This window comes from Rhea pennata, chromosome 3 (assembly GCF_028389875.1).
Source record: "Rhea pennata isolate bPtePen1 chromosome 3, bPtePen1.pri, whole genome shotgun sequence".
NCBI lineage: Eukaryota > Metazoa > Chordata > Aves > Rheiformes > Rheidae > Rhea > Rhea pennata.
In genome coordinates, this window is record NC_084665.1 from 129,330,190 (window position 1) to 129,545,382 (window position 215,193).

General features: G+C 42.4%; 3 protein-coding genes across 9 annotated transcripts in view; 1 reads left to right on the forward strand and 2 right to left on the reverse strand.

Annotated features, from left to right (window-relative positions):
* The window catches only part of DTNB (dystrobrevin beta), a 219,126-nt gene extending 180,165 nt beyond the window's left edge, over window positions 1–38,961 (reverse strand). For all 5 annotated transcript variants that reach the window (XM_062573367.1, XM_062573366.1, XM_062573364.1 and 2 more), the window contains exons 1-7: window positions 38,851–38,961; window positions 37,859–37,934; window positions 24,133–24,200; window positions 20,453–20,533; window positions 18,713–18,926; window positions 14,461–14,546; window positions 3,382–3,536 (exon numbers count right to left, since the gene is read on the reverse strand). In XM_062573367.1, coding sequence (XP_062429351.1) covers window positions 3,382–3,536; window positions 14,461–14,546; window positions 18,713–18,926; window positions 20,453–20,533; window positions 24,133–24,199 — 603 coding nt within the window. In that variant the 5' untranslated portion in view covers window position 24,200; window positions 37,859–37,934; window positions 38,851–38,961. The remainder of the gene's footprint in view (window positions 1–3,381; window positions 3,537–14,460; window positions 14,547–18,712; window positions 18,927–20,452; window positions 20,534–24,132; window positions 24,201–37,858; window positions 37,935–38,850) is intronic.
* Window positions 38,962–56,583: 17,622 nt separating this feature from the next.
* On the reverse strand, window positions 56,584–189,667 carry ASXL2 (ASXL transcriptional regulator 2). Of its 3 annotated transcripts, none has more exons than XM_062573357.1 (12): window positions 189,413–189,667; window positions 156,324–156,406; window positions 138,943–139,051; window positions 132,546–132,705; window positions 96,515–96,630; window positions 89,270–89,396; window positions 83,711–83,851; window positions 81,384–81,547; window positions 75,341–75,437; window positions 71,724–71,829; window positions 67,343–68,060; window positions 56,584–64,527 (listed from the first exon to the last, which is right to left on the reverse strand). In XM_062573357.1, the coding sequence occupies exons 1-12, from the start codon at window positions 189,467–189,469 to the stop codon at window positions 62,116–62,118; spliced, it is 4,290 nt and encodes a 1,429-aa protein (XP_062429341.1). In that variant the 5' UTR covers window positions 189,470–189,667; the 3' UTR covers window positions 56,584–62,115. The 3 variants fall into 3 exon arrangements, with proteins under 3 accessions (XP_062429341.1, XP_062429342.1, XP_062429343.1); XM_062573358.1 differs by lacking the exon at window positions 189,413–189,667 and adding an exon at window positions 158,354–158,422; XM_062573359.1 differs by lacking the exons at window positions 156,324–156,406; window positions 189,413–189,667 and adding an exon at window positions 145,233–145,338.
* Window positions 189,668–189,866: 199 nt separating this feature from the next.
* Window positions 189,867–190,406, forward strand: LOC134138951 (uncharacterized; the record flags this gene model as incomplete). The annotated part of the gene is made up of 2 exons (XM_062573142.1): window positions 189,867–189,924; window positions 190,252–190,406. Coding segments are annotated over 2 exons (213 nt in total), but the record flags the coding sequence as incomplete, so codon positions are not given.
* Window positions 190,407–215,193: the final 24,787 nt, after the last annotated feature.

Below are 215,193 nucleotides of genomic sequence, written 5' to 3' on the forward strand. Positions count from 1 at the left end.
GCTGACAGGCCTGTAGTTTCCTGGGTCCTCCTTCTTGCCCTTCTTGAAGACGGGAGTGACACTGGCTTTCTTCCAGTCCTCAGGCACCTCACCAGTTCTCCATAACCTTTCCAAGATGATGGAGAGTGGCCTGGCAACAACATCCACCAGCTCCCTTACTACCCACAGGTGCATTCCTTCAGGGCCCATGGATTTGTGGGTGTCAGGTTTGCCTAAATGATTTCTAATCCAATCTTCCATGACCAATGGAAAGTCTTCCTTTCTCCAGACTTTCTCCCTGCTCTGCAGGCTCTGGGATTCCTGAGGGCTGCCCTTAGTAGTCAAGACTGAAGCAAGGAAGGCATTCAACAACTCTTCCTTCTCTGTATCCTTCATCACCAGAGCACCCACTCCATTCAGTAGCGGACCCACATTTTCCCTAGTCTTCCTCTTGCTACTGAGGTATTTGAAGAAGCCCTTTCCTTAACATCCACTGCCAGATTTAATTCCATATGGGCCTTGGCCTTCCTCCTCTCATTCCTGCATACTCTGACCACATTCCTATATTCCTCCCAAGTAGCCTGTCCCCTCTTCCACATTCTGGGTACTTCCCTTCCTTCTTTTATCTGAGTTTTGCCAGGAGCTCCTTGCTCATCCAGACAGGTCTCCTGCCCCCTTCTTACTCATAGGGATGCCCCATTCCTTGAACCTGGAGGAAGTGATGCTTGATGATTAACCAGGTCTCCTGGACCTCCCTTCCTTCTAGGACCCTAACCCATGGGATTCCTCCACATAGTTTCCTGAAGAGGCCAAAGTCCGCCCTCCTGAAGTCCAGGGTTGCAATCTTACTTATTCCCTTCTTCCTCCACACATGATCCTGAACTCCACCACATCCTTTGGTCACTGCAGCCAAGGCTGCCCCTACCTTCACATCTCCCACCAGTCCTTCTTTCTTGGTTAGTACAAGGTTCAGCAGCACACCTCTCCTCGGTGGCTCCTCTACCACCTGTGTCAAAAAGGTATCATCGATGCTCTGTAGGAGCCTCCTGGACTGTTTGTGCCTAGCTATACTGTCTTTCCAACAGGTATCACGGTGGCTGAAGTCCCCCATGAGAACCAGAGCCAGTGATCTTGAGGCTACTTCTGCCTGTCTGTAGAAGGCCTCATTGATTTCCTCTTCCTGGTCAGGTGGCCTGTAGTAAACAACCACAACAGTGTCCCCCATGTTAGCATGGCCTTTAATCCTTACCCACAAGTTCTCAACTTGTTCTTCATTCACTCCCAGGCAGGGCTTGATACATTCCAATTGCTTTCTTGCATAAAGAAAATGGAATTAAATTCAAGATAGGTTATCAATGCATTTCCCAAGACCAGTCTGCTTCCTCGTTTTCAAACAAATGGAAAAGATTTTTTTTTTTTTGGTTTGGATACACTCTATAGCAGGACTAACAAAAAACATTACCACTTTACAAACAAGGCTTTACTCTAAGGGTTTTGTTTTCCTGAATAAAATTAGAACAAAGAAATTTCTTAAAGGGAAGCATATGCAGATGAATTATCCTTCTTGTTCATGGAAGCCAGAGTTATAAAGAAAGCTAAGTCATGCCACAGGCAAGGCATGTACAGATGGACAGTTACTGTATCTCAGCTGGCAATCATGATGAAATTTATCATGGACATTAGAAATATCAGTCACTCAAAGTCAGTCTAGCTACACTACCCTCTCTTTACGCATAACAGAAATGGCAGCTTCCAGATGGTGAGTCATCTCATCCTAGTGTAGGCTTCAGAACAAATTAATAAGAACCATCTCTGGCTGTGACCCATTTAGTTTCTTTTTCTTTTTTTTTTTTTTTTTTTTTAATCAACAATGTAAAGAGTGTGCATATTTTAATGTCTGAAGTTTTATGGCTCTAAAGTTTGGCTGTGGTTTGACATTCAGTAGCAGTGCCACTTAAGTGAAATTTGGTTTGATCAGATCAGTTTCCCCACATGCAGGAACAGCTCACAGAACCACACAGAATCACAGAATGGGTGAGGTTGAAATGGGCTTCTGGAGATCACCTACTCCAACCCCCCTGCTCAGGCAGGGTCACCTAGAGCATGTTAGACAGGATCGCATTCAGGTGGGTTTTCAGTATCTCCAGAGAAGGAGACTCCACAGCCTCTCTGGAGCCTCTTCCAGGGCTCTGTCACTCTCAAAAGTTCTTCCTTATATTCAGGTGTAATTTCCTGTGTTTCAGTTTGTGCCCATTGCCTCTTGTCCTGTTGCATGGGACAACTGAAAACAGTTTGGCCCCATCCCCCCTTGACCCTCTCCCTTAAGGTATTTGTAGACACTGATAAGATCCCCTCCCTGTCTTCTCTTCTCCAGGCTAAACAGAGTCAGCTCATTCTGACACAACAGAAATAGTGGCATGTTAGTGGGAACAAGTGATGGCTCACAAATGCATCAGCCAATACCGATACCAGAAAATTATTTATTAACTGCACTATCAGTAAGACAAATCCCTTACGCTCAGTAACTCAGATGAGCTGAACTCCTCAATTTCCTAAATCAGAGGCTGCTTCCTATTGTGTTGCACTTCAAATACATTAATTGCTAATTGGTGGAAATTTAGTAAAAATGACTATAAATTCTGGTTCTAAGCACTTCAGAAATATTGAACATGGTCATCATTAGAATCTAAATTCAGACATAAGACAGCTAGTTTAGATGCAAGATTATCTAGGTTCAGGTTACAGTTCATTTCAGGCTCATTTACAATATCATACATTATCTCAAATTGGAAGCACATACTCAAAACAATGAAATTGCAACTAAAATTCAGAGATAAATTTAAGCTTGTAAGTTCTTTCAAAGTCCTTTTTAAGATCAGTATTACTACATCTACTCCAAAAACTTTCATGAAATGGAAATATTTTGGGAAAAAAATAGTCATATCAATAAGCGCAACAGTTGAATTGATTTAAAAAACAATGTGTAGAGACTGTATTTATTTTTGTGCAGACTCAACCAGGTAGCAATTGATTTGTGGATGCTAATACTCTCAACACACTAAGAAACATTAACAAATTAGAGGAAGCAGTGAAATGCTGTGTTTCATGTTTCAGACAAAAACAAAAATTTTCTCTTGATACTCTTCTCATGGGTACAAAAGCATTCTGTTAGAAAGAAAGAACATAAAGGATTTGACACAATCTAATTTTAACTGCCTAAAGGCCTAGATGTACCATCCTTAATTACTCAGGCTTTCTTAAAAACTGCTTAAATATTGTATATTACTCCCCTCCAAAACACTCCAAATCCCATGCAAACTCGGAGTAAAAAAATCTAGGGGATTTTGTAAGAAAGTAGTATATTAACAAGCAATACAAAAATCCTGTTTTGTTAACTCTTACTTGTTGTGGGAAACACGTCCGTACAGAATGTTCTGTATATCCAAAAGAAGGCCCTTCAAAAACAGCTGTTGGAAGTTTTAGAACTTCTTTCAAAAACTGATCAAACTTTGTAAATATCATTAGTCCATTTGAATCTGATATTTGGGAGAAGATATCTGTAAGAAAACATAAAACCCTAGAGTAAAAACATGTTTAATACAACAAAAAAATAATAATTTCAACTCATTTAGACCTACAGATATTTCTGCTTCTTTTTATTCTGAAGAATTTCTTATTATTAGTTCTCATGCAAAACATATAAAGGAACACATTTGAACATGCTATCATGTAAGTTTTCCTGTTTCATCTATCCCACTCAACCATCACTGAGAAGAGTTTCTTCCTGTGTATTACTTTAACAGCAAGAAAGCAAAAGCTAGGAGGCATTATAAAATATCGTTGTCACAAAACATTTTAACTTAATTACTCCTCAAAAATAAAACTACCCAAAACTACTTTGAGAAACCTTAGAAAATTAAAAAAAGTTGTAAGAATCACAAAGTTAAAACCAGTAAAACTCTTGGTAATTCTGATGCTCTTCAGTGCTACGCCAAATTTAAGTAACAAAGCATTAGAAGAGAACAACAGAAATGAGTACACTAGCCCGAAACTGGGGTGCAACAATCAATGTCTCTGAAGCTAAAACGTGTCAGTTGGGCAGCTGAGTGGACGGAGAAGAGGAAATCTAATTCCATTTTATATCAGAGATGCTGTACACAGTTAAGGACTGGAATAGGAATCTGTCTCTACACAAGATGTATGTTTCTTATGAGAAGAGGTACGCTTTTCAGTTAGCTATGTAGGGCAAAATACATTTCTGAAAAGAGAATGGGGCAAGATGCTCAGCAATCACGGTATACATGGAAAGGCAGGTGGGAGGGTCACACATGGTGGCAGGGAGGGACTCCAGATGAGGAGGCTGATGAGGTATCTTCCCATCTGCCTGTCTGTGCCTAGGACTGCGGCACTTTCGCAAGTATTTCACTCCCATGGCATAGGCCTAGCTACAGGCAAGCAGACTGTAAGATGTCTCCTGAGCCTCCTGCTCAGGAGTCCTGTGCTCCCTTTCAGCACAGTTCAAATTCCTCCATCCCCCGTCCCAAACATGCCACTGCTTCTGATCCAGAGCTCCTGGTTCATGTGTCTTATGTCTCCCATGCCAGGAAGTTTGAGCCAAACACAGTCCTCTCACTCATCCTAACACTTCCTCCCCACTGATCCAGATCTCCTCAGTCCTCCCAACTCCTTGTAGCAGATGACATCTATTAGTAGATATGCTACTTTTTCTTACAAAGCCATATATTTTTCCCCACAGTATATTTAAAACTGAAAATATAAATCAGCACTTAAAGTGTAATGAAAATTCTCAATTGTTATCCACAATAAAGCATCAATTAAATAAATTTTAATACATTATGAACATTTAAAGTTCCAAAATGAACTTATCACTTCCCAATCTACTCTGGACAAGCTATTGCGCAGCACATGTTTATTTGAGACCACATCATTATGCCTATGAATAAGCTCAAAAGATCATCACCTATTAAGCTATTAGAGGGCTTATTATCTGTAAAAAACAGTTTAAGGGAAGGAACAGTAACTGCAATTTTTTTTGAGACTTCATCATCTGTATTGCACCCTGTGTTCACTGCTTGTCAGTGTGGAGTCCCACACCATCTGGACCCAGTACAAACAAGAAAACCATAGGACAGCTGAGCCTTTATGGTCTCAAGTGGAAAGGAAGGACATGAAGTAACCAGTGCAAACACATGCCCAGCTGGCACTGAAGACTAAGTGTCCAAATTCACGTGCCTGGAGAATGTGTGCATTCACCTCATTCAGCATTTGGATGCTACTAGGAATCTGTACTGAAATAAAGGCTGCACAACAGCTCTAAGCAGACAAACAGATCCCAGGTCTTAGACTGACAGACTGAAAGGGTCTGCAACACCTGCTGCACAAATTAACACTAGGCATGTTTGATAAACATATCTTGACCACCTGAAAGGTCAAGTCTAAAATTTTACTGTATACTCTGCTTTATCTATGTCTTCCTAGAGATAAAGAGAGTTTTGCTGGCCTCAATTTGAGATTTCTTTGTTTTATTTGTGTTGTAAGAATGAGAACTGACTTGCTATAGGCGACCCTAGGCATAGCAAGGAAGAAAGCTGCACAGCTAAGTTACAGGAGGATAACCATGTGGAATGTCTGCTATTCCAGCCTGTGCCCACTGTCCCTCTTCCTGTCACTAGGGTAATCAGTTACAGATACCTGCTTGAAACTTATTTCAACCAGGATTTTGATCATCTGGATACCTCAACATGAAAACATTTTTCTAAATTCACTGCTATCAGCTGTAAAAATAACGGAGAGACCTAAAATGGAGCACTCAACTGATACTGCACACTCTTCTGGCTGTTATTTTATCACAGTAAAGGAGTTTCAGTTCCTTATCCTCAGCCTGTTCTCACCATCTCTCTCACTCCCTCACCTTCTCCTCCCCTAAATATAAATCCCTCGAGTCTAGCAGCTGACTTTCTCATACAGCCTGTTTTCAAATTACCTTAAATAAATTACACAAAGAGTTTGCTAATGGAATGACTTCCAACTGAACACAGAAGAAGAGAGATCATAACTCGAGTTACGGTTAGATATTATTAAAGGACAATGACATCAGAGCATGACACATTAGAAAAGCTGTGTACAGATAAAACAGAAACATCCTGGGATCAAAAATCTCTTTGGGAAAGACAGTTCTTGTATCAGAAACACAGCTTTACTGTATATCTGCAGAGTCAAATTACGCTATGAAGAAAGATTTCTAGTAACAGCATTAACATTCCTAAGAGCCAAAATATTCCAAGGCATGATGACAGCCTCATAGATGATTCAGTGGCTGCTTAGTAAAGAATTCTGTTATTTAAGACACCACAAATAATTAAACTTTATAGAGGAAGTATTGATAAGTGATCAAAACTATGTTTGTAAAAAGATTTTATTCCAAATGGCATATTTCCAGTAAACTAGAGAAATTATTTAAATCTCTTGAATGACAAAAAATCATGAAGAAGTCTAGAAGGTGTAAGTTAAGGGTGCTGAAACTATCTGGAATCTGGATCATAGGATAAATGGAAAAAATTGAAGAGAAGGCCTGAAGACCTTGCTGACTGAATAGTAAGTCGTATTAGCAATAAGAAAAAAAATATTAAAGATGCTGTATCTTAGAGAATTTAAGCCAAGTAAAAAAGTTATATTTAACCTGAAAACTGAATGTAGAAGCCAAGACAGGTTCGGTAATAAATACAAAAGGCAACTATGGAAATAACTAGAACTAAACAGAAAAATAACCTACAGAATCCTAATCCATGCAAGATTCACTCCAGAACTGGCACATCCACAAAAAAATGAAGATCTAGCAATAAATCTGCCAGCTGAGACTGGTATAACCTACCTGTAACATGACAATACTTATGCAAGTATTAAAAAAAGATTTTTAAGGAGAAGGTAATTAAAGCTATGAAAATAAACAGAAAATGAGATAAATAACACAGGATATATCAAGGGTGAATTAAAGAACACTAACTTATTTATTGCCATCATAAGAAAAGCAATTTTCTAGTCACAGTGAAGTTGAACTCATCCTTGTAGGAAATTTCCACATGGGAAATTACCAGTGAAACTGGAGAGCATGGAGATTAGTAGGATAATTATACCGTGATGTCCTCTTTTGAAGGGCAGTATATTACCTAAATAATAATAATAATAATAATAAAAACAAAAACAAAAAAAAACACCCACTAAAGAGTTTGGGAGGCTTACAATGTTACTTCTCAGGAGCCTACCTTAGGGTTAGGCTAGTAAATTGTTGTTTAAGAAGTGCTGTGAGAGTAACTGACATATACTAATAAAATCTCCTGATGACATGGTATTATATATTATATTATATGTTATTCTCTCATAAAATTTCAGTTCAATGCTACTATATTATAAACATCTGTTTTTTAACCAGGGAGAATGAAAAAAAATCAGAACCATAAAACCCACTGTTTCATTCCAAAAAAAGACAAAATAAAATAGCGTTCGTGCAATTTAAGATTTCCTTTCTCTAAATACCTGTAGTAGAACTTTTATTTTATAAACAGAGCTTGTAATATTAGCTACTGATAAAATTTTCCAATACATCTCTCGCGTTTCTTTTCACTTCCTTACAACTTCATCAGAACTGCCTGTTTTAGGTTTTCCATTCAAGGTATCTGTGTGATGCTTTGCAGTTTCAGCTGAAGGCTCAACTAATTCCCTACGTTAAAAACAAAAAATGCCAGCATCATTTTCTAGGGTAACTGCCCTGGGTGTATCCTGTGTCTCACAGTTCTTATGAAGTTGTCAAATTTAGTCCTACAAATTCATACAGTATTTGCTAAAAACTATATTTATATATATAATTAGTTTAATATGATGGACTAGCTTGGTGGTGCTTTCTCCTGGGGCTGCAGTTTTTCAAGTCTTAATTCAAAATACATAATAATACCACAATGACAATCAGAGAAAATACAGGCCAGTCCATCTTACTGCAGTTCCTCAGAAAATCATGGAGCAAGTCCTCTTCAAACACATTGCTGAGCAAATGAAGGAGAAGGTGACCAGGAGCTGTCATAGTGGAGGGTGAATCACGCCTAACAAGCTTGATTGCTTTCAACGATAAAATGACTGAACTTCTGGATGCCATTCACCTCAACTTTAGCAAGGCTTTTGACTTCTGTATCACCCAAAATTCTTGTATTCGATCTGGCATGTTACAGTCCGACAGCCAAAGAGGGGAGCAGGATCCGGCCATTGGCACTCCTTGTTTGCCTGAGTATTTTCTGTCTGTGTTGAACTGCGTGGCTGGTTGTGTGTGCGCCTGTGTATACACGCCTACAGGGAATACATCCCTAGCCTCATCACTGGCAGACCTGGGCATATGGAGTTGCAGCAGTCCTACTTCTATCAGCCTACCAGATCTGACAACTACTAAAATTTATGTTATAGACAAGTAAGATATAAAAAGCATATACTGAGCTTGTTCTATCTGAATAGATGCAACACCACAACCAACCACATATTAGGATCAAACCAAACTCCCTCTTTACTCCCACTCCTTGAATAAATAAACGAGCTTCTAAAACCCAATCCTTCCACTCCACCAAACCAAAACCCCACAGCCAGGCTAAAAGCACTAAAGCATTTAGCTTTGAAGGCCTTTATTGATGTTAAACCAATATTTAGCATACATTCTTACATGAAGTCTTATCAGCACCTGAAGGTGAGAGAAAAAAAGTTCGTGAGCAGGAGAAGCCAAGGAGCATGGTACAGGTAGAGCTTCATTAGAGAAATAGGATAGCACTTGGAATTATCAAAGTGGAATCTTGACTTACTTGAAAACAAGTCCTATTTGTAATTTACTTGCAGAAATAACAAGAAAGGAGACACCAATTACTTCACAATTTATCTATGTGAATGCCAGAATGAAGCCACCTAACTCCTAAAAATTCAGCATTTTTGTTAGGCTTAAAATGCTAAGATAGAAGTCATAACTGAAGTCTGTAGTGGCAGGTTGAGTTTACATGGTGCACAGTTAGGAGTTATAAAAGAACTGCTTCGCAAGGAATATCGTGTCACAGGAAATAACTTTTTCAGTGAGAACAAATAGGTATCACTGAACAACTCCTATTACACATGTACACAACATATGGAATGAAAAAACCTCCATTTGTTCACATTTTCAGAATTCAGAAAATAAAGCCTGTATTATGCAAACACAGAAACCAAGCTACTATCATTCATAAAGATCATAAGATTAAAAAAAAAAGAAAGAAAGCAAGAAAGAAAGAAAGAAAGAAAGAAAAAACCTACAAGTTACTGGATTTCCAGAAAGCCTAATGTTCCAATCAAGTTTGAACTGACAGACTGTTTGCAAAATAGAGTGGAGGTGATATGGCAGGCAGGGCAGAAATCAAGAGAATACGAGTAAATTAGAAACAGAAATTCAATAATGAAATGGATCAGAAACCAGAGAGAGAGGTGGGAAGGACAGGAAAGCAAAAATAAAACAGCATATTTGTAATGAACAGAAGAAGAAATAAAGAATACCTCAGACCAAAAGTCTGTTTATTCCAATAGCAGATGCCTAAGGCAAGCACATTCCCCATAATATTCTTCCACCTGCTGATAGTGAGTTTGTATTTAGTAAGTCTTGATGGAGTTGCCTTCAATGAAATTGGTTCAAGGAGTAATTGAACACTGCAAGAGTTTGGTATGGGCAACATACTTCGGCCAATTTAATGGATTACAGAAATGTTTGGTGGTGTTTGAATCTGTCACATGCTCATTTCAATCACTGCCCATTAGTTCTTGTCTAGGAAGGGAATAGGAAAAGAAAAGAAACAGTTGTTCTCTATTCACTATTAACTTGATGTTCATGATTGTATAAAACTCTATCCCATCCCCTTAATTTTTCTTTCAGGGTTGAAAACTACTACTCTAGCTGTTCCTTATACAAAAGGCTTTTCATACATTTGATCTTTCTGGTTCTTCTCAGAAAAGATATAGCAGAAGACTAGGTTTAAACCCAGTACTGAACACCAATTTCAATATAGAAAAAGGATCTTTATTGCTTTCAATTGGTTGATTTTAATTAACCATTTGCTCATGCAAGGACCTTACCTTTCACCCCTTTCATCAAAACTAAATTTCTTTAGGAGCCTTTGGTAATAGACCTTCTTGATTGTTTTTCAGAAATCCAAGACTGTATCAGCCAGAACTCTCTTGACCACCTTTTTATTGCCTCCTTTAAGGAGCTCCTATTGTTTTATGAGACTTTCCTTTATGAAAACCATTTTGCCCCACAATAAAACCTAATCAATTAATTTATTACTAAAAGTTTACCCAGAATGAATATCAGATATACAGATCTGCAGGTCCCTACATCTCCCGTCCCAGACTTTACATTACATTTTCCTTCTCCCATTCCCTTGGTCCTGAAAAAGTTTTCAGAAAGACAGGTAACTTAAAACAGTTAATAGTTCAGTTATTTTATTACTTTCCTTGAGTTCTGGTGACAATCAAAAACTTATTCTGCTAATAGCAAGACACACTTCCTTCTTTCTCCTCTTCCCTCAGGAGGGGTACAGCATGAGACTTTGCTAAGCAAATCCATGACTTGCGTGGATAACAAACATCCCTTAGGTTTTCTAACATACCACTACCATCTTAGGGCACTCCTTTCCTATCTTGATTTTCTGCTTGCCCTATATACTTCCCTACAGAGCTTCCTGCTTCAGATATATTTGAAAAAAATACTATTTGTTTTTCCTTTTTCACATCTTCTGCATTTTTCCCCTGAAATTATTTATTGATCTGTCTTGCTGCATGCATATTTAACCTAACGCAGTTTGCACTGTATTTTTTGAAAAGCTTCAGTTTGAGGTGCCTTCCTACCTCTGACAGCCTCCCTTACCCACGGTATAACTGTGTTTATTATTGCGGCCTGGTAGGTTGTTTCTTGGGGAGGAGGGAGGGTGTTTCTAAAGACCCTCTTTAGAAAGACTAAAGACAGACTCTAAAGAGTATAAAGACTCTTTGGAATCTTTCTGAAGTATTTTTGGCAGATGGAACTATAAGCTTACCATCTACTATCATATCTTTAAGCATGATTCCTGCAAAGATTTTACCTTTTGGATGGCCCAGCTGTTTCATTTTTATGTAGATACTTTTGGAATTGTAACATCTACCGCCATAGTAAATTCTTCTACTTTCGTTGCCATGAAAGGCTAGAGAATCGATGCTATAGTGACTGTTAAAAATATTGTTGAAGGGCCTCCTTGTAAACAAAATGTGTGCATTGCCCAATTCCTGCTTTCTCCATTGTAACTTATCTGACCAGCTTTTCCATGAAGCAGGGCTTTTTAAAGTAACATCTAAAAATGTGATCTTAGCTTAGTAACAGATAATCATCATGCCATTTATCTAGTGGGACATAACTGATATCATGTCTTCCCCAGTTCCTCTCAAAATATTACGTTCATTGTTGCTACCTTGGTCTGGTGGGCAACAGCATTGTCTCAGAGTTGTACACTCTCTATTTGGCCCTGGAATTTCAGTCCGTAGTACATTCTTTGCTACTGTCTTACAATAACTTATTTACCTGATTTTACTCTAAACTTAATATATTAAAAATCTACCCACCACAACCTCCTCTGTCCTCTCCACATGATTTGCACCTTAGCATTTTGGTATCTTAATGATTTTCTTCCTTCCTCCAACTTCTGACAGACTTACTTCATCAATTTCCTGTTTTAAATTATAATTTCTCATTCCCTCATCTTATGTTTTAAAAGAATATTAGACATCTAAATACATACCTGCATTTGGTTCACATTTTCTATTTTTGATGCCTTATTTAACAGGGCTACTCATTCAGAGTGCTCTGTCATTTCCTATCTGAATTGTGTCTGCTTCTCCACTATCTTTCACTTGAGCTTATATTCAAGATTTTAAAACTTCAGCCCTACAAGATCCTGTCTGATGTTGAATCACACAAGATCCTACTATCCTGAACCATGCATTTCTAATTTTCCACAGTTTTCCACAGAACTCTTGTACAGTCTTGTGTTTGAAACACTAACAGCCTGGTTCTACCTTGGTTTTGAGAAAGCTATTCCCTCATGTACACGTTTCCTCTATTTCTAAAATCTCCCCACAACATCTAACCCTACGCATGCCACTGTGAACATTTCAGAGAACAATAGTTCAGCGGTTCCAGTCTTTAACTTCCTTTCTAAGCAAGGGCAAGGAAAGGGGCATGGGAGGGACAGAAAAGCATCCATATCAGATAGTACATGTGAAGAAACTGGTAAGACCTCACAAAGCAGTGGCAAGTTATATTAAATTTACAGTCACGGATAGACAAATTTTTCTTTCTCAGTTGACTTATAAGATATAGTATGATAGAACAACATCATGCCTTCCTCCCTTCTCCCTCCCCCCCCCCCCAAAAAAAAGAGATTTTACAGACGCATGGTCAACTAACCATCAAAAAAAATTAGCCTGAGAATATCAAATGGTGGGAAGTCACTGGAATGAATGACAAGGAAAAGAAATGAGCTTTAACATTAAAAAAAAAAAATCACACAGAAAAGGAAGAGAAGTTACTCTTCAAACACAAAAATCATATGCTTTTTGGAAAATGATGCAGCACATCCAAACAAAAGTGTGTCAGGAAAATAGGGACAGCAGATACCTAGGAGAGCTCCCAGAACTACAAGGCAAACTAAACATCAGCTGATGAGATTTAAGATAGAATTAAATAAAAGGCAGGAAAACAAGGATGTAACAAAGCTATAAGAAACCACAAAATTTACTAAAATTGGTCAAAAGAATTTCCTTCAACTTGTATGAATGTCAGTTAAGAATTTTACAAGAAGAGAAGTTATAAAAGGAAAGGAAACAGGAGTCAACAGAACTAGGAAAAAAGATAAAAGGAGCTTCAAATACGATGAAGAAAAGCAGACACTAAAGAGAGAACAGTACATTAAATGCACAGATTTTACTTTTTAAGATTGACAGATCTGTTAAGTAGGACTATTAAAACAGCTGTCCTTCATGGGGAAAATGTCTTCACTATTCACTTTTTGAATCAGTATCTTGTATGAACCAAGTATAATTCTCTAAATGATATGCAGTTTTCGTCTGAAGACATCAGAAGTTTATTGATTCCTGTAACACTTAATTACAGTGATTACTGCCTCTTCCGTTAAAGGGTCACTCTTATTACTATTTTCTACATATGCTTCAGTGTAGTCTTGTTTATGTGAATAACACTCCTTTCTGTCCCAGGCTCATTCTGAACTGCTCACCTTTTGTGACTTCCCTCAATTCTTAACTAGATGCAAAAATGTAACCCTCTTACTGAGTGGATAAAGTCTGCATCTTTTTCCCGGTGCTTGATCTTGCTTATTTCATAGAGGGTATTTATTAAAAACGCTTAAGTAGTCTTAAATAACCGCTGTAATATATGGCTGCCTTCATTATTTAGCACACTAATCTTTAGTCATCTACAGCTTTTGTTTCTAATCGGAAGCAGTTTTAAATTTGAGATATAAAAATAGCAGAGAGTAATGCCCAGCCATGCATACCCCTAATAGTAACATGCCCATGTAATGACTTCTCATTATCAATTATTTTTCAGGCCTTATCAAGTAGTTTAATTCATTTCACTAATATTTTCTATTTTTTTAAAAACAAATAAATAATCTAATACTGCCGAAAAGTCTAAAGAATTAGGGTGAATGACAGGCATGGCGACCAGAACGAACAAATTCTTACAAAATAACTTTCATAAAGGAAATTCAGCATGTGGTTAAAATGATAAGATCTGAACAGTAAACCTGGCACTGCCAGTAATACTAACCTCCATCTTCAAGGTGGAAAGGAAAAAAAACCCACCATAAACAACAGTATACCTTGCCATTGAGACACAGAGAACACAAGAATTAGTACTAAAGGATAAAAAACAATGTTTATGGATAGCACGTTCATGGAAACAAGAAAAACAGGAAGTAGTATCGAGGAACAGAGAACAGAAATGCAATTAAAAAATAAGCAGCAAGAAGCTGGAATTAGCTAAACGAGAAGATGAAGAGACGATGAAGCAGAAGATGTACAGAAGCCCTCTAACATCCCCAGGAAAAAAAAAAGTACATAATTTAAGATTACTGTCAGGAAATTCAAATTTAAAGTTTTACATTTAAAAAACAGCCCAAGCATTTCAGAATACACCAATACACAGGTGAAGCCTACTCCATAACAAACTTAGTATGCTCTATGGCCAGTAGGTGGCATATGTTACAAAAACCTTAATATATCAAGCTTCACACCAGTTTAAAGATTGGAGAATAAGCAAAAAAGTTGTTTTCAGAATTTAATACAATAAAACATATGTGATCAAGCAACTTTTAGAAGCACAGTATTTCACACAAGGGCTTTTTGCTTGAGAATACTTACATCTTAGTTTGTCCAGAATTTTCCCACCACACATTGTTGCTAACATAGCTTTCACTGAAAATACTGTCAATTTCCCATGGCCCTCACTGTGAAAAAATTACATGGTAAGTAACTACTACACGTAAGGATAAGTAACAAAAATATTAAGGAGCAGGAAGAAAATGCATACGTGTCTGCCGTTAACTGCTAAGATCTGCCAAAAGTATTTAATGTGAAGTGAAAACAGTAATAATCATTTTTAACACATTAGAAGAATTAACAAGTGCCTAATCACAAATCAAATTCTCTTGCAAAACTGTGGAAACTGCATGAAGAAGTAAAGACTAGCATTTGTCTTGTTCATCCCATAGCTGTCCTATAACAGAAGCAATATTACATGTTAAATCTTTTCCATCAAAAATAATTTGTTCATTCTGTCCCTTTTCCTCTGTTACCTCCATTAATTCAATTTGTTACCCCTTGATTTAAACTCTGACATTCAAAAAACATTTTATTCTAAAAATAGTACTGTAACTGACAGCTTACTGAGAAGTTATATGACATTCTGAATATATAATAGAACAGGAATAACCTGAGCAGTGCTTTGTTCTAATTTAAGCTAATAAGGCTGCTGTGCTTAGAACAGATGGCACAATTAGGGAATCATTTCCTAATACCAGCAAGAGCAAATGAATTTGTCTTTATGGAAGTATGAAAAAGCCCTTTCAGGATGGCATGATATGTAGAAATATCTACAGGCATTATTCATGTTATTCATTACCAAAGAAAAGAAAAATAAGTATGAAATTGTCAGGGAAGAAAACTGCCAGACACATAGGAAAAGGCTTGCTGGGGTAAAGCACATCAGAGAAGAGAACTGCAGCACAGATAATAGCAAAAAGTTTCTCCCAGTTTAGGGCTAGCCCAGAAGGCATAAGAAGCCTCACCAGTTCCTGAGCTTCTCTACCAATAAAGACAGGAGTTAGAGAACCTCCTATATATGATATTAGACAGTTGAAATACGGTGATTTTAGTGTAAATCCACTGTTACTGTGAAGTTGGTAGAAAGTAAGTTTAGCAGTGCATCAAACAGAAACACGCAAAAATGCAGTTAACAGATGTGTGACTTCGGAGCAATTTATTCCTAAAAAGAAATACTGAATTGGTATCTTCAACTATAAACAGCAACAGTGGCACAGACTGATAAACTACCAAGAAAGTTAAGATCACCTACAGAAGAAAAAGATTTAAAATAACTTCAAGCAACCATTAAATATATTAGATTGCACGTACTCTCATGGGAAATACAGAGAAAAAAATATTCTGAGTGTTACAGAGGAAGAGACCTAGAAAAGCTCATGAGTATTTTTCAGTGGAAGCCAGGTGCTTATTTTACATTTGCACTTAGAAGACTAGCACTGGACAGATAAAGAGTAAAATTCTTCAAAGTAAATACTGCCTCATGGTATTGTAGTGGTGACAATCACAGGTGACTATAAGTATTAATATTTCCTGAGAGGGGACAGTCTTATCCTTACAAGATAGCTTACGGTGCCCTCAAATATTTGGACCTAAGTTTTTCTTTTTGGGTTGTCCTCCACTGAGATCCCATTGATTAATCAAGAAAGGAAGAAATTTTCCTCCACTGCAATCTGGTAGAGAGGTGTAGTTATTAAACAACTTGCCAATCCCTAAAGTTGACTTTTGTACCAATGTTACTCAGCCTTCTGAATTCCTATATGAAAGGAAAAAGGACAGCTTTCCAAATTATTTTCAAATTCTACAATTCAAAATTCTCAGGATTGCAAACAGGCCTGGGGTACTTGTTTAATACAAAATTCTTTTTTCATTAGATGCCATTTGTCAGTCTCATTAATTTTCATGAACTGCAAGTATTTATCATCCTTCCCAGCTTCTCTGCATTCTCCAGCATGTCGAGGTCCCTCTGGATGCCAGTACAACTGCCTGGGCTATCAACCACTGCTCCCAGTTTTGTATCATCCACGAACTTCCTGAGATCCTGTTCCAGCATTTAGCTCATTAATGCAGATGTTAATCTTGCATCGATCAACTACTGGGGGTACAGCACTAGCAACTGGCCTTCAGCTGGACTTTGTGCCCCTGGTCATAACCCTCTAAGCCTTGCAGCTGAGTTTTCTATCTCACTGTCCACTTATCTAGCCTATATCCATCAGTTTGTCTATGACGGTATTATGGGAGAGAGTATCAAAAGCCTTTCTTTAAAGAAAAAAAATCCACTGCCTTCATCATAGATGGCTATCAGCTTTCTGACGTGATTAAAAAGAGTCCAAAGGAATTAAATAGGGCCAGGAGTTACCCTGAGGTGCCAGTAGTGGATCAGGGTCCTTGGAGTGCAAAGAGAGACTAATGGGAAAAACAGACTTCAGAATAAGCTGCCAGCACTGTTAAATACCCATGTGAAGCTCTATGGGACAAAACAGCAAAGAAAACTGCATCACACCCAAGCCCGCCCTTCTCACAAATGAGAGTGTATGCAGTACGAGCCACCATTTCTGTACTATGATCAGCGCTGTTCTAAGGGTCCCAATGAAATGTTCAATATGAGGTTTTCATACTTAACCTAACACAAACTCTAACTTAAATACTTCCATGGGGCAGACTCTAGTCAAATCTTTGATTCCTGTTATTATTCAGTGGAATGCTATTGCTCTGCATTGTTACCATCAATACCATGTTGCAAACAAACTACTGGATTGTGTGTATTCAAACTTCCACACAACTACTCCAATGATATATATATGTGTGTGTGTGTATATATATATATATATATATATTTTTTTTTTAAATACAGCTCTGCCATGCTGATGAAGTCCTGGAGTGGGGGCCTCAACTCTGCCTCTCTCCTTCCCCTTTGTGCTTCCAAATTATCCTCCTATTGGATAAAACAGAAGCTGTGATGCTGCACTTTCAATGCCACGCACCAGATACAGGAAGCTAAGCAGAAGCTGTTGCACTGTGCTTGGCACAAGGATGGCATTTGGGTTCCAGAAAAGAAGCTGAAATTGCAAGGTTCAAGGCAGAGGCAAGACAAATACACATCTCTAGCTAAAGCCTCAACCCTTCAAGTCAGCCCTCAAAAACATGACCACTCATACTTTTTAAGTTTGTATTTTCTACTGTCATCTCTCTTGGGATCATCAATTAACCTTTATACCTTCTCTCACATCTAATCCCAAACTAAAACTAAAGAGAAAAATGTGCTGGTCTCATTCCGTGGTCATAATACTGTTCCTGCTTTCCGAGCTTTGTGTTGTTTTTAATCTCTGCCCTGAGTAAGAAAGAATCTACTGAAACCTTGGACTCTTGGGAAACTTAGCCTCTCTTTTCGTCAACTCAAAAGAGGGTCAAGTCAGGAAAGAATCAAAGCCTGGAGAGTACAAACAGAATAACTATTTGATATTGAGTGCTGCATGCTGTCTCAAGTCAAACTCCTCATTCTCTTTCAGGCCACACGCACTTCTGTACTGTTAGCATAGAGGGCAAAAGCAGAAGAAAACTAAGAAGGAGATAATATCTGACTGGGAGAAAGATACGAGAAAGAAAAAAAAAGCAAGAAGTGCTAAGAAACAGCTATAGACTTGCAGTTGCTACTCAGAGAACTTACAAAGATAACATCTGCCCAAGAAGATTAACGTATCAACCCTGATGAAAGGGGCTGCAAATGAAACACAAAGACATGGGACAAAGAAAAGGCTTAGCAGTACTCTGAGCAGGAAGTTATGAAACTTCTTTAACACAACAAATGAGAATTTGTGGGGTCACAGTGTGTCAGAGTAGGATCTGAGCCGACTCTCAAAATAAGGGTAGCTTTATAAAATGATCTTGTTGACCAAAATGAACAAAAGATTTCAACTTTTTAAAATAATGCTGTATCATTATATATTATTATATAGCATTATATATAACAATATTTTCTGTCAGTGTCTACAGAACACAGTTGTGCTTTGCCTTCAGTTGAGATACCGGGCTTACAGCAATTTGCAAGCTTCAGAAGACACTAACTCATCTTTCTCAAGAAAGCATTTTTTTTAAGACAGAACATTGCTGCTGTGGCAACATAAATCTCTGTAGGCACTACTATGATATTAAATTTGTAATGTGCAACATATTCTCAATTTCATAAAACTGAGAAATAGCATATAGACAGTTTGCCAGAGATTCAAGCAGTTGTCAGCTGCATTCAGCTAACTAAAAAAGAAAATCAGTTTAAATACAACTAGGAGTTACTAGCCTGTCATACGCCGCTATCATGAAGTTGAGGAGAAGGCTGATGGATTGTTCTACACTGATTTGGTGAGTAGAAGGAAGGCGTTTGTTTAGCTGGTAGTAGATAGATGAAATGATTGTTTCTAGTCGAGACACGTTGATTTCTGTGTTATGATCCAAAGTATTAAGGCCGTTATCTCTGAAGGCTTCAATCATATTCCAGATATCAACAAGATGAACTAAAAATAAAGGAAAGAAGATTAACTGCTATTCTATAACACATACAAGCTTATTTTTTGATTGTTTTTGAATACTATGATAGCTTTTATTTTGGAACCAACAATTACTTATTCATATCCAAAGTGAGACAGACTCTTGATACCCTTTGAAAACTAACAGAGCTTAGTGGCCAGAGTATTTGAATTTCACTAAAAGATTGGTTACACCTACTAATTTTGAATATGCTCAAGGGACAGGCCAACAGGTAATATTCCAGTATTCAAGGAGGAACTTGACGTTCTAGTTAAACCATAATTGTTTCCAACTGATTCCATTGCCACGTCCAAGGCATAGTACTTTGTAAACATACACCTAGAACTCCAGAATGTCTCCCTAAATTATACTGCTATATCTTAATACATATCTAAGTGTTAATGATGTTGTGAAGATTTCCAAAACCACAGTAAGTGATCTGCAGAAAGACAACAGTGTTTCAAATTTGTCAACTTCAAACCCTCTTATATGAGTTAAGGAAGATGATCAAAAAATCTTGAAGTAATAGTCTGATCTTCACATTTTTCACATGAAAACACAGAAAGACAAAAACAAACTGCCTTTTCACACCAAACATATGCTCCTGGATCGCTGTGTGGTCCAAACAGAGATCGTAAATAGGCAGTCTCATCTATGCATCCATGCAGAGTAAAGGTTATTCAAGGCATATGCATGACTACAATGAATCGGGCCTGAAGCGTGTAACGTACCATAATTAGCATATCTTAATACCTTGTTTTTAACAGTTAAGGAGAGATTTTTCTGTTTTTTTTTGTTTTGTTTTGTTTTTTATTACAAAAGCATGAATTGCACATAAGAACTACCAGTTTTGCACAGGAATGAAAAAGTTGCAACCCATGCATCAAACTAAAAGCACTGCAGCCCTAATGGATACATGTTATCCCCAGGTCAGCTGTGCTGCAGAGGAACTGTAATCTGCAATACGCATTTCTGCATATCCTCTGTGGGACTCCTCGACTGTTTTCCCATCCTTTCCCACATCAGAAATGTGCTAATTCCACTTCAGTGGCTGGTTGGGCACTTCAGTTGCTGTATTACAGAGATGTGCCACCACGATCAAATCCAGACACTTTCAAACTAACAATTATCTTATGTATCACCATACTCATACCTGCCTCTGGCTGTCAGCTGGCTTCTGGTACACCACAATGAAACATGAGTTAGAATAGCTTGAAACTGTCTGCCTCCAACAGTAGGTAAATTTAGGGCAACTGAAATATGTCAAGCTGATTCAGGTATTTTAAATATTTGAAATACTAGAGAATAAAACTGAAGTTGTTACAGAGTAGTTAACAAAAAATCACTGCCTCTTTCTAATTACACATTTAATCTCTATTTGGTTCAAGCAACAACTATTAACATTGTCTAATGAAAATGTCTGTTCTTGCTGTAATTAAAATTCACATGGGTAGAATATTTCAAACCATTATGCATGAGAAATTCATGAACATAAAGAGTAATTACAACTTACGATTACATCTTTTTTGTACAAACCGCAGTTTACAGGCTGTCCGGTATGTTGAAAGTCTGATGACATCAAAGTTCTGAGCCCCTATGAATAAAAAAAGCTTGTATTTTTCTTTCCTCCATAACACTCAACTTATTTGATGAAATTAGTTTAAAAAGTGGCACAACTTTTCTCTTCATATACATCATCATCATCACGTGAAAATGACGAAGATTTTCATTAGGTATTTCATAGTCCTTTTTAATAGTATATTAAAAAATAACTTCAGTTTGAGAGCACCATAACAACTCCTAAATCCTTAAATGTAAGTAAGAATTGGCTCAAGTAGGGAGTGAATAAGAAAGAAGATTGCATTGGTTTTGGAAAACATAAACAGGAGAGCAAAAAGGGGTTTTCCTATCCTGACGCCTGCCTGCACCTGAATTGCAGCCTCTCCCAAAACAGATGTGAATAGATCCAAATAAAATGAAGAATAGGAAAAAAAGAGCATGGAAGAACAAAGAATGCTATCCTCACCAAAAATCTCCCATTTCTAAGGGTTTAAAAGTATTACACCTTCAAACAATACAGTGTTATCAGCATTTTAAAAGATTTAAATAGCATTAGTAGCTCCTGTAATAAATGTAGTTCTAAGATGTACAGTGTAGCAATCCAGTTACATGCGGGCAAGGGCAAGGCTGCACATGCATCCTGCACCTCTTGTGTTCTCACAACAGTGCATAAAAGCAGGATCGGCTGCAGTCCTTCACACTTCTCTCATAACTCACAGCCTAGATGAATGTAGAAGTGAAAAAACAGGCATAAAGGTGATTTGTGGACTCCAGACATCCAGAAGCAACTGTTAAAACAAACAAAAAAAACCCCACAACCCACCATACTTCTAAAGAATGCATCTGACTGCCACATCAAGGTCATGCTCAAAGGTGAGTAAATTACTCCCTGCTACAGCATTCTGAATTCAGAAACCACCTGCTTGCAAATTCCTCATTTGAGTTACCTTTCTGTTTGCACCCACTAACTCACAGATGCAAATTTGAAAGAAGAAAAATCTTGTCTGCTAGATAGTTTACTACAGATTAACAAAGACAATGCCATCTGTATATGTGCCAAAGCTGCTACTAGTTCTCACACAGACCTGCGCACTGTGTCTTGAAAGTGCCATACCACAAGAGTTATTTCTCTTAATCAATGATGCAGAACTCTAGGTGTAAAGACTCTCCACAGAAATCAGTGAGAATGCTGACCAGCTTCCCATCCATGACAGCTGATACCAGATTGGCACTAGACTAGCCAACATCTGATGAGCATACTGCTTGATAATACGGTGCAGCGTACTAAATTATCTCACCCTATCATCTTTAGGAAACCAGTTTGATACACTTCAGGAAAGAACTTGTCCTCATCATTGTTTCTGGCCAGGAAGCATAAGGAGTATCAGGATCCAGGGCTAGAATAAAATAACTTGTTTTGGATTTCCTATACAATATTCTTTTGACACTCTCAGTTAGGATACATACTCCTGTTTTTCAACTCACAGGAAGTATGGAGATTTTTCCCACAGATTACAGTCTTCACAAAATGCTTAGCTTAGCAGAAACCTTTTTGGTATCCAGTCCTTGCCTGGTCTTATATCTCATGTCACAGAAACAGATGCAATACTGCTTGATCCACTTCCACCAGCCCTTATAGCTTTGATTGTAGCTGCAGCTGGAGCATGTTGACAGCACCTCAATGGAAGGCTCACCACCCTGTCTCAAGTTATAAAAAGGCCATTTAACAGCTACATGTAATAAGGAAAAGCCTGTTTTCTCTTCCTGTCTCCCTGCATCATATGCCCCAAAGCTTCAAGGGAGTCATTCGTCTACACCATCTGAAGAGGGATGTGTTCTCAAGACAATCTGTAACTCCATATGCACTCTGCAGTTCAGAGAAATTAGACTAGCTTGCGCAGAACTCTTGCCTATTAGACAACTCCGCAAGTACTATATAAGCAACAAAAGTGTCCTTGGGTCAACCCGTGTCTGCAAGGCCATCAAGTTCGAAAGGTATCATGTCCAGTTTGGGATAATGCCATAAAAACGTACTCTTGTCTCAGTTAAGCAATAAACTAAATATCACTTAAGTGAATTTGCATGTTGACTAACATCACAAGGTCACTGAAAACGTCAATTTCACACACTGCAATATGAACAGAAAGGAAAACATTTATGCATTCACCTTTATAAGGAAATGCTCTACCACAGTATAGACAAGGCTTGAAGACCTTAGATACCTCATCTGACATGGTAAACACATAGAAAAAGGCTGATTGGAATGCCTGTAGAGCAGCAGTTTTACTGACAAACCGAGAACACAGCTTAAAAAAAGACAAAGAACACCTTAAATAAAGCAGTCAAGACAATCAGAGGAGTTCTGAACATTTTTATCTACTTAATCAAAACTAAAAAGCAGCAAGTCAGTTTCTTCTCTCTCTTTTTTGGATGAGAGACTCCAATGAGGTTTTTGAAGGTCTTTGAAGAGAGTACTGGAGAGAAATAAAACTATATGGTCATACTTCAGTAGTGATGAGATTCCAGCTTCTGACAGAAATCATTATCTGTAAGAAACAGCTAAGGAGGACTACACACCTAGCCATCTTAACTGGTCACAAGATCACTACAAGCTAACATGACAAACCTAGAAAAAGACAATCATAATATTCTGATCTATCTGGTCAAGCTTTTCTCATACAAAGCCTTATTGCCCTTTTACAAAGTCATAATGAGATTTCATCTGGGATATGATGCATAATTCCAGTCAACTTTACTCAAGCAAAACAGAATCAAGGCAAAGAAGGAGAATAAGAGATGAGGTACACATCAGGAAGGCTGCAGGAGCTAGCATTTGGCTTGTTTAACATATGGCTTAAGGGGATATGACTATAAATTCATAGAAGTGGAGGAATGCTATCTACAGATAGGTTTCACATGAGAAGAAACAGGTATAAATTAGCCAGGAATATAATTGTTCTTGAAATTTTAAGATGCTTATAAGAACAATGATTCAGAAGTCTTCCAACAAAACAGTAGCATGAAAATATTATTTATTAAGATAGACAATCATCAGACTATAAATGGGATTTTGTGTAAGTAACACAACAATGTGCAAGCATACAATTTTTAACTGATACCTTTAAAAACAGATGTGAGCCGTTAAGTCTCATATTCCTTTAAATTCTACCGTCTCTAGACAATTGTTACTACAATAGAAATAACTACAGCCTCACTTACAGAGAATGGTCCTATTCAAAAAAAAAAAAAAAAAAAAGAAAAGAAAAGAAAAGAAAGACAGCAAGAGAGAGCAGCTATCACCAGCCCCCCTCCAACTCACAGTTTTCTTCCTAGCATTGTGGTACAAATTTAAGGAGCCTGCATTTTTTCTTTACTATTTTTTACTTCCTCTTTTCAGAAATTGTTCACAAACTTCAGAAAATAACTATAATTGAGAAATGTGAATGACATGAATGTTCTTTAAAAAAGAGATTTACAAAATGAAGATCTATCTGTCAGTGAGCAGCAAGGATGCTTTTCACTAGATGAGGCAGTGGTTTTGTGAAAATAAGATATAAATGATCCGCTAAGATAGTCCAAATAAAGCTTACAGTAAATAATAAGCGACATTAAATCTTCAGATTTCTTACTTACTCATTTCCATGAACAGCTGTCTCTTCTCTGCCATTGTCCTCCTCCTCTTCCCACTCTCCTCAATCATTCTAGAAACAAAAATTGCAAACACTGTTTGTGCTAGAATTTCTGCCTCAAACGCAACTTACTGTGAACAAAATTATTTAATTCATCATTCAAATATTTTAGTTATATTTGGTAAATGAGAGGGCCAGAAGAAAGAAAGAAAAATAGACATCTCCCCATAACTGTAGTATTCCATAGCATAAACCTATTTTAGACTTTTTAATACCTTTTAAAGCTGCATATTCTGCAGGAAAGATGAGAAAACAACATGGCAGAATTGATCTAAAGTTTGCAAAACACAAGAGTTGCATACACATATATGCAATAAGATTATTTACAGAAGTCCTCTCTTTTCAAAGAGATTTTGTTTCCAAAATACATAGCAAGCAGGACCTCCCTCTTGAGCAGCTGGCCCAGGGAAGCATAAAACCTTACAGATTGCATCTGTTAGATCCTTCAGTGTTCAAAGGTGAGAGCATATTGTACTCCTTTTCCTGGCTGACAGATTAGTAACATTTCTCTTCCCTACCTACGGATTTTGGTTTTGGTTGTAAGAACTTATTTAACTTCGAAACCTGCTGCTCAAGTTCAAGTCACATTTGACACGGAAGCAAAGGTCTTAAAGACACTGGCCTCAATGTAGACAGCAATGAAGACAGCAAGTAGAACTTAAACCTCAAGGTAAGAAAGTATAATTTAGCATCTCTTATGTCTTATTGCATTATATATATCTTCCTGAAAGACTGATAGTAAATTTTAATTAACTCTAATGAAAAACAAGGGACTAAATTCAGTATTAGTGCAAAATTTCACTTGAAATGACTATATTAAAATTATTCTTTTGCTACGAGATTCACCAGGTTATAAATACTTTTTAAAATGCATTTAGAAAAGGGGAATATACCAAACAATTCTTTTACAATTATACCAGAACCCAACTCTAAAGTGAATTAGTCATCTCATCCTCATGCAACATGGCAGGACAGATTTCATCAGGCTTAAATGTCAACCAAGGAAAGGAAAGTCGTGTCTTGGCACTAAATATACATTCACTGACAGACCTAACAGCTTCCCTGAGCACTCGTCCACTGTCTATTAATTAATTTCTGCTAAAAATTTCACATCATATATTCACCTTGAAAGCCACCAAAACCTTTTTCTTATCAATTCATAAAATGAATACAGCCAGATTGTGGTATAATGTAACCTGTACATATATTTTATGTCTTTATTTTTATTGCTATGTAAGAAAACTTTACACTCAGAAACAATGTGCTTCTGTATTACTATTTTATTTTAGAAAATCTCAAAGGCATTTTTGTAGACATGTCAAAGTTCCTTTTTTCCAGCTTCCTAAAATAAATCGATTTTCTTAAGTCAAATCAATATATGTAAATGAAGTCTTGCGACTGAAGTGCCTTATCTTCTCAAAGCTCTTCAAAATAAATTATCTCTACAAATATTTCACTGTAGATTGCAGCACATGCTCTAAGAGCCATACATGGGGAATTTTGGCTGTGGAATTCATTTTGTCCATACACATGCTCCAGCTACCCTCATATACTGCCCCCAGATTAAGAGTTTTTTGTTTAGGAACCAACCACTATTCCCTTAATTTCCTCAATTCACAAAACATGCATGTCATCTTGAAGAATGCCAGTTACTGTATCAGTAAATAGCTTTACTTCAAGTGCTAGCTCCTCTCTTAATTTCACAGCAAACAGACTACAAAGGGTGGACTAATTGCCTGGTCTTTCAAATTGTTTTTAGTACAGACTAAAACAGTACTAGCTACTATGTTTACATAAAGTAATCAGCAACACCAAGGGGGAAAAAAAGTCAGGATAATATTAAATCTCCTGGTCCTTAGGCTTTGGGTATATATTTCTCTCCCCGACTTCTAACCTCATGCTTCCAAGTCAATCTCAGTTTTACACAAGCCTGAGATGGGACTTGTCTTGCACCAAAGCTGCAAGTTAGTAATGCTAAATTTGGAGTCGGAGGTCTGTAACAATTATTTTCTAGAGCCCATGGATGCTGGCTAAATCCATGAGACTGATTTGCTTAAGGACCTTCACAGAAGGCACAGAGAAGTGCTGCCAACAGTAGGAAAAAAGGTACGCAAGGACAGCCGTACCTGTTGACCACTGCTCAAAAGACTGTGCAAGCAGTATTGACCCGGTTCTGAGAAAAGCACTAAAGCAGAGGTAAAGCAGGGTATGCAAGTAATGCTGTATATTTTATTAATGCACTTAATTTTGGTGCTGTTTGGTGCATACATTTAGAGGTGTGACACTACCATGTCTCTTCCTCTACCTACACTTTACTGCTTTTAACAACAAAAAACACGCATACTAACAAAGGTCATTCAAGCTGCACAGACCATGGTTATATAACGTTACTATACAAAATTCACAGCTAAATAGATTACATTTACCAAGATGTACACTTTTATAATTTTAAAGCTGCTAGTATTACCCTTCACACTCCCTGCCAAGCAAATGAGTAATTTATCTGTTCAACAACATCCTTGAAATGAGATCTTCATAACTAATCAGGTCTCTCCATGACTAGAATGTGCTACAGAGACACATTAATATAGCATGATTAACCTGTAATTCATGAACTCTTGTACAGATTTTTCAGTTATGGTCTCAGAAAAAAAATCATGTCCAGAGGAATTTTTTCTCGGGACCATTTCCAAATCTCTTATCTTTTTTGAAGGAAGCAAAAGACCCAAAATTTTCAATACCTTAATAGTACTGGCTTGCTGAGAAAATAAGTGGTCCTATTTAGCTACATAAACTTTTCTTACAGATTCTTCTGTTATCTATGAGGGACTGAACACCTAGAGAAATGATCTTTCCGGGCCAGAGAGTTATCCATTTCAAGCCAAGTAATCTGACTGGAGAGAGAAGTTTAAGAGGCAAACTGACAGATACTTGTAAAAACTGTGGAAATGACACTAGGTGTATGAGATTTATTAGAATAGCCAACAAATCACATTTTTTAAAACCTGAACAATCAGATACTGTAATATTTCTTACTGATGGAACTGGGAGGAAAAAAAGACAAAGAGTCTGTATTCACTCTTAATACTTGAAACCTATCTTAAGTTCAAAATAGAAATGAACTAAACAAAGAACAACTACAATTATATTAGCATGCAAACTAGAGTGCACAACATCAGAAAGCCAGAGAGGTGGACTACAGCTTGTTCTGCACTGTCTTTTTTAAACATTTGTAGTATGGTGTAATACATTAAGAAAAGTGCTAAGGAACATGCATGGATCAAAATGACATGGCAGACAAATTCTCCAGAAGGACATATGCTCACCTTACAATGGAGATATGCAAAAGAAAAAACACTCAAGTATTTGTTTTATGTACCATCAGGCAAAAATGCAAATTATATAGGGATTCTCCAATAACACAATACATATTTAAGCAGGTACTTGCAAAATTTTCTACTTAATTTTATCCTTCACAATTCTGGTGCATATAACTAGAAAGAGCCTGGGACAGAAAAACCGAACAGACTGAACAAGGAGGTGAGACAGAAGACGACTAATACTGTATAACAGCTTTGCACAGGAAGGACTGGAATAGCAATGAGCAGCAAGGCAGAACACATGGAATAGTATTTGACTTGGACAAACTGGAAAATAAGAGGTAAAGAGTAAAGGTTCTACAAACAGCAGAAAATACAGCTTTTCCAAAATAAAATTATTCAGAATTTAAGTTCTCCTATATCAATGAAATATTTTAAAAATGTATTTTATTTTCCATTAGCTGTTGATCTAGAGAATGACAGCAGTCACTCCATTAGCTCCAGTCAGCATGGAGGTGCAAATAGATATAAACATCAGAACTTTAAAAATCATTGCCCATGCATAAATCAATATGGATTCAGAAGATGAAATTAGGAAGGAGTTTTAACATGAAAACTACCTTAATTAATAGCCCAGTTTTTTATAAAAACTATAAATACTGCATTTTAACACATGTGAGTAGAAGGAAACCTTGGTCAGGAACTTAGAAAACTGCCTGATTTTCATCCATTCCCAAGCCTTGACAAACCCAGACAGCACAACTAATTTCTATATGGTAGACCTGACAATTTCTTTCTTCTTCCCTTATGCTTCCTGCCTTCTCCCCTTCAAGTAGTTCAAAGGTAAAGGTAATCAAGACGAGTCTATACATAAAGTTATTACCATTTTGGATTAATAGTGTTTAATCAAAGAATCTTCTTCCTTCCTTCTCCAATACTAAATCACTACTGTATTCCAGAATAACTAGACAGAAAAGGCAGGTTCACAGAAAAGCCAATACATCAAAAGGAAGCCTCAATAGCCAGCAGAGATAGAAGACACCTCAACTACTCAGAAGCCAATCACTTTGAGATACAGGCAATACTTTGTTATTTATTATAAAGTCAAAAACAGAAACTACGCTCCGAGTTTTACATAGTAAATTCTAGAAATAATTTTAATTAGATTTAGAAAGCTTATGCTTTATTCTGAAAAAGTTGGCTTTAAAAATAACAGAAAAAATGCAGTCCTGTTTTCTACATGGTTCAGAAACCTGTAAAATTCCATTCCACACTCTTGGAGACTTACAGATTCTTTTTTTCTTAAATAGGAACATAAGACAGACCATAGTAGACTGTCCCAGAGGCATGGTTCCTCAACATATCCCTGCGATAATTTTGGTCTCATTATTGTCTACTTTCATTTCATGCTGGCTCCTGACTCCACCCATTTCTGCACTAGAAAAGACATGAACAATCCTCAGACAGTCATCTTTTTTCCAGGCTAAAGGATTTGGAGACTATATAGTTGTTGGACAGAAACTGCTCCTACTTTTAATTGGTCTTATCACCTTCCTCCATAGGTTTTCCCGTTCTATTGTCTGCTTTGAGAGATGAAGGAGAAACATAACTGTACACTGTATTTTACATACAGGCTTTATACAGCAGCAATAATATTCTCTATTTTCCTTAATATTTCCTAAAATATTCCTTTTTTTATTATTTATTAATAATTCCTAATAGTTTTTTTTTTTTTTTTTTTGACTACAACAGAGCATTTGCCTGATGTTCTCACAGAACTGTACCAGAGTGTCAGGATAGTATTCCTGAGGGGCAATAGATAGTTCACAGAATAACACTGGATATGTGAAGTTAGGATTACACGTTTCTCCTCTCCCTTCCCTCACTCCTATTTACATAACTTTATATGCATCTACAGTGGCAATAAAGTAGCAGATGAAATTCAATTACTAATCGAGTCTTAAAATTCTTAACATTGGCTTGCATTTCTAATGATGACTTCTTTCAGCAGATGTCTCACCATCCATCTTCTGTTCATTTATCATATTTGAATATACTGCTGTTTAGCACAGTGATGCAATGTAGTTAACCTAGGAATGCTGAGACTAGAAGGAATTGATCCATGACTCATTGAAGTTCTCTTCTGCAAAAGAATAATCTTGCTCTTAATGTTTTGCTTGCTTCTACTCTACCAAGGCAATTCTAGCAGTTCTCTCCTCCTGCCAGTCTTCTGAAATAAAAATCTGTATTCTGTGAGATAAAAAGCCCTACTAAGAAGACACAAAAGTCATGTTCAAAGTAAACACTATACTCAGAACTGAATCTGAACAAATTCAGAGATTTAGAGTGCTTCAAGTAAGAGTAGCAAGCTTTTTAAACATGTAGAATTAGTGCAAATATAAATAATTAAATGACAACACTGGAATTTAATTTCTTTAGCTTAAACGCAACTGTTCAACTCAAAGCTAAAACCTCAAGTGCTTACAGAAACATATCTAGGCACAAAACGTCAAGACTGCCACAAAACTTTAAGGAAGGGGAAAACCTGAAATCTGATAAAGATGTACATTTCACACACAGAGGAGTTTCATGATGATCTTTTTCTAGCAAAATGTTCTATTTGTACTTTAAATAGAAAAGCAGTAGCGCAAAATACCTTGCTCTACTTATATTCATGGTGATGAGACAGTGAGCTTACATGGTTTGCTCTGGATGATTTCCACAGGTATTTTTTCCTCAAAGTTTTTTGTACTATTTAATAACCTGAAGAGGTCATTTACATTACGTCATTTACATTCTTGCTTCACTTAAGGATGAGTGCTAAGAGTAGGTTCAACCTACTCTTCCAATTTTTTGGCTGTTAAAACCACCACAGTTGAGTTTGTGTGTCAGCAAAATTCTTCTAGCTAAATGTCTGCCAAAGCTTCAAGGATTCTGGTAAGTACGGAGAGCTGGAAGCAAAAGTATATTCCACAAGTTTTGGTCTTCATATCAGCTCCTGCTCTGACAGCATGGGCTCAGTTTACATTTACCACCTAATCTGGAAGCACAGAAGACTCATAAGAGTGCACAGATGCTCTGCTCAAGTCTCAGTGAAACACAAAACTTCTCCCTCCAGTGATAGAGCACTTCTTGAATTAACAGTGAGAACCATGCTGGAACCATAAAATATAGTTCTCCTTTATGTCAAGAGGCAGTAATTTTCTAAAAAGGCAAAAGAAGCAAATCTGAAATCAGTTAGATGAACCCATTATTGGCAGCGCTTATCTTTTATCTGTGAGAGAGTTCAGCACAGTTAGTGATACTACCTATGGTCTAGAAGGCTTCACAGTGAAGCACGTTCAAGTTCAAATCAGAAGCAAAAACATCAGAGCTGAAGTCACTGCACCTAAATTTGAGCGGATGCACTAAGGCTGCATTTGCTGATCTATCTTCAGTGATATCGAAAGTAGGCTACAACCTGCTCCAGTTACAATTAGTTCTGCCATAACATATGTGTTCAGCTAACTGTTCTCAGTATTCAGTTTCCAGATAGATGCTATGAGGCTCCTGAAAATTACCAACACTTTGTAATGTAACAATAGTAATTTTATTTCATAGATATCTATGAAATACATACGTATAGGTGTACACACACAAATATATTATACATACATACATACGAATACATTTTTTAATGTAATAAGGCATGATAGTCCCAAGCCCCATGGCAAATTTTATTTCAAGATATCTATTATTTAAATTCATAATGCTGAACCTTAAAGGGGAATTATCTACCCTGTGGAAAATAATCACTAAAAAACAAACAAACAAACAAAAGAAAAACCCAAACACAATGTACTTCTTATTTGGTAAGTTTGAGGGGAGAGAGAGAATCATTAAATGCTATCAATTATTTGGATATGTTAGTTGCAAAGTAATGATCACCCTGAAGCACAAAAAAATTGTAAGATAAAGCACCTTCCAAAACTACAGCTGAGTATGTTTGGTGCAAACCTTCGAAAATTTTACAATCTTTCTCTATTCATCCAACTTCTGCCTCTTTCAATAGCTACAATATTATTATTTAATTGCTTCATGAATAATCCATATGAAAGCTAGTTTACAAATTCCATGACTGTGTAGTCTACACAGTCATTTTCACTATCTAAAATACCTTAAACAGCATCACAAGCATGTTTCAGCTTTATTCCCTTCCTTTCTTCTTTTCCTGTTCATATTCCATTCTGCTGTTCTACGCTTCTCCCTTTTGTTTATCTTTAAAGAAGCTTTCTCCTACCCTCACAATATATGTATGCATTGTTTCCTGTACTTGCACCTAGCTGAACAGAAAAAACAATACATAATAAAATAAAATCTGAGGACTTCCCCTTTACTTGCTTTCACAGCTTCAGTTGCTGACGACTCTGGACCACTTATTTCTGTGGTTCTTGATTATACTTACAACGTAAGCACAAAAATGAAAGTGAGCAAGTCACTCTTAGAAGATTGTTAGGCCAATACTACAGGACCTATTTTAAAAGGTTTCGCTCTTCTTGGAGCTCATCAGCTGTAGGTAACGGCCTAAGTAAGCAGATTTTCCTCTTCAGATTGAGGAGAGGGAGACGGAGTATAGAATTTTGAGCCAATGTAGCAGCCTTTGTTCTTGCACTGATGATAACCACTATCTCAAAAGCCACAGTTTCTATTTTTCCCTAACTACTAGCACATTGATTTCCTACTACTTTATGAACTAGAAACTTTATTCTGTCATTCTGGTTCCAATTTCAGGTGTTTGCTCACTGACTTTTTTTATTTTAATTTAGACATTAAATCAATTAATTAGCAAGAGATTTTTTTTTCTTTATACAATCAATTTTGTTTTCTTTTGTATTTCTAACTTTAAGATCTCCCCCTAAAGAAACCGGGATTTTTGTTACTCATTCGTTAATCATTTCTACGCATTGCTTTGCAATGAAATGCAGCCTCATCAGCTGAGCAGGAGAACACAGAAATACATGTTTATTTATGAATTATTAAGTTTGAGTTTGTTCAGATCCTTGATGTTGCGTTTTGCTAGTGGAAGTATTTGTCATCACTTAAGATCGCACTTGCTGTGTTAGGGAAAAGTCTTCTTGTATTTATTTACATTCAGATTAATTTGCAATTCAGTGCAAATTTAGAATGCTAGTTTGGGGCACATGTTGATCTTAGTCTAGTTACGTGTTACCAGTCAGAATGAGGGAAGTTTAATTTTTCTGCCAATCTTCTAATTAGAAGGAGCTCATCTTCACAGGTTATTTAAAGAAATGAAGCTTTCCTCCCTTTTCAGTTCATTCAGTTTTTAATATTTGAATGAACCTGCCATTGAACTGAGGATATTAAATAAAAATTTAGTGCATATTTGTACTTGTAGAAAAGGTTATTGCTACCACATCTGGGTTATCACTTTAGTTATTTGTTTTGGGCTTCTAAACTGAATAAAAATTCAAGCCATACAACTTCAAATAAATAAATTCTATCTTGTCATAAATGTTCTCTCAATTCTAATGTTTACAAATTAAGGAATTTATGATATAAAGATGCCTGTACTTTTAATGAGGTGAGTCTAGGGGGAATAAATACTTCAGTATTTTTTACCTTTCCTTTACTGTACATTTGAACAAAATCACCAAGATTCATTTATTTCCTCACTTCCCTCTTTGCTAACCCCAATTATCCAATGCTGTCCTCCTTTCTTATGGATTTCTTCCCCTATGTTCAAATTCCCATCCCCTTCCTCAGCAAATATTAATATATCTAATTGAGTAAAAACATTCTTTCATTCCCCTATGCCTCTTACTACAAAGAGATATAGAAGTTATGTAAGGGGATAGCTAACATATTTAGACTAAAACTTAGAGAAAGACAGAGAAGGAGCCTTCTCACTTATAAAAGATGCAACTATAGACTGGTAACAACTCTTCAAGTATAGTAAAATTTCTGATAATTCTTTTAGTTTAACTAACTCTGTAACCATAGCTATTTAGAACAAATTGAAATATAAAAGCAATTGTGTACAAAAGGATTAAAAAGAATACTTTTAAAACATTACTTCTGCATACTACCATAATATATGGAAATAATACGCAACTTCTAGTAGCACAGCTATCTGGGACAAAATTGACTTGAGTCTAGAACAGCATGAGTGGAAAAAAAAAGAAAAAACTAACAACCTAAGATCAAATCAATAATCACATCTAATTCCATGGCAAACAAACCTGTAAGTGATGGCATCGTTATTTTTCCCCCCTTTTAAAATAATGGATCAAAACTACTTTTAAAAAAGATTTTGCAAAAACATAAACTTACTATATAGTAAACTTTCCTAAAGATTAATGGTCAATCAAGCAGTTCAAAAAAAACAATTTTGTACCAAGAACTAAACATTTCCCTATTCCATGTCTTGCCACTTCCATTTAAATTGCAAGAATTTAAGGCATAAAACGCCATCTATGTTGTTTGTACAGCACAGTGTGTAGCAAAATGTTCTCAACTAGTCCTCATTGCTTTATTTTATTGTTATTGACAGTGAGCTTCTAAGTCCTCAAATAAGAATAGCAAACTTATCTTCCCACCTAGTAATTAACTGCAAAAAAGATTCTGCTACATATAAGCTAAGCCAAGATGGAGCAAAAAGTCCTTCAAAAATTTAGCACCGTAACAAAAAAAGAAGTAAAAAAAACCCAAGAAAATCAAGCACAAATTAACTCAAGATTAAAATAGAGAAAAGCCAACTCCAGATACAGTTCCAATCCACTTGAATTATTGTTACACTTGCAGCACAATGAAATTTCAGTACATATGTGTGGACTATCGAATGCACAGAAGAGAAAAATCCCAATCCTAAAGGGCTTAAAGGTCAGGTGCAAGGCAAGAGACTGGTCACTGAGACAGGCAGTAAGCACAATACATTAGTAGCTATTTGTGGCTAAGTTTTGGAGCCGAAGTAATACTTTTAAGTTTATATCCTACTAGTAGGTATTTATTTCTAGTAAATGAGGAATTGTTCAGCATGGAGAAGGGTAGGTCAGCAAGCTAGAAAGCATGTTTCAACATTTATTTTCTTGAAACACAGATCTGACCATATCAAAGATGACAGAAGACACTAAGTGCCTTGAATACAGAAATATGTTTTCTTTAACGACAGAAGCCATCTCAAAGTCTTATCTTCCTTTATCTCCCACAAGCCTGAGGAACATGAATGGATTTTGCAATCTCTTGAAGCAGAAGTTAAAAATAATACTTACCATGAGCTTGCAAACAAGGGCAAATATAGCACTTAAATTTGTTTCCTTAAAATAAAGAGGCGTTAAAGTTAGATAAAGTGAATGAAATAAGACACCATGCTTTTAAATCAATAAAAGCTCAGAAATATCCTAATTAATAGCTTACCTCTCCCTCTCAGGTTAAGGCTCATCTTTTTAACACAAGAAGGGATTTCTGTGCAGTTTGTGCTTCCTAGGTTTTCTAAAGTGAATCTTGAAAAACTGTTTCTAGCCCTTTTTATCTGCTGGCTCCCAGAACTGCTCACCGCAGCTTGGGAAGTAACTCCAAAATTGCTTCTTAACCAAAATGAAATATTTATTGGGAAGTCTAGAGTCACAGACTTTTTTTGCCTATTTCTTGATTAACCTAGTAGATGCAAATAGAGCAAGCATGAATAAAGAATGCACTGCCAGTAGGATAGCATACATGCAAGAACACTGACAGAATGCAAACTAATCCTGTTTTTTAGCTATCTAGTAATAGTTTGGACCTCATACAGCCATTCTCTTCTCCATCCATCCACATCCCTACCTCACTTTAGACAGAATCAGCTTAGATTAAAAGTTTTGGCAAATAAGGAAAAGCTTACAGAAACTGTTCCTTTGGCTCACTTGTAAAGAGGGTAAATTGTTGTAAAGGACTAGTGACAAACACCTGGGAACAGGAACCAGTTTCATTGTCACAACTGAATCAGGGAAAAAAAATTAAAAAGTCTATCATAGCAAAAAAAAAAGGCAAAAAAAAAGGGCATTTTAAGACTTGTTTTGATGAATGATAATAGTAAAAGAATCAGGCTGTGATATAAGTATAATTTTGAAAATCAACCCTTTGCAGCAGCAGAAAACAACCTTCCCAGTAGATATCAGCTGATGTATTCTGTAACTGCAATGGCGGTGTCTGCACTAGAGACTACTTTGTGCTAAGATTTCAAACAATGATGAGGGCAGGCTGGCTAGATAATTATTTATCTTTTTTTTTTAAAAAAAAAAATAAAGCTCTATAAAACTATATGCAAAGAGACTTATTTGACAACATCATTGAGGTTGCATAATAACTTGTAACCCACCAGCCCCATAATTGATGGCCAGAAGTATGTAAACAGTGCACATCTGTATCTATGGTACTGTCTTGTTAATGATGCAAACTGATTGCCAAGTCATTAGTTTAAACATCAAGACTTATTTTCTCTCTCTTCCAAAACTGTCAGCTTAAAAAACATATCATAGATATTGTACAATGATACAGACAAAGAAAGATAAGCTGTCATTCCTAATGCTCTGTGGTATTGAATGTACAATATGATTAAACTGATTGAAAAATTATACATTTTTCTTAATCAACCTTGCTCTTTCACAACAATAGCTCTTGTTCTTGCATCACAACTTCTTCATATAAGTTTTCCTGTACCATTCCTCATTAAACTTTTTAAAAAATTTTGTATCATGATTCCATGGTTCTAGGTTCTATGATAAAGCAGAAGCCTGAAGGTATTAGCTGCAGTACAGATAAAGTATAGATGTGTTTACCATCCTAAAAAACTTACAACCTAAGACAGAAAGCGGTCCGCTGCAAAGAAATAAGGAGTTGGAAACAATACTGATCAGCATAGCAGCAGTTTAAATGCTGTCATGATTTCTGTATTCGTCACAACAAATAATTTTAAGGAATGATACAAGTGGGATCATAAGGTGGTTGTGCAGAAACCTACTGAATGTTCACTCTTAAATATGAATGAGATCATGCAACAAGTAGGCAACAAAATCTGAGATCCCAAACACCTGAGACAGGAGCTTCCTTCCTGTTACTAAGCAAGACCTCAGTGGTAAACTGTGGATAAATCAAGAAGGAACTATAAATGAATACAAGAATCCTGATAATGCTAAGAATAGAAACCCACAGAGGATCGAAATAGCACAATATGGTCAAGGCAGTGGCCTGAGAAAAATATGTCTGGAGTAGCATCACGGACAGTTGGAAATTTAGCAACACTTTCAGGGTCAAAGGAAAAATGTTGCTGGAAGTGTGACATGAAATGACTAGTCTGGAAGAGAACTTTGGAAAAGACCACAGTATAGGCCATGGACAGCCTCTTCAAAAAAATCTATGTTACAGTTATTGCCCTACACCATCCATATTGATTATCCTCTTTGCAGCCACCCTAAATAAGCAGCTGTCATGTCGGTACCATGTTAACCCTTTTATCTAAATTCCCCTCTAATCCAAAGTATTCTTCAAAGAAGAAGAAATATATGAAGCAGCACAATCTTAACTATTACTTTTGAGTTTCCTCCACTCCTTCATGCCTACTTTATGGTACCATCTAGCAGTAAAAGATCATATGCACTTTTCAAAGAAAATAAAACAACAAACAACAACTCTTCAGTGCAGCGTCTCCCAAATTTCAAAACCTGTAACTAAAAAATTCTGACTTTTTGAAACAACAGCTCAGGCACGCAGAACGTCACTTGCCAGCTAGAGCTGACAACCTATCAGACACTACACAGCAAGTTTTAAGGAAGCCAAATGAGAAAGGAAAACTGAAAGTACACAGCTTTTTTTAAAGGCAGTAACACCTAACTATTGATCAAATTCTAACTTCAATAACTCAGATTCTATTAGACATATTGTTTCAAGCAACACAGAAACAACTTGCAAAGTATTCTTGTGCTATCCAAACCCATTCCAGTGGGTTACCAATACAATCTGAAAGAAGGAAGTACTATACCAGTGCTTTGCATACCATTATGATTTTACCAGGTCTCCATAAGAGTATTCATCAAGCTTCACCTTCCCTAGATAAGGTATCTGTTGCATAGACAGTGTAATTGTTTTTTTTTTTTTTTTTTTTTTTTTTTTTTTAAGAGAATTACATCTCACATAGGAATATTTTCTACATATCAATACCTCCCTGAAAAATACAGAAACCAGTATTTCATGCTTACCGTTTGTCATTAAAGAAAAACAATATAAGTTATGTGAGTGCAAATAATCAAATGAACTCTGTCAGGTAATGCAAGTTTTTAAGTTTAATACTACAAAGGTAGTCACAACAGACAACATTACCTGAATTACACAGAGAATTCTCTCAAGGCAACTTTCAAACTCGTGGGCTTGGTTCCCTCTTTCAACATCTGAAGGTCTAAAAGAGAAGGAGAGGAAAGGTTCTTTGAAAAAAAAAAAGGATGCTTTTCTATTTTGTTTAGAATTCAAATTCTGTACAAACACAAAGATTAACATCCAAACTTTTTACTTTAAAAGTATTCCAATTGTCAAATTCAACATACCACTTTGCCACTACTTTAAATGAAGCACACTTAAGTTCTTCCAATCGTTTTTATGTTTCTTAGGGGCAAACTATATATAGATTAACAAAAACAATTCTGAATAGTTTTAACCAAAGTCACTCGACTCAATCAAAGCCAACATTGATTTACTTTACAATACCTGGAAAAATCAGGGAAGAAAAGATTTGTTTTTCCACAGGAAAAAGAATTAAAATACTTCCCCTCTGTTTTGCAGCGCAAACTTCAGCGACCAACATGATTTTGCTATTTTCACCCTGATTATGTTTCCTATTAGTTAAAAAGAAAGGAAGACTGGAAACCTTGCTTCTATATGAGCATTTAGAAGATGTTCTGTATGAACACGATAGAAGATGAAAGTTAATATATGGCCAAGATCGACTGGGGGCCAGGAGGTTCCCGCTGCCAGCCAGGAAGCAGCGACCAGCGCAGACAACGTGCGGGTCAAGTAGCTCTCTCCAAGGTATCCGGGCCCCTTTAACGGCATCCAGCACGGCAACGCAGCCCTCCTCGCCCCAGGCCTGGCGCAGAGAGCTCCCCACGGCACTCGCCCTGCCACCGCTGCCGCTAGCGAGGCCAGAGGGGTCCCGCTGCGGCCGGCCGGGGGCAGCGCTGCCGCCAAGACCGCGAGGGCAGGGCAGGCACGTCCCGCGGCCTGCCCGCCGCTGCCTGGCACCGCCGCTCGAGCAGGGCGCCTCCCTCTCCGCCGCCGCTACGGCGTCTCGCCCGATCGACCGCGCGCCGCGCACTCACGTCTCCCGGGGGCTGCGGCCGGGGACCTGGCGGCTGCCCGAGAGCGCGAAGGTCGCGCCGGCTCCGGCCGCCGCCGGCTCTGCGGGCACCGAGCGCCTCAGCGTCCCCGCTCCAACGGTCCCCGGCCGCCTCGCGCCGCCCGGCCAATCCGAGAGAGCCTCCGCAGGGGCGCGCGCACCCCCCACCAATCCGCGCTCGTCGCCGTTAGCCAATCCGCAGCCAAGACTGCCAGCCCCGCCCTCCTCCTCCCTCCCACCCCGCGCGACGCTGTCTGCGAGCCAATCACGCGGCGGACGCTGCCCCGCGGCGGACGTGCGTGCGTGCGCGCGTGCGCGTGCTGACCTCCCGCGCGCGCGCGAGCGCGCGCTACAGCCCCATCCCCTTTGCCCTCAGCCAATAAGCAGCCGCGGCCGCACGCTCCACAGCGCGCGCGCGCGCGCTCTCCTTGCGCCAACGGGTCCCTTGGAGCGCACGTGGTCTCCAGCCAATCGGCAAGCGGCGCCGCCTCGCGCGCTCGCGGCCGAGGCGCCGCTCCCGCCCGCCTGGCGCCCCTCAGTGCGGGAGGGGGAGGGGCGCGCGTGCGCCGCTCCGCCCCGCGCTGCCCTGACAGGACCCGCGGCCGCGGTCCTGGAAGCCGCCGCTGCCTCTCGGGCTGTGTGGGGTGGGGAACCAGGCGGCTCGCGGCGTGTACAAACCTAGAAACCCTCAGTCTTTTCGTACAACGCTGTCTCCTGTTCCATTCTTTGGCCATCTGTGTCTGATAATGCTATTGCGTAGCCATCAACTCCATTACAGCTTGGCTTGCTGGCAACCAGCTGCAGTGCAAAGAGTCACAGCAGTGCTAGAGCCCGAGCGTTTCCTGAGGACAGATGGGCATCTGCTTCAGGCTGTGCGTGCAGTCTCCCTCTGTCCATCTCCCTGCAGCTTGGAAATACCGTGGTTCCTTTTGCAAAATGTTCTCAGTTTTTATAGGAAAGGAATAGGATTTTTATGTTGTGTGTGGAGAGAAGGGACTACTTACATTTTGCGTGTGTGGGAGGGAGATAGTTTGTCATGAGGGAAGAAGGAGACATGGAGCGTGAGATGAAAAAGAAGGGCTTTGCTGTGTGCGTTTAGCCACTCTGGCTAGTGCTGTGTCAATGTTTACTCTGAGGTAGATGTGTGCAAATGGTAGTGTGCTTTTGGGGTTTTTCCCTGCATCCTGGAGTCCGGCCCTCTGGCAGCAGCGGAGCCAGATTGGGCAGAAGTGGCATGGAGGGCTGCGTCTGTGCTAGCAAATTACGTAGGCTGCAGGCATGGCACAGGGTGTGGATTGTCCTGTTTAGCTGTTGAAACAGTTAATTCAAATAGTATGGTGTGTATATATAAGCTCCCCCAAACCTTCCAAGCGTACTGGGGATCTTGCCTGGCCATTCCTGGTAGGCGGTTTGGATAGATTCGCCCTTCTGTGCAGTAGGAAAGATCCTGATAGTGAGGCCACAGCCCATTCTGTGCCATAGAGTCTTATGCCTGTGAAAAATCCTCAGGTGCATTTCTCACATAGAATAAATTTAGCTGCTGTATCCACTCTAGGGGGAATAGAACATCTGCATAGTTGTGGATGGCTCTTTTACTCCCTTATTTTGTCCCTTTTATGCCTTTATCTTGCCCACCAGAACCAGTCTTGTGGTTACTTATTTCCTCCGTTTGTTTCTTCTGTGTCCTAGGTTAAAGTTCATCTCCCTGGTGGTGCTCATTAATGCTAAACTACTTGTTTCTCTCTATGCAAAAGCAAACTCAAAATGAGATGATTGTGCTGGAAGGTTTATAATCTTTAATTTTGTGTTCTAGTGGAAAAGTATCCTGCTTGTTTCGAATTTAGTGTTCTTGGTGCATAGAAAATAAGTCTTGAATGGGCATTTTTTTCTGTCCTGTGGAAGGACAAACATACTCATCATTACTAACTCATTTGTCAAACTTGGTTTTAAAAAATTCCAGTAGTGTCAGCCAGTTTCCCTGGGCAGTCTATTGCCATGCAGTGTTTTTACCATTAGAAAGTTATTTCTGCATTATTATTTGTCTTGCTTCCACTGGATATTCAGCAAGTTGACTCCCTTCCTCTTTACAGTTATTTCTAGATTGCTAGAACTTTCTCTTTTCACAGTTAAGCAGCACCCCTCCTTGTAGGGCATGTTTTCTCTGTGTAAGTATTCACACTGCTCTTCTCTGGATTCTTCTCTAGTTGGCCCACACATCCTTGAATTGTGTTTCCCAAAACAAGATACAGTACTCTCTCAGTGCCATACTGATAGTATGTGTGGTAAATAACCACTTTGCAGATCTTAATAATTTCTTTATGCAGTCTAGTATGATGTTTGTCTTTTTCTCTAGTGTGATAACATTAGTCTGAAACAACTCCAACTTCTTATATAGTACTACAGCCTCTTCTGTCCCACATCCTCTATTTGTGCAGTTGATTCTACAAAGATGCATTTGTCTGTACTGAACTGCTTTTTTTTCAGACCCAAATCATTAGAAATCTAATACTGTCTTCCAGACTGCTTGCTTTTTTTCTGTACTTGGTATCATCTGTAGTTTAATTATGTATTTTCTATTTCTCTATCCACATCATACATGAACTACTATTTTCTTATTTGTGAGACCTATTCCCCTGGAAATCAGACTGAGTTTATGTGATTTGTTCTTGATAAATCCATGTTGTCAATTACTCATTTTCTTTTACTTTCTTTGGAAAAAGAAGGTAAAAGAAGCTTTTCCTTCCTGCATGTGTTAAGATAGGCACTTTATTTGTTCTTCTGCAGTCTGCAGGACCTGTCCGTTAACCCAGGACATCTTAGCCATAACCAGTTGATGGGTTTGATTTTAATTCAGTAAGTTTTCTGCATGACAGGGGGTTTCACTCACATCAGCTGGGTTGATATCATCTCATTTATAAGTACTTTCTAACTGTTCTTATCCTATTCTGGCCTGTATTCTTGCCACTTTGTTACAGGTGATAGATGACTTTAACAGCGAAGACTGAAATATTTCTGCTCTCTCTGCATCACTGGTTGAAAATTTTTACTCCCCACTCTGTAATGGATTGACTGTTCTCTTGGGCTTTCTCTTATTATAGCGTTATTATAGCGTTCTTACAGGATGTCTTCACTTTATCTTTTGCTACTTGTGTCTTTCTTTGTGGTTTGGCTCTTTTGATTTTATTCCTGTATGTTTGTGACATTTTTAATGATTCTTAGTGAGTTGGCTTAGTTTTTCATTCTCTTTTATTTTGTGATTATTAAAGGTGCTATTTTTCAGCCAAATCAATCTTATTATTCTTCCTAGCCTACTTTTGCGTTACTCTATTCTTGTTGTTCCTTTAGGGAGTTGCTGACTCTTCTATACTCCTTTTTGCAAGCAACTTGTTTCTGTTTCTCCAGTTACCATAAATTAATTCTTTTCATGGTTATGCTTGGGTGATGCTAACTGAGAAGGTGGGAATGATAAACTCTATTTAATAAATGGCTTACCAGATACACTCTGAAGGTGTAAAATTACTTTCAGTATCTCCTTTATTTTCTTTCTGAGGGGGATGTATCAAAGTATGTACACAGTTGAAATGCAGAATAACCATTCCTCTTTTCCCCAAGCCTTATTCTTCCTAAACATGGTGTTTTGCTTTGTCTCAATGTAGTTGAGCAGTGTAAGGTAGTAGTCAGTGAGCCAGATAAGCCTTATCCACTTCTCCATAGTATTTTGTATTCAAACTCTGATGGCTACACAACTCTTAGGTTGTCAGTTTTGTTCAACAAATGGCTTCCTTGAGGTCATTCAGGAATAAGCCATCAAATAATTTCTGTTTCCTTGTCGGAACAGTGGTCATTATCTTTGGAGCATTTGTCCCCTTTTCCACTATTGGAGTTTATTCCAAACCAAAGCATAACCCAAACTGAAGCAAAGCTATAATTAGGATTCCAGTTTTACTTGTCATCTGAAAGACAGGACCATGAGTCATTCAAATGATAGTGCTAGAGTGGAGCATTCATTCATTTTTTCTCTGAGATTAGACCAGCACACATTGAATTAACAGGATTATTTCCTACAGAGTAGTGGTATTTCCTAGAGAGCTAATGAGCTGTTACTAAGCAGTGTTAGCTGCTTAGTTGTGCTTTTCATTGCCATTAAGTTTTGGAGTTTTTTAGTCAGAGCTGAAAGCTATTTTCATTATGATAACTAATTTTATCCACAGCAAAGAATTTCCTTTCAGGAGCTCTCAGCTGCAGCCACTTTCATTAGACATATCAGTGTCTCTTCTGAGTTGGTTATTTTGTCTTAAGATTGGCCTTCTCGTTCAAGATTTCTTGTTTTCTTAAAATATTTATTTCTTTATAACTGCATTTGTATCTTCATTTTCTTTAATATTTCCTTTGATGAAAGGAGTGTTTAAGTAGTATCATAGGGATTATGTTTTTGTTGAACAGAAGAAAAATTTTCAGGATGTAGCTATTAATGTATTAGTACTTGTAATTATATGATCTATGCGGTTGTGTTGTAATAATATTAATATGACTGAAGCCCTTATGGACAGTACATCTTCTAATTATGGAGAGAGATTATTGAAACTAAACTTGTTAATTTTGGATAACCAGAATAGTCAAAAGAAGATAGGTTGTTCACTTGTGAACTTACCTTCTGAGAGAAGCAAAAATACCCTGTTAATTTCTTTTTTGTTATTTCTTACACACACACACACACACACACATATATATATATATATATCACGAAAGAAGTTCAGCTTTAGCTTCTGATAAAAATTCCCATGTGGGAAGAAGCCTTCTAAGGAAATTTACATCTGTATTCTACCTCCAACATCCCTTCAGACCTTCTTTCTTACACAGCCATGTTGTCAAGCGTACGTGCTATCTATTCTAATAGGTGCCTAACCAAGTGAAGACTCAACAGAACTTTTAGCAGCCACTACAGTTTTCCAGTGTTCTTTCAAAATCACTCAGCACAGATGTCAAAGGGAACCAAAATATAAAATGCCTCAATATTTCTTTGCTAAAATTCAGTGTCTCAGGACATTATGGAACATTACCATAATTTCAGGTCTCTATATTTAGTGACCTGCAACAGAGAACCAGCTCTTCATTTTAGTTTCATTTCCTAACCATTCAAAACTAAATACAATTTTAAAGACAAAATATCTACTGGGACTATTCTAGAACATAGCTAGTACTTAAGAAAATGAGTTTTGGACCAACTTTAGGCAGAAAAGGAAAAGATTTCAATAACTGTGAATGGAATTGTCAGTAACTATAGCAAATTGAGTAGAGGCAGAGAAGAAATACAAGCAAAAACCAAAAGCTGGAGTTGGTCAAACTTTGTGTGGAAAAGGAATGAAGGATTTGCAATGTCTGTAATAATAAAAGTTGCATAGCAACATGAATAGTTTACTTTTTCCATTACTCTGAAGTAAAAAGAAATATTTTAAACAGGATGTATGTCGTATGTGTTTTTTCTCAGCAATACAAGAGTATTAAGGCTTCTATCTGAAAGAACCACAAAGAAACAAGAAAAGTGGGCAGAGCTGACACAAAGACTGGTATGCCCACTACAATACTAAGTAATCAACAGTGAAATCTCAACTAACGCTGAGACAGCAAACAGACCAGGGTCATTGTAAGGACAAATGCTTTCTCAAAGATACATTGTGTGAAACCTGGCAAAAATTGCAGTGTGGGGGGGAAAGAAAGAGAAGCAGAATCTTTTAAATTCTTCCAATTTTATGATCATTGTTTTCTTAGTAAAGTGGCAAGATGTGGCAAATTCTGCTTAAAATTCATTTACATCTTCTCATGTCTTGCAACTGAGATAATAAGGTGTTTTGAAAGATAACCAGTGACTTAAAGATCTTCTTCAGCATGTATTTGATTTTAGTTTCTCTCTACTGCTTATGTAGGTCCCAGTGCACTGTGCAATCTGTATGCCTCTATTGGACGCCTGAATAATACGGAAGCTAAACATCAGAGTGTTTAGTCAGGTATCAGTGTTAATTTTCAGGATTTATTACCAGAAAGTGGAAGCTGCCTGTTCCATCACTTCCTCGTTGAACAATTCTGTTCCTTGATTCTTCTGTTTTTCTCTTCTTCATTCATGTAAGAGTTGTTAATTCTTTGTTAACTTCTAAGTGTGCCTCTTCACTGTGAATAGCTTTCAGTTGTGTGTATTTTACTGATATTTTGATTTAACTAATTTGTATAACAGATTTTTACTCCATATCTTTTACAATACATTCTACACATTTAATAATTCTTCTGATGCCTCTGCCCTCAGCATCATCTTTGTCTTTTCACTGTTCTTGATATTTTATCTGCAGACTCTTGATAACTCTTGTTACATCTTCACGGCTTGTAACATCTCATATATGGTCACATTTTTAAGTGTACACCAGCCTTATTCATTATGCTATATATTATTCTATTATTTCTCTTCATTTCATGTATCATTCCTAATTTTGACCTGATTAGCTTTTGCAGCCAGGGTGTTATATTTGCCCTTTCTCATACTTCCTGTTCTGTTCAAGTTGCAACAGAAGTGCTCTGAGAACAGCACACTGAAATTAAGTGCTTGTGGATTGTCCTGTTGTGTGTGATCTCTTGACATGCAGCACCATCTGAAGAACAATGTTCAGAATTCAGAAATCTCTGAGTTTAAGTTCTTCTGTCAACTTTCCTCAACTTTTTCATGAAGTTATACTATATATGGCTGGGCATAAATTGAACCACAGGAAGTTCTGCCTGAATGTGAGGGGGAATTTCTTCCCTGTGAGAGTGACGGAGCACTGGAACAGGTTGCCCAGAGAGGTTGTGGAGTCTCCTTCTCTGGAGATCCTCAAGGCCTGCCTGGATGCAACCCTGTCTACCATGCTGTAGGTGACCCTGCTTGAGCAGGGGGGTTGGACTGGGTGATGTCCAGAGGTCCCTTCCAACCTTACTGATTCTATGGTTCTACAATTCTAAGGAGAACATAGCTCAGTGCAAAACAAGTGTAGATAAAAAAAAAAATACAGAGGCTGAGAAAGTCCTGACCGAGAAACTGAAATAGTGTTTTTGGTATCCTTCCATTTTTATTTACATAAGCATTTCAGAATTTTAAATTCAGAACTTTGCACATTAGGAGCTCTCTAAACACCAAAGAAAGATCCTTACAAACACTGTGTGTGTGTGTGTGTGTGTGTGTGTGTGTGTGTGTGTGTGTGTGTGTGTGTGTGTGTATACAGTGTGTGTGTGTGTGTGTGTGTGTACACATATTCACATATAAATACACACACAGTGTCTCCAGCTGGTGGCTGAGCAACCACTATTTGTTGTTATGCAGTTAACTGTGTATCACAGTTTGCTCTTCCATCTTGCAGGTATTCCCAGTTAACAGCCAAAATGGTAATTGAGATAGAGCAGAAGTTGCGCTCAGGAGAGAGAGAGAGACACTTGCGTGTACTCCTCTGCTGTTCCTTCTCAATGTGACAAGATGATTACCTTGCTTGAGCTGTAAGTGTGCTCTTCATCTATATTTAGAAGTTGATTCTGCAGCTTTTCTTTCACTTAGGTTTTTTATTGCAGGTTTACAGAGAACAAAAAAAACAGATGACTGTAAAATTGAAGCAGGTTCTGTTAAAGTGCACATGAAATGCTTAAGTTTAATAAGACATCCTTTATATAGCTCCCTCCCAAGGGATAGAACGTATCACAGCTGACTTACTAAAATGGAATATGGAGAGCTGGAAGAAAAGAGAGATATGGGAAGGTGCAGAGGTCCGTCGGTGCAAGCACAGCTGGATTTCCACTGAGGCAGTATATTCTGCTGTGTAACTGCAGAAGCCTACCCTCAAAAGCATGTTCTGCTTCATGGAGAGAATAGTGGCAGGGCCTCAGAGCACCGTTCGGTGAGCCCCTGGAAAGGGCACCTGCCCCTACAGAGGTGGAGGAAAGGGGACAGCATAGTCAGGTACAGAGATCTTCCTTCCATGTCCTTCTGTAAGTGGGAACAGCTTTTCTGGTTAGCAGACCAAAGGAGGAGAAAGAGGGGAATTCTTTTCCAATATGCTTAATACCCATTTGATCACGGCAATTAATATCTACCCAGGAGGTGCACATAATTAGCCATAATTATACTGTGGTTCAGTTTAACTAAAAAAAGAATGAACATACCGCATCAATTTGGGACATGAAGTTAATTTAATTTATCTTTAGCAGTGTATGATGGGTAAGGGAACACTAACAAAGGAGCTTTTGCTGCTTTCTTAATGGAAGGATTTTTGGTGTGAACGATGCTGGATTTCATGTTCTAGAATCTGCCAAGGGCCAAAGCTTTAGCAAGGGCTGAAAGCCAAGAATCTGAAACATGGAGGTTTAGCACTTAGTAATTTCGAATCTTAATCTTTTTAATATAGTCAAATGGCTATGTTACCCTTATCTTTCACAAAAGCAGGATTTAGTTTTGTAGGCAAGAAAAAATTCTCACTAAAAGCAAACATGAGGTGTGAGAGAATGGACTTTGTGAACAGCTATTTAATAGTGGGTTTTTTCAGTTGTCTCAGGAGTGTACTCTGTTTACCAAGTATTAATGTACAAGCTGAGAGTTTAATAGATAGCAAGCGTGTGATGTTACCAGAAATGCAACTTTACTCTAGTGTCACAAAAAATAATGTCCTGTCAAGAATGCAGATGCTGGGATTTGGGACCTACTTTACTCCCTTCTAACACAGGGCTGCAAAGGCAAAATCTATTTTACTTGGAAGGGGAAGCAACAGGGCCCTGTGACTTCTTTATATGTGTGCCTAATCCAGAATGTGGTAAGCAGTGCCTTTGCTACACAGTGTAATGAAATATTACGTAAAGTACAAATAAATTCCAAACATGTAGAGGGAGAGTTTTTGAATGCATAAAGAAACTTCCAAAGGAACAGAGTCACATGCAATTAGAGCAGGGCCTTGCAGAACCCTTTGTATTTTCAATAAGATTTTCACTCAAGGAAGAACTCAGCAGAATTATTTGTTGTATGGTGCAGAAATTTAAAGCAAGAATTAACAGGTAGCTCTACCCAGAAACAGTTCCCGGGTCTTGCAAGGGACTGGGCAGTGCTCTTCTGCGTCAGCCAGCCCCAGGATGATAAGAGTCGTGCAGCAATGTTCAACATTCATGCTAACTAGGAGACAGATTCAGCACTGGTGTGTCTCCCTTAAACTGGATGGCTGGAAAAAAAGAAACGTGACCAAGACATACAATGCCACATCATCTTAACTCTTCATCTAATGTTATTATCAGGATGACCTCTGTAATATAAAATTTGAAAATGGACCTTACAAAATCATGATTTTTATTCATATCTAACACACAATACAGAGTTTTTGATTATTATACTTAAGTCCATTTTGTTTCAGTCCCTCAAAGTGAAAAATAATTTACTTCAATATTGATTCAATTATCAATAATCTCTCCATAAAAGTGTTTTTATTTCCAGTCTGTTTTTCCTCAATTTTTACTATTTCTAGAAATTATTTCATCTTTATCTCAAAAAGTCTGTCTAACATTAAAAAAAAAAAACTTACAAGTAGATAAATTACCAAATAGTTTTTTGAAGCTAGAGTATGTATCAGTAAACTGTTTTTTTCTCCTACTCAAAATAGTTGCATGGGTAGAATAAACAATAGCATTTTTTTCCAGTATAATTGCTTCTGCATGTCTTTTCTTTCTCCAATTTTTTCCCCAAACGTTTCTTTTCCCTAGATGTAATTCTTTCTTCCTTGGTAGACACTCATTGCAACACGTGACTGGCTAAACCTTATCCTCCAAAAAAAGGCTCCCATTGTGATTTAAAGCAGTGGGAGCCAGAAAATCCTGTACTTTTCTTCAAGATTGCTTCCATGCTTTATCATCTTCACCATTAAGGCTGAAGTAACAGTGATGAAATGGTTGTAGATGTATTTCTTCTCAGTGAATATGGAATCTACCATTCACTAACAAGATGTGGACTCTGAAGTAGATACAGTGGAAGGCATGCATCTTTTCTAACACCCTGTCTCCTTAGCAGCATGTGTCTAAATTAGCATCTTAGACCACATGTCAAACTGATTTTCCATAGGGAGCAGTTCTGAAGCCTAGAAAAGCAACAGATGGTGACCTGGCTTTAGGTATTTATCCCTTTGCCCCTTCATGTTCGGGCTTCAGTGTTTCTTAACTACGAGTTGTGCCCATCCTCTTCTTCCCAAGGGTCACAAGAGAGTCCAACGGGGCCAACAAAAACTTAAGAGATTTATTTATTTATTTAACAAAGAGATACCAATTAATTAGTCACGTTGATTAGAGAAAAACAGAACTCAGGAAGAAAATTAATAAAGTCAAATGATGCTGACTTACCTCTAGCAGCAGCTCAGTTCCTGCAAAGTGAGGGAGCGAGAAGCCACAGTAATCTCTGACTGCAAATGTACTTATCTACACATATCAGGGAAGAACTGAGTACCTGTAAGTGCTGGCACCAGCTCAGTTCCTCTAGGATAGGGGGGCACCTGCTGTGACAAGGAATTACAGCTAATTCTCATTATTTGCCCATGAGCTGAATTGTTGCCAGAAATTAAAAACAGCTGTTTGTTTTCTGTTTGTAGAGGGCCGGTACTTCAATAGGTTGCACAGACATGGATAATACAACAGGAACGTTGGACTGGGAAACAGATTGGATTTCAGTAACACAAAGTGAAGTGTTTAGGGACCTTTTAGCTAGGAGGAAGAATAAAACACAAGTGCCTGAGACACATTATTTGCATACAGTGCAGTAGTAATGTAATATAAAAACCTTTAAAGAATAGAACAATATAGATGAAAAAGTAGCACCAAGGACATGACAGCAATGTTGACACTTGAAAGGAAATATGACAATCATATAGTGATAGGACTAATTTAAATTGTCCATGCCAGTTACTGAGTTTGAAGTGAAATGCTTTAATCAAGAAGGTTATATGGACATTCCTGCTGACATTTGAAAAGAAAAAAACCCCAAACCCTAAAGTCTTGTTTAAGCTTTCTAGAAAATTAAGCCTAATACTTTATAATACAGTGTCAGAGTCCAACAGTCTCTGGCCATGGTATCTTATAGAGACACGGTGGGATAGCTCATATGACTGGAATGCTGTTGTGGACAGCTACATGGTTTTTAGGAAAGACAGGCCAGGAAGGTGAGGTGGTGGAGTTGCTCTTTATGAGAGAGCAACTGGAATTAAAGGGCAGGCCAACACAGGGGACACTTCTGTGGGTCTCTACTACAGGCCATCTGATCAGAAGAGGAATTTGATGAGGCCTTCTATAGGCAGCTGGAAGTAGCTTCACGATCGCAGACCCTGGTTCTCATGGCGGGGGGGGGGGGCAGACTTCAACCACCCTAGTGTCTGCTGGAAGGACAACACAGCTAGGCACAAACAGTCCAGAAGCTCCTGCAGAGCATTGATGATGATTGATGATGCATTCCTGTGAGTAAGGAGTCAAGCAAAGTGGGCCGGAGAGCTGCATGGATGAGCAAGGAGGGTCAGACTAGATGATCTTCAGAGGTCCCTTCCAATTTCAACCATTATGAGTCTGCTTTTTAGCTGTCCCGCATGAGGAGAGTGTAGTGTTTAATGTCAGATGTATTTAGCTAAAGATATTTGATGTTCAACAGGATTTTGATTTAGCAGTGTGATACAGCGAGATACATGTGTAAGTTACACTTGGCAGACTATAGCAATTGCAGTATACAGTACAATTGTGATACCAATGTGCCCCCCATTGCTGGTCTCTCTAATACGCTCACTGTCACAACAGTTGAGTGTCCCGAGTTGCTGCAAAGGAATGTGTGCATTGAAACCAGCTCAAGCCTGTTGCTCTCTTCAAAATTCTTTTGTTAGTTGTTCAGTTTTAATGCACATCTCCAGTCCTCTCTGCATTGAGATAAATTCAGCTTTCTGGGCAGCAGCTGTGGCCAGTTGCACCCTGCGTTCTCCCCCAAGCTTCCCGGGCACTTGGCCCTTGCCCAGCTCTTCTGAGCCTTCTACCGTTCTCAGGTTTATCGGTCACATAGAGATGTAACAGCTCTCCAACTTCCTTCATGTATTTATTTTCTGTTTTATATTGTGCCCACTCTAACAGTTCTAATTTCTAAATGAAGTTTATTCACAGCCAATTTATATCCGTCTGTTTTTTGTACCAGTATTGAATAGCCATCTTCCCTCTCAGTTTTTATCCTGGTGAGAGACAGCCATAATATCCCCATTAGCTTTTTCTTCCCAGGTTGAACAAACTTTTAGGCTTCTTACTATGTCAGGTGCTCTCGTTTCCTGATTATTTAGAAGCATTTCAGTGTATTTGTTCTGGTTTGATTTAGTCTTTCTTTAATATAGGCAATCTCACTATCTTCTACCTACTTGCTATTCTAGAATCACACTTTCCTTTTCTGTGGCAAAAATCACAGGTCACTTGATAAACATATGTAAAATACATGTTACTTGACCTGCAATTTTGTTGTATTGGCTCTTTCAAAAAACTCTTGTCATCCAGTTAGTGCTATGTATAACATCATCCTTAGTGGAAATAGGAAAAGCATTACTTTTGTTTTGGGGCCATGCTTGTAGACTGTCTGTAATCACTACTTTTTCTTCCTTTCCTCCCTTTATGTTCTCTTTTTAGATAAGACAGTAGGGTATTTTTGTTTTGGTTTGGTTTTTTTGCTAATAGTTACAAAATTCCACTCAGCTTGGCTTCTCATATTCTTACTTGTCTGCACTACAAGACAGAAATTTCTTTCTGATCTTTCTCCATTTTTTTTAACTCTTCACACTCTTGATAATTCACGCAAGTAGGTTTCAAGCCCCTTCGCATTTCCTATCCCTCTATACCTGAAATACAGATTATTGATAATTTCAATATATTTAGTGAAAAGAAATCCCAGGGTTCCTACACGTTCTTGGGTTCTTCAGACCCTCTGATTTTACCATCTGAGCTGCTAGCATATTCAAAGTTTACTTGATGTAAATCAAGGATGTTAGTTTTAGACCCATTTCTCTATATCCTTACATATAAGAGAAATCAAGTTGCAATCACTCAAGGAAAGTTTCTTGCTATAACTAGATCTACATCTTCATTACTTAAAAAAAATTCACAACAATCTTATCATTTGCTAGGTCAGTATGTTTAGTGAAGAAATGAAGCAGTAATCACACACAAGAATATGTGCATCCAGCATTGCACATCATACAGTAGACAGTCAAACAAGCTCTACATTTACTATCTAATGGGCACAGTTGTGTAAAAAAGTGAATCATAGAATCAGTAAGGTTGGAAGGGACCTCTGGAGATCATCTAGTCCAACCCCCCTGCTCAAGCAGGGTCACCTAGAGCATGGTAGACAGGGTTGCATCCAGGCGGGCCTTGAATATCTCCAGAGAAGGAGACTCCACAACCTCTCTGGGCGACCTGGTCCAGAGCTCTGTCACTCTCACAGGGAAGAAATTCCCCCTCACGGTGAGGCAGAACTTCCTGTGCTTCAATTTCTGCCCATTGCCTCTTGTCCTGTCACACGGGACAATTGAAAAGAGTTTGTCCCCATCCCCCTGACACCCTCCCTTCAGGTCCTTGTACACACTGATCAGATCCCCCCTCAGTCTGCTCTTCCCCAGGCTGAACAGGCCCAGCTCTCGCAGCCGTTCCTCACAGGGCAGGTGCTCCAGCCCTCTGATCATCTCCATAGCCCTACGCTGGACTCTCTCCAGTAGCTCCATGTCTCTCTTGCACTGGGGAGCCCAGGACTGGACATAGGGCTCCAGATGAGGCCTCCCCAGGGCTGAGTAGAGGGGCAGGATCACCTCCCTCCACCTGCTGGCAACACTCTTCCCAGTGCAGCCCAGGAGACCATTGGCCTTCTTGGCCACAAGGGCACATTGCTGGCTCATGGTCAACTTGTCATCCACCAGCACTCCCAGGTCCTTCTCTGCAGAGCTGCTCTCCACAAGGTCAGACCCCAGCTTGTACTGGTGCCTAGGGTTACTTTTCCCTAGGTGCAGGACTCTGCACTTGCCCTTGTTGAACCTCATGAAGTGTACTAGCTGAATAGCGATGTATTTTAAGAAACTGAAATTGTTGTGTCACAGAGACTGGGAAGGTATGAGATCTGATGGTTGTGCAGTGGAGAAAGTATCTTCTGTCAAGAATGAAGTTCATCCAGTGATTCAAGCCTGTGACTTGGTGATGACATCTGTAAAGCACTCATTAGGTCAGTGGCTCATTTTTCTGACCTGTTAATGAGCATAATCTATATTTACAATGCATAAAAGCCCCTAAAACATTGGGACCTCAAGAAGTAAGGCTTAAGGTTACTGCAAAGTGTTTATTAAGGCTTAGTATTAAAGCAAAGTTTTCCCCTTGAAATGTGTGGAAAAAAACATCAGATATCCTGCAGTTTCTGAAACTAGAAAAATGTATTTCACTCCTGTTTATCTGGGTCCCTTGAAAGACAAACGGTAATCACTGAAAAATCATTAGCAGTACTAATGACCATAAAATCATATGCTTTTTATTTAACATAAAATGAAACATTAAGATAAAATACACATTTGTCCATGTGCTGAAGAACTACTGTATTTTACATTCATTTATAAAGCAGGTAGTTTTACATGACAAAAATAAGTGAGGGGAAGAGAAACAGAATCTGCAATAAGACAAGCCACAGGGCAAGCTTTTGCTTTTCAAAGTGCTATCTCCTAAGGGCACACAGATCTTAAAGTAACAGATTAGAAACAGACTGTTTTTAGCACTCCTCAGATCCCTCTTAATGCTGGTGAGAAGCTAAGGTGGAATCTTATACAGCAAAACAAGTGAAAACTTGTTTACAAAACAACCCTTGCCAATATGCATAGCTGCAGCACAATGAACCACATTTGTCCCTGATTTGATTGCTCATTTGCTGGAACTGGCCCATGCAGTTTTTAAATGCCTAGAAATTATGTTACTTTATTGTAAAGAAGCATGCTGAACTATAATCATTTTTTTCTGGTACAAACCTTGCCACATTTCTTACTTGACTGTTAATTTGCAAGAGGGCTGTGGTAGGGTATGGGCTCACGATTGCACAGAAGATTTATGGCAACGGAAGGCGCTACCACCTGCCAGCTGTTTGTGGGGCATATCCTTGGTACACTCTGGATAAAAGGTACGAAAAATTGTAACTGAAACCTCTGCAACTGAGGTTTAAGGTAATGCCTATCACCTCTCAGCTATGGGTGGGCTAAGAGCACGCGCACAGTTAAAAGCATCTCAGGTGGCCGACAGGCACGTACTGAGCTGCGGTAGCTCCGTCGTGTTCATTTACACACCTTTTCTCTCAGGATCCAGTTGCTGACTGTGTTGCCTGTTAGTTCACATTCCTGTGTTGGCCCTGGAGTTCGGCTGTGGCTGACTTTGGAGGCCTAACCCCAAACGTTCAACTCCTGGCACAGCTTTTCCAATATAAAACCTGTAATGCAGCATCTGAGAAGTCTAACCAAAAAATGCAGGCAACAAATTAGCTTTAAAAGTTTTAGATTGAGACAGAAAGGGATAGGAGATGCAGCAGTACCAGGGGATTTAGGAATGTTTCTTTAAAAAAGTGCATCAGATCAAAACACATTACTAGTATATATTTTTTCTAACCCATATATGTTAAATATGAAAACAAATATAAAAGCTGTAATTCCATCTCAGGTCTGTGGTAACTTTCCAAGGTGTAATGTTACCAGAAGCCTGGGATGAAGCTGGTCTTACTATGTACACTTAGCTAAAATATAGCTCTGCGAGTGTACATACGTATATGTATAAATGCACACATATCTGCACAGCCCCCCCACATACACACTCTATGCATATATATATTACCCATACAGTGGGACCTCCTTATAGTGCAAATGTTTAGAGTGAAAGCCACGCTCAATGTGCAGATAGCAATTTTAACAAAATATTTGGATGCCTTGTTTTGTTTTCCAAGAGATTCCAATAATAATTGAAGTGGCATAAAAAATACCAGTTGCCTGCTCTTTCAGTTTTCAGATTTTTACTTTTAAAGCCTGATTGTTAATGCCTCTTCTTTTTCCCACATTCAGCTTCCTTCCCCACAAGTCCCAGCAATAGAGAATTGTTATAAACACCTCCAACTTACATACAGCATTCCTGCAGTTGCTGGCAGGGATAGCGTACATGAAATGTGAGATCCACTGAAGCCAAAACTGACATCATGAAAAATAGGGATGAGGCAAGAACGCTGTGCCTCCTCGTACACTGACGCCACTTCCAGGCTTCTCTCATCGATCGCTAGTTACGGCTCCGGCCGAGGAGCTGGCAGAGGGCCTCCTTCCCACCTGTATACCACTACCCACACCTCTCTCAGTGGAGAGATTTGTATTCTCGCTATCTGTGTGAAGTGGGGCCAGCAATTAAAGCGGCTGCAAACCTAATGCAGTCTTTCAGAAACAGGTATTTATAGACAAAACAGTATTAACCTGCTACATACTGCAACGGACAGGTAGTTCCATGAAGCAGTATCACGGGGCAAGGGCATGGAGGCAGTTATTTTCAGCACGTGTTGTGTACTTCAACTGAATCCTAGAAGGTATTCAGCAACTTTAGCTCTTACCAATTTCAGTGAGAGGTAGAAGTACGACAACCTCATGATTTGGACCCTTTTGTTGACTAACATGCTCTGCAGCTGCTCTTTGCAGTGTGTACTGGGTAACTGTCCTCAAGTTTGCAGCCTTGCTCGTTTCTCGTCTAGCTGACGTTTCCGAATACATGAAGTTATGGCCAAAACTAGTATTCCGTTGAAACTGGTAGGAATTAAAGCAGCAATGCTTGGCAAAGTTGTTCTACTTCCATAAATTTGTGCCACCGCAACCTGGAAATAGGATTGCTGTTGGGAATAAGACCAGCAGCCTTAACAGATTGACTGGAGCTTCCTCTTAGGAGAATCTCTGTGGATCCCATTCAAGTGCAGCTGATAAGTCTTTCTATTTCTAATAGCTGCAAAGATGCATCATCCTCTACTGTGAGATTCTGACCTAAATTCCTACAAAGTTAAAAAACTGCTTTGACGGTGTTTCCTTGAAATCACCAGACTTTTGGTATACTGTTTGCATTCCTCATAAGCACCATAGGATGCTCACACTAGAAATCAAGCTGTCAGCAATATTTATTTAAATTCCAGTGGCACAAAAAACTGAGTAGCTTCTGATTTTGTTTTGGTTGAGTAGCTTCAGTACCAGTATGACTCTTTGGCTCTAAAGATAGCATTGCTTGTATAAAAGATCCACCTCAACTTCTTTTCTTCTCACCATAGAGTAACTATTCTGGGCGATTATGAGGCAAAATAAGAGTATTAACAGAAGGAAACACAAACAGGACAGAGGACTGAAAAATATTCTGTATGTTCTACCTAAAACTGCTAAACTATTCCAAAATTCATTCACGGCTGAACTTCTGGTTTCTCTACTACTCTGTAGCCTGCTGAGCAGCAGCTACTGCAGTGGTGCAGTACTCATAACCCCTCTCCCTCTCATTTATTCCTCTTTTTTTTCCTTTTAACATTATTACATACTCAAATCCAACCAGCTCAAATACTTTTTAATACACTGAAAATGTAAAATAAAGAATATATGACATACATACAGTATATATATACATATTTCAAATACTTAAAATTCTTATGTAAAATAAGATTTTCTATATTATTTGTGTAAAAATACAACTTTTAAAATGGTGTCAACTTGATATTTCTGTACATACCCTCTATTCCAATTTAAGTCCCTTTTAAAAAGGCAACAGACAGACAAAGTTTTAGTATCTTCTAAACTGTGTTTACAGAGGCCTGTTGTCAAAACAAGAAATTCATTTAGTAAACAATATTGGATTTCTCTGTTTTTAAGAATTCCCATTTTTATTGCATTAATGGATAAAACGGAATCTTTTCAGTTCTCCTGCCAGTAAAACTATTCTTGGCCTTGCTGAGAAACTGCGTACTCCCAATACCCTGTTTATCTAGTTCATAAATCATCCTTTATCAATTTTTTATAGATACTAAAAATATATATTACTTAAAATATATTACTGTAAGCTCTTAAAATTGATCTTCAGTTATATCAAATGTATAGCATTAAAAAAAAATAGGTAACAAAGAAAATTCTGGATATCATTATTGTAGCAAATGCTTGAGCTGTTCTCCCTGTAAGACACCAGTGGCAAACAGACGCAAAGTCTGTAAGACACCTCTTCCACCACGTTAATTCTGCATATATCAAATCAGCTGAGGCTGCTCGTCAAAGCTGCACGGTGCCAGAAGCACCAAAATCCTAGGAATGGTCGTCTCCCCGCCCTGCCCTAACCGCGACGCGCCACGCTCATCGCAGCGGAGGTAATCCACGGCGTGCGCGACCGTCCCGCCGCCCTCTGCCTCCGCTCGGACCGCCGCGTTGACGGACTTCGTGGGCTTCAGTTTTGGAGGATCAGCCTAGCGCCCGTCCCCTTAGCACGTGACTGGTGGGAGAGCTGAGCGCAACCCCCTGCCGACTCCTGCAGCAAACACGGCCGCTCCGCCAAGGCAGCTCCTGCATGCCGGGGTGGCTTTTAAGGAACCGAGCTGAAGCAAAACTCCCAAGTGAAACAAACCAACAAAATCCCCAGGGCTTTAAGCATCCCTGGGGAGACAACTGTAGTGAAGAAAGACCGCCGGCCCTTCAGCCACTCCGCTGGCACAAATCCGCGTTTCCTGCGCCCAGGCCGCGCTGCCTCCAGCTGCTCCAAGCGCGGCTGCCACCACGAAGGCGACGGTTCTGCCTCCCGCCCGCTGCCGGCCCGCGCTCCCCCGGCCGCCCTGCCGCTGCAGCGCCCGTGCCTCCCGGCAATTCGAGCAGGGGCTTGCTTCCCATCAGCTACTGCTTGCTGCCACAGAAAGGTACGCCTCTCGCCGAGGGTGGCTGCGAGGAGTACTGGCCTTTGCTTTTCATTTAAGGAGGGACATAAAAGTTTCAAAAAAATTTCCTTCCCTGTGTTACTAATCTGTATCTCAAAACCTTAAACTCCTTTCTAGAACTGCCTTCATTCCTCCACTGCAGCAACTTGCATGTTTTCTTTTTTCTTTTCTTTTCTCTTTTCTTTTCTTTTCTTTTTTTTTTTTTTTTGCATAATCAGTTTATATTTCTAGTTCTCTTGCTGCAGGGTTTGGATTGTGACCCAAAAGGGAATATTTAAATCTGAGTATCTTTTCTTACTCAAGTGGCTGTTACTGCCACAAACACGGTTTGACATTAGGCTTTGCAAAATGTTTTATCTCACCACTTTATTTGTTATGAGAGCATTTACTATAAAGTGCTATTAATTTTATACCTGGGGTATCAAGGTCTAATGTTTTAAACTATGTCACAACATCCCTTTTAATTATAAATCCAGTGTGAAAGTAGGTTTATTACCTTACTGGAAGGAACAGTAGGAAGGTCAGACGATGGGAGGAGTGGAGACTGGAGAGAGGAGCCTCAACAGTAAGGCAGCAGGCTAATACGACTTAGGGAATGCTCCTACACAGGCAGCAGCATTTTCCCCTTCTAAAATACATTATTCAATATCCACCACTAAAAAAACATGCAAAAGTATCAATGTTCTATGTAGACTTGTACTTAATATTAAGTGATTATTACACAGATACCTGTTATTTCTTATGGTTTCCTAACTACTTAATGCCCTCTTGCAAACTTATAGATATTGTTCCATCAAGTTCCACCTAGGAGATCATTGCATATGGTAAAATCAAAGACATGCAGTTAAAAGAATTTTTTTTTGTCTTAAAAAGGAATAGAATAAAAGTAGCCCAATAAAAGTGCTGATCCATTAAAATACAACTAAGGCACTGAACAGAGTTGTAAACTTCCAAGTCATCATACAAGATGGCTATACTGTCCAATAAAAAGTCTGGGATCCTACTGAAATCTTAGTGGTCACTATACAGCCAAGCTTGGATCTAGTTCCCTTCTCGCTGGGACGGTGACTGCAAAGCGGAGGTCAGTCCCTGCAGTGCGACTAAGCAGCCGCTTCTTGTGTTTCCAAAGTAGACTCGCAGAGAGGAAATGTGGCACAGAAAACTACACCCATATACTTCAGGGGACACTTGTGAAATTTAAAGGAAAAAGCGAGTAGGAATCATAGCTAGGGTCTCTACTTGGACTGTTTCAGAAAATGCTGAGAAGAGTAATGACACTGTCGTTTAAAGTGACAGAAAATTTAAACAAATTTACATTTTCTTAATTTACAGATTTAAACTTGACAACAAATTTAAAAGCTCATAAACACTAAAAGCAAGCCTACAGATCACAGTGCGCGACTCCCTCATCCTCTTCTCTTTCCTTTTCTTATGCAGCCTTGTCAGCATAGAAAAATGACATGGATAAAAGTCAAGGTGTGAACAGAGTTGGTCTAATTGTGCCAGTAAAATCTCTTTGCTCTTATTTGATGTAAGTGTGACTTTTTCAGTTTAGTTTGTAATGAGGAACAATTTTTAAAATAGATTATACTTCAGTAACTGTCTTATACGGGAATGAATACATTTGAATTAGGATCACAAAGCTGTAACGCTTCTTTTCTATGTAGACAAAGGCTTGAGCTAACAAGGAAACTGAAAAAGGAAACGTCCTCTATCAGTTCTGCACTCGCTAAGGTACACAGCTTGAAACCACGTCAGGGTGTTCCGGAATTTAAATTGCAGAAATTCACGTTACAGAAGAGGGAGCAGACAGCAAGAGGTTACTGTCCAAATCAGTATTATTCTTATGGACAAGTCAACCCAGAAAACAGGATTAACCCCCTTAGCCCATGATTGCAACAGCAGAAGCTAACCTGTGTTTGCTGGTTTGGGTCTCTGCACATACATGCATGAGGCTGGCAGCTGGAACACACCCAGATCTGGTGTGGGGTTTGCTGGGCAGCGACCACCAATAATGCATGTTTAGCACGGCAGGAATATTGGGAATTATTTTTGCGATTTTTTTTTTTTTTTTTTTTTTTTGAGATTTAACTGGTAGATTAAAAAAGATTGACTATTTATAACAACTACATTTTTTCACCACTGGATATCTAAGCAGCTATGCATAATTCAAAAGCACGGGTCTCTTGCTCCCCAGTAAATTTAAGATGAGCAAAACTAAGACAAAGATATACTGCAGGTCTTGTTAATTCACACATAGTAATCCTGGTTTGGAGGATACCATGCACTGCTGACAGGGAAGGAAAATTTTTTATTACAAAATGATTAAGTCTGCAAACTCTTTTTATCATTACCAAATAAATCACTACCCACTCCTTGGAAAAACACAGTGTGTTTCACGGGCAATATTTCTGATCTTCAACAGTAGCATGCCAGGTTCTCTTCTCTTACGAGAGGGAGAGAAAAGGGGAAAAGCAGTAGTACAGTCAAATGGAACCAAAAAAAAAAAAAAAAAAAAAGACTTAGGACCCCAGCTAATAATACAGGAATACAGGTTGTCATACTGACTTGTTAATATTGCTTCATCTTAAAAAGGCCTTTGGATTAAAAGTGAATTCAGTGCTTTTCCATCAAAAAGATACATAGATTTTTACCTGACCAAGATCCAGTATTCCCGCCCCTCCCAGCCCCCCAACAGTGAGAGTATGGAACTGGATGTGATTACTGAACTTGATGTTGTTTTGGAAGAGAAATAACATATAAATCCTTGATATGATGTGGACATGTTGCAATACATCAAAATGCAGGTTGGTCTATGTTTTTTAGCCAGCTTATCATAACTTCTTGTTATTGAGAATATAGTACCATTTTATAACTGTTTTGATTTTGATCAGTCAAAATGAATGGATTTGTGAACACTGGCACTCTTGAAAGTGAGGAATGAGCATCCCTAGCTATGTCCCATGGCTGTGTAAGGGACCAGCTATGTCCCATTACTCCGGTCCCCAAGGGCAACATACCTCTGCCAGTCTTCCCCAGTCCTGACTTACTGCTCCAACTAATGCAATTCTGGACCTCGCAGAGTAAAAACCAGGAGTCAAGTCAAAGAATTTGGTATGCTAAAACACAAAGAGACATCCACTGAGGGGTAACGATGAGGCCCAACATGATGCTTGTTTTCCTCACCCTATACTTATTTAAATAAAAAATCTTCTATAGAAATCAGAGAAGTCTGCCTATTGTGGAGATTTAATGAGCCACAGCAAGCTTTCTGGAAAACAGTATGACAGAGGGTGACATTTAGTGCACTTCACTTCTACAATGTACTGCAACAGTTGATGGTTGGTAACTGTGGGAATGGCACTTTCCAGCTCCCTTGAAATGCCTAATAAAGCAGGTTTCTCCTGAATCCCGAAGGTCCAGAAATGAAATGCAGTTCAGCACATATTAGTGATCTCTGCTTTAAATGGTTCCTGGAATTACTGATAATCACAGTTACTGAGTTGTTTTAGTGATTTAAATTCTTTAAATCCTATGGTTAGTACAGTTGCCTTTTTCAGTTTTTACCAGTAGCAAATCAAGATACTACCTTCCTAGAAACAACATTACTGCAACTGACTGCTTGAAGAAGAGGATATGCAAATCAAAAACACCAGCCAATATTGCACAACCCAGTATGCCTTCCAGAAAGAGTCAGGTCACAACTGATGGGCAGTTATTTGAAAGGCTGGTATAATGTTAAAGCCTTCCACTTCTGAGAAATTTGAACTAAAATTTGAGCAACAGAAGTAAGCCCATTCAGGGGTTCCGGCTTCAGTGCTCTGTGATCAGTCAGTACAAACGTTTAGTTTCTTGATTATCCAGTTCTTCTCTTTGTCAAGAGAAAACCAACAGGCTAAAGTTTTTGCTGGGGGTTCATTCCCCCATCTAGAGCAGAGCTCAGCAAACATGCTGGATAGCAGGCTGGGGTTAATGAAACTGCAGTACAAGTCAAACACTATCTCCTAAAAGACTGAAAAAATATTTTTAAACAAAATAATGCGACATATTTACAGAATTCCTTAAGTGCAAACTCTTGTCACAATTCACGTAGTTGAGCTCAATTTAGACTCACTGTACAAGGTGCTCTTTCTTTAATGAAAGAAGAACTCTGCTCTGTATTCCTGATTCAGTAACATGTCTCTTGTGCAAGGCAGTAATCTTCCTGTTTCTTCCCACTGTACTTTCAAAAGCAAAGACAAAATCCATCTTCTTCCCCATTTCATGTCTCAGTTACCGCACAACGAGGCAGGAGACACAGAGCTTAGAGGGGCCAATGCAATCGTCATGGCAGAAGGCACCACAACCCTTGCACATGATCATGGCTTTCAACCTGCAGTAACATTTGGAAGGGGAATCCTCCATGCTGTTGTCTTCAGCAAAGGCTTGAACAGGGATGGTCTGACTGTGGTTGCCAGAGTTCATAGCTTGGCTGGTGGGAATGGTGGTTACAGTCACTGAAAAGGACATGACGTTCCCCATGCTACTAGACAACTGATTGCACTCAGACAGCCCAGTCATAAGAGACCCTTGGTTCACATCTGGAGAGGTGGAGACATTTATTGTGCCACTGTAACTGGGACCAATGAGCTGTGCTGCAGCATTGCCACACAGCTTTGGGGGATGCGAATGAGAATGCAGTGGAGACTGGTGCTGAACAGAGTCTGATGATGCTACAGAAGAACTGAAAAGCTCAGGATTGCTATGCATTTTCCCCTTCATTGCATGTGCCACTTGCTCTTGAGCTGCTTGAATAAAATCTCTGGCTAACGTAGTTTCATCAAATGTCTGAACAGTCTCCTTGTTGATTGCTGCTTGCTGAGACACGACTGCTTCTGTCTTGACGCTCTTTTTAGTAAGGACGCTGTAATCTGAAGAATTTATGCTATGTGATACCTGTTCTTTTTCACACTGATCAGAAACTTGGGTAATCAGGGGTTCCTCTTTCACACTGCTGTGTTCATGTTCATCACCAGTACTCTCATCATCTGCATCTCCTTCATCACTGCTACTGCCATTGCCAGGTATATCCTCACATTCCCCAAATTCTATTTTTGGAGCATCAGCAGGACTGTTCAGACACAAGCGGTTTTCAGGGTTCAGGGAAAAGCCTCTCCGCAAACTCTCTGAACCACGGCCATATGTGGAAATGTTGAGCAGATAATGACCAGACATAGCAGGCTTAGATGTCCTTCTGCCCATGAAACCCAGCATAAATCTCTGGCTTGTAGAGCTGTTTTCTAACTGGAAACCTGAGTGGGTAAGGTTCAGTTGTGAAGGCTGAAGGACTGGGAACAAATTCTGCCTCTGGACCCTCTTGATAAGAGTCTGAAGGATCTGCTCTTGCGTTGTTTTACTAAGTGTCTCTTGGTACTGGTGCTGGTCAACACTGGGGTCCTTTCCTGAGAGGAGCTGAAATGTCCTTGGAATGTTAGGCAGAGCCCTGTTCTGGCAAAAGATCTTTCCAAGCTGTTGTGTGGGTAAATTTGACTGTCTGTCACCACCTTCAGCTCCAGTACCGTTCCCTGCTATGCTTGTAGTGCTGGACAATGCCGCTCCTTTTTCTTCATTAGAAGCTAATGGGACAGTTTTCCTTTCTACTTTGGTGAGAGGCTTAGGCAGGATTTGTTCCAGGGGGACATCCTTCCCTTGAAGAAGTTGAGTAACTAAAGGGTTGTTAGCAGGAATACTGGAGTTTGTTTTGGGAAGGGCCCCACTTGCACTTGAAGTTGCATGAGTTTTAAGGCTAGATGCTACTGACAAAGTGTTAGAGGGTGGAATAGATGTAGCAGATGTTACCACACCACCAGCCTGGGCTTCTGAGCTTATGGATGCCAGTGAAGATGTCAGAGAGGAAGGAGATTTGCTTTTAGAGATATCTAAACTGCTCCCTCCTAAGGCTGTAGGTGCTACCTTAGTTACATTTGTGTTGGTATCTGCTGTGGACGCAGTGACACAGATTGCTCCATCCCTGACAGCAGATGCCCCACAGACCTGGCTTGGACCTGCTGGAGCAGAAGGTGCTTTCTCTTGTCTGTCATTGCTAACAGCATATGGGGAGCCTGAAACCTGATTTACAGTCTTATTTGGGGGGCTCTGTTTTATTCTGTTAATTTTGTCTAATGCTGATACCGCTGATGAGGAGGAGTTGGTGCCCGTATTGCTGGCTGGAGTTCTGGACTGTAACACGGAAGTTTGCTGTAGTTGTGCTCTCGGAGGATTGTGAGGTGGTGCCTGGCCCGTGGCCTGGGTCTCCACTTGGGTACGGGTCCCTGTGCAATGGGGAAGACACCTTCGCGAACCTCCCCCGCTTCCAGTTCCTGCCAGTTCCAGTGCATTTCCTCGAATTCCAGTTTCGCTGCCTCCGCTCGCTGCTGCGTTACTCCTCTCTCCTCCACCGCCGGGTGGGTCCCCGCCGCCTCCCGGCCCCGGCCCCGGCACGGCTCCCCCCGCGGCGGCGGCGGCGGCGGCTGCGGCGGCGGCGGCCGCTGCCCTCTGAGCCTTGGCCTGCTGCGCTTTCGCCTTGATGTCTGCCAGAGTCCTGGCGCCCGTTCTTCCCGGACTGGTAACCAAGGCTGGGAAACGTGCCCTGGGAGAGACCTGGCCCCCAGGAAATGGCATGGGGGAGATTCTGGAAACAGGAATCTAAAACAGAGGAGGAGGAAAGTACGACTGAGACAGGGAACACGTAACCCGCGTATTTAAGCACTGAAGCATTCGGAGTCGTGGTCTGAGGGAAATGCCCTCGTTCCCAGCTACGGTCTCCAGGTGCCTGGACACTGAGGGCAAGCCCGTTTCAGTCCTCGTAACTCAGACCGACGCTGCTCTCTCGCAGCCGCAGGTCAGGACGGCACCCACTGCTACCCACAGCCGACGCGCTCCAGGGCGCGTTCGGCCCGGCACTCGGCACCTACCATCCCTTCTTCTGAGCATCAAGGCAAAATGGTTTTCTATGCAGTTTTATGCACTAAAAGCTTTGTGTGAGCATTCTGCTTTATTTTCAACTGCTCTTCTACCCCTGCACACCCACGCTTCTCCCCTCAATGTCTTCATGCAAAGGAATACTATTCTGTCCCCACCTTAGAATCATAGAATTAGTAAGGTTGGAAGGCACCTCTGGAGATCAGCTAGTCCAACCCCCCTGCTCAGCAGGGTCACCTAGAGCATGGTAGACAGGGTTGCATCCAGGCGGGCCTTGAAGATCTCCAGAGAAGGAGACTCCACAACCTCTCTGGGCAACCTGTGCCAGGGCTCCGTCACTCTCACAGGGAAGAAATTCCCCCTCGCCTTCAGGCGGAACTTCCTGTGCTTCAGTTTCTGCCCATTGCCTCTTGTCCTGTCACACGGGACAACTGAAAAGAGTTTGTCCCCGTCCCCTTGACACCCTCCCTTCAGGTACTTGTACACACTGATCAGATCCCCCCTCAGTCTGCTCTTCCCCAGGCTGAACAGGCCCAGCTCTCGCAGCCGTTCCTCGTAGGGCAGGTGCTCCAGCCCTCTGATCATCTTCGTAGCCCTACACTGGACTCTCTCCAGTAGCTCCATGTCTCTCTCGGACTGGGGAGCCCAGAACTGGACACAGGACTCGAGATGAGGCTTCCCCAGGGCTGAGGAGAGGGGCAGGATCACCTCCCTCCACCTGCTGGCAACACTCTTCCCAGTGCACCCCAGGAGACCATTGGCCTTCTTGGTCACAAGGGCACATTGCTGGCTCACGGTCAACTTGTCATCCACCAGCACTCCCAGGTCCTTCTCTGCAGAGCTGCAAGCTGCCCAGGCATTCTTCAGCCCCTTCTCCTGAAACACGCTCGCTGCTCCCCTCGGCATCCCAGCTCCCTCTCCCGGTGCGAGTCCCTTCCTCACCGAATGGGATCAGGACAGGGCACCCGCTATTACTGCATTTCTGTCTCCACTGAGTATATTTTTGGGTTGCGTTTGTTTTCATTTATCTGCGATACCTGGCTGACTCTCAGTTGTCTTCTGATGAACCAGTTCACCACATCTTCCTTTTTTGAGGAATGACATATCTTTTACCTTACCAAAGAAATTATTTTCAATCACCTTTCAATACATTCTGTGTTATTAAATTACCTCCCGTGTTTACTACATCACACTGGAAGGTCAACTATCTGTCCTGTGTGATATTCCAGTTCTTTTTTATTGACAGTTTTCCCCTAATTTTGTGTCATTAACAAATTTCATTAGTGCTTCCTTACTTTTGTGCCATATTTACTAGTGAACATAATTTAAATAATGAACCATTTCTTAAATTTTGTTTGACACTGACTAGTATAAAAGAATCTTAATATGAGATCAGAACTCCTAGAAGATACAGTAGTACAGTAACTAAGCAGTTTTCCACTTACAACTTATGCTTAAGGCTCAAAACCAGGGAGTTAAATTTTAAATAGAGGAAATTCTAGGTAGAAAAAGCATAGACTCTATTCTACAAAAATCAAACTGCATATTCATTCACATATGACTAAAAAATAGTGTTGTGCTGATTCATCCATTTAGTATCTGCTGTTCAGTATAACATCACTGAAGAAAGAATCAGAATTATCTGTGCACATGCAGCCTTGCAGCTGCTTTGACTGAAAGAGTATCCAACGTCTGAAAAGAGGCTGTTTATTATTTGCCAGTTGGGTATTTCCCGGAGGTTTAGTACCAAGTGTGTAATCCCATGAGCTGGATCTCAATTGCAAGAGAATAGCATTTTCCAAGCTGGAAACTTTTCTTTCATGCTTCCATTTTCCCTATTCTAGGGTAATTTATTGTCTGTTTCCTTTTATATGTAGATTCTTGCTGAGCCTCAGCAGCTAAAGGACTTTAGGAATGGAGATGTTCCCAATGTTCCCTAAAATAGTCTTTCCCTGCTGCTTAGTCTGACAGCACACTGCATTCAGCTGGCATAAACGGTAACGATATCATTACTAGGTGGTCTTGTTTTAATCTCAGGTACATAACTCAGTTTCTTGGCTTGATACAATATAGAAAGCTGCTGATATCATTCTTTCTGGGCCTATTACAGTACTGCTGGCAAAATTCATACATCTGCAAAGTTCTGGGCACTCCTGGGCTGCAGCTTCCTCTGTTATTACAGTGTTGCAGCTCCCCCCCAGCTCTCCCCAGGGCCCATGCATCGTGCTCTACGGTACTGCCTGTTACAGTCCTTCCTGGGCTTTCACAAATTGCCAAAGCTTCTGGCCAACGTATCTTGTAACAGATGCATGTGTACAAGAGAGACTTAACTGAACTTCTCTAGCCAGCCAGCAGATTCTCTTTAGCAAATGGCTATGCTTCCACATTTTTGGATCAAGTACTTTCATTACTATCATAAGCGGTTAACAAAATTTACATACATTGATAGAATTGAACTGACAAAGCATTTTTGTGAGATCTCCCAGCTAAACTGACCAACATAAAGCCACTCTATGGATCTGTCTTCAGTTCTCTTTACCTTGAGTGGGGGTACACGTGGCACCTGGGTCCCAGCTGCAGGAAAGGACTGTGGCTGGGTCCGAAATGACTGCTGGTACTGACAATTCTCCATGACACGTGCCTTTTTTTCAGGAGTGATTAGAGCTTCTTCCCGACTCTCTGACTTCCTCTTATGGCCTTCAACACTGACTTCCATTTCTTCATTTACAGGGGACTTCTTCTCTGGTGTTTCTGGAGTAGTCACTTGACTAGTCACGCTTGCTACTACTTCACCTGCTTCAGGGCTCTTTGGTTTACTTGGGGCCAAAGCTGAGGTACTCATAGTCTCTTTTACTAATACTTCTTTTGACGCAGCATGCTTTTTCTCTTCTTCTGGCTTTTGACTAATGGCAGTTTGTGGTTTCTCTTGGATGGATTCTCCGCTATCTTTTAAAGGCCTGGAGAGAGAATGGTCACTAGGTTTCACTGCACCGCCATCTGAGGAAGCTGAGGCCTCTGCAGATTTGGCTGGTTTTGGCTGCGTGTCCTCTCTTCTTTCCTCTCCTCCTTTTTTCATTGCTGGTGCTTCCTGGACTGCTTGTGCTTTAGGTTCTAATGGAGAAGTAATCTCCTCTTTGAGTGGTGCCAGAACAGCTGGCATGCATTTTGGCTGTTCAGCTGCTAGATTTCCAGTCTCTGTCTCAGCAGGACTCGTATTTGCCGTCAGTCTCTGGGACTCTTCAGGGCTTAGTCCAGAACTAAAAAGGAAAACAAAATTTTTATTTTATAAAATATTTTTTAAAAAGCATACTGTCCTTATGATTCTCTACATACCACGCCCTAATGAAATATGTCCAATCCCCCAAATATTATACCACAGTCTTTGAAAACCTACAGTGCTGCTAGTAATTCCAAGCAAAACTTGGAGGAATCCCATGGGATAGGGCCCTAGAAGGGAACGGGGTCCAGGAGAGCTGGTTAATCATCAAGCTTCACTTCTTCCAAGCTCAGGAGTTGTGCATGCCTATGAGTAACAAGTCCAGCAAAGAAGGCAGGAGACCTGCCTGGATGAGCAAGGAGCTCCTGGGAAAACTCAAACAGACTAAGGAAGCAAACAGAACATGGAAGAGGGGACAGGTCACTTGGGAGGAATATAGAAATGTTGGTCTGAGTATGCAGGGATGAGAGGAGGAAGGCTAAGGCCCATGTGGAATTAAATCTGGCAAGGGATGTCAAAGACAACAAGAAAGGCTTCTTCGAAGACATCAGTAGCATAAAGAAGTCTAAGGAAAACGTGGGCCCAATGTTGAATGGGGCAGGGGCCCTGGTGATGAAGGATACAGAGAAGGCAGAATTACTGCATGCCTTCTTTGCTTCAGTCTTCACTGCTAAGGGCAGCCCTCAGGAATCCCAGAGCCTGGAGACAAGACAGGAAGTCTGGAGAAAGGAAGACTTTCCTTTGGTCAAGGAGGATCAGGTTAGAGATATTTTAGGCAAACCTGATACCCACAAATCCAAGGGCCCTGATGGAAGGCACCCACAAGTACTGAGGGAGCTGGCAGATGTTGTGCCAGGCCAGGCAACTACAGGCCTGTCAGCCTCACCTCCATCACTGGAAAGGTGACAGAACAGCTCATGCTGGATGTCATCTCTAAGCATGTGGAGCAAAAGAAGGTGATCAGGAGTAGTCAGCATGGATTCATCAAGGGGAAATCCTGCTTATCCAATCTGATCGCCTTCTCTGATGGATTGACTGGCTGGGTAGAGATGAGGGGAGAGTGGTGGGTGTTGTCTCCTTTGACTTCAGCAAGGCTTTGGACACTGTCTCCCATAACATCCTCCTAGATAAACTTAGGAAGTTGGGCTAGATGAGTGGACAGTGAGGTGGATTAAGAACTGGCAGAAAGAGCTCTGAGGGTTGCGCTCAGAGGCGCAGAGTCTAGTTGGGGGCATGTAGCTAGCAGTGTCCCCCAGGGGTCAGTTCAACTTACTCCTCAGTGACCTGGACAAAGGGACAGAGTGCCTCCTCAGCAAGTTTGTTGATGATCCCAAACTGGGAGCAGTGGCTGATGCACCTGATGGCTGTGCTGCCATTCAGAGAGACCTGGACAGGCTGGAGAGCTGGGTGGAGAGGAAACTCTTAAGTTCAACAGAGGCAAGTGCAGGGTCCTGCACCCCAGGAGGAATAACCTCATGTACCAGGACAGGCTGAGGTCTGACCTGCTGGAAAGCAGCTCTGCAGAGATGGACCTGGGAGTGCTGGTGGATGACAAGCTGATCATGAGCCAGCAAGGTGCCCTTGTGGCCAGGAAGGCCAATGGTCTGCTGGGCTGCATTGGGAAGAGTGTTGCCAGCAGGTGGAGGGAGGGGATCCTGCCCCTCTACTCAGCCCTGGGGAGGCCTCATCTCGAGTGCTGTGTCCAGGCCTGGGCTCCCCAGTGCAAGAGAGACATGGAGCTACTGGAGAGAGTCCAGCATAGGGCTATGAAGATGCTTAGAGGACTGGAGCATCTGCCCTGTGAGGAACGTCTGCGAGAGCTGGGCCTGTTCAGCCTGGGGAAGAGAAGGCTGAGGGGGGATCTTATCAATGTGTGCAAGTACCTGAAGGGATGGTGTCAAGGGGATGGGGCCAGACCCTTTTCAGTGGTGCCCAGTGACAGGACAAGAGAGGCAAGAGGCACAAACTGATACACAGGAAGTTCCACCTGAACATGAGGAAGAACTTCTTCACTGTGAGAGTGACGGAGCCCTGGAACAGGTTGTCCAGAGAGGTTGTGGAGTCTCTTCTGGAGATCTTCAAGGCCCGCCTGGATGCAACCCTGCCTAACATGCTCTAGGTGGCCCTGCTTGAGCAGCGAGGTTGGACTGGATGATCTCCAGAGGTCCCTTCCAACCTCAACTGTTCTGTGATTCAGTGATACAGAATTTAATAGCTAAGTTTAAAACCTACTATCTGAAAGACATGTAACATATGCCTTCCTGCATATCAAAACCCTGGGAGTATTTCACTCTATTGTTCATCCCTCTTACTTTGTGGATGAAAAGAACAAACTGAGAATCTAATTCCCAGAGAGATTTGGGATTAATGGGATTAAATTCATACATCTCTCTTAAGTAAATATCAAATTTATTTTTTTGCCCAGTCATGAATCTGTAAAGTCTGATGAAGCCAGTCTGATGAAGACTGCTATGGGATTGATAGCTACCAAACAAGCTCTTACAAACTTGAGTTTCAACACTTTCTCGTGCAATAGTTTCAGAACCATTATTACTGTCAAAAGCCGCTCTTGGCAAAGGTGTTTCATGTGGTAAAACAGCTTTCACCTCTGCGAACCTCAGAGCGCAGGCCTTCAGTTTTCTCTAGTACTGCCATTCTGCAAGACACATCCACACTGTCCTGCTGTCCCTTAGAAGAGCCTAAAGCTTGAAGAATAATGCTGTCATGTTTTCATCTTCCAGCATAGAAGGCCAAAATTATTTATATTCTGGTTTTCAACTCTGAGAGAATTCAGTAAGGTAAATGAGTAATGCTCTGTGCTAATGCCACTTGCAAGATCACCTGCATTCTCAAACTGGTTATTTGATAAGTATGTGTATTCCTTTACTCATTACTGTAATTTGTCATATATATGTTCACACATACCAGCCTCCTACTCAGCCACGAAGCCCCAAACTTAGCATGGAACTTAGCTAAGAATAGGGTTTAGAATAAGACAAATGCTGTAGAGGGTTAAAACATCACAAATGAATGGGAGGGAGAAGACTGGCTAATAGTCCAATGACAAGTATAAAAGCTAACTGTAAAGATGCAGGAGAGAGAAATTCCTGATTAGCTACTTATATTCATCTGTTCATTTTCAACTTTCTTAGGGTAAAATTATTCACACAGAAGCCTAAGATCTTCTCCACACTCCAAAAAGATAGTAAGATCTTGAAGCAAAAAGAAACTAAGTGAAATACAGACTTGGGAATCTAGCCAAGTAGGTGTCCATTCAAGATATGGGGAAATACACTGGATTCCATATAGCAAGTGACTCACTGAGTTGTAGTTAAAGTAAAAGTTAAAGTACACCCAGTTACCATATACCCATGGATTATTCAGAGGCCTGGAATTACACTAAAGAACAGTGAGGGAAGAGCTTCTCAAAATGTCAGAGTAAGGAGTGGGAAAGGTTAAGGGTGTAAAGCCTAAATCACATCCTCAAATCAAGGTTAAAGTGTTAGAAATCATGGAAAGCAAACAAACTGGTTCTGACCTAGATCACTCGGAAGATACTTTCTTAGTTCTGTGATGAAACTGGACCTTGTTACAGGACCAATGAAAAGTAATGTTTATTAAAGGAGAGTAAGCCAAAAACTTAAGAACTGATACTCCTGGACAGGTAAGAAAGGAGGGAGTTAAAAAACAGTTGAAGTCTTACCTCTGACCATAGTAACTCTCGAAAAAACGTTCCTTCCACAGCTCCACCTTCTTTTCTTTTTCTATCTCTTGACGTATTCTTAGCTGCATTTCCGGTGTAAACTCACCTGTAAAATGCAATAAAGGATATCTGCAAGGAAAGCTAGGAGTAAGATGAATTAGGACAAATGCAGGAGCCTTCTCGCTTGCTGATTAAAGGATGCTATCACACAGAACTGTCCTGCCGAGGCTGTTATAGCCCTACTCATGATACTCCAGCATTTGTCCTGAACTGCTGTGTTTTCTGCTGCCTATTCCTTGCAGCGGATATGCAACCGCTCATGCCTTACAGACAGAACTACGTTCCCTGTCAGTGTCTACTCTCGCTCTGGCCCTGGAGATACCTTCTCACTCTGGCTGTGCAGGTACCTTTTTCCAGCCTTTGAGTTCCCATAAAGAGATCAGGACATAAATTCCCAGTGAATGCCAGCATATATCACTTTATTGAATTTGCCTCTAAAAGCTCAATATTCCCCAATATAATTTCATCTGGACTTGCTGCTAACACAAGATAACCCTGAGGGTGATACAAAACAAAGGTTTACTTCAGCCAAACACAAAATAACCTCACATCTGAACAAGTGGAAGTAGAAGGTTATGATCAAGCAAAACAAATGTAATCCTAGCCTTAACAACTAGGAATTCAGAATTTTCTTTCCAAAGATCCTCAAGATATGAATTAGCCAGAAGAACGAGGGCGAACAGTTTACAGCAGTCCTTGTGACTCCTGAATGCTTCCCAAGAAAGCTTATCTAGATTAGAAATTCTACTCATCAAAGAAATTCCTAAGTTTTACAGTCTGTCTTGTCTCATCTTTCTTGCATGAAGTCTTGTGTATTAAATTCCATCCAGGGAAGAACAGACTCTTCCCAGACAGCTTAACATGCATTCTGGGAATCTCTTCTAGTGTCACAATCTATCATTACTGAATATCATACAAATGGTTAAGTATTCCATGAAGCTTTTGCTTCTTGGTACGTTACCAGCTTTGCATGGAGATCATAGACAAAACATTAGCAAAACAGCTGATCAACTTAGTTTTAAGCAGCTTTGACTTAAATGTGTCTATACCACTTTTCTCCAAACTGCACTTCAGTCTTGAAGGAATTCTGCATCACAGGAACTCAAGTAGCTGCTATAACTCTTAGATATGGTATGTAAAACGAAGGCTTTAATTTCTTCTGTCCATCCTAGGATCCTCTGCAACTGTTTGGAAATGTTAAGCCTCTGCTGTGATGTTCAACATTTTAACTTCTGACAGTTAAGAAGTCCTCCTCAGTCACAGTTTGATTGCTTGTTTGGGATGGAAGGATATTGCTCATAGACCTCCCTCTGCTTATAAAAGCAGCTCTCGGGTGCATGAGCACAAGTGAGGGGGTGGTGAACTCTAACGGAAGAAAGGAATAAGGAAAGGAAAGGAAAAGGTCTTCCAGTAACATCCACAAGTTTCCAACAGAGAAGATAAACCAAACCAGCTGCAGAGTTCTTTAGAACGTGGTCACGCACAATACTGAACTGACACTACTGAGAAAGCAGTAATTTCCCAGGGGGTGAAGAAATCAAAACTTCCTTAAATGAATCAGCTATCAAAGGATTTGCAATCGCCTGATTAGCCTTAACAAATTCCAGTATGAGAAATTGCCTTTCTAAATTTAGCACCAGTGATGAAGATGCTTCTTCATTTCACATCCTACACTACCAAACAGCTTGCCACAATGTAGATCTTGTGTTCAAACCCAGGGTCAGCTGTGATCCTGTGACCTCTGAAACAGTTCATACAAGGTTTAATTCTCCAGCTGTCACTACCTCAAAATTTTTGCAATTTTTAGAAAAACAGGCTGCCAAAAACCTTCCCACACCAAAACACTCTCTCCCCCCAGCATCATTCTCTTCTGCTAAACCTCCTTCTTTTCTTCTGCTAAACTTCCTTTCTTTTACAAAGCCTTGGAAACCCTTGAGGTATGTTATACGTTACTAAAGTCACAAAAGCCAGGTTTGGAGGTTCAACACTGCTGAGCTAGGAACTCTCAACCGTTAAATAAGTTGGCTCAGAGTATAATATCAGCCATGATACTATACCAGAAGAGACAACATCTCCCAGGATAGCTGGGGGATAACTAATCAAGGACTGTGCAAGTCAGAATGCATGATTTCTGATCAGGTTAACATAAATAGGAGAAAGGGCTAATATGTTCTTTAGGTCAAATACTGCTTATTAAACAAACATGAATATATACACAAACACATTAGATGTACAGAGGTATATAATTGCCATTTTCTGAAGGAACTGAAGATGTTGCCTATGCAGAGAGCACAGCAATACATCACTCTGCAATGACAGTCATGGATGGCTGTGGTGACGTTCCATCAAAATATCGAAAACTTCTTGCCAGGCACAAATGACAAAAAATATTCTTGGCAATTCATGCTACTCAGTCACAGGCTGGCAGGAAACAAAAATTTTGCAAGATGTCTGAGGTGCACATTTCACAAATATATCTATTGCAGTTTGCGAGACTGTGTGTTAATATTTTAAGATTTTATCATTAGAAAATAGGAAAATACTTTTTTCCCCACAACTGTAGATGTTTCATGATGGAAATATGACCTTCAGCCTCAAATTTAATTAATTCCAAAGGTTTATCTAGTTCTCACAGCAGTTCTCTTGTGCCCTCTTGGACACACTAGTTATTGGACAAACTAGTTATCTTTTCCAACAACGACAATACCAAAGAGAGGATTCTTTAAAAAGATTCATAGAAATTTGATACTTTTATCAGTGCTTAGTTTGTTCCTCAAGCAATTTTCTCCCTTCAAATTGGGGGATCCCAAGAAATCCTTTTCATCTAATGCCTTGCCTGTGTGTTGGTACCACTCAATTTACTAGCACAGACACAGCCATAAACCAGAAAATAGAGTAATCCGTATAGAAATAGATCAACTTTCATGTCATGTCATGACTGGTGCTAGTCTTTATCAGAAACTCTGATGACAGGCTCAATGGTTGAGATCTAGAGAGGAAATGGTGTCTACCCATACTGAATGAATGTACTTCTGATTATATATTTGATCAAATCACAGACTTAAACATGTCCAAGTTCAATATAGGGAAATAATTCCCCTTGTTGAAGGTGTAGCAGCCCTACTGCTTCATAAATGGCTGTCTTTAACGTATATAAAAAAATTATGGCTCACAGGACTGCCAGAACCAACTGTGTGGCTAGCTGACCTGGCTGCTGCTGCTGAGTATCACTCTGAGAATATAATTTACCTTACTCTATTGAGTTTAGCAGGGGGCTATATTTAGCTACCACAACTTGAGGATAACATATCCCTACTGTCATTTCACCAGCATTTTTTAAGCATTTATATTTCTTTTCTCATTTTGTCCAGATATTCAGTCATTTTGCCATGTGCCAAGTTCAAAGATAATTACTCACTGCATCCCCCTTCAATCCACATAGCTCTAGACTCATGTTTACTCTCACAGGCCAGCTTCACCTAGGAAACTCCACCACACCTAGTCACTTCAGCACACCATTTTCTCTTCTCTCATTTTACTTCTTTGTCAGGATTTACCTTCTGACAACCTCTCCTTCCAGCCTTGGGCAGCTGAAGTGAAGAACTCGTTGTTGAGTGCTGAACCACTCAGCTTCATCAAACCATCTGCCCCAACCTGGAAAACATGACAGAGCAACTCATATTAGTTAACCGAAAAGGCAAATGTGTCACACATTGTCACACACGATCTGAAAACAGAGCAGGAGTCCCAACATTGCCACATATCTCTCCAGAAGCTGTCTTTAACTCGCTCAGCCTTCTGAAGGCTGTGCTAAGCCAAGTCTGTGTCCCAGGAGATTCTGGTAATTTTTCCTCATCCTCACTTAAGCCCAAGTCCTCTATAGTCCTGCTGCTGCACAAACCAGATGGTACAGGTGGCAAGGAGAAGCACACGGAAATGGAATAGCACGGCCTCTGAAAAGCTTCTGCAGATGCCTTTTGCCCTGCAGAATGAATGCAAGGTATCACTGAGCTTCTGTCCAAAGCAACAGCCCTGCTCTCTTCTGGGGAGCAGAAAAAGGCACATGCAGGCAAATCAAGGGACATAAAAGGAATCATTTAAAAAATGACTTTCATATGATTATAATCATAACCATGGATGTTTCGAGAAAAATAAGAGACAAATGAAGCTCAAAACCCATTCAGTCTTTATAATAGCAATTAACCAACTGGGACATGCATATGATAGTGCAGGACATCGTGAAGAGAACATAAGGCCAAGACTGAAACATTGTGCAAAATCCTAACAAGTGTAAGAAATCATATATGAGGTTTCCTTTTGCTTTTCATCCCACAGAATTAAACACAGAATTTTTCTATTAGAAATACAAAACCCCCACATACTGTTCAGTAAGCCAGAAAAACAATTCTGCTTCCATTTCTTACAAATATAATAAATAAGAATAAACAAACAAAATCTAACTGTCCAACTGTAAGCTCTGTCTGTGTACGCTGGGAGATCTGTGCAGCAAACTTTCAATGATGCAGGATTTGGTAAAGAGAAATGTTGCTTCTACTGAGGCAGTATTTGTGTGCAGATAATTCCATTTAAAAGAAGGGAAGTGATGTAGCAGAAGGTTGCACATGGAAGACTGAGCTGGAAATTTTAAGTGAGGAGCTGCTGTGTGGCTACTGTAGGGATTTACAAAAGCAGAGATTTATTTTATAATCTAAATCTATATTGATAACTGCAGGGAGCAGAATTCATAATACTATCCTCTCCTAAACATATGGTACTGCTAGTACCTTGCACTGGAAGAGAAGCAGCTACTGAAGGGTTCGCTGGGCCCTGGTTCACAAAGTGCCCACAGCAGTATTTGTCTTTCTGTTCTACAGAAGCATCGTCTCTACGAGCTCAGACTGAGTCACTGCCAAGCAAAACAGGACAGATACGCAACCTTTTGCATCTGGCATATCCCACACTTTCACCTCTTCTCCTGTTTACTACAGCAAAGGCTTTGACATTCCTTGAGGAACACATCACCATCTGATGTGGTAGGCTGCTCTAAGAATTTTACTACAGTGAAATGTAAAACTTGTCAGCTCAGGAGCCAAGCCTATTATTTAGCTAGTCAAAATTTGTTCTCAGTCAAATTCTAATTTAATTCAAGGACACTTAAACTTAGAAGTCAAGACAGAAATGTCTTGCCATCTGCTGCTGAGCTTCTTCGCAGTAAACTCCAGCTGCAAACTCCATCAATTCATATTTTGATACATACTTAATCATTACAAAGGCTACAGGACTTATGAAGCGATTTCTTCAAATATTTATTGGATCAGCCTTGGTCTAACAAGTCCCTGATAAACACTGTTTGACGATTAGAATTTATGAGGCAACATAAAATCTTACAACTCCTCCAAACTTCAGAAGAACAGTATCTGTTTAGCAAAGTGCCCTTTGTAAAGCAGACCAGGGTGCAGCTGCCAGACCCACATGCATTCTTAACATGCTGCAAGAGTCAAAGAGCAGCACAACTTCTAGGATGGATATAACTTCGCTAAACACAGATGTCTGCACTGTAAGTATCTACATCTAAGTAGCCTCCCTGAACAGCTAATAGTGATCTAGTAAACTAAGTTGTTAAAGAATATTGGACTGAAGCTGTCTAGGGTTAGTCACTTGGTTTAGCTTAACTTGTTTAGCATTAGTAGCTAAATCTGCTGAAGCCTTAGCTCTAAGCTGTGAACTTTCTTAAGAAGGCCCCAGAGCTGGTTGAAGATGGAAAGATAAGGAACTGTAGAGAGAAATAAGCAGTCTAGCATTAATGAGCACTGGCAGGGAGACAGACTTTAATCTAGGACAGAGAAGAAAGAAACAAAGGAACCACAAGATTCTGGAGGACAAGATAAGAAAGCAGAAGAGCCAGACAACTATGTAGGAAGTAACCACAAAGACTGGTTCCAAGAGACAAGATAATGGAGTAAAAGAGCCATCAAGGGAATAAAAGAGGCATCCACAACTATGCAGAAATGAGATAAGTAAACACCTGGACACACACCTGGAAACTATGGAAAGGACAACTGGGAGCTGGAAGACCCCGAACTCTAATATTATGACTGGTTCCAAACTATCACATGAAGCGGGGGAGGACTTAGATTATAAGGGTTTAATTGCCCAAGAATTTCTTTGTTCAGGGTCCCTCTTCAGAGACACCAAGCTCAAGCTGTAATTACTGCCTGTGTGCCATTAAAATTTATTTCTCTTTAATTTAGTTTCAAACCTCTGTCTCAGCGGGCATCTAAGATCGGACCCTGTTATGGTGGCCGGTGAGACTAGTTTTCCATAACAGAGTGAATGGAGATCGGGACTCAGTTCATCGCATTCTGAAGTAGACACTGGTATTTTGCCACATGCTGATGAATGTACTAGCTAGATTTCCACTTATGAGAAAGAAGCCTAAAGAAACTAGCTGAGAGGTAGACTCTTGGGGAGTGACTAAGGTGTGTAACCATAGCCATCTAGTGCTAATTCAGACATCACAAAGTAAAATACTTGCAAGGACTCACAGATCTGATATAGGACATACAGAAAATTTTTTATGGAGTGATATCTTGAAGCCAGATTTGATACCAAAGGACATTTCAAATGGCTCCAGACACATATGTTAAGGCCTCTAAATCTGCAGGTATCCTGTACAATTAAGTGAAAGCACAGTGCAGGGTCCCATTTTATTCGGAAGCTCCCAGGCCAATGCGGTAGGAATGCTGAAGAGGTAACACATGAACAGGATAACAGGAAAGAGATATCCTTCTTTTGCTCCCCAAAGACTTATTTTAGCAAGGCAGGATCCAAACTAAAATGTGATCAGTGCTCTTCCCCAGAAAAGATGATTTAGTCTGGCTTTTTGATGGAGAACAAAAGGAAGAGAGTACTAGTTCTTATCATTTGTTACATGAAAGAAAACACTGCAGTAAATGAAAGCAAGTACCCTGCAGAATACAGAAATTCCATCTTGATCTCCTTTAGAAACATTTATATGCTTATCAAATCATTGATCAAACATGACTTGAAGTTGTACATTGAGAGAAGGCCCAGTTCTATCTATAGACTCTAGCCATTTCCAAACGCACAGATCTCAAATCTGGCATCTCCGTGCTGCTCCTCCAACCTTTTGTGTCTCTTACTCTCTCTTATACAGCCTGCGCTTACCTAACTCTCACTCATGACAGAGACCAAGCTGCAGGCTACTCCATTCACTGGAAAATCTTCACCGACCCAGTACCACTCAGCAACTTGCCTAAATTGTGGCAAGTAGCTGAAAGCTGAGCTGCTTGAGGATGTATGTGAATAGGAACTACAACAACATACATATAAAATAAAACTTTGTTTCTACTTACTTCTTCCTGTAGAGCTATTAAATTATGGTCCTTTTATGTCCTCTTTACAGTCTCCTCTCACTCACCTTAGAATCATAGAAAAATAAAAACTGAACTGAACTCTGAGAGCTCATCCAGCCTACTCCACTTCCCAAAGCAGTATCACTCACATTTAGTATCTGGCACAGGTTTGTCTAATGTGTTTGCAACCACCTCCAACGAAGCAGAAGCAAGATCCAGCCAGTTCAGATTCAAAACATTTCCTTAAATGTATAATCTGATTTTTAATGGCTGTAATTTAAAACCATTCCATCCTGTTCTATCTACTATGAGCAAAAAGATTAGATTATTTCCTTTCTCTTTGCAGCGGCCTTTAAAACCTCAGAAGACAAGTTCTCCTTGACTGTCTTCTCTTTCAGCTAAACACCTCCCGGCTTTCCCCATCTTCCTGTATTGTTATGACTCAGATTTCGGACTATTCTCATTGCCTTCCTCTACATTCTGATGCACATTTTTTTTAGAGGATGGTACCAACAACTGATGAAGTACTTCAGCTGATGCTTTACCAAAGTTAAATACAACGGAAAACTAGCTTCCTATGTTTCACAGTGTTTGCTCGTATTTGTACATCCTACTGTGATGCTCACAGACCACCACCACAGTTGCCTTATATTCAGCTTGTGATCTGCTGGACTCCTGCTGGAAAACCTACTCCATAATCAGCCTGTCAAGACTGTTTCTGAATTCAGTCATGTTATCTGCAGTTCTTTGAGTCCTCCTCAGCTTCTGTCACTGGCAAGTATAATGAGCATACGCTCCACTCTCTCCTCCAGCTTTTATTGAAAGTGTCTTCATTCTCAGGACAGAACTTTGAAGAACTCCAATGAACCATTAATAACTACTCAGGATTAGTTTTCAAAGCTACTTTGTGTTCACCTTCTAGTAGCTTCATCCAGGCCACCTTTCTCTAGCTTATGAGAAGCAGTGTCAAAAGCCTTGCAAAAAGCAAAACATGACACCTACTGTTCTATCTTCTCACAGTGCCTACTGAGTAACATACTGATCAAACCATTAGATTATATGACACAATTAAAAAAAAAGTTAACTATTGCTGATTTCTTTTTAATTATGTTACAAATAGATTGTTTTATCTTCAGATAAACAGACTGTACATGCTCCTGAACTCTCATTTTTTTCTTCCTTTTACATGCAAGAGCAACATTTGTTTTTTTCCTTGCCTATCAGCACCATCCTTGTCTTCCACAAGCTGTCAAAGAAAACTGCTAACATGTTGAGATTGCTTCAGTCAGTTTTTTATGTATCCCTTAGGACGAAATTCAGATCCTGATGATTTGAAAACAACTGGCTTATCAATAGAGCCCTCCACTGCTCTTTCAGTACTGAAGGCTGAGTTCTTGCTCCTTGGTTATTGATGTTGATTGTTCCAGCTACCCCTAACCAGTTAAATGAAGAGTTCAGTGAAAACCTTCACTGTTTCTTCTCTGCCACTCCTAGAACAAAGGAACCCATTCCTCCTCGCTGGAAACTTCTCTATTTTTAAACCCTCTTTTAGTACACAACAAGGACTTAAACAGATAATCCACAAAGCAAAGTGCATCCAAAGCAGACCTTCACTGCATGCTTGGTGCCTTTAATCTAGTAGGTGTTCCAGGTTAGGACACAAGCTCTTTGGAGCAAGTCCAGCCTACTCTGCAATCTGGACAGAAAAATCATTCAGTTTTCACTATACCAAATTCAGTATTTTACCACAGTAACGTAGGGTAATGAAAAACAGAAGAGGAGGAAACTAAATTACAGCATCAGTTTAGGCAAAATGTGGGAAGGTACCTGTCTAAAAGGTCATAGGGTGAAGCCTATATTGAAGAGTTTGGGAGGGGGCTGGAGAGAGAACGGGAGGAAGATACGGAGGCTGCTCCATTCCCATCACTCTTGGCCCCTGTCAAGTCCAACATGACAGAAACATCATTCTCACCGTAACCGGGAACAGGGAGTTCACTGAATGGGATTAAGCCACTAGTCTATCTAATCTGAATTCTTTTTTCAGGCAGCAATAAACACCCAAATAAATCACTGAAGAATCTTCCGATTCTTTCCACACCGTACAGAGGAGATCAAGTCTACCCCATCCGACGTTAACGCGGCAGGTGAACGTCCGGTCAGCGATGCCCAGAGGCGGCACTGATGGCGAAGAGCGCGGCCACTCTCCGACGGCACCGCGACCTACCTGCCGGTCCACCTCGGGGAGCAGCAGCAGCAGGCGCTGCTGGCACTCCGCAGGCAGAACGGAGAACGTGTGCTTGTTGATCAGGGCCCGCAGGTTTGTGTTCACGAGGATCGAGTCAGGGGTTTCCACATCAATTTCGGCACACTTTGTTCTCTTCAGCTGCCCTGCAAAGAACCGCAAAGACCTAAGTAGCGTCTTACCCGGGAGGATTGAAGGTTCCTTTACGGAGTTCACTGTGCCTCAGGCATTCACTTTGGTAACTCATTTCAAAATTAAAGAATAGGTTAAGAAAATAACGTAGGTGGTCTTTTCTGGCAGAGAAAATTTCTATTGCGCCCTGTGTCAATTCACCTAACTTTTCTAGGAAACCTGGCTATCTCAGTGGAGACTGGCAAGGAGTCTTTTTCAGGAGGATTTTTAGAAATGTTTTTAACCACATTAATTTTCTATTTTAAGCTTCTAGTTAAGGTCAGTCTGTTCCTCTGGATTTCTGCTGGGGCACTCCTACTTCGTTCTCAGCAAAAGCATTTCAGAAAAATTCAGCAGCCTCTTGCGCCTGTCTAGAAACCACAACACTACATACAGCAGTAAAAATGTGCAACTGTTCTCTTCTTTCCTTTTCTGTGTTTGCAAACCACATTTCAGCATTAACCCTCACGTTACAGCCAGCTACATGTATGCGCTCCAACTTCAGAAAAAAATAACGAAGAATGCACTTGTACCGTGCACACCTTTTCCTTTGGATCCATCCATTGCCTGTTATGCATAAAAAGTCGTGTATTATGACGCTTTAATTAAAATTTCAGTATTAGAAAAATGGCTAATATTAAGACAGACTCTGCTCCTCCTGACTGCAAGGATGATGGTGATTATTTTTCCTAGAGGTTTATTTCGTCAGGGAAAGATGGCCTGCTCTCTTAGAATCCATCCAGAAAACAGCTCTGCAGATTAAGTCTACCTCAGTTGCAGAATTTTGTAATTAAAGTGGGAGCCAAACCTAAACTACAGAGCAGGTGTCTGCAGCTAGCTGCACTGTACCCATGTGGGTGAGAGCTGGCACCTCCAAGTGCCTGGAGTGGCACCTCAGTGTCCCTCTGCCTTGTTTCTTTCCAGTATTTTATTGACATGAACTTTAGAGCTTGGAAAGTTAATAGCTCGATGGACTGCAATCCATTCTTTACACTCACGGTAAGAATAGCAAAGGTAACCTTATCCCACATGGCACTGCTAATGTGTCTGAGCCTGGAGACACTGGCGAGAGAAGGTCAATTTGCTCCCGAAAATGAGATTAAAAAGTTGACAAATCAGGCCAATTGTGATAGGGAGATGTGTAATGAAGACAGCACAACTAGGACCAAGGCCACATCCTCCTTCTAAGCTTGGTAAAGGTGACTAAATTTAATCAGTAGCTTTTCATTAAACTACGGTTGGTTGTTGTCAAAGGAAGGGTCACTTACAAGCTGGAGGATGGGGAACGGGGAAATCGCAGGGAACGCAGAACAGATGGTGAATGGAACGTGTCAACCGGTGGGATTCGGGGCCAGCATGTTACAAGAGCGTACGGGCTGTGCACATATTGTCCCCCCACTCCTGTGGCCTCCAGGGACAAGCCAAGGTGCATTTAAATAACAATATCGCATTTCATTCCACCTAATGTAAACGTCTAAATACAGGCGTTTACAACTGATCTAGCTGCCTGGACACCCCTGAGAGAGGAACAGGTCCTTCTAGGGTGCAAGCAATCTGGCACTGAAGTGAAATCGTCATGTAGGACAAACAGTATTGAAATGTGCCTGTTTTTTGGTGATAAAGGGATTCTGGGGTGAGCAGCACAGATGGAGACCTCAGCTCAGCCTTAAGTTCAACGAGGTCAATTCCATCATTGGTGTATGTAAAAGAAACCACAAAAGGTAAGGAGAGCTGAGAAAGACCTAACTTCAGTGCATGGGAGGATACCAAGTAGCAGTGGGGCTTGAAGTACAAATATCTGGGAAAGATTTCTTTTTACGTTACCCAAGTACCTTAAGTATATTAAAAAGCCTGCTAAATAATGCAAGTCCTTTTTTTCTTCTCTAATAGTAAGCTGCAATTTCATAAACAGAAATCCCTGATGACAAGAAATGAGCAAAGGCTTATTTGCATATGTAAGATGTGAATTATCCCTCCTAATTCACACAGAGTAATAGAAGCATCTTCCAGAAATCACTTTAGTAATGGAATTAAATAATACATTTTAATCAGTTTTCCCATTTGAGCTTTTGTTCTGTCATCAGAGCAACTGATGTTGATGTTGTGAGCAACTATAAGTAGAAAAATAAATATCTTACTTGCATGGAGCCTGTCAGATCTCTGGAAGGGTTTCTTCCCCAACCCTGGCAAGGAGTTATCCAGCTTAACAGAGGCAGAGGAGCTGGAGGTGGAGTTCTGTGGGCTGCTGGACTGTCCATCTGACTGCTTTCCTTCCCAAGCTGCACAGGAAATTGAAACGTTTAAACATAGGGAGATACAAAGAAATATTACATGACACATCTGTTTGGCCTGAAGCAAAGATTCTTTAACACAAATACCCTAATCCCCGTAGCTCTTGGACAAGCAGTTCTATGACACTTATACACCTTTACTCTTGTAGCTCTTATTTTCCAATAGGCTGTAGAAGCAGAAGAGCCTTTGTAGCCATCAGGCTATCACAAAACAAAGAGATGCACAACCAATTTTGTTTATTGTCTGAATCTACTTCTCAGTTAGTCCCATCTTATTTCCCATCATTACCAAATCCAGTAACGATCTTGTTAAAGCTTCCTTCCAGGCACAGCTTTAGGATCTGGTAGAGTTTACTGTAAGGCAAAATCTCTTGAAACCTTGGGCATACTTTCTAAATTTTACCTGCTCATGATTTTGTTCTCTTAGACCAACCTCAGTAATTCCTCCTCCTCTTTCAAATATTCAGAGGTATTTTCATGTCCTCCTCCAAAGTCACTGCTCAGCCAAACTAGACAGATCTCACCACTGAGATCTCTCCTTACAAATCAGCGCCACCCACATTCTCCTTTGTTTAGCTCTATGTTTTTCTGCTGGTGGGAAGCGTTTTTTCCCTCGATTCCCCCGCCTTCCTTTCTCCTCTCTTCTCAAGTGAAATAAGAGCATGAGCAGGTCTTCTCTGTGCTCTCTTTAGGTTTGCATGGAGTAACAGGCATTCACTCGATCATGGAGAGCTGCTCAAGTCCCAAGGCCTCAGAAGAGAAACTCAGCAACACACGACTAAGTCGCAAACTAAGTGAATGCTAGTTTTGATTAATGACCTGCACTAATTAATTCCTTGGTCCAACTCTCTCAGACCCATCATTTAGCCTATCAATGCCAGCTCTGTCCCCCATCTGCCTCTCTCGCTCCCTTTTCTCCTGGCCCCCTTCCCTCTTTTCCTTCCAGTAGCTGTTCCAGTTCTGACTAAACACACCCCTAAAACCGTGCAGTCTGTACGTTGCTTTCTGTCAGAAGACCGTTTCTCTCTCTACTTGAATGTTTAATCTACTTTTCCATCTCAGTATATCCATAGCCATTTCTGTGAATTATTATATTATTAGGAGGGCAAAAGGACTCCATGGACGCTAGTGAAAAACAGCTAAGAGCCCCTCATGTTTTAGCAACATTCAAAGACTTTTACTGTAATCAGCTTACAGTCCAACTGAGGGCTGCATGAACATACACTGTTTCAACCCCTAGTAAGTCTAATAAGGCCTTAGCAAAAACTGAGGAAGAGAGTTCTTTCTGAGACTACAGGAAAAATGAGTTTGATCCTTCCTTCTCTGTGTCCCTCACAATCTTTAAATCTCCTCGCCTGTTCCTGAGCAAGCCCGTGCAACTGGATGAGCTGAACACAAGGGTATTGGAGGAGCCTGCCAATGTCCTTGAGAGGCCACTCTCTATCATCTTTGAAATGTCACGGAGATCAGGGAAGATTACCCATGACAGGAGAAAGGAAAATGTTGCACCTATCTTTGAAAAAGGCCAAAAGGGCAATCTGAGAAAACACAGGTCTGTCAGCCCCACTTTTATCCTTGGGTGGGAGCCCCTCTTGAGTATATCTCTTGGCACGCGAAGGAGAGTAAGACCATCAGCATTTACATGAGCCAGCAGCATGTTGTGGCACTGGAGAAGGCCAAGAGCATCGTGGGCTGGGTAAACAGGGCCACAGCCAGGAGACCGAGGGAAGTGACTACGTCTCTCCACTCAGCATTCCTTCGACCACATCCAGATACTGCATCCTGTTTTGGGACCCTTGATGCCAGACTGACATTGACTAACTACAGTGAGCTCAGCAGAGGACCACCAAGACGCTCAGGGGCCTGGAGCTTTTGCCCTGTGAAGTGGGGCTGAGGGAACAGGGCTTGGTTAGCCTGGAGAAGAGAAGGCTGTGGGAGCACTTGATAGAAGCCCCTCTATACCTACAAGGAGGCTGTTAACAAGACAGAGCGAGGCTCACGGTGATGTATGGCAAAATGACAAGAGAAAACAGACATAAGCTAAATGCAATATGAGGAAAACTTTTTCTCTATGAGGACAGTCCAGCAGTGGAGCAAGGACCCAGAGTTGTCCCAGGTTGTACAATCTCCGTCTTTGATGGTTTTCAAGACCCCACTGAATACAGATCTGAGTAACCTGATGTAAGCTCAGGCCAACCCTGCTTTGAGCAGGAGGTTGGACTAGAGACCTCCTGAGGCCCCTTCCAACTTGAGCTACACTATGGTACTAGAAACCTGCTTTCAGAGTAGTACCAGAAAGGCTGGGCAGGCTGAGAGGCAGAATGCAGGACACCTTCCAGCCATGATGTACCAGCAAAACATAGAGCATTCAGAAAGAGGAAAATAGAGATGCTGGAATAAAATAACTGAATTCATACATGAAGAAAGTAGATGTGGCAATACTTTAGGAAGTGTAAAACCAAAATAAGGAGAAAAATCAGTATGCTGCAACCCCCCGGCCCAGAGGTCAGATCTGTGCTGCCTGGGAAGTGCCAGGGGAATGCACAAGCCCTTCAGAATCACAGAACAATCCTGTAAGAGCTCTAAGTAACATGAGTTGGAGTTCTTACTTCATCAGTCTGTTTTAATAATGACTGGGCTAGTTAATAATATTATGGCAACATCCTCCTTGTTTCAGTCCCTACCACGTTTCTAGTGTTGCTACTTCCCTAAGGGAAGATGCAATTCCTTCTGGGGCAGGGGCAAGGAGCTCTGGAGATGGGGTCTTCTAGGAAAAAAAATTGCTTGTTGTGCTGATGAACTGCTCAGGTTCAATCCTGTTTAGCAGAGAAACTGTGAAAGGCTTCGAAACTCTAATTCTGCAGTAAAGACTTTGTACACTTGGCACTGTGTTTTCTAAATGCAGTTACTGGAATGGCATTGTCTTCTACTGGATTAACTTTGGCTTCCTTCTTGGAGCACAGCAGCCCAGGTACACACGACACAAGCACAGCTTAGGATTGATTTTCAAACAAGCAAAGTGAGATTAACCTTTTCCCCCTTAATCTTTTTGAAAGGGACTGAGCTACAAAAAGCTGCCTGGGAACAGCAGGCAACATCATCTGTTGTTAGATGCCCACAGTACTTACTGTGGTACTAAACGATGCATGAAGTATAGCTGACAATATATGCCTGTTCCTTTCAGTTGGATATATGGAGCACAGCCTCAACCTTGCATTCGTCTGAACAGATGTTACAGAAAACGTTCCAGCAGTACATAACCACCAAGCCAGAACAGATTAGTTTCAATTTGAATTCTTTAGGGTTGTTTAAAATGGGAAAATAAATAAATACACTATAACACAGAAGAAAAAATCTACTAAAGAAAGGCAACAGGAGACGAGGAAACTTCTCCAATTATGTTAAAGGATGTAGAGACAAGAAATCAAATAACCTGGCCTTTGTATCCACAGTGGGTAGGACTGGAAATCTTGGAATTAAATCAGAGCAACAAAAAAAAATTCTAATTAGAGGTTGAGAAAAGCATTTTAAAGATAAAGTAAGCAGAGGAGGAGAGATCAGACTGCCTAGGAGTTTTTGGTCTTTGCAGCAATTGGAGATCCTTAAGAACAGACTGAAGAAACATCTGTCAGGACTATACACTAGATCCTGGCTTGAGGAGGAGCTCTCAGAGGTACTCTGGTTTCTGACGAGTCTATGGAATTTCTCACCCGACCAGTGAAATATAGCTTTCAGCTAAACAGTCATAGTGTAATTACCAAAACTACCAAACCCTGCCCTGGCCCTGATGCCAGCTGGCACACATCGTCCACGTTCACATCCTTGCTAAGCTTCCTCTCCCCCAAGCACGGTGGCCACATCCACCCTGCCTGCAGGGAAGGGGGTTTGGCCCGTGCTCGCCCCAGACCATGCCAAGGATTGCCGAGGAGGCTGCCAGCTCGCTCCGGGCCACAGCCGCGCTGGGGGTTCAGCGGACGGGGTGAGCGAGTCCCAGCTCTGACGCCTGCCGCTTCGGCACCGAGTAACTTAGCAGCGGAGATGCAGCTCCTGGTTGCACAGGCAGTTGCTGTTTCTTGTCCTGTGCACAGGCTTGCTGGCTGATGGACTGGCTGGTTGGAAGGGGAAGGACTCTTAGGTCTGGAATCGGGATAATTGCCTCTACGATAATAATAATCATGTGGCACCGTTTCCATCTGTAGCTAGTGGTTCACTGTGTTATTGAGGTTATCAGGCTGTACCAAAAAGTCAGTTTAAGAAGACTGAAAATAGCTTAGGATTTGAGCTTGGAGCTATAATTTTGTTGTGATCTGGTCACTTCCTCCCCCCTCGTTAGGCAGCCTTCATGATCTGTCACTCTCCGCCACTTTGCCTATGAGGGAGAACACCTGGCAGAGATATTTTAGTGTGAGCGTTCTCCCTGCCTGTCTCTCAACACTTACGTTTTCATCATCTTTCTGAGATCACTCAAGATCAGTAAAATAAATCTAGAGTGAAGGATGGAAAAAATGGGGGGAGGGGACGAAGTGTCACAGATAAAGTGTCTCAGCTTGACACACATCCGTTCAAATTAACGTAACGGATGGGGGTAAGCGCAAGGACTTCAGAAGTGCACGCACAGACAGGGACTGTGTATGTGTTGCAGAGGACAGGGACGCAGGATCAGAACCAGTGGGGCTGTGAACCAGGTGAGGAGACCCTCGTCCTCTGGAAGAGATCTCAGCCCCCAAAGAGCCAGTCCTCTCTTCCTCCTGCCAGCAGCCAGCGCTGGACACAGGTGACCAAGCCAAGCACGTGCCTGATCTGATACATCTAAGAGAAAATCATTTAAGTTCTGCTTACAGAACCAGGAGCTTATCCAAGAAAGCAGTTAAATAGAAAAAAATCTAGAGATACCTAGCTAGAGGAAGCTACTAAGACTATATGATAACTCATGAAATGCTGCTGCTGCTAAGGGAGCTAATGTGCTGTTGAATGAAGAAGAGAAGCGATCTCATTAATTTCTAATGCAGTCTATGAGATAAAAACATAGATTTTTGCAACAAGAGGTGTTAAATCACCCCACAGAATGAAAAGACTGTCTGGAAAGAAGACTAAATACTAGAAGAAACTCCATCTACTATGCCGAGCCATGAGGAGGACTTGACTATGGTGTACAGGCAGCTGCAGGAGGAAGATACTTGCCGCAGAAAGTGGCTCTTCAGCAGACAACTGCACAGTACGATCTGCTCTTAACTGAATGCATTACTAGTAAAGTCAAAGCTAGAAACACAGAAGCCAAAATATTTCAGAAACAAAGAGAATGCTGTATGAAAAGGGTACTTTCTTCTCTCATCCCCTAGAAACAAGCAAAGGCAAGTTACAGAGAGAGGACAGCAAAGGGAACACAGGGGCGTCCCTGCCACGTACCCGGTTTTGCCGGCGCGGAGTCACTGGCTGCCTTTACAGCCTTCAGAAGGACGTGCTGATTAGCTGACACGGGCATGCCGGCCCTGCATTGCTGCTGCTGTTGCTTTTGCTGCTGTTGCTTCAAGGCCTGGCGAAGAGGACAGAAGAACATCACCAAAGAGAAATTCAAAATAATCTGTGCAGTTACTAGCATGCAGTACAAACAGCTTGTTTCATAGCACCTGATAACTGGATCCTGATTACAACTAGGTCAAAAGTTTTAATTGACTTCTGAAACACTATTCGTATGGGGATACTAATACTGCCCATTTAAACACTGTATTACAGGTAGACATATCCTACCTTCACATCTAAAGCAAAAAGTTGATGGTTGCAGAACATCTTAAGTTGTGCTGTTTGACAGAAAAATGATTTCCAGAGAATGCAAAGAGAAGGAATTCTAAATCTGGAGTTGGTTCAGAAAGCAATTATATAAATAACTTCAAAGTAAAAGTACCATAACTTAACTCATTTCAATCTCCTGGAGGAACAAGTAGCAACTTACTAAAAACATTCAACAGAGGCAATGACCATTAGGAAAGACTTCTTTAATTAGGAAAGTAATAAAGGCTAAAGCGCTAAAGGGAAGAAATTAAAATCCTTTGTTTCAGAAAACAGCTTATTAAGGGCAACTATACTACAGCCTGAAAGGCACAAATGACTAATTAGACAAGGAAATAAGAAGGCAATTTGGTTAAACTACAACATTTATCTTATCCAAACGAAAGCATCAGCTTTCAAAAAACGAACTCCAAACCCAAATGAACTTAACAGCAGAATAAATTTTTGCAGATCAAGTATACAGGAGAATTTGAAATAGGAAGCAACTCTGAAAATATTATATCGCACATATACAAATTAGCAAGGCTGCTGACTAGAGATCATCACCCTATCTTAAACAAACAAAAGCAAAAAGAAAAGAACACAGCTAGGACTAGGGAGAGACAACAAAAAGGTTTAAGAGCCCACAGAATCCGCCATATGAAGAGAACAAAAAAAGACCAGAATTTCAGTTTGGAAAATACAAATGAGAGACTGATGACAACATGATACAACTAATAAGCTGATATGTTAGATTCCTATTTATTTAATAATTTCTATTTAGCTGCTTGTACGATAGGGCAAAAAAAAACCCCATTGAAATGCAATAAATTTATGTTGGATCCACTGGATCGAGAGAGAAAGAGAGGGAGAGAGAGACATTTGACATTTACATGAAGAACACAAAAATTCATAAAATAACATAGCTTGAGAAAGCTTTTACAAACTCCTTTTCTGGGATGAGGATGAACCACAAGCAAGAGTGGATGCCAAGCAAACAGTAGACTATAAAGACCACTACACACTCCCATACATGCAATGATGTGTGAATCCAAACTTACATTACTCAAATCACTTCAGATATTTAAAGTTTTCTATATTCAGTTTACCTCTTATTCTGCATGCCATTTGTTTAATTGCTGTGTTTTTCTCAGCTTAGGTAAAACAACTTTGCTTTTGTTCATTGTGTCACCCTAATTCTTGGTCATACAGTGTCTGAGGTGCCCACGCCAACGGCGGCTGAGGCATGTGTGGGAAGAGAAGGAAATGATTATTCATCTACACATCTCTTTAAATTCCATTTCAACTTTAATTTGTTTTCTCTGGCATGTATTTTTTAACTAAATCTTCATTTTCAGCCATAATCACAGAATAATTCAGGTGAGTAAGGACCTCAGGAGGTCTCTAGTCCAACCTCCTGCTCAAAGCAGGGTTGACTTGAGCTCACAGCAGGTTGGTCAGGGACCTACCGAGTTGCATCCTGAAAACCTCCACAGATGGAGATGGCACAGCCTCTCTGCTCCATTGCTGGATGGCTTTCATGGAGAAAAGCTTTTACTTGTATATCCCACCTGAACTTCTTTTGTTCCAACTTATGTCCGGTGTCTCTCATCCTCCTACCTCTTTCACCATGTAGTAAAGAGCTTCTCAATAACCTCCTTGTAAGTACTTGGGGGCTGCTATCTGGTCTCCCCCTCAGCCTTCTCTTCCCAGGCTGGACAAGCCCAGCTCCCTTAGTCTTTTCTCGTCACAGGGCAAGTGCCCACTCCTGGCGGTCCTCACCTGAACTCACTCAAATTAACTGATGTCTGTCTTACATTGGGGGTCCCAAAACTGGACACAGTATATTAGAAGTGGTCTAATGCTTGCTGAGTAGAGAGGCTTAATCATTTCCCTCATCTCCTGTTCATATAGCCCAAGATGCTACTGGCCTTCTTTGGTGCCAGGGCACATTGCCAGTTCCTGTTTAACTCATGTCTATCAGGCCCCTAGGTCCATTTTGGTAAAGCTGCTCCCCAGCCCGTACTGTTGCAAGGGGTTAATCTGACTATGGCACAGAACATTGTATTTGTCCTTACTAAATTTCATTAAGTTCCTTTCAGCCTGATCCTCCAGCTTGTCTAGGTCCCTCTGAACAGCACCCTGCCCTCGAGTGTATTAAGTGCATCCCCCAGCTTGGTGTTGTCTGTAAACTTGATAAGGTTCCTCCCATCTCTGACAGGATACCAAGAAAGATATTTAACGGGAGAAGTGCCAGTATAGACATGTGATGAATTCCACTTCTAAACAGTGTCCAAGTCAAGGATAAACATACCTCACTACTCTCTGAGCCTGAGGATCCAGGCAGTTTTTTAATCAATCTAGCAGTCTAAATCCCAACTGGGACATATGGGCAGTATGGGGGACCATGTCAGAAGCTTTGATAAGGTCAAGGTATATAATACCACTGTTCTCCCCTTATCCACAGTTACAGTCATTCCATCACAGAAGGCAATCAGGTTGGTCAAGCATGATTCATTCTTCCCAAATCCATGCTAACTATTCCCAGTCATTTTCCTCTCTTTCATGTATCCATAAATGGCTTCCAACAGGACTCAACCAACATTTTTTCAGGGACCAAACTCCCATCACAATGTTACCTTCACTGGCCTCTCCTTTGATCCTGACCCACAAGCTCTCAGACAGCCTGGCTCCCCTTCCATACAACTCCATACGTTTCAGCTGCTTCTGCACATACAGGACATCCTTTTCTTGCCTTTTCTTTGCCTTTTCTTCCCTGGAGAGCCTTCATCACAACACTCCAGTCACGTAAGCCATCCCAAGTCTCCTTTGGCAGTGTCAGTACTGCCTATGAGGATAAGCAACATGGAGGAATAGACTGAATGGCAGTCTCTGAATTGGCCATCTCTGTAACACCTTTGATCTGGACTCCTGGCAAACAACATACTTAATGTGACAGCATGTCTGGTCCCCAGGTGGATATCTCTGCTCCCTGCAGAAAGGAATCTCCAGCCAGCTGCACCAAGAGGAACCGGTGGTGTCAATGCTCCGCTTAGGCCCAGCTGGCCCTGAAGCCTTGCACAGTGGAGCTGGCTCCCCTTCCTTGGCCATTATGGCATTGCATCAACTCTGTAGGTTCAGATCTGCGGGAGGGGAAGGAGTTCTCCCCCTGCTGCCAGATGTGCCAAGCTTCCATACAGCCTCCATACACCACTTGTTCAAGCATAGGCCGTACCTGGCCCTCCTGGCATCACGGGCACAGGTCCTCACTTCCAGGAGGTGTGAGCCTACGTGTGTGGGGAGAGTGTTTATCCAAAGACCCTGTTGCTCTGCTGCTCATATTCCTTGATTGGACACAATCTGTCCACTTCCTCCCACAGCTCCTTGCCCTGGGGCTCAGCCCCTCAACCAGAGCCCAGCCCAGCAGTGAGGTCCCTTGATCCCCAGTCCACGGACAGGCACCAGCACTCCCAAAGGAGCGGTCTGCCCTCCAGAGCTGGGTCTATATGGAGGTTTCTACCATGGCAGGAGTGCCTTCTCCAGCTGGTGCTGGGGACCAGCTCTGTTGTGTGTCACCACTATTATCCCCTCTCCCGGCCTCAGCCAAACAAGGGGCCATCTCTAAACACAGTGAAAAGTCACCTTTGGAAACTGTGGGTGGTACCTAGGAATGCAGCTGCAGCATGGAGAGAACAGCTTGCCCCAGTGTTAGACCATTTCCTGGAGGACTGTTTTCTTCTTGGTTCTCTTTGTCTTTTTTTTCTTTCTGTCATACAGCCTACCAGTCTCAATGGAGAGCAGATGTTTCTGAGAAATGGGTGCATTTGCACAAAGGACAGCTCTGAAGTAAACGTCTCTGTAAAGGGTGGAAACCATCACTTTTCCATAGAATTGAAAAAGAACCATTGCATTCCTCCTCCAATCACTCAAAACAGCATCATTCAATATCCCAGGTAGTGCTTGAGAAAGACTCTAATCCTAACACCTTGGTAATGAAGGTTCTTTAATTGTACCTGATACAAAGAACTTTTATCACCAGAGCATTCTTCTCTGCCAGCCCTGCCATGGATCAGGACACAGCGCTTGCCACAGGGACCAGGACCTGGTTCTAAGTATCTATTTGTTCCTCTCTGGACCTGACTGCAGTATCAGACTCCGATGACATGCTTAGCAGGAAAACTCATGGGGACATGCTTAGTAGGCAAAAATCTGTATAGCTCCCTTCTTCACACAAAAGGAAAGATAAAGTGATTGTTCATTTGACTTGTGAGTTTTTGTTAAGACGTAATTGAATGCAACCTCTGTCCTTGGCTCATTCAGCGTATGCGTGATGGCGACGGTAACAGAGGAAAGTGAAAGGGATGAAGACGAAGGCCAACAGTGTAAGACTGACAGTGACTCTTATCAGAAGAGCAGGTGCAATTTCTAACCTCCAAATATCATGATGAGGTCTGAATTCTGATGACAGTGGGATGGCTGCTCAAGCTACATAAGGATGAGATGAGGTCAGTAGATTGGAGATGACAGGAAACAACGGGGCTAATATCTTCACTTTCCAGAAAATTTAGCTTGTAGAATATGCTGCCACCTGCTTACTTACTGTACTGCGTGGTGGCAGCACTCTACTGGATGCCACCTTATTTGGCTGTAGTTTACAGTTTTAGCTCTGAACTGTTTATGGACTGAATCTGCTCCTTATTTCTTAAAGGACCTGGTACTTAACGCCAGCACAGCTGCAGTGCAATGTTCCAGGGTTAAAAGTCCTCACTTGGTAACTGCTCTTGCTTCCCTCAAATAGGGTGATAATCACTACTTTCAAACGAGAGCACTGAATCCAGCCAGCTGACTTTTCCAGTACATAATAGGAAATAATCTAGGCCCTAGTCAATTAAAAAGATAAAAGCTTTTTGAAGATACTGAGCCTTTAAGTGGAAAAAAGGAATTAGATTTTTCCTTCTGCTATAACTCACAACACTGCTGCTCTTTCCTGCTATGTATATTAGGTCATTCTATCTACTTTGTATGATTTTTCATGCTCAGAGTCGCAACTGGGTTTAGGAAGAGGTAGGAGATGTAAAATGAAGTCAAAAGGGAAAAATTCCACTGGAATAGTTAAGCAATGGATTTGGCATGCAATGTTCTGAATTTGTTCCAAAGCTAGAGAAAACTATCAGGCAGGTATGCTGGAGCGCCGTTTTTTTCCACTGTGCCTGGAGAGAAGTTATTCACCATCTGACGCTCTAACCTGGGACAGAGGAGTTGAGCTCAGGGGAGAAAAGCTGCTGTGGTGGAAGATAATGACCATCAAAACCTGCTTTCTTGCTTTCTAAGCAGCTCCAGAATGGTTCAGAAGGAACAGTTATGCCCCACAGACACACAGGCCTCCCTGCGGTTCCCTATTTCTCCCCATTTCTGATTCTTCCCCCGACCCAATTTGGTTCAGAACAGCGAAGCTGAGAGCGTTCGGTAAATCTGGGGACCCAGGAGCTGCGAGGTAGGTCGCTCCATACGGGAGAGTGACGGACCGAGGGTGCTCGGAGGAGACACCTCAGCCTCGCAACGCTGGGGTGGAGGGCGGTGAGCGCACGTACAGGGGGAAGGGCTGGTGGCAGCGGCGGCCCAGGGAGCCCCAGGATGAAAAGAGGGGAACGATGAGGCAGGTGAGGACCAGGAGGCTGGGCAGAGAGGAGGGAAGCAGACAGCGTGTGGGTCTGCGAATAGGGACCTAGAGCGTGCAGAAGAGAACAGAGAAAACGAAGAGGAACCGCTGGGAGCAGAGGGGAAAGATGACCACCTCTGACAGACCCCGAGGCTGTTTGATGATGCTCTTTGAGGATGAAGGCCTTCGCGGACCTCGGAGCGAAACGCCTGCCAGCGAGGCTTGAGGAGGGATGGGGAAGGGAGGGCGAAGAGTTCACGTAATATCACACTCCGTTAGTGAAAAGCAATACTCTGAGGATTCAAATGAAAGCAGAAAAGCTTGATTCTGGGTTTTAAAATACAACATCTGCCTAAAGCAACGGCGTAACCCAGCCGGGGAGGGGAGGCCTGATGCGGCGCACATCACGGCTGCGTCCGACCGCGACAAGCGCCCGTGACCCCCGGCAAGTGCCTCCTCTGCAACTTGATTCCTAACTCTGATGGGTTTGTGCTTTACCGAGGAGTAAATCTAACCCAGATAAAGCATTTCCTTAGCAGGGACCACAGAAAGCTAAACCACGCAGTTGGGGAAACACCTGCAAATAAGATACTCGGGGCACTAATTCATCCTGCATTTTCCATTTTCCAAGAAACAAACCATCCGAAGCACTTGCACCTACGTGTTCCAGACCGCGTGCACGTAATAAACACCACACACAGAACGGCCACTCCCTAGGCATGGAAAACTATCACCCCTCCATTCTCCCTCCTACTGCAGATGGAGATTCAGGGAGCTCTCCTTCCCCTTCCTCCCTCCATATATACACACACACTGGACCCACAGAACTCCTTGGAAATGTAGATAAGCCCCCAGCAAGGAGAGGAAGTCACGGGACTTAGATCTTTTCTCAACAAGAGCTGCCATTTTCTAAAACACACTGTGGAAAGCTAAGGACAGTCATTCAAAAGCTGGGTGAAATAACATCTTACATCTATTCCCTAAAATAATAATAAAAAGAAATATCCAGATACCTTTTAGGGAAAAAGCAAGGGACTAACTAGCACAGTATCTTGAATCTCCCTTGACAGAGGGACATTTTGAGCAAAACCCTGGTTTCTACGAGACAGACAGGAAGTCCTGACTTATTCCCCTGCTGAGTGCAGTTTCACTTAGCAAGAGGATTTACCAGAGAAATAAAATTACTGCAAGGACCTGTAGGCCAAGGTCCAGACGGTCCGGCTTACCTGTTTGAGTGCCTTCTTGCTGTGCTTCTGGGATGAGGAGATGACTTTGCTTGTTTGGATGGAGGGTGACGGGCAGCCGGACTGCGGGGAGGATGCCTGTGACAGTCTAGATGACACTAGAGAGGAAGAAAAAAAACAATATGTAATACACAATCCAACCTTTATATGTCTGCCTGCCGTGCCTTAGCCGGTCCCCACCACCACAGATCACCCCACGAGGCTCATGAAAGCTGCACCTCCAGCAAGCGTCCCGTCTTGCACAAGGAAGCGTTTCCACCTCCTTCCCATCCACAGGGCCTGTTTCCTCTGCAAGCCAATAGGAATTTCTGTGACCGACTTCAGAGCTTCCAGCTCCTGCTCATCTCTTTCTTTTATGATCTTAGTCTCACAGTAGCTGCTCTCAAACGACACTGCAGCTTGGCAAAGAGCTTGAGCTTCATGCAGGTCTAGATAATTCAAATCTGAACGGAAATACAGGCATGGACAACTGTGCCTTCATCTGGTTACACAGGAATCACCTGTGATCAGACACCGAGCTGACGGCAGCTTCTGATCAGACTAAATCCGCATCCCATGCAAGAGGGGGCAGATACACCACACACACACACAAAAAAAACCAGATCGTGACCGTCACTCGCTCCTTTTTCAAAAGGAATATCGGGGGCACCACGACATACTAGTCAATAAGCCCATATGCTCAGCGAATGAGCCTAGATGCGTACAGAAATCTAGCCCCAGCCACCTGGAGCTCTAACGCAGGGCTTCTAGCTGCAGCTGATCCAGACTTTCAAATGGTCTCGTTGCAACCAGCAAAGCAGTGCCAGGAATTCAACCACAGCTGCTCGTGTGGTTTGAGGACCCCTCTTTGGCACAGCAGACTCAGAACCCTCTGCCCTGGCAGCAGCCGGCTGACGTGCACGCGCCCACAGCCCGGTAAATCGTTCTGCGCTCGTTAACAGCCACGATCTCGGGAAATGCGTCCGTATACGAAGAGCCAGGTACTCAGCAGCCTAGGGCTGGTCAAAGCTGTTCAGCTGCCGAGACTGAAGAGGGCAACAGCCGCTGCCTGGACGGCGGTGAGGGAAGCACGAAGGAGGCACGAAGGGAGCCAAGGCGACGGCAGCTCTAGCCAAGTCCTGGTACTGGCGCCCACGGTTGAACCGGGGAGGGACACTAAATGGAGCCCACGTGGAACAAGATCACAAAACAACATTTGCTAAATACTGAAAGATCCAGATACAAAACATATTTGATCCGTTGTAAGCAGTGGAAAATGTCAGATGACTAAAATTCAGCAGGCTTCAGGTTTTCACACGGTTCTGAAGGAACTGATAAAAACAGACATCAACGTGAAAAAACTTGCTCTTAAGTGTCTGCACACAAACAGAAGAATCTTAAAAGCAAAACTACATTAATCAGCATGACCTGCGGTGCATGATGGCCATGACAAAACAGGCACTGTGCCAACGCGGCCAAGAACATCAGCGGGATACAGTGAACCGCACTGAACTCAAAGGTAGATCTACAAGCAGCAGCAGGTAAACACAAGGAAAAAGAGTTAGCAAATTCAGTACGGGTGTGCAGACAGACGCCAGACGGGGGGAAGCCCCTAGCATAAAGGACACTGTACGGTTGCACGTGTAAACGATGTAATTTATTGCTTCCTGAAAGGACGAGGCTAAACCAGTACCCTTCTGTAGCAGCACGCAGTAAGGGAAAATGTTGACAGCGCTACGTATGAACGGCAGCGGCAGGGGGATTGTGGCCGGGATCCACGGGGAAGGGAAGCTCCCGGAAATAAAGCTGGGACAGGGAGCATCAGAGAGCAACATTGCAATAAAAATGCACTGAACTTGTTACTAAGTTATAGAAAGCAAAATTCTCATACACGGCATAAACACTTAAGTGAGAAAAAAGCCGTAAGATTCTTAGAAGGCAAACACAACCGAGGCGAGGTGATACCAGACTCTGAAACGCCTTGAAAAACAGCTCACAGGCAAGGAGACGGTAAGAAACCAGGACTTTAAAAGCCATTGATAAGCATTACCATGTCCAGCTGTTCTATATGCATGATAAAGATGGTAACGTTGCACAGCAAGCAGTATTACAACTGAAAAGTTAAAGAAACCTTTATAAAAAAGAGCTGGAAATCAAAGGTTATACCTGTATCTTAAAATAACAGTAAGAACGTCCCAGAGATTTACTGGCTTTGCAAACTTGCATTCATCTCTAAATTTGGTTCAAACCATAGTTCTGGAAGGATAATAAGATGCTGGAAAGATCACAGTGCGACAGCACCTGGAGAAGAGGACCACCACATCTCACCAAGGGACTGGCGTTCTTTCAACGCACCCGTAAAGAGCGTCGGGAAAAAGAAAGCCTGTTGATAGGAGTTCATTTCGGCTTCCAGAGATTTTCAACATGCTCCTTTAAAAAGGCTTCTAAAATTGTTTCCTTATTGGACAAAGAATTGTCATTAGTCTAATGCTGAATGGGACAGAAAGCAAAGAACGGAGGAGAATAGGAATCGGGCAAGAAGATACAAGAATTTGTCACGATTACATATGAAATACGAAGCATCTTAATGCTGTTACAGCTGGTGGGTGTATGAGAACAGACAAAAGATGATGCATCTTAAATTCTCAGTGTCTTGCATTAACTGCGGCACTTGCATCTTGCGGTGCTCGTCGCACAGTATCAAAAAAACGTATTACCAAATTTGATGGGATCCAGGAAACTAAACGTTTAAGGACATGGAAAAATTAGGGAGATGGAGAGAGCTGAGGTTACTCTGAAAAGAAGGAAGAGGATCAAAACGCAGGCACGCAGCGCGACGCCCGGGCGCTCGCAGCCCCTACGGGAAGCGGTGCTCCTGCCCCGCGCCGCGGCGTCCTGCTCGCCGCGGTTGAAGGTGAGCAAAGCACACGCTGAGCTGCACGTTTAACGCACGCGCAGGCGCAGGCTACTGCTTCGGGGACGTCTGAAGCGCAGGAACATCAACCGCTGGGGCAGGGAGGACCAGCTCTGGGGGAAGCGGAAGCACTAAGCCAGCCGCAGGCTGCTTCTCCCCTCTCCAGCGCCTCGCCGAGGCAGGCTGGACCGCCGGCCGCCCTTCGCACGCCGGAGGAGCGGCTGCGACCGCGCCGCCAGCCCCGCCGCTCTGGGCATGCAACCGCCGGCTGCAACCGCAACGCGGTCGGGAGGACCGAAACGCCGCAGCAAGCCGCTCCCGACGCGACGGCCGAGGCGGCGGGAGGACAGACGCGGCAGAGCACGCGCCGGGCCTCCGCACAAGCTCCCACGACGTCTGCACCCTTCACAGGATGCAGAGGACTCGCACAAACATTGATCGAATTTCGGCCAATCTTGTGAAACGGCAGCAGGAAGCATCTCCTAATCCCGCAGGCAGGTACGGGATAACGGATGGAGATGCTCTCCTGAAAATAAGCGGTTAAGGACAGAAACACAACTAAAGGGCAGTGCTAATAAAAGCCCCGCTCAGATACTTGAGCGCTGGCTTGGAAAAGCACTTCAACAGATGTGCATGTAGGCAAGATTATCTAGCCAAAAACTAGCGACTGCAAACCCAGCCTGAGGCTGGTGCGACAGCTGGTTCCTTCACAAGGTTTCATTGCTTCCTGCTGCTGGTTTGGCTGGGAAAAGAGTTTAAGTTTACCCTCAGGTGACATTTTAGCAGCTCTCTCTTAGATTAACGTAGATGAGACAGAGTGGGACGTGTGTCAGCAGAACCTCCCCAAACCTGGCCTGGCACCCGAGACACGCGTAGACCCAGCGTCCTCCCACGTCCCGCTGCAAGAACGGATGCTGGTAGAAGGCACCTCTGCAGCCAACCACAGCCACAGCGACTCACTTGCACTCCAGTTTTCTTACTTTAAGTGTAATTTGCACAAAAGTATTTCTGCTAAAAATGGAATTACAACAAAACTTTAGCCATGTTAAAGGTCAGTTAAATGCAAAATTTCAGTCTGGTAAGACCTGATGGCATTTTACAAGGTAGTTGGTTCCTTTAAGATTTGCAAACTCTAAACCATTAGGAGCTGCTCTCCTGCCAGCCCCGAGCTCCGACAGCCACCAGGGCAAGAGTGGCCACAAGCAAACCAGGTCCCGCGCTGCTAACGGCCTTTGCTGCTTCCAAAAGAGAAGCACTAAGACTCAGAAAGTCTCATCTGCCTTTAGCAGTCAGCACAGACCTGCTCAAAACATGAGACCAAAAATAACAGACAAGCGAAAATGTGTGTATCATGTCTGTCTGTCTGTCTCTCTTTCCTTCCTTTTTCTTGGACGTCTTTTACCAGGTTATTTACTTTTTGGGGTGTGAATATAGCAGGACGTTTGTCTGTTTGAAACCTCATTGGCTTCCAGAATACATATGGTGACTTTCCTGAAAGGATATTTAACAATCACATTCCAGCTCATGTTTGTCTTTCACAAGTAACGTCAAATAAGCACCACCGAGAAGATGCACGGATGCCACTGACCCTGCTTTGGGGCAGCGAGACCGAGCGCGTGACTGTAATGTCCCTTAAAACCCACTACTTCTATTAGGCAGAACTACAAAAATATTAGCTCATTCACCAATATTTTAATGTCTGATTTACTGCATATCCTCCCTTGTTGCTCGTGCGGCGCGAAGCTGGCAGGAGAACAGGACTTGCAGGAGAAACGTTCAGCCCAAAGAGCGCAGCAGGTTCAGCCAGTGCCGGGAAACACCTGGAGACGGACGGAGCCAGGAGGGAGCAGGGAAATGGGGAGAGCACGCGGGGCAGCGATGGGATGATGACACAAGTCTTTCATCTTGGCAGGCGCTCTGGCAATTCCTAAACTGAGATCAAGATTAAGATTTCTCTCTGCAACTCATGTTGCAGAAATGCCTGGCTGGTTTTCGCAGACTTGTTTCAGAAGAGATGCAGTGGAAGCTGCTGAAGAAAGCAGGCAGCCAAATGACCTTGCCTTTACACAACAGTTTTACTTCAGTGGCTCCAAAAGAAGATTAGTCTTTGGGTCACTCATTGTAAGGTGAGCACTGGAAGTTCACTCTACCAAATATTGGCATACGGATAGCTTGAGTGGAATAAAACAAACTGTTTAACAGCATGAAACAAAACGACTACTACAAAGAGAGTGCTCAGAAGAAAGCCAATATAAATTTGTAACTGTTGGAGAATTTGAGAAGCAAAATATTTTGAAATGAGAAGAAATAAACAACATAAAACATTGTTTATAATAAACAAGCTAAAGCTTGTACCCTGAACAGAGATGGACAAGAACTCTTGTGCATGAGCAATGGAAACAACCCAACCCAACCAACCAAAGCGCTGCTAGCCTAGGAGCAGCGCCCAGACCCATCCTCCAGCGCTGCAGCAGCTCCGGGGACACAAGCAAAGGGCAGAGCCTTCTGCACAGCTCCCCGGCTGCCTGCGGCCGAACCTTTCCTGGGTCTCTCCCCGCTTTATCTTTTAAAACTGGAGATAATTACAGCCTGAAACATGCAATGCAACAGAAGGAACAGCAGCTCCCATCTTCCAGGAACTGAAATCAAACTGATCTGGAGCGGTGAAAGTGTTTCTGCTAAATTTATACTCAGAACCTCAGATGAAAACTCTAGCGGGGCAAAAAGCCAGGTAACTGCTTCCACGAGCCTCGGCACGGCGTACGCGCAGGATCGGGTGCAGCAGCCTATGATTTGCTCCACCCCTGCGGCTGAACGTGCGCCCCAGCTGCCCGGGCGAGCGGACTCGTGAGCGGCTGCGGGGAAGGCTCGTCCGCACAGCCCCCAGGCCCCACGTAGCTCCTCCCCGCCTCCGGAAGGGCCAAGAGGCAGCGCGATCCAGCCGGTGCGGGAGACGCGTCCCGCGGCGGTGCTACGGCGGCTCTCGTTGCGCCGGTGCGAGCCCCAGCCCCGCGGGCGCCGCGCCGTACTCACCCCCGGGCGCAGCGCGGCAGCAGCAGCTCTGCCGCGGTCTTGTTGGGGCGCGTGGAGAGCGATAGGAAAAGCAATCCAAATGGCAGGCCCAGAGGTTCTGCTCAGGGGTTTGCGTGCATTTCCATGGGGCTTTCTGCCCCATCTATGCTTGCAGGAAGCGAAGGCTGGACGTCGCTCATCGGGAAAGAGAGCACAGTCAAGCTGAACTAAAAACACAATACTCCCCCTCCAACTATGTGCAGTCACAAGCTTAAAATAACCCAAATTTTAAACAGCTAATGGGATCCAGATGTATTACTTGAAGAACTCCTAGTGAAAGTCATTAAAGTACATTTTGAGGAGCACACAGATGTCTCCCGTTGATCTAATGCCGTTCTGATTTTACAGGTACACAGAACGAGAACGCAAGCACGGCCTTGAATCCATATCTAAACCGGATCAAACTCCCAGGTAAGACCAGCTGCTCTAAGAGTGCTCCCCCCGACCGCTCCTCGCCAAAGCAAGGAGGAATCGAGCCCCCACGTACCCTCCAACTGCCGGTCTCCCAAACTCCTCCTCCGGCACTTTGCCCTGGGCAAAGCTGGAATTTCACTGCTCTAACTAGGGCTACACATTTCTACTATCAGATTAGGCTTTTACAAACATGAAACAGGCCAACTCTTTGCTTCAGACCGCAAGACTGGCACATATTCGGCACTGGCACCTCTGAGAAAACAAGCGAAAGCCCTAAGGGTGTCCATCTGTCCCCGTGCGCCAGCCATCTCACCTGAGCTCTCCTCCCTCTTCCTCTGCTGGCCCAGCCAGGAAGCTTCTCCACTCAGGCTTTCGTGGTACCCTGGTAACTCCTCTACTCCAGGAAAGGCCATCACTTTAATACTGACAAGCACCTTAAGAAAGAGAGGAACGATATGGCTCTCCCCGTGAAGAAATGGAGATCGCTCCAAGGAGCTGTCCCGGGGCAGCCGAGCACCACGAGGAGCGCTGCCCTGGGGAGCTCTGGGAGGAACGCGCCACGCCAAGCTGCCCGGAGCAGGCACGCGTCCCACACCAGCTGCATGAGACCCCGAGCTCCTGGACCGACCCTGTTCTGCATCAGAGCAAGGGGCCGGCGCGGAGCTTTGCCTTGGGGGCCGCCTGGGATCTCCATCCCGTGCACGGTGACACCAGCCAGCACCGAGGAGTTGCAAAATGTTGCCTCATCGCCCGTGGCAATCTCCCAGCTACCCAAGCCCGAGGCTTGCCCGGATGACACCGAGGAGCTGTAGTTTCGTCCTGGGTGCGGGCACACCGAGGATGCATGGTTGTAGCCGTGATTCACACGATGCCGCACAAGCGCCTGCTGGATTCTACTGATCCAGCAGCTAAATAAACAAGATTTATTTAGCTATTGTACTAGAAGGAAAGGAAGAAGTAAGATATTTCATAAACACCTGTTAAAAAAATTACAGCCAGAAGTACTAACTCCCTCAGCTGCCATCAAATCAGCTAACATTAATGAGTTCTGTTGTTTTAGAAAACAAACATTGTAGCAAACACACGGTTTTAAGAAGGAAGAACCGTAAGGGTGACTGGTAAATCCAAGCTCTCCAGGATATGCTGTGCGGTAGCCTGGGAATTCAACGGAAGCAGTCAGCCCTATGAACAAATGTTCAATGCCTGCTGGTCTCAAAGTCCTTTGACCACTGTTCTTGGCAGCTGCCACTCTCAACTCACCCTGGAATACAAGACGGTATTCTGCCAGCACTGCCGTCCTGTCCAGCTCCATTTGATCTTGCATCTCGAACCCGCAACAACTCAAATCAGTAAGTGGTACATCACCGCTAAGATTCTGGCATTTGCTTCTTACTTCATGTAAAACATCGGTTTCCATGTCACTAACACCTCCCTCTTCACGAAAAATCACCTTTAGAGCGCAAAGAATGCAACAGCTTACCTTAACTCCTCTCCTTTTGGACTATGAGAAGCAGCAATGAAATTACTTAGGTCAAGGACAGTTGTGTAAAACCCAGGAGTTGACTCTAGCCATCCATTCCTCCACCACTTGCCACCACAGAAAGCTCTGTCCTTGCTTTGCAGGCTTTAATGACAGCACACACTCACCTGGCATCTGCCCCTGCAATTGCTGCAAGGGAAATGGAGCAGCAGAGAAAACCAGCCCTAAGCTCCTCAGCACAAGAGAGCCCAAACACTTGTAAGACCAAAACCTGGAAACATAGACTGTGAGCAATAGTACTCATGAAGAAAAAAAGCTCAGAAGAGTTGCATTTACAGCTAAATCTGTGACTAGAGGCGACCAAACTCCTGTCACTCGTGCACAGGTGGATTAAAGAGAAGCTTCTCCGCTGTGACAGCAGCTAGTGCTGCCAACTAGCTATGGCCCAGAAACAAAGCACGAGGAGGCTGCACTGTCCCAGAAGAAAAAATCCCTTGTAATATGGACTGCATCTAGAAAAATACAAAAGAGGGGAGGTAAACAAAAAATTTAGTTTGAGTCAGCAGTTTTACACTCCACGATACAACCAGGTGCAGATACAACCAGGCATGCTTTCATGAGACAAGCCTTAATTTTTGCCTGGGAAAGCCTTTCCATTAGCTGTAAACACAGACAGCTACAGCGATCCGTCGTGGCCGCCTAGTAAGGCGATGCCTGACCTTCGTTGTACCAGCAGGCAGTAACTGCAAACTCAAGGCAAGAGCCTGAAGGCACTCCTTGTTTTGCAAAGCAAACTTCTGGACACGCTCCCAGTGGGAAATGCCTTTTTTCTCAGTGTGTAATGAACTTTGGGTTTTAGTAAGAAGGCCCAGGAACTAGTTGGCTGATTATGATTCAGTCCTGAAGCCACCATCCTGCAGATGATTTCACTTGCAATTTCACTACTATCATGTTCTTACTATATATCAAATAGGGATATTTACACATAAACACCGAAGTTCATGCACTCTTTGGGAAAGTGATGGAAGACAGGAATATCATCTTCTGAATAGGTCATCATGAGAATAATTTTGAAAAAGGCCAAGACTTGATGTTGTGATACCACAAAGATTTCTAGTACTAACATCCAGCTATTGGAGCGGACAGGCTTGATATGGCTGGTACCAAAAAGATGACATTTTCTTTTCAGGTATCCTTTTGTTGCTCCATCTGTCCAAGACTCCTTGGACCAGACTCTTCTCATTCTTTATGGGTCCTGGCTGACATGCAAGTGTGATTTCAATAGGTTATTCCTGGACTTCTGAGTCCTTTAGGAAGAAAATTTGTACCATACAGGAAAGGCACCTCCTTGAATACCAGACTCACTGCATGTTGGGCAGGGTACGGACTCTGCCATGCCAGGACCCATTGCTGCTACAGCGAGGCACGCACGGGGAGAAGCTGAAGAGTATCTCTTTTTTCCTCATGTTTTTCCGACATTCAATTAAAGAAAGAGCATGAGAGGGATTTCTTTACCACATGTTTGAAGAAGACAGCTTAATTATGCAACAGCACACCCACTCAGGGGCTCTCACTGTTGCAGACCATAGGAGGAAGCAAAGGCAGGTCACGGCCACCTCACGCCCCTTGCGCTGCAGCACAGAGCATCTGCCAGCTCTACAGCCACGGTTACGCAGAAAATCTCGCATCTTGTGCGTGCACGAGACGCGTTTCAGTAAAGCTTCTTCAGATACATACTCAAAAGCAAATATGTGGATTTAAGAACAGAGTATCAGGTCAGAATCAATAATGAGGTGCTGTGGAAACCAAAGCCTAGCAGGTCTCCTGAGAAGCAGAAAGACATACAAATGCAGCTCGTTCTTCCTCTCTGTCTGGAAAGACTTACCTTGCAACATCCTTCAACAATTTGGCTTAACAACAGCAACGCCAAATTAACACCAAGCAAGAACAGCTTACACCCATTTGCTCGTATTAACCTGTATCAGTGCATCCACATATAATAGTTTGAACACTGGATTTGTAGGATTTGCTTTCATCAAATGCAATAGAAATACTAGTAGCAATATCACAAAAAAAAATAAAATAAAAAAAGGCGGTGACAAGTGACAGACCTATGATCTCAAGCACATTTCCATGCAGGACTCCCCCCGAGCAGCTTTCCAGAACCCAGAGTTTTGCCTCGCAGTTTCAAGTCTGAGATGCTTCCAGAACTCGAGGGAATTTTGGTTAACTGACACGAATGCTATCACTATATTGTTAAATACTTTCTTTTTTTTTTACCTAGGAGAGCAACCTAACTGCTATATAGGTCATTCAGCATGACAGCATTCATCCTGAAGAAGTAACACACCTGCAACTAAAATAAACCACAAACACATGCCAGGGAGCACACTGCTGTGAAGAAACTCCCACAATTATAGTCAACAGTCTTCTTATGCTTCTATCTTTATAGAATCACTAAGTAAAATACTCTCTGATTGGACTATTACTTTTGACTGCCTACTAACCCCACCATGGGCTCATGACGGGCACGAGACATCTAGAGCAGAGCAAGTTTTCTAAGCAGTAACAGGAAGTCTGTGAGCAAATGAACTCATCTAATAGTTTGTTGTCACTAAAATGAGGTCTTACAACACCCACGTCAACACGAGCAGCCCCATCCTCTCCCTTGGACCATCCTGGCATGCACCAGACCCCTCTACAAGCCCACTCAAATTGCTCATCGGGCACAAGCCTCTCCTGTCTTTTCTTCCTCCACTGATTTGTTTTTTGTAGGACTGCTGAGACGTGCTGCCTGCCAAAGCCTGCACAGGGCAAGCAGAGGAAGCACACGGCCCAGAAACGAGAGCAGAAAGTCCTCTGAGCAGTCAGCATCTCTTCATACCCCGCTCTCGGATGCTGATGTAAAGGAGACTGCGGGCCTGCAAGCGCCTGTACGTATGGAAACATGAGCAGGACCGAACGGTTCAGAGCCCGTAACGGCGTGCTGGAACAGGCTTCCACGTTGCCAAGTCAAACACAGCCAATCAGAGGTGGCCAAACACGAAACACAGGACGTTAATGTAGGTGTCTGAAGACGGGAGGATGCGGTCGCGTTTCTTTGAACTGTCCTCTGGGTTCCTGCCTCGCTTATCTCTCCGGTACGCCTGCATCAGAAAAGACGGGCAGCAGCTCTCTTCCCTTCCTGGGCTCTGAACAGCTACGACAGAGACCATCACAGTTAATTTTCCTGCGTCTGCGAGGTGCTCTGCTCGCCAACCCGCTTGGGAGAGTTTGCTGCCCAGACAGGCCTGACTCAAAACAAGCATCCAAGGACAGTGCTAGTGCCCGGGAGGGGAGTATTTGACTCACAGCAGCACAGAGAGGTTGAGGTTGGCAGGGGCCTCCAGAGAGCACCTAATCCAACCCCCCTGCTCAAGCAGGGTCACCTACAGCGTGTTGCAGAGGAGGGTTGCATAGGGTCCAGGTGGGTTTTGAACATCTCCAGAGAAGGACACTCTACAACCTCTCCAGGCAACCTCTTCCAGGGCTCTGTCACCCTCACAGGAAGGAAGTTTTTCCTCATATTCAGGTGGAATTTCCTGTGGTTCAGTCTGTGCCTGTAGCCTCTTGTCCTGTCACTGGGCACCACTGACTACCACGTATTTCACGAGCACACCAGAGTGAGATGCAGTTACGCCTGAACTGCAACAGCAGTGACACTAATGCAGTTGCTGTTGAGATCACACTATTACAAATATTTAATTTTTTGGAGAAGAACAATACATTACCCATTATACAGAATTTTCATCCCATTAAGTAGCATTTTACTTGCTTGGTGAATTCAAGCTAAATATAGGCAAAGGAGGAACACAGTTGATTCAGGCAATTTTAGGAATTCTTCAACTGTTCCCCGTCAGTGCTCAAGTTAAACCAATTCTGTCTGCTGTGAAAGGAAAGGAAGTAAATGAGTTCTTCTAACTTTGCAAGGCAGGGAACTGAGAAACACAGAATGACTGCTTTGTTAGGAAATGCTATATATTCTACCTCAAACTCATAACTTTTATGCAGTGAAACGGCAGAAGGGTAACATAAGCAACGTGATCACTGGGGTCATGTTAACACCGGCTGAGGCCATGGGAGAGTTTGGCTATTTGAGATAGCCAAAATGTAGGCCTCTGACTTGGACTCCTAAATTAGGGGTCAAAACATAGTCAATATAGGTGAATTTAAACTGCTTCCCTGTATCTCCTCATCTGTTTTTATCTATTGTCACTTATCTTAAGTGACTTGACTGTAAGGTCCCCAAGGGGAGGAATCCTCTGCATGGCATCCAGCACAACGCAGTTCTCATCCATTAGCAGGTGCTGAAACCCATCTAATTAAGTGTTTTTTATCAGCAAGTAGAAAATCTAGCTAAAATTAAAGGTAGCTTTTTCAAAGAATCATAGAATCACAGTGGTTGGTCACATTTTTCTGCTGTTGAGAGGCCATTTAAACTAGAGACAACTGTCAATAAAATTAAAAGGAAGCTAATATAGCTTTTCCTCATACAATTGGTTGTGATTAACTCTTCCTGATTGACTCCAGATGTGAACAATTACTCAGGACGAAAAATGTCCACATATGGAGTTAATCGGGAACAGCACTTCCAACTCACACCCTAATTTAATTTTCATTAATTTGCAAGTGTACAGTAAAAAGAGCCTAGAATTATTAAATCTTGTCAGTCTCAACCCAAACGCACATCAGGCCTCATTGGCAAATTCAGCACACATTGCAGCACAGCCCTCGAAACACCAGATCTAATGAAAGGCATGGGGCAGCCAGGAAAGCGAGCCCCTCCGTTCGCCAATGCATGCCACAGCTATCTGCTGAAAGCAAGGAAATAGCCAAGCTTAGATGACCCCCCATCTAAGCCAAGCTTAGATGACATAGTTGTGGTAGAAAACAAGCAAGCGCTTAAAAACGTACCTCTCCATCAACACCAAGGTTGCCCATCTCTGCAAGCCAGTTAAACGGAGTCTCAGAGGCTTAGCAAATACAGATGCATTTTCATGGGAACACAAACTTGCTCTTCACTGCCAGGTTCAAAGTCCTAGGCTGAGGTGCCGACACACTAGTGTTTTAACGTAACACTTACAACAAAGTTTTAGGTGGCCAAAAAATGAACTTCCCTATACTGACTTTCCATGGCTGAAGAGGTCCTCGCCTTCCCCAGGCAGACAGACATATGGAGCAAAACTGCAGAAGTCTTGGAGACACATCAGCTCACACAGCCTTATGTAGCCACTAGAAAAAGCTGTGATGTTTCTAAAAGTTAGGAGTTACTGCGGGCCACATTTTGGGGGAAAAAGTAGTAATTCCTAGCCTAGAAGATGGCAACATCTGAGGGGACAGGGACTGTGACCCTACTCTCCATAGAAACACAGAGACAGCCTGAAGCACTAATACACATATGCTGTCTAAAAGGTTTAATTTCCTTCAAGTGACGAAACATGAGCAAATTTGACAGGGAAGAAAAAAGTTGACAAAATAAGTGTGATTGGAAACTGCAAACTGTCACGGACACATTCATTAGCCCATCAATAAATCACACGTCTAATCATGTAATAGGAAAATCCTCTCCTAGAAACAAAGCAAGGGAAGCAATCAAAATAATAAGAAAATTCATTATGTGACTAGACCTCTCCACAGCTGAAAATAACAGTGCCATTTTAAGAGTAGGAAAAAGACCACGTCAGTAGGTAGTGGTCAATGTGAGTTAGAACTTTGCTGCTAATGATGCTGAAAACACAGCGAGGCAGTTAGTTGGCCAATACTTATTTGAAAGGCAGTGAAAAGCAGAAAAAACATCAGTTCTCTCTGCTGAAGTCACTGCTCAGTGCTACCCAGCCAGTATTTTCAGAAGATGTATTGTCCTTTTTTTTTTTTTAAAAAAAAAATGAATTTCTATAAGGCTAAAAACATTTTTGGCCTTTCCTAGTCATGCAAGGTATTTTCAGTGCAATACCTAGGGCTTGTGAGGACTCCTGGCCGCCCCGCCGTTCCACAGCACGCACACGCAGGGGACACACAGCACGGGCTCAGCTCCTCCGAGCTGCTAGATCTACCTTAAATAGCGCCTGCGCAGGAAATTCAGCCAAATTCAGGGCACTCAAAACAGTTGCTGTACTACGGTCACGTCCCGTTGGAGACGCATAATGTGCATGGAAGCGCCAACGCAATTGGTGTGTCACACAGCTGCTCGTGGCTTCGCCGTGTTCACTCTCATCTGCTGCTTCCTGCACTAGCGACAGGAGGAGAACGAGTCTGCAGACGGCACGGGCAGCCCGTCCGGCTCTGCTCCCTCGGACCCAGGTTTTACACGAACAACGATAAAACATGAGGATTATTCAGCCTGGAAGAGACGACTGACAAGGGATATGATGATGGTCTGCAAAATCATGGATAGCACAAGCAAAGCGGACAGAGAACAGCTATTCAAATGGAAGAGCTGGGGAGCACGGGATGATTTAGAAGATGGTAGGATAAAGCATCCTAGCATCCTATCCAGAAGAATAACACTTCCAGCAAAAGGAGGTATTTTTTTTTGCACAGCATGTTAAGCTGAGATATTCTTACCACAGGACACTACAAATGCTAAAATAGCACCCCAGTTAAAATAGCACAGGACCAGTCCATGGATAGTATTACAGAATAAGACAGCTCCTCCTGCTCTCCAGGTCCCCGAGCCACCAATCGCTGGATGATGGGAAAATCCACACTTGTTCCATTCTTGTATTCCTTCTGTATTTTCTCTCTGGGTAACTTGTCGATTGATGCCAGAGATGGGATACTGGGCTATCTTTTCTCTGACTTATTCTTAGTGTTTTTAAGCCCATTGAATTTCAAGAGACTGAGGTGCATTTTTCACTTTTAAGAGGACCAATGGCCTTGAGTGGTCAAGTCCTGAGGATGATTTCTGCATTCAGGAAAAGCTATCTTAGCAAGGTTACTCGGCACCACGGGCCGAGAGGCCACAAGCCTCTCAGACTGTCAAGAAGCCAGAGTTCCTGCCAGGTGTTTTCAGAGCGCGGTCCTCAAGGTGGCCGTGAAGCTCTAGCTGGGCAGACATCACTTTACCTTTTCAAGGGTAAGCTCTGATGAGAGCTTAGAAGAGCAGTAGGTCACAGAACAGCTTGAAATATGCTTTTCTTCTAGACGGGAAAGGCACCTGGCATGTACTTCTGTACGTAAAGACTGGCTACGGCACGTTCATTACATGAGGCTGAAAGAAAAAGCTGTTGGGACTTCTTTTGAAGCAAAACGACAGAATCAAGCGCAAAAATCTCAAAAGCGGAGCCAAAGGAGGTGGAGCAACGAGGACAAACGCAGCTGGGAAACCTTGTTTGCAAAGCGGCTCCTCCTCGCGGGCGGCGGGAGAAGCGAAACGCCGCGGGGCCGGAGCGGAGCGGGGACGGCCGGGCGACGTCCCCCGCGCCGCAGTACCCGGCCGTCACACGAGGCGCACCGAGCGCGCGCGCCGGCCCCGCCGGCCGCTCTGCCGCCTCCCGCAGAGCGAGCTGCGCGCTCGCGAGCCACGTCGCCCCGCACCTCAGCGCAGGCGTTTCTGGGCCGCGGAGATCCCGGGCCGGCGGGCAGGCCGGACGGCCGCTCCCCATCGGCGGGGCAAGGAGCGGCGGCGGCGCCGGCCGCGGCTCCTCGCCGAAGCCGGGCCCCAGGAGGAGCCCACCGATGCCCACGCAGACCCGCTTGGGGCTGCCCGCCTTCCTCGCAGGCGGGACCTGGCGACGGGACGAGCCCCACGGCGAGCGAGCGCGTACGGCGCTGCGCAGAGCCCGGGCCGGCAGAGTTCTTGAGCTAAGAATTTCTCTAAATGCTGGGAAATGACCACAAAACATCGCTCCAGGAGGCAGAGATTGAGAGCGTACTGCATAAAACTGATCTCACTTACAAAACAACCATGCAAGAAAATTAAAACGAGGCAAGGTTTAAAATGCTAACGCACACCTGAACTAGACCACCACGGCGTCGTCCCCCCTCCAGCTACGCGTGTGTTCACCCAGAGTCGGATCCTTCGACCAACAGCAATCCCGGTGCAACCGATTCACGCCACTGCACTCATGGGAAATCCATGCAAAAAAACACTGTAAATTTTAAAGTTTTAACCTATCTTTCCAAATACCTAAAATGCCTTCCAAATTTGAAGCCCCAGAAAAGTGCCTATGATGATAACCTGATGACTGTCTCTCACCCCACTTCTTAGCACAGATTTAAAAAACGTGACGCCTGCTGTAAAATCCAATGGAAGTAAAACTTTCCTGCTACAAGATAAGCCTTCATATGTTTTCTAGCAGACTAAGAAAAACTACAGATCACTTAAATCCTGGATACTATGACACACTAACTTAAATAAAGGATACTAACCTAAATGATGGAGGAAAAAGAATTTTTTGACTCTGTGTTTGCTGTTTTACTTGGTAAATTGCATAATGTGATACTTGGGACACAGTTTCCTAGCCATCACGAGTGCAAGCAGGAACTGGCTATATTTAGAAAAGCTAATATTCCTACCAAATCTTTAACAGGAAGAACCAAAATTATATAAACCAATCAGATTTTTTTTGCTTGAAACTGTTACGAGCACACAGCCACAAAGCACTTTCGGAAGCCAGTGCTGTGATCAGGCTGTTGGGGTTAACTACGGAAACCAAGAAAAATCACCAAAGTAAAGCTCTTAGAGTAAAAGCAGGTCAAACTCTTCAACTATGAACTGACATTTCTGTGCATCAGGACACCAAGATTTTCCTCTGTGCTAAAGGATAATGCACAAAATCTCAGGTATGGTTTTATTTACTGTTTATTTATTTCTACTTTCTATTTTCTTAGCTATTACCATTTGCAGCGAACACCATGTAAAAGCGTAATTATTCCAGGTATTTCTGTTTACTGCACTGTTTAAGAAGAGTACACGATAAAATATTTATTTTAATCTTACTAGACTGATCTGTTTTCAGTAAACGAATTTTAGGCAAAAGTAATGCAGTTACTCCTCACTTCGAACACTAATGTGGCTGAAAGCATTTCTGACCTCCTAGATGCCCTGAGGGACCCACCGGCATGCACGTCTTGCACTGAAGCGCGCAGCAGGCTGACAGTTGGCCAGTGGACCGGGCAGACCGACGGACGGTGAAATGACATCTGCGGGTGCTCACCACAGTCAGAACCACCACCCTGAGCAAGCCAGGGAAGAGCGGCTTTGGTGGCTCTTCTGCTCTCATCAGGAGAAGCCAACAACTCTTCGTGAAGAGCAACTCGGGAGTAAGCGCACAGATCCCGCGAAGCTCACAGCCTTGGTGACACTGCACGCTATCCGGTATTCGGGAGATTAAAACATCTACATTAAAAGTGTTACAAGTATTTACTGCCAGAGTGACTGCTAGAAAACCACTTCCGGAAAGTCTGACTTGCAGACATCATGCCCAGTTTATTTCCCCCTTTATCCTTAAAACTTACTTTACCACCTGATTTTTTTCTCTCTTTTACTTGTTTCTAAATACAGCAAATCTACTTTGTAAATAGAATAGACCTATGATTACCATGACGCTCACAGAAGGTGTCAGTTTACAGAAGTTAAGATCAATCTCTTTCAGGATAATTTGGATTAGAAAAGGTACACAAGGGACACGACAAATGTCAGAAATTATATAAAAATCCAATTCCTACAGGCATATTTACTGTTAGAAGCCATGAAAGTTCAGGCAGGTCTATGTGGAACCAATACTTTTGTCGGCTCGCATCAGCTTGCAAAGCCAGGCTGACCATGACTCCATTTAAGTAAACAGAAGTTCTGCAACCAACTGCAGACACACAATTACGTTCTATGCACTTTACTTCCAGACACCACAAGCACAGACTGTATTAGTAAACTTGAGCTCAGAAACAATCCCAGATGTACAAAGAAGGTGTGCATGCAGACAGCAACACTGAGCAACCGTATCACATGTCCATGCAGTGCATTACGAACTGCTCAGCACTTGCCCTGTGAGACAGTAGTGAAACCATCTGGAATTGAGGCATTGACATTTTAAGTTTCAGGATGATTTAACATCATGGAATCCAAAGAGTCTTGGCTGTATCACTTTACAAATATAATGTTGTGTCCAGAAAAGCTTGTTTTTTATTGTCAAACTCGAAAGACAACTGTGTAGTGGCCGTTTCAAGACCAAAGAGAAGGTTTCTGTCACAACCTCTTGTTGCCACAGAAGAACCCAACACAAACCAGCACCCACTTCATCCCTTAGAGTAAAAATCTGCAGCAGCTGCCTGCTGAAGTGACTTCACCTTACCTGCCAGTGGACCCGCACAAAGCTGCTCCATGAACATTGCTTCTGTTCTGAAGATCTGCAGTCAATGCTCCTGGCTCCCTCCAGCCTTCTGCTCATGTACAGATGTACAGACTACAATGTATGAGGTTTGTTTTTAAATTTTTTCCTCTGTACTCCTGATTGGCTCAGTGCACTGCCCATGTGCGTCTATAAATGCTAGGTTTCTATCCTTTCTAAAATCAAAGTGTCAGTTTTGCTGCTGTCAGAGCACTTTATTTTTGTACATATAAGGAAGTGGCTGCTGATGTTATCTGAACATGCTTCCTGTTTTATATGTATATGAGTGAAAATATGTCACGTTAAGCTAAACTGCACACTCAAAGAGCTCAAGTCAAAGCCTCAAAGCAAAATAAAAATATATGAGCACAGCTCATCTGTTCACTGTCTCACTCAGTTTGCATTCACTTCATTGATTCTCATTAGAAGTCGGCACTCTCCCAGCAGAAGCCAAGTTCACCAATCCTTGCAAAAAACAAGTCACATACTGGACTACCACCGCTTGCTATCAAGATTCGCAAGATAATTCAAGTTACAGAGGGCTTGGCTGATACTGACATCCATATGAGTATCTCAAACATTACAGAGGTGAAAAAAATGGTCAGCAACCAAACAACGCCACTAAACCTTTCTGGCTGAATTTCGGCTATTCTTGAATTAGAATGACTAGTTTTTTAAGTGAGAAAGGAGTTTTCCATGTATTTTATGTAAGAGCACACAGTCCAGGAAGTGGGAGTGTAGGAGTGATTCATTCCAGAGTCAATACTACAGAGCTAAACACTGAAGGAATCTTTTAATTGGAATTTAATGTTTTTCTGGTTATTTTTAAGCAGAGCAGAAAAAAGTAACTAACTAAAAATAAAACTTGTCTCTGTGTACTCCTGCAGAGGAAAACAGCAGTGAAATGCAAGGAGGTCCATTTTGCTCCATGCACCTCTAAGGGGCATCACTCGTGCAGGTGCCACATCTCAGCCCCAGAGGTCCATCCCCATAGCCAAGAGCGGTGGCAAGTCACAGGTTCATTCACTTCCACTTTCAAACATTACTGATTTCAGGAAAGTCACTAGGAATTCACAACTGGCACCTGGGAGGGAACAGAAGCTCTTTGCATCTTCAACTTTCATCATACTTTTCACAGCAACTTCCTAGATCTTAAGTGCCAGTTAATTTTATATATAGCAATGCCATGAAACTGCAGGTTTCAATAGAGGGAACCCAGAGAACTGACCATCCTTCTGGATGCAAACAGTAAGTTTATTAAAAATCAAAGGAAAATTTCTTCCCTATGGACTTCACAGCATAACTCATTTCTATAAACACCTCTGACTGTCAGCTTTTTGGTGTACAGTTGGTCTGCATGCTGGAAAACTTAAACTGATAGGAATGTGAGATCCACTTAAAACAAATGCTTCTAAAACAACAGTAAGAAAAAGTGATAGCATGTGACATGAGAGATGCTTTACACATACTAGAATTTAAAAATGTTTCATGCAAAGAGTTTTTGAACCCTTTACCACCATTAAGACACCACAGGTCTTTATTTTATCTCATTAAGTAGTTTTAATTTATTAATTTAATTTTGTTGCAAAGTCGTGTGGCAGCCAAGAACCAGAGCTGGAAAGATAAACCAGATAGCTCCCAGTCTTCTGGCACTGAGGTATCAGAGTAAAACCAAGTAATAAGACCTAGAACTAACAGATGCCAATTTGCCATCATTTATGTCCTGGCATTGATTTGAACGTCTGAAAACATGGAAGCCTCAGAAGAAGGTTTTCCTGCAGTCAGGGCAGCTACACAGAGCTCCCCTATCTCATAAAGCACAGATTCCTGCTGCAGCGTTTTCCATAGTTGGAGCATGTACAGTCTCTCCTCTCTCTTCCCACTTGCTGTCAGGAGATGCAGGAATGTAATCATTTTGAAAGCCCTCCAGCTAACACTTTTCAGTTTGGTTAAAATCAGCTTTAAAAGTTACAGATGAAAAACAGGCAGCTGAGAGCATAAGCCGCTTATTTATTTATTTACTGAAAAACAGCGCATTGACCATTAGTTGCCCTATTTGACTAGCTTGATCAAAATGCACAAGGTTCTGCAGCTGGTGACACAAGAGAAGATGAGATCCTCAGCATCACATTCATCACGTCCCAGCAGAAACACCACTGGCTTGATTAGGGATGGCTTCTACTGAGAATCTCTAAGGTGGCTCTCCCCTGCACTTGACATGCCTTAACAGCTCCTCCGCTGCAAGCCACAGCTGCAGCAAACAGCAAAAATTCCCTCAGACAGGAGGGATTCATCCACATGATACATTAAATATGTCACCATTAACCATTCTTCACAGGAAACAATTATTTCCCTACAATAACCTTTAAGGACTAAGCTGTTCTCCCCAAGCCTTACTCACTCCCTTTGCCCACGTGCCCAGACACTACAGTAAATGAGGACTCCTGTTCATACCCACCACCCTGCACTCCTATCCTGACCCTAATAAAAAAAACAGCACTATCAGTCTAACTTTTTGGAAAAAGTCCTTTTTCAAAAAAAAAATGTATTTTTTGTGAGGTAGTATCTTTTGTTTATAAATTTCACTACATACTTATAAAACCCCTCATGAAACACATTGAATGACACAGGCTTGTACCATCCAAGTGTCTCATAACCAGGCTGTCATGATACTCAAAACGAACATCAGATGCTGTCATTTATTCAAATGCACCAAATGTGCCTAATCCTTTCAGGAGTTTGCAATAAGTTTAGTGCTTTCATTTTACACCTCTGAGCAAACTCTATGTTAAAGGAAATACAAATACACACAAACATATACGCATATATATGTAATTTATGTGTACATAGAGAGCGAGCGCACGAGCTGGCGGACAAGCATCGCTGCAGGCTCTCCTGCGGGCGAAAAGCCGCACGGCAGACGTGCTTCGGAGCAGCTGAGCTTAAAGGGCATTTAAGTGGCAGCAAGTCTGAATTACTTAATAATCAAACAAACAGTGCCTTCTGACCAGGCACTAAAACAACGTGCGTAGTGGCGAGAAGCATGCAAGAATCTCCGAGGATCTCCGACCGGTGGTACCCGGGAGCGTCCGAAGGAGCAGGCTGAGAAAGGAGTTTCTAGGGGAAAGTAGAAGCTAAGCTGCAAGGCTGCTGCTTTAGTCCGGCTGCCACGCTGGATGGCAGCACTTCGGGAGAGAAGAAAGGGAGAGTAATAGAGAAAGGAAATATACACTGCAAAATAAAAACTAAAGCCATTACCAACAAAGCAAAAAGCAGACAGGGAAAGCCCCCAGTGCGGCTGTTAACTTCCTACAGCTTATCACGGACACAACTGCACGAAATGTCGCAGAAAAGGGCAAATTTGGCACTACGGGTCAATTTGCCCCTGTGTAGAGGAGTAACATAAGGCCGCAAACACTCAACTCCACTTTTGCTTTCTGCCATAGCAGTGAGTTTACTGGGAAGTTTATCTCAATATTGCCACGCATTTGAAGGCCAGCTAGAATCCGCACTCCAGGATTTCGGTAGGACAGGATGGCATCCTTTTCCCAGTCTCCTACTACGTCTCATGAACGGAAAAGGTTGTTTCCTCCCATCACACAATAGCAAAATATTTTTAAAAATATTAGTCAAACTGCTTTTAAAAAAAATCCTAAAATCTTTTAAAGAATAAAGGAGCACGAGACTTAAAAAAAGTAAGTCTTCTGTGTAACATAGGCCAGAAAATTTTAACCACTTATTCTTGGATGAAGCTTCTGATTTCAAGTTTTGTTTTGTTTTAAAGAAACCTCCCTGTCTGGAAGGAAATTTCTAAAAATATGTCATATATGGTGTCACAGTAATACTCAACTTCAGAAAAAAGGGAACCATCCCAAAACACGGAAACAAGTTAACAGGAAGTTAAAAAGAGCATCTAGAAAGGTGACCCACACACCAGTGGCAAAGACATCATTCAAATAAACCATAATAGATTCCTGGACTGAATGATTATCACTTAGTAAAATTGACTCTGAACTGTTTAAATGTGAACAACAGGTAGAAACAGCTGAGTTTCGCTGTGACGGGAGGGTACTGGTGGAGTGTCACAGGGGAGCGTGCTATGACCTAGGCCAATTCAACATAAATCATCTAGAAGACAGAAGCAGACCATGATGCAAGTTTTCAAGAGTCACAAAAAAAATATCTGCATAACAAAAGATTAAACTTGATTACAAAGAGTTGCAGAAGGACCTCAAAATAATGATTAAAATGATAGAAAGCTCTGTGAAGGTAAATGGCATCATAACGAACAGAGGCACAAACAACTCAACTGCATGTCCATAGGATGAACTCTGAAATAGCTGTCACTACCTGGGAAAAGGATCTCAGAGCGACTACAGATGAAAACATCACCTCAGTGCTCAAAAGTAGTCAAAAAAGCAAAAGAATGTTTCAAAATATTGTGGAAAGGAATAAGCAAAATACATTAAGAATATTTGGAAATGTGCAGAAAATGGAGAACATTATGTACCCACAGAACATGAGCACCTTGAACTGTAGGAGCATTTCTGCCCGCTGATCTCAAATCCCCCCTGAAAAACACAAGATAACTGAGAAAGATTCAGGAAAGGAAACAAGTATAGTCAGAAACAAGGGCAAACTATGGCTCCTGTGAGGAAGGAGCAACAAAAAGAGAATGACAAAGGTCTGGAAAATCACTGTACATTTACTTTGCTGTTATTGCGACAAAGTCCTAGAGGCACTCGGTGCAATTATCAGATGAGCTGTCCAAACGGTGGTACTTTTTGAGACTGCCAACTCATGTTTAGAAATTTAGTTTCAAGAGATGTTTCAGAGGCCAGAAGTATATATGAGCTGAATGAGTTACAAAATCATGCTGGTCTTCATTCAGTCTCCAGTGCACAAGTCTCTATTGCTGATAATCTTTCAAGAAATCCACACTTTTTCCTTAATCATCTGCTAATGCTCACTTTCAGATATGTTGCCAGGACAAGAGGATCCTCCCATGGATCCAGCACCATCTTCTTAGCTCCAAACTGGATTGGTGCTCAGATCTTCAGTGAAGGTTTTCAAATTTTAGAATTTCCAACACAGCAATTCCAACTGTATCTAATAACTACAGGAGACAAACTGACAAGAATCCCTGAGGACAAAGCAGGGGGACTACAGGGGAGTGTAACAAAACCCCACAGTTTTACAGCAGAGCTACAGACACCCCGGACCGCGCAGAAGGCCAGCGCGGTCGAAGCGCTGCACCGCACACCCTCGGCACGGGGCGTTTAGCACACTGGACACGCTGTTCAGTCTGGAGCGCCATGAGGAGTCCTGGCAACTTTTACAAATAACCCACAAGCAATCCCCTTTCTCCCCGTGCACTTTAAACACTGCCATGGTAGTCTACCGAATCTGACAGCTGCCACCAAAAATCAGCAGCAACTCCCAGATTGCTACCCTATCTGATACGCAAATTAATTGCTAAGGAACCTAAAACCATCAGTTCTGGAGAATGTTTGGTTTAACTCTGACTTAGTGCAAACGCTGCACCTATCCACCCAAAACAATAACAAAGTCTGATCAGCAATGACAGCAATTAAAAAAAAAAAGGAAAGAAAGAAAGAAAACATGATAGGAATGAAACGCAATTGCTCCTCTCAGATAACTATTTCACTGTTAGCTACTATAGTACTTTGATTTCATCCACAGTAACTTGTATTTCTACTGTTTCACCTGTATTCAACTTTATTACTTGTGCATACTATATAGCTCTGGTTACTAATGCATCCTGACTTAGTACCTTCGCATTCTTCTACTCAGTACTGGGAAACTACTGTTTAGCAAAAGAAGAACTATTACAAATGAACACTATATTAAGACGAAAGAAGCCCTTTAGGATGCCAAAGCACTAAGAAAATAGGGCATTACAGGATATATACCCTGCAGTTGCATCAATATACTCATGCATTCTTTTTTTGTACAAAAACTTCAGAATTGCAATATAACTGAAGACTTCATTAATATACACACCTACCACAAAACCATTCAGGATTCCATTAACCTATAGAACAAGTAACGGACTAAAATGAACTAAGGCTAGAACTGACCAAAATACTTGTCTGCAATTCTGAAATGTGCACGTCAAGAGAGCCAAGAAAAACCAGATTCCACGTACGCAGATGACGCTAACTTTAGACAGAAAATGCTGCACGATAGCATCTAAGCTATTCACTGTAGTCTGCCCTCATGTTGAATGGAGAACAGACTCTTTAAAGATGCAATATAGTCATGCTGTTTTAGAATTTAGTCTAAAAGGACCTGAATTACACTCTAGAAAGGCCCTCTTTCTTTACACGGAATCTAAAGTCACATGAGGGTAACGCCTAAAATGCAGCTGTTTATCACAGAATCATAGAATCAGTAAGGTTGGAAGGGACCTCTGGAGATCATCTAGTCCAACCTCCCTGCTCAGCAGAGTCACCTGGAGCATGTTAGACATCCTGCAAATATTTGTTGTGTGCATCCTATGCGTGGCCAGATTTTCATCCTTCATGCTTTATGCGGGGAACTCCAATAAACACACTCAGAACTTGCAGGTTCTTGAAAGTTTGAGTTCAGAAATGTATCCAAGCTCATGCATCAAATATACCACACCTGGATTCAGAGCTTGTAACTCCTAATTTCTGCTGTCATCTTTCCTGGAAGCAATGAATGCACCAGCTCTAATGCTTAGACAATCTGCAAGCGGTACTGCTTGCTGTGCCAATCCAACTTTTGAATAGGACTTGCTGAACAACAAGCAACCCTTAGTGCAGAAGGGCTGTTTAATGCAAAAATATTATGTAATAGTTATAATAAGGCTTGATATACCTTTGATAAAACAACGTGCTTCAAAATAAATGTGCTCAAAGTAGATATGGAAGCTGCAAGGATGAAATCCTTACCAAAGTCAATGGCAAAACTCCCAATGTTTCCACTGGACAATTCAGCCAAGCATCAAAAAATTCCTGATCTCCCTCCCGATCTTTGCTGTTATGCTCCACGAGTAAACCCTGGCTGTTGGAATCTGGCACATGCTTTCTATGTTCAGCATCAAGATTCTGCCCACAGATACATGTTTCTTTTATTTCTTCCTAACAAGGACACAGATATAATCTTTTTCTTCCCACTGTTAGCATATGAAGCCAGTTGTATATTTTGCATAGCTTTTATTAATACTGTTTTTTTCAAATATAATATCTAAATTGTCTCATGAGCCAAGGAATTCTATTGGCAGTGTTGCTTAATGTAAAGTCTATTCAAGTCTCTTTACAACTGTCACTAAAGAAATCCAAGAAAGCAAGCAGAAAACAAATTCAGAGAAAAGCAAATATAGTAACACTAGGAAGCAATTACCATAGGAAAAAAGCCTGTATTAATTAAGCACAAACAGATTATCAAACATCCAGCAAGCTGCAAGTTATCTGAAGGGTGCTAATACTCAAGAGAGGAAGGATTTATAGGGACTGACATATCAAGACTTAACTATAGCTAAAGTTAAGAAGTCAACCAAGCCAAAGAGGTTGAAATCAGGAAACAAGTTTCCAGCAGAGGCATCTGCAGCATGTTTTCTCTAAGCAATAAGCACAAACTAGAAGACAAACCAGAAAATGGCTGGAAAAACCTTGGAGAGAACACTAGAAAGAACAGCTTTGTGCTGACTAAAACTGAAGGTACGAAAACCACTACTTGGTCATTTCTCCTCTCTTGTTTCTAGCAGCTGAATTGCACCATTTTGCATTAGGTATCACACATCTATGCTGTTCCCGCTCTTCAACACCTCTTTGATCAGACATCTGAAACCCAGCACAGCTGTGATATCATCATTGTAGCTCCACTAGCAAAAGCAACCCTGGAGCTGCTTGCACTAAGAGCACAAAGCCAGCTGCACAAAAATCATAGTCAATGCAGAATTGATACAGAGCAGTCCTGCTTTTCAACCAATGCTCATTTCAATGAATCGGGAATTTCTGCATGCCTCCCCACTGTACCTAAAAATGCCATTTCATGCTGTTCTCATCCTCCCCTTTGAGCTGGCTCATGTGGCTCAGGAGTGAAATCAGATCAACTCACAGATGCCACTGAAAACAAATCCTCCTTTCCTTTCTGTTCATTAGCTTTCAGCTGGATCTGTTCTCTGATTCAACTCATCTGGCAGCATGCTTGCCAGGGCTGATGCAAGAGTTGCAGTGGTATGAGGCTGGGACCACCCCTTTTATAGCAGTAACAAGATTTTAGGTCAGCTTCAGCTGATTCTGAAACTGTACTCTGTGTTACATAACAATGTGTTTCTCACTGCACTTGCTATTCTGAGAACTTTACAAAGCAAGAAGTGTGAGGATAGAGGACAAATCAGTAGAAATTTCAATGGCTGGTCTATACTACTAACAAATTAGACTAATGCCAAGAAATCTTAAGACGATGCCAAGTCAAGAAGCATCTTGGACTCAGGATTCTCTACCATTTAGTAATAATGATCATACAAATGTTACATCATTGTAGCTTAAGGACTCCTCTGGAAAAGAAACACAATACCCCTTTCTGCAGTGTCACAAGATCACGTAACCATGAGCTTTGAGAAGCAAACAAAATTAAAAGCTGATATGTTTTGGAATTGTTGGAAAAAAACTTTACTCCTAAAGCAATTTTAAAATAACAAAAAAAAATATAGATTTTCTCTAGTCTGACCAAAGGCCACCAGGAAAGCAGATGGAGATGGAAGGGATACAGTACTGGCCTTTTAGAGTTGCATGCAGAACTTGAACGAAGACCTTTTCTACCATAGACACGAGTCTGAAATTTACCGTCCCACACCATAGCAGTTACACGCTCAGAGATTTTGTACACTTCTTTTCGTGCATCTGAAACAAGGAGCAAGTCCCTATATGCCTTTATATCAGATTACCTAGATGCTAATCTGAAGTGTCAGTTTCACGGTTACAGTTAAGTAGATTTTAAAGCGTTCAGCTGCATTTGGACATGTGCCACCAAAAAATAAATATTTGATTCACTTCAAATATTTATCACTGCATGTGCTCAGTGATCCAGGCTCTTACATATGCCAGTAATGAAAACCACAGTAAAGCATTTCTGTTTTCTGCATCTCTATTTTAGTTGAAGGAGGCCGGTGCTTTTTGGCAGAGGATAGATATACAATTGTTAAACAGATCAGACAAATGCCATTCACAAAGGTTTCAGCAGTTATCACAGAATCAGAGAGGTTGGAAGGGACCTCTGGAGATCATCTAGTCCAACCTCCCCTGCTCAAGCAGGATCACCTACAGCATGGTAGACAGAATTGCATCCAGGCAGGCCTTGAAGATCTCCAGAGAAGGAGACTCCACAACCTCTCTGGGCAACCTGGTCCAGGGCTCCGTCACTCTCACAGGGAAGAAATTCCCCCTCACGGTCAGGCGGAACTTCCTGTGCTTCAACATCTGCCCATTGCCTCTTGTCCTGTCACACGGGACAACTGAAAAGAGTTTGTCCCCGTCCCCTTGACACCCTCCCTTCACGTACTTGTACACACTGATCAGATCCCCCCTCAGTCTGCTCTTCCCCAGGCTGAACAGGCCCAGCTCTCGCAGACGTTCCTCACAGGGCAGGTGCTCCAGCCCTCGGATCATCTTTGTAGCCCTACGCTGGACTCTCTCCAGTAGCTCCATGTCTCTCTCGGACTGGGGAGCCAAGAACTGGACACAGGACTCGAGATGAGGCCTCCCCAGGGCTGAGGAGAGGGGCAGGATCACCTCCCTCGACCTGCTGGGCAACACTCTTCCCAGTGCACCCCAGCAGACCATTGGCCTTCTTGGCCACAAGGGCACATTGCTGGCTCACGGTCAACTTGTCATCCACCAGCACTCCCAGGTCCTTCTCTGCAGAGCTGCTCTCCACAAGGTCAGACCCCAGCTTGTTCTGGTGCCTGGGGTTATTCCTCCCTAGGTGCAGGACCCTGCACTTGCCCGTGTTGAACCTCACGAGGTTCCTCTCTGCCCAACTCTCCAGCCTGTCCAGGTCTCTCTGAATGGCAGCACAGCCCTTGGGTGTGTCAGCCACTCCTCCCAGATTGGAATCATCAGCAAACTTGCTGAGGAGGCACTCTGTCCCCTCATCCAGGTCACTGATGAAGTTGAACAGGATGGGGCCCAGTCCTGAGCCCTGGGGGACTCCACGCCACTGATGACAACCCTCTGAGCTCTGCCTTTCAGCCGCTTCTCAATCCATCTCACTGTCCACTCGTCTAACCCACACTTCCTGAGCTTCTCTAGGAGGATGTTATGGGAGCGTGTGTCCAAAGCCTTGCTGAAGTCAAGGGCGCAACGTCCACTGCTCTCCCCTCATCTACCCAACCAGTCAGTCCATCACAGAAGGCTATCAGGTTGGTTAAGCAAGATTTCCCCTTGGTGAATCCATGCTGGCTACTCCTCATCACCTTCTTCTCCTCCACATGTCTGGAGAAGACATCCAGAATGAGCTGTTCCATCACCTTTCCAGGGATGGAGGTGAGGCTGACTGACCTTTAGTTTCCTGGGTCCTCCTTCTTGCCCTTCTTGAAGACTGGAGTGACACTGGCTTTCCTCCAGTCCTAAGGCACCTCACCAGTTCTCCAGGACCTTTCAAAGATGATGGAGAGCAGCCTGGCAACAACATCCGCCAGCTCCCTCAGTACCCGTGGGTGCATCCCATCCAGGCCCATGAATCTCTGGATGTCCAGCCTGCCCAGAAGGTCTCTAATCCTTTCCTCCTCAACCAAAGGAAAGTCTTCCCTTCTCCAGACTTTCTCCCTCACGTCCAGGCTCTGGGATTCCTGAGGGCTGCCCTTAGCAGTGAAGACTGAAGCAAAGAAGGCATGCAGTAATTCTGCCTTCTCTGTATCCCTTGTCACCAGGGCCCCCGCCCCGTTCAGTAGCGGGCCCACATTTTCCCTAGTCCTCCTCTTGCTGTTGACGTATTTGAAGAAGTTATGGACTACTTTCATCTTCACGTGGAAAATAAAGTTTGCAGTTTCACCCATTTTACTTGGAGCAAATTCCATTATTTCAGCTGAAAAGCTGACAGTAGATCATGATCTTATCTGCAAAGTCCTGATAGCAGGTGCCTATGTCTGGTCAAACCCTACCGATGCTTTCTTTTTTGCATTTTTTACAAAAGTGCTGAAAGCGATCCCCTAAGGCCTGCAGATCGTGAAGTAGTAGTGAGGGGCTAACTTTACAGGCAGCATGAACCAGACAGCTGGGAAGAAAGGTGTTACTTTAATGGTCCTAGTCCTTCAATAAGAATATGCAAACAAGTAGATGTGTCTTTTTCCAAACTTACCTGTTTTCTGCTCTCCACCCTATTTATCTGGGGTTTTTTTGTTTGTTTGTTTTTTTTTTTTTTTTTTTCTTTTTTTTTTTTTTTTTTAAGTGCCCCAAACCAGCCACGGTGTTTCAGCTGAGACCTCACCATTGCATGGTGGTGCAATACTCTCCTGGTAACATATTCTGGAATGAGTTTTACCATTATTACAGTATCACCACATGTTGACTCACACGGTTGCTCTTACACCATTTTTGCAAGACTTGCTGCCTAATCAGCCATTTCAAATTTTGCATTTGTGCCTTTATTTTGCCCTACCTAATGTAATAAATATGCATTTGTTTCTAGTGAGTGTTCTAATTTTAATTTGGACCCTTCTGTCAACTTAATCAAGATAATCTTCGAATCCTGGTTCCGTCTTCCAAAAGCCTTGCAGCCTTGCATTTGTTCTTACGTATGGGGGACCTCACTGATCCCTGCTGAAGACAGCATACTGCGCTAGTGCAACCCTAGTATTGCTGCTACATTTGTACTCTATTCCTACACAAATGTTTGCTTCTCATTATGCACTAAAAATGTGGTCCTGTGGATTGTATATTCATTTACATACATGCAAATTACCAGAGGCACCAGCAGAGATTTGCTGCAGCTCCTTCCAGAAGGGTTACCTAGCTCCGCGGGCACACAAGGCACACCACAGTATCTAGCCGCGCTGCATTTCATGGTGCTGCTCCCCCGCAGCGCAGGGCACTGCCAGGAGCTGCAGAGGGTCCTGCTGTTCTGCAACGAGTGTAATCACAATATAAAGTGTTCCGTTTAAAAAAGTACTCCAATTTCAACATATTCACAGCTGCAGCTCTTAAAAACAATCCCTGTAGTTTAAATAAGAGAAGTGTCATAGTCAGTAATGAAGCTAGGTTTGTTCTAAGAAGTCAGGCACATCCTGTTCTGCTGACAACAGTGAGATGTGCAACATCTTAAATCACAGTTGCTAGATGTAACAGAAGACACCTGTCAGAGTACTGCACTTTTGAGATGCATTAAAAGTCCTACAACCAAGATGCTTATTTTATTCTGTCTTCTTACGGATAGTCTCTTGCAGTTCCCAAGGAAAAAAAAAAAAAGAAAAAAAGAGTTAATGCTAAAGAGAAACAATTCTTTATATGATAAACATGTCTTACTATCCACTGTGCTTTTCATGTTCATTTTCATTTCACTTAGTATTTAAAAGAAAGTACTTTTTAATAGGGAAAAGTAAGGAAAACTGACTATAAAAACAAGGTTTCACCTCAGGTCTATTAACATCAGCACTCAAATCCTCTGTTCTTCACCTCTCAGTAGACTTAGCTCATCACTTGTAAGAGAAGTAGCAGAAATACTCAGTGCATCACTCAAGTCCAGTCCAAAAGGAACAAATCACTACATGCATCTCACCCCGGACTTTTTGAATAATATAAAACAAGCTATTTTTTCTGGAGAGTGCAGCAATGCAGGCCAATGCACCTTTGCGGTCGTAGTGGGGCAGAAGAGAAAGCTAACCCTCCAGTTCCACATCCCACCTCTGACGGATCTGTCTGGTGTTTCAGAGGAATGTGCTAAATTTGTAAGTTAGTTGAGAGAAAATTTAACTCTGCTAGGAAAGTCTGTCAGTACAAAGCAACTCATGGTTGATTTATGTTCTGAAGCCTGAAATCCATGTTGTCATCTTTGGCAACCAGCCTCTGAGACCTAAATACATCCAAAAATATTCCTTTACCTCTCTTTTTACTTTTCCAATCAGGTCCAACTGCATAAAGACAAGTTTTGTGAGCATTCCTTCATACTGGTGCATTTTAAACTGATTACAGCCTATAGTTCTGTGTATGTCAAAGGTGACTTCTTTTTTTGCAACTATCAAGACTAGGCATAATGTCACACGCAAGTAAGTAATAAGATGATCAATTCAATCTCCTATTTCCTCTACAGTCAGGCCAGCAAAAAGAAAAGTGGTCTCCTAATTCATCACTAGTTCAACTCTACCAGTAGTAGCAGAGGCGAAAGAGGAGAGTAGTGTTTAGGAGACACTCCTAGCCTAGGACCTGGTCTCAGAGAGTAATACAACAAAATACTAAAACCTGGCATTTAGATGTCTTCTAAAGATCTGGTGGTTTCCACCACAGCTATGTGCCGTCATGTAACCGTAAGAAATGAAAGACAAAGCTGACGAAAACATCCAGCAGAGGTGGAGGACACCAAGCCATGGGCCTGTATCTCCTGACTAGTGAGGTGTCTCTCCTTCCCTGCTGTTTGCTTGGAGAGCAAAAGTGAAAATTTCCACTTCTGCAGCTGAAATTCTTCTCTATAGAAGCACCCCTAAAGAAAGTACTGGTCCTTCATGAAGGAACAGAAACAACTAAGAAGATTTTAGCTACAAAACCATATATATCAATCTCTTCTACAGACTAGCGATCTTGTAATTGGCACTGCCCAGCAGCTTGCTCCTCATAAATCCATACTGGCTGCTGCCAGTCACTTTCTCCTCCTCTATCTGCCTAGAAACATTCTCCAGGAGGATTTGCTTCACAATCTTCCTGTGGAGTGAGGCGAGGCTGACAAGCTTGAACTTTCCTAGATTGTCTTTTTTGTAGATGAGTGCAAAAGATGTCTTTCTCCAGTCATCAGGACCCAGCTGTCATCACTTTTCCAAGATGACAGAGAGTGACCTTACAATGACATCAGCAGTTAGCTCAGCACCACTGGACACATCTCATCAGGTCCCATGGATCTGCATTATGCCCTTTTGCTAAGCAGTCTCTAAATGGATTTTCTTTTACTATGGGCAATGTTTCACTCTCCAGACACTGTCACCAGGCTCAGGGAATGGGGAGCAGACTTTGTCAAGAAAGCCTAAAGCAAAGAAGGCACTGAGTAATGCAGCCTGTGATGGAAGGGGAAAGGAGAGGTGGACTAAATTAAATTAATTAAAATGGCATTGCCTGGGCATTCAGGGATGGAACTAGGGAAGTTAAAGCTCAGTTAGATTTGAAACCAGCAAGTTGTGAAACGCATTGTGAAAGGCAACAATAAGGAATTTTTCAGGTATTTCAGAAGTTAAAGACAATGAAAATAAAGATAGGCCTGCTGACAAGTGAAGTGGGAGATGTTGTTACAGGCTCACCTACTCTGTGTATCTTTTCTAAAGCTTCTGCATCATGCCTTGCAACACTCCAGCCATGATAATCACCCCACCATGTCTCCCTAATTCTAGTGACATCACAGCTCTGATTGCATACAGGCATTTAATTCCCACTCTCTCCCATGTTGTGTTCACTTACAGCCTCTTGAGATAGGTCTCCATCAGCGCTGCCTTCTTAGGGAAAGTGAGAGCCATCTTCATCATGCTGTCCTCCACGTACTCTCCCTACCCATCCACTGATACCTGAACTTCTTTTCTGGCTTTCACTGTCATCCTACGATAAACATAGCTTAAAGTCCTCCACACTATCTCAGCAAGCCTGTTAAGTGAAGGTGCTCTTGCCCTTCTTGGTCAGATGGATCCTAACGCTCCCCATCAGTCCTCTTCACTCAGCAAGGATCCTATGGTCATAAAAGTCAAAACTCTACCTGTAACACCAGTTACGCAGGCAGGAGCTGATTCTCCACACAGCTGATCCTGCCTGGCCCTTTCCCCCTCACCAGCAGGACCTAGCAGAACACCATGTGGGTTCCCATGTTCTTACTAACAGAACACTGATCAGGAGGATCAGTCACTTTGATATGTTCCAGTACTGCTTCAGCAGTATTATTGGTACCCACATGGATGAACAACAAGAGGTAATAACACTGCAAGGCCAGATGAGCTCTACAAACCTCTCCACAACATTCCAGATCTGAGCTCCCGGCCAGCACTGACCTCCCAAGACAACCAGTATCAGCAGAAGGGTGCCTCTGTCCCCTTCTAGGGCAGTCTACAATCACCATCACCAGCTGCTTCAACTTGGTGACAATCAACTAACCTTAGCTGCTGCGATAAGATATGAGATCATAGAACTGATCAGTCACCAGGAAAATTATTTCTAAAACATTTATTGGCTTAAATACTTCAGAAATTAACAGAAAAATCTGAACAGCTTGAGTGAGCAACATGCAAATGAAAAGTCACTCAGCATAGAGAGTTTACTTCCTGGACAAGAAAGAAAACAACCTAATTTGCATGCATCTCATTTTCACTCCTGCAGCAATCTGCCAGTACAGGTGAAATCCAGGCTCCTCAAAGGCTTAGCTGAATTCCCGTTTGTTTGGAAGCAGTTCAAATTATCTAAAGCTCTAAAAACCAATTACAAAGAAATACCATTCCTGCTTTAGCAAACATATCTACAAGAAATATGAATCCCAGACTATGCCATATTATTTTTCAGAAGTTTCTTAAAGGGAAGCTTAAGGAGAAAGCCATTTCCCTTCAGAACTTGTAAAATGACTTTGTATGATGGTTAGTGTTAAATTCATTAATTATTAAGAGTTATTCACACAAAGGAACATAATCCTTGGGAATAACACTGTTGATCAGAATCACATTTCTAATATTAAAGTTCACGACATTCAATGCATTAAAACCTTAAAAAAATATATTTGTGCTAAAAACTAAAACATCATTCCTAAAAAAAAAAAAAAAAAGTCAGTATCAGGCAAAGATGAGCAAAATTTCCATTTTTATACCTATACTGAAACTGATGCTTTCAAGTTTTCTACTTTTGTGTTTCGGTTAACTTTTTTTAAACCATGGTTAGTTGTTTCATTCTAAAAATGCTCTTACTTCATATTTCAGTTCTTAAACTACACGTCATCCTGTTATTTCAGTCATTCTGTAACATACTATATAAAAGTTTTTAAATAAAATGTACAAATATCTTTTTACACAAACATTAAGATCTCATTAGAAGAAACACGTTCTGTGAATTCAAGTTTAAAATAATAGAATGTTTGACACTGTCTCCCATAACATCCTCACAGGCAAGCTCTGAAAGTGCAGGCTAGGTGAGTGGACAATGAGGTGGCTTGAGAAGTGGCTGACCTGTCAGGCTCAGAGGGTTGTGATCAGTGGCACTATGTCCAGCTGGAGGCCTGAAGCTAGCAATGTCCCTCACTTGTTCAACTTACTCATCCATGACCTGGATGGGGGACAGAGTGCCTCCTCAGCAAGTTTGCCGATGATACCAACCTGGGAGGAGTGGCCAACACCCCAGAGGACTGTGCTCCAATTAAGAGACCTGGACAGGCTGGAGAGTTAGGCAGAGAGGAACCTCATGAAGTTCAACGGCAAGTGCAGGGTCTTGCCCTTAGGGAGGAATAAACACATGTACTAGTCCAGGCTGGGGACTGACTTGCTGGAAAGCAGCTCTGTGGAGAAGGACCTGGGAGTCGTGGTGGACAATTTGGGCCAGCAATGTGCCCTTTTGGCAAGAAGGCCAATGGTATCCTGAGATGCATTAGGAATAGCGTTGCCAGCAGGTCGAGGGAGGTGATTCTGCCGCTCTACTCAGCCCACATCTGGAGTCCTGTATCCAGTTCTGGGCTCCCCAGTGTAACAGAGACATGGAAGTACTGGAGCGGGTCCAGTGAAGGGTCACTAAGACAATGAAGGGACTGAAGCATGTCTTCTATATGGAAAGCTTGAGAGAGCTGGAACTGTTCAGCCTGGAGAAGACTGAGAGGGGATCTTATCAATGAGCACAAATACCTTAAGGGAGGGTGTAAAGAGGATGGGGCCGAACTCTTTTCGTTGGTGCCCAGCAACAGGACAAGATACCAGGGGCACAAACTGAAACACAGGAATGTCCATCTGAATATGAGGGAAAAACTTCATTACTGTGAGGGTAACAGATCCCTGTAGGAGGCTGCCCAGAGAGGCTGTAGAGTCTCATCCTCCGAAATATTCAAAAGTCATTGGACACAGTGCTGGGCGACCTGCTCCAGGTGATCTTGCCTGAGCACGGGGTTGGACTAGATGATCTTTAAAAGCCTCTTCCAACATAAGCCATTCTGTGATTCTGCAGTCAGTTCACGTAAACTTTCAGTCTCGAGATTCTATGCTCATTCCTTGTTTATGCTGCATCCAAAATCACGAAAAGAGGCCAGAATTATGTCATACAATCTTTTAGGGAAGGAAGAGGGAGAGCAGACAAAAACAGGAAAAAATAGATTCTACTGTTCTCCTCTCTGAAGCATAGTATGCTGGCCTCTGGCTCATATGAAAGGCCCAGATACGGAGACTTAATTACTGGTATCTTTCCTCTTTGTAACAGTGAAGCAGCATTTGTATCATGAGTTCTAAACCATGAGCACAACTGGTAAAAGTAGGCTTTTAGCCTACCATAACAGCTTCACTTTAGAAGGCAACAGATTTAATCGATAACAACCTCAAAGTCCTTCACAGACACAGAACACGTTAAAATTATCACTTCCGAAAAGGAAAATTACCTTTCCTTTTCCATCTGCTTTTCTTCCCATCTTTGTTACTGCAAGCATCACTGCTGCTGCTGCTGCTGCTGCTATTCTCCGAGCTCTGAGAGTCTGACTGCGCATCGCTGCTTTCTTCGGAGCCGTCAGAGAGCTCTTTCAGTCCATCTGGAACATCTTTCTGCAAATGAAAGCAGCACAAATAGAGTTACCTACGCCATATAAAATTCTCCTAACCAAAAAAAAAAATTTTTTTTTTTAAGTAGCAGTTGTCTTTATTTACTAAGCACTGATCATGGATTTTCTATGTCTCAGAGCAATGTAAGAACTGCTCAGACTCCAGCCTCCTGAAAACTTGCATTACCTGTTGCTAGTCCATATAAAATACTTTAAATTCCAGCTGCCTTGTCTTTCTGCTTTCCTCACCATCGCCTTTCGCAAGAACACCTTCCTTCCACACCCACTGCCGTGGTCTCTATCCCTAATTGCCAACTCCCGTATACGTCTGCTTTACAGGAAACCTGGGTAATTTTTGAAATTCATGATAGATGAAAAATAATTTGACAACTCGGTGTCTGTTCCCAGATAATTTTCTGTGTGTCGGGTCCACAGCAGCCTCTGAAGAACTGGCGCGGCTCCTTGCAGAAGGCATCTGGCAGGTGCTTTTGTCCTGCAGCGTCAAAGCCCGGAGCTCCCCGTGGGCGATGCCAGGCTGGGGAGGCCGGCAGCAAGCAGCGGTGCCGCTCGGCGCCCGGAGTTTTCGCCCTGAGCACACGCTGCCCTCTAGTGATCACCCAGCCCGAATCAGCTTTTAGCCTGCGTTGCTAGTTAGCGACAGCAAACCGATTCCTGCCGATGGAGACTTCAGGCACGGGTGTTAATGCCACCGTTCTCCTACCACCCAGAGTGTCCTGGATGCCTCCTCACACAGGGACCACTTGCAAAGAACGGCACTGCCTGCAGACAGCCCAGGCACCACGGCCTCTCCCATCCTCACCTCCGCTCTCCAGTGTCTATCAGACGGTCTCAGCTTCATCGGATGACATGTCCGAAATTATACTGTACTTCTGTCTTGCTAGGTAAATAGGTAACTAACATTAAATGCTTACTATACAGGGCAGATAGGATAGCATTTGTAACAGCTGGACAAAATTAATACATCTGTGTACTTCAGAGAGGAAAGAATCTTTTTTTTTTTTTTTTTTTTGAAAAAAAAAAAAAAGATCAACCAGACTCTGCCTGAAGGCAGGTATTTCCTTCTAGTTACATACTGGAAAAAGTCAGTCAAAACAACCTTCCCTTTTTAGTTAAGGTCAATTAATTTCTTGTCTTTTCTCTGAAATTAGAACTATGACTAATTTCCACATGTAAGACCAAAAAGTACTTAAGATGACACAAGTGTTATCAAAATTTAATTTATCCTAGACTTTTTCCATCAGCAAGGTGAAGTACTAAATGGTTTAGACATTGAATTGTATTTTCATCCTGAACTTCAGAAATTAAGTTCTTTTGACTGCACATAAAAAATTATTTGTAAGGCATACTGTAAGGGATCACCAGAAGCAGTAAGAGGCCAATAGGCACAAACCAAAACACAAGAAATTCCACTTGAACATAAGGGAACACTTCCTCATGGTGAGGGTAGCTGAGCTTTGGAACAGGTTGCCCAGAGATGTTGTGGAGTCTCTCCCCTCGGAGATACTCAAAACCCATCTGGACACAGCCCTGGGCAGTGTGGCCTAGGCGACCCTGCTTGAGCAGGAATTGGACAAGATGAGTTCCAGAGGCGCCTTCCAACCCCCAGCCACTCTGTGAATCTTCTTGCAATAATCAAAATTTACTCACTCCTTCCTGTAACCACATCCAATAGTCAAATAAAATACGGTCTTCTAGCTTCCACTCCTATAAACCCATCTGGTAAGATTTTGAGAATGTTGTTTTTAGCATCTGTGGTAAAAAAAAACAATGGAACTAGACAGACTTCTCCAAATATAAAGTTAAAAATAGTCTTGCAGACTGGAATCTTCCAATTTACCAGTAAACAGCAAAATTCACTGCATTGAGTGGAAAAAAAATAAAGGAAAACTCATGCAGGCAGAACTACACACAATCATCCAAATACATGCAGATGCTGTTTCATACTCAACCTTAGGAATGACTTTGGGGCCAACAGACATGAAGATGGCAGGCATGAGCACGCTTGGAAATCGTCAAGCATAAAAATTCCTGAGGGGTCTATGTGAAGGTCAATAAACCAAAATACCAGACTTTCAAATAAGGCACCTTGCAGCAAGGCCAGTGGTAGCTAGGATCAAGGTGAGCCACAGTGGCAATGGGGGCTGCACGGCTGCTGCCAGGCCATGGGAGCGAGAACCAGTGGCCTGCACCAACGGCAAGCGTCAGGGAAAGATGGGGATGGGAAGAGTTGAAGCTGCTGCTCCTCCCTCCTCAGGTAAACGCATACTTAGCATTTACACCTACACCACAACGGCAGCAACGAGAAGAATCCAAGAGATAAACCAAGGTATTCATAAGGGAGTAAAAGTCTAAGGTGGATACATGTATTACGTGTTGTTCCTCTGTCCACACAGGTTTTGTTCAGATTTTGCTGTTTTACTACTGACTTATTTCTTAGGTCTTTTCTTTTTCAACTTTCTGGCTCCACTTTCTCAGCATCAGTGCATCCACTTTCAGTCTAAATCCCACCTTCTCTTTCAAGCTCGAGTTCCCTGTCCCCATTCATATCCCTCTGCTTCCCTTGTCCCATCCACTTGCCTTGTCCTGGGTCTGGATCTGCCAGGAATACCAGCTTTACCTGACTGCTCCATTCAGTCTTCTTTGGGAGTATGTCACTGTCCACTATACACTAAACATCTCCCATGATCGCTATCTTTTTCTTAAGACCACCTTTCCTATGCTCTTTACTAGACATGTTTCTGTTTTACGTATAGAAATTCACCCTTTCTTTAACAAAATCACATTTACTTTTTATATTTCTCTATTCACCCTCGATACGTCAATTGTTCTCATAGGATGCAAATTCTTCCAGGCATGACTGAACTTTTGTATATGCCAGTATAACCTGAAACAAAATCAGACCCTCAAGGCTTACATGGCACACATGGCTTTTGCAAACCATGAAAAATACCATGTGAGACATTGCTAGAAATTCAACGTTTCTGTTACATATATTTAAAGGTCATTTTAATTTGGTTTATTCTTTAGTGTTTTAGAATACTTGGAAATAATTTTCTTCAAGGGACCAAGCAGACTCTTCAGATTGTATGAAAAGTTACCAACATATTCTTATTAGGACAAATGCAACTTCTTTCTAGATTTATGATTGCCCCAGCAGAGCACTGCCAGCTAACTTGGGTTGTTCCACGTCACTTCAGCAGTTGAGCAAGGCTGTGACATCTAATCATTTTTAGACAAAATGAATGTTACTCTTTGCTTTCCCCCTCCCTGTGGAAAGCATGGCTGTTACCTCTGAAAGACGACTGGCCCCACCAGTAAAACACAAACAGTCATTTTCTGATCCAGTTTGTCATTTACGCCATCACGGTCAAGCATGAACATGCCTCAAGTTGCACGTTCCCTCCTTACCCTGCTGCTGCAGTCAAAAATACACCGGTATTTACCTCGCACGAGAGAATCCTTTTCATCAACTCGGGATCTAGCATTCCCAGTCTTCAAATAGGCCTTTGCAACTTAGTAGAAAAAGCAGTCCTATTTCCTGACTTGCAAACCATATCTCACATGCTACACGTTGAGAGAGTACCTGCTCACCACCCCAAAGGCTCACGGCGCCAAGGAACGGAGGAGCGCTCGGCACGTTTCAGATCACTTCTGACTATTTATCATTAGACAAAGTTTGGGGAAAGTAGATGATTAGGTATTTGATAGCAAAGCTGGAGACAGAGTGACAAAAGAGAGGAACAACAGATCAACATTAAAAAAGTTTAACTTTGAAATTTATTTCAATTCCTAGCTACCATTAAGAACTCTCTTCTAGAGCACCTCCTGACCACAAGTACTGAGCAGGTATCTCCAGAAACTCTTAATCATTTGAACATTATTTCATAGAACTGACAGCTTCCTTGGTAAAATTTTTCTCGTCTGTTTTACATACCTTTATCACCAAGTCTAAGTAAAAATCAAAGGAAGATCCTGGCACTCTACTAGGCTCTTTCCTATTTAGTTCAACAACACAATAATCCAGTTCAGTGAGCCAGCAAAAATGTAAATGCAACTTTGTGTTACTCACCAAGTATTTTAATATAAGCCTTCTAATTTTTTATTTTTAGAAAGTATGATTTACTGGACAAGTGGCTCTCATTCATCACACTGCAATGTACACAACGTTCTATGTTCCTTGAGGAATGGCCGCCCATGCTGTTCAAAGCTCCGTGATTACTACATAAGCCACCATACTTTATTAATCATGCAATCTCCACAGCATTTCTCATTAAACACATCATCTTTACAGCCTCTGGGCTGCTCTGGGCACTATGCAGGGACCAAACATGGCAAAGCAGACCTGAGAATGGCGTAACAGGACTGAATAACTCCCCCTTTCTTGGTATACTTCCAGTTTCTCACCACTCCATGAAGGTTACCACATTCAGATCACACAGTTCCAATGAATGGAAGATCACAACAAAACTGCTGTATCTCTAGACACCTAGGATGCAATATGCCTTTGGGAAAATCTACTCAGCTAGTCCAGCCTTCTAGTTAATGTAGACTATCACATTTAAGCAAGTTGCTCCTATAATAAGTTAAATAATCTTGGAGCTCGGCAGAATTTAATGCTAAGAAAAATTATCAGCTTTGACTTTAAGATCTCATGAGTAAAATATGCAAACTGAACTACCACAGTAACTTTTATAGTTTGTTTTGTTGCTCAAAATGCATGCTTATTTTCAACTTTGCTTAGACTTAACATCTAGACATTGGGTCTACCCAGGCTTACACCACTAACAATGAGTTCCCAATGTTTCAAAAGGATTTTTTTTCTCATCTTGTATAATTTTTTTTCTTTTCTGAAACTTTTCAGCACAGTTTTACCACATCATGACACTGAGAATTCAAAGGCAATTGCTCTACTGCTTGCCTACTACAAGCTCTAAGTCCTCTCCTGAGTTACAATCTTCTGACAAAACACATTTTCCCCAATCTGGATTTAGGGTCTGCATTCTTTATTCCTAAAATATAAAACTTAACTCTTTCCCGCAATGAAAGAAAGTGTATAAGAATGAGTTGAGTTTACCAGCAAGCCAAACCGCACAGATAACTACATTTCCTTTATTGTTGGTTACATCTCTAATACCATTTTAATAAAACGTACATTTAAGATACAGACTGTTTTACGTACTTTGACTTAGATGCACTGAAATTAGTTCACCAAAATGTTGTTCAAAATAGGTTTGCACTATGTCTTGCAATAGAATTTTTGGAAGCTCTTAAAATGTTTTACTCTGATGGCATGCGAGCTCCTCCGTTCTCACGTTTTATATAAGTACTTAAGAAGCAACTAATGTGCTTTTCGCCTTCCAGCAGTAGGAAGATGGGTAGAGACAGTGAGAATGGAATCCAACTTAATTAACTTCTGATAATGACAACAAGGACATCTTCATCTGGGTAACTCTCTGTTGATTCTCCTGAGAAATAACACAGTCGCACAGGTACTTTTTCACTAAAGCACAGTTTCTAAGACATTTTAAACATTTCAGGATGAGATGAATCTTTTAGAAGTTAATATTTTTCTCTATTGAGCATTGAGTGAGCAGAGGAAAGTAGTTTCAGAGACACCTGTGCTGGAGAGGTCTATACATTGAGAGAGGAATCCTATCTTAGAGCAACAGTTCAGATTTAAATTTACAGAAAAATCAAAAACAGTGCAGGCAAGGTTAATTCCAGTAGTTTAACTAGACAAAAAGGTTTCAAAAAAAGATTAAAGATTCTAATGAAGTTTAAAAAAAAAAACAACAAAAAATACATGTTTTTTTTCCCTACAAATGTTCTCCAGTTGGAAAATGAGATGGTTTGGGTCTAATATTAATAGACTACGGGACATTTTCATTTCTGGATATGAGTTTGATATCAGTGGAGATAAAGTTACCCTTTTAAGAATAAAAAATTTAAATTATCATTTTATTTCTGAGATAATAATTAATATCAGCAAACTACATGATCATGAATAAAAAATTGCACCTATGGTTGTAGTTTCAGCATACAGGTGCACTCTAACCAAGCATGAAGACTCCACTGTTTGCATCTGGAGGGAAAGCTTACATTATAATTCATGCTACTAGAAAACAGTTCACTCTTCAGGATTATCCCAATCCAATATTTTTTTAAAACAGCTAAAAGTTTCTTGTGCTTTCAAAGAAAATACTCCAGCTAAGACACTTACCTTCAGAGTGTACACTCCCATTCGCCCTGGGACCTTATAGAAAATGCCCTCTTCCCCTCTGGAGTTTGTATGTAACATAGCATTCAGGCATGCAAGAGGAGAAGTCCCACTGAAAATAAAAACACAAGATTAATTCCTAAACATGTTGCAAGAACACTTTTAGGGACTGTCTACTCGGTCTTTTGCTGGGAGACATTAACGGCCCCTTGCCTGACTATCAAAGCACACAGACGTGGAAAGATCCCAAATCAGAGAGAACCCGTAGAGAATACAATTTGAAGTCGCCCTAATAAGCAATAGTAAGATCAATCTAATGTACCAGTGTCCCAGTCCTAGAAAAGCAAACCAAAAAATCACAAGCTTAACACTCCAATACTTCTTTGCAAAGTCTCAGAACGGTCACACATTTTTAAAAGCTATAAATTCTCAAAGTTGATACTCTGAAATTTAGAGAAGATCTGTTGCGAGTTAACTAGTGAATACTGAGATATGTGAAGTCTTTTTGGAAGAAAAAGAAAAGCAATCTAATCAAACAAGAGTTGTGGAATAAGGAACAGAAATGAATAGGGCCAACTTTCTGAACAGGGCTTTGGTCTTCAACCCCAGCTTTAGACCTGAAACAGAAGATCCATCTTTTTACCTATGTTGGCAGCTTTTTCTTCCTCCATCCTTCTGTAAGTAGGAAGGATGGAAAAGATCATCTGGAGGGCGAGTGTGTGTCAGATGACTTTCATTCCAAATCACACCCTCTATTAAAAATGCAAATATGTCTATAAAATATTTGGATATCTAGTACAAGTCCTACACAGTAGTTGTGAGACTGAGACATTTTCACCTTCCAACATCCTATCATAAAGCTGGAAAAAATCGTCAGATTGACAGACAATTTCAAAGCAGAAGACAGAGCAGTTTTTGTTTCTATTTGTAGTAAGTTTTGCTTCAAAAATATTTAAACAAAACTGGCTCAGAAGTAGTGAAATAAGTCTTGGGTGTTTGCAGGAAAATGGAAATAAATGTGAGGAACCTCTGACAATTCAGGCAGAATCCACACACTGCTAGTTACATGCAATAGCAGCCAAACAGCTTAGCCAAATTCCTAATTTCTAGTACAGCAGAAGCCAGCATCCTGAAATAGAGCTGGGTGGCTCTATCCTCTATACTCCTGCATGGGTGACAGACAAACATACAGCTAAGAGACCACACAAGAATGTGCAGTTAGATAAGGCAGCTCACAAATCACATGAAAAATACACTTAGAAGATGACTGCTAATATTTATATGTTTAGATCTAATCCCATCTTTGCTAACTACTACACAAACAGCAGTACTGTTTTCTCATTTTTTCCACCCCAAATCAGTGCCTCAGCACATACTTTGCATCACCAGACACTGCTGATTGCAATTAGTTTTAAAAAATGTCAAAATGCATGCGACATAACCGAGTGAGCATATGTCCAAAACAAGGCAGAGCAGCAGTTGTGTTGTTCTGAGTTCACCATATTAAGTATAAATAGTACATCTCCCTTCTGCAGGATCTCATGTTTTCTGAGTTTTTGCCAGTATCATGTGTCGACAGATACTAATAAAGGTGATGAGGAAAAAAAATTTAAAATCAAAATCCAAAACTTATCTGATTGCTTTAGTGGACAGCTTGAAAAATAAAAACACAAGTGCTTGGAGTCTCCTGCTCAAGGAAACCCCGCAGCACTGGAGGAAGCGGCACAAGCTTTCGAGTACAGCAGGGACCACCGCTCATTTTGCTTCCTGTACTGTAAAACTCAGTTCCGTTCCTTTACTCTTACCCTGACCCAGTGACTTCTCTGGCTGAAGCACATCTTTCAGAAAGACAACAAATCTTGATACAAAAGAGAAAAACCAGTGACGGGAACAGTTTGTTTTGATCTCTGTTTAGAATTTGTGTCTGTCTTCAGATATAGCTTATTTAGCTTTAAATTCCAGACAGAATCCTTAGCACTGAACATAAGCTTCTCCTAAGCATATTTACACACAGTAATCAATCCCATCACCTCCCTGACTTCCCCCTGCCAAAAATAGCTCTTAGCTTAACACACTCTACCAGTCGCACTCTTTGAGTCATTCCTAAGCTTTTATTTACCCCTTCCCAAGCTGTGCAGCATCTCCTAAAAATGGAGTGACAAAGCCAGGAAGCATTATTCCTGCATTAGCCTCACCAGGATACAGAACACTTCCACAACCCTAATCCTCTTCGCTAGAAAGCCGCAGGATTGCTCTGGAAGGTAAAATTCAGTCTGACTTCCTACAGCAACCTCCAGTTCTTCTTAAAGACATTGCTTTCCAGGATACAGCCTACCCTTCTCTATGTAAAACCCACATTCTTTGCTCCTATATGCAGGGCTTCTGCATTTAACTGCATGCAAATACCTTTTACTCAGCTCCAGTTTCATCTGCCAATATAACAATACAGCTGGCATTCTCCCGTCACTGCTCAACATCATTCCTGAACGATGCTGCTGAACAGCATGAACATCGTTGCATCTAGACAGTTATCAGAATTTTATACTTTTTCCAAATCACTAAAACACATGGAGCAACCCTAACCTATTGAACCTACTAAAGTGCTCCCATGTTCAGCAAAGGTCTCAGATACTGACAAGTAATCTAACATGCACGTGACCTTTACTTCATTTCATAGTTTTTTTTAATTCTATGATATCAAAATATCAAGTAATGTTAAGCCAAGCATTTTACAAAAATCTAAGCAAAGCTACAAGTATAAGACATATATTTACAAATTTATGAGATTTATAAAACTTGGAATCTTACTATGAAATTAAATCTTGGTTGGACTGATCTTTACAAAAGCTATCCTGACTGGCATTTAGACTATTCCTACTTAACTGATTCAGTCCTTTAACAACTTACTCATTATTTTCGCCAATTTTTTTCCTATGTTGACACGTCTATAGTTACTTGCCTTCCTCCACATATCCTTTTGGAAAGCTGGCACAAGGCTAACTCTGTTCTGGCCTTTAAGGAATCTTACTGAGAAAATTTTAGAAGTTAGTATCAGTTGATAAATCCACCTAACCCTCACAAAACAGGGTTCAATATGGATATGAGACGTATGGTCTCCATGTCCTATGACATCCCTGCTGCCTCTGAGTGCTATGCCAACAGTGGTTTATTCAGGAGCAGCTCCCTGGAGGCAGGGAGGCAGTGTGGTCCCCTGAACAGGCACCACCTCCAGAAGAAGTTCCACGGCTGCTGGGTCACATCAGCTGCCTAAACAGCAGCTTCCAACTTCACTGACCCAGATCTTGATTTGGTACACAAACCTCTAAACTGGAGGGAGAAAGAATAAAAATAAAAATAATAAGCCAGCATGGTGGTAGGGGGCCTAGGAAAAATTAAATATCTAAAAACAAGTTGAAGTGCTCACAGTAGATTTCCAGTAACGCCCTAACAAGTGGGGTTGCATTAAACTTGCCTGAAACACCAGAAAAAAAAATGCTTTAGGAATTCTTCCTCAATAAAAGTTGTCATTATAACCCTTGATCCCCAGCTCTGACAATTTACTAACAAATGAATGCATGGAGGCTACATTTCCAAGAGATTAAACCTTCTTCGCTTCACAGAAAGACTGCACCTTTTTTCTTGTGCTTTGCTGCCCTTTGCTCACAATCCCAAACACTAACATGCTGTTTCTTCCAACTGTTTTTGTACCCAGCCTACCAGCCTCAGAAAGCTGATCCTATTACGCTCTTTTTCCTATAGCTTTCCATAACGAGGGCCATCTCCTCCTTCTGCTGAGGACACACTAGCTCATTAACTGCTTTTTAACAATTCCTGTCGTCGCACCTCAAAAACAGCAGACAGCAGGTAGAGAAGCATGTGAAACGAAAGACAAATTTCCGTGCTTCAGCCTGCTCCAGGCTCATCATTAACCACCATTTCACTCCAACTCCTCCTATTCCGGGACGCAGGAGAGCCGGCCCAGGCCGCGGGGCCGCGCCGTCTGTCCAGCTGCCACCGCGCTGTCTGTCCAGCTGCCACCGCGCCGGTGCAAGCCGTGGTATCAAAAGCACAGAGTCACTCTCAAATCACTACGAATCAAGATTTTTTTTTTTTTTTTTTTTTTTTTTGGAAACAAGGGAAGGCTTATGAACCTAAACAACTTTTTCTGCTACTAACAGTAGTTTGTGACGTTCTGATGTTCTTAGCTGGTGGTGTAAGGTGTTTTTTTTTTTTTTGTTTGTTTTTTTAATTAGGATGAAAGGAGTAATAGGTACAATACTAAATTTAGTTCTACAGCACCCAGCTAGAAGCTTTATATATAAACCAGTGAAACTGAAGATACTCCATCTAGATAGAATAAACTTGTGATTTTACTGAACTGTTACAATTTTTCAAAGTAGCTACTATATGAAAAATTACACATTTTATTAAAATGAAAATGTATAACAGCCTATATATATATATATTTACAACAGTAGTAGAACTCTGCTTTCATTGCTGCAAGTTTTTTAACCCTTGAAAATGTGTGTTAAGTGTGAAGATAATTGTGTTAAGCAAATAAGAGAATAACATTTAACTTTAGACATGCATAATTGAGATGTAGCATAGAAATAATCCAGCTAGCAGGTTGGTTTGAAGCTAGGTATCTACAGAAAGCTGAAGCTAGTTCGTTTGCAGGTTGCTTCTTTTACTGATCAACTGGAGCAGCTTCAGGTCTTGCTTTATTTCTCACTTCAAACAAAGAGACAAGCGAAGCTCAGTTTACCTGGCTCATCCTCCCTCAGAACTCAGTTAATGCTAATACTAGAGGGACTCTTCCCTCACCCCATAGACGTTAGCTGGATTTAACTATACTTTTTTCATACTGAATCTCATTTGTAGACTTAAAAGAAACACTACCAAGATACCGCAACTTTATCTGACCATCAAAAAAAAAATACAAATCATTCTTAGATATTTATTCAGGTGTTTTGGTAGTTCCTGCTTTAATAGATCACTTTCCTGACCACAAAAGAATTTTCCCCTCACAAAAACAAGATAAATTCCTTATGTGAAGAACAATTTCCCAAGACATTCCCCATCAGTTACTGCTGCCTTGTCTAATGCTTCTGGCACATCATTTTTGACAAATACTTCAGTGGCCAAAGCCTCTTCCTGGGTATCTGTAGACAGTTCACATGTTTCTAATATATCCGACAGTTCTCATGGCTTTAAGAGAAGCATTTCTACTGCAGTTCACCACAAATGGCAAAACTGTTCCTCCAAACAAAACCGAGGAGAAGAACTGGTGCTCAAGTATTCAACCTCCTACGGTGGCAGCATGCCTTCTCTTTTTCTATGCATATATTTTTCTGCAGATTACCTTTCAGGTGCATGCACACACTCGCTATGTACCTCCTTTCATAAGAGCAGAAACTATTCTTAGATACCACATGTCTGTGTGTGCATAAATGAAAGTGCAACTTTTTTTTTTTTTAATTACAGCTCACATAAGGAATAGTGTTTGAGCTGACAGTAATAGCAAAAAAAAAAAAACAAACCCACTCTAGCTAGTGTGACAGAACATTGGATGCTCACCATTTTTACCAATTTACCCTGTGTTCAGAGTGAATCCACTGCAAATAACAGTGGGAAATGCAAGATAAACACCTTTGTTTTCACTCTTTTATATCTCAGCTGAATAATACTTTTAGGGATGGTTCAAATCTGAACATAGTTTATTAGGCTAATAAATTGCTTGCATCAGCAGAAGTTAACTATTGGCTTTGTTCATTGAAGTGAGTTTATATTAATATAAGAAAGAGTATATTTTGCAACAGTTCAGAAGACTCTGAAGAGCTACAACAACGTTTACCAGGATTAAGTTGTTTTTCTTAGTGTTATTACTGCTTACTGAGTCTTCCTGATTTTTCTTTTCAATAAGCTAAAATAGCATGGCCCTTCTGTAAGTCTGCCAAAAGGCTGGCAGGAAGCTCAGTACAAACAGGGCTCACTGTGCCAATGCAAGGAGCATAGTCGCAAGGAGCACAGTGTCTAGACCTACGATGTTCATCATAAACACCAGGCAACAGTGCTTTGTTCACTGTTGGACATTTTAAACTATATCACTTTCCCACCTAAATCATGTAGTATCCTTACTTGCAATGTACTTCAGCTTGAGGAAGGGAAAAAAAAAGGCAGTATGTCTATCCATTCAAAACTTGCTTTATCAAAAGCAAAAGACATGGTTTAAGAACAAGTATCAAAAACACAGCATACAGAATGTTCTCCTACAAGGCCCCATTAATACTTACCAAGTGACTACCTAGCCCAGTGAACAGCCTGGTAAGAGAGCTGTTCTCAACAGCATTGTTTCCCACTGAATACTGCATTTTAGAAATTATTCCTTCTAACACTGACTTCCTAGTTAAAAAAAAAAAAAAAAAAAAAAATCAGTTTAACAAATTTACCAGAATCCACAAGCCTGTTTCACTAGTGGCTGCTACACAAACTGTATTTTATATACTTCTGACCAAACAAATCAAAGGTTTTGGTAGCTTCAAAGTACGTGTTCAGTTTTAAACACTGAAATATTCTGCATTGTGGCTTCCATTTCATTAATGGAACAGAAAATTGATCTCCAGGAGCGATCGTCCCGTGTAAGTGACAGTTACTGTGTGAAGAATGGACACGTTCCTTTCTTATTTCATTGGGTTGCTGGAAAGGCTAAAACAGTTTAGCAAGAATCCTGGTGCTCCAGCGGCAGGTTAGAAGCCCAACTGCACAGCAGAGACACGCGCTCCGGGCTCTCGCCCCTCCGAGGGTTGCGCTAAAGGTTTTGACTTTTCAGGCGGACACGTACATACCGATTTTTCCTTCTGAGGACTGTCAAATTTAAACCTTCATTAAATCATGGCATTTTACATTCCACATAAAATTCAAAGCTTCTTCAAACTGAGCAAGAAAAAAGGTTTGTGAACACAGGTAAATGCATACACGGTTAAGATGAGACACTTCTGCTCTGAGCAGCTGCCTGGTCGATGGAAAGGAGGAGGTGGTGCTTTCCTCTCTGCTTTCAGTACTGCTACAGGAGCCTTTCAGATCAGCCTTGCTCCTTAGCTCTCAGAGAAATACAGTTGATTTGTTCTAATTTTAAAACAAAACGCGACAGACATTTTTGTTCAGTCATACATGGATGAGATACTGAGGCCCTGAAAAATTTAATTGTGCAGTATTTGAGCTCCCAAATAGCTGCACTTGAACAGCAGGCGGGGTGTGTTTACCTGTCAAAAGGTTACCTTATATTAAAGCTCCATTTTTAACATGGTTAGTAGAGTTTACAGCATTTATTGACGTGTGCACACCGGTAGAGTCTCGCAGGTTCAGCTGGTACACCCAATAGCTCCCTTTGCACCGCAGGGCCTGCGGTCAGAGCCGAGCCACCTTACGGCTTCGGAGGATGCTGCGGGCAGAGGTGGGCTCTGCGGGTGCTGCTTGCCACAGAAGTACTTCTCGGTGCGCGCTGGTTCAGCGCCGGCCAGGCACAGCCCGCAGCCCGGCTGCTGGAAGAGCCGAGTTCCCCATCGCCCCCCGCCGAACCCTAACGCAAAGCGCCGAGCGCCGCAAGCGCGCACGTAGCTGTACAGAGCAGCCCGAAGGCAGCAGCTGCACTGCAGGGTGAGGGCTTTGGTTTTTTCCCTTGGGCACCCCTTCCTCCTCGCTTTCCATTTGACTCAGACATTTACGTGAATAGCTTTTTGTTCATTAGTACATTAACTTTGATTAAAAAAAATTCAGATCTCCTGAAGGGTCAGAGCAGAGAGATTGTAAGCAGATACCATTGTACCAACTTCAAGCTTGTTAAGATACGTTTATGATTTAGAAAAAGCTGTTTATTTTGCATGTTAAATTTGCTCCACCCAAAATGCAGTGCCAACTGCCCCCGAGACAAAAGATGCACAGAAATACGTCATGCAAATCAAGCATCCCCCCTCCCCGCAGATTCAGGTTTGCAGACAGCATTAATGTTAATTTGTAAGACACTAAGCATTCACATGCTGTTAGCCTAACTGACATTTTCCACAGACTTTACAAGCAGATTAAGTTTTCAAGTTTGCATTGCACTAAAATGCTAATGCAAACAGCATGCACTAAAGGTAGAATAAGGTAACAGAAGCATTAATACTAGTTAAACTACTATTACTTTGTTTCTAAGTCTGTGTGAAACAAGCAGTTGCTTTTATAATTAAGGCTTTTGCAGTTTGAGTTAATACAGAACAGTAGCTTTAGAACAATCAGCAGTGGTTCTTACCTTCTGGAGTTGGAGTGCAACCCAAAAAAAGGAGAGAAACACCCCTTTAAAAACTTTAGCATAACAATTGTCTAATCATTATATGAACCCTCCTCCCCATCCACCAGAACTGAATTTAAGAAGTTTTAGACATCTGCAGTAACACTAAAACTAAGCTTTATTATAAGCATAAACAAGAGGGAGGGGAAGGAAGATTAAAAGTGAACGGGAAGAATTCAAGAGGTATTCAAAGAGGCTCAGAAGGGGCTACCAACCCCACACAACTGTTAGACAGTTTTCGATCTTCTCCTGTTAATGAACTCCTATCACAAGTCAGAGGAACCCTCTGGAAGTCTCGCAGCAGTATAGGAACTTACTTTTCTTATTCTTTCACATAGGCCTAGAAGTATTTGATGACTCAGATTTCAAGGTAAAATTGAAGCCCAGCGTACAGAAGTAAAATGGGCAGCCAACAGTTTAACGAAGCTAAGAGCTCAGCGTTGGTAAGCCACAGAAGTGAACACATCCTACTTCATCCCAGACTATGCTTCCATGGGTAAGCCATGCTCTAGCCAAGTAACTAGTAACACAAACTAATGCTAATACAACAGAAAGGAGCTTAATTTATACATCTCTGCAGTAGATGGGTTTTGGGGGTATTTCAGGGGATGGAGATGGTTTTAGAGTTGAATGCCAAAAGCTTAAATTCACAAGTCTTTGCAAAAGAGCAAAGCAGCGTCCTGACGCAGCCGAGTGCGGTCAGCAACTGCAGTCGGAGGGGCTGCCTTAATACCAAGCCTAACAGAGGGCCCAGGAGGCACTTGTGGATGAAGATCACCACAGCCTGGAGAACACTATGAAGTTCTTCAGCAGACACTGAAGTTAATCACTTATTTTTAATTAATGATCTATAAAGATTAGTATGGAATCTGACCTACAGGAGCATTTGTGAATTTTTAAATTATGTGCTGAGGCCTGGATAAGATTAAATAAAGACTTGAAGTCTGTTTTTCTTAGACATTGTCTACAGAGGTAGGTAAAAGATTTATATGTGGACACTCTAAACTTGAAAGACATTTGTGCGCTGTTCACATCCTTGAGAGCCTAACCCAAAATAAGTAGCATTTTCTGTTCATAAAGGAAGATGACAGAAAGTACCACCCACCATCTGAGGCTTTTGGGGCGCTGAGGATTAAAAGACTTTCAAAAGGGAGTTGGGGTTTTTGTTCTGTTTTTTGGTTGTTTGGGGGTTTTTTGCCCTTTGCATTTCTGCTACAGAACCACCAGCTAGTTAAAAACTGAAGACAATCTTAAAGCTCAAACCTAGATTTCTTCTGAGATCTTAGCTCTGGTGTTTCTACAAAAGAATGTCAACCCACTAAATTCCTGTAGTATTTAATCACTACAGCATCATCCTACTTTTCTCCTTGCAAGAGCATTCATTGCACTCCCTTTCATGTGATAAAAAGGGACATGAATTTTATCCTGATGAGACAGCAAGAACTGCTGTTCCTACAGTCTCAACTAAGATAAGAGAAATGGACAATTTTGTTCATTAGAGATTTCCCACCTTATATATAAATCATGGATATTGAAGGAGTCACCTAGTCAACGTTTAAATACATTCGTTATATGCAGAAGAATGTTCCCTGCTAATAGTTACAACATTACTCTCTATATATCTATTCTCTTTGAACATTTATTTTTTTTCAAACCAGTATTTTTCCCCTATATCTATTATTCACAGAACTAACCTATGTCCGTGCTTTTGCACAGATACAGTTGTACAGAAACCTCTTTTAACTTTTGGTTCAATTAATACCAGTAAAACAAATTTTGTCAGGGTTTGATAAAACTGAAACATCCATCAATATCAGCTTTTCATCTTATGGTCTACAAACAAACAAATCATTCACCTGATAAAACACAGGTGCTAACTGCAGATAAAGACTCTAGCTACAACAGGGAAGGACAAAGTGTCCCCTGATAAAACAAACAGAAAAACGAAGATGTAGAGTCTTGCAATCAAAATGAGTATGCCTCTAAGGCTGACTCACGCATATGCTTCCAGCTAATCCAAGTTTCACCTATCAACAAGATATTAGTAAAGAATCCCAGAATTCCAGCTAGGAGCGAGAAATGTTGCATGCAATAACCCTTTGAAGTTAGCAATATCGTTTTAGATTTATGGTAAGTAATTGTATGGATATTTTATACCACATTATTTCCACACGACCAGAAGGTAACTAGGAAGAGTAAAGCAGTTTGGAGGTAATCCAGCCTGGTGGCTCCACAACGGTCTGGTAACCCCTGTCCTATCCCCTCCACACCTTGATATTAGTAAATCCGTGTGACATGAACCCAAAGAAATTCCAAGTCAAGCAGTTTGTTTGTAATCTTCAAATGAACTGCTTCACCTGGAACTTCTTTTTTAATTCACAGACTATTTAAGTATGTCAAGTAATTTAAACGTTTGTAAGTTGATGGCTTCAGCTAGTTACAGTTCCTTCCAAGCTGATTCATAATATGCAATAATAATGTATAATGTGCAATTTCACACTGAAAGGGGGAAAAACAAAGCTATTCTGTAATAATAGAATATGATCTGCTTCAAGTATTGTATCTCCATCTGTGCATACGAGAAGGCAGTCCTTTTAGCAGTACTGCCTTTCCACAAATAAGCCTAATAAGGTTTTGAGGTATTGCAATGATTCACGACCATCTCACAAGAGGCACTGAAGCCGAAAGAACAGGTCTCCATGCATGTGGGTCAGCAGCCACTTCACCTAAAGAGCATGAGGCTGGAAACAATGAATTATAGAAGAATTTAGATTGAAAGGAACCGCTGGAGGTCATCCAGCCCAACCTCCAGCTCAAAGTACGGTGAGAGAATTTTTCCTTACTCTAATCAGAATTTCCTGTCTTGCAATTTGTGTCCATTGCCTCTCACCCTATCATTGTGCGCCTCCCAGAACAGACTGACCTCATTTATATGAGCTTTCATTTGTATCAATGAAAAGCAAACCAAATTATGAAAACCAATTTTGGATATAACAAGTTTAACACAAAGCTTTAAACACTATACAATTTCCAGGATCTTGTGGAAATAAAATTGGATTTCACCACTGAGTCATGAAATTTGATAAGCTACTAGCTGATACATTTCAAATTGAAAACTGCTGTCATGTTGCTATGCAATGTCACTAGTTTTCTCAGGGGCAAAAATCTTACTGTCTTAAAGGTGACAGTTCACCTACAAAAAAGAGCATCAAGTTGAAAGTTGATGACCTAGGAGCCTTAGCTAAACTTGAAGGAGTAGTTTTTAAATGTAGCATGAACAGAACAAGCTCAAGTAAGTTTTCTAGTATGGTTAACTGCAGAATGCTGAAGTAATGAGTAGCTTCAAATAGTTTAGAGCAGTCTACACAGTTTTCTGGCACACATTGTGTTACGTGACCTCAACATGACTGAATGCCAGAGCTATCACCAGGCAAATGTTATTCCTTATTAGAAATCCGATTTTAAAAAGTTGTGAAAAGCTTTACCCAATCATTAATTTCTTCAAGTAAACAAACCAACCAAGTGTTCCAGACCTGCTGGGTGAAACCCCCTGTGGCCAGTAAGTACAACGCGTTCTGCCAACACTGCTCTCAGCAGCAGTCTCTCTTAGGCTCTTTAGCACAGCCTCGGTGAAGGGTAGGAAGCCTACGAAGCCACTGCTGGAACCAAAATAATTCTTCCAGTCCTCAGGTGCAGAGGGAAGCCTTTTAGGGAAGAATATACAGGCACAAGTGGCATAAATTGAAAGCAATAACCTGCTTCCAGGCAGATTTTTTTTCCTTGTGGCTCCCCTAAGGGCAAGGGATTTCCATGTGTCAGTGCCCTGCAGGCCACATGTGCCTTCAGCAACACTTAACATACTGAGGAAGAGCTGATCAACACAATGCACAAAGCCCTGGCCACCTTTTGGGAAGAAGCTACATATTACAGTCTTTGCAACTAGAAAACTTACAAATTAAGCACACCAGTATTTAAGATGTTACACAGCTAGATAAAGGCAGAGAACATTATTTGAATAGTGTCCTCCTGAGTACACTTGATTGCAGCTGAATGGGGTATGGTCATTTCATAAGCATCTGTCTGGTCTTCCCAGGTAAGCAATGCTCCCACCTATCTGCCCCACTCCAGCCAGGCTGCCCACATAGCAGTGGCAGGAAAACAGGCTTCAAATTTGGTTTCTTGATGCACTGAAGTCTCCAGAAAAACTATTTTTCAGTTTCCCAGTATCCTGCTGTCATGAGAAACCAAGAGGTAGGGAACAAGTGGAAAATGTAAGCCCACAACAGGTCCCTTCCAATCACTAATTCAAGCCTCCTCCTGCTCTCAGGTAATGCCTTACAAGGCATTTTTCAGGCATCTAGTTAGATTATCAGATGACACTGAGGAAATACTAATAACAAACTCATCAACATGTCACATAGCCTGCAGACATTTTAAGAACAATATAAGTTTATTCTGACCTCTGCTGATTTCCTTTTAAGATTTGAGCTTTCTGCAAGTTCAGCAGTAAAAATACAACACCTTCTTTAAAATACAGACAATTGCAAGCTGTCTAGGGGCAGATACTTGTTAAAATGACTCATTAAAATATGCAAGCAGACTGCATAGCAAGAAGTTATTTCCTCAGTATTGTGATCACAGACATCAAGGATGAAGACAAAACTCATCCTGAAATCTCTCTTACATAGTTATACCTAGAACAGAAAGCTACTCCTTACCTCAGCCAATTTTTTTCCTAGATCATGCAGCTCTAACCTGGAAACTAAATCTCACAAATCTTCATGCGGAGACAATCACTTGATATCTACCACTCTTCACCTAAGATTCAAATTAAACAGTTCTTTGTTCAGCTCAGTAAGTCCAGAGAAGCTTCCTCTATGGCTCTTCAGTCCTAATACTCACATCCCCCTCAAAGCAGTGCTTCCCAAGTTCTAGAAGCCCAAGATGGATAAATAATCATAACTTGCAAACTAAGTGTGCTGGCGTAAAACACTGCTACTCGACTCTTCTGATCGGTATTAACAGGTGACTCATAGTCCTTAATGCAAGCACAGTTATAGCAGAAGAGAAGTGTCACTACCCGCTTCAATGCCATCACACACATCGATTTGAAAAGGGCAAAAGCAAGACAAAGCTTCTTTGTAGAGACTACTTCACTGTAACTCATCTGGATTTGCAAACTAGTCAAGGGAAGGGAGAGGAAAACGGGCTTAGCAGGAGCCTCAGCAAAAAGACAGGTTAAGCATGACTCCATATGGTGGGCTGGCAAATAGTTACCCATTACCAAACTTATCTGTTACCAGAGGCAAGGACCATCTACCATGTGCAGATCAGAATTAAGTTCCTCACTCTGAGCTCTCAAGGTGGCTCAACAGAGTAGAATTAATCATACTGAAAAGGGACTTTTCTGAGTGGAGAGGCACTTACGTAGAAGCATGCCAATGTGCTCATTATTGTTTCAGCTCTTAGGAGAGCATTTAATGAGTTGCTCGCATTACCACAGAACTGTGACCAGGGTTGTGCATAATATCTGTGATACTTTACCTTACTACTTCACTTGAAATTATATTATTCTCTGGAATATGTAACATTTACATATGGAATACTTACTCCACAGAAGTTAGTCTATCAGATATTCTCCCCAAATAATTCTGTATAAGCTAATTGCATCTAAGAAGTAGAGCAATAGCCTATTGATGTTCCTCACCTATAAGTTCATGACAAAAATGGGACTGAGCTGATGAAAATGTTTTATTTCTTGAAAGAAAAGAAAAACCACTAAAGCCATCATGGAGCATTGTTAAGGACACAGTCCTTAATATACTTTGGACTTGTGAGAAAACTAAAGAATTTTAGAGTCTAAAGAAGAATTGTGTTGCTATGACAGCTGCTTTTGGGGAAGTAAAATTGTATTAATGAATTCAATCTACTATGACAATGTAAACTCTTGGATTTTAACACAGCAAACCTTCCTGTAGGGTTTTGTACTGTGCCCCTTCCAGGCAGGGAGAGGCATGCCTCTTCAGGAGAGGAAAGTCTCAATACCATTTAGAACACCCGAGAAGCAGCTAGAAGAGGCTATCATGCTATCTGCCGGACACTGGATACACACTTCTTTCACCATCAGACAACTTCAGTTGTACCACTTTCGCAATAAATCTCTAAAGACAGTGAAAGATATTTTTCACTGGCTGTCAGTTTAATTCTCTTTATCTAGACAAGAATTTTCGAAATAAGGAGAACCTTTTACCGAAGACCCATTATAGCTTTCAAAAACAGCTTTTTAAAGAGAAAGCTCTTTGTATGCCTCCTCCCACTGCTTCTTATGTTCTAACTCTGCAATGGAAGAGAAGGAAATCAAAGTTTGATGAGGAACAGTTGATCTGTGGAATATTTTAATGGCAAAGTGTTCTGCCAAGAATGTACATAATCATTCAGTGGTCCTTATCTGAATAGTATAAAATGCAATCCTTTAACAGTAAGCATCTTCCCTTGTTCTACAAAAAGTATCCTCTAGTCCAGTGTAACCCAATCTTTGCTCATATGTGCTTATTCGTGTACTAGGATACAGTTACAAAAACAGTTAAGATAATCCATCAATAACACTTGAGGTTTCTGTACTGCTAGAAAAGCAGTCTTCTGAAAGACACAACCCTACCCAAATAAAAATCTGTCCTGCAAGTAGCAGAAATCACTATTATTATTTTCCCCACACTAATCATAATTGCCACCCTTCTTCCCTGCAACTCCAGATCATCCACAATGCTATTAGTGCCTCAAGTCCCCTGCAACACTATCAGTGCTTCTAGTCCTCTGAAGTATTTCAGAGTGCCCTCAAAAAGCTTCCTTCCAGCCAGCTAGCCAAGTGGCAGCATGTGCCATGAGTCATTAGCTGACTGGCTGCATAGCCAAACAGAAGTGATGGCTACCGGGCACCAGTCAGGTTCTTTTCTCTGCCTCATCCCACAAGGTCTGTAGGAAGGTAACTTGTCACTTCAAAGGCTTTGCCATGGTTTCCTACCAGAATCACCTCATAAGAGGGCTCAAAATCTGGTAAGCTCCACACACCCATCTTGTAACTTTTAGATCTTCTCTAAAATGATTTTCCACTAATAAATGTTAATTTGCATTAAGTCCACCTGTCACTGGCTATAAGAGGCCCAATTCAGCCACCAACAGACAAACATTACTGGCACTAACTGGAACTGAATTGCTTAAGAACTGATAACCTTAAGTCTTAACCTAAATGAATGTTTAGTACATCAATTTAATCTTTTAAAAGGGAAGGAGCACTGTATGGCATCCAAATGCTGCTAAGTCAGTAAGATGGATAGTTGGACTGGAAAAAAGTTTATCAAGCTGACTGCTCCCACAAACATCTTTTGGAATTTAGGATACTTCAGAACAATGAGCAGCTCTTGCTTTCTTGATGCTTGTTAGAGAGGGAAATGACTTTGTCAACTCAAGTTAAATTCTCGATTCACGGTGATAGAAAAATTTCAAGACAAGACAGACTACATGGCACCATGTCATTTCTCGTCTTTTTTTTTTGTTTGTTTGTTTGTTTTTTAAAAACCTTTTGTTCAAAAATATGGCCTGGCTAACCAGACTGGATATTTCACATCATATCAGAGCCCTTTCCTAAAGCTCTGGCCTAAAAGCAGCCTTCTGTGTTACGGAAAAAAAGTTCACCGCATTTAAAGTCTAATGATTACCTGACTCATGCTTTGGCATCAGCAAGACCACCAGGATCGACAACTACATTTCTATCTTCAGTAGCATGCAAAGGGCTGAAAAGCATGCTTAATGTTTGTGGATATGCATTTGATTGAAGCTGTGTCTTAAAGCTGGTAAGCCTTTGATATGACCAAACATGGTACTGCTCCAAAATGAATTGTTCTCATCTGATGAGAACTAAACCCCCACTTCTGTCACATCTACTGATGTTGGCTGACAAAAATTATATGCTCTAGTAGCTTAAAGAGCTAAATGAATTATATTTGGTTTCTTTGTTTGTAGATCAAATGTCAAATTTCCGAAAAAGGAACATCTTGCGTTGTCTGTAACCTGAATGGAAGATCTAATTGACTGCAGATACTATACTGCTGGGCCATTGAATGTTTCCTGCAAAGCAGATGAATCATTATACTAAGCTAGGCAAAGAGGAGTGGAGAATGTGGCCATCCTAAATTTTACTTGGTCATTTATTTCATTCCTTAATAGATGAACTGGTGTTTAATTCCCTTTTTGTCCTCTTTTTCTTTGATATTAGAAAGCAGAAATGGAAATACTCTCTACATCATAGTAGTTACGTCATGTCAGTAAATAACATGTCCACCTCCAAGCAATGCATGTGAGCAAGGACTCAAGAATTAAGCTATGGTAACAGCAATTCAAAATTTGTTATTGAGTTCTACTGCTTTTATAAAGCAGATCAGTATCACTTGAAGTCTGTACTGGGCAAAGGAGGGCACCCAAACACTCAGTATGCCCGTTTGCTGGGGAAGATGAAGATCTATAAAGCAGAAACACACACTACTCCAGATAATACTAAAGCACATAGCATGAGGAAAAAGAGGGAAAAAAGTATAAAAGTTATAAAAGTTAAAAATAGATTTGTAAGTGAGGCTGCTGTTTTTAGGTTTAGTTGGACAGTTTTCTTTCAGGTCATTCCCATTGTCTGTTCTATTCTTTCCCCCCACCCTAAAAAAAAAAAAAAAAAAAAAAAAGTAAAGAAAGAAACAGTTAAGTTTACTTCAGTAACTGGAACCTCAACTACCAGATCAGGTCTAGTTTTCTCACACAAGTGCTGCAGATTGGAGACAAGTAGCATGTATCTGGAAACTAAGTATGACCTTGTTCAGCTTGGTCAGTGAAAATACCAGTGCCTTAAGAGATTTTTTGAAAATGGGACCTAGACTCCAATTCTGTAAGCATTTAACATTTCAGTTCCAAAGATGCATATGGAATAAGGTTTGATAAGAGAGAGTTTGCTAATAAACTAAGTTGGAACCAAAGTATTATCCTGTTTTACTGCTATGGATACTTAACTCACCTGATTTCTTTAAGTCCTTCTTTCTGGATAACTTGAAGAATCTCTTTATGGCTCATAGGTGTATTAGGGTATTTCTCCAGGACCTGGCAAGCAAAAATAGATTGAGAGTAAATTATTCATTTTCACTTTGAGGTTCCATTGTGCACAAAAACTACATTTCGTGGTTTGTACAACTCGAAGGATACAACCAAAGAACTACTACCGGCTTTCACAAATCTCATCACTACCTCCTTCATCTGAAATAAGCCACAAGCAAGCATGGCAGACAGAATATAAGGAGTGAAGAGTTTCCAGAAGACTGGCCACAGGCTCCCAAGTTTTATTTCAGATCAGCTTCCCTGACTAACACTGCATAAAGAGAAAAATATACATGTTCCATGGTAACAGGGTCACTTCCAGGGTATCAGCATCACTTTGTAATTCTTCATGAACTGCTGAGGTACTTCAGGTATGACTTCCAAAATCTCAGTCCTTAAATGTTTGCAAATATTTAAGGTACCAAAAATAGAAACAGATAAAATCTGCTGAGGCAATGGATAGCTGATATATAACTGTTCATCACTTACAGACAACTTTAATGAACATTTATGCCCCAACAAGCATAGTTCCTGTTCATGTCTGCAAAAGTTTACTGAGAACATCTAGGAGATGATCTGTCCTTTTAAAATAAAGCTTGATAATTTAACACAATTAGGGTTCCTAGCAAGCCTTTTTCCCCCCAATAAAACTAGATTAAAAAAAATTCTTCACTTTCAGAATTTCTTCTGTGGCTTGAACTCTCCTAGGACTATCTTCCTTCTACTCTGACTGTAGATATAAATTAAGCATCTGTAAAGTTTGCAACACTTAAGTGCACCATAAGGCAACAAGAGACTGCATCGTGTCAGTTAATATCAAGTACCACCAGACAAAGTCAAAGTGACAAATAATCAGTTTCACTAAAGACGGTCAAGAAAACTTGGGTTTTAGCATTGTTATGGTTCTCTGGCAATTTTTACATTGGAAGCATATTATCAGACCATATTTTAGGAACTTTAAGCTTGAATTGTAGGTAGAGATTTTCAAATGCATTCCTTCCCCTTACCCCATGCAGCCTCAATTTAGACCATACTCTAATGCCTAAACATCCATCATTTTCTTTTCAAAAGGACCAGGAGGTAAAAAATGTAATATACGCTAAGCAGGCAGAAGGAAGCTTAAGACTTCCAAATGAAAATTTTAGGTGTTACATATAATTTGGATGTTTTAAGCAACATTTGCTGGGAGGGGATAAAATGTCATTTCCTTCCAAATCACCTGCTTTTGATCTACACCCAGCATATCAACCCTTAAATTCCAAATGATATCTTTAACTATTTAATTTGCTTTCTGACTCTGGTTAACAGTGATGTGCATCTGCAAAGGCAGAAGCGACTGTTATAGAAGGAAATTACCAGTTCTAATTTTTCTCTTCAAAAGCTATACAAAATATGTAGTCTCCCTTAAGCCTTGCATCTCCCCCCTACTCTCCCCAGGAATGCTCAAGTTATCCTGATGCATGCAGATTTGGTTCTCTTTAGGCAGGAATTTGAAAAAGATCTTGCTGAACTGCAGTATGCATCTCTGCTTAGACAAGCTAATGCCCACGTTTTACACTTCATTTAGTTTTTACAGCTCTAGCTATGTTAAACATGATACGTACATGTTTAAGTCTACCTTTCACAGCAACTTAAGCTATTTCTAAACTTGCTGTGTGACTGATGTTAAGCCAGGCTCACTGCAAGGAACCATACTAACAGAACACTGAATCTCATTTTAGGAAATTTTTAAACAGATTTAAGTGGGATTAGTTTGTACTCACTCTGGTACCAGCCTCCCTTTCGTTCCATTTTTGTTCTAGCTATAAATAAGAAGTACCACAGCAACAGGATGTGAAATTAAGGTGGTTGAAGTGATTGTGGATGAAGTTAGACCACTTTGGTTTCTAGATTTATATCAGCACCCAGTTCAGGTTTGTTAAGCATTTCCAAACAGCCAGTATACTTTTATACCATTAACATAGAACAGATCTGAAAACTTTTTCTGCTCAGTGCGCTGAAAGCCCATGGAGTGCAAGAAGATTTAGACAGTCTCAGTTTCCTGCTGTGAAATCAGTTCCTTCGCTGCAGCAAGCAAAACAGACTAGAAGAAAAAAAGAGCAGTGCTATTACCTCTTGGGCATTTACCATCTCAGACACACAGGAATTTTAAGTGAGCATTCTCTGTTCTGGGCACTGTATCTTCCTGTTGACTGTCACTATCTGGGTGCACTCTTGACAAGTCCTACCTCATTCATACATAAAAGCCTCATAAATGAGTGCCTCCCCTCATCCTATACTTCTCTTCTGTTTTCAGTCTCCATCCCACAGCAAGTCTAGTTTAAACCCGCCTTCACTACATTAGGAAGCCTGTTGGCAAAGCTGCTCCGATCCCACTTCATCAGATGAATCCCATCTCTCCCCAACAGTCCTTGTCCCTCAAAGAGGGTCCCATAGTCATAAAAACAAAAGCCCTGCCCATAACGCAAACTGTGCGGGCAGCAGCTAACTCTCAGAACACATCTGCTTCTTGCCCAAGCCTTTCCTCTTCACCAGGGGATCTGTGAGAACCTCCTATGTGCCCCTAAACCTTACTTCTAAGGCCTGGCAACGACCTCTGATGTGCTCAAGGTCTCTTTTGGAAGGAAGGCTTTCTTTTCCCTGCTTTCTAACCCAGGGAAGATGCTGACAAATTGGGCCGAGGTCAGCAGTCGGCCAGCAGCTCAGGAGACTGGAGCACTTGCTTTGTATGATGAGAGGCTGTAAGGACTGGGCTTATTCAGCCTAGAGAAGAGAAGGCTGAAGGGCAGCGTTCCAATACCTGTGAGAGGGTTATAAAGACAGAGCCAGGCTCTTCATAGGGGTACATGATGGGAGGACGAGACACCGGGTTTAAGTTGAAACAAGAAAGCTATAGAAGTAATAAGGAAAAACCTTTTTCACAGTGAGGTTAAAAAAAAAAGAATAAAATAAAAGTCTGTAGAGTCTCTAACCTTGGAGGTTTTCAAGGTCAAACAGGTAAAGGCCCCAACTAATCTGCTGTGACCTCAAGACTTTGCTTTGAGTAGGAGGATGGACTAGATACCTCCTGAGGTCCCTTGCACCTGAATTATCCTATGATTCTATCCACATACCCAAGCAGCAAGGGTTAGTAGTCCACAGGCCAAATAAGCTCTACCAGTTTCTCTACAACATTCCTGATCCAAGCAGTTTATAAATAAAACCTTTGATTAGAGGAACTTGAGTAGCAAGGATGGCCAAATTTAATTCTACTTGCCTACAGTCATCTTCCTTCAGGAAGGAGCATGAGTAAGTAGCTGTGCAACACCAGGCTCTAACAACAAATACAACACTGAATGAAAGACTATTCAGGGGGTGACACTGCTGCAAGTACCCTCAAGGCTAGGTGACAGTAAGATTTGAGCTGCTTGTTTTGCCTTCACAGCCTGAACATGCTCTTTCTGAGCAGAAAGCTAAAAGAGCAAAGAACACACGTTAACAGGTTGTTAAAAGGCAGCACATTTCATTGATCTCACAGAGGAAATCTCTAAACTACGAACAGTTAGCTACAGCATAGTATCACCCATCAAGGACAGGTTTTATTGACTTAGCTCAGTTGAGATTCCGCTCAAATTTCTTTAATTTCTTGTCTACCAGTATCCTTGAAAGACTGCTTTTACTGTCAGATCATAGTGCAAACTACAAGTTACTTTTCAAAGGATAAGATGTACAAGAATATTTCTCACTGCAGTAACCAGAGCACAAGAACTTCGGACGATATGCCTCTCAGGCAGCTTCCGCACACACAACACTGTCATTTTGTTTGAGCCACTAAAGCAGTGCAGTGAGTTTGGGTACACTAGAAATGGTGATCAATATGGCCCATTCCCAAATGCACAAGACAAGTGCCTGTAAATCCAAGTTAATAATTAACGTTGATTTCAAAATAATACAAATCTGTAACTGAATACACTTCCTCGGAAACATACAAGTAGCCCAAAAGGCTGCCTGTTCACTGGGAGAGAAAACCAGTTTCCCAACCCATAGACCATTCACTGACCTACCCTAATTGAGATGAGATGGATGAGAAATTTTATTTTGCCTCTCTCCCTGCATATACCAATTAAGACTCTAAAGTGCACAGAAGAAATATTACTAACCAGATAGCTCAAGATCTCTAAGGTGATGTTCTCCAAAAACAGAGGAAAAAGGCCACCTCTACTGAGGAAATAATCATGTCTATGAAGACCACTTAAAACTGACACATCATTCAGCTCTCAGAAGTAGGAACAAGGAACCAGAGAAAGAACTAGGAAATGAAGAGAGCATCAAACAAGCTATCACAGCACTGTAACGGTTTATGATGTGCTTGGAGAACAAATGCACAGAGGACTAAAGTACTGCAGGCAGTTCTTGCTCCTAATCCACTCAAAGATTAAAATACCAGCAAGGCACATGGAAGGCACATGGAACAAGAATGATCAAAAGAAATGAAGCAACATTTGCACAAGAAGCAATGAGGTTGACTTCTCCAGAATTCTTCAGTCTGCAGAAAATGAAGTAAAAAGATGCAATCTCTTTATTATAGAATATCATAGACTATCACAGAATCATAGACTCCTAGGATCAGTAAGGTTGGAAGGGACCTCCAGAGATCATCTAGTCCAACCCCCCCTGCTCAAGCAGGGTCACCTACAGCATGTTAGACAGGGTTGCATCCAGGCAGGCCTTGAAGATCTCCAGAGAAGGAGACTCCACAACCTCTCTGGGAAACCTGTTCCAGTGCTCCGTCACTCTCACAGGGAAGAAATTCCCCCTCACGGTCAGGCAGAACTTCCTGTGCTTCAATGTCTGCCCATTGCCTCTTGTCCTGTCACACGGGACAACTGAAAGGAGTTTGTCCCCATCCCCTTGACACCCTCCCTTCAGGTACTTGTACACATTGATCAGATCCCCCCTCAGTCTGCTCTTCCCCAGGCTGAACAGGCCCAGCTCTCGCAGACGTTCCTCACAGGGCAGGTGCTCCAGCCCTCTGATCATCCTCATAGCCCTACACTGGACTCTCTCCAGTAGCTCCATGTCTCTCTTGTCCTGGGGAGCCCAGAACTGGACACAGGACTCGAGATGAGGCCTCCCCAGGGCTGAGGAGAGGGGAAGGATCAGCTGCCTTGACCTGCTGGGCAACACTCTTCCCAATGCACCCCAGCAGACCATTGGCCTTCTTGGCCACAAGGGCACATTGCTGGCTCATGGTCAACTTGTCACCCACCAGCACTCCCAGGTCCTTCTCTGCAGAGCTGCTCTCCAGCAGGTCAGCCCCCAGCTTGTACTGGTGCCTGGGGTCATTCCTCCCTAGGTGCAGGACCCTGCACTTGCCCGTGTTGAACCTCACGAGGTTCCTCTCTGTCCAACTCTCCAGCCTCTCCAGGTCTCTCTGAATGGCAGCACTGCCCTCACATGTGTCAGCCACTCCTCCCAGCTTGGCATCATCAGCAAACTTGCTGAGGAGGCACTCTGTCCCCTCATCCAGGTCATGGGTGAAGAAGGTGAACAGGATGGGACCCAGTCCTGAGCCCTGGGCGACCCCACTAGCCACAGGCCTCCAACTGGACTCCACACCACTGATGACGACCCTCTGAGCTCTGCCTTTCAGCCACTTCTCAAGCCACCTCACTGTCCACTTGTCTAACCCACACTTCCAGAGCTTCTCTAGGAGGATGTTATGGGACACAGTGTCCAAAGCCTTGCTGAAGTCAAGGGGCACAACGTCATCATGGGGTCCTTGAGAGAAGAGACTTGCAGGAGAGATGGCAGATTTCAAAGGGTCACTCCTAAAAACTCAAGCGCAGTCCACCCAGACTCACAGGAAGAGTGGGAAGAGGGATGTATGGGCAAAGGAGCTCCTGACTAAACTCAACCAAAAAAAAAAAAAAAAAACAAAAAAACAAAAACAAACGAAAAAAAAACAATGAACAAGTGTCTTGGGAGAAATATTGAGACGCTGTTCAATCAGGCAGGGATGGGGTTAGGAGATCCAAAGTCCACCTACAATGGAATGTGGCAAGGGATATGGAGGGCAACAAAAAGGGTTTACAGATATATCGGTAGCAAAAGGAAGATTAGGGAAAATGTGAGGCAGCTGCTGAATGCTGCAGAGGATCTGGTGACAGGGGTCACAGAAGGCAGAGGTGATCAATATATTCCTTGCCTCCATTATTACTGGTAAGATTTGCCTCAGAAATCCCAGGCATCCAGGACGAGCGGAGAGTCTGCAGTAATGAAGACTTAGAAGAGGACGGGGGACATTTAAACAAACTGAACATACACAAGTCCAAGAAACCTGATGGAACTTTTCCTTGAGTGCTGAAGGAGCTGGCCAATGCCTTTGCAAGGTCACTCGATCATTTCTGAAAGATCATGGCAATCAGGAGAGGTTCCTGAGAACTGGGCAAAAGTAATAGTCACTCCTGTCACACAGAAGGGCAAGGAGTAGGATCTGGAGAACTATAAGCTGCTTAGTCTCATCTCAATCTCTAGAAAAGCAATGGAGCAAGTAACCCCGGAAACCGGTTCAAAACATACAAATACCATAAAGTGACTGGGAGGAGTCAATGAAAATAAAAGCCATGCCTTATCAACCTGGTAGCCTTCTACAATGAAACGACTAGTTTGGTGGATAAGGAGAGAGCACGTTGTTTACCTTGACTTTAGCAACACTTTTGAAACTGTCTCCCATAACATCTTCAAACTGAGAAGTCCAGGCTAGATAAATGGGTTCTGAGGCAGACTGAAAACTGGCTGAACTGCCAGGCTCACAGGTTGTGATCAGCAGCACAAAAGTCCAGATAGAGGCAAGTCACTAGCAGTGTCCCCCAGTGGTCAAAACTGGGTCCAATACTGTTTAATATCTCCATTAGCGACATAGACGATGGAGCAGAGTGCACCTTCAGCAAGTTTGCTGATGATACATAAATGGCAGTGCAATCACTCTCCAGTTTGAAGGACACTGACACATTGGAGATTGGCAGAGAGGAGCCTCCTCAAGTTCAGTGAAGGGAAGTGTAGGGTCCTGCACCTCAGAAGGAATAACCCCACACACCAGGACAAGTTGGGGGCTGACCTGCTGGAAAGCATCTCTGCTGAGAAGGACCTGGGGGTCCTGGTGGACAAAAAAGTTAGCCGTGACCCAGCAACATGCTCTTGTGAGCAAGGCCAACAGCACCCTGGGTTGCATGAAGCAAAGCACTGACAGCAGGTCAAGGGATATGATCCTCCTCCTCTACTCAGTACTGGTGAGGCCACATCTAGGGTGCTGTGTCCCACTCTGGGCTCCCCAACACAAGGGAGACATGGAGCTACTGTAGCAAGTCCATTAACCATGCAGCAAGAAAGGAAGAGATCAGAGAACTGAGTTGGTTTCATTTAAGTTCTTATAATTACTGGAAACATAAGAGGAAGGAAGAATAGTATGCAAAAAAAGAGAAAGATAAAGGGAAAAAAAGTATCAAAAATGTTGTCCTCATGTCAAAATTCTGGAAAAATAGTACATAAAATCGCCAGTCTAACAAACTAAAAATAAACCAAGGTATAATAAGGGGAAAAGATACAAATAGCAGTCAGGCAAACATGCCTAAAACTTGCTATCTGTGACTTACATGTAAGGCATAGTAGAAAAAACATCCATTTGATCCACTACTCCTGTGCCATAAAATAAGCTTCGAAAATCCTTCTATCACGTGTAAATTCAGAAAAACATTTAGCAAGACAAAAAGCAAAACAGCAATTATTGCAAAAGTATGAACAAAAGCACAGTTCCTCATCAAAAGATTGGATCACCGCATACCTTTTATCTCATGAACACCAAGCAAGTAGGTATGGCTTAAATAGAACAAAGTCACAAAAATGGTCCGAGATTTGGGAAACATGCCCAATGCTTGAACTCAGTCTAGACAACCTCATCTTGAAAAATAATTTTTCTGGCTGAGCAGCCATGGCTTCTTCCAATAGCAGAAAGCTTACACTAGAATTTAAAGACCGGGTTACAGTGGCCAAATGTTTCCCAGAAACCTCAAAGCACATACATCTCATGCAGCCTCATCCCCAGGCAGACATAAAGACAACCCAGGAATCAACAGTTCAGTCAACCCATCCCAGAAGGTGGAAAGGGGATTCAGTGAATTGTCCTTGGCCATAGCAGTGCAGATTTTTGGTCTTTTCCAAGGGCATGTAGCCTATCAAATAGCTTTAAACAGCATTCCAAATTTTGCAAATATCCCAAATACTAGTCATGAGCAGTTAAATCTGCATGAGCCACACCATGACAGGACTGCTTCTTATTTAGGAAAATAAACAGGGATTGGGACACTTCCATCCATAGCTGCTTTTAATGAAGAGGCACAGAGGCCAGGAACAACCCACTTGCCACCGAGTCGGAGTGTTGCTCCATGGCCATGCAGGACCACTATTTTTGCTAGCTGCAGCCAATCCTGTGCTGCAAGACTGAAGTTTCTTGTACTGCTACTACCAACTTTGTCTGCTCACCATCACGATTAGTTTGCAGTATCCTGGTAACAGCAGACACGTCATGCTCTTTGAGAAAGAAGTTTTTTACTACAGTTCCTATCTCAGCCTACTGAGATAAGCAAAGTAGTTCACATCTTGAGATGCAGCAATAACTTTTGCACTGCTTTACAAGCCAATTCAGAAAAACCAGGTCCAAGGAGCTTAAAGAGACTCTCCTAAAAATAGCTACACCTAAGTCAGATCTTTTATTTATAAGCCTTTATCTATCCACTGTGTACAAAAAAAAGTAGCAACTACTCATCTGCCACAAATTATAAATTGCAAAAGGGGTTTCAAAATTAAGAGTCAGGACTTATCAACTACCTTGCTGCTGTGTTGAACATTAGCCAAGATCAAGTCAAAAAACAAACCAGCAAAAGCCACCAGTGGACACAGGAAGAAGAGAAAAAAAAATAAAAACAAAAAAGCAATCCTTCCATTACTTGAATATAGCTATTAATATTTAGAAGCGTCAATGTTCACAATAGGTAAAGCTATATACTTGAGAATAAGCAAAATCTGAGCACCAGCAGCAAACTCAGGTGTTCAGACACTCTAAGTTGGTTCATCATTAACGAAAACAGTTAAAGGATTTCTCTATTTTATAGTACATACTACACTGCATCCTCAACCTGTTCTAGTTTCTGCAAAGCTTCCAAAAACCAGAGTCATCAGAAAAGACATTTCTTAATTTCACATCTTGCAACAGAGGCAGCTTTCTTACAGAATTTATGGTGTGAAAAATTTGTTCATCCCATTCCAATTTAAAGTATTAAATTTAAGAAGCAAGGTAAGCCAGAAAAGAAAGAATCCCCTTCAAATACCAGTCTACCCCAATGAAACAAAATTCTGAATAACACACATTAAAATCTCTGCTCTTCAAAGCATTTCTACCTGGTATCCCAATTTACAAGCACTGTCCGGGGGGAAGATCATATCATACCTCAGACCTACATCAGAATAAACAAAAGCACATTTTACCCAGGCTGTTCACAGAATTGCATCCAAAACGCTGAAGCACATATTTGACACATGGTTCTTTACCTCAAGGAAGAAAAGTGACAGGCTATTTAGCCTTAACAGAAACAGAACATAAGCAATGGAATAAGAGGATTCCTGTTGTGGCATAAAATCCTTATGCCCCTTTAGAAAAGAGGGGACAAGGCTGGAACAGACAGTACAATAAAAATATGGAAAAATATCTCTTCATATGGTTTTGCTGAACTCAAGCTCACAGTCCCTATCCTACTTCAAGGCTCTGTATCGGGCGATACCATTCAAGAGAATGCTACTGCCCTCGACTGTGCTGCCTGCCATCGCTCCTGGCTTCGAGCACGCCGCGCAGAAGTCTGAAGCATCAGGACTCCTGATGCCTACAAAGCTGCATTTCCCTGTGCTACAAGACTTTTCCCGTAAGCAAGTGTCCTCCAAAGCTTCAGGAAAGACTGACAATATGGACCTCAACGCTACAGCAAGTCGGTCATGAACCTGCAACAAGCAGGATTGCAACCCTGGACTTCAGGAGAGCGGACTTTGGGCTCTTCAGAGACCTGCTGGGAGGTTAAGGCCCTACAAGGAAGGGGGGCGGGGTCCAGGAGAGCTGACTAGTATTCAAACATCACTTCCTCCAAGCTCAAGAGCGGTCCATCTCCATGAGTAAGAAGTGCAGCAAAAGGGGCAGGAGACCTGCATAGCTGAGCAAGGAGCTCTTGGCCAAATTCAGACAGAAGAAAGTACACAGAACATGGAAGAGGGGACAGGCTACTTGGGAGAATTACAGGAATGCAATCAGAGCATGTAGAGATGCAGCGAGGAAGGCTAGAGGCCCAATTGGAACTGGGTCTGGCAAGGGATGTCAAGGACAACAGGAAGGTCAGCCTCACCTCCATCCCTGGAAGGGGGATGGAACAGCTCATTCTGGATGTCCTCTCCAGACATATGGAGGAGAAGGTGATCAGGAGTAGCCAGCATGGATTCACCAAGGGGAAACCCTGCTTAACCAACCTGATAGCCTTCTACAATGGAATGACTGGCTGGGTAGATGAGGGGAGAGCAGTGGACATTGCGCCCTTGACTTCAGCAAGGCTTTGGACACTGTCTCCCATAACATCCTCCTAGAGAAGCTCAGGAAGTGTGGGTTAGACAAGTGGACAGTGAGGTGGCTTGAGAAGTGGCTGAAAGGCAGAGCTCAGAGGGTTGTCATCAGTGGTGTGGAGTCCAATTGCAGGCCTGTGGCTAGTGGGGTCCCCCAGGGCTCAGGACTGGGTCCCATCCTGTTCACCTTCTTCATCAAGGACCTGGATGAGGGGACAGAGTGCCTCCTCAGCAAGTTTGCTGATGATACCAAGCTGGGAGGAGTGGCTGACACACGTGAGGGCTGTGCTGCCATTCAGAGAGACCTGGAGAGGCTGGAGAGTTGGACAGAAAGGAACCTTCTGAGGTTCAACAAGGGCAAGTGCAGGGTCCTGCACCTAGGGAGGAATAACCCCAGGCACCAGAACAAGCTGGGGTCTGACCTTGTGGAGAGCAGCTCTGCAGAGAAGGACCTGGGAGTGCTGGTGGGTGACAAGTTGACCATGAGCCAGCAATGTGCCCTTGTGGCCAAGAAGGCCAATGGTCTGCTGGGGTGCACTGGGAAGAGTGTTGCCCAGCAGGTCGAGGGAGGTGATCCTGCCCCTCTCCTCAGCCCTGGGGAGGCCTCATCTCGAGTACTGTGTCCAGTTCTTGGCTCCCCAGGACAAGAGAGACATGGAGCTACTGGAGAGAGTCCAGTGTAGGGCTACGAGGATGATCAGAGGGCTGGAACACCTGCCCTACGAGGAACGGCTGCGAGAGCTGGGCCTCTGTTGCCTGGGGAAGAGAAGACTTCAGGTACTTATACATCAATGTGTGCAAGTACCTGAAGGGAGGGTATCAAGTGGACAGGGACAAACTCTTTTCAGTTGTCCCGTGTGACAGGACAAGAGGCAATGGGCAGAAACTGAAGCACAGGAAGTTCTGCCTGACCGTGAGGGGGAATTTCTTCCCTGTGAGAGTGATGGAGCACTGGAGCAGGTTTCCCAGAGAGGTTGTGGAGTCTCCTTCTCTGGAGATCTTCAAGGCCTGCCTGGATGCAACCCTGTCTAACATGCTGTAGGTGACCCTGCTTGAGCAGGGGGGGTTGGACTAGATGATCTCCAGAGATCCCTTCCAACCTTACTGATTCTGTGATTCTATGAAAAACAAACCACACCCACACCACTTCCTCAAGGGGTTTGCTGCTTCAGAGGTATACGGCATGCATTTTCCAGGACTATTAACCCAAAAACCATAACAATCAGCCTGCTGAAGCTTTCACCTTTTTTTCAGGAAGTTTTTTTTAGATCAGAAGTGGCAAAAAAAAAATCATTTTAAACCCAGTGTAAAAGTTGTCTATTCTCAGTGGGAACTCTTAAGATCTACAGAAATTCTCACACACTGCAGTAGTCTAGCTGTAAGATAATCTACCCTTCAAAGCCAACGGAGACCAAGTCTGAATAAAATGGGTGTCTCTACACGTAGAAACTTTTTGGTACTGGATATTGGTACAGCCAAATTTTAATGCTGAAAACATACCAAACACTTCTCCGCATGTCACCAAACCAAACCAACCACAGTGCCAGTACTGACTGTCGACATTATTTAAATCAATGCAGTCAAGATGAAATGTTTGTGTAACGTGCTAGCATATCTGCAAGTAGCGAGATATTTAACTGCTCTTAACTCCTGAACTCCTCCCAAATCTTTCCAGCGAGTAGATCTCTGGTTGAAGAGTTAACCTGTTATGGTATCTTTTTATACCTAACTAGTTAGATCAGAAAATTTTCCAGTTCTAGATTTTACCCCTTCTTTCTTCAGGTCTTTAATAGAAGAGGGAAGTCATATAAAGAGAACCCCAAAACTAACCAGCATAAGAGCAAAACAAAGGACTATAATAATTGAAAACAGCTTAGCAGTAAAGCAAGGAGAACCTCAACCCTTACATTTGTGTTTAGTCTACAGCTACAAAAAAAAAAAAAAAAAAACACTTTAAAGTTGAAGATTCAACCTTAGCTTAGGAGAAATCTCCACACTAAAAATTTCATCTAAATTCTTCCTAAAAAGATGCGAATTAGATTCATGCTCCTTTCATCCTTTGTTTTCCTACATCTTTTCACCTCACCCAGAGTACAGGAATTAACTAAGCACTCCCCTGCCTCTTTCATCCCTAACTGCTCAACAAATAAGCAAAGAAAATCTGGTAGAGATTTCCATTTAGGAAAGTTAGGCCATCAGGCAGCCACAAAAGCTCTGCTCATGACACTTCAAATATGCCACATAACAATCCAAATAGCATTGAGCTGTCAGGAATCAGGTACTTCTTTTCCAGTGAAACAGTGGAACACATCACTTGCCTGTGTATCCCCAAACATTTCTGCTAATAAATACATCTTGAACATTGACTATCACAAGAAAAAAGTCACACCCGCTTCCAAGAATAATTAAGAATCCTTTTTGCATGCACTGCTTGTGAAATACCACATTCACGAAACAAACTTTCATGAAAGTGCTCTTTTCATATTCAGCTAAACTCCACTGACTGAGGGCAAGTGCCAACCACAAGCAAGCCTCAGACCCAAAGCACAGTCATACAACATGGCCTCGCTCTCCTTGAAGCAGGATTTGGGAAGAGGGGAGGATGGAAGCAACTTAACTCTAACACAGGCAACTGAGTCTACTTGAAACAGGAGGTAAGACAGGATCTCCATCTCTAAGTATCCCTGGAACAAGGAGACCTTACTTCTTTGGCTGAAAATCCTTCAGTGTGCTGGCAACAGCTCTGGGCTCTGTACTCAACCACAGACATGCACCAAAAAAAAAAAAAAAAAAACACACACCTACAGAGGAATATCACTGCAGGCTGGGGGCTGACCTGCTGGAAAGCAGCTCTGTGGAAAAGGACCTGAGAGCACTGGTGGACAAACTGAGCATGACTGAGCATGAACCAGCAATGTGCCCTTGTGGCCAAGAAGGCCAATAGTATCCTGCAGTGCATTGCCAGCAGGTGGAGGGAGGTGATCCTGCCCCTCTCCTCAGCCCTGGGGAGGCCTCATCTCGAGCCCTGTGTCCAGTTCTGGGCTCACCAGTCCAAGAGAGACATGGAGCTACTGGGGAGAGTCCAGCATAGGGCTACGAGGATGATCAGAGGGCTGGAGCACCTGCCCTGTGAGGAACGGCTGCGAGAGCTGGGCCTGTCCAGCCTAAAGAGAAGATGGAGAGGGGATCTTACCAATGTATACAAATATCTGAAGGGAAGGTGTCAAGAGGATGGGGCCAGACTTTTTCAGTGGTGCCAACCAACAGGACAAGAAACAACAGGCACAAACTGAACCACAGCAAGTTCTGCCTGAATATGAGGATGAATTTCTTTACTGTGAGGGTGACAGAGCGTTGGAAGAGGTTGCCCAGAGTGTTGTGGAGTCTCCTTCTCTGGAAATATTCAAAACCCACCTAGACACAACCCTAACATGCTTCAGGTGACCCTGCTTGAGTAGGAAGGTTGGACTAGATGATCTCCAGAGGTCCCTTTCTGCCACAACTGTTCTGTGATTCTGTAAAATGCATAAGCAAACTAGGATTCCTAATTACCCGTTACTTATTTCACATTCCAAAACCCTGAATTGTATACAGCACAGAACTGTCTTATCCAAGAATCTGCTAGCATGAACAGCAGAGCAAAGAAAGCAATTCTGACAAAGCCATCTCAGTCTAGTATGTCATCAAGGTTTCCCCTTTGTCTTTGAATACCCTCACCGCCTTGCCTAGCTATTCGGGCTTCTTCAAAGTTTGAAGAACACTATTTTCTCCATTAGGTTCAACTTTCAGTACTCTTACACATGAAAAATATCAAATCTTAATGAAAACTATATAAATTTTATTGAGAAAACAGTAATGTTCATACAGGTGTTATTCATTCTTCTGAAACTTAGTTTGCTTTGAAACAGTAGGTCCCTTTTTTCCAAAGTACCAGGTAACCAAGTTATCTGCATATCTCCATTGCATTTCTATCTTTCCTATCTATCCTTCCTTTATCTGTCTTTAAATACCAAAATGTAAACATTAATTTCAGACTAAAGTATACTCTTAGAAACTACAAACCCAGAAACAAAGCTTCTGAAGACTTTCACTACTGTCTTTTTTTCCCCAGCAACTACATTTGGATCAAGTTCTTCTCAGTTAGTTTCAACTCCAAGTCTTCGGGAAATTTAGCAACTCTTGAACCAAATCCAGTATTCAGTGCTGACTACTAGACAAAGAAGGATTAGTATCATGACAAGGAATCTGCTCTATTTGTCACATGAAATGAATAAACATTTTCATCTATATGATGAAACTAAGGTTTCATCATAACCTTAGTATATAACTAAGGTTAATAGCTTCACACTATTCTCAATGCATCAAATTAGCATGCACCTCACTGAAATGTAGTTACACCACAGGCCAGCAGGATCCTTAGACAGTTGCAATGAATCATTCATGACCGCAGAAGCTAAAACCCTTGTTAAGGGTATTAAAAATACACCCCCTCCCCCAGACCTGTCCAGCATGAATGACTCCAATTGGGTAATACTACCAAGTGTCTTTTCTCTTTATAACTCATCCTTTGACAGAAATAAGATTTTAGCCAAAATTTTCAGTTTAAGTAGGCTCTGAGTGATTGTTCAGAGTAAACTCCGCTCAAACAACTGTCACAACTTTGAATATTGGTGTGAAATACTAAGTAAGAGAAAAGCTGGCAACTCGTGTTTGACCACAACTTTTTTTTTTTTTTTTAATCTATTAAGATTTAAGGGAGAAATATGCCCCAAGATATGAAAGAAAACATCAATCCATGAATGTTTTCTGCAAGCTTTAGTAAAAATGCACTTCTGAATTCCTGCTGCTGGTTATTCATTCATATAAAGGAGATTTAAATTGCCCATTCCAATGCTTTGAGTGTAATTTCACTGTTCATCCTCTCTAACTTTGGGCTTCTTCCTGGTACTTCTTGGAAACAGAGTTTAAACTTCATAAAAGCTGTGGAATCCACAGCAGCTTGAAAAGTTATTAGCTCAGTCTACTGCATGCTCCAAGTGCTATGTAGTAAAATCTGCTTATTATGTTACATCTTAATCTCATATCTGACAGATTGCTTACCTTTTAGTCACTCTTTTCTAAAAGGAGAATTCCAATTCCAGCTACAGAATTTGGAAATAGTAGAAAGTTTCCTTATATATTACTTCATTAAGAAATAATCTTTATGCAGTGCAAATGTTTTACAGAGAGAAACAGGTCAGCTATAAAAAAAAACAAACTGTACGCAAAATTCCTTTTCAGTCCACCACTACAAAACAGCGTACTGGGCAGAGGCAGCATGCAAAATACTGTTTCACTGGCAGTAATGAGAGGAGTGAAGAGAGGGACTGAGAGGACTTGACCTACATTGCAGTATCTTTTCTACTCATCCAATTAGCTAAATGCTATTCAAGGTTTTAATCAAAAATGAGGTCAAGAAGGATGGACAACACTGTTAGAAACCAAGAGCCATTAAATACACTGCTGCATTTAATCATTTTACACAGCATTTATGCCTGTAGCATGACACAATTTTTCAATGTGTTTGACTAAACAGTAAAAAGAGGCAAGATTCCAGAGAATCAGGATTTAGCTCAAGGGCAGACAACTGCAAAACTCTGAGCTCAACCTGAACTTAAAGGAGAGCAGCACACTACACTGTGGTAGTAGTTTCACAGAAGCTCATTATTTGTTTCTGCTAAGAAATGTCCCCAAAATAGTAAGGTAGAACAAGAATACAGGTACAGGAATACTGTGTAGCTATAGGAACCCTGCTCCAGAAGTGCCTACATTTATGAACATTTAATTTCAAGGACACAGCCACGTGAAAACTGAAGTACTGCTTCATTTTTGTGAAAGCCTTGTCCAACAGAAAGACAACATGAGCTTTGCTTTCATGAGCACGTTGAAGCCTGCCACTTTGCCCCTCCACACTTCCAAATTTCCCACACAGCTGCTTGCTAAGCTTGATTTTTAAGTAAAGAAACAACAGTTTGAAAGAAGCTTGACAGGACTATATCAGCTTGAAACTCTAGGGCAACTTTTGTGTTTAGGATACATATCTATGGGCAAAACCAAGTGACCACCTCTACAAAACAACTTAAAACTTTGCGAATTGGAGCTTACATACCTGAATTTAGAGAACAGCAAACAAAACAGCATTTAGAAAGGGTGGGCTTGAATGCAACATCTTTAGGCAATTGTATGTGTACAAAATGGGAAAGGGGATGTAAATCTGTCAGTGGGGATTAGCAGATTAACACCTACAAAAAGAGATACTCCATATTCTCTCTTAGTGCTTAAAACAGCTGAGAAGTTATACAGAAGTAATCCAGAAGTGACATCAGAAGGTCGCAATCACAGAACGGGTAAGGTTGGAAGGGACTTCTGGAGATCATCTAATCCAACCTCCCTACTTCAAGCAGGGTCACCTCAAACATGTTAGAAAGACAGGTTTTGAATATCTGCAGCAAAGGAGACTCACCAAAACATAAGCAGCTAGGAAATGATGTCCCACTGCCACCTCTACAGAACTAAAACCCACAGAAAAAGAGCTAAAATCTTCTGTATACACATCTCCCAGAAAAAGCTCTAGCTTTATGGCTTTCCACTACTACAGAGTCAGTTCAATGGCTTTTGGAAAAAGCTGATGTTTAACATCCTGCAACTCCCATTTCATGCCCTTATGGCTATTTTTTCATGTCTAATATTACTACACTTCTGCTGCCAGCTCAGGTTAGTACACTAGCCCATTCTCTTGTCTGTTTAAATCTTCTAAACCCCTTTTAACCAGCTGTCTGTTATTTCTTACAAGGCTCTAATAACATGTTAACTAAAACCGTAGAAGGGATAGGTTAGTTGCTAACACACATAAAACACAAAAACCTATGTTCAGAAGTTACAGTACCTGTGGTTTCATTTTACGGTCTGTTCTCGATCCCATAGGTTAGGACTGCACAGATTTCCCGAGTCGCACCTGGCTGTACCTTCTGGTCATCCTGCACAACACAAGGCTTCGGAATTTGGATGCAAATACTGCAGAGTTGCCATTTTTACATGTATAAGCTTTATAAAATTTAAACAAACCACGTTTGTCTCAAGTGATTCAACGTACTGTTAAAATGCCAAACTTCTGTGAGCTGATGAAGTGTCCATGCTGCTGCTGAAAGATGGGCCTGCACCTTCATCACACCTCCCCTCCTTCAGGCAGCAGGAACAAGATTAGGAATCTAATCCAAATTAAAAGAAAGAATTGCCCTGTATGTTAAAACAGATAAATTTTATGATTAAATTTGTCAAGCAGCTTCAGACACTCATGCAACCACGAGAAGAGCTCAGTGCAAGGGCAGAGCCCTGTACACATCTCCCATCCTGCAGCAGCAATCTCAGCAGTTTGGAAACTTGTCTTCAACTTGCAAATATCACACAAGAACTGAAGGAAATCAGTAATTGCTTCTCTTGTGTGGGCCAGTCTAGAATCCTAGCAACAGGATTATCCTTCTATTAAAGCAAAGACACAGTCCAAAAAGGAAAATTAAAAAAAAAAAAAAATCATTCACGAAAACACACGTTATAAGAAAGTGGAAGAGTGCAGCATTATGGATTTGTTAACATTTATTTGGAAAACTATACTTCCCTTAAGGTTTTACCATTCGACACAATAGGGTTTGAATCTGGGATCCTATTCAATTCTGCACACATCTGCAGACTGTTTATATACGTGAACTCGAAGAAGCAGCTGTACTCCCCCCACCCCAACTACACATTAGACTGTAGGTGCTTGTGCTATGCAGAGAGTTAACAACATGCTCACTTTAATGATGATCTGGAAAGACAAACTTGATTTGCACTGCTTCCTCCGTCCCATTTCAAGAGTCTCAGATAGCAGTCTTTAGCAATAGAAGATACAGTGTTTTTGTCAGAGACTTTATAAATGCCTCTTCAAGCAAAAATTGTCTTCGCTCATGAATACCATTACATTAACAATACTTCAAGTGACTTAAATGCATAAGCTTAACTGAAGTCACCACAACAAGTGACAGCTGAGTAATATTTATTACTAACAATGAGAAAAATCTCACTGGAAATACCATTTCAAAATTTCCCTTGGTGCTAATAACTAAGCTTGAGATACTTCTGGTCACCTGACTTTTACACTATGCGCCTTCGATTCTAAAATTTGTCCTCCAATACTAGAAATCAGGATAGGACTATCTATCAGTCTTCTAAAGTATAGTAAAACAGTATCATCTTTTATTATCTTTTGTCCTTACTGAAAAAAAGGTCCTCTTACCCATTTCAGCTTCCACATTAGTCAGAGAGCTGAAATCAAGGTGGGGAGGTTCAAACCTTGGGAGGCTCATTGCCTTCTGGCCTGAAGTCAGAGCTCACACTAGCTCACAGCTTGCACTTCTGTTTGAAAAGTTGAAAGGCGAAGCTTTCTATCAGATGAAGCTATTTGTCTAGCTGATCTCCTTCTGCAAGCAACGTATTAGCCTCTAAAGAGAAGTACCTACAGCACCTCACAATTGTGTTCAAATATGGTTTGATAGACCTTGAAATGTTACCATGAGAGAAGCATCAAATGCTGACAGTTAATTAACAACGCCCAGCAGATGATTTCAGTGGCTGTTCTGAAGTCACTCATGCCCACCCTACCCCACCACCTCTGCTCTGTGCCCTTCTGCTTTGGCTCAGTCACCCCATGCAAGACTCAGAGCTGCTGACCTACAACAGCTTGAGCACTGCTTTGCTCTTTAAGCACTGCACCCAAGGCCGTACTATTCACCTCACCTGTTTTGCTGCTGGAAGATAAGGTGGACAAGAAAGGCTCTTTGAGTGCTACCATGTCAGAATTGGAAAGCACTCTCTGAAACATGTGGGAGACTGGTAAAAGGCACTAGAAGCACTACCTTGCACAGCAGGTAGCAGCAAACTCCTGGAACTGGCTGGGGCAAGAGGTGGCTTCTCCCAAGCACACCAAGTAACTCCCAATTCTGAGAGAATAAGAACATAGTGTTTCTAGGTCACTAGTCCAAGTTCTCAATTTAAGCGGTTTTATATAGAGAAATTACTATCTCCTATCTCTCCAGTCTTCCATGTTCTTATATGGGTAGCATATAAATATACTTCCTACACGTGCAGGCACAAGACGATTTTTACATTTCTCCCCACCACCACCAGGTGTGGGACTAGTGGACGACCCTGTGCCTTATGTTTCCTTTTCAGATGTACTTGTTTTAAGGCAGCATCAGCAGCATAAGCACAAATCCAGATGACTACAAGGCATCATTTGGACTGTGAAGCTCAGTGATGTTCCTTCAACTACATAGGAACAGAAATCCAGAGAAAGTTTAAGATAGCATATACAAGTAGTACCTTGATGAAAGAAATAGCAGAATAATCAAGTTTCATGCAAGACACCAATAGATCATAAAATTCCACTGTACAGATAAGGAATGTGAACCCATAGGTGACAAAAAGTTGTGGGAGATAAACAAAATTTGGGGCAATCTCTCACTTCTATGTAACAGAAGAGTAAGGTAGCTGCAGTCAAAGGTCTCTGAACAAAAGCTTTTTTTAAGTGATCAGTTCCTGCCAATTAGAAATCTAGCCCGCTCTAAAGCATAAAGCATTAGAGCATATTTGGTCTTGGCATGAGAATCCAATCAGTATTTATAATTCGACAATATTTCACATAGTTGTTTTGTGAGTGATCTGACTGGTATCTTCAGGACATGCAGAACTAACTACAAAACTGGACAGAAATAAAGATCAACTAGAATTTTGCAGAACTGCCAATGCACATGAATCCCAGCTTCAGCTAACCTACCCCCCTTTCAGCCTCTAGTACAATGTCAGTTATACATTAAGCATTACTGAAGAGTCTATTCTGCCTTCTGCTATGCTTTCTCGGGCATCTTGCCCTCCAGCTTTTTAAATATCCACAAACTGAGAAGACAAAGACATGATCCTGAAAGTTAGGGCTAACTAGAGCAATCAAGTTTTCTCATTTAAGTAACATGAAAGATATAGGTAAATGACTTGAACTAGGCAGTTCTTCTGAAGGATATTATTTTTCCACATTCCTTCCCCTACAGCAAAGAGGAAACCTGAATGCTCATTCTTTCCTTTCAGCACTGGAAAACATTCAGTGGTATAGAGAGCTAAAGTAGACTTAAGTCAAAGACAGCCAGGAAGCTTCAGCAGCCCAAAACATCAAAATAAAAGGAATTTGAATTACATTAGCTGCTTGCTTAAGAAAGGTATAGTATTTGCAGAGAACTATGTAAATTAAACTAGTCTATTACTGGAGTTAAGTGCTCATCCACAACTCAAAGCTTTGTCAGCAGGATGCCACTTTGCTGCAGAATTTCCACTTCCATACCAAAAGCTGAAAGCCTCCAGCTTTAGTACAGTACTCCCCTGCTTACATTTTCAGCATAACATGAGCATGGAAAACCATTTTAGAAACATCTCTTTAGAGGTACTCCAAGATTGAAGACAGATATCGATAACACAGTGGCATTCTAGAAGTATCTTCTCACATAGCTCTCAGGCTGCTAGTTAACTAACAGGCTGTTGGTTTTTCCAGGGTTTTTCACGTAACCCGCACCTAAGCATTTTCATATTTTCCTGTATATTAACCATTGAAAGGTACTTCAAGTGATGTTATGGTAGTACAATGAAAGAAAAGTGTTTGTTCATGATGCTAAGAGGATCAGATCTTCAACAAGGGGGCTAAGATGAGAATTGAATTAATTCAGCTGATACACTGAAGAGAACAACATTATGACAACATTATGTATTTTAATAAGGGAGTACACAAGAAAGCAGAACTAGATCTATTCCTGCAAATACCTTTAAAGAAGGAAGGACTACTACAAGTACCCCTTTCAGCAGGGCACTCAGTCTTACAGTGGATTTTTAAGAAAGAAATGCTGAGGATGGATGCAAATTAAATATTGGTAATCAAAATGGGCATAACACAACCTGCAGCACCTTTCAATGTATCTGTACCATGCACTAAGTACTTGACTGGAGCTGATTCTGGAAGAAACCCACTTAAAAGCCTCTGGGCTCTCAAAATGACAACAACTAGCCATTTTCAACCCTTTAATTTGCTCCATAATTTATTTTTGAAGAAGGTAATGAAAGTTTCATGAGTTGCAAGATAGGTTTGTGGCACTGTCCAAATCCAATCGGGCTTGCCACGACTGGTTTGTGGAGTGCTGGCTCCATAGCTTGCCATTCTAGATGACAGAGCACGTTGCAGTGATCAGTCCTCAGGCGCAGCATGGACACCTCTACTTTGGGGCAGAGACCAACAGGAACAGGCTGGGCATTCAGCTCATCGCCCCAACTAGAACACTCAGCACCATCTTACCGAAGCATTTGCTGCCTGCCAGGTTTGCTAGCAACGGATAACGCAAGAACGGCTTTGTGCTTACCACATCCTTATTTAACGAACAAGTGACAGGTCACTTCTTTGCTTTCAATAGGATTCTGCTGAAGCATCTATTCCTTGTGACTCTAGATTGCAAGAGCCACAGCTGCCAAGAACACTAGCCTCCTTGAGCTTTTAAGCAGCCACAAATCTCAAAAACACTCAGTTTGTGCATCATGTGCCAGAAAATACCTTAAAAAAAGAGAGTAGATGAGTTTTGTTGATCTCAAGGGATAACAGAGTGGGACAGAGCATACATGGAGCTCAAAAAAAAAAAAAGCTTGTGAAGAGCAAAACTGCAAGCCATAAGAGGTAATGTTTATCACTGTATCTTATGAGAGACTTAAGAGCGAGTTCAAATCTCCCCACATTGGAGAGGGGGAGGACAGGGGTTTTTCTTAGCAGAATGCTGGTTACAGGAATTGTCAGAAAAAGAGTATCTTATCAAATGAAGTTTGTATTCAGAACCTTGCAAAACGTAAGTAAGTTCACCTACACTCCAGTAGAGCCAGCACAGTTGTTAGAAGGTAAGACAGCATCTAATGTGTATAGCACAATTAACAACAGCTTTAGGACACTGTGTAGTTACTAGCAACAGCAGTAAACTATTTTGTGCTCTTGAAAATAAAGTTTTATTCTGGAAATACAGCTCCTGCCAAACAAAAGCTGCATCATGGAAATGAATGCTGTCGGACTCCTTGGTTGGAACTTACCAGTAGTCATATCAGTCTGTCCTAAAGTGAACGAAACCATCGTTTAAATGAGGATTCCTTTGGATGTCCTACATAGAACTACCATAGAATTACATAAGATCAAAATATTGTCTAACTGCAAGGCAAAGGTTATGCTGACTTCAGTGTTACATATGGCAGAGCACAGTTCTTGCACTTAAGCTCTCTTATGCTCCCCACTTCTTTCAGTTGAAGTTTAACTCAAGATAAAGACATGCTGCAACCACCAGAGAGCTGGCAAACAGATCAGACCTTAATCCTGTTGCTACTCAACTGCATGACATCTTTTATATATGCCATAACATAAATGCCAAATTAGAGAATCATAGAATCAGTAAGGTTGGAAGGGACCTCTGGAGATCATCTAGTCCAACCTCCCCGCTCAGCAGGGTCACCTACAGCATGGCAGACAAGGTTGCATCCAGGCAGGCCTTGAAGATCTCCAGAGAAGGAGACTCCACAACCTCTCTGGGCAGCCTGCTCCAGTGCTCTGTCACTCTCACAGGGAAGAAATTCCCCCTCACGGTCAGGCAGAACTTCCTGTGCTTCAACTTCTGCCCATTGCCTCTTGTCCTGTCACACAGGACAACTGAAAAGAGTTTGTCCCTGTCCCCTTGACACCCTCCCTTCAGGTACTTATACACATTGATAAGATCCCCCCTCAGTCTGCTCTTCCCCAGGCTAAACAGGCCCAGCTCTCGCAGACGTTCCTCACAGGAGACACGCTCCAGCCCTCTGATCATCTTCATAGCCCTATGCTGGACTCTCCCCAGTAGCTCCATGTCTCTCTCGGACTGGGGAGCCCAGAACTGGACACAGGACTCGAGATGAGGCCTCCCCAGGGATGAGGAGAGGGGCAGGATCACCTCCCTCAACCTGCTGGCAACACTCTTCCCAGTGCACCCCAGCAGACCATTGGCCTTCTTGGCCACAAGGGCACCTTGCTGGCTCGTGGTCAACTTGTCACCCACCAGCACTCCCAGGTCCTTCTCTGCAGAGCTGCTCTCCACAAGGTCAGACCCCAGCTTGTTCTGGTGCCTAGGGTTATTTTTCCTTAGGTGCAGGACCCTGCACTTGCCCTTGTTGAACCTCACGAGGTTCCTCTCTGCCCAACTCTCCAGCCTCTCCAGGTCTCTCTGAATGGCAGCACAGCCCTCACGTGTGTCAGCCACTCCTCCCAGCTTGGCATCCTCAGCAAACTTGCTGAGGAGGCACTCTGTCCCCTCATCCAGGTCCTTGATGAAGAAGGTGAACAGGATGGGACCCAGTCCTGAGCCCTGGGGTCTGCACTAGCCACAGGCCTACAACTGGACTCCACGCCACTGATGACGACCCTCTGAGCTCTGCCTTTCAGCCACTTCTCAAGCCACCTCACTGTCCACTCATCTAACCCACACTTCCAGAGCTTCTCTAGGAGGATGTTATGGGAGCGTGTGTCCAAAGCCTTGCTGAAGTCAAGGGGCACAACGTCCACTGCTCTCCCCTCATCTACCCAGCCAGTCATTCCATCATAGAAGGCTATCAGATTGGTTAAGCAGGGTTTCCCCTTGGTGAATCCATGCTGGCTACTCCTCATCACCTTCTTCTCCTCCACGTCTGGAGAAGACATCCAGAATGAGCTGTTCCATCACCTTTCCAGGGATGGAGGTGAGGCTGACTGGCCTTTAGTTTCCTGGGTCCTCCTCCTTGCCCTTCTTGAAGACTGGAGTGACACTGGCTTTCCTCCAGTCCTAAGGCACCTCGTCAGTTCTCCAGGACCTTTCAAAGATGATGGAGAGTGGCCTGACAACAACATCCACCAAATCCCTCAGATCCCATGGATCTGTGGATGTCTAGCCTGCCCAGAAGGTCTCTAATCCTTTCCTCCTCAACCAAAGGAAAGTCTTCCCTTCTCCAGACTTTCTCCATCACGTCCAGGCTACGGGATTCCTGGGGGCTGCCCTTAGCAGTGAAGACTGAAGCAAAGAAGGCATGCAGTAATTCTGCCTTCTCTGCATCCCTTGTCACCAGGGCCCCCGCCCCGTTCAGTAGCGGGCCCACATTTTCCCTAGTCCTCCTCTTGCTGCTGATGCCTTTGAAGAAGCCCTTCCTGTTGTCCTTGACATCCCTTGCCAAATGGACTTCCCCACTCACCTCAACCTTTAAAGACAGTAAAGGATCATCTTGCAATGTTTGCCAGTAGTTAGTTCCCTTAGTAGCCCAAGGGAATCTTCTGTGCACAAGGGAAAAGCAAGAAACATTTCTAGTAGCTTGAAACTGGCCTAAATACTTTGCAGTAATTTGTATACAACAGGGCCATTCTGGGGCTGGGTCTATCCTCTCTGATTATTCAGCATCCTGCCTTCAACATTGGAGAAAAGGAGATTCCAAGATGAGAATACAGGAATAGAATAAGCATAAAACTACACTTTCCAGGCTGTTCTCTCATTCTGCAATGGTATACTTATTATTAGGGGCTTCAGGAAAGAGATGGAGTTCACAGATATCCAGTAACCTGAAAAAAGATTTCCACAAGCCCATGTAAACCTTTAACATGCACAACACTGTAAAAGGAAGTTCCAAAGTTTACACCTCCTCCTGTGTTGTCTAAACATGAAGCTAGCAGGTGGTATTTGACACTCCTTGACTTTTGCACTGAAATACTGTAATAATTTTTTTAAAATCTTGATCTTATTGCCACAGGTATCAAGAGATAAGCTCACACGTTCAGTCCTCTGAATTTTCTTCTCCATTCAACTCTACACACACCAGTTGTATTTCTCTATTTCTGTATAAAGAATAACGAGTTTCATAGTATCAGCAAAACATAAAAGCAGTAAACATAACTACTTATCTGATTTCTCACAGACTTACCTAATTTCTCACATTTTATTTGAAAGACCATCAATAATAACTGCAAAAGTTTATTTTCAATATGTTCTAATAAAGCTGTCTCATTTCGGAGGAAATTAATTCAGATTAGACCTTTTAAGAAGATTCCACAGGTGGCGGCAGCAGCAACATTTCAGAGGGATGGGTAGAATTACACAAAATGGCTTTACTGTTCCTGGCTCTCCAAACCTTTACTCCTTAAACAGTCCAGTCAGACTAACCACATAACTGCAGAATCTGACAACTGTACAAAAGAGATGGATAGGTCAGACATCAGCTTCTTTTTACTAACACAGTATGCTTTAACATGTGTTGTAGGCAATAGAGGCACATGCAGAATTGACTCTAAAAGACATAGGAAAACCTTAAAATATTTGCATATTTGGGCAGTAACATCTACCTGTTAAGTCAACGTTATTGTTTCAGCTTGGATCAAGAGAGCTGACAATGCGAGTCTCCCAGATTCCTCCACTTATTCTGCTTGAGTTCTCTTTCCACTGGAACAAATATAAAAAGCAGATTCCTTTTGGATGAAACTAGAAGTACCCCTTTCAGTTCAGAGTGCATCTAATATGCAAGGCATTAGTAAGAGTTCAGCTCCCTACCCCCCTAAGCGTCTCACTAATGACATCTTCAGGAAAATATGCTTCTTCTTGAAGTAGAAGAGGGGGGAAGAAAAAAAAATCTTGGATTAAATATAAGGCATTCTTGAAGAAATTTACCACTGGTTCAATTATCCTGTCAGTTTTCCTCCAAACACACTTCAAGCTATTTTAATAGCATTACTTGACTTTGATTTTGCACAGAAATATTTGGAGTTCCTGTATATGCTTTCTCAGGACAGAGGATCCTAGGCAGAGGAGTGACAAGAACACACCACTTACTCTGATGACACACAAAACTAGGCAGACACTTTCCTAAACTTCTGATTCCAAGTTTGCCATCACATGTACCAGTATTAGCCCTCGTACCTGCCAGCTGGCAGAGTTTCCCCTGCCAGGCACAGGTATTCTGCATTTCCTCTTCCTTTGCATTGTGCTATTGCATCTGCCACCAGCCTGCTCAGCGCAGGGGGGAAATAGCATGCATGGATTCACGGATTGTGCTGAGGGTTATAGCATTTTGCTGAAGACAGACTCCACCACTCGCTTCCTGCAGAGCAAGGGCCAGCCCTGTCACGCATTAAGAAAAGAAGCAAAAAATAACGATGCAATACTCTGCTAAAGTATAGATAATTTTATATTGTCACTAGTCCGATTATCTCCATACCTCTGCCACAAAGCCAGCAAACAAACTTACTGACTTCTAGCCAGGGCAAGCACATCTGCAGTCTAAAGCAGTTGGTATGTGTTTCCCTATAATTCACAAGGATTTTGAAGTCTTTAAGTCATTGAAGTCCCCAGCAGGAACGCACACATTTGACCTGGAAATCAATTTCTAAAACAACAGACACAGAATTGGATTACTTTGGTTAGAAGAATGACAAATTCTGTAGTCTCCTAGCTTCACTAGAGCAATTAAAGTGGGTTATTTGTCCATTTCAACCTTTCCAAATTCTATTGTCATATCAATCTTTTTTAGCATCCAAAAAGAACTCATAGCAGAGTATACTAGCTACACTGGATCAAAACACAGTTTGCGTTCACAGAGCAATTGCTGACTGTGAAGGAAGGTCCTTAAAAAATAAGGACTTGAAAAAAATGCCAGAAGAATACAACCAAGTGCTACAGTCAACAAGAGAAAAACATGACTAAGTGGTGAAGAAAACTGCAATTCTCTGTTAGCCTCTGACAAAGTGAATAGGCTTTTGTTCTGCTTTGTGCAGCTATGAATTTACATCTATAGAAATATTGCCCTGCTATTTTCCTAGCCAGCAGAGTCATAAATTAAGCATGTGGCAGGATGATGCAATATAGATGGCTGGTCACTGGGTCGATGGCTTTCAACTGCTCTGTACCTCCCTGCATTAATCTCTGCAAAAGCTTGACAGATGTAACTGGATTAAGCCACAGCTTCTTGTCCTCAGTCTTCTGAGAGGCATGGTCTTGTACCTGGACATAGATTTAAGATGGGGAAATAAGCTATGGTTACTCATAGCAGATTCTTAAACACACACAACTAGCTGCTTCAACTATCAGGACAATTTTCAAGTTTGTTTAATCATTTAACCTTCTGCAAAGCTTCCTCACTAAAAGCCAAAATGCTAGCTCTCAAATTCAAGAGGAAAGGCCCTGCGTTCCACATCATCCTCCAGATTTGTTCCAATTGATTTCTTCATTTCACTACTCCTTCGGAGATTTGATCATTCCACTTCAGGCATCATTTGCATTTTGTATCCAACTAAACGAAATACTACTTCTGTCTGAGAAAAGTCAGAAAGTACAATCGAGTTCTGTTGACCTATAATTGAAAAGCTGTAGTTGGACACTTGAAATAACTAGCAGCAGAAGATAACTGCATTGGCTACTAGGCTAATCAGTCTCTTCTAGTCAGCCTCAAATTATTCTCAAAACACTGCCATTAACGTTTCGTAGAATCCTCTGAACTTAAGTATATTTTGCAGTAGCCTTTGAAGCCTTATAGATTTTCAATTTTGGGAATAAGAGTGAGCAAATGGCTCATGCAGTTGTAGACAAGCAGACAACTTCCTATGGTTCAGGCTCTTACATCCTCTCTTCTGCGTATGCTTTTTAACAAAAAGCAGGGAAGAATGCCATTCCTCAATCTCTTACACTATTCTTTTTCTCTATCACTATCCAGAAGACTATACCTTAATAAGCCCTTCATAAGTCTTAATAAAGTCAGCTTGTAAAAAACATGACATTTGCTCCTCTAGTGAATACGATAATGCAGTAAGGTAAGCGCAAAATCAAGTAGAAAGCTTGTTTGACATAGCACTTGAACACCAAATCGGATCATACGTGCTGCAATATCAGTTTCAGAGATGGCATGTCTTTTCCTTTTATTCAAGTAGAGAGAAGTGACCCATACAGACCTCTACAGCAAGAGAGGAATCGGCTTCGTATCATAAGAGTTGCCAGAAGAAGCAGCACAATGACTTACAGTATAATGACAGCATTTATACTCAGTGGATAGCTGTGCCTTCAAGAAGTTCATTGCAAGGTGCTTATGATCTATTTGCTTATCCAAATGCTCTGACACTAGAATTCTTCACCTTCCATGGCCAACAAAAATGCCAGTTTAACTCAACAGAAAGTCACCACAAGGGGGAGGGGGAGGGAAAAAAAGGAAAAAAAAAAAAAAAAGGAGCAGTGGCAGGATCTTGATCTCATGAGCAGGAAGCATGAAACATTGCATTTTGCACTTTTTTGACATCCTGGTCAAAAAGCATTTATAAAGAGACAGTCTTCTGTCAGCATTCAGTCTATATTCATACAGCTCCTAGGCCTCAACATTTTGAAGCTGCACAGTGAAAAAATATTTTGTCAAGTCACACTTGGGGACTTCCCATGAAAAACAAATACTAAATTCCTTCAAACTTGGCACATGACAGTGTACGCTTTCTCCACGCACATGAAGCACAATGCTTGTTTGTGGCTTGTGTCCAGCAACAGGATTTCTTGTCCTGATTTAAGCAGGCCACTAACACACCATAATAGCCTGCAAGTTACAGTGCACTACCACATAACAGAGCAGAAGACAAAGGTGCACAGAGCATTCTGCTGTTCTAGTGATCCTTTCCTGCTTTAGGAGTCTCTGCTGGGTACAAGAGCAACAACACAAATCCCTCAGCAACCAAAAAGAAAATGCAAAACTCCTCTGCTGCGTAACACAAAGTCTTGTTACCACATTCACGAGCACAGACATAACATTACATACCAGCCCCCTTCAACCACAAGCACGGTGAGTATCAGTTCACATAAGATAATAACGCATATCCAAATCAGACCAAAGCAAGTACTACTGCATATTTGTTCTCACCTACCCGCACCAGCTGTAACAAGCATCAGTTATGCAACAAGCCTTCTAAGAACCACTAGTGCTCCACAGCCACACCAGTTAGCTAACTGAGACTGAGGCACAGCACTGGCACTAACTCACCATCCACACTGTTATGTTAGTGGTAAGGTCCCTGCCCCAAACTTGTCTGAGATTACGAGCTGAGCCCAGACAAGTTCTCAGTACAGTCCAAAAATTAGCACAGGCCTGTGCTAACAAATGCAGTCACCATGTTACAAACACTAAAAGGATATATGTATAAACTGTGGGAGGTTGCCTCAGGACAAGAAAACAAACCCTGAAGCTGTTAACTTTATCAATATAGACCTAATCTATGTATTCTAGTCTTCAAAGAATATACAGTTTAACACACAGCTGAGCACAGAATCAAGATAATGTTAATATATCCTCTTGTCTTCTCTAAACACACTGTCCCGTTGGTGTCTTTCTGCAATTTGGTTGCTTAGCTACAAGACCATTTCTGAAGAGCATAGTCCAGTGCATTTATCTCAAACTTGAGTACTGCAGAGTATCAGCTTCTTACCTTCTTGAAGTTTTTTATTTTAACTGCAGGGATACCCAGCCATTGTCCCAAGAAAAGTCACAAGTTAGTCATCTGCAGCTGCACACTTGCTGAATGAGCCAGGAAATAAGAAAAAAAGGTTGTTTATCAACAGTAACTTCCTCCCTCAATGCACTACCCTCACAAGGAACTCTGTCCTTATTTTACACTATAATTTTGCTCCAACTAATGTTCCTAGACATATAAGAACAAGAACAGTTTGAGTCCTACTGAATCAGTCTTATTCACATACCTACCACCTACCCAAGTTTTGTTTGTTTTTTAAACTCAGACAGATGATACTTCTGATGTTCAACACCTGATTTAAGACTAACATTGTATTTCATAACACCTGAACTCAGAGAAACTACCTTGATAACTCCTGCCCCCTTCCCTTCCCACCACCTCTCTCTCACTGGGAAATACCTGATTCCAGATAGCTGATTATAAAAATTAAAGTGGCATAAAGCCAAACTAGAACCATAATCACAGTTTTCTGCTGTGTTACTTCCTTGAATAACCTACAAGCACCAGTGGTGATGCAACAGACACAGCAAGGAGGCAGACACGGGACAGAATCGCCACAGAAACAACAACTTTAATGACCTTGAGCTGGGTTCAGTAACCATTACAGTGCAGCACGACAGCACAGCTACCTTTATGGCTTGCCAGCAGCTAAATACACAGCACCGAAGCCCCCCAACCCTCCAGCCAGCATGATTATTTTTGACCATCAGGGCTCACTCCACCCCATAGTCAGGTAGTGTAGAGAGCTAAACTAGCAAAGAATCAACTCCACAAAAAAGTGCAGAGATGTAACACTACACTGAATATAAATTGAAAGACTTTCCAAGTTTGAGGTAAGTTTTATATTATCTTTCATGAGGAGAACAGAATGCCTAAGAGTTGCCATTTTTCTTAATGTAGTTATATAACATACCCTATGAACTTCAGGAACTGGCAGCTGAAATGCCACTGCAAGTACACAAGCTAGGACAAGAATCAAAATACATTATTTCCAAAAAAATGCACAGCAACTTTTTGAAAAGAGAAGATGGAATTGGAGTTTGACCAGAACATTTTAACATTGCCACTGAAGATACAAATAGCAGTATTTGCCACAACAGAAGTTCATCTTTTCTTATTTTCTGGCTACCTAGAATACCACATAACTTTCAGTTTTGACACTTTTCAGTGCCACTTTTCTAAGTATGTGTTTTAGCACTGATGCAGACTTTAAAACAGATCAGTGTGTACAGTATGAACAGTGATGCATGTAGGCAGTTAAAGAGATCTGGACACGTGGATACCCTACACGTGAAATTTTCATTCTACTTTGGAAACAAATTTTAAAAGATACACAAAAACATACACAGAGAAACCAAAATATCCACTTAAGAGATGCATCCTATATTAAAAGGTAACTGTATCATACCCCTCAGACGAAGGACAGCTGTTTTGATGCCTTTCAAATTGTAAATACAAAGTCCAAATAAATTACTATTTATCAAAAGTTAGCACTTGAAAGTGTCAACTGCAGATGCCTGTTACATTTGCTTTCTAGTCAGACTTTCCAAGTCTTGTTTTAACAGATACCTCTTCCAGAATGCTTATGATATAACCAGAACTCCTCCTCCTATTAAATAGATTTGAATCTCCACTGCAAATGCAGGTATTTTACAAGCACATGGTGTACTTTCACAACTCACTGCTTCTGTTCCACTCCTCCTGCAGCATGCACTTGTTCAGTTTCCTCTATCTCATGCTTCTCCTGCTACTTAAGTTCCCTTTTCATTTATCCATTCTTCAACACGCATGCTCCAAGTAGAAACTATATGCAAGTCTGCCTTAAATATAATATAGTAACAAGCACTGCTGGACTCAGGAATCAGAAGATCAAAGTTCTCCTTCTAGGGTGAATCGACATGAGGTAATTCACTTGCCCCTAATGCAACAAGTTTTCCTGTGTGAAAGACATTAATACACACAGAACACTGAAAATAGCTTCATGTCACTTGTTTTGCAATATTGTTTAAGAGTCTTACTACTCACAGCATTTTGCAAACATAAAGAGGAAATCCCTCCCCAAAGAGTTCCCCATCTAAATTTGCATCTAGAAATATTAAGCAATGGGAGAACAGGTCAAAGTTAAAGAAAACCCTATTCAAATAAAAGCATTAGGGCGAAGTTGTAGGCAGAGACGGATTAACTGCCTATGCAGACTCTGCAGTACCTCACTTCTATTTGAAGAATACCAGGCTACCCCCTCAAACCCACCTGCTGCCAGACACTGAGGCTCTACTGACCCTTCTGCTGAGGCCAGGGCTGCCCGTGGCGGGTGACACGGGCTTCAGGCGGGACTAGGACAGAGCCCGGCCCGTGGCAAAGCCGCTGCCGCTGCGCCTGATGCCCGCTCACGAGCGAGACCTGACGGCTTTGGGGACAAAAATGTGCATTGCCGGATCGTCCTATAACAGCTCGAGCTCACTGTAACGTATTAATTTAAAAGTTGGCTCGGACCCACGCGCGAATCGCCGCAGCTCAGGCGGCGGCGGGTCGCGCTGGAGCCTCCCCAGCGCGGCGCAGCTCCACGGGAGCGGCCGCGCGGCCCGACGGCCCGCCGGGGCCGGCCCCTTCCCCCCGGGGCACCGGCCGCCACGGCGGCGGCGAGCGACAGGAGCGGCCGCCCCCCGGAGGAGGGAGCCCGCGCGACCCGGCGCAGCCGGCAGGCCTCCGACCCGCCCCCGCGGCCTCCGGGCTCCCGCCCCCGCGGCGCGGCCTCCGCGTACCGTCCGGGCGGCCTCTGCCCAGGTCCTGCCCTTCTTCCTGCGGCCCTTCTCCCTCATGTCGGACGCGGCGGGGCGTAGCTGGCTCCGAAGTTCCCGGCGCTCCTTCCGCTCGCAGCGGGGGGCAGAGGGGGCGGGAGGGCGCCGCGGTGCCGGCGGAGCGGGAGCAGGAGGAGGGCGGCGGCGGGAGAGGGGCGGGCGGCCCTAGGTCCGAGCGCTCCCAGCGCCGACTCCCCCCGCGGCCGCCGCCGCTGCTGCCATATTGGGATCCTACTGTAAAGGGCCGCGGTCATGTGACCCCCCACCCGCGTGACTCCTCCTACTGTACCGGCCGCGGGGGGGGCGGGGCCGCCGCCCGGCCGGCCCCGCCCCGCCCCGCGCCTGCGCCCTCGCCCCGCCGCCGCTGCCAAAGGGCGCTGCCCGCCCCCCCCACCGCCTCCCCCTCCCCGCCGCGCCGCGCCGCGCGCACCGGCCCCGCCCCTCCCCTCCCCCCGCCGCCGCGCAGGCGCCCTGCGGCCGGCCGCTCCCCTGAGGGGTCGTCCGCGGCCGCCGGCGGTCGCCGCCTCCGCTGCCGCCAGCCGACAACGGCCGCCAGCGACCCCCAGCTCCGCTCCCCCACAGCCACCAACCGCCACCAACGACCCCCCAGCTCCGCTCCCCCACTGCCGCCAACCGCCACCAACGACCCCCCAGCTCCCCTCCCCCACTGCCGCCAACCGCCACCAACGACCCCCCAGCTCCCCTCCCCCACAGCCACCAACCGCCATCAGCGACCCCCCAGCTCCCCTCCCCCACTGCCACCAACCGCCACCAACGACCCCCCCAGCTCCCCTCCCCCACAGCCACCAACCGCCATCAGCGACCCCCCAGCTCCCCTCCCCCACAGCCACCAACCTCCACCAACGACCCCCCAGCTCCCCTCCCCCACTGCCACCAACCGCCACCAACGACCCCCCCAGCTCCCCTCCCCCACAGCCACCAACCGCCATCAGCGACCCCCCAGCTCCCCTCCCCCACAGCCACCAACCTCCACCAACGACCCCCCAGCTCCCCTCCCCCACTGCCGCCAACCGCCACCAACGACCCCCCAGCTCCCCTCCCCCACTGCCGCCAACCGCCACCAACGACCCCCCCAGCTCCCCTCCCCCACTGCCACCAACCTCCACCAACGACCCCCCAGCTCCCCTCCCCCACTGCCACCAACCGCCACCAACGACCCCCCAGCTCCCCTCCCCCACTGCCGCCAACCTCCACCAACGACCCCCCAGCTCCCCTCCCCCACAGCCACCAACCTCCACCAACGACCCCCCAGCTCCCCTCCCCCACTGCCGCCAACCGCCACCAACGACCCTCCAGCTCCCCTCCCCCACTGCCACCAACCTCCACCAACGACCCCCCAGCTCCCCTCCCCCACTGCCACCAACCTCCACCAACGACCCCCCAGCTCCGCTCCCCCACTGCCGCCAACCGCCACCAACGACCCCCCAGCTCCCCTCCCCCACTGCCGCCAACCGCCACCAACGACCCCCCCAGCTCCCCTCCCCCACTGCCACCAACCTCCACCAACGACCCCCCAGCTCCCCTCCCCCACTGCCACCAACCGCCACCAACGACCCCCCAGCTCCCCTCCCCCACTGCCGCCAACCTCCACCAACGACCCCCCAGCTCCCCTCCCCCACAGCCACCAACCTCCACCAACGACCCCCCAGCTCCCCTCCCCCACTGCCGCCAACCGCCACCAACGACCCCCCCAGCTCCCCTCCCCCACAGCCACCAACCGCCACCAACGACCCCCCAGCTCCCCTCCCCCACTGCCGCCAACCGCCATCAGCGACCCCCCAGCTCCCCTCCCCCACTGCCGCCAACCGCCATCAGCGACCCCCCAGCTCCCCTCCCCCACAGCCGCCAACCGCCACCAACGACCCCCCAGCTCCCCTCCCCCACAGCCACCAACCTCCACCAACGACCCCCCAGCTCCCCTCCCCCACTGCCGCCAACCGCCACCAACGACCCCCCCCAGCTCCCCTCCCCCACAGCCACCAACCGCCACCAACGACCCCCCAGCTTCCCTCCCCCACTGCCGCCAACCGCCACCAACGACCCCCCCAGCTTCCCTCCCCCACTGCCGCCAACCGCCACCAACGACCCCCCAGCTCCCCTCCCCCACAGCCACCAACCGCCACCAACGACCCCCCCAGCTTCCCTCCCCCACTGCCGCCAACCTCCACCAACGACCCCCCAGCTCCCCTCCCCCACTGCCGCCAACTGCCACCAACGACCCCCCAGCTCCCCTCCCCCACAGCCACCAACCGCCACCAACGACCCCCCCAGCTTCCCTCCCCCACTGCCACCAACCGCCATCAGCGACCCCCCAGCTCCCCTCCCCCACTGCCACCAACCGCCACCAACGACCCCCCAGCTCCCCTCCCCCACTGCCACCAACCTCCACCAACGACCCCCCAGCTCCCCTCCCCCACTGCCACCAACCGCCACCAACGACCCCCCAGCTCCCCTCCCCCACTGCCGCCAACTGCCACCAACGACCCCCCAGCTCCCCTCCCCCACAGCCACCAACCGCCACCAACGACCCCCCCAGCTCCCCTCCCCCACTGCCACCAACCTCCACCAACGACCCCCCCAGCTCCCCTCCCCCACTGCCGCCAACCGCCACCAACGACCCCCCAGCTCCCCTCCCCCACTGCCGCCAACCGCCACCAACGACCCCCCAGCTCCCCTCCCCCACGGCCGCCAACCGCCACCAACGACCCCCTAGCTTCCCTCCCCCACAGCCACCAACTGCTGTCAGCCACAGTCACCGTCCCCCAACCCCTGTCCACCCCTTGCCCCCACAGTCATCTGCTGGCACCCTCCAGCCCCTGGTTCCCCCCCACCCACTCCCGTGCTTGTACTTAGCAACTGTCGCACAGTGACTGCCAGCTTCCCCCCTCCCCAGCCCATCATCAACCTCCACTCACTTCCCTCTCCATGAAGCCACCAACGGCTACCAAGTGGCAACCTGCTCCCTTCCTCCTACCTAGCACTGCCTAATGCCCACCTCCGCCCTCCTCCCTGGAGTCACCAACTGCCATCCCTTCTTCCAGCAGTTACCAGCCAGCACCCAACAGTTACCTGCTCTGCTCCCCACAAGCTGCCACCCACTACTCTCTCCCCTCCTCATGGCCACCGAATATTGACAGGGGCCATCCACTACCTCCATGGCCCCTTGCTGACCACTCAGTCCCTCTGCCTTTGCGTCCCTGACCATTGCCTGACAACTGGCCATCGTCTCCCCACAGCTGCTGCTGCAGGGCTAGGGCCAGCTCTGCCTCAGTGATGCCAACCGCATCCTGACTCCTGCCTCTTTCCCTTCTAGCTGCCACCAAGGGTCACCTTCTCTCCTCCCCACCTGTTTATGCTAATGCCCTGTGATTAGTAAGGCAACAAGCAGGATTGCAACCCTGGACTTCAGGAGAGCGAACACTGAGCTCTTCAGAGACCTAATTGGTGGAATTTCATGGGTTAAGGCCCTAGAGGGAAGGGGGGTCCAGGAGAACAGGCTAGTATTCAAACATCACTTCCTTCAAGCTCAAGAGCGGTCCATGTCCATGAGTAAGAAGTGCAGCAAGAGGGGCAGGAGACCTGCATGGGTGAGCAAGGAGAAGCTCTGGAAGTGTGGGTTAGATGAGTGGACAGTGAGGTGGCTTGAGAAGTGGCTGAAAGGCAGAGCTCAGAGGGTCGTCATCAGTGGTGTGGAGTCTAGTTGGAGGCCTGTGGCTAGTGGGGTCCCCCAGGGCTCAGTACTGGGTCCCATCCTGTTCACCTTCTTCATCCATGACCTGGATGAGGGGACAGAGTGCCTCCTCAGCAAGTTTGCTGAGGATGCCAAGCTGGGAGGAGTGGCTGATACACCTGAGGGCTGTGCTGCCATTCAGAGAGACCTGGACAGGCTGGAGAGTTGGGCAGAGAGGAACCTCGTGAGGTTCAACAAGGGCAAGTGCAGGGTCCTGCACCTAGGGAGGAATGACCCCAGGCACCAGTACAAGCTGGGGTCTGACCTTGTGGAGAGCAGCTCTGCAAAGAAGGACCTGGGGGTGCTGGTGGAGAAGTTGACCGTGAGCCAGCAATGTGCCCTTGTGGCCAAGAAGGCCAATGGTCTGCTGGGGTGCATTGGGAAGAGTGTTGCCAGCAGGTCGAGGGAGGTGATCCTGCCCCTCTGCTCATCCCTGGGGAGGCCTCATCTCGAGCCCTGTGTCCAGTTCTGGGCTCCCCAGGACAAGAGAGACATGGAGCTACTGGAGAGAGTCCAGTGTAGGGCTATGAAGATGATCCGAGGGCTGGAGCACCTGCCCTGTGAGGAAAGGCTGCGAGAGCTGGGCCTGTTCAGCCTGGGGAAGAGCAGACTGAGGGGGGATCTGATCAGTGTGTACAAGTACCTGAAGGAAGGGTGTCAGGGGGACAGGGACAAACTCTTTTCAGTTGTCCCGTGTGACAGGACAAGAGGCAATGGGCAGAAACTGAAGCACAGGAAGTTCCGCCTGAAGGCGAGGGGGAATTTCTTCCCTGTGAGAGTGACGGAGCACTGGAGCAGGTTTCCCAGAGAGGCTGTGGAGTCTCCTTCTCTGGAGATCTTCAAGGCCTGCCTGGATGCAACCCTGTCTAACATGCTCTTAAGTGACCCTGCTGAGCTTGGGGGTTGGATTAGATGATCTCCAGAGGTCCCTTCCAACCTTACTGATTCTATGATTCTATGATCGCTTCATCAGTGTTTTACCTTCTCTGTTGCAAACTAATTTCCCTTCCCACTGCTGCTGCTAACCGCTGCCTAACCATACACTTCCTTTCCCTCCAGTGCTACCAAGCGTCTCCCAACAACTAACCACGTGCCTCCCACTCAGTGCAGACAGCCACCACTTAATTACCATCTGTGTTTCTTGCCCCAGTGCTACTAACTACAAGTCTAAACAGCTTTCTTCATGCTCTGATACCAACCTCCCCCTACACCTCTCCACTCACATGGCAATTAACCAGCAACTGAGGTACCATCTTCCTCTCACAGTTAACTCTACCAGCAACGCCCCACACGCTTCCAGTCACGTGGCTACTGCTTTTCTTGCTATCTACCACTGAGCAGCAGCTCCCTTTGCTCGCTCGTGTAATGCAGCTAACCTCTTACCACACTGTCTCTGCTATTACCCACTCCATCCACACACCTCCACAAGAAACTGTCACAAATACTGCTCCTTCCTCTCCTTTAGCACTGCTCATATGCTAGCTCCTCTTTTTTCAGCACAACTGTTCCCCCAGCCCAACTCCTCCTCCAAAGTGGCAATTCACTGCCATCTTCTCCCAACTGATGCAAGCCCATTTCTGGCCTTAGAAGTCCTAGGGGCTCCAAGGTGACACTCTCAGTCCACACAAACTTCTGATTTTGTCTCTGTCTTCTCTCCTATTAAAGAGGATATCACTCAAACCACTCTCATATAAGACTGGACAGAAAAACTAATTGTCATGCTGTCTGAAGGCCAGCCCTCATTACATGTGTGGAAAGTACCTACCTCTATGCGGCATCTCAAATGGTTGGTCTTTCAGTATCATGGTTTCATAGAGAAATGAGCAGCAGCTTGCAATATGCAGCATCATATGTTCCTATTTCTATGAGAAGAGAATGTGGAAAATTGTAGTATGCATTATTTAAGACAATGATGAACTGAGGGTCAAAAAGTGAGAACTAAATCACAGGCCCTTTTAGAGCTTTCTTTGCTTTGACAAAGAAGTCAGATTTAACTAACTGACGTATGTTAACTCCAGTCTCAGCTCCATGTTACCTTAACTTAGATATTCTGGTCCAATGTCTATTATAAGACAGCCTGCTGTCATAGAAGATTTTCTGAAAATAGAAAAAAGGCACAATGTGAGAGATGTTGTCAGTGCATAGAAACAAATATTAAGTTCATATTTTATAAATATTTACTCTTAACAAACAAATCTGACAAATCAGAAATTCACTTCCTTAGGTATAGTTGCCCTAAGTCATTGGTTTTACACATATTTTTAGCAACTTAACAACCACCTCATCAAATAAATAAAAAATCAGAACATGTGCATGATTTGAAAGCTCAATACACCCATTATTGTAACTGTACTATTCTTCTTCATACTAGAATATGGAGAACTTGGCCCTAATTTTCCTCTCCTCATTTGAGCTCTGCTCAGGGTAAAAAAGGTGATAGTATAGAAGTCCCAAAATGGCTTCTGTTAGAGTGGCACAGAGTTTAATTTGCACCTTTTATGCAAGAACACAATGATGCAGAGATCTTATATCAGCAGATGATAAATACATCTGAATTATACCATGTTCTTCTCTCATTCCATCAGGAAGGATGGCAGGAGTGGGGCGCATGCTGGCTACAAGTACATCTACAGATATTTCCTCTCCTCAACTAGATTTCTTGATCAAACACCTTAGGCATCACAAATATGCAGACTGTACCACAAAACCTGGTCCTAGCTCAGGCTTTGGTTGAAGTCTTGCATTTCCTCCCAGATTGCTAGCCAATGAAGCTCAGTGCAACTAAAACACGCTCTCTGGCCATCCCCATCACATTATTTTTCAGTTGCTGTGGATAATCACCAGTGTTTTCACCATAAGCTCAGGAAAGTCTTAACCAGGTTATTTACTTGGGTCTGCACATCCAGGCAACGTCTAAAGCTTGTTGATTCTGTCTGTGTAAAATATCTAATATAACAGCTTTTCTCTCAATCAAATAAAAGTCTTATCCAGGCTGTCACCATACTTTATCTCAGTTACTGTAAAATCCTTCTCTGTGGCCTTGACAAATTCAATTTTGCCCTGATTACATCCATCAATTTTGTTTTCATCACTTTCTAACTCATAATTACTGTTCCATGTAGCTCTTCATTGTCTTCTATCATGTTAAGAATGAGATCCTTCTCTTCATTTTCAAAAGCTTTCACATCCTACCTTATTTACCATGTAACATTCATATCCATTCCCAAATCCATTCAGTCTGTAATGCCAGCCTCCACTGTCCACTTGCTTAATTTTCAAACCAGCCTATTTTTGTGTCTTAAAACTTTACCTTTGTTTCCTGTACTTAACTGTTGTCTCTTCTTTTATGCTTGGATAATGTTTGCCCCCCGAGCATATGCTATCTTTTTGAGGTCACAGTGCAACTCTATTCCGTGACTAGGAGATCTTAATTTTACAGTAGCATGAGTAATAAACAAATACTTATTATTTGAGATTTTCTATTAGAAAGCCAGCCATTAGCTTATGTTTCTGATAGCACTGAGTTTTCATATCCAGGATAATCATTTCCCAATTTCCAGTCAGCTGAAATCTAGACACTGCTAGGCAAAGACCTCAGTACAGCAATTTTCTTTTGCATTTCTAGTTCAAAAGCATGTCTATGAAATTCACACAGTCTTCCTTTGTCTTAATCAGTGACTGAATTTGAACAAATCTTCCTTTTTTCAAACACTTGAACAGACTGGATTAGGCATCAACATTCCTTTCAGCATGTTCCTCTCTTGCTGCTCATAAACCACAAAAGCACAACTCCTACAGCTGTTGGCCACCACATTCCCCATATTACTCTTTTTAAAGTCTAAAAGTAAGAATAAGCTTGTATATTGCTCTGTTTACCAATCACCCAAATACAGGCCTAAGGCTACATATGAAATAAAGCAAAGCTACTATTTAATGTATTCCTTCAGCCTCATATCTGAGTTTCTTTTAGGAAATCATAGAATCATAGAATCTGTAAGGTTGGAAGGGACCTCTGGAGATCATCTAGTCCAACCTCCCTGCTCAGCAGGGTCACCTAAAGCATGGTAGACAGGGTTGCATCCAGGCGGGCCTTGAAGATCTCCAGAGAAAATGTGTCTCCAGGAAGAGAAGCCATTGTAAAATTCAATAGCCATGGTCTGTTTTGCACACTGGAGCCCAAGAGCTCATATTTCAAAATTAAAATGAACATAAATAGGCTTTATTATTATTATTATTATTACTACATCTATTGTGCCACAGTTTCCTTTTTCAGAGAAGCACATAAGGCTAGTTCTAGAACTTAAACCAGTAACTGTTAAAAGGCGACAGAGTTAAAATATATATATATATATATATAAAAAAAAAAATAACTCCTGGTCATCAGCAACCAAAGACAGAAGTTGCCACTCAGGAAGTTTCAGTGCTGTCATCACAACAGAACAGCTCTTTGCACTCCCTGCAGACAGCGTGCAGCTGCATGCAGGAACTTAGTGCTCCTCTGTGTATGCATAAGTTTCAGTTCACAGCTGATGTCAAATGCTGTCAGCAGCAACATAGGCCTCCTTTTCAAATGTTTCCATTGAATGTTAAATAAAATTACCTAAGTCTTTCCCATGAAGCTTGGGGGAAATAATTTGCTCCCCAGGTATTCTTAACAGTAAAGACTTCCTTCTTGCTTTTCCCACTGAGAACAAATTAAAAAAAAAGAAGGCCAAAAGAAATGATGCATTGATTCAACTTGAAAATCAAGCGAGTAATGACTCAACAGTATCTGTTAAGATAAAATTCTGTCCCCCAAGATATCTTAGAAGTTGCCTTGATTTCCTGCTATCCAGAGTAGTCAACAGGGCAATGCATTCATCACTTTTCTTTTAGCAACTTGCTATACACATTTGGTGAAGTCCACCATTTCTATTCCTTGCAATAAAAGTTGCTTTAGCCATGAACTTAACTAAATAGGTAAAATATTAACAGCCATCAGGGGCACTCAGAGCCACTGCCTTCCATGGCTGTGGTCTGAATGAGATCATGACTTTCAGCCAGCTGAAAACTGCCTTAGCTTTATTCTGATACTGAAAACTTGCATTTCCCTTGCTTAGAAACTCCTAATCTACTATTCCTAAATTCTATTTCCAATAATTTTTCTCTTTGCTTCTACCCCAAAAGTCAAAAAAGCTTTACCAACATAGCTGTGTTATAGCATTAAGCAATACATGTAGTTTTACAGGAAGCTTAGTTTGAGTCTACATTTTGGAAAATTAGTATAAGTTATTTTGGATTTTTACTTGGTCTGTCTCCACTCTGCAAGCTTGCTAGTATAAGTTCAGCAGTATAGTTATACCTGCAAACCCTTCCAGGAATGGCCACACCATTGACACAGCTTGCAATTGCTTTTCTTTTAAAAGGTGATTGCACCTCCACCTGTCTTTAATGAAACATACAGGTGTGTTAGTTCTACCTGTTAAAATAGTCCACTCTGATATCAAACATTAATAACTTCTCACACAATGTTATCATCTGAAGGTTTGACTTGTCCTGAATTTATGCCTGTGCCAAGCTGAGTATGAAATACTACCAGATTAAAATTTAGCCTTTTTAGAGATGAATAATGTTATACCAGCATGGCTATCTGCAAGAATCAACAGGCTCCAAAAAAATGAAACAAGCCTGAAGTTAATTGTTTGTGAAGTTTTTAGGTATACTTAGAGCCTTTTTCAAGTTTATTTGCACAATTTCAAGGATTGCAAATTTTTTTCTGTTTAAAAAATTAAAGTTCAGGTTCTTATCCAATCATATTCTTGATTCATGATCCTGGGCTTTTAGACTATATCTGAATGTTGTGAGACTTGGAAATCAAGTTGTGGGATTAGACATTTAGCATTGATTTCTAAAAGTGACTTTTTTCACAGATGCTAACAAAAGTTAGTAGAAAAAAAAGATTCTTTTCACCTTATCCATTTTTTTCCATTTGCTTACTTATTAGAGAGCCTATAGAGAGACTAATTAGTCAGCATACTACCCTTACTTCCCTCCGATGTGATTATCATTATTTATGCCTGCTGAAACAATAATACAGTGTTGATGATTTTCAAGTATAGAAAACATTGTGTATGTTCATGAAACATATTTGCTTACTGTCCTCTGTATGGACAAAATTGGTTTGACAATAAAGATGTGCAGCACAAGACAGCCCTGTACTATGTTTTCCTGAAGTGGCTGGGCTTCAGGAGAACTCTTACATAAAATACCTCCATCAATAGTGATGTTAGCTCAGGTGCGGTGCTTTGCTGACAAGGCTGTCCAGTTCCAGTCCTAATACAATTACTATGAACACAGGGAACTCTGCGTCCCATTTCTTTCCACACTATAGACATACCTGAAAGCATCTAGGAGACCCAAAGAGGTCCTTACCAGAAAAAAAGCAGGTTTCTTTTTTCTTTCAATATTATCTCTCAATATTCTTCTGCCTGCGCCTATGGAGCCCTACACAGAGAGTAAGTCCATTCATGGTAGATAGTGCTCAGTCTCCCCCACAAGAGCCTTGTCTGTCTAATGCAAGGACAGTTCCACAGTGCTGGGATGTAAGAAAGAAACAAAGCCCTAAAAGTCAAGGAGAAGGAACTACACTTAACTGAAAGCCTCTTTCTGGAGAGGACATGTTACTCTCTAAGCCCAGAGCTTCAAGAGCTCTGGACTAGTCTGTCTTCCAAAAGCAGCTGCAAAACCCACAGGGTTGAACTGTTGGTATTTATTTCAAAATTGTTCCTTAATCTGCTTTTAATTCAGTATTTATCTAGCTCCTACTGTGGCACAAACTGCCTTGGCTGAAGTATGAATTACAACTTTTTTGGTGCAAGTGGTTTGGTTGCCCAGCTGCTCTCAGAGGTCAGTCTCCTCAGATCTAATTTTATCTCTTGAAGCTGTGTGGGAAGAAGTAAAGCACAGTTCGTTATAAGTGGATCAATTCATCACTGACAGTATAAAAGAAAGATTGACTTAATTATATATGAGCCAAGGGCTATCCAGCACTATCCCACTTTGTAAAAATTAGAAAAGGTTATTATGATAGTTTGTCTTTAAGTTCAGATAATTCATATTTATTAAACAGGAATTAATGTTAAAGCAGAATTATAAGAGTATTTAAATCCTATTTTTAAAGTCAAATTCAAAGCAGGCAGTGAGCTGGTTTCAGTTTGGTACTTCCAGCCAGGAAAATGAACATGCAAATGTCAGATTGCTAAACTAAAACAATGAGCAGATGGCCTTCTCGTGGGGGAGGGTTATGTGAGTATCACTTTAAAATAATTATTTTAAGTTCTGAAAGTGATACGAAAAACAGGAACCCACAGTTTTGTGCAAAGGAACAAATACAACCTTGTATGAAAATGAGAAATATAAAATGGACTGTAGACTGGTGTTCTGTCTTCCATTGCCAGGGTGTCTGTGTTGCCATGAATGCAGATACTTGAGCTGTTGTTATGCAGGGCCCGCTCGGCTCCAGCAGGACTTCTTTGGTCAGGCAAAGCATTATCCATACGGAATCGAAGTAGGCACGCTGTGCATAAGCTCAGAAATCTCTGCACTCTTCTCAACAGTCGTGTTTTCAGCAAAGGTTATTAGGTCTGGTATGATATCGAATGAACCATAGTGCTTCAAGTCATGTACTGCTTCCAGAACTGAGGTAATACTTGGTATATTACTTATATTTTCTGGAACCAGAAACAGCAGAGTATGTGGTGCAGTGACAACCAAGCTGAATATTTAGGAACCAGTTCAGCTGCAGGAGCAGTGGTATTACCTGGAATTTTTCACTGTTCATATCCTTTCTGTTGCTTCTGATAATGGAGAACTGCTTTTTATCTCTGTCTTGATCACAGATTTTTGGCAGCATTTCTACATTAGTCAATGATTCGAGGGAGAATGACTTCCTACTGATACAAGGTATGTATCAGTATGAAATCTGGTTTTATTTAACTGGCTGAGTTCACAGTAGAAGCACTTTACAGCTATAGAGTTTTGATATTTCTACTGTTTAAAATTCTAGCAAAGTTTTGTATTTCATCCATAGTTAACATAATTTTGCTGGCAAAACTCATTGCATAGATTTTGATTTTGCTGACAGTGTATTTCTGTTGGCTAACATATGGTAGCACTCACCTCACCTAACTTTAGACATGTACAATATCTTTATTTTAGTTGTCACCCTACTTTTCCTATGACGTAGAGATACAGGCACCTGAAGCGTACAGTTCATTGGATCTGTTTTAGATACCTCATTAGAATGAGATGAATTATATTTTAGAAGTGACTATTCCTCTACTTTGATTATAAAGAGAGCCTAATTCATATACATGAATCTACATTTAGCACTCTAGGATGCTATTCATCTGACCAAATTGAGTATGCTCTTCATTTGAGCAGAAGAAAAGGATGCAATGTATGCACCTCTGCAAAGCCAGTCCATTCAAACGGCCTTATAGCCAAGAAAAAGTCAGTATAATCAGACTAGCGAAATGATTCAGCTAATCCCAGAGTAACTGAGATCTCAGACTGTGACTGCTAAAAGTCTGCTTGAAAGTCCTGAGTCATTTATCTTCCTGTAGCCATGATTCCTCATGAGAGACTTTATCTAAAATCTCTGCAAGATTGACTGTTTGGTATGATAGTCTAAATATCATTCAGTAACCTCAAAGCAGTTGTTATTCAGGACAATCACAACTGTCTTTGCTAAGTGCAAGTCTGGAACAAGATCCACAATGGAATGACTCAATGTACTTCCACTATCAAAAATGACTGAAATACATTTTATCATGTAAATACATTTATTTCATTATATTTCATTATATATATTTATATGTATTTCAATACATTTATGAAATACATATAATATGCATATGCGTTCATTTCCAACAACATGAAAACTCAGAGCTGATCATCCTGTGTGTAGTAGAAGTTGCATCAGCATCCTAGAAACCAGGGAGTGATGAAAGCAGGTCTGGCATTTCATTCATGCAATCTTCTGTTGTCATATAAGATAACAACGGACAATAAGATCACTTTGTTCCATACCCACAAAAAAGATGCAAAATTCATTCTGTTTCCTTGAGAAGTCATACACTAAGCACCAGGTGCGTCTTTCTACAGTCCACTCATCTGGGGTCTGAAACATGCAGATGACTTACAGTGGATAGGTCATTTCATGCAGCTGAATTATGAGACTTGTTTTCTGTAGCTGGAGTTCTCCTCTGTCAGCCTTTACTGGGGACAGAAAATGAAAGGCCAGCCCCCAAAGCTAGGTTGTCTCCAAAGGTCTTCACAAGGGTATTATTTCTTCCTCTGCAGGGGAATCTGATGGACTTCTTTTCTCTTCAATTCCAAACTCAGCTGAAAGATAAGACAGCGAGCAATGTGAGTAATCTTTTCCTTCTCTCCTCATCTGAAATAGCTACTGTACCATGACCTCTGCTGACTTTTGTAGAAGAACAGTTCTGCTGTTCTGTCTGAGTTCCTGCTCAGCTCAGCTCATCACCCTTAGCACAGCTATATCATCCATGCTTCATCTTCTGACTTGATACTCATCTTGATATTAAAATATGCCTGTTCCTTCCTGCATAGTAATATTAAATTTACTAGTAGAAAATATCCAGTGGAAATATAACCAAGTGGGCTACATTTATTTCCTGATGAACATCAACAGCAATGGCCTCCATTCAATTTGTTCCACCTAAGATTTTAGATTACTACTGGGCTGAAGTAGCAGACCTTTAGAGACCTTCGTTAGCTTCTTGTAGTGTATTTGGAGGCTGTATTTTCTGTCCACCCCATTTTTTCCATGCTTATAATTTAGAGATTGTTTCAAGGATTTCCCCTCATTACACACAAAATTCCTTGATCATATTTGAGCCTAGTCTCATTTACTCAGTGGAGGAAGTGTTTCCTGTGTCATTCAAGCCTTTGGCTATTAACTGTCTTCATCTTTCAATAAAGACAAACTTATTGGTGGATATTGGCACTGACAAGCTGAAGGGGATGATCCAAATCCGTAAGACTGATCCTTCTTCCGTTGCTTTCAATTGGGACAATATTACTATTAAAATAAAACTCCAGATTTCAGCCAAGGTTTTGTGTGAATCTTGCCTTGTCAGAATATGATCTATGTTTTTTCTCCCATAGACTAAATACATCTAGGTCTGAGGGGTCATTACATTACCTGAATGTTAACCAGATACTGTCTCTCTTCTGTAGTGTGGCCACCTGGAGCTCCATCCACATTTTTACTAGACCTGATGCCATATGATTCTGTTTTGGAAGGGTGGTCCTAATGCTTTGCCACTGAGAACTCCAAAGGTCTCGTTCAGCTTTTTGGTAGTTTTGAGTGGTTCTTCTTTCATTCACAGTGTGAATTCAAATTGAGACAAGCATTCAAAGCACTCAAAGGAGAAATAAAATTTAACTCCTACTTCTTTCTTTCCTAAATGATCCTAAAATTTCTTCTGAGACTGAAAGAAACTAAGAGGAAAAGTGCTTCCTCTTTACAGATGAGTGTTTGAACTGTGGAATGGCATAGGATGTTAGTGGTGGGTATGCGCCCCCACTAATAATGCTAAAATAAAGTTCTTCAAGAATTAGTGCTAGACTACGAGTATTCTCAACATGTGAATGAGCATATAAACAACATATTTTAAAAGAGAACAATTAGAAATAATTAGTATATTCTTCTACTGGCATGGAATTTGGAGGCAAAGGGATGAGGAGGAAGTATATTCTGCTAGACACAGTCTAAACCTGGGGAAATGTCACTGTGGAGGAGGTCACAAATGGTGATAGTTCCAGTGAGCACATCACTTGAATCATCTGAAACCCACTGCTGGATGTCAAGATGTACCATGGAACGTGTGTGCTCCTGGAGAGCACTTCACCATCTAATTCCAAAGCAACAAATGTTAGCATGAAAGCAATGCACAGGAACGGTATATAACAACTAATGTTAGGAAGTGACATGGCTCCCTGGTTAAGGCCACAGAAGACTGAGGTAAGAGACTGAAGAAAAAAATCACTGGACAAAAATGTAAGGAAACAGAGTAGCAGAGCCATTGGGGAGAAAAAGAATGGAATAAAAGATGGAATTGTACCTTGACTTCAGCAAGGCTTTGGACACACACTCCCATAACATCCTCCTAGAGAAGCTCTGGAAGTGTGGGTTAGATGAGTGGACGGTGAGGTGGATTGAGAAGTGGCTGAAAGGCAGAGCTCAGAGGGTCGTCATCAGTGGCGTGGAGTCCAGTTGGAGGCCTGTGGCTAGTGGGGTCCCCCAGGGCTCAGTACTGGGTCCCATCCTGTTCAACTTATTCATCAGTGACCTGGATGAGGGGACAGAGTGCCTCCTCAGCAAGTTTGCTGATGATACCAAGCTGGGAGGAGTGACTGACACACGTGAGGGCTGTGCTGCCATTCAGAGAGACCTGGACAGGCTGGAGAGTTGGGCAGAGAGGAACCTTCTGAGGTTCAACAAGGGCAAGTGCAGGGTCCTGCACCTAGGGAGGAATAACTGTACAGGCACCAGTACAAGCTGGGGTCTGACCTTGTGGAGAGCAGCTCTGCAGAGAAGGACCTGGGAGTGCTGGTGGATGACAAGTTGACCGTGAGCCAGCAATGTGCCCTTGTGGCCAAGAAGGCCAATGGTCTCCTGGGGTGCATTAGGAAGAGTGTTGCCAGCAGGTTGAGGGAGGTGATCCTGCCCCTCTCCTCAGCCCTGGGGAGGCCTCATCTCGAGTCCTGTGTCCAGTTCTGGGCTCCCCAGTCCAAGAGAGACATGGAGCTACTGGGGAGAGTCCAGCATAGGGCTATGAAGATGATCAGAGGGCTGGAGCACCTGCCCTGTGAGGAACGTCTGCGAGAGCTGGGCCTGTTCAGCCTGGGGAAGAGCAGACTGAGGGGGGATCTGACCAATGTGTACAAGTACCTGAAGGGAGGGTGTCAAGGGGATGGGGACAAACTCTTTTCAGTTGTCCCGTGTGACAGGACAAGAGGCAATGTGCAGAAATTGAAGCACAGGAAGTTCTGCCTGAACGTGAGGGGGAATTTCTTCCCTGTGAGAGTGACGGAGCACTGGAACAGGTTGCCCCGAGAGGTTGTGGAGTCTCCTTCTCTGGAGATCTTCAAGGCCCACCTGGATGCAACCCTGTCTACCATGCTCTAAGTGACCCTGCTGAGCGGGGAGGTTGGACTAGATGATCTCCAGAGGTCCCTTCCAACCTTACTGATTCTATGATTCTATGAATTCTTCAGTCTTTGCACAGCCACAGCAGTACAGGGAAAAGTCCACAGGGTGTCATCAGAGCATCAAGGAAAGGAAAATGATGTGAAACGGGGGGGGGGAAAAAGATAAATAAATAAATAAAAAAGAAAAAGAAAAAATGAAAAAAACCCAACAACCAGCCCCTTCTGGAATAAAAGCTTCTTGCACAGCTTTTTTCTTGCAAAGACTGTGCACCATTTCTTTAGTAGCTAGGATCACCTCTGCAAAAATACTTTACAATCTACTAAATGGTAAAAATATTTGTCTTATTTGCATCTTTTTATAGGAAAATCTCAAAGTACCTTACAGATATGGTAATAAGCTTTAGCAGTATTTTAGGAATGGGAAGATCGAGATACAGAGAGCAGCTTGCTCATGATGACTCAGTAATAGAGTCAGGGCCGGAGACAGGTCGTCTCGAGAATGGGGCTGGTGTGCTAGCTCAGCAGGTCTGATGTCTCTGTGTGTGCTCCTAGGGCAGATGGGAGACACAGCAGAGGCTCTGCCACCAGCGTCAGGAGTGGCAGGAGTGAAAAGTGGTAGGAATGAAAGAGAAGCAAGGTTCAGTGACATCGAACATTACCGGCTTTCTTGTGTGAAGCCAAGATATGAACCATTTGGTAACCGTTGGTTTGAGCTGTTGAGTATCTGACAACACCTCCAAATAGTTTAGTCCCAGAGACCAGTCACTGGGTGGTTCATTTTTGACACATAAGAGGAGAGCAAGAAGGAGAGGAACCAGTGGCTGTATAAATTTTGCCTGAACTCATCCTTCTGTCCTTGGCATGGAACACAGAAGGGTGGACATGTCACTCCTTTGTGTCCTCCACAACACAGATGTCATTTTCATGACTCTAGCTCTAATACTTGGTTCCATTTCACGCTGAGAGGCCTAGATACACAATACTGACCACATTAATGTCGCTGCTGTAATAGAGAATCTGCTCTAGAGTCCAAAGCTACTAGAAACTACTGTGCAGGTATTCAGTGACAGCAGTCTCTGGGCTTGGAATAACCCAAGGTACAGAAGACCCTACCCCAAACTTGACACCCGGGTATTACACCAGACTGGTCGGCTGCGGCTCTGCAATGAAGTACTCCCGTCCAGTGGTGCACACAGAAATATTTGATGTTTTTTGACCCTGGTCAAGGGTCTGGGCCAGCACACTGGAGCCATCTTCTTACAGTTTTTGCCAATGGACCAGAAATGAACATGTATTTTTTTTATGTTAGGAATGCCACTTCCTCTTCACAGTGTGAGCTGAAAGACAGTTTCCCACAGTGCTGCATGCTCCTAAGGGAGACGTAATTACTTACAGTTGCTAAGGGAGGCAGACCTCGCCTTGGTAGCCATCTGCCTTCATCACATCACACTCCCCCTCTGCTCTGTCTCTTAAAGACACACAGCTTGCTGCCAACACTTCTGCAACATTTTCAGTTCATATCTTTGAAGGGATTTCTGTCTATAGTATAATCTGAACAGTGGGGGCTATGTCAGGATTTATTTAAGTTGTAAGTAGCTACTCCACTTCTGTGGGTCCCAGATTCTCACAACAACAAACTGGCCGTCCTGTAAGTATATATCTAATATATATATGTCTTGGTTACTTCTGCTTATACCTCCTTTGACCCTCTAGACTGTATAATGCTTGTGGCTGTTTGGCCCCTCACACATATATTTCTACATTATGCCTGGACACTATAGTCACAGAAGAATAATTAGCCTCTACAGGCATTTTTCTTCACAGGTGAGTTGTAGATGTTTGGCCGCTTCAAAATGTTACTTGTTCATGATCGTTATTGAAAAGGTAAATATCTCTATTTAAAGCCGTACTAATCTTAGCATAAATTTTAGATTTACCACAGAAGAAGTCCTATAAAATGTAATAAGAAAACAAAATGAATAGTCTAATGAATTTGCCCTAAATTTTATAGATTTCAGTAAAAAAAGAAAAAGAAAAAAAAATATAATCTCTTCTGAACTATCAGTAGATGGGGTATAGGTCTTTAAAATGATGTTTATGTAACCTGGTCAGTATCCTGGTAAAAACTTTATTGTTTCTATATATTCCTATAGGAAAGTATAGGATGGTTGTTTCAAAGAAATAACAAGATTTTATATTTGAGAAAAGATTCTATTTGTTGCTAAATCCACTGAGTCTTGTCATCAGATAAACTGCAGTAGACATCTGTGACAAAAAAAATGCCCTGAACAACAACCAAACAACAAAGCAAAATCACATTAAGCTGAAAAACATAGATATTTCTGGGTGTTTTCTGCATTGCAAATATTATGAGCTAGAGTCATCCCTATTCATGGAGTGCAATAGCTAAGGGGAGCCAAGTGCAGAATTTGCAATGAAAAAGTATTGTTGGAGAGTGGAGCATTTTTTCCTGCATGAAGTCACTTTTTTGTCCTGTGGTATAAACCATGTGCATTGCCCAAGCTGACATTTCAGAATTTTTTTTGGCAGCTGTACTTGGCATGAAACAGTCCTTTGACCTTCTCAGCACCTTTCATGCATGATTTCTGATGCCCTCTGGAATAAATAAACCACTAGACTGCATGGTAGTGCTTATAATCTATCATTTTCCCCCTTTATTTTCTCCATGCTACCTAGGTACATTGCTCTTCAGATCTGCTCACAATCTGTCTTTGGTGGGAGGGGAGGGATAAATTAAACATAGCAAAATCGGACTTTCTATCTCTCTTCTTAATCTCAGCTTTTCTTCATTTCCTCCAGCACTGCTCAGAATTCTGTTATCCTCCTAGAGACTCACATTGTAGCCTTGCAATAATTTCCAATCACAGAATCAAAGAAAATAGGATTGGAAAAGATGGTCAGAGGTTATTCAGTCATCCTTTGCCCTAAAGCATGATTAACTACCTCATAAACTGTTCTAGACTGTTGTTAGTCTAATCTGATCTTAAAAATCTCTAGTGAAAGCAATTCTATATCATATATGTTTAAACTATTCTAGTGTGTTATTATACTTGCAGTCTTACAAATGTTTTCCTAAACTCTAATCTAAATCTTTATTGCTGTGTTTTAAGATGAGAAATTCTTGTCCAGTGGGCATATGAAATAGGATAATCTCTTTTGTGGCAGCCTTTTTTTCATATTTGAAGATCATTATTACCTCTCTCCTCAGTTTTCTAACCTTGGATGGAAACCACCCTATTTCTTTCAATATTTCATGTTTTCATCCCCATTGATTTCTTTTGATTTGTTTCCAAAAGGTCCCATTCTTGCTTGACAAGCAGTGCCCAGCATTGCTCACACATCTCATCTAAGGCTGTGTGAGTGCTGGAATGAAGGGTTACAAATGACATTTCTGTTTCTCCATCCCTGTGACTTGTTTCTTTTGGAAAAGTACAACATTGTTAATTCAGCGTTAGTGATGTATTATAACCTCCAAATCCTTTTCTGTAGGATCCCTTCTTGTCAGTGTAGTGCTTTGTACTAACTGGGATGGCTTTAGTTGTGGGGACAGTGGAATCCATCTAAAGCTTTTTAACCCTTGCTAGAATCTTTCTGAATCTTATTTCTCTCTTGGGCTAAGCACCAAGCAGAACAGCGCAATATCGCCCACCAGCCAAAAAGCTTAAGAGCTGCCACTGGTACGAGTGCTTACTGAATTTCAGTTATTTATTTCAGACCAGTCTTCCCATTTTTCAGGAATTCACCCTCTTCCCCACCCCCCCCCCCCCCCAAACATTTCAAGTCTCTTTGTGGAGCGTTTTCTGCAAATTTAATAAACATACCTTCTATACCCTCGTTCAAATTTCCAGTAAAAATACTAAGTTGTACCAAATCTAGACTCTCTGCAGAAACCACCTTTTTCTAATTTGATGATGAATCACAACTGCTTTTAGAGAGGCAGTGTTTCTCTAGATTGCTTATGAAAGTGTCATACTAACCTGTGTCAAAAAATTTTACCAAAGCCTCTAAACATATCGTAGCTCTTGCCTAATTTCAGGAGCTGAAATTACGTTATGTAGATACTTACCTGAGTCCTTCTTTCCTCCTTTTTAAAGATAATCTTCATACTTGTGCTGCTTCTATGTTCTGGACACCTTATCTGCTTTACAAACTCTCAAAAGTACTCATTAGCCACTCTGAGATTTCTTTAGCAACTTCTTTGTATACTTCAGTATGAATTTAACCAGACCCAGCTGATCTGAAAACACTCAGCTTGTATAAGTTATCTATAATCAATTATTATTTTCTTTTTGTTTTAGCCTGAGTTCCCAGCTCTTTTTCACTGACATTTGTTGTTAGCCATACGATTGGAGCCGATCTTTGAAGTGAAGATTGAAGCAAAGACTGCATTAAATGCTTAGGTTTTTTTCTCTGATATTATCATTCATTCCCTGGTGTAGAGTTATTTGTCTTTCTTTAATCTTCCTCTTACTACCAATGCACCTACAGATTGCCTTCTTGCTTTCCTTTCTTTTCCTTTTTCATTGTGTGCCTTGTCCCTAACTTTGTCCTTATCCTTATGCCTAGGGGCACCCAGGCTACATGTGAACAGAGGGATGCTTACCAGGAAGGGCCCTGGTTTAACAAGCTGGGGAGCGCTAGGAAGTTGTGGCTGGAGTAGTAAACTATACTCAGCACCAGGTGGTTAGTACTTCTGAAGTGTTTTGTAAATACCATGACAGGAAGGACTTCTAAGAAAAATCCTGAATCATGATAATTTAATGGCCTTGTAGTTTGTTTTGTGTTTTTTTAATAATAGTTTCCCTCATGCATAAGAAGTGGTGTGGGAAAAATCAAGTGGCACTTTGGAGTGATGACTACCAGCCTCTTCCATGCTCCCAGTATTCATGTTCCCTGAACACAGTTTCAACTGTCCAGCTTCCTTGCTCTCCCTGTGTACTGTAGCTGTCTTCCTTTATCCTTCCAGAAACTCATTTCCCTTCCTTTGCCGTTACTCTCAGTCTGTTCATTCCTTCTTCATGCCTTCCTCCACTCCCAACACTGTGCAGGACCTGCATATGTGTCTGGCCATCCCTCCAGCTGTGCCTAACCTAACCCTCTGTCTACCTTCACATGCTTTGCCTCCAGCAGACTGTAGACCTTTTGCTTCGGTCTATACAGATAAACCAAGTGCTGGGGCCTGTTCCTAATGTTGTTGTTACTAAGTTGGAAGGAAGTGGACAAACATGTAAAATGAAATCCCCTCTAAATCAACTTACCAGTTTTACATGGGCCTCTCCATACTCCTCATGCTCTCACAGCCACACTGGTTAGATGTATCCAGACTGCCTATTCAGAATGATCTCTGGTCCGTGCTAATTTCTGAACTGTGTCTGGAGATGGTCTGGGAGAGTGCCATCGGCCCAGGCCACATTGTGCCAGGAACAGGCTAACTTAGGGGCATAAATGATTCAGTTACAATGCCAATGCTCTGGCACAATTTAGTTAGTAGTATAAAAATAGCTTTTGTTGCTTAGATCTTGTCTCACTGAAGCTTCCTGCAAATTACAGTTGCTTTAGTGAAAATGCTGTATCACATGTGAAACAGGAGAAATATATGGAGAAATGAAGCCAGCCAGGCAACGTCACCCCAGCTCATGCAGAAACAAGAATCCTAATCCCAAATCTTTGCTCTAAGTGCTTAGACAAAGGATCAGAGATTCCTCTGAGCAAGCCACCTGTTACGTTATGTGGAACTATGCTTAGTCAGATTGATTTGTCAGTTATTGCATCACGATTCTAGCAGGTTCCAGCTGAAAAGAGCTGCAGACGAATGAGGCTAAAGGCACTCTTTGCAATGATGCTCATTCCTTTATTGTTGTCATTGCCATTTTTTTTGAAGGGTGCTGGCACTTTCTGTTCATTTCCAGCACAGAGTCAAAGCTACATTACAGAATATTGAAGAGGTGTCCATCCAAAGCCAGGGGGGGTGTGAGATTAATGACCTTTCTCCATACAGTATGTATAATATATATATATTTATAATATGTCCTGTATATTCATATGTATAGAGTGACAAGGATGGGCCACCATACAGTAAACTTTGATGTCTAAATAAATCACCATAGCAACAGGCACAAAAATTTGGTCCTAATCAAGGCCCTCACCTTGTCAATCAATCCAAAACACACCCAAACCCACCCCCTGCAAAAAAATCCAAATCTGAAATGAAAAAAACTAAATAAACAACTAAACAAAAAAGCCAAAACCCAGCCCACTAACCCCCTCTGGAATTTGGCCCCCTGTACAGTCACTCATGTTGAAGGTAAATAGATCCCTTGGCTACACACCCACGCATACACCCGCACACACCTACATACATTCATATGTAAATACATACACACCAACATACAAAGAACAAAGAACATTACAAATATACATCTGAGGTTGTTGCAGCAATACAGTGAGGCTGTGGAGTGACCCAGCCTGTCCAAGGCAGAGGGAAGACACCGCTGCTAGCTTGTTGGTTCTCATTTTAAATAATCACTATATATTTACAACCTTCCTTGGGTTTTGTGCTAAGAAGATTGTGAGGTCATTGGCAGCAGTGGATAGAGAAGGAGAGTACACATGAGGTTTTCAGACCTACACGCACAATAGATGTGTCAAAGCAGCACTTGGACGTCAAAAGCAACTCACCCCGTTCTCTGCACACAGATACTCCTTAGTGCATGCATGCAGCCACACATGCCTGTCTTAACACCATCATCAGGGGCATCTAGCTGTGGGGCCTTCCTAGAAATAAAAGCCCCAAAAGCCAAATTCAGAGCAGGGCAAGTGATGCATCCTAACCCGCAGTCTGTGTCAAATCTCTGATGCGTTACCACCCAGGAGGGGTGTCCAGTGGGCTGACTGATGCAGCTGGGACAATTTCCATGTGAATCCCATTGTGGCCACAGTCCGTCAGAACAGTGTCCTTTGCCATAGCACAGGGAAGTCCCTTTGGAGCCAGGATGCTGTGGGAGACTCTGATGTGAAGAATGACTTAACAGATTTGCAGCCCTACCAGAGAAGGTGCTCCTAGATGCACAAAGAAGCAAAGCTAGCTGTTCAGACAGGCACAGCTACCCAAATGTCCTTTCAACATTAAATACTATGGCCTGGGGTAAGCAGGGGAGAGTGAGAGGAAAGCTCTTGAGCTTTAGCTCCTGTAGTCTGGATAAAGAGTGGTGGTAAAAGAGAATCTGTCACCAGTTCACCACGTCAGGCCTCAGCCAGCTCTCTAGCTGGTTGAAGGTGAACTTGGGAAACTTCAAAAACAAGGAAGAAGGGAAGAAGAATATTTCTATAAGCTGCCCTGTAGACAGTTTCTCCTCTTCCTTAGGTCTATACTTTCTGACCCTAACTCCCAGATAGCTTGAAAAGGAAAGAAAGAAAGAACTGCATCTCTTTGGTTCAACAGATTTTGTAAGTTCTAGAGCAAAATCTGCTAATGTGCTTCATGTGATGTATATCAACCTTATACTGGGTGTTGGTGGCATTTGTGGACATAAAGAACTCACTGCAAGCCATGAAAGACAAAAGTCTTTCACTCCTAAAACTCTCTTCCTCATGCACCCTTCTCCTCCAGCTGTGAGAGTGGATGTGCAGTGGGACAGTCCAGTTCCACCACGATGTCCCGCGCTGTAACTCCCTTCACAGTAACTCCCTTCCCTGCACAACTGTACAGCCTCACCCCTACAGAACCTACAGTCACTATTCAATTCCCTGTCCACATGCAGGATTTCAAGGCAAGCTTGTATTTGGATGGAAACCCATGAGACAATTCAACATCCTACCAGACTGTGGGTTCTTTTAAATAGCAGAGGGCTTTGCAAGGATGAGCCTTTGCTCTCCGCAGCTACAATGCCTGGGACTTGGCTGCTCTAGCTGAACTTTGAATAGGCCTCATGGATGCAAGAAACAGACCCAGCTGCTGCTTGAGGGAGTAAGTTCAGTCCTGGGAGGAAGGAGCAACCTACAGCTTCTCAAAATAATCTATAACTCAGTTACTTCCCTCTGAAATAGAAGAGAAGAAGGACAAAATTTTCAAAGAGGCAGAAGGTGTTATGGGATACAGGCGGGGAAGGGAAGATGGCAGCACAGGGCAAAGATCGAGAATGCAAGGCAGGATGATGTTACAGTAGAAATGGTAACAGATTCCGGGGAAGGGAGAAGAGATCCCACAGCAGAGCATGGAATGCTTGAAAGTCTGTTCCCCCCACAGCCCAGCCACATGGAGAGTGCTGCTGGGACATTTGTTTAGGTGTAATTCACACTGGTCTAGAAGTAAGTGCAACTGAGGTCTTCTGCCTGCTTCACTGCCCCATTCCTCTCTCTCTCTCCCACAGAGCCTGGAAGAGGTCCTAGGTGAAGGAGGTACCAGTCTGAGTTATGAACAGTCTTCAAAGGGAAACTTTCTTCGTCTCCAGAAAACATAGTCCCTACCTGTACTCTTTTCAGATTTGCCTCCCCAGTGACCAGTTTCAGAATACATCCATTTCAAGACCCATATCTTCCCATATGAACCAGCTGAGTCATTCTCTTATTCACTGGGATCTTGTAAAACAACTTGATCTTCCCCAAGTCCATACACATGAAAACCATCCCAGGTAGACAGTAGCTTTCTATGTCCAAGTTGCTGGCCTGGCACTTCCAGAGATGGTTTTGAGCAAAGACCCACCTCCCATGAATTGGATTTTTGAAAGCTGAATCACTCAAGAACACTGAATGATGTCCTGGCAACCATTTACGCTGTTGCCTGGGATGACTTTTAAATTTTTCTCTGCTTTGTGCCAGACAGTTTCTTTATTGCTTGCCCATCTTTTATCCCTCTCTTGCTTGTCCCTCTCTTATCCATTACCCATTTTGTAGCCATTATCTCCCCCTCCACAGCCCACACAGTGGCCAGAAAGGTTCTCCAGACTATCAGGTGAATGCTGTGTAATGTTACCCAGCCCAGAGGAGAGCCACCTCTCCTGGCATCACCACTTTGTTGTGCATTTCTTCATTGCCTTTAGTTGCCAGGATGGTGGACAATATGATCTCTAGTTTTACTTAGACAATGTTGCTCCCCACACTATGTTTCTTTGGGAGAGGTTGGTGGAAAGGGATGGAGATTTCCATCTACTATTCTTGCTCTAAGGAGTTACACACCCACTTAGTCAGGGACTGAAGCAAACTGGATGCCAGACTACCTAACAGGGCAGGGCCAGCCATCTCCAGAAGGTGGCTAGATGAACTCCAGAAGTCCCAGGAGCACTGGGACTGACTTTGGTTAATTTGCAACTCCTCTTTGTGGATTGAGCTGGCATTCACAGAGTGACAGTCATGCCCAGAAGTCAGTGAGATGTCATTGCTGCCACCACTGTTGATGCAGCATGGAGAGTCTCTCTTGGTCTTTAACAAGCCCAATTTAAGGCTCTACAACCAGGAAGTCTCCAAAATCCTGTAGAAGTTGCCATGACCTGGTGCATAAACCGTATGGAAAATTCGGTAGGATCCAGCAAAGCAAACAGTAGCAAGGAGAGTTCTCAGTTGTCTCATCTTGTGCCAAAGCCATCAGAGTGAAGGAGCTTGCTCTCTCTCATCTGCTCTGAGGAATACCACTGTACATTAGACGTGAGAAGTTCTCGGTGGCACAAAGGAGATGCAGCTCGCACCCACTCCAGCTGCACTCCTGGTGTGGATTCCAGTGTTGCACGGTTGTTTCAACAGTGTTGAGGTGGAGGGG

Bases quoted from the DNA above. Each gene is read 5' to 3' on its own strand.
- ASXL2 (XM_062573357.1), bottom strand. From the start codon at position 189,469: ATGAGGGAGAAGGGCCGCAGGAAGAAGGGCAGGACCTGGGCAGAGGCC. The intron at 132,706-138,942 runs GTAAGTGTCTTA...TTTCATTTGCAG, and splicing joins TGGGAGTGTACACTCTGAAG to AAAGATGTTCCAGATGGACT. The intron at 89,397-96,514 runs GTAAGCCGGACC...CCTCTTCGCCAG, and splicing joins GCAAGAAGGCACTCAAACAG to GCCTTGAAGCAACAGCAGCA.